A 258,915-nucleotide genomic window follows, 5' to 3' on the forward strand; every position below is an offset into this window, starting at 1 on the left:
ACTCAGAGTAGAGAAAGGATTTATGGATCGGGAGGCGTTACAGAGTTCGGATCGACGGTTTGGTTTCGTGAATTCGGTGAGGTCGCTTCTGGAAGAAGAAGTCGACGATCAACCCTAAGCAACTTTGATTCTCTAATGGGCCAAATGTACGGGCCAAACCAATTTCATTAAATTAAAGCCCAGCTATCTATAACACTAAAAGTCAGACGGAACGGAAGGAAAAAAACGCGAGGGCCTGGTTAGGCGACACGTGTCGGCAATTGCCCCTCTTTCCATGCTGATGTGGCGCAAGAGGAAGGGTGCAAAGCCTCCTTTATTAGTATAGATATATAGATATTAATTAATAGATAATAGAGTTTATACAATAGACATGTGACATATTTGTTATCTATGGTAACTTAATAAATAAATAAAAAAGAGGAAAGTATACAAAAGGACATCTGAGTTCGTCCTAGGAAACTCTCTCAGCCTGCTTCCCGAGGAGCAGCGGTTAGGATAAATCTCCTTTATTCCAGATTCGCCGTTCAATTCTCTCTCTTCTAAAGTTGTCTTGTTCCACCTCCATGGTCCTGATGTGCTTCTCCTCTTTCGCGCTTTAGCATTATTCTCGTCGCCGTGTAATCCTTCATGTTAGTTTTCTTCTGACATCTGCCCTTCGGAACTTCCAGATCTGGCTCTGTGTAGCCCTCATATTGAAGCTCCTTCTCCCGGCTGCCCTCCAGACCTTCTAGACATCGTATTTTTCATAGCTCTTTTCTGTTTCTTCGACACTTTCTCCAGACCATCTTTTCAAACTTTTACCCAGATCTCAACTCTGAAGCCTCCATCGAGGATGGCGACAAAGAATGATGGTGGTGGTGGTCTCCATGTGTCTGCTATTGACACTTTCTTCACCTAAGGGCTTACATCTCATGTGGTATATAGGTTTCTATTTGGGTGTGTCGACTGGCCTTCAATCAGTTTTTGTTTCGATCTCCATGCTATTCCTCCTCATAAGGTCCTTCATGTTCATCTATCTCTTTATTTTCCACCTATTGTGCTATTGTATAATGGTTTAGGCAGCTATTTGTGTAGGCGAAGTTAGAGTTGAGGTTCATGACTTTAGTTGGTGATGTACCAATGGGCTTAGTTCATTTGGTTATACTTTTGCGACCTTTAATAGTATTTATATCGCTTTGGTGTGATCTCCTGCAGTATGCAGTTCTTTTTACGGGTTCTATTCCGGCTGTTGGTGTTGTTGTCTTATATCTCTCTTCTTTGTGGCAGGTAGAAGAGAAACTCATTGTCATCTTTAGCCCGATGAATATGGATGTGGCGGGTTATGATTTCCCGCTTGTCCCTCGTTTAAATCAGTCTCTTTTCCTGATATTTTCTCTTAGATGGAATGAATTGAATGAACAAGCGTCGTTGGTATTGCAAGGATCTTCCTCCCATCTGACGCTTTTCTCTGCGTATGGTGCAGTGTGTATGGTCCTATGGGTTACACTAGATGCGATCTCTCAAGAGGCTTATGATGTTGTTATGATATGATTTCATATGGGGATTTTTATAACCTATATCGTCATTTTATCCCTTATATTATCGTTGTTATTGTTTGTTTGGCTCTCAATAGTTCTTCACTTCTTTGTATCTTTCTTTTTCTCTGATGAAATTTAAACATGTTTAAGATTAATACAAGTATGGATTGATAAAAAAATGAGGCAAAATGAAAAAAAAATGTTTCACATCCATATTTTTTATAGGGCTTTTTGCAAGATTGACTCAAAACTCAAAGTCAATCCTAAAACTAACTCATGCTTTTCTTGGATTTTTCTTTTGTCCTATTCACCCCACAAGTTCATATAATTCACGAAAATGCCATCAAATTTATTATTTTTTTCCGAAAATGACATTTTTACTCTCTCACCCTCATCATCTGCAAGTAATTACAAGATTGTCATTGTCATCAATACCCCAACCACCATGAACAACCAATTTGAAGCTCTTAATGCACCTAAAATCGATTTACACTCTCTCTTTCTCACTTGTTATGAACTAAAAACAACATCTCTTTAACTTTGCCTCCATATTCATCCAAAAAACTCAAGCTTTTGATTCAAATTTTTTTTTATGGTTGATAGAGCCATTCAAGCATACCATTCAAGCCAATCAGCGAGCTCCTTCAACTTCTTCTTGTCAATTGGTGCAAAAGGATTATAGCCTGGATAAAGCTTTTTGTTTGGAATGATCACTTTGGCCGTACTGTTTGTCGTATAAGGAGATTGTTGTGAGGCAGCAAGTTTTCTTGTTCGATCACTCTTTGCACGGCAAAATGCCAAAGCAGCATCCCTCTTTTCCAGATATCTAGCATCCTCCTTCTGTAAATCCGAAACAGTGGATTGATTTTTGTCTAATAGAACAAGGCTCGGTTCTGGAGCTTTATCTTTCGAGGAACTAGTATCTGCGGGAACATCTGGACCTTTATCCTCCGGCAAGCTCTTCCTTCCCGCGTTTGTCCCATTAACACTTTCACTCTGCAATATACAAGATGGGTTTATACAATAATAATCAAAGATCCATTTCAAACAATAATAACCAATGACTTTGTCCAAAGATCCATTTCATACACTATAAACAAAGCACACATGTTCTGACATACAAGAAACAAAGCAAATGCAACTTTTCAGTTCTTATTCTTAAGACTTTGTCTAGTCAACCATCTCAAAACAATCAAAGACTTGTAATTAAGTCAACCACCTCAAAACAATCAAAGACTTATAATTAAGTCGTCTGGCAAGTTTTCCAGCTGGAAGACTTTGCAGACGACTTAATTATAAGTCTTCCAAGACTTCCAGTAGAACATTTTAAAGCAGACCTGGAAATTCGGAGAAGATATAGTCGCCTTCGACATAGCGGTTATATATCTGCAAAAATAGACGTGAAAAAAGAACGAGTGTATAAATTAATAGAGACAACGTTTTATGTTCATCTTTTCCTCAATCAATCACTCGACAGTAAGAGATATAACTTACCGGCGGCAGAGTTCAACGAGACGCCTCTGAGAGAATGGGCGCTAGGGTTTCCTCTCAGATCTTATATAGAGGAAGCGGCTGTGAGAACGGTGGTGAGAACGACGGTGATAACGGCGGAGAGATGACCAGCGGTGAGAACGATGGATTAGAGAGAATCGATGGAAATCGCCTTTGAGAGAAACGGCGTTAGGTTTTCTGAATTTCGCGAAACAATGAAGAAAAAAAAACACCTTATATATGTCCGGTAAATAATCCGGTTAGGTTTAAAAGTACATTGAAAAATTAAAGGTTCGGTCCGGTTTGGACGACTTACTAGTAAGTCGTCTGTTGAATACTATACATTCCTAGACCCTAAATTTAACCCCTAAACTAAATTTACTAAATTAACTAACTAACCACGTTATAAAGCCGTAGTTATACTTAAATAGTGTTTACTATACACAGAAATAAACACACTTAGGTCAATTTTAAAGTTTTCAAAAAAACATTTATGCATTCCAAAATCTAACCCTAAGAACACATACAATACTACAACATATGTTGGCAAAACCTAAACCAAAGAATATCATGACTCACTACTTTCACTCATCTATGTTGAAAACAATTAACTTTTGTTATATCTTAATTTATATCTCTTAAAACATATGTTAATTACATGATTTCATTTTTTCGCTTATCAAAATATTTTTTACAAATTTTTTAAATTATTTCTAGGTAGAACTAGTCCAGACGACTTAGACGACTTACGGGGTTAGAAACGTAAAAAAAATTTGGTTTTTTTGTTTGTTCACAAATGGCTGGTTGTAATTTCAATAGCCTTTTAAGTTATTTTTGCATTTGATTCAAGTTTAGATTTACTTTTGCATTTGAAATCAAGTTGTGAGTCATAATTGGCATTTTTTCCTTTTTTATATCCTAAAATACAAAAATTTATTAAATAAGATATTTACTACTTTTTGTTGATGTAGTAGCTTTATAAATTAGTGTAAAGCATGCCTGAAAACTATAGATAAAATTTAAGTGGTAAATTAGTTTTATAGTCCAACCAATCACTCGTTTTCTTATTGAATATAGAGAAGTGCTGCTTTATAGATTAGAATGAATGTGTTGACAAAAAAAATTAGAATGAATGTATCTATCTGCAGAATTCATTGTTATAGTTTTCTAAATTTCAAGAAATGAGAAATTCCCCGAATATTCTTCCTAATGGTCATACAAACATTTTATTAAATAATTGATTCGATATTACGATTTAGGTGACTTGATTTTGTTGAATTTTGCTGGCTTGTCCATGAAAATTCTCCCGGCAATTACGTCAAACAATTCACTTATCTCAAGAAAAACTATATAAAAACAAAAATGAAGAGCCAAATTAAATCCCAAATACATAAACACGAACGCAGCTTAAACAATCAACGAACACTTCTCACAACTCACAAGTCTCTCCTTTCTTCTCTATCATCTCAACAAAGCATGGCCCTTTACCGCTTCTCTCTCACCCTCCTCTTCTCTCTCGCCCTCCTCACCACGCCCACCCTTTCCCTTTACGAACCTGACCCGGATTCGGATTCGATCTCCTCCACCGTCTACGAGCTCCTCCCCAAGTACGGCCTCCCGAGCGGTCTCCTACCCGACTCCGTCACCAACTTCACCCTCTCCGACGACGGCAGATTCGTCGTCTACCTATCCAAGCCCTGCACCATTGAGTTCGACTACCTCGTCTACTACGAGAAGACCATATCCGGACGAATCGGTTACGGCTCCATCACCGAGCTCGAGGGTATTCAGGTGAAGCGGTTCTTTCTTTGGTTCGACGTCGATGAGATCAAGGTCGATCTGCCTCCCAACGATTCGATCTACTTCAAGGTTGGGATTATCAACAAGAAGCTCGATATTGACCAGTTCAAGACTGTTCATTCGTGTGGGGATGATGGTGTTTCTGGATCTTGTGGAGATTCTTGGATGAGTTTTCTCCAGGTAAGAAAAAGAAAGTTGGTTTCTTGCGGTTCTGGGTTTTTGGATTTGATCTCAAAGTTGTGAACTTTCTGGTGGTTTGGATGATCGAGATAGCAATCAAAGGGTTTCTAAATTTAGATGGCAGCTCAAATTAGCTTTTTGTAGTTTTGGGGGTTTAGGGTTCTAGAGGATGTATTGGTTAAGGATTTTTGTGGGAGATACTGATTAGATTCTGGAATCTCTGAGTTTTTGTGGATCTTAAACTTGAACCTATTATTAATACGTTTGACCATTTATTGTTGGATGTGTAGAATGTTTGTTTCCTCTTAACTTTAAGTGCTTGGGATTGTATATGACCAACATGTAAAGTTTTCATGGGCGTCTTGGAATAGGAATTTAAAAGTTATCTGCTTAAAGATTGTGCTTTCGCATTGTAGGAGAAAATTGAAATTACTAGTTTTTAATACTCTGGTTGGTTCTCGTTTGTTCTTTTAGTTCATATTGGTAGCTTAATGGCTAACTGATAAACGTGAAATGTTGTTTGTAAGAATGCTATTCACAAGCCTTGGATACTTTTCAAACCATACATGCACTAACCCAAGTTTTTTTTGTTTGAGCAGATTCCAGAAATGATGAATGAAGCTGAGATGCTGATTACCGAGTAAACTAGTCTCAACAATCTACCACAACACCACGAAGATGGGAGTTTAGTGTCAGTCAACTTTGTACAAATACGTTCGGTACTCTAGACAAGTCTTTATAAAGATTTGGTAATGAAATGTCAAAATATTTCCTTCATGTAAAAGTCTTGTTAAAACTCTGTTCCACGAACATGATGTATCCATAACTACATGAACTAAATGTTCCTTGGTACGATCCTCACCAGTCACCACTAAAGTAGACTTTCATTGTTCAAGTTCCCTACTGCTCTAGTAGTTATATCATGTATATAGCATAACTGAGTGAAAGGTGCATTCTATAAGCTGATACATCAATTCAAATATAATCATTAGAAAGAGAACTAAGAACACGTAGGAGTCCTAAACCATCTATCTATACAAAGATAAATTTTATCATTTCTCCATCGCCGGTTGCTTGAACTCCTGATTTCTCCGAGTCTCTTTCCTTCAAGTTACAAGACGACAACAAATACAACCTCACGGTGCTCGTCTTGTTTGTCTTTGCCTTTGCTTTGTTGTTTTGAAAATAAATATCTCAAAGACTTCTCCCTGAGTTTGACTGGCTAGTATTCAACGGCCATTTCCCATCTTACGGACCCAATTCTTGTTTCATGTTTTCTTCTTTTGCTCTGTTTCTTAGCGAAAGTATTGATCTTGCTGTTTGGAAGTAATGGTCGGTGCTTTGTTTGTTGTTGGCTCGTCGGTTATGGATTCACCAAACGGTCCATGTTTATGTCTAGATGCTCACGCAAGGAGCTCTCGAAACAAGAAGAAGATCCTTGGCAGCAGTGCGGGAAGCTCCTTCACTGGTTCAGTCATTGTTTTCAGGCTTTCTTCTAAGCGCGTACCAAGGATTGCGACTCGAAGGAGCAAAAGAAGGCTCTTGATTGTCAATGAGGACGTTGCTGGGAACTACAATGATACTTTCGGAGATGTTAAAACGGTGAGAAAGATTGTTTTTGAGAGATCATTTCGGAGATATTAGGATTAGATTAACAAAAACACTTTGGAGATCATTTTTGGCTTGTGGTCTTATGTGTCTCCTTTGTTTTACAATAGTTACGTCGTATCAAACAGACCAACCGATGGCAAACGTTTCCTCCGCACCCTCGGCAAGGTAGATCAAGTTTAGTTTATATCTTCTCTTAAGCCTAGTTGAAGAAGTTTATCTGCTCAAACTTTAGCTATGAGTCTACTATGTACAGTTTGAATGTATCTGTGATGAGTTTGTAGAGAGCAGTTTAGTAAGGGCTGATTTGCTAGAAAGGTTTGGATGAGCCTTAGTAGGGTTGAGAGATCTTCTTTCATAGACTTGTTTATTATCATAATCAGACTCTGAGCTGTGATAGAACTCTGTTTGATTCAGCATATTTAGAGCTTCACATGAAATATATCAACATGGCAAGGAAGTGCACTTTTTGTGTTTATCTGAGAGCATAATCATATACTCTTTTGTTTATCTTGTCTAAAACCACTTTGTAGGAGAGTCAGGAGCTTGCAGAAAGAGTAATGATCACGCGTCTCCACTTGCCATGCAAGTGGATCAAGGTAAAACCAACCTCTAAATCTCCCTCCTTGTTTGAGTTATGTTTTTCTTAAATCTGCCATGGGAACCAGAAGAGACTCAACATCAAAGGCTTTGTTGCTTGTAGAAATGCGACCATGGGAAGATATACCAAGATATAACAGATGAGAACTTGGCTTTGATGCGTGAACGACTAATGGAGACTGTGATATGGCCAATTCCGATGATTCAACCTGAAGAAGAAATGTCACACCACAGCATTTAGGAACATGAGTCTTTTTAGTTTGATTTACATTGTGTGTGTATGTATATATGTGTAAAGGTTCTCAGTCAGTCTCTTAATCTCACATCAACACTTTTTACGGGGTGATTGGTTGAAGTTTATCTCTCTATTTTAGTTTTATTTATTTTTAAATCACTAAATGTTACTAATTATGTTGTACCTTTACTTTTAAAAATTAAGTCTACATCAAGTTTTTATTTAGTTTTACCAATCATGCTTTAACTTTATTTTTAAAGTTGCAAAAAAAAAAAAAAAGCTAAACTTTTTCTTATGTGTTTTAGGCAAAAACCTTACATCTTCTTTTTATAGGCTCTAAAATCTGTAAATGAAAAAAAAATATCTATAATATCAAATAAATTATATAATCATAATAAAAACTTTTATAATATTTTAATTTTGAATTTGAGTGTTTTTAAATTATTAAGATATTTAAATAATATAAATATTATATACATATCACATTTTAAATTACAATTTTTTTTGATAATTTATTAAAAAATATTAATATAAATTATTTTAATTGATATAAAATAATAATTTTATATATACAACACATATTTTATATATTTTATTTTAAAATATCTACAGCCTACAGTTTACCGCTATAACAAATTTAACTACAACAAAAGTCTCTGCAGAAAAAAATCTACAGTAACAACTTTACAGCTACAACCAATTTATCTACAGGTAAACATCTACGGCTAAATTTTTACATGACGAAAATCTACAGGTAAACCAATCATCACCCAATATATATGATGAAAATATTAAAACAAAACTCTTACATGACGTCAAATGACGTAAGGGAAATGCGGTTGGTCCAAAGCGTGACACTTGGCCTTCTTACAACTCCAAAACCGTTTTAAGAGCAAAAAGATATCTATGTTTATTCTCACTGTTTCAACCTGAAACCAGTAATGGCGAACATTAGAGCTTTACCACTCACAAGTTTGGAAACAACATCGCTGCTCTTCAGTAAAAGAGTTCTTGTCAAGAACACTTCGATTATCAGTTTCACGGAAACCCATTTTCTCCGACAGTCGATTCCGACAAGCATCACACGATCTCCGACTCCAAGGGGAAGTGGGTCCGTCTCGTGTTCTTCGGTCGCAGACAAAGCTTCTACCTTGGAAGATGTTTGTCCTGAAGTTCGAACCTTGTAATTCACCTTCCTCTGCTTCATCTGTAACTAATATTTCTGTGGTTCTGATTAAATCCATAGATCGATGAAAATGTAACTTTTTTTATATTTTTCTTGGTGTTTGCAGGACTTGGAACTGGAAAGGCTATTCGATTAGATATCAGTGTGCTGGAACCAGTGGCCCTGCCTTAGTCTTGGTTCATGGTTTCGGTGCTAACAGGTCAAAGCTCAATGATAAACCATAGTTTTGTACCACATAGTTTCAAAGAGTAGCATTTTTTGCATCACATGTTTTTTTTGTTCTGTGGTCAGTGACCATTGGAGGAAGAACACACCTATTCTTGGCAAATCATATAGAGTCTACTCAATCGATCTAATCGGATACGGATACTCAGATAAACCAAACCCTAACGAGTTTGGAGGAGAACCGTTCTACACTTTTGAGACATGGGGTGAGCAGCTCAATGACTTCTGTCTTGATGTGGTCAAAGATGAAGCCTTTTTTATATGCAACTCTATCGGAGGTTAGCTCTTCGAGTTTCTTTTAAGTTTTCTTTTTGGGTCATTGGTTCAGTTAATGATAGAGAGATTTGTGTTTCATTTAGGACTTGTTGGTCTTCAGGCAGCAGTAAGTAAGCCAGAGATATGCAGAGGGCTTATGCTTATTAACATATCTCTCCGTATGCTCCATATCAAGAAGCAACCGTTGATTGGAAGACCTTTCATCAGATCATTCCAGAACTTACTTAGGTATTGTATTGTAATATATAGAGATTCTCTTGTGGTGTTGCTGTAGCTGAACATTGTCATGTTCTCGTCTTAGGAATACTCCGGTTGGGAAACTATTTTTCAAGAGCATTGCTAAACCGGAGACAGTGAGAAGCATTCTTAGCCAGGTATTGATGATTACTGTTGTAAGTTGCATGATTTTTTTATATCTTGTAAGTGAGTGAGCTTAAGGATTATTTGTTTGCAATTTAGTGTTATCATGATAGCTCTCAAGTGACGGATGAGCTAGTTGAAGCAATTCTAAGGCCAGGTCTTGAGCCTGGTGCTGTTGATGTATTTCTCGAATTCATCTGTTACTCTGGTGGACCGCTTCCTGAGGATTTACTCCCACTGGTCAAGGTTTGTTACTCTGCTCTTCCTCCTTAGACATAGTTAAAACTAAACCTTAAATTTTTTTTTTACTTCACCATGGCAATATCATTAACTGTTTGCAGTGTCCGGTTCTAATTGCGTGGGGAGAAAAAGATCCATGGGAGCCAATCGAGCTTGGGCGAGCTTATGGTGATTTCGATGCGGTTGAAGAGTTTGTTGTTCTCCCTGAAGCCGGCCACTGTCCTCAGGTCTCTCTTCTCTCTCTCCAGTAAGTAACCCTCTATTCTTCTTCTTTTTCTCACTGTTTTTCTGTAAAATTTTGCAGGATGAGAAGCCGGAAATGGTGAACCCACTTATCGAATCATTTGTGGCGAGACATTCAAATTCAAGTGCAGCCCTTGCTCCAGGCATTTGATCTCGGTTTCTTTTACAATTTTTGTATACCTGTACAGAAACATATCTTTTGAACCAGCGCAAACCGTGCATGAACTGTCCATATGTGAGAGCTCAATGTGACAAAACTGTGATTGTATGCATAGGTATATTTGATGAAGTAAAGAGCTCAGTAAAGGAAACAGAACCATTTACCCCAGACACAATAATTCTCCCTTGATTTAACCATGTTGTTTCCAAAAAAACTTATCAAACATGCATTGAGAATCTTATCCACGTCCGAACAAAACAGGATCTAATTAAACAAAGTCTCTTTTGTAATCAATCCTTTACCATTTTAATAGCAACATGCTCTCTCACCTGTCCGATCACATTCATCTCGCCAGAACACATTACCGAGACTTTCAAAAGCTCATACTATAATCAATGCTCTAAAGTTCTGACTAGGAACCCCTTCTTTTTTTTGTTTATTGTCTCTTGTGGGCTTCTTTGACGGAACTTAAACTTACTCGCACGCTTCATTTCAAACATCCTAACAAACTAATCATTCAAAACCACGCGCAACTAAAGATGGGGAAAAATCAAAGTTAACAACTTTTGAGAGACCAAAAGAATTTCCGACAGAACCAATCACGCTAGTAGACATGATTCAGGAAGCTCCAAAAATCAACTCACATCACATGTTGGTTTAAGCTTGATCGGTCCTTAATCAATAAACCTCAAATTGCAAATTACAGACTCCTGTACCCTATACAACTCCATCTACATGTATACAATCAATATAAACTGTACAATACATAGTATAGGATAATAGTACAACTGTACAAGTTAATAATGGGAGAGTGACTCACCGATAAGAAGAAACGACGAGCAGTTGAATAGAGGTGACAGAGAACGACTGATTAAGCTAAAAACATTGGTAAATATTTACTTTAACTAACTTAAGACCCGCCCGGAATGAATGTTATATATAAAACTAATTTTAATCTATTATTATTTATTTGTATTCATTTATATATTTTTTATATAATTAAATTAGAGTAAAACATAAATCAAAACAATACATCTTTTTATCTGCGATATGTTTTTAGTAAATAAATTAAAATAATCATTTTATTTATTTTATATGGTATATAACTAAATTTCAATGACATAGACATAGATATATAGTATATTTTAATATAAATATTTATTATTGAGAATTTATACTCATATGATAAACACAAAATTTCTAATGTGCAATTTTTTCAATGCAAATTTCAAAATTAAAATATTAAGGTTTTAATACTTTTTCAATACAAATTTAGAAATTATCATATTTAAGTATTTTTCTATGTTATATATTTTAATTTTAAACTATATTAATATATAATATGAATGCTAGTAAATGACTTCATATTTATATGTTTCATGATAATTTTTTATCTTATTATTACCAAAAAAAGTTAAACCATTGATTACAAAATTTTAGTGTGAGGCATTTAATGTTTTTAGTAATTTATAGTTGTTTTAAAAATTCAAAATATAAAATATAAAAAAAAAATTTATTATATAATTAATGTGGTTGTTTAATCTCTTTTAATAATATAAAATTAAACAAAAAAGAGCTAAGATACAAAAATCATTATCAAATATTTATTATTCATAATCATTGATTGTCATATATATGTTAATCATATTAGGCAATTCTGTAAATTTTATTTAAGAAAAATGCGTGAATATTTTTTTGTACACTGTTTATCAATTTAATAGTTAGTTTAATAAAAAGTATAATATAAGTTAAGATGAACCAACCTAATTCCCTAAGAATTCTGAATTTCATTCTCACGGTGACACGTGGATACAAAACAATGTTGTAATATTTCTCAATTAATATATATGGGATATTATTTCATAAATAGCTGATACTAAGATTATAAACTCTACAAACGAGGGGAATACAATGGGATATATGTTGTGCTCGATGTAGAGACCCGGAAGAATCAATAAACCTTGTGTTTTTTGAATGTCATCCAGCACGTCAAGTATGAGCTTTATCTAAGATACCATCGAACCCTAATATTTTTCCTATTAGTTCCTTTTTCGCCAACATGGATCATTTATTTTGGAGAGTCAATCCAAGGATGGATGACCACCAATTTGCATGGATATTATGGTATATATGGAAAGGTCGGAATAACAAAGTGTTTAGTAATCTGGATATTGATCCAAGGGACACACTGAAAATAGCAGAATTGGAATCAACGCTTTGGGCTGAGTCACATGTAGTAAAGGATCAAACGAGGGAGCATCAGACACAGAACATACCCACAATACCGACTTCAGGACGATGGTGCTTCATAGATGGTTCTTGGAAAGACAAAGACTTATTTTCTGGGCAGGGCTGGTATAGCACTTTACAGAGTTTTGATGGTTTACTAGGGGCAAAGAATGTAAGAGCATGTATTTCACCTCTACATTCGGAGGTGGATGCATTAATTTGGGCAATGGAATGTATGAAGAATTTAAGACAGTTTCAGGTTACATTTGCAACAGATTGTTCTCAATTGGTGAAGATGGTTTCGGAACCAGAAGAATGACTAGCATTTAGAAGTTACCTGGAAGACATTAAGCTTTTAAAAAGAAGTTTCCTCAACTCAGACATTGTTCATGTATCCCGGACGGAGAACCTATGAGAGGATAGCTTAGCACGCAGTGTTAGGAAACAATTGTCTTTCGTCGTTCACATGGATGCAAAGTTATCAATTTGGTTTAAAACGTCAACATGAGTCTGTAAATGTTTGTTGCCAAAGAAAAAAACTCTTTTAAACTCATGTTAATGATATTAATGATAATATCAATTTTAGGATTTGGATAGAAATTTATGATATTTGACAATTTCATGACAATTTTAGACCGTATATCTCTCTCTGTCTGTGACAAATAAAGGCAGGATATTAAGTATCGAATAAATAAAAAAATTAACTAATATAACATTAGACAAATCTCTAAAATAACACATTTCTAAGTTTATGTCACAAAAATAGTACTCAAAAACTAAAATAACTAAAATAGTATTTTATCTTTTAAAAAATTTAAATTTTTTTTTATTTTTAAAATTTGAAATCTTATCCCAAAACCCCACTCTCCAACTCTAAACACTAAACCTTAAACTCTAAACTCTAAACCCTAAACTCTAAACCCTAACATTTTGTTGTTATTAATGATTACAGGTATTTTTGTTAATAAACTGAAGAAAATACAAATTAATATTTTATATTTGCAATACAAATCACGGAAAATGGAATCTAAATCTTTTTTACCAAATTTCACACTTATAATAATAAAAAGTGAAACTTTAAGTTCCACAAATAATATACACAGAAATGGGACACACTCATTGGTTATATCCCATGTTTTAAAAATCGATCGCCTAGCCGCCTAGAGGACCGTCTGGGCGCTACGCGTCACACTTCCGGCCCGATTTATGCCAATTAAATCATCCCACCCTCAAAATATACAGCTAATGACACCCTATAATTATTTCTTTCCTTTTTCCCCTAACTAGATCTTTTTTCCGCGCTACGCGCGGATTATGTCTTATTATATTTTATATTTAAAAATGATTTGGATTATTTTTCACTAAAATATTCATAAAATATGCAAAAAAAAGTAATTGACAGTAATTAGCGATGTTTGGTTGTGATTCTTTAGGTTGATGAATTCCACTTTATTTCTAACTATTGTGTATTTTACTGCATAATTATACACCTATGACTTTAGCTTCATTTCAGACAAATATATAAATATTTTTTTATAAATGTATTCTATTTCAAAAATATTTTTACTATATGTTTGATAAATATTTGAATGATAATAGTTTTTGATAACTAATCAAATTCACTCACCTAAATCTTTAAATCTTGAATCAATATCTTTTTTTTTAATGAACTTACTTTTACACTATTATATAAGCAAAAAATAGAGTAAAATTATATCATTTTACTCTTAATTTTATTTTAGAATAAAAATATAAATTGAAGTTGAAAATGCTCTAAAACGAAAAAAAAAACTTACTGCAGGGATATAATGAATACCTATGTTTGAAACTGATCCAATGGTTTTTTTTAGAGCAGTTTGGTGAGTCGTTACAAATATCTGCATTTCTTCTTATGACTCATTGTTATGTTTCTCTACTCTTTTGTATCATATGGTTTTTTAAGTACTATCAAAAACTGGTCTACGCTGCCCATTGTTTAAAAAATATTATTATTATTATTATTATTATTATTCTGGTTAAACAAATGGTTAAACAAAATGAAATTAAATTTTCAATACAAAATTTTAACTGACACAATGTATGTAAAAACAGTTGGTTACATTATTGTAAACCATATTTATAACTGAAGAAATACCTACTTTTCTAAAATACCTTGATGAAGTCTATTAAAATAAGAGAGTTGTTCTTTCTAGGTATTAAAGTGTATGTAACATCCCTTACTTATTCATAAACAACCTTAACAACTTCTGTTTTTTTGCATATGAATTTGGAGATGTGTGTCCTTATACAGTGTATTGCCTTATAACATTTGTTTGTACTGTTTGCTAAGTATATTGTTGTTTTTAGTTGACCTTAGGACATTTTCAACTCTACTACATAATTTATTTCAAAATAAAATTTGGAGTAAGAAATGCTATAACCTTATTCTATTTTTATTTTATAATAGAGGAAACATGGATAACTCGATAAATAGAGTAATTATTTTATTTTTTTTGTCTATTACTTTATTTTCACTCCATTTTTAGAGCATGGTTAGAGAGTAAATTCAATTCCATTATAAAATTACTTTATTTAGGAACAAAAATGAAGTTTTATATTGGAAATGTTCTTAAAGATATATGATGTGGAGTTAGCCTATATTTATTACCACTGATATGTACTACAATATCTGTAAATTCATAAATTCTATTCATTTTCAAAAATTTCTTCTTGTTTATATGCTTTTAAAAATAAGAAATTTAACTTTAACCATTTGTCCATATTATTGTTTGGTTTTATGTTTATTACTATTTTTTGAATGACTAAACTGATAATAGTAATACATTTTTTATCTAAGTAGATTAAGACCATTCCTAATTTATCGATCTATTTGTGTGATTTTATATTGTTCTCAGACGGTTTATGTGGGCAAATAATTTAAATTTTCATAGAGTTACAGAAAATAGAGTGTATATCTTTCTTGTTTATTTTTTTGTACTGCATCCGTTTTTTTATTATTTGGAACTACCCTTTTTTTACCACCATTCTGCATTTTAAATTATATTCTTTTGACTAAATATTTTAAATTATATTACTGGATTGGAAAACGTTTTGGTATTATAGTAAATTGAATTTTTTTTTTCTTCGCCATTTTTTTGAAGAGAAAAATAGTGTTGAATTTTTTTATTTAACAGATCTTAAAACTAAATATTAAAAAAATTTAAAATTATATAATTTTTACTGTATACTTATGTGTTTCACTTAATAATTTAGTTTTTTTAAATAACTTGTAAACTATTTGTGAATGAATTTATTTGGAAAATATTTTGGTATTATAGTAAACTGAATTCTTTTTCTTCACTATTTTGTTTTGAAGAGAAAAATAGTGTTGAATTTTGTGATTTAATAAATCTTAAAATTAAATATTAATTAAATACAAAATTATATAATTGTTAGTGGATACTTTTGAGTTTCACTTAATAATTTGTTTTAAAAAAATAACTTGTAAACTATTTGTGACTGAATTTAATCATCACAAATATACAATCAACTTACTCCGGAATTTATCTTAAAGTTTGTACTTGTATTACATTTTATTTCGTAGTCGCTTGAACATAATTTGCATTATAGTATATAATTTAACTTCGGAAATTTAATAGTACAATAAAACTCTTAATAATATTGGAACTATGATAATTTATTAATTTATAGAGCTATTAATTTAGAGAAATTTTCATTTTTAGACTTATATTTTAAAAATATATTATATTTAAAAGAAGGAATGAATGCTTTCATAATAATATATATTAGGTAAAACTTTATAGATTTGAAGTTCATCAATATTTATGATATTATTTGATACTAAAGTAGACCCTCTATAAATTAATAAAAAATTCCGGTCCCAAGTTCGGCCGGTTCAAAATATGACACAAATCAATAAAATAAGAAGATAATATGTTCTTAGAAAATCCTATGTAAATATATGGTCTCATTAAAATCATAAATTAATAATATATCTATATATACATTTCATATAAGTACAAACCAAATATTATATTATTGATTTTATATTCACAATAAAAATACTTCTATTTTTTCATAACATTTCAATATATTTTGATAATATTTAGTAAAATTATATCGAAAAACCACATATAAGTTATATAAAACATAAAAATATAAACCAAGTAATATAATAAAACAATTTGAAAGTCAATTTTCTAAATTTTTTATTTATGTATATATGGTATAAATAAAAATAGAAAAAAGTCGAAAAGAATCGAAAAAGAAACTTTTTGTAAATTAATATCTCTATAAATTAACATAATTTCAAAGTCCCAACATTATTAATTTATAGAAAATAATGTTCAATTTATAGATGTTCTATTGTACATTGTATGTATGTTGAATACATATGGAAGTATACAAATGAGTTTTTATATGTAATTTGATAAAGCTACACCAAAATATTGAAATGAAAAATAATAATTAGAGAAACAATTCATTTTGAAGATTAATAAATTACATACCACTCTTAGATCAAATTGAATCTACTTTACATGTTTTCCTAAAAAGATCAATCCTTTTTTATAAAAGGGTCCATTAAGCTATAAAAATACCAGTAATCTAGGTATAATTCTGAAACGAAGAAATAAGTCACAACTTGCAAAACACTTGGAAGAGGAATTGGCAAAGAACGCAGGAAAAACTTAAATAGGTCTTTACCAATTTTGAAAATCACTAAGGAAAAGGTTAAAAAGCAAGTACAATCTTACCGACTAACGGCAACTTACGCCAATGAACATAATTCCAAAAACATAGTATAATTACAAAACACAACTTTGGTTTCCTTAGTTCCTAAGCTGAAGCTTACTTCTGTAGCCGGACCCCTACAAACAATAATTGTCAAAACTAAATAAAGATAGAAGAAATAAATATGGATCATGGATAAAAATATTGGAGAAAGATAGTTGCGCACCTTGTCATCAAATATGAAAACGCCTTGGGACTTATTTTGTCCATTCATCATTTAACAAACAATTTAGATAACACTGTTTGATTGCAGAGATAAGTGTTCATATATAACCACTATCTATCAGAAAAGATTATCATTTCAATATAATATTAAATATTTAAATAAATTAATAGTAAAGTATATAATCTAGCTTAATAAGCAATAATGGTAAGCAAATCTGCGCACACAACTATAGAAGTTGCTGGAATAAGGAGAGACACTTACAGCCACAAGTTTAAGAGTCTGATCTTTTTCCAGTTTCATCCTTACCACCTGAGATCTCCGGTTCGGGTCTTCAGCGTCCATCCACGAAACTCAAATTCGAGAACCGGAATGCATTCAGCGAGTAACCCAGCACGTCCATCCAATGCGCCCAAAACAGTTTATCCCCTTCCCCACTCGGAATCATCTCCTCTATCGCCTTACCTAACCCCACATCCTTCGCCACGTGTTCGTCGCAACATCCATCCGCAACCGTCGTCTCTCTCATAAACTCTCTCTGAAGCGTAACCGCCGAAATCCGATCGCACGCCCCGGTGTTCAGCCGAAACGTCAGCAATCTCTTCTCGCCGTCGCGCAGATCGTAGAGACTAACGAAGAAGACGCCGCACTCGCCGTTACTCCAAATGCATTTCTGAAACACCCATTTCGATTCCGATTGACTGGTTCAAAAGCAATGTGTGGATTCCCTAAAGAACTGTAGGAGGAGACACGCTTCAGAAAATCTTCATAGCGGCTTCAGAACAATGGAGCCATGTGGATGTGTGATATATGTTAGGTTACATAAACTGGCACTATCAAATTGAGGGGTTTGAGAAGATTAGGTCATACCTATTCTTCGATCAGAAGCAGGTGAAGGCCGATTAGCATCCCGACTTTAGCGGGATATGGGCTTCTCAAAAGTGAATCAACTTGACAGGCGGCGACTTTGTCGAAGTAAACAGTCAGAGATCGACGATTTGGAGCGTTTTAGGGCCACCATAGCGATGGTTCAAGGATTTGGAGTCTATATATATATATGTATCAAAGAGAAGTTGGAAAATGGATTGACATGTAGAAGTTTGAGCATACTCTAAACGGCAGAAGATGAAGAAGAGGTAACAGATGGCTAGGTAAACTTTATGTCAATTAAATCAGAATCTTTACAGTAGAGAAATCTGAAAAGGTTGTAAACGGTGGCTGTGATTAATTAATTTTGCCCGTATTTTGAATAATAATGATATGTATTTTGGGCTATAATGATGAGCCACGACAACACAGAAAATCAGAAGCCCATAACTAAGTTGGCCTGCGAAAATTTTGTGTTGACTAACAGCAGACTGACGTGGCAAAATGAAACTTCATTATTGGTTGATTTTTAAAGTGACGTGGACACCTTTCCTGTGGATTATATATCCCTTTTATTATAGGATAGATTTAATAACGGGCTATCCCCTGGGCCCACCTCCAAATCACAAATAATTGAAACAAATGGAAACAAATATATAATTATCTCTTCGGAAACCTCATCGCCTCCTCGTTCAGCTTACTCTCTCTCTATAGACTCTCATCGTAAGAGGAGAGAGACAGTTTTTTTCAACCCTAGTTTTTCCCGCCGCCGCCACCACCACCACCACCACCTGCCAATGGCTTCCGAACAAGCACAACTCGCGATGATCCTCGGCTCCGATTCCGCGCCCTTCGAAACCCTCATCTCCCACCTCATGTCCTCTTCCAACGAGCAGCGCTCCTCCGCCGAGGCTCTCTTCAATCTCGCCAAGCAGACCAATCCCGACACCCTCGCCTTGAAGCTCGCTCACCTCCTCCAGCTCTCCCCTCACCCCGAGGGCCGCGCCATGGCCGCCGTCCTCCTCCGCAAGCTCCTCACGCGCGACGACGCTTACCTGTGGCCGCGTCTCTCCCTCCCCACTCAATCCTCCCTCAAATCCACGATGCTGTCGTGTATCCAGCGCGAGGAGGCGAAATCGATCTCCAAGAAGATTTGCGACACGGTATCCGAGCTCGCCTCAGGGATCCTACCGGAGAACGGATGGCCGGAGTTGCTGCCGTTTGTCTTCCAGTGCGTGTCGTCCGATTCGTCTAAATTGCAGGAATCGGCGTTTTTGATTTTGGCGCAATTGTCTCAGTACGTTGGGGAGACTCTGACTCCTCACATCAAGCATCTACACGGCGTCTTTCTCCAGTGCTTGAGTAGTAACTCCGTTAGCTCAGACGTTAAAATCGCTTCCCTCAACGCCGTGATTAGTTTCGTTCAGTGTCTATCGAACTCGACCGAGCGGGATCGGTTCCAAGACGTTTTGCCTGCGATGATCAGGACGTTGACCGAGTCCCTCAACAACGGGAACGAAGCCACCGCGCAGGAGGCGCTAGAGCTGTTCATCGAATTGGCGGGAACGGAGCCACGGTTTCTTAGAAGGCAGCTGATTGACGTTGTTGGTTCGATGCTTCAGATCGCTGAGGCTGAGTCCCTCGAGGAGAGTACGCGCCACCTGGCGATTGAGTTTTTGGTGACTCTTGCTGAGGCACGTGAGCGTGCACCTGGGATGGTTAGGAAGCTACCTCAGTTTATTGACAGGTTGTTTGCGGTTCTTATGAAGATGCTTGAGGATATTGAGGATGATCCTGCCTGGTACAGCGCTGAGACTGAGGACGAGGACGCTGGCGAGACGAGCAACTACAGCATGGGTCAAGAGTGTTTGGATCGATTGGCAATTGCTTTGGGAGGGAACACGATTGTTCCGGTTGCGTATCAGCAGTTCTCTGCTTACTTGGTTGCCTCTGAGTGGCAGAAACACCACGCTTCTGTGATTGCGCTTGCGCAGATTGCTGAAGGTTGCTCAAAGGTAGAAACTTTTTTCCTTTTTTTAAGTCAGTAGAGCTTGATTGCTTTTGCTTTCAGCTGATTCTGGCATGACTTCTCTGGCGAGGACTTGCCAAACACTTACATCAGTTTGGCGTTTTCATTTTGACCTTGGAAATTTTTTGTAGGTGATGATAAAGAATCTTGAGCAAGTGGTGTCCATGATTTTGAGCCAATTTCAGAGTCCTCATCCCCGTGTAAGATGGTCAGCAATAAACGCGATTGGTCAGTTGTCTACAGATTTGGGTCCTGATTTGCAAAACCAACATCATCATATAGTGCTCCCCGCACTTGCTGCTGCTATGGATGATATCCAGAATCCGCGAGTGCAGGTTCGATCCCCGCTAACCCGTATATCTGATAATATAATCTTCTGACACTTTCTAAAGCAGTCTGTTGTGACCACATGTAGGCTCATGCTGCTTCAGCAGTTCTCAACTTCAGTGAAAATTGTACTCCTGAAATATTGACACCTTATTTAGACGGAATAGTGAGCAAGTTGCTTGTGCTACTGCAAGTAAGTCCATTGTGCAACCTTTCTTGCAATAAATAACCAAAAAGTTTGCGCTCAATGATTGACTCTGGATAATAATGTTGTTACAAATAGAATGGCAAACAAATGGTGCAAGAAGGAGCTTTAACAGCTCTTGCTTCAGTTGCTGATTCATCGCAGGTATATGTGAAGAAGTTATGTTGTAACTGTTCTTCTCCTCGAGTTCAGTTCTTGTTCTGACATTATCTAAATTTGTAGGAACACTTCCAAAAGTACTATGATGTTGTCATGCCGTATCTCAAAACTATTTTGATGAACGCAACTGACAAATCTAAGCGGATGCTTCGTGCCAAATCCATGGAATGCATAAGTCTTGTTGGAATGGCAGTTGGAAAGGACAAATTTAGGGATGATGCTAGACAGGTACGCTTATGTGCATAGGTTAAATTAATTTGCACGTACTATGAAGATTTATGCTATATGCTGGAATCTTATTGTTGTGCTTCAGACTACTGTCTGCAAGGTTTCTATATAATTTTCATCCTATTCATCTGTCGCATGAAAATATTTTACATGTCCATTCCAGGTCATGGAAGTGCTTATGTCATTGCAAGGGTCTGAAATGGAGGCAGATGATCCAATAACGAGTTACATGTTACAGGTGATTCTCATCACAATATGCTAAGCCTATATTTTATTTATAAACTTATATAGGTAAATTCACTTGCTTACATTTACCTTACTTATAATTTCGTAGGCATGGGCTAGGCTTTGCAAGTGTCTAGGCCAAGATTTCATCCCATACATGGATGTTGTGATGCCTCCTTTGCTGCAGTCAGCTCAACTTAAACCAGATGTAACAATTACATCTGCTGATTCAGAAGATGAAGCAGAGGATTCTGATGATGAAAGGTTTCCCGTTCTTCTTTACACTTCATTTGATTGTTCTGATGTTTCTGTACCCTGCTATTATTAGGTCGTATTGCATAAAAATATATTATTTTTTCCTGAGAAAGGGATGAGTAATCTCTCTGTATTGTTTGAAGCGCAGCTTTCCCTGTATAGTTTTTTTTTTGCCTTAAGATATGTATTATTTGGTGAGATTCTGTCTCTATATTATAATAATAAACCCATAATCGATGGTCAAATAGAGGGAGTGTGAGTGCGTCTTGCAAGGAATTTTACTTCTTTTTTTCTCTTGATGCAGCATGGAGACCATTATACTGGGAGACAAAAGAATAGGAATCAAAACAAGTGTCCTAGAGGAAAAAGCCACAGCTTGTAACATGCTTTGTTGCTATGCTGATGAGTTAAAAGAAGGATTTTTCCCCTGGATTGCTCAGGTTAGTATGGTTAAATAACTCCAAATTTCATTACTACATGCTATTGTTCTTGGGACTTGGTAGTCTAAATTTGTATAATATAGGTTGCACCTACACTGGTTCCTTTGCTAAAATTCTATTTTCACGAAGAAGTCAGAAGAGCAGCTGTGTCAGGTATGGATTGGATAATTTTTCTTCTAGCTATGCCGGAACACTGAATCCAATATTTGAATTTATAAAGCTCACTAAATCCAGTATTTGAATTTGTAAAGCACACTAAATACAATATTTGAATTTATAAAGCACAATTCTAATGAATTAGATAATTTTTCTTTCTAGCTATGCCGGAACTAATGCGCTCAGCCAAACTGGCAATAGAACAAGGAAAATCTCAAGGACACGATCTATCCTATTTGAAGCAGCTTTCTGACTACATTATTCCCGCCATGCTGGAAGCTTTGCATAAAGTTAGTGTGAATTCTGTTCATTTTCTTTTTTTTCAGCTTTGATCCATATCTGATTATTGAATTTCATGTAGGAACCGGATACCGAGATCTGTGTGAGTATGTTGGAAGCCATTAATGAATGCTTGCAGGTAACTTTTTTTTTTTGCAATGATTGTTTGTATTGGAAAGCCTGTAAGACAAAGACGGCTTGTTTTTCCCCCGACTTTATCACTTGTTCAATCGTACTGAGCATAGAGTATCAGTACGGAAGTTGCCTTGTTAGCTGGCCTTATTTTCATCCTTTCTTTAGCTTTGGGGTATTTGATAGAGAGCTTATTTTGAACAAGTCTTTATTGTGTGCCTCTTAGAGTTAATCGTAGCATACATTAGAAAACATTATCTTATAACCTGTAACTATAATGCAGATCTCCGGAAATCTTCTGGACGAAGGGAAAATTAGATCCATAGTTGATGAGGTAAAGCAAGTTATGACAGCAAGCTCTAGTAGAAAACGAGAAAGGGGAGAGAGGGCCAATGCTGAAGACTTTGATGCTGAAGAGGGAGAGCTTATTAAAGAGGAAAATGAGCAAGAGGAGGAAATTTTTGATCAGGTTTGTTTTCTATGATTCACCCTTGCCAAATTGAAGCTTAATGAAGTTTGCTATCCTAAAGCTCTTCTTATATTGTCTCATATAGGTCGGTGAAATATTGGGAACACTGGTTAAGACATTCAAGTCTTCGTTTCTGCCTTTCTTCGACGAATTATCCTCTTACTTAACTCCTATGTGGGTAAGTGGCTGTCTTTTTCACCGGTGCTCCATGATACTTGGAGAATTGCTATAGATCGAAATTATCTTCTTTTTTTGTTATAGGAAGAAACTTGTATATACCCTAACATATAACTGAATTAATATAAGCATAAATGAGAAATTGTGAAAATTGTGCAAGTTTTCGCACTCTGGTTCAGGTGAATAGAGTAAGAGTTTCTATAATGTGTGGTTGTGGGGATGGCGCTGATACAATATTAGACTAAGTTCGCCTTGTGTTTTCTGTTTTGATAGTGATTGTTGATGTGTATTCTTTGAATTCAGGGAAGGGATAAAACAGCCGAAGAGAGAAGGATTGCGATATGCATCTTTGATGATGTTGCAGAACAATGCCGTGATGCCGCCTTTAAGTAAGGATGTGCATTCACTGAATCTTTGTACATTGTACGTTTTCAGTATTCAGTGTTCTTATGTGACTTTGTCCTGATATGTATTTGGCAGATATTATGATACATATCTTCCATTCGTACTGGAAGCGTGCAATGACGAGAGCCCAGAAGTTCGACAGGTGTATATCCTGCATTTTTGCTCATCTGGTGTTTCTGGAACCGTATACCAATTTATATGAAATCTCTTGTTTGTTTAAGGCTGCTGTTTATGGGCTTGGAGTTTGTGCTGAGTTTGGGGGATCTGTTTTCAAGCCTCTTGTTGGAGGTACGTTATACATCTACCCACTGGTAGCCTTTCGGGTTTAATCCATGCTTTGCAGCTAAATAGTAACACATGTTTTTGTTTCAACAGAGGCTCTGTCAAGACTAAATGTTGTGATACAGCAGCCAAATGCTCGGCAATCTGAAAATGCGATGGCATATGATAATGCTGTATCCGCTGTGGGAAAGATCTGCCAATTTCACCGTGACAGCATCGATGCTTCTCAGGTAGCTTATGATAGTTATCGGCAGCTGCTTGCTCCGCACAAATACATGTGGTTGGTTACTTTTGATGACCAACAAGTAAACTTTTTATTTGTGTTATATTAGGTACTTCCTGCGTGGTTGAACTGTTTGCCTCTTAGTAATGATGTGATTGAAGCCAAGGTGGTTCATGAGCAGCTCTGTTCAATGGTTGAGAGGTAAAAATCTAATTGGTTTAAATTCTAACTTTTTGCTTAGACGTTTTCTATATGCGTTCGTGTGACTGACTGTCGTAAACGGTTGATTGATGATAAACTTGCAGGCAAGATGTGGACTTGTTAGGCCCCAATAACCAGTATCTACCAAAAATCTTAACAGTATTTGCTGAGGTTTGTTGTTTACGCTCCTCATAAACAAGTTGTCATTCGTTGATCTTTGCATCGTTATACTTATAGAAGTCAATGTGTATGTATGTATTTGGCTGGGCAGGTGCTTACAAGGAAAGATGTGGTGACAGAAGAGACGGCAGGTCGTATGATAAATATAATAAGGCAACTTCAACAAACACTGCCACCATCGGCATTGGCCTCAGTATGGGCATCATTGACTCCCGAGCAGCAGGTCGCTCTCCAATCAATGCTTTCCACCTGAACCCATTCCAAATCTGGTCTCATTGTTCATTTACTACAGTGTTTCATTTTCCACCACAAAGCGTCGTCAGTTTTGCATTTTTTTCACCATTTGTTTTTGCGAGGGATGATGAATGGGTCTATCCTTCATAAGTCATGAAATGAAATATCTTCCATCTTTAAGGGAAGGAGGGAAGAGTTGTCAATTGGGGAATTTGGGTAATGATTCCCCAACAAAACACAAAGGTATTGTCTTGGGTTTTTGGGGAGGGGGAGTGAGAGGGATGACGTTTTTGATGCTTATACGTGAAACAAAACAGAAACAAAGTGTCGATTTTTTTGAATTTTTGTTTTTTGTATACAATGAGAATTTTGGAGGAATTATTCTTTTCTCTCATTGCCATTGTTGAATGTTTATTTGTACTCTTTTGCTTTCCTTTTGTTGTTATTGCGATTTAAAGTTATGGTATTGAAACATTAAATCGCTGCATTAACAAAATATTCGTTCCAAAGCAACACAACATGGTGTCGGATTAGAAACCGGTTGTTCTGCCACGTACAAGCCACTCTGGTTTCTATGGCATGTAATGGCGACATCTGATAAAGGATAGATGTGCGGCATGTGCCATGAAATGTATTATAGACTAACTAGAGATAGATAAACAACATTATGTTAGACTGCAGTGCGGTTCCAACAGTTATAAAAATATATAGATATATAGTATAAGTAAAAAAATTTGTTATTGTTAAATTGCGATGCGGTGCGGGGGCGGGGCGGATTAAAACACTCAAATCCTAAGAATCTTATCGATAGGTGAGGGCTGTCCCGGTTGATATTCACTAGAGAATTAAAACAAACCGAGTAAAAGAAGAGCTTTCAGTCACACTACCAAAACCGCAAAAAGAAACAAAAAAGTGGAGAAGTTCCGGCAAACTGCGAGACGTTAAAACAAAGTTAAGACAAGACAACACTAGTTCACTGTTTTCAGGTAACAATCCATTAGCGACTTGCATGCTGCTTAACGCCTCAACAACCAGCACCATGCTTCTTAAGTGTAGATTTTGGTCAGCTTTGCATTTTCAAAAGTCTCTTCTTTTCTTGGTGAGGCCTCCCTCTACTTACCAAGCCTTCAAAATCAGACACATCATATTTGTTTTTGTACATTTTTTATATTAAGAATTAGAAAATGGTGCGCACGTAATTAATACATGGAACCCACATAACAAAAAAACCTCTGAATCATTCTCAAAGAGTACATCCATCACTAAAATAAACAAGAACAAATCTTCAGAAAGACGAGCCACCCACTAAGACTTGACCTCAAAACATACAAGCACAGAAATGAAAAACTTAAGTACATCCCTATAAATACTTTCATATCTACTACGTCTATTTACAGATTCATACTCTAAAAATGGATAATAAAACAACTCAAAAGCAGAAAACAAAAGAGAAGAGCAAAGGTAACAAAAACAAGACCAAGTTCGTGGGAGTTAGGCAAAGGCCTTCAGGAAAATGGGTGGCAGAGATCAAAGACACGACACAAAAGATACGAATGTGGCTTGGAACCTTTGAAACCGCTGAAGAAGCTGCTCGAGCCTACGACGAAGCTGCCTGTCTCCTCCGTGGTTCCAACACGCGCACTAATTTCGCAAACCATTTCCCAAACAACTCACAGTTGTCTTTGAAAATCAGAAACCTCCTTCACCAGAAGCAGACCATGAAACAACAACAACAACAACCTAAACAAAACAAACCCGTCTCTTCCTTTGCAGAATGCGGCATCAATTACACTTCCAATGCTACTACTCTCACCTCCACCACCACAACTACCACAGTGTTGCCGCTTAATAACGTGTACCGCCCTGATTCATCGGTCATATCACATCCAGAAGCCGACAGTGTCCAGCTTCCTTACACTTGGCCCCTTGTCTCTGGATTCAACCATCAGGCTCCGTTGGCTCAAGGAGGGGAAGAAGCACATGGGCATCTCAACAATCAAAACTCAACCGATCAACATTTGGGTCTAGCTGACATCGAAAGACAGATATCTGCATCACTATATGCAATGAATGGAGCTAACGGCTACTATGACAACATGAGTACAGAGTATGCGATTTTCGATCCTACTGATCCCATTTGGGATCTCCCTTCACTCTCTCAACTCTTCTGCCCTACTTGATCTCATTCTAAATTTCCTTGTTAATTCATGTTATTTTGGATCCATGAATGTAAAGTAGAACACATCTCTACAATGTCAAAAGACTGTACCTAAAGCAAAAAAAAATGGACATTGTAAGAAGATAATGAAAGGTTTGGTACAACAAAAGGCTTGATAATGAACTCTGGTGTAACTCACAATGGTCGACTTACCAAATGAATTGAACCGAGATAAAAACAGGGAATGCAATGAATTAAAAAGAAACATGTAACCAACAAGAAACAGAAATCTGAATAAACGTTTTAATTGCACATTGCTTGAGAGAAGAAAGTGGTCAGTAGTCTTCACCTTCATCTTCTTCATCGTCTCCACCTTCAGCACCCACCTCTTCATAATCTTTCTCCAGTGCGGCCAAGTCTTCGCGTGCCTCAGAGAATTCACCTTCCTCCATTCCTTCACCCACGTACCAGTGAACAAAGGCCCTCTTCGCGTACATGAGATCAAACTTGTGGTCGATCCGTGAAAACACCTCCGCAACTGCTGTGTTGTTGCTGATCATGCACACCGCTCTCTGAACCTTAGCGAGGTCACCTCCTGGGACAACTGTTGGAGGCTGGTAGTTGATTCCACATTTGAAACCAGTAGGGCACCTGCAAAACAAAACCCATGCCATAAGAAGTGTGTTTACAAAAGCAACATGAAACAATAGCAACATATTTCAGTTTGTAAGATCACTACCAGTCGACAAACTGAACAGTCCTCTTGGTCTTAATAGTACCAACAGCAGCATTAACATCTTTGGGAACAACGTCCCCACGGTACATCAAACAGCAGGCCATGTATTTCCCGTGCCTTGGGTCACACTTGGCCATCATGCTAGCTGGCTCAAACACAGCATTAGTGATCTCAGGGATCGATAGCTGCTCATGGTAGGCCTTTGCGGCTGAGATGACCGGAGCGTAGGACGACAGCATGAAATGGATACGGGGATAGGGGACAAGGTTGGTCTGGAACTCAGTGATATCCACATTGATGGCTCCATCAAACCTCAAAGATGTTGTCAAGGAAGATATGATCTGGGATATCAACCTGTTGAGGTTCGTGTAGGTAGGCCTCTCGATATCAAGGGATCTGCGGCAAATATCATAGATGGCTTCGTTATCCAAGAGGACAGCAACATCGGTGTGTTCGAGTAGAGAATGCGTTGAGAGAACACTGTTGTAAGGCTCTACAACAGCAGTAGAAACCTGAGATCAAAAAATTAACTAATCAAAACCAACAAGAAAACAAACATTTAATGAGTTTCTATCTCGAAAGGTACCTGAGGAGAAGGGTAAATGGTGAAGCCAAGTTTAGACTTCTTTCCATAATCAACGGACAAACGCTCTAACAACAGAGAACCCAAACCAGAACCAGTTCCTCCACCAACAGCGTTAAACACCAGAAACCCCTGCAAGCCGGTACAGTTATCGGCAAGCTTCCTCACACGGTCAAGACAAAGGTCCACAATCTCCTTACCAACTGCAATTACACAACTTTCAAATCACAATTTTGAATAATCACTAACTAAGAAGAAACCGACAAAGGAAATGTTTTTCTTTCTCACCAGTGTAATGTCCTCTTGCGAAGTTGTTAGCAGCGTCCTCTTTCCCAGAGATAAGCTGCTCCGGATGGAAAAGCTGACGGTACGTTCCGGTACGGACTTCATCGATAACAGTAGGCTCCAGATCAACGAAGACGGCTCTGGGAACATGCTTTCCAGCACCAGTCTCGCTGAAGAAAGTGTTGAAAGCGTCGTGCGCAACACCAACCGTTGTATCACTGCCCAATTAGCCAAGAGACGGTTACTATTAGATTCGTCTCTCAACAACAAAAATGGAGAAATTAGGTTAGAAGATATATACCTGGGCATCATGCCGTCGGGCTGGATCCCATGTTCGAGGCAGTAAAGCTCCCAGCACGAGTTTCCAACTTGGATCCCTGCTTGTCCTATATGAATGCTTATGATCTCCCTCATCTTACGCTCACGGTAGAAACCCTAATTGTCTTCGATCGTCTGCTTCGGAGGAGGAGGAAATGAGCGGCGACGAGATCTTCTTTTTTTCTGTTTTCCTTTTTGTTGCTCCGTTAGGTTTATATCAATTAATGAGATTTGATAATTCATTGGGGTCCGCCGAGATGTGCCAGCCTGCCTTGGGTCCTACGGTTTCGCTTTTGTCCGATTATGGATTTCATTTCGTAAATAATTCCCACTGGGGATGTCTTTTTGGTTCTTTTGTGTTATTTTTGAAGATTTTACACAAAGGAAAAGTATCATTTTGGTATCTACCATATCATAGATAGTAATAGTTCATTTTGGCAGCTTCATCAAGAGAAGCATTCTTTTGGTTATTAAAGATTGAGTTTAAGCATTGTCCGAGAAGGGTCGGGTTCGGGACATGTGAATTACTTTAGACGAATAATCATTGAGTTCCATTTGATATGTGTGATTGGAGACAACTATTCTCACGTATACGACTAAAATTGAGTGACTATGATAATGAATGTTGATAATTTAGAGATCATGAGTATTTATAACAAGGAGTTACACAACCATAAAACTAACTAAGACAAATCTCCTAAGAACATTTCAAACTTCACTCCATAATTTATTCAAAAATAGAGTTTTGAATAAAAAAAAATTCAACTTCGTTCTATTTTTGAATAAGAAATGCTTCAAATTCATTTTATTATATAATTCATTTTTTTTGTACTACCTCCTTTTTCTAACTCTATAACGAAGTAAACATAAATCTATACTATTAAAGCAGGATCCTATTGTCATAATTACCTTAGGGGCATGTTTCCTTCACTAACATTGCATGTTTCATTAAGGGCAATTAAGTAATATTAATAACAAATCTATATTGGGTCATTATTTTTGGATCCAGCCCAAATCAAATCTCTCTTGGGCCATTTGGGCCTATTAAAAAATCAGATTCAATTCTCACCTTTTTTTTTTCTTTGGACCATTGAGTCCAAGTTCAAATAATTTTTTTCAACTATTCTTAATTATTATTTTTTTCTTTTCTTAATATAATTTAAGCATTCATAAAAATAATTGAATTTTTTTATTGAAAAGTATAAATCTTTATTAAAAGTATATAATTTTTTAATTAAAATATTAACCCCATAATAAAATTAATTTATCAGAGTTATACCAACTTAATTCATTAAAAAAATAAAGTTTAATTTTTTTAACATAAATAGTCATTTAAAATGAAATACGATAAATAAAGATAAAATTTTTAAGTCTTTTATAAAATAAAACACAAATATATGAAAATGTGACATTTACTAAATATTTGTCAATTGAAAAAAAAAACAAAAATAAACCCGCGCTTTGAAAGCGCGGGTCAAAATCTAGTTTATTTTATAAATGGAGTACTCTTATTATTTTTGTTTTTTTATAACGTCTTTCTTATTCATCAATGAAAGTTTACCTAGTCATTATGTAGATCCAATGTGATAGAGGGAGGTACGTAATAGTAAAAGTACAAGGAAAAGTCAAAAGGAATTTGTTGCTTCGCCATCTTGTCTGCAGCTTTGTTACTCTCTCTGGTTGTCCATGTAAACTCTACCTCATTGAACTTTTGTTTTTACCATAAAACATCTATTATCCAGTTATGACCATCAAAATGTAGAAAACGACGATTCAGTGTATCTATCACCTTTTTGCAATCACTCTCGAATATTACTCTTTGATATCCTTTACTCCAAGCATGTTGTATAGCCATTACTATTCCTTGTACCTTGCTTTCAAACGAATTATTAACTCTTCTTCCCATCCCTTGTGCAGCTCCTTTGTAGCATCCATCCTCATCTCGTAATATATCAATCCACTCTTGCTTGGTGTTTGTGAGTTAATAAATGAACTATCAACGTTACATTTCAGCCAACCTCTTTTTGGTTGTTTCCATTGGTTCCTTCGATACTGTACTTGGTCTCTCTGTTGAAAGCTCTCTGTAGATTCAGTAATATTATCTTTCCACTCATGAGCATCTCTCCATGCTTGATGCAATATCCACCTCCAATCTAAATGTTTCCTTTGAAATATAAGGATGTTGCGGCTTTTCCATAGTCTCCACATGATCCAAAATGGAAGGTTTTGAAAATGCGCTAACCTTGTATGTAGACAGCATTGTAGACATGATTCAATTTTTTCTTCCAGGGAAGCAAAAGGATCAGTGAATATTTTATTATTTATCCTTGATTCCTGCCATGCTGCTTGGGCATACGGACAATCAAATAGAAGATGCTTCTTTGTTTCTGGTTCTTGACAACACCGTCTACAAATGTCATCAGTAGTAATATGTCTCCTCTTTAAGTTGCTTCCAGTGGCTAGACTTCGTGATAATGATCTCCAAAGAAAATGATGGAGTTTTGGTGGCATCTTAGTCTTCCAAAGTCTTCTTTTGAGGTCGATATTACCATATGTTGGTTGGATCCCTTCTTCCGTTGGAAGATGAGTACTCAACCAATATCCAGACTTTATTGTGTAGAGTCCATGTTCAGTATATTGCCAACCAAGCATATCAAAAGTTGCAGAGCTGGAGATCTTGATCTTCAGTATTTTTTCCACATCCTCATCAATAACTTCTTCTCGTAGCTTCTGCTCATTCCACCTATCTCTAGTTTCATTGAAGAACTGATTAACTTTACCAGCTCCCACTATTCCTTCTCGCTGTCTTGGCGGTCGAGGTAAATGATCAGGAATCCAAGGGTATGTCCATGTGTTAATAAAACTACCATCTCCAATCATATATCTCAATCCCTTTGCAACAACTTCTCTACCAAAAATATTAGATTTCCAAGCGTACAAAGCTTTCTTTTTTTGTACCGCAGTAAGTATGTTGCCATCTGAGAAATAACGAGCTCTCAAGATTCTAGCCATTAGACACTCTAGATACTGCATTATTCGCCATACTTGCTTTCCAAGTAAGGCTTGATTAAATTTCTCCAGATCCCTGAATCCAAGCCCTCCTTCTCTTTTAGGTATGCAAACTCTCTTCCAAGAATACAAGTGCATGCCTTTTTTATCACATGCACTTCACCAGAACTTAGCAAGGATGTTATTTATAGCTTCACACACTTCTTTAGGTAACCTAAAGACATTCATGGAGAAGATTGGCATTGCAGTGCTATTGATTTCAACAAAACTTCTTTACCTCCATGAGATAAATTCTTCTGACTCCATCCATGTGTTACAGATTTAACCTTATCCACAATGTAGGCAAACATATCACCTTTTTTGTTACAAAATTGTTATGGCATACCCAAGTATTTACCATTTCCTCCCTCATTATGTATTCCCAGTAAGGTCCTCTTCGTATTCTTGGTGGCAGCTGAGACTTTGTGACCAAATGTGATCGAGGATTAATTGAGATTAATAGCCTGACCCGAAACAGCCTCATAAGTGTGAAGAATAGCTTTCATCTTCCGGCCAGCACATGGATTTGCCATACCAAAGAATAATGAATCATCTGCAAACAACAGATGATTAACAACAGGGGCCTGATTTGATATCTTTATTCCTCCCAACGACCTATCTTCCATAGCTTTATTCATCATATGTGAGAGAACCTCAGCGCACAATATAAATAGATAGGGAGAAAGTGGGTTTCTCTGTCTTATACCTCTCTCTGGCGTGATGAAATCCTCAGGCGAACCATTGATAAGCACAGAGAAAGTAACTGTAGAAACACAGGTCATAATCCACTGGATCCACTTGCTATTAAATCCCATCCTCCTCATTGTCTCTTCTAGGAAAGACCACTCTAGACGATCATAAGCCTTGGTGATATCTGTTTTTACTGCCATGTAAGAGGTTGCTTGTCTTTTCTGGGCCTTCAACGAATGAAAGATCTCATGGGCAATGATGATATTATCAGTAATAATTCGCCCTGGTATAAATGCTTGTTGATTCTCAGTAATAAGGTTGTGGAGATGCTTCTTCAGCCGGCTGACAAGAATTTTGGAGATAAGCTTATAGGCTACTTTACATAGCGTTATAGGTCGGAAATCAGACATACCAGAGTGTGGGTAGACTTTAGGAATAAGACATATGTTTGTGCGGCTGAGCTGTCCATCAAAGACATCCTCTAATTATTTTTGTTTATTACTTTATTTTTCACTCTAAAAATAAAGTATGATTTAATTAAACCAAACTAAATGATGTAGTTACTCCTATATTAAATGAAATTTGAGTTTTATATTAGAGATGCTCTTAATTCACATTCACCTATAGGTTGGATTGGTATGAGGTTACCAAGATCAAGCGTTGAATGAAGCACATGACACAAGCCTTTATTAGACCCAAAAATATGAACTAATGCAAGTCCATGATATTAGTCCATCTCGTTAGGTTTTTAGCAAATATTCATGTATATACATTTATATTTATATATATGTAATGAACACCAATGTAAGGTAGCCTTCAACCTAAAGAATTGCTCAAGAACTCTCCTCTTTCTTTTTCTGTTTTTAATCTAAAAAGTCTTTGATTTTGGTTTTCATCATTTATTTTTTTTCTTCCTTTTGCATAAAAAACTAAACTCTTCATGAGCTATTCCAGTTTCTTTTTATTTCCTCTCTTTTGTTAATTTTATAGAAGTAGATTAGATTTGTTTACACCAGGAACCCCATCTCTTGGTTTGTAGTTCATGCATGGAGAAACACACAAAATATGTGTTGCTTGCAGCTCAAAGTTACTATGCTATTGAATCAGCCCACTTAGAGTCATAATCTCAGATGCTCTTAATGAAGTAAAAAGTATTCTAGCATATTCTTACGAATTCTGGCGTACTCTTTTCTATTATGATACTCTCTAGGAGTGTGGTTAATGTCGAAAGTGCCCCTGACCGATTTAAACTTAAATTAATGAAATAATTAATTAATTGAATTCTCTTCTCTCTCTCTCGAGCCTCCACTGCTCTCGATCCTCTCTCGTCCTCGTCGTGGTGTTCTTCCGAGTTCCTCGCTATCATCGAATTGCTAACTCGGTTTCGTCGCTTGGATGCTGAATCATTGAGATATTGATTCGTTTTGCAGGGTATGTCTCAAATCATTTTAGAATCGTCATCCACCATAGACGATTAACTCTATTCACAGGGATTCTGATTTGGATAGAAGTTTCATATTTGTGTATGAACTAGTCGAGGATCGGAAAGTTTGGATGGTCTGTTTATTAGAAAATTCGATAATCAACAACTGTATAATTGCATGTCGGGAATCAAAGCTGATTACAATTTGGAATTGAAGACTCGGTTCGTAGTAATGGAAAATTTATTATTCATTTGTGTATAAGGATCGGAAAGTGTGGATGGTCTGTCTATTACTCAATTGGATAATCAACAACTGTATGATTGAATGTCAGGAATGAAAGGTCGATTGAATCAAAGAAAGCTGATTACTATTTGGTTTTCAGAGAAACATATAGAACTCTGAAACTTGGGGAAACTTGGTTAGATTATACGGGCTGATTACTGACAAAACTCTGTAACATGGTATAACGAAGTATAACTTTAATGGTATAATTGTATAACCATGTGTAACTTTAATGGTTTAATTTTTTTATATTGCAGACAATGTGTCTTTTTTCGACGAACATACACTTTGATTATGATGGACATTATTCGAAGGCTGGAGATGATTATGAATGGATTTCAACCGATGTTAGTTTGTATGTTATATCCTTTAAGACATCACCATTGGAGGAGATCACTTATTCATTATTGAAAGAGAGGATATGCAAGAAGATGAGAATAGATCCGTTAACGAAGAAGTTCAATTTGGGTTACATTCCATTGGTAGTGGAACCTAAGAGGCAATCATATATTTTGGATGATGAAGATGTGTTTGTTTATCCAACATCAGTGGATAGAGAACAAAGAAGAAGTATTTTGCATGTGGAAGACATCCAAGAATTGTAAATAGTTCAAATAACCGAGCAACTATCAAAAGTTGGAGAAAGCTCTTGTAGTAGGAATTATAGCGAGCGTGAGAGTGGATATGGAGAAGAAGATAATGTGGGCACTAGTTTGGAACACAATGAACACCCCCAGAAGAAACATAAGAGGAGTAGGTTGTAAACCTTTTGCTTTCAGTTTTGATGTGAAGTAGGTTGTAAGCCTTTCACTTTCAGTTTTGATGTTTTTATCGTATGTGAACGTTGTGAGGTAAAATTTGTATTTGTGTGTTGTACAACCAAGTGAAACTTTTTTCCTTTACTGGTATAACTACGATAGGTAAACTGAGTAATATGATTGTAAATTCTAAACTTGTTAATAAGTCATGGAAGTAATAAGATTGTGATTTATTATTAAAATTATGATTTAATCAGAATTATAAATTTTTTATTTCATTGCTTGTTAGCAATCATTTAAGAAATACACTGAGCTCTCATAGCTTTTTCGTTAATACTCACCTCGTTACATTTAAAAATTTGCTAATGGTAGGAAATCAAGTTTATGTGTACATGATCGTATGAGAAATGAACCAAGGAAACATAATATAATTGGTATAACTATAAAATCAGTCATTCAAGTAGAGTAAAACTAATATAAATGGAAATAATTGAAAAGTACAACTTTGATGTTTTCTGTAAAACTAAAAACTTGGTGAAACTCCGACCACGAAAATCCTTGGATAAAATTTCCCGCCCAGCTTTTTGAATTTTGAATTTCCCTCTTCCTAATTTTATAAAACCCCAAAATCGTTTAATCGAAGTATTAAAGACCTTTTTTTTTTGTTTTCCCCATTCGCTATCTTCTCCTTTCTCTCTCTTCCCTAATTTATCTCTCTCCCATTCGAACTCCCCCCAACCCCGAGAGAGAAATAGTGGAGATGTCCGCTTCATCTTCCACGACCGGTGGTCGGAGACAAGTACGAACTCCGGGAATACCTAGTAAGTGTTGGTGCGGGGTGGGCATCACCGAGCTCATCTCCAAAACCAATCAAAACTCATATCGCCGGTATTATCAGTGTATCTGCGGCGTCGCTAAGGGTACATCCGTTTAGCTTTTGTTATTGAAGGCTTACTCGTTCTTCTTTTAATTGGTACATTTAATCCGTTGTAGCTTGAGAACGACAATCACGTCTTCAAATGGATTGATGAAGCTTTCACCGATGAGATACAACAGTTGGAAAACCAAGTTCGAATGCTAAAAGAAGAAGTTCAATTTCTCAAAGCAACAAGAAGGAGTGAAAGTGAACTCAGTGAAGGTCCCAAAATAATGGAGCCCAAGATAAAGATATCAGGAGGTTGTGTTATTCTTGCTGTCGTTTTAGTTCTAGGAATTAAGATGTACAAGAAGTAATTCCTAAGAGACTTCCAGCTACTTTCTGTTTTTTTCTAAGTTTTTTGTAAGTTTCTCCTAAGTTATGCGAAGTTGGATAACTATGTAGTTTGATCTATCGAAAAAGTTTCTATAATTTTTACGATGTTAGACACTTGAGGAAGTGAAAGTAACACAAAGTCTGACCTATTTAAACGAAAACGAATTTCAACTTTGTCTAAATTTTACAAAGTTGGACAATTGATTAAGTGAAAACACAAATTTTTACCAGTTTATACGAGCACGAACTTGTTGTTCATCAATTTTTTTCGAAGTTGGAAAATTGAAAAAGGTAAAACCACGATGTTTCACCAACATTTGACATAGTTTCACCAACATTTAAACAAAGTTTCACCTAGTTTAAGACAAGTACGAAGATGGAGAACATTGAGAACAACAAGATTTACAAAAGACCTACAACCCCATATCGCTGAACATAAGGGTCACTGCATAGTAGAGACTGTCTGAACTCCTCAACCTCCAGCAAGCGCGGATTGAACCTGAAGTCAGATAATCCACCCTCTGTCTCAAGCCATAGATCAGGATGACCAAAATAACTTGTGTAAATGAGTTTAGTAAACGTTTTACTCAACTATCACGTTTAAAACTAGACACATAAACTACACTTACTCAAAAATTTCCAGACCCTCCACATCTTAAGGACCACAATCACCTGTCCACGACCCTTCATGTTTTCAAGACCATCCCGGAAGGCATAAGCATGAGTGCCAGTTGCCACACATTTTATCTGACTGTCACTATTCAGAATAAAAATAGGTGCGTCAATTACAATATAGATAAATTTTGCTTTGATCATATGTTACTTTCTACTTGCATGTTGTCCGTTATGTAAAACACCATCCTTGGACTTGCAAGGTCATCGAAATGGACTTCCGTGTTGAAGACCACTCCCATTGTGTCTACCAGATAAGTGTTACGTTTTTCTTAGTTTCATAAATTTAGACAATCTAAATCACTTACTTATACATAGTTATATTTTTAATACATTAAAGCTATACAAAGTTCCGAATCCAAGACATGCGACTGTTGCGGTTACTAACATCTAAATATGTGAATATATTTTAATTCTAGCAGCATTCATACATATGAGATAGTTTCGGTCCCTGTGGTCCATGTGAGGGATTGCATGGATGTTCTTGAAGTCCATGAAAAGCCGATTGGCTAGAGGATCGATGATGTGGACTTGCGTATTGCGCATAGCAGATAGATTGAACCGATAGTTAGTTGCCTGGAAACCTGGATAGGAACGGTTAACTTCTACTCGAAAGATTTCCACCCATTTTCCCTCTTGCTTCTCTTGGCCTCGAAACCTATCAGAATTCCCATAAATGGTCATCTCCATCTTGGTTCCCTACATAAATAAAGTACAAGGATCAAGTTTTTATTTTTCACGGTTACATGTTATTAGAAACTCGAGAGATGATGATTTAACACGTACCTCTTCATCTGCTAGGACATATTTATAGAATTGTCCACTGCTGGTAACATAGGAATAAAAAGGGTAGATCCTGTGTATTTTGACTCTGAAACGCCAAGACGTCATCTTAGGGTTATAAGAAACTTCAGAAAGTTTATTGTAGTGTGTCATCTTGATTGTTGAGAGAGGAGATGATGAATCCTTTCTTTGCTTTTCTTTTTGGTGAATTTTGCGGAGAAATGTTATATCCGGACTGAAGGGGACGATTTAACTTACTGTGGTGGAGTTTAAATACAATGGTAATGATAATTGTAGACGGTGTAGTGTTGTGGCGTTTAAATGCAAGTGTAATTATTATTATAAGAGACTTTTTCATGCGAGACAGGTAGTTATTTCGCGGAGTCCATCATTGTCATTAATTACAGGTTTTTTCTCAATCTAAATACTAACATTTACATTTATTATCTCTTATATTGCTAGTTTCTGTTATTAAATATATCCACTAAGTATAATAAGTTTTGGATACTAATCATTTCTATCAAAATATAACAATATACTGTCTAAATTTCGCTAAGTTTTACATAGTTTCAAATATTTATACAATCTAAATTGTTACGTTTTTCTTAGTTTCATAAATTTAGACAATCTAAATAACTCAGTTTCACTTACTTATACATAGTTATAAATCTTAATAAATTAAAGTTATACAAATTTCCAAATTCCAAACATGCGACTGTTACAATCAGAAGGCGTGTGAGAGAAGTCTTGCTTTCTCGGGGAGTCAATCAAATCACCCTTAAATGGACACGCCGCTGCGTGAATCATTAATTACAGGATTTTTCTCAAACTAAATATTAACTTTTTCATTTATTATCTCATATACTGCTAGTTTCTGTCATTAAATATATCCACTAAGTATAGTAATTTTTGGATACTGATCATATCTTCCAAAATATAACAATATATTATCTAAATTTCGTTAAGTTTTACATAGTTTCAAATATTTATACAATCTAAATTGTTACGTGTTTCTTAGTTTCATAAATTTAGCAGTCTAAATCACTTAGTTTCACTTACTTATGCATTTTCATATCTTAATAAATTAAAGTTATACAAAATTCCAGTTCCAATTCCAAGAGATGCGACTGTAGGAGAGAAAAGTCGTGTCTTCTGAACTCGTGTCTCGTCGCGCCGTCTCCCCTTAAATGGAAGAGTTACAACTTGTAGAATAGTTGGGGTGATAAATCGATAATTAAATAACATGAAATAAAGTTACAAAATATTAGCATTTTCATTTATTATTTCGGATGCTATTTCTAGCAAATTATAACAATATAATATGTCATTTTCTTAACGTTTTACATAGTTTCATATATTGAGACAATCTAAATTTTTAAAATTGTGCTTAGTTTCATGAATTTAGATAATCTAAATCAGTTACTTTCACTTACTTATACACAGTTATATATCTTTATCGATTAGAGTTTTTCAAAGTTTCAAATCCAACCCATGCGCTCTCAGAAGTCATGTCTTCTGAACTCGTGTCTTCTCGAGGCGTCTATCAAATCACCCTTAAGTGGGGTAATAAATAGTCAGTTTATACTTTTCTCTACACGTCAGTTGAACTTCCATACTACGTGTATTTCGGTTAGAGGATCATCTCCATTATAAAAGGGTTTATCACCTTCTCCAAATAAGTAAAACGAAAATCTTTCCATTTAGTTGATTAAACAAATATCTCTCCATGTCGAACTGTAACTTGGCTTCTCTCCCTCCTTTCATGCTTTATAAGATTCTCTCAAAGGTAGCAACAAGCCATCTCCGGGACTTCGGTAGTGCAAGAATTGCTTTCTCCGGGTTCAATCAAATTGGCAGAGAAGAATACTTATACTGATCTGCAGATCTCTTTAACTTGAATGACTGGATTGATGAGGCTAATGCTTTAAGGACATTCAGGCTTAGGTGCTACCAAGCCGGTAATCTAGAGGCCATCTACATCCGAGGTATGTATGAGTTCTTTGTCCTCCATTTACTTGATGAAGGAAGGGAAAAAATCCGTCTTGCTGGTGAGAGAGGATTGTTGTGGGCCAAGTATGTAGATGGAATGCTGAACTTAGCGTTTAGTGTTGATGCTAGAGTATTTGTTCACAACTATCCTAGCTTTAGTCGTGAATTTGTTGAACAGATGAATTACATGATCACGACTTCGGTATCCTCAGGCCATTGGGGTTACGAAAAACCTGAGGTGTTTATGTCTCTACTGGAAAGAATAAATCCCAACGTCTCACATGATTGTTGGTGCTCCGCAGTAATAGAACCGGTGTTTGTAGTCTCCTTATATGGATCTAGAACACGGTGGACATGCAATAGTTGTTTCTGGCAATGTGCAGCTTGAGACTTCTGCAATGATATTCACTTGACCGCTAGCCACTGGCCAATTGAAGATTAGTTGTGTGTTTATGAGTTACGGCATGTACTTTTTATCTATTTTTACTAGGTTTATGTAAAATATATTTCATATAATATAATGTCTCTAGTTTTTCTCTATAAAGTAATTTTTATTTATTTTAACTTCAATAAATATATCATTAACAACACTGTCTCCATAAAAAAACATAATGTAAATTTAAAAGATACAATCAAAACTAGTTGAAATTTTGCAAATCAAAAAGTGCGACTTAGTTTAATTTAGAATAACTTTGTAATTGATGCCGTCTATATTAGTCGCAGTCTTATACGCTGTACAGTTACACCAAGATTTACAATTACACCAAGTCGTACAAAGTTTTCGAAAGTTATGAAGAAAGAAATCCGAATTTTATGGGTCAGGTCTGGATGATCCGCGAAATGGTCCTGGTTGGGTTGTAAATATGCAAATTTCTATTAGTGCCATGGTCTTTTAATAATTTTTCGAATTTAATTAAAGATTTATCTATTTTCTAATTCGGGCAGCTTCGAACAGATAATCCCGTTGACTAGATTAATTCTTCTTACTTAATCCAACATGATCAATTCATATGGTTTAATTGATCTTTTCCCATTTTCCGAATCATTCGTGTTTTGTCTACCCATTCGATGACTCGATAAGTCAAAACAAAAACGTGAAAACCTTCATTTCAAATTTTGAAAACACAATTTTATAGCGGTATTAATTAATACATATGTAAGTTACTAAACATAGAAAAAAACATTAAAGACTCATAACATGTGCAATCTTTAGAGGATTATCGTTCCCGGACTGTCACTTGCACAATATCCTAATAAATATAAACTCAATAAATAGTTAAACAACTAACCCAAAGAAGATCGATTTAGTTGGTTAAGGTCTATTTTCAACCCCTACCATTACCAATACCATAAATCGAAAATTCATAAATCATTTTTAAATTCAATTCCCGTTTTTAACAAATCCGAAAATTGGATTATAGATAAAACGAGAAATGAATCACATTTTTTAAAACCCCCCGAAATTGAATGAAAGTAACAAAGTAACGGCTAAACCGGTCAGTTCGGTTTGGGTTTTCAGAAGATTCCTAAACCCGGTATGATACACAAACCGGGTAATAAAAATATCTAAGACCCGCCAGATCGAATCTCATGTATATTGTCTAATCACAGTACCTAAGGCAGGCTGTCACAAATTTAGCGGACCCCAACCAATTATAGAAATCCCCTTCGATAAATAATCACTCAAACCAAAAGTAATCAAAAAGAAGATCTCGCCTCCCTCCTCCCTCCTCCCTCCTCCCTCCTCCATCTCCCTCCTCCTCCGAAGCAGACGATCGAAGACAATTAGGGTTTCTACCGTGAGCGTAAGATGAGGGAGATCATAAGCATTCATATAGGACAAGCAGGGATCCAAGTTGGAAACTCGTGCTGGGAGCTTTACTGCCTCGAACATGGGATCCAGCCCGACGGCATGATGCCCAGGTATATATCTTCTAACCTAATTTCTCCATTTTTGTTGTTGAGAGACGAATCTAATAGTAACCGTCTCTTGGCTAATTGGGCAGTGATACAACGGTTGGTGTTGCGCACGACGCTTTCAACACTTTCTTCAGCGAGACTGGTGCTGGAAAGCATGTTCCCAGAGCCGTCTTCGTTGATCTGGAGCCTACTGTTATCGATGAAGTCCGTACCGGAACGTACCGTCAGCTTTTCCATCCGGAGCAGCTTATCTCTGGGAAAGAGGACGCTGCTAACAACTTCGCAAGAGGACATTACACTGGTGAGAAAGAAAAACATTTCCTTTGTCGGTTTCTTCTTAGTTAGTGATTATTCAAAATTGTGATTTGAAAGTTGTGTAATTGCAGTTGGTAAGGAGATTGTGGACCTTTGTCTTGACCGTGTGAGGAAGCTTGCCGATAACTGTACCGGCTTGCAGGGGTTTCTGGTGTTTAACGCTGTTGGTGGAGGAACTGGTTCTGGTTTGGGTTCTCTGTTGTTAGAGCGTTTGTCCGTTGATTATGGAAAGAAGTCTAAACTTGGCTTCACCATTTACCCTTCTCCTCAGGTACCTTTCGAGATAGAAACTCATTAAATGTTTGTTTTCTTGTTGGTTTTGATTAGTTAATTTTTTGATCTCAGGTTTCTACTGCTGTTGTAGAGCCTTACAACAGTGTTCTCTCAACGCATTCTCTACTCGAACACACCGATGTTGCTGTCCTCTTGGATAACGAAGCCATCTATGATATTTGCCGCAGATCCCTTGATATCGAGAGGCCTACCTACACGAACCTCAACAGGTTGATATCCCAGATCATATCTTCCTTGACAACATCTTTGAGGTTTGATGGAGCCATCAATGTGGATATCACTGAGTTCCAGACCAACCTTGTCCCCTATCCCCGTATCCATTTCATGCTGTCGTCCTACGCTCCGGTCATCTCAGCCGCAAAGGCCTACCATGAGCAGCTATCGATCCCTGAGATCACTAATGCCGTGTTTGAGCCAGCTAGCATGATGGCCAAGTGTGACCCAAGGCACGGGAAATACATGGCTTGTTGTTTGATGTATCGTGGAGACGTTGTTCCCAAAGATGTTAATGCTGCTGTTGGTACTATTAAGACCAAGAGGACTGTTCAGTTTGTCGACTGGTAATGATCTTACAAACTGAAATATGTTGCTATTGTTTCATGTTGCTTTTGTAAACACACTTCTTATGGCATGGGTTTTGTTTTGCAGGTGCCCTACTGGTTTCAAATGCGGAATCAACTACCAGCCTCCAACAGTTGTCCCAGGAGGTGACCTCGCTAAGGTTCAGAGAGCGGTGTGCATGATCAGCAACAACACAGCAGTTGCGGAGGTGTTTTCACGGATCGACCACAAGTTTGATCTCATGTACGCGAAGAGGGCCTTTGTTCACTGGTACGTGGGTGAAGGAATGGAGGAAGGTGAATTCTCTGAGGCACGTGAAGACTTGGCCGCACTGGAGAAGGACTATGAAGAGGTGGGTGCTGAAGGTGGAGACGATGAAGAAGACGAAGGTGAAGACTACTGACCACTTTCTTCTCTCAAGCAATGAACAACCAAAAATGTGTTTTTTTTTAACTTATGATTCTTGTTGGTTACATGTTTGTTTTATCTTGTACAATTTTCGTTGCACTTCCTGTTTATTTTTTAAAAAATCTTGCTTCAATTCATTGGTAAAGCGACCATTGTGAGTTACACCAGAGTTCATCATCAAAAGCTTTTGTTGTACAAAACTTTCTTCTTCATCTTCTTGCAAGTGTAAAATATTATCCATCGGAAATATGTTATACGGCCATGTAGTGTCAAGTGTGTTACCTCTTTTTTTGTTATAAAAACTTGATATACTAATCAAGAGGAGTCAAGTAGAAAAATACCTCCTCGAAAAGCCAAAAGAAGAATAAATATGTTGATGTGTTTCTTTTTTCCTTCTTCCCTATAATTGTAACACAGTCAGAACTCAGAAGCGTTATTGTTGAATATGGCTTTTTGTATAATGGCATCAACATTATCAATCTGCAACGTAATATAGCTCTACTGGTCCACTAGCTCCTACGGCGTGCAAAATGCCAAAAAAGTCTCGTATTTAACAAATAAAAATACAAACAAAAATGTAAATTCAAAATTAAGAATTTTATTGGACCAGAAAAAAAATAAAAAAAAACCAACAAATTTCAATTTTCATTAATTAAAAAGTTAGAAATCGAGGTCCTATTTATTTTTGAAAATGGATTAAATATCTTAACGAGAGACTTAAGTGAATGCTTGATACAAATTAAAATTAGACCAAGATTCAGATCTCAAACGAAGCAATATCCACAATTAAAAAAACAATCCAAAGGGTTAAGTTCAGTTAGGTGGGTGGTACTGTTTAATCTAAACTTACTACTATATAAAAGCCTTAAGCTTTTACTTCTTCGCTTCCTCTCCACCAAGTGTGCGTATCTTTCTCCGCCTATCTCTTTCCTCTCCGCGGAATCTCTTCTTCTCGTTTCGAGTCCGTACGATCCCCAAAAACAAAAAGCAGAGATGGCGGAAGAGAAGAAAGTCGCTCCGATTGGTGTCTGGACCGCCGTGAAGCCCTTCGTCAATGGCGGAGCCTCCGGTATGCTCGCTACTTGCGTTATCCAGCCGATTGACATGATCAAGGTACGTTAATGCCTCTCTCAGTCTCTCAGATCTGGTTTTTGGTTCGCTAACTCGTTTGTGTGTGTGAGCTCTTTGTTATTAAAATGTTTAGATGAATGTGTTTGTTTAGTTCAGATCTGGATTTTGATTAGAGTTACGCTCTTAGGTGCATCACAATTTATGTTAGTTTACATAATGAGATGATTGAGACATGTGCTTTTTGTGTGGTGGTGGTGAAGGTGAGGATTCAACTAGGTCAGGGATCTGCAGTCAGTGTGACCAAGAACATGTTGAAGAATGATGGTATTGGTGCTTTCTACAAGGTATAAAGAATTTCTTTTTTTTTTTTAATTTAGATCTATCTTGATTCATTTTACTTTGGTGTTTCTGTTATTGAAGCTTATTTAACAGTTACTTATATGTGTGTTCATGTGGTTGATCTGTAATCCAAACAATCTTTTCTCTGTCTTGCTATGAAGAAGATGTTTTCTGATCTTATTAATTTTTTTTTACTCTCCAATAGGGATTGTCTGCTGGTTTGCTGAGGCAAGCAACTTACACCACAGCTCGTCTTGGATCCTTCAAGTAAGTTAATATGTTCTTGAGCCCATCTAGATGAATGTTTTTTCTTTATTGCGTTATGTACTAATCAAAAAGTTGTCATTTATGAATTATTATCAGGATGCTGACTGCAAAAGCAATTGAAGCTAACGACGGGAAGCCGCTACCTCTGTACCAGAAGGCTCTATGTGGTCTGACAGCTGGTGCGATTGGTGCTTGCGTTGGTAGTCCAGCCGATTTGGCGCTTATCAGAATGCAAGCTGATAACACCTTGCCGTTAGCTCAGCGCAGGAACTACACCAATGCGTTCCATGCGCTTTACCGTATCAGCGCGGATGAAGGGGTTTTGGCGCTCTGGAAAGGTTGTGGTCCCACTGTGGTCAGAGCTATGGCTTTGAACATGGGGATGCTTGCGTCTTATGATCAAAGTGCTGAATACATGAGAGATAATCTCGGTCTTGGGGAGACTTCTACGGTCGTAGGTAAAGCTTCTCTTCCGAATCTAAGACTAGTTTAGAGTAGTTCTGCACTAGACTTTCACAAGGTCTGTGAGTTTGATGGTTGTGTGTGATTGTTGTGTCCCTTTGGTAGGAGCAAGTGCTGTTTCGGGATTCTGCGCTGCGGCTTGCAGTCTTCCATTTGACTTTGTCAAAACGCAGATCCAGAAGATGCAACCTGACGCTCAGGGGAAGTATCCATACACGGGTTCGCTTGACTGTGCAATGCAAACCTTGAAGTCAGGAGGACCTCTTAAATTCTACACAGGTTTCCCTGTTTACTGCGTCAGGATCGCCCCTCACGTCATGGTAATAGAATAGCCATCTTTTCACTCTTTTATCAGTGCTATCTTAAGACTCAGTTCAGGATTGTCTCTGAGATGTTTGATGATGATCGTGTTTTTTTTTTTTTTTTGGCAGATGACATGGATCTTCCTGAACCAGATTACAAAGTTTCAAAAGACCATTGGTCTGTGAGCTTCAAGCATTGTGAAGTGCGCGCTGAGAATAAGTTGAAAACGAAAACACAATTGGAATTGTGTTAGATTTGCTTTTTATTCAATATACATGATCGCATGCCTTAACGCATTATTGGGAAGTGTTTGAGACTTTAATATTTTTGTTGTTGTTGAGGATCGTTTTGGTCTGGCAAATTTAAAAAATTTCCTTATGAATTGTTTTTTTAAAAGAAACACAATCCTGAGATCTGAATGAACTATAAAAGTGACCAATGCATTGATATAACTATTTGGAAACTGGTTACTCAGCTTGGTTAATAAACATGAAAGGTTGATTTGGGGAAGCAAAACGTTTAAATAGGAAGCTTGTTTCTACATCCATAAAAATGTCAAGTGCAGAGATTCCATGTATTTAGTTTGAAACATCAAACATTTGCATCAGCAGACAAGCAATCTGTCCCCAAAACTCTGCCGATTACAAACCAACAACACATGTAGCTTTAGTGAACGAAAACATTCCTACTTTGGCACAACCTCTTTGTGAGCTTTGAATGATAAGATCACATTCCAAGCCAAAGCCACTACGTTGGAAGCCAGTACCTGCAATTCAAATACAAGATATTGATTTATCCTCGAATCCAGTGAACAAACTTAAAATGAATGGTGAACGAACTGTATTTTAATAATCAAACCTGGAAGTTTTGTGGAACAAATCTGAAGTTAAGAAACTGAAACGGTATCCATAGCTGCCAATTCGCTACCACTGCACCAGTCCACTCCTACACAACCACCAATTCATGGATTCAATCAGAACGCCGATAAAATAATACAAAGTATAAAAACTTTGGATTCCGGAAAAAAAAAAATGCTTTTGATGATCCAAACCTGCTTTAGCTTCGGTATGACATTTGATGGTTTTCCTTCAAGTGTCACAACAGCTGATAAGAAAACTCCAACAAAAACTGGAGCAAAAACAAACTGCAAAACCAAAGAAAAAACAATTGGTGTTAACACAAAGGGAACAAGATAGAAACATAAAAGGTTGGTCGGAGAACAGGAAAAACTTGCTACCTGGTCAAGTAAAAGTCGCAAAACTGCGCCTGATAATCCAGAAGCCGTCACCACTTTGCTCAAATACAAGTACCTAATGAAGTTACGAGATTTCAGAGAGCAAGTATAAGTATTAGATCCAACAAATGCATAAGTCTCATCAAATGAGCAACCATTTAGCAGGAAAGTAATATAGCTTTGACACTATATACAACACAGAGAAAGTTAACATGTAATCAATAAGAGATGCAAGAAAAATACCAGAAGTGCAATGCTGGACCGACAAGCCCGAAGCCCAAGATGGTAAACGTGAGTGTCCTCTTCTTGTCCAGAGATGAGGTCTTATTGATTGTAAGCTGAAACCCAAGATCAACAAGGATAAGCAATCTTAAGTTTTGAATAAGAGGTTATATATGAACATTAAGAACCCAAGCTTGAAAGTGAGAATCAAACAAACACACTACCTGACAGATCAAATCACCAATGAGGGTCAAAAGTGCTGATGTCACAGATTTTGTCAAAACAGGATAATCCGAGAGGAGAGCCAAGTACCTGAAGCACCAGACAGAACCAAGCCAAAACATAACACAGTGTATTAATAGGCTTACTCGAACTCGCGTTTGAAAGAAACAATCTTTACACAATAGAGAGGAGGAATACAAAAGATATTTACCATGAGAGAAACGACCACTTGTTTCCGTTTCCGCCGCTATCTTCCCCTCCACCGCCGGAACTATCACCCCCTGAACCACCAATTCCGCCGGAACCACCTGAACCTCCACCTGACACCGAAGAGACCCGACCCAGATGCCCAAACCCAGGCCCAGAACGACCAGACCAATTGATACGAGCAGAATTCAGTGAACCATGTTTGTAACCAAACGAAAGAGCCCTGCTTGAACCATCTCCGGTTAAAATCTTTCGATTGTGATTACCGGAAACACCAAGAGAACTGAAAGTGAATGGTGTTCTCCGGGTGAAAGTGGTGCCGCTGAGCATCGTTGTTTCGTCTGGTCTGAAACTTTTTAACTGAACGGTGACTGTCGTACTTGGGGATATGACATGAACTTCTGCTTACGTTTTGGGCTTTAGTAATGGGCTTTTGTAAAGAATTGGGCTTCTTGAAGAGGAAGTGGACGGAGCAGGTATACACGAAAACTTAATTTTAGATTCCAAGTTAAAAGATGGTTTAATGTGTACAACAGTGTGAGCTTTGAGTTCAGTATGTTTACACATTGTGATAACAGCAACGGTATTCTTGATATCATCATCTCAATTCACCTTTTAAGACAAGTGATGCATGTCTTATAGCTCTAGACACTCTCCACATCTCGTGTTGAACATGTTCCCAAGAAGCTTTGGTCTTTACCCTCTTTGCATTGTCTATTGCATCATCAACTCCAGGAAACGATTTTGATCCGTAGTCATCGTACTTGGATGGTCCGTACACCAAATGCTTGTACCATGTTCTTCCAGAGAGTCCATCTCTGTCTGTTAAAGCTCTCTCCGCCATCATTAATCTGTCATTGAGCTCTCTCACTCTCAAAGCTCCCTTTACTCCCTCCTGCACAGAGTCCAGTGAAGCCAGTTTTACTTGTTGATTTTGTCAAAATATGGAACTTTATAGACATTACCTCTTTCTCTATATTAATTTCTTGTGCTGCTGTAGATAGATCTTGGATTGATTTGATTAACGGAGAGATATCTATGCTATGTCCTAACATCTCCTTCTCCAAATCTTCTGCACTTTTCTGTTTACACAGGTAGACATACACTACTACAGCAATTGACTCCCTCATTAACTGTTTTGACTCATGTTCACTTACCTTGAGTTCTGATGCATAGGAGGTATAGTTGAAAGGTAAGAACTCATCATCTGCTAACCGAAGAGCCACCATACCTAAAACACTAGCTATTGCCACATGTCGATGAAACATAGGGTCTCCAAATTTTTCCATCCAAGTGAAGTCATCATACATAGAGTGATAGACTGGATATCCTGTTATTTTATTTAATTTTAACAATGATTAGTCTCTAAATCCTACTGACCATGATGTTAAGTTCATCTAGTGTTGGTGTAAGAGGCTGATTCTGAGACTTACCTCCTCCGAAAAGCATGTCAACTACTGGAACGCCTACATGTTGCACAAATGATGCGTAGTCCGATGCTCCACTCCCTAATCTTCCTATCTTCACATACCAAAGTTATACAAATCAGTTTATCCATGAGACAAAAAATTGTAATCGAAGTATCTAAACGTAGTGTTATTCTTCACTTACCACACCAGAGTTGTTTGATCGTATCCACGATTCATAAATGCTTTGTGTTGTGTTATCTGGATCCCGGACCTGCAGATTGTTATAACAAAAAGATACTTACCATTCAAGATTAGCTTAGAGATAAAGACTTACATACCTCTTTAGCCACTTGTTTGATCAAGTCATCGAGTTGTGGAGTCGCGGAAGCACGAAACCCTGGGCCAGATACCGCACAATCTGCATTCAAGTAGGCCACTGCTCTTGAAGCTAGCATCTGTCTGTTATCTTCTACCCATTCTGTTGACCCAATCTACAGAAGAAAAACATTAAAAACTTGACTTTCTGCTGCTTCCACATGACAAAAGTAGACAAAATATAAAAAAAGTAGAGGTAGAGACTAAACACCAGAGCATACTCCTCAGCATCCCAGTTGCACAGAATAATCGTCCGTCTAGGCTTCCATCCTCTCTTTTGAAGCTTATCTAACCTTTGTGCAATCTACAGTAGTATCAAAATAATGTAACCATTTACAAACTTGTACCATATATGTTCACTACTCACCTCCAAAAGAACAGCAGTCCCACTGTTGGGATCAACAGCTCCAAAAGTCCAAGCGTCTCGATGGTTTCCAAGAATCACATATCTAAACCAAACATACAAGTCAGTATCTAAACTTCAAATACAACCATAAAGCTTCACTCATACTACCTATCAGGCTCTTCTCCACCTTCAATCACTCCAATAACATTCTCAATCTCAGCTAAAACAGTCTTCCCCTGAAACCAAAGTTCAAATCTTTTAAACCAAAAACACACACAAAAAATCTACCAAAGGTTGAGACTTTCTTTCACACAAAAAACTCACAACGTAGCTCAAGTTCAAGATCCCAGGCCCAGGCCCAACACCTCCAACAACACTCTTCAAGATCACTTCCGCATCAGCCGCAGAGATAGGCAACGAAGGTATACCCGGAGAGTCTCCCCTCAACTCCACTTCCTCCTCCGACAACCTCTCGCACCCATCAACACTAGCCCACCCAGGAGTCGTCGGATCACCCAGCCCATTGTAAACAGTACCCACCTGAACCCCGCTAGGCGGCATCCACCTACTCTCCGGAAAACACTCCTCTCCGCCGTAATCTCTCTCGTCAGTATATATCACAACGCCTACAGCTCCCGCCTCGTACGCGTTCCTCACTATGTCTCCTCTGTAAATCTTCCCGTACCTCGCGACCACGACGGCCCCGGAGACGTTTAGGCCGGCGAAATCTTCGACTCGTCCGTAGTTCGCGTACGCCGCGGGGCCGGAGACGTCGCCTGACTTGGCGTAGGCGTGGAACGTAGGCGTGACTTCGTCCGCGTAAGGGTTGTCTCCGAGGTGTTCTTGCTCCAGAGAGAAAGTGATGATGGACTTTGACGATTCTGTTGGTGTTAGTGAGAGTGAGCGATGAACTGGGTACGTTAGAGATACTTTGTAAGCGGCGACGCGGGGTTTGAGGGAGGAGGAGGCGAAGGAGGAGAGGACGTGGGATGCAGCTTCTGCGTTGGCTAATGAGCCGGCGACGTGGGGGCGGCGCGTGAGGGTGCGGAGGTTTGAGGCGATGGAAGCGTTGTCGGAGAAGGGAGAGGAGAGGAAGAGCGTGTGGTAGTAGTGAGGTTTTGGGGAAGGAGAGAAGAGGAAGTAGGAGAAAGCAGCGATTAGGAAGACGAGAGCTGCTGTTGGTTTCGACATCAGTGATGGAGTGTTCTGTCTTTGATGATCATTAGCTTTCTACTGGTTTTGTTTTAAGAGGTTTGACCTTTGCAATTATTGATCTTTGTGATATTTTATTACTTTAATGTCATCTTCACATTACATAAATCTTCACTTCCATTGGTGTGACTAACCTGCACATTTGGTTTCTGTTCCGGTTCCAATATGTGAATATCGGTTTAGTTTTGGTTTTGATTTTTCAGTCCGGTTAAAATGCCAAAGTCTGGGTGTGACAAAAGATACTTTATAAAAATAGATTGCAGTATGGTTAGTGACATAAAAATAGTATTAAAATGTGTGAGCAGGATCAAATGTTGAGTTATTATACAAGACTAGATCATATGTCCGCGCTACGCGCGGATTATGTCTTTTAATTTATTTTCTATATATTTAAATTGTTTAGCAAAGATTTAAAGACAAAAGTTGAGTTTTAGATTTTATATAAAAGTAGAGATTAAAAAAAAAACAATGATAAAATTGTTTAAAATGTAAATAAATCTAGGTATCAAGTTGTGTGGGAAAGATAATAATAATCCGAATGATGCATGAATTAAAATCACTCTTTACTGCATGCTTTTGCATGATCTTTTATTCGCCCTTTGAAATGCTTTATGTAATCAATTGATTTGTTGAAGTAGAAATTTGTTGCTGGTGATGAACTGAGTAGTAGTTTGCCTGGAAAATATTGGATATTATTGTTCTACTGATAAAAAAAAATCTAGATCTGTACTATTTTTTGATGTGTTAAAAAAATTATTTACCTTGGAAAAGTTTAGGAATTATGCTTGTGATGATGACAACTTTAAATTTCCTATTCTTCTTGCTTTGTAGGATGCTAAAATCTGCTGCTTGCTTGTCGCACAGTATGAGTTTAACCATTGTCGACCTGAGATAGAGGTGTATGTATGAAGAGAATTATGATTTCGTTTTACCTATTGTGTTAGACTTACCTGTTTAGCCGTAGACCAATAGTGGCATCAATATTGAGTCCTGGGTGGTACGGATTTTTTTTTTGTATTATGAGTATCTGCCCGACGACATCTGCACATTGATTTTGATTTAGAAGAAACATCCATGTTTGTTTAATTGATAGTGGGCTGACTTACTTACCTGGTAAGTAGGTGGGTGCAGTGGCTAAGCGCAATAGATTTTTGTAATTCTGAGGAGAGAAATTGTGAACTGGAAATATTGGACCGATGTCTGTAACTTTCAATGTTATTGTCTCTTGGTCGATCTGAATGTAATACGGTAGTTGGGTGAGTTTTCGATGTCGTGAATTATGTATGACAGAAAATCCTGAAAATTCATATATATCTCCCTCGGTTAAATTTTTTGGGTCATTTGGCTGAATGTTTTCGGTGAGCCGACCTTCTAATAGTTGTCCCTGAATGTGAACAAATTTTGTTGTGCCGAACCAATTAAGTAAATAGCGAGTAGTTTAAATCAAATATGGTGGATTGGAAAATACATATATATGTATATGTTAAAGTTAATAAATGGCTTACGTGGTGGTCGTAGCACATGAAGCCGATGCAAATTTGAGTATTATCTGTTTGGTGTTTTCTGATGTCCCAAACACTTCTTATACATACCGTGATAGGGCGCACTGAAATCTCTTCCTGAAGTTGGTGGATTCTTTGAGGAATGTGTTGCATGTGAGATGTCATTGTAAAACATGCGATTTTAATTAAGGGCATTCATTCTTTAGAACTTTACGAAAGAAACTATAAATTGTAATAAGATAAATGTATTTCCAACTATAATTATTACACACATGGTTATGTTTTCAAAATTAACTTGTTTGGTCATACGGAATATATAATAGCCAGATAGTTAAAATATATATTTCCTCACAGATTAATGCTACCAAAACAAAACTTATATATGTAGTTGTCTATAATATTTTATAATTACAGCAAAAAATATATAAATAATATTTTACAGATATGATCTCGAGATTAGAAAGAAATTAATTTTTCTTTTTAATAAAAAATTAAAAGTAGTATATTGAATTCTTTTGTTTCAAAAAAAAATTTAGTTAACCCTATATATAAGACAAATAATAATATAAGAAAAATATAATTATATAAAGTAAAAGCATTGATATATCACACGTGTCCTTTAAAAACACTTTTGCTTAAAACCCTAATATTCTAAATTTAACATTTTTAATGTGAGTTTAAGTTCGTTTACTATATAGATAGATGTTCTAAATTTTCTTACAACTATCTTATTAAAAAGAGTATTTTCTAATGTTTATCAAAACATAAACATGTGTTTAACGATGAAGAAAAGTCACATATCAAGAAAAATATCTAAGAGATTGTAAAAAGCAACAATCCGGTGTTGTGAAAGAGTTAACCTATAGTAATGGAAAGTGTTATGTTTATTCTATAAAAATGTATTAATAATCCTTATAGTTTTTTTTTAAAACACGGAAATTCGTATTGTTAAATCTTAATCAAGTAAAAATATTTATAGACGGTTATTAAATATTTTATTCATAGTTTGTGATTTTATAAAGTTTAATAGAGTAATAGATAGTGCAGAAAATTATTCAAAAATATATATGTAACTAAAAATTAATAGGTCGATGATCGGTGCTCCAATTATGACCAATCTATAGGTCCATGTTATTGTGTTTAATCAAATAATAAACATCAACTTAAGTTGTGTAAGTAAAGAATGAAAAAGACAAACGAAGAAGGGATGAAGAAAGGACAATGATCATCCGTTTGTAATATAATTTCTATCATCATGCAAGTCATAACAAAGAATGATGATCATATATAATCAATTTGAATACATGGCTCTCTTTTGGAACATATTTAAGAGGTGAGCATATTTGGAACGATTGTGCATTAGAGAGTGATAATTTTGTGAGAAGTCAATCTTGAATGATTGTGAAGATTACTAAAGAGATTCACCATCAAAATTGAGTAATAAGGAATACTTTGATAGTGAGAAAAGATTGTTTACCTCCAGTTTCCACAGGGGTGGTAGGAGGTTGGTTTTCCATTCTCCAATGGTACGTGTAGTAGCGGTTCGATCGTGTGAAAGAGGACTTGTCTCTATGAGGAAGATGGAGTATGGATGTGATTAACTTTTGGGACATTCGCTAAAAACAACCTAAATATTCAAGTCAAATCTAAAAGTGTACCCTACTTTCAGTCAAATGCAAAGCCAACCTAAAGGGATAGTGAAAGTACTATTTAACCCTTATGACCAAACAAAAAAACAGAAATATATTTTACGTTTTAATCCTTCGGAAGTCTACACGTAATAAAAGAAGTCTACATATATATAGACTTCTTACGAAGTCTACCTTATAGACTTATTTTGGAGTCTACACTCTAATTTGATCTAATAATTTAATTTTGAAAATGTATAAAAATAATTATTGTGATATTTTTAACTAATCATCAATATAATGGATAATATGAAGTAAATAAATTAAAATTTCATATAATTGAACAATTTTGAAGAATATATACTAATTTGGTTATCATGTGTTAGACAATGTTCATAGTTTAGAAACAAAAGGTTCTAACATGTTATGTCTTTTAGTGGTTGATTTCATAGGGTTAGATTTTAGATTTTGTTTTGATTTTGTTTTATTAACTTAAATCTGCATATTAATGTTTAGTAGTTTATATTTTGTATAATTGAGACTTTTTGATTATCAAGCAAAACATTTAGGGTTTGAAATTTGTGGTTTAGGGTATCGTAGACCTACAATAAAGTCTATTTATTTGAAGACGTCTTTTTAGTCTATATTTTTCAATTTTTTTTTACAAAAAATCATTATATTTAAACTAAGTTAAGTTCCTTAAAAATAAAAAAATGAAATCATAAACTATAACTATTAAAAAATAAAGAAATAAATTTAGTAAATCATATATTAAAATTATTAAAGTAATAAAGAATAAGCAACAATAATGAAATTATTATAGTAGACTTCTAAAAAGGTCTACTATGTTATAGTAAAATCTACTACAAAATTTTAATTTTATGTAGACTTCAGCATCGTAAATTTTAACCTAGTTACATTTTTGTCTCCCTATATAAACAAAATTAATACAGTCTCTCTCTAAAGTGGCTGCACAAGTTTTTAAAACTCTCTCCCTTCTCTCTAAAACTCTCTTCCTTCTCCCTAAAATTCTCTCAATTCTTTCAAAAACTCTCTCATTTCTCTTCTTTCTCTCTAAAATTTTCTCAAGTCTTTCTCACAATGTTATCTTGTCATTTTAGATATTATGATTCATGGTTTTCATCTTCTCCTTTAAAAAATGTAAGTTTTAGATCTATAGATTTTAAATGTGTATTTTTATGTTATTTATTTCTAACAATATTATTTTTTTTTGTAGGTATTATCACTCATGGATTTCATTTCTCCTCTAAAAATGTAAATTTTAGATTAATAGATTTTAAATATGTATTTATATGTTTATATTGAAATAAATTTATAGATCAAGCTTTGTGCATTAATTTGCTACTAGTTTATCTTATAAATTCTATTTTGAAAAGTATTTTCAGATTTAAAATTATTTTCAAATTTCAAAATGTATAAATTTTTTCAAATCTGAAAATTATCAGACAGTGTAGACTTCCAAAGAAGTTTACTAAAGCTAGTAGACTTCATATGAAGTTTACTAAACCACAAAGTTTAAGCAGACTTCATTGGAAGCATACAAAAATATGACTTTAATTCTTTTCAATGTTTTTTAATAATTTTATCTTGTTTTACAGTTAATTTTTTCCATAGTTGTTTTCTTTTCTTCCCAAAAATGTAAGGTTTACATCTATAGATTTTAAATATGTGTTCTAGTATTTATATTAAAATAAAGTTACATATTCAAATTCTATGTCTTTAATTATTACTATTTTATCTATTAAATTATATTTTTAAAAGTTTTTTAGAATTTAACTTATTTCAGATCTAATTTTTTTTTGATAGAGTAGACTTCAAATGAAGTCTACTTAAAAGTTAGGGCTGGTAGACTTGAAAAGAAGTCTACAAGCCTTGAATTTTAAGCATATTTCATTAGAAGCTTACTCAAAATATGATTTTAATTTTTAATCTTTTTTTGCAGGTATTCTCTTCCAAAGTTTTAAAATCATCTTCCCAAAAATGTAAGTTTTACATATATTCATTATAAGATATTTTGTGTTTATAATGAACTAAATTTAAAGATTCATACTTTATGTTTTTGCTTTGTTACAAGGCTGACACAAAAACTATTTTTGAAATATCTTGGAACAAAATATTTTCAAAATTTTTAAATGTACACTTTTAGATATGAAAACATTACGTCAGTGTAGACTTCAACTAAAGTCTACTAAACAATAACTTTACGTAGACTTAATAAAAAGTCTACTAAAATATGATTTTTTTTTTTATCTTATGTTTTTCTCATAACTCTATCTTATTTTGCAGGTAGTTTTTTCAAGACTTTATTTGAGGCATAAAGATTATGAAAAATCAAACATAGTCAAGAATACTTTTTAATATATTGTTCTGTAATAATTTCTCATAATAAAATATTAATTTTTAAATAATTGTTTAATGCATAATCTATAAAGATTGTATTCATTTTTAGTTGTGTTTCACTTGTATGATATTATTAATTTTTTGTTAGATATCAATTTTTTCACAAGATCTAATCAACCAAACAAGTAAAACCACCATAGACAAAAATAATAACTAACACACATGTGAGAAGAAGAAAATCTATACAAAATTCTCAAAAAGTTTCAAGAGTAAAACTAATCAAATTTTCTTGCAATAAGTTCCAAGTGTATAATTATAACACATTAACTTTTGAAATTCACCCAAGACCATTAAATTACTAACATACACTGTAAAATAATTAAATCATGAAAAAATATGATGAATAATACACAATTGCACTTTTAATAGAATTTACGACGTAGACTTCAACTGCAGTCTACCTTTGTAGATTTACAAAGACGTCTACACTTATTATCTAACACCAAAAATTTCTAGTTGGCTCTGACTTGATACGTAAAGGCGTACAAAGTGTCTTAGCTAACTCGATCAAGTTCCGCACTTGTCTATCATTCGTGACATGCATAGGAGGAGTATCCGGAGCCATTTGTTGTAAAATGACGTCTGGTAAGGAATATGTTAGCACCACCTTCTCGGTTTTCTTGTCCAAACCATAATCTTCTAGTGCCATTTGAAGAAATTCACCATGTGTAAAACCACCCGACATAAGAAACATTCTCCCTCATTTCCGATTATTGACCACAAACTCCCGCAAAGAGCCTTTCACCACTCATTCTCCGTACACAACAGGTATCTGAGCCATTTCCTGCAAAAAAAATACAGGTTTACATAATCAGCAAATAAATATTTCATGTTTCATAAAACTATAAACGAAGACTTACAAATACGTCTACAATTATTAGCTAACAATATTGTCAAATCAAATGAATTACACTTTCATAATTATAAAACATTGTTTTTTCAAAATCACTCAAACCCATTAGGATTAACTAACACACACTATCAAACAAAAAAAAACTAAAAAAAAACTTAATGAATAATACACAAATTCACATTTTTATAGATTTTTCTATGCAGACTTAATATTCAGTCTCTGAAGATCTAGACGTTCGTTTCAGTTTACAGACGTAGACTGTCAAATAGGTCTACTCTTTGGGTTGGTTTTTGCAATTGACCATTTTACGGGTTGCTTTCTATAGTTGAAAAAAAATTGTGATTTTGTACATGTAGACTTTCATTTCAGTATACAATTTAAAAATGTTAGTTTTTGCAATTGACCAGAATTCATCAAAGATTTGACTTTCAGAACCAGACTTCATATGCAGTCTACATGTTTGAATTTTTTTGAAAGAGGTTAGTTTTGCAATTAACCAAGTTTGACTTCCAATCAGTAGATTGAAATGAATGTCTACGGGTGTGTAGACTTCTTGTGAAGTCTACTCTCAAATCCGACGGGTTGGTTTTGCATTTAACCAAAATAAAAAAATAGACTTTATATGCAGTCAACATTTTTTTTTCTAAGATAGGAAGACTGCATATGAAGTCTACAATTTAATAAATTTTTGATTGCTTTTTAAACTTTTTGGTCAAACACAAAACTAACCTATTCAACGAAGTCAAAGTTTTGGTCAAATGCAGAACTGACCTTTTATAGACTTTGTTGGCAGTCTACATTTTGTAGGCTTCCGTTGAAGTCTATTTTGAAAAGTCAAAAGTTCGGTCAAATGAAAAACTAACCTCTTTTAGGTAGACGTCTTAGTAAGTCTACCGAAAGTTTTATTTTTGTTGTCAAAGGTAAAGACGGAGACTACTGGGGAAGTCTGCGTTAGAAAAAAAATTTGTTTAGTCAATTGCAAAACTAACCCGTGCGTTGAAAAATAGACTGCATCGTAAGTCTCCACGGAGGCGTAGACATACAAAACAGTCTACCGTCGCGACACAGATCTGAAAAAGAACGAAAACCATGTAAATAGTTACATTTTTCCTGTGTAAAGCTCGTTTCCAACCTTTTCAACCGTCCAAACTCCAAATATGAGCAAAAAGAAACATCTTTGACTATTCACTAATGAAGAAACTCGAAAATATGAAGTTTGTGATTATGAAAATAAAAGTTATGAGAGTTTTTTAGATGGAAATTTAGAGGAGATGGGAGGAAATGAAGTTTTTTGGGTTAGAATGAGAAAAAAGTGGTTGAAAATTGAATTCTTGAGCTTTAGAGCTCAAAAATGGTGGTTCATGGTGGTTGGAAAAAATGATGATGATGACATTTTTGTAAATAAGAAGAAATGGTTAGGGTGTATTTGGTTTTTTGTTAATTTCGAAATTAATAAAAAATTAAATAAAAATGGCAATTTTGTGAATAATTCAAAAACATAGAGATAGTATGAAAATTTTATTGATGAATAGTAATGACAAAAAAAGAAGTTGGTTTTGGATTTGACTAGAAATTGTGGGTTGGTTTTAAAAAACACCCTTAACTTTTACGCTTGGAAGTATTTTAATCATATCAATTCGGTGCAAAAACGTTCGGCAATCACGTTCGTTTATGCAAACATAATATTATGTTTTCTATTTTACTTAATGCGATCATAAAGAATGTTTGGTTGGTGATTGAATATTTTGTGATTGAATATTCTGTTTGATTTCTTATGTTTGATAAGCCGGTTAGTAGATTGTACAATCAATCTTAAAGTTAATGGCGTGTATCCTTATTATTCCATAACTACTATTATTTAACCAAAATCATATAATTTTGTATGATGTTACATGTTTGCCTAAAATCAAAACCGTAGATACTCTCGAACACATTTTTTCTTAAAACAACCAAATTCGTGAAAGCCTCAAATCCAACAAAACTAAAATGTCCAAACATCAAACTTGAAGTAAAAACACTAAGTAGAGACAACATATATGTAAGAAGGATAGTTTAATGGTGCAAAAAAAAATTCTGAGACTAAGAAAAAACCAAAGCGTAGAGTTTTAGTAACCATAAAAACCAACATTTAACACATCCTAGCCATTTCCTGCTCGCTTGGGATCCTCTGCGTCAGCCTGACCAGCAACCCTCTTCACACTCACAAAGAATGTGGAAGGACCATCACCAGCAACTTCCTTGTCCAAAGTTTCCTGTGCGTCTGGTACAGCCACATTTCCTTCCAAATTGGCTTCAACTTCTGGAACTTCTGGAGTGAGCACCTTTGTCACAGTCAAAGCTTGGGTCTGGCCAGTCAAATTGTGATTTGACACCTTCACAACGAATTTGCGGGTCTGTCCTATGGTATCGATAAGAGCTTGAGGTACCGGAACCAAGTGATCATCCCCTACATCCTCATTGGCCTACAAAAAGTAATCAATTGTCACTATATACCCCTAATTATCTTGGAAAATACAGTTCTAAATAACAAAGGCACACGCGTTTGTAATTACCTCGAAATAATCCTCAACCAATTCAGAAGCTTTCTTTCCAGATAACTCATATCCAGCACCACCAAGGAGCAGAAAAGACGCTTGATCATCATTATCATACACGAAGATCTTCGCCAAGTACCTGTGTCATAAGCAGAGTAAGAATGGTGCATTGAAGTATGAGTTTAAGTAGATCTGAGTCACTTACTGTGCAACACCAGCAATTTCGGGTTTTCCACATTTCTTACACATAAGGCTGGTAGGCCCTTTGGTTGCCTTAGTGTGGCACCCACCACAGCCTATGTAATACCATGATGAGCCGTGCGCAACATCTCCAATGGTTGCTATGCATTCAAACCAAGCAACTTGCAAAATGGTAAACGATTAAATAAGCAACTAAGATAATCATATTTGATGTGTTACCAATTGGTATTGAACAACCTTCGCATCTTCCTGCTTCATATAGGAAAATAGCTCGCCTATGGTCACTGTCTCAGTCTTTGTGACAATGTCTGCGTCAACTCTGTTAGCAACATCTAGATCCGTGTTCATCCTGAAGCCAACGTACAAACATCAAAAACAATGATGGAATAACGACTAACAATTTTAAATAAAAGAAAGATTACCAAGTGAGATAATCTCGGGTTGCTTGGACATCAGTGTCCAAAAACACACGTGATGGCGTCATGGAGGAGAGAGCTAGAGCACCTGTAACCAATCCATTGTTATAAGACAAATGAAAGTTATAACGTAAAATGTGATGTAAAATTTTCCATAACAGAGCCTATCGGTTACTCATAGCCAATACGTTCAACTTCTACCAAATACAGTTCTATTCCTCAAAGCCAACCTAACCAGATAATATTCCCTGACCATCCTATGTAATTCTAAAAAATAAGAAAAAGTTGCTAATACAGACCTCCAAGTCGCTTTGGGTTCAAGGTAGTGACTAAAATAACACGTGCAGTTCCTCCAGATGCTTTGAATCTCTCACTGAAATTGGAGGCAGCCTTGTCCCATAGGTACAACTTCATCACCGGATCGCTATAACATACAAAAACATGTGTGAATAGAGAGACAACTCATGAGTATGAAAATAATACAGATTAGCTTACTCATGTGTTTGAACATGAAGCAGAACTCGGCGCGAAGAAGCTATTTCGGCATCATCTAGTACGAGAGTGTCACTGAGAACCTGCCTATTCACAAGCTTGATATGGCCAACATAATCTGCAAAATAAAAAACAAACTCAATGCTTTATATATCATAAACACACAATGTAACCAAAAACGTAAGTATGGATCTTAACACTATCCTAGACAAAGAAGGCTGAATATATTTGATCGAATTAGATTAACATTATCCTATATAACAGTGAGACCTTACCATAAAGATCCCCTCTGAAGTCGCAGGCAGCATCGAACTCCTCATATCCATGGAACCGGAAACGATCCTCAGGGAAACATGCCGAACTGTCCTCTAGATCAGAGAGGACATAAGTCGATGAGAATGTGATGGTGAAACTTGGATCCGTAACACGATACAAAGTCTTGTTGTTAGACCCAAAAAAACTGTTGAGTCTGTAAATGCCACCAGCTCTTATGTGTGGCAAATAAGTGTCTATCCTCCCAGCTGGGATGAAACCCTGAACGACAGCCTCCTGTTATCATCATAATTAAAGAAATTAATCAGAAATTCTAGAGATGAGATCTTAGAAATGCATCAACAACAAAATTATAGTTTATTGTAATATCAACAAAAGCAAACACTTGCTATAAATGCACTAAAGTACAAAATAATAGAACAATAAGTCTGATTCTAAAATGTTTATCAGCATCATTTCTAAACTAAATTGTAATATAAAACTCGGTTTATACCTCTTGGTCGATGAGAAGCATCTCGAGACCTAGAAGCACTTTTGTCACAACATTTCGGACTTCCCAGAAATGGATCAACCGAAACCTCAGCTCGCCGTCAGGAGCTCCGTATTTCACACCTTTGAAAGCCACAACTTCGGTCGAGACAATGGCTTTTCCCTTGGCGCCAGAGGAGACAACGGCTTTGCCTCTAACACCTGAAGAGACACCAGTCTTCATACCTGCATAGGAATACGAACGTTGCCATCAACAAAAAGGAAACTAAACTCCGTACCACAATTTCACATGCTTTTATATTTTCTGTAGTATAAAAACTATATACCATAAAAAATCATCTTATTCATCTCGTTGTTTTATACCTCAAAGCTTTAGACTCTCTATTTTTTAAGGTAATCAAACAAAGTCTATAGTTTTAAACCTCAAAGCTTTAGACTGTTTAATTTTTTAAGGTAAACAGACGGACTCTATAATTTCATAAGGAAATGATAATGGTTCTCACCATTGGGGTTTCTCGATTTAGGTACGCCGATCAAGATACCAGAAGAGACAGAGGTCTTGCCGCTGAGTTTGGTCAAACCGGAGGTGACCGACGCTTCGCCTTTGGCTTGCTTCGAGTGGGGATTGCTGATCGAGTGGTCGAGAGAGACATAGGGTGTTCCGATGAGCTTGATCGGTCCGGGAGAGGAGTCAGTCTCAACGCCTTTTGGTTTCTCTGAGGTGGATTTTCTGTTGGAATTCATTGCAGCGAAGCTTAATCGAAATAAAACTCGGATCAAGAGTTGTTTAAACAAAATCTGAAGGAGAAAATGCGGACTAAGAGTTTTATAATGAAAATCTGAAGGGGAAAAGCAAAACGAATCCATAAATGAAAGTAGAGAGAGAACGAAGTGGAGGATGTATTGGTTGGTTAGGGATCAGATCGTGAAACAGATCAAAGGAGAGTCAGAGGAAAGGGATGAAGAATCGGCAAAGGGGATGAAGAATAGATTTGGGTTATTAGGGTTTGAGAAATACGAATGGGAGAGGTCGGAATGGTTTGATCGCCGTCTGTGTCTTGCTATGTTCTGATGGGTTTTAGGCGCATTCGTATCAAACACAATTGTTTTTAAAAAAACACGGTTGAGGCCCAAGAAAAGCAACAGACATCTGACATGGCAAAAACACCCTCTCTGATTGGTTGATTAAAATTGCCCACGTGGACAGCCTGGTTGAGGAGGATATCCTCCTTTTATGTATTGATGGTTAGGGACCAGATCGTGAAACGGATCAAAGGAGAGTCAGAGGAAATGGATGAAGAATCGGCAAAGGGGATGAAGAATCAATTTGGGTTATTAGGGTTTGAGAAATACGAATGGGAGAGGTCGGAATGGTTTGATCGCCGTCTGTGTCTTGCTATGGTCTGATGGGTTTTAGGCCCATTCGTATCAAACACAGTTGTTTTTAAAAAAACACGGTTGAGGCCCAAGAAAAGCAACACACATCTGACATGGCAAAAACACCCTCTCTGATTGGTTGATTAAAATTGCCCACGTGGACAGCCTGGTTGAGGAGGATATCCTCCTTTTATTACTTACTAGGTCCGTGTCCGCGCTACGCGCGGATAATGTGGTTTTATAATTTTCCTTTTAAGTTTATATAATATATGATATCATTTGATAAATTTGTTATAAAGAATTTACAAATTTTTGAACCAAGAAGTAGGTAGAGATCATGTTGTCCCTTTATTAATGTTTTGTTGATGGTCTCCTTTGCCCCCAAAGCTATATTTACAACACATCAATCTGAAGAGTTTGTGATTTTATTTAGAAAAGCAAAAAAATATCATAAGAAAGCATGTAGACAGTTTAACTTTAGAAATACCATTTAATATAAGACTAACTTGAAGAAATCTAAAAATCTTTTAGCTTCATTCTAAACCTAACTTCATTCTAAACCTAACGATCAAGCATTTTGTTATTTTTTTTTTAAAAAAAAACTTAAAAGTAATATACGTGAAGTTTGTAGAGTGTAGAGGAGTGTACCATGAAATATCCTATAGACATAAATAGAAAATTGTGGGATGATGGTTCGAGTTGGGCTTGAGATGCCATCTTCTAGTTGGTTAATTTCACCACTGATGTGATGTGTTGGAGATGGCTCTAATCTGGTAATAAAATATGAGTTTAGTTAAATTTGCAACATAGTGGTTGTATGCTGGTTAGTGATGTTCACTTTTATTTTTAGTAGTGAATATGTGATTGTCTGTTTTATAGATTCATAACCTTATTTATTTTCTTTTGTTTTTTAACAACATTTACTTTGTTTTGTTATGGTCTATATAGATGTGTTTTACCTTTCGTTTGGAACCACTGCCTGTACTACTTAATGCATGCGGAGGTGAGTTTTGGCTTTCCTCACTCATGATGGATCTCCAATGCATTCCCCATTCACTGCTTGTTTGTCCCAAAAAAAAAAGATAATTCAGTAGTTGTAGATGGTAGAGCTGTTGTCGAATTTTTCTGCCTCAGCATATCTTATGGTTACTGTCTAGGTTTAGGTGTTAATGCTCTTGTCTTTTGGTGGGCTATGACAGAAATTAATTCCATAATTGAAATGATTCTAAATATAGTCTAATCATATTGTAAAAATGATAGTAATTAAGCATGTTTTTGATTTGTCAAAATTTAATATATTAAAAATTTTATTTACCTTATTTTTAACAAAAAAAAAGTAATATGTCAACACAAAATTAAGATAGCTTGAAATTTTTGGTTTCCATTTCTTGGATACCATTACATTGATTGATTTCCTATTCATGGGTTGCATATTTGTTTTTGTTTTTCAGTTCATAGTAATGTATGGTGTTTATATTTGGTGAGTGTATATATGTTGGATCGTTCCGGTATTAGAGTTTTCATGTTAAAACAGTATATTTGAGTTCGTATGACTTTTTTCAGTAATTTTTTTAATTTGCATATGTATAATGTAATGTATGTTTTTGTTGTTTACTTTTCCGTAGAGATTTAGTTTTGGATCATAGGCATATTAATACGGATTTGTAACTGTATTTTTTTGTGACCTAGCTTCCTTTTTTCCATAGACGTTTTTATAAATTATACAAATAATAGGTATGCATATTTTTTTTTCCTTTAAAAGTCGTTTTGATCCCCAAAATACTTAAGAGCAAAACTCTGCATCCATGATTTCCGCTATAACCATATTAGAAATTTACTCATTACATGCCTCATTAGAAACTGAAGCTTACCACAGGTGGCTTTGCCTATCTATACATATCTATACATATAAATGGGAGTTTTCTCTCACCTCCTGCAGCCATGTCATCAGGTAAGGGTGGGCAAATTGTGCCACGTGGCATCTTCTCTTTAGAAACTTCGATGTGTTTATTGGGCTCTTATTCTAGCAGGCCATTCTGCTATTGGGTTAGGTTCACTTGCAAACACACGGAGGCTTAGGTCCAGCGGCTGTGACGCTTCGGAATTAAGCACTCCGACCACCGCCTGTGTTACTCTTCAGTTTTCGGATTACATCTCCTTTAATCCTAGCATTTACATCGTACTCACTACTCCACTCTCTCGCATCTGAACGGCCTCATCATCATCCGTCGATAAATGCTCCTTGCCTGCTATGAACGGCCTCACTGCTATGAAATCCCAAAAGTCTCTCTCTCTCTCTCTCTCTCTCTCTCTCTCTCTGGTTTCTCCAACTTCATTTGTGATCTTGCTTTTTATTTTCGTTTGATCCAGAGCTCGATTTGGTTTTCATTCTTTAATTCTCCATCTAGATTTCAGTTACCGAAACACCATAGCAGGTTAGTGTTTTCTTGGTTGTGTGTTTAGAAGTGATCTGATAACTACGTGACGTTTTGGATTCTCAAAAAGAACAAGTTGTAGCAGGGACGATGCATCATCTGACCCTAGAGATATTGAGTCTGTGAAGAAGAAGCTTTACCTAGCTTGGAAGCCATCATCTGGTATGTGTTATGGTTGCATAATTACTTCTTAATTATGGCTTTCAATCAATATGTCCCACTGCGTGTTTTCAATTCATCTTCCCCACCTTCTCTATTTCTCGATTCTCTGTATATAAATATTAATCACTTCTCTATATTCTTTGCTTATTTACATATTATAAGAGGAACACATCCGAATCTAATCTGATTTTGAAGATTGAAACTTTCGTACGTTTCAAGTTTTGGGTTAGAACATTCGTGACTGTTCATGTGTCATGGTTTGTTTTAAGGAGTTGATTTCGCTTTAGAAGAGTGGATGGTCGATCAGATGCATATTGTAAATTTATTACTTTTTACTTTTTTTAACAGCTTCAAGCTTTCTCTTGGTACCTAAAGCTCCGATTTTGAATGAATTGTGAAGCTTCAAATTCGTTTATAAGACACATGAGCTGGTGCTTTCAGGTCAGGCCTGCGGTGGAGACTGTCTTTGAAAACCTTCTACTTCAGCTACTGTTAGCGAAGAAGATACCATCTATTCGAAAATTCCATGTGTGTGAATGATTATCAAAATAAGCCTTCCCTGGACTTATCTCATAAATATAAAGATCCTTTGTGTATTGTAGATGAACATTTAGATGATGATTGCATTTCTTGAATTAAGCTTGCAGAGGGATTGAATGTTGATGGAGTATTGGAGAGCTGGGGAAAGATTAAGCCGGTATCATGGAAGCTTGGGATGAAGAAGTTAGAGATGATTGGACTAAAAAGGACTTGACAATTTGGTTTGGTGTCAATAGGTATGCCTTCAAGATCAATTCCGAGAGAACACAAGTTTAGAGACCTATATTGTCGAAACAACATGTTCATATAGTCAAAGTTCCATCTTCTTTTGCATTTTACCTTCATAGCTTTGATATATATTCTACTATACTTGCAGATTCTATCCATAAGTTTCAGATACTGAAATTTGCTAGCTCAGAGCTTTATGTTGTTACCACAAAACAGGTGATGTAATGCTTTAAACTGTCTAGACTTGCATACTTGTGTCGCTTTTTATAGCTGAACTTTGTAGTATGCGTGGAGAAACTGCAGAGCTGGTATGCAGAAGCGTTGTAATTGTGAGTTTATTAGTAAAGATGAAAGTTCATACCCGATACACTAGAAAACAAACACCATATAGACCACATGGAGTATGAACAATCAGAATCAATCAAATTAAAACTTTGTAATTAAAATATAACGAGCTCAGGCTTTGGTTGACTTTCCCAACCCAAGGTCTTGCAGCTTGTATGAATCTTTTCTCGAGAACCTTATTAAAGCAAAATTACTTTATAGTAGGAACAAAATTTCTAAATAATAAGAACACACGCTGTTGATTTGGTTATTGTTATTATCCCAAGGTTAGCTTACTGAAAGTAACAAATTCCATGTAAAGTTCAAAAGTCATAATAGACCATGTCATGTGAAAAACAAATATGGAAGAGGTGCTTACTTCTAATGCGTTATTTTTTTCTTTCCACTTGGTCTAATGCATTGAACCTAATCAAAGATTTTGTCATTTGAATCATTAATGTTTAAAATGTTTTCTTTAAAAAAAGAGTACCAATGAATTCAATAAATAAACAATACAAAAACAAGAAGTAGTCTAAGCGTTTGTGTTTTTTTGGATGGGTTGTGACTAGCATTGATTCACTTAATTGGTTGAAAGCTATGATCGTTATGCTGATTTCTGAAATGCATGTGACACATGTTTTCTTTATTTGGTTTTAGATTGGACTCAGATGATGGTGAGGATGACTCAGAAAAAAAGAAGGAAACAAACATCTTAAAGGTATTTTCCTAAAAAATTAGCTCTTTACACTAAGCGCTTATGAACATTTTAGTTTTGAAAGCTTGTGAAATTTGGATCAATAATATAAGGAATAAAAAGGATGGAACCACCGAGCAAGGGGCCAAATGGTGGAGCAGTGAATAAGAACAAGACAATTGTGTCAAAGAAACGAAAGCTGCAAGTCAGCATAAGCTGTTAGGTAACTAAACTTAACTAAAGATATAGCTTTAAAAGCTAAAAATTTTGAATATGAAGAGTTGGATTGGTTACAAACTTACAAACTAACTTGGTGCAGAAGAGAATAAGTGGCATAAGTGTGGCAGTGTTCATCCTCCGAAAAGAAACTAGAGAACGGCCAAGTCACATTTTTCATATAAAGTTTTAATAGTTTTTCTTATTGGTGAATGGTTGAGTGGGTGAGTATTTGGGTTCCTAAAATTTTGAATTGTTAAATCATTCAAATCTATGTTATGTTGTCGTTTGGGATGTTAATTGTTTTTAATGAATTTTTATTTTTGGTTTTTAAATGAGTAGTAATAATATGCCTTATGTCTTCGGTTTGATAAAATTAATCATCAAATATTAATTTTTTTTATGGTTACAGTGTGGACAAATGATAGTTCTCCTCGAAACTAGATGCAATACTATAGGATGTATGATTGTTTAGGCAAAATAATATGTTTGTTGTTTTGGAGTTTAGGTATACAATGTTTTATTGTTGATCTTTTGACAGTATCTATAATAAATTTATTATCAATCCTTCAATATTTAGATTAACCGAATTCAGTTGTTGAGAGATGTGGTTTACAGCTTTTTAAAAGTGTGCGTTTTTATTGATTCTTTTTATAACTTAAAAACAAAAGACAAAAAGAGTGACTATAATGCTTTGCTTTTCTAGGTTGAGGACAATACACTTAAAATATAAAAACAAGAGGCATTTGTAATCGATGGATGATATATAACAGCATGCAAGCCTATCTGGTATATATAAATGAGAAAAAGCTTCAGTTATAGCATGTGACATCCAAAAGACAGCTATAATATAGATTTTTAACCACAATACAAAAAATGTTATACTTTGTTAATAATTATTTTGATCACTGACCCATTCTGAGAAAATAACAATATTATGCAAATACGATTATGATTTATATTAATATATTCAAACTAATTATATATAGATAGCAAATACATCAGCTGACGAGGAGGAGAAAAAACTAATAAATGTTCTAATACCCTTAAAAGTTATAAATTTAATGGTTTTAATGCCAAAATAAAATTTTAAAATATTGTTTATTTAAAATTTATTATATCTTCAACAAAAAGTTCTTCCATTTACACATTATATTAACCTCCAAACCATAGCAAAGCTACAAAGTAAAACCTATTCCTCCATTTTATTCAAAAACAAAAAGTTGATATCAGAGAATTCAGAAAACAATTATAATTCAGACAAAAGCATTGATAGCTGTGAAAGAAACTCTTCAGACACATACCCCATTGTTTATTTCAACCTCAGCCTACGATATTTGCAGCAGAGCCATTTAGAATTATATATCATTACATTCATTTAAAAATATATGGATAAGCTATCCTAGAAAAATAGTCAATTCATGTCCAATCAATACTAGACCATGATTAAAAATCCACTTAATAGATTCAAAATCATTTTGAAGACAAACTATATAACTAATACGTCAACAACGAAGCCCCTAACAGATTGTCACATCCATGACTTGAACAAAGCATGCGAGGATTATTACTATTTTAAGAGGATGAACGAATTTATTATCTTCATTCAAAAAAGATAATCACAAAACAAAAATATGCATTTACGTGTTTTTTGGAACATCAATTTTAATATATGTTTTAAGTTCAACTGTATTTACTTTGGTGTAATTATCGACTATTTATTCTATTTTTATTAAAATCAATCAGTAGAAATCACTTATGCGATTTCTCTTTGACCTAAGAAACTTCAAAACAAAGTAATACACTAATGTCATTAACCACTACCAAATAAATCAAAAAAACAATTTTGAACTCATTAAATAATAAAATATACGAATCCGGCGCGTAGCGCCGGAATACCACTAGTTGAGTATATATATTCAATATTACATTGAACTGAAAATAATGACTGAAAATCGCATAACATATGTGTATTTGTGTGCATGGAAGTCTTATCTAAAACATTAACATGCAACTATTCATATTTTCATTTTAAATTCTTTTTTTTTCTAAAACATAGATTGGTTGTAACCCATTTTCAAAAAGGCAAGTAGCCGTTGCTGTGCCCGGAAAGTTTTGTGTGAGGATGGATTTCAAACTCATGTCTTGTTGATTTGTCAATTCATCTGAAACTTCAATATATTATATAATAAAGTGAAGTGTGGAGAACTTGCCTCATATGCTTGTGTTTGCGTTGTATGATCACAAAATTTGCATTTCTCACATAATAATCTGGATGACTGATGTTGCTTAATCATAGCTCATGTATCTAACAAAGTAGTTCCTTTCTATGTAAATTCAGTACCGCTTGCCTTTGAAAAAAAAGAAGAATATGTTGTTATATGATGTTACCGGCCTGAAGTCAATGTGTAAGAACGTATACTCTCTGCTTCTGCACTTCTGATTATAATGAGACTGGATACTATAAAATATTTAGTACATAGACACAGGAGAGTCCTGAGAGGCAAATCAGAAAATATACTTGCTTGAAATTACTTTGTTTAGGAAATTCGATCCTAAATTTTACTCTATATAAAAAGAGTCTAGAATCTGAACGCCTAGCGTATGAAACAAAATCTCTGAATGTTTTTTTTCTCCACCACCAAAGAAACAAAAACAGAATTCGGTCCCGGAATCACAACCCCTCCAGCCTCGCCCAGAACAGAACAGCATTTTTCCCTCCTCAGCATTTGAAAATCGACGGTATAGTCAATCCACAGTACAAGTGTGGACCACCTGTAAGGATGGATCCAACCGGGTTCCCTGACCCGAGCGGTCTCCAAGCTACCACCTACGCTTTTGCCAGCTGGCAAGTCATCTGCAACATAACCAAACCTAAACCAAAAGATGCTCGTTGCTCTCTTACTCAGCCTTCTACAACGACTCCGCCATTCTTTGCAACACTTGCGCTTGCGCTTGCGAAGACATCAACACCGACACATGCAACGCCAATGCTAGACAGCTTCTCCTCCCTCCGGACTCGCTCTTGGTACCGTTTGAAAACAGGACGCTCAAGGCAAAAGTATGGGCAAAGAGGAAACACATGGCTTTCCCTAAGAAGCTTCCTTGTCCTGACAACTGTGGAATCAGTTTAAACTGGCATGTTAACTCGGGCTACGCTGATGGATGGTCGGCTAGGGTAACGGTTTTTAACTGGGGAGCTAATGCAGTGGGGACTGGTTTGCTGCTGTGGATTTGGATAAAGCTGGTTTAGGGTATGAGAATGTTTACTCCTTTAATGGGTCAAGAGTTCCACCTAATAACCAGACTATTTTCTTCCAAGGACTTCGTGGTATCTTCTTGATTGGTCTCACAAACGGGACGCATCCTGCGAGAGAGCCTAAGGTTCCAGGGAAAATGCAGTCGGTTATATCGTTTAAAAAGCATTTGGGGACTTTGAATATCCGAAAAGGAGATGGGTTCCCTAAGAGAGTTTTCTTCAATGGAGAAGAGTGTGAGCTTCCTAAGTTCTTTCCTAAAAAGAGTTCCGGGTTGACGTTATCTGGTATTGGATTCTTGCCCTTGATTCCCCTCGTGATCATGTGTTGGTTTTAAGAGGTGTTTAGGTTTGTATTAGTTATTTATGTAAGTTGCTTTCTGTTTAGCCATGGTGAAGGGACTTGAAGAGAATTGTTATGTATATTTAAAAAATTTGTGTGGTCCAAGAAACTTGTATCCATTAGTCAAAGTAACTGATGCAGAGTGAGTCGCACTGAACACACTTTTGCCCTTACTACAAATTGTGTCTCTATCTAAAAAATCTATTGGTAATGACTCTGGCACATCAAAATACACAAAAGTCCAGTGGCTGCAAAATGCATAGGGTGCAACTGAGGTGAGCCTTAGTTAATTATGTAAGTTGCTTTCTGTTGAGCCATGGTCAAGTAACTTGAAGAGAATGTTTATATATCTCTTTATTCAAAGATTTGAGATTGAATAAATAAACTTGTAATCCATCAATGTGTTTTTTAATACATTTTTGTCCATTACTACAAGTTGTGCTTTGGTTTAGAAGATCATATCCTGCCAACTCATTTGCACACATTTTTTCTTCATAAAATATATTTAAAACTTCTACAACAGTAAATGAGCATTATGAACTTAAGAACAGTCTATTTCCTTCTTCATTTTCCCCTTTGGTAAATACAAAAAAAACATCTTGTTGTTCATATATAAATGCAACACCAAATTTTATGAACAGCTTACAAATATGTTTTTTTTCTTGCGTGTATTTGTGTGTATATGTTGGGAGTATTAATTCAACATTTCCAGATTTTCCAGATTGCTTTCTACCCAAGGAATCGTTTAAAAAGTTTTATCATGATTCCAAGGGTTTAAGCAAGAGAATAATGAACGTTCGGCAATACTATTTCTTAGCCTACAATAAGAGAGAACACAACACAAGATAAAACTTTCAGGAAGAGAGACACAAAGACAGCCCAGAGAGATAAGAGAAACTTAGAGATAACCTTTCTCAGATATTTCTTGTGAATCTTTATTGCTCCAGAACATGTTTTCTTGGCATCCAAGTTTCCACTCATGTCGTTAAGTATCTAATAGCATCATCACAAGGAAATGGTATGAGGAATGTGATTCACCAGAGTAAAACAAAAGTAAAAAAGAAAGACGTATCAATGTTTTTAACCTTAACAACGTCATCAAGTCCACGAGCTTCAGTCATGAGCTTAGAACTCTTGTCTTTCAAGACACTGGCCACTAAGAAAACAGATATAGGCAAAGGACCTTCCGTGCTTTTTCCACCATTCCTCATGTTCTGCCTCTCGTACTTTCCACATTGGCTCATCGACTTTGGTTTACCGTTGGACACTTCGACTTTCTCACTCCCGCATTGATGCGCCTCGTATACGTGAAAGAGATCTGGGTCGTACTCAAGAGCCCACATCATCTATGGGAAGTAGATTTTGGCATTGAGATCAATCCAAGAATCAATTAGAAGACTATGCTTTATAAGAATCATTACCTCCCAAAGGTACAAAGAGTCACAAAACGAGAATTCTCTTCTGAACTGAACCATTAGCATCCGAATAGCACAGAGATAGTCACCTCCCCCCCCCCCCCCCCCCCCCAGTTTATCTTCATTTCACAAGACCAAGAGCTTGGTTAACAGATGAGTATGTTACATATAGAGAGGCAAAGAAGATGTAGTAGTAGTAGTTATACCTAGATGTTGGTGAAGCTTGGGGTCAATAATCTGAGTAATTGAAGACAAATGAGTAAGTTGAGCTTCAACTCCAACAGATCTCCCCGTGCTCCGGAAGTTTCCTCGCTTTTCATTTTGAAAAACACAAACGTTTAGTACCATACCAAATACATAAGACATATTGAAAGTATGGTTTAAGGTAAACCAGTACCAATCGACGCATTAATCTCTCAAAACAAAAGAATGAATCAGCTTCGTCTTCAAGAAGAACAATCATTGGAGAACAAAGATCACTCATTCCTTGACAGTAACCGACATCTTGGTCTATCCAGGCATAAACACAGAATATCCCAAAGCTTGGACAGATTCTCCTTTTTCTCATAAAATTCCAAAGACCTGTCTGTACGGTTTCACATCAAGACCTGACAAATACATAAAACTAAACAACTGAGCGAACTTTTGGAGATAAAAGGAGCCATGATGATGATAAAGTCACACTAACCAATCTGGTGAAGTGATAGGAGCCACTGGATAACTTTCTTATCAACAGGTCCACGACTTGTGAGGTTTTTAAAGAAAACTGAACCATTTGAGTTTGTACCTGAGAGAGAGAAGCAAAATGAATTACTATTAGAAAAAAACTTAAGCTAATGGGGAAAAAAGGGAAGAAGATGATATTCTTTCAACGTATATGCAGATACTTTGGTATGGGACTTACCTTATAAACAGGCTCAAACCCACCCTCTCCAAGCTTGTTTGAGAGATTGAAATCTTGAGTTGCACTTATTAGTTCCGAATAAGTAAATGTGAAAGGCTTTATTTCCATACTAAGCAGCTCTGCGAGAGAAAAAAAAGAACAGTTCTTAAAATGAAGCAATCTGAAAGATGAATATTCCAGTTTGATGCCAAAACATTTTCAGCTCAAGAAAGAAAAAAAGAGTTCTTATTACCTTCATCATCAGTGTACGGCTTTCTTCTTTTTCGTATGATGAAGATACCAACACCCGTAAGGATGCTCAAAAGTCCTAAGCCAACAATGACGCCAACAATAATACCAGTCCTGTTCTTTCCCTTTGATGGTGGCTTATTATCCACAGTTGGTCTAAAATCTGAACAGCAATATGTAACCCCTTGTTAGGTATTCACTCACAATAGAGAGTGAAAATCATCACTGTGTGTTACCTGGCGTTGCACTGACTGCCGATATTATTGGCCCATATGTTAATCTATTTCAAGACCAAGACCTAATTTAGATTTGACTTAATTCAATCCTAACATGATTCTAAAGAAGGTAGGAACACTAACCTTGATCCATGCTTGGATGCAATCCCATCAATTGATGTTCTCCTCTTTAATCTTCTTTCTTTGGTGGTTTCCTTGATGGACAAGAAACCCCAAACCTTCCTTTAATCTCTCCTTCAATAATCAGTATTTTTCTTGTGTATCTTTTAGAAAGACTCTCGTCTTACGTGAAGAAGAAAATCACAACCATTTTCTTCTTCACGAGTGTTGTGTTTTATATTAGTCAAAGAGACATGAGTCTTTACCAACACAACTCTCTAAGATTTCATCACAACCATTCGTTATATTAACGGTACCACAACGTACGTATACTGATATATATATTAATAATGGTAATGTATTCTATTATCATTACCTTTAACATATAAATATGATTATGAGATTAAAGACATATTTAAACATAAAGTAAAGTAGGAGGGTTATCAATACACCCGGATTCTAATTCTTAATCGAAACCGATCCATCACGGTATCGTCTTTTATATTAGAATCTAAAACAATAATATGAACTTGAACTTTATATTAAACTAATAGATACATAGGTCATATAGAATATAAAATATTCTTACATTCTCCCACTTGACCTTTGTATCAACTTAAGAGTTTAATAACTTTAATGCGCACTTTTATATCAAGTTCACTTGATCTTTATTAAAATTTAAATTGATCGAATCATGGCGGTTGTATGTCATTTAATCGGCATAGTCCCTTCCATGTATCACATAATCAATTTTAATTTTATATCAATCCTTATATGAGAAGAACTTTTATTTCTCAAACCAAACATATGTTATCTACAAACCATAAGTGTATACACATACTTTATTGATAACATAATTAATAAATCAGAAACATAATCTTTAAGTGAATTCTTAGTGTCAAATACATAATGAGCATCCCATAACTAAAATAGCAAAGCCTTATCTATAATACCCATACGTTCTACATGGTCATTGAACGCCTTGGGTGGTAAACCTTTAGTTAGCGGATCCGCTACCATCATGTCCGTCCTTATGTGCTCGAATGACACTCTGTTTCTGAACTTCTTATTTAACAGACAGGTACTTTAACTCCATGTGCTTAGCACCCTTCGAGTACTTGTCGTTCTTCGAAAAGAAGACAGCTGCAGAATTATCGCAGTAAATTCTCAGCGGCTTGGCTATAGTGTCGACAATCCGAAGCCCTGAGATAAAGTTCCGCAGCCATAGTGCATGAATTGTGGCCTCAAAGCATGCCACAAATTCAGCCTCCATAGTGGAAGTAGCAATGACAGACTGCTTTCCACTCTTCCATGATATTGCTCCCCCAGCTAATAGGAACAAGTAGCCAAACGTCGATTTTCTGCTATCAACGCATCCGACATAGTCTGAATCTGAATATCCAATGACTTCCAGCTGATCAGATCTCCTATATGTAAGCATGTTCTTTTTGGTGCCTTGCAAGTACCTGAGAACCTTCTTTGCAGCTTTCCAGTGGTCCATTCCGGGATTACTTTGATATCGACCCAACATTCCAACAGCAAAGTTGATATCAGGTCGAGTACATGTTTGAACATAGTTCAAACTCCCAACCACCGATGCATAGGGAATTCTTTCCATTTCTTTACGCTCCAATTCATTTTTAGGACATTGCATTTTACTGAACTTGTCCCCCTTCTGAATTGGAGTTATTCCTGCAGAGCATTTCTCCATTTTATATCTCTTTAAGATCTTATTGATATATCCTTCCTGAGACAAACTTAACAGTCCTTGTGATCTATCTCGAAATATTTCTATCCCGATCACATAAGATGCCTCACCCATATCTTTCATTTCAAAGTTCTTAGAGAGATACTTCTTCACATCATGTAACATACTCATGTCATTTGCAACAAGCAAAATATCATCAACATATAGGAATAAAATCACAAACTTACTCCCACTGATCTTAATGTAGATACATCGATCAACAATGATCTCTACAAAACCAAATGATGTGATGGTACCGTTAAACTTTATATACCATTGTCGAGAAGCTTGTTTTAGTCCATATATTGACTTTCTCAGCTTACACACCAAATTTTCTTTTCCTGTGACCACGAATCCTTCTGGTTGGTCCATATATACTTCCTCCTCAAGATCTCCATTCAGAAAGGCGGTTTTCACATCCATCTGGTGAAGCTCAAGATCATAATGAGCCACCAAAGCCAAAACAATTCTAAGAGAATCCTTCTTTGAAACCGGAGAGAAGGTCTCTTTATAGTCAATGACATCTTTCTGGGTGAAACCTTTAGCAACAAGGCGAGACTTGCGTCTTTCAGGTTTACCTTTCGAGTCACGTTTAGTCTTATAAACCCATTTACAACCAATGGTTTTGAAACCATCAGGCAACTCTACTAAGTCCCATACATGATTATCATCCATAGATTTCATTTCTTCTTTTGAGGCATCAAACCACTCTTCAGAATTGTCACTTTCCATGGCCATTTTGAATGAGATCGGATCGTCATCCATGCTTAAGTCACATTCATTTTCAATAGTGTAAACCACGTAATCGTTTGAAATGGCAGATCTTCTTTCTCTTCCAGATCGCCTTAAAGGTATTTGTGGTTCACTATTCTCTTCTTGAATTATGACATGTTCATCAACAGTATTTTCAGCTAGTGGAATTGGCTCATCATTATGTTGTCCTATTGTGTCATTAGAGTCTGATGCAACAATAGGAACAACTACTTCAGGTGGAACTACAGGTGAAGGAACTTCAACCTGAACTTCATTAATGTCCACTTTTCGTGGTTCACCACTCCCACTAGTTTCACCGTTTTCAATGAACCTAGCATTACCCGAATCAACTATTCTCGTACTATGGTTAGGACAATAAAATGTATACCCTTTTGATTTCTCAGGATAGCCAATGAAAAATCCACTGACAGTCCTAGAATCAAGTTTCTTTTCATGTGGATTATATAGCCTTACTTCTGCTGGACAACCCTAGACACGTAGATGTCTTAAACTAGGTTTCCTTCCCGTCCACAGCTCATAAGGAGTCTTAGGAACTGCCTTACTAGGAACCCGGTTCAGCACATAAGTTGCAGTTTTTAATGCATATATCCACAAAGAAAGGGGTAATGAGTAATTACTCAACATGCTCCTAACCATCTCTATTAAGGTACGGTTTCGCCTCTCAGCTATACCATTCAGCTGAGGAGTACCAGGCATTGTGTATTGTGCACATATGCCCCTACTTTCAAGTAACTTTGCAAATGGACCAGGACATTGTCCACTTTCATCGAATTTTCCATAAAATTCACCACCTCTGTCAGATCTCACTACTTTCACCTTTTTATCTAACTGCCTTTCCACCTCGTCAATGAATACCTCTAGGACAATCACAGACTTAGACTTTTCATGCAGTAGATAGGTATATCCATACCGTGAGTAATCATCAATAAATGTGATGAAATATTTTTCGCCACTCCATGAAGGAGCATCGAAAGGGCCACATATGTCGGTGTGTATTAACTCAAGAAGTTGAGTGCTTCTTGTGGCTGGTTTCTTTAAAGTATGTTTCGTCTGCTTACCCTTAATGCAATCTATACATACATCTAAGTAACTAAAGTCCAACTGAGGAAGAATTTCATTATTTATTAACCTCTTAATTCTTTCTTTGGAAATATGACCTAGTCGTTTATGCCACAAGAAAGCAGAACTTTCATTAATTGCGCTATGCTTAATGCCTCGAGTTTCAACATTAAATAGGGATTCAGAAAACTTTGCATCAAGGTTGAGCTTATAAAGTGAATCAAATAAAATACCACTACCATAAAAGTAATCATTTCGGTACAATGAGAAAACACCATGTGCAACCTTAATACTAAAACCTAAATTGTCCAACCTACTAACTGAAACAAGATTTCTAGCACACTCAGGTACATAGAGACACCCTTCAAGATCCACATGACTTCCAGTGTCCAAGATCAATCTATACGTCCCAATTCCTTCTATTTGTGCCTTCATCCTGTTTCCCATGAACAAGTACTGTTCAGGTCCTCTTATGGGCTGGATCGAACTGAATCCCTGTTTAATATGAGACACATGAGTAGTAGCACCAGAATCTAACCACCAAGTATTATTAGGAACTTCAACAAGATTCATTTCATAGCAAACAAAGCTGTAATGTTTACCTTTCTTGTCGAACCAATCCTTCCTTTTAGGACAATCCTTCTTGAAATGTCCTACTTGCTTACAAAAGAAACACTTATTTTCCTTCTGGATTTGACTTTGAGGTCCTTTCACGAAGTTCTTTACATTCTTTTTGTCCTTCTTACTTGATGTTCTTTTGCTGCTACTGGCACTTCCAAGACCTACGAGGTTAGCAACTTGATCTTTCATCTTCCTTAGTCTCCCTTCCTCTTGAATTAGCATAGCCTTTAATTCTTTAAAGTTCCATTTATCCTTAATGGTGTTGTAATTCACCTGGAACTGGCTAAATTCAAGAGGTAGAGAATTCATGATGAATTGGACCAAGAATTGCTCATGTACCTCCATTCCCAAGGTCGTTAACTTTTCTGCCAGATTAGACATGTGCGTCAAATGATCATGGATTGGCTGAGACCAGTCAAACTTCTTTGTAGTTAGCTCATTCATGAGACTTCCTACAATCGACTTGTCAGCCAATTCCGATTGTGAACACTCCTTAATTTTCTCTATGAATTCCCTTGCTTTCTCTGTCTTAGGCATTGATGGCTTAATACTTTCTGCCATCGTCAACCTCATAAGGTTCAAGCTCAGCCTGTTAGATCGCTCCCTTCTCTCATAACGAGACTTTTCAGATTCGGAGCTATCTACTGTAATAGCTGAGGGTTCCTCATCAGTTAGTATGGCAGAGTCCAGAGCCATTACACCCAGTGTAAACCGGATTTGCTCGAACCACTCACCATAGTTGAGGCCATTAAACTTTACAACAGAGTTAGCAGATGCAAACACATTTGATGAAGCTGCAAGCATTCATACATGTTTACCCGTTAGTGCTTTGAGACTTTAATATATATTCAGACTAATAGAAACTTTTAACACTTATATTTTAAATAACCTTTGGGCAATATTTAAATATAAGTACTTTCATTGATGCTAATTATATATTCTTTAATATTAATCAAATCAACACTAGTCAAATAAATATGTTATCTTTGGATATACATATTATTCACTATAGTAGAAAAATGATTAATTATTTTTTTATTATTAATTATATTCAATGATCCACCTGTGGGTGATCTCCTAGAATATAAATAATAATTTAATTGATCAATCAAACTTTTATGTCATTTAGCATCCTTGATCTTGATCAATTATAAACTTTATAATTATTTTTAATATCTATATGTCATATAACAAGGTCACTTTGGTGACTATCATATTATATTATATACATATAAACTTAAAATATCTAAGGAAAAACTACTTAAATTGTGTTAATATTTCATAACACAATTATTTGATCATTAAAATGCAGCGGAAGCATTTTTTTTTTTAACTATTTATTTTAATTTAATAAAATAACAACTTTATTAGTTCAAATATGCATTTACTTTGATAAATGATTTCTGTTTATGCATACTAGACAGAATTACTTAACAGTCATGCGTATGCTATCAAATGTTAATAAATAACAGAAAGCACTCTTTCATGCATGCAACAACACGTAACGGTTTAATTATGAATCTACTCTCATTCATGAATGACTTAATTAATAATCCAGATATTTTTCAGCGCATGATGCCAAACGTTAATATTATGAGTGCAATTCCTTTACGGTTATTACCGAAAATGTAAACTTCATGAATTAACAATATTCCAGATTTACTTAATCATGCATTTTACGTTAGTTAGTTCTAAACATTTACGAACCGACGCGACTTTCTAATGCATTCCAGAATTTTAACGCAACGGCAATCAAGAACATACGCTTGATCCAATTACGGTGTCGTTAGACACGGCTTATGAACACACATTAAAACGGTTTGATCCGTACATGTTCATAAACGCATGAAGGTAAATAAATTTTTTTTTTTTTTTTTTTTTTACAAACTTCATGCACGCACTTGGTTTGTTTCGTAACTTCCGTTAACATTTAACTCAAAACAAATTTCCAGATGAATTAATCTAATCTACATAGGCTCTGATACCACATGTTAATCTATTTCAAGACCAAGACCTAATTTAGATTTGACTTAATTCAATCCTAACATGATTCTAAAGAAGGTAGGAACACTAACCTTGATCCATGCTTGGATGCAATCCCACCAATTGATGTTCTCCTCTTTAACCTTCTTTCTTTGGTGGTTTCCTTGATGGACAAGAAACCCCAAACCTTCTTTTAATCTCTCCTTCAATAATCAGTATTTTTCTTGTTTATCTTTTAGAAAGACTCTCGTCTTACGTGAAGAAGAAAATATTAGTCAAAGAGACATGAGTCTTAACCAACACAACTCTCTAAGACTTCATCACAACCATTCGTTATATTAACGGTACTACAACGTACGTATACTGATATATATATTAATAATGGTAATGTATTCCATTATCATTACCTTTAACATATATATATGATTATGAGATTAAAGACATATTTAAACATAAGGTAAAGTAGGAGGGTTATCAATACACCCGGATTCTAATTCTTAATCGAAACCGATCCATCACGGTATCGTCTTTTATATTAGAATCTAAAACAATAATATGAACTTGAACTTTATATTAAACTAATAGATACATAGGTCATATAGAATATAAAATATTCTTACACCATAAGCCTCCTGAATAGGAATACAACATGTTCCTTTTCCAGCTCAGAAAAGATGAACTTCAAGGTAATTTTCTGTCACATTTGCTTTATATTCTCTATGAGCTGCCCTCTTAGTAGATCCACCAGCTGTTATGCTTACATCAAAATTCTTTTCCACAAGTCTTCCCTGAAAAAAAATACATTTTACAGTTCATTAGAATCAATGTCGGAGGAAGATTGATTATCTACACCTTGATAAAGTGGTTCAGACCTGGACATAAATGTCAAATCGTCTTCTTCGAACCCCTTTCCAAGAGTTAGAACCTTCCATTTGTATTTCAGCAAACTGAATTGTTACGGTATAGCCTCCATTCTCGAGCCCCATGCCATAATTTCTTAGGGAAGATTCAGAAAGTCTTGCTGTCTGAAAAAGCTCTGAGAGAAGGGAGTTAACTAATTAACATGTGTATCTGCGAGAAGCTCTTGGTATCGAGATTAATAGCAATTGAACAGAAAAGAGAGATTAAAAACCTAATAATCCCCGCGAAGAATGAGTCGCCGCCGGGCAATCTCTTTAGAAAACGACAAAGATTCAGATTGTCGAATGTAAAGTAAGAAGGCAAAATCGAAGTTAGCCATAACGGAGAAAGGGAGTAGTAAAATAAGAAATGCAGAGAACTTGGTTTGGGGTAATGAGGGCTCGTTTGTATAGCTCTAAATTTATAGCAAGCTGTTGATAAAACAATGAAACGTCTGGATTTGAAGGATGAAAAATAGAGAGGTTGAACGAATATTGAAGAAGAGTTTAAAGATCATTGATTGATCAGAAGTTGCCAAGGTAACGCTAAACTCGCAACTCAGAGATGGGAAAAGACAAAGTGGAAGAGTAGAGGAATCGCAAGCTTGCAACAAAATAGGTTTTGGGCTGGAGATGGCTCTTATAATTTTTACAAAGCCCAACCGAAATGCCCTTTCTAACTCAGAGATATTGACGTGGCAAAAAGCTTATTTTTCATTGGTTGATTTTAAATGAGGACGTGGACAGCCTCTCTGCTCACCATATTCCCCTTTTAGTATAGGTTAGATGATTACAAGAAGATGAGGTCTCTGTGAATTTAATTTTTTAAAAATGTATCGTCATTTTATCGGGAAAATTTACATTATTAATAAGGTAAAAAGAGTGAAATGAAAAGAGTAATGGCCAAAGTCTGGAGGTAGGGGTGGACGTTCGGGTTCGGATCGGGTATTTCGGTATAGAGGTGTAGAACCCGTTCGGGTATTTCTGTACTTCGGATCGGGTTCGAGTATTTTTAGTTCGGATTCGGTTATTTCGAATCGGGTTCGGATATTTAGATTTTCTTAAAAAAAATTAAATTTTTCATTTCTCAAATTTCATTTATTAATAAATATAACTTTTACTTAACTAATTTTCTATTTTTAATAGATTGAATGGTTAATAGATTTGGACATAACATTTTGAAATTAAAAAGACATTAATTTGGTTATTGTTTTTAAATTTTGGATGTAACTTTTTGTTAATTCTTGAAATAAAAAATTTAACAAGTATTTTAAGTTAGTAGGAAATCATTTTCTCTATAATTGTATGTATATCATATGAACTTAAAGTATGTGTAGTAGCAATATATATATTTTAAATAAAATGAGAGATGTAAACTAGAAATATAAGGTTAATTATACATTTGTTCGGTTATCTTTGGATATCTATTCGGGTTCGGATATTACCAGTTCGGGTTCGGTTATCCAATTTCTCCTAATTCAATATCCGCTCGGATATTTTGCTACTTCGGTTCGGATTTCGGTTCGGGTTTTTCGGATCGGGTTCGGATGTCGGGTAAAGTGCCCACTCTTATCTAGGGGTGACAAAAGGTACTTTATAGAAATAGATTACAGTATGGTTAGTGACATAAAAATAGTATTAAAATGTGTGGGCAGGATCAAATGTTGAGTTATCATACAAGATTACAAGAAGATGAGGTCTGTGTGAATTTTATTTTTAAAAAATGTATCGTCATTTTATTGGGAAAATTTACATTATTAATTAGGTAAAAAGAGTGAAAAAAGAAAAGAGTAATGGTTAGAGTCTGATCCATTCAGAGCCGTCGATGAAGGTAAGAGATATAAAAGGCTTAGCTTCTTGGTCTGTGAGCTCTCTTGCCCAAGCCACCCTCCCTGCATAGTTTGCTCCTGCTCCCGTGCACTTGTACTGCCCATAGAACACCGTCCTGCATCCACATTTGGTTTTTAGTTACTTATTTCTTTACATTATTATTTAGATATTCTGATGATACTGGTTGATGCCTATGTATGCATTTTAGAGCACTATAATAGACTATGCACGCCTACGTTAATGGCTTTAAACTTCAATATTTATAAAAGGAATGCATGCGCACACAAACTTCAATAAGACAAAAATGAAGTCGGTTGAAAGATGTTGAGTGGTGTAGTGGTGGGGACATAACACTCTAAAATGGATGAGGCAACGAGATCATGTTTTGCAAAGTTGGACTGAAATGTCCAAAGTTTACATGTTATAGTCCGTTAGTTTTTAGTATTTGAAAAATTGTTATATTCGAATCCCACTGATATGATATATAGTTTCGTTATGTAGTATGTAGTTTTAAAGAAGAAAAAGTAGTGTGGTCGAAAGAGTAGTATACGTACATCTCGCGTGAAGGGTCGCCCCAATTGTACCAGCCTTTAGGGAGGATGATGTTGTCCATATAGGTGTAAGCAAATACGACTCTTGAGAAGGGACCCCATGCCCTCCCAAGGTACAATACTCCTGTCCCTGTCACCTTACACTTCACGAACGAGAATCCTGTGTCCTCTAGCACACTGCTCCTTCCTTGCGCCGTCACTGCTCCTAGCTTATCCGCTATTGCGTGCACGTGACACCCCTAGTTTAAACATCACTTCTTAGAGTAAAATACCAATCTAAAAGTGCTACTTAAGTAGTTTATAAAAGGGTAACAACATATGTAGACCATACTATGAGTTTACCTCGTAGAGAGAAAGGGCATTTCCAAAGATGAAATCAACGGATCCTTCAATGTAACAGTCCTTGTAATAATGTCTTCCCAAATGGTCATAGAGAGTGTCTTGAGCACCAAGCATTTTACACCCGAAAAACGCAGCATTGTCGGCTGACACTCTCAATGCCACCGCTTGTTTTCCAACCGCGCCTGGCAAGGGGACTGGTGTCGTGTTCTGAATACAGAAGATTGATTCAAAACTGATCCATCCAGATAAAATGTCACACAACAAGTATGGTACTGGTAGGAAGTTATACCTTGAAAGTGATGTTCTTGGCGACAAAGAAAGGAGAGTTGACGGCAAAAGAGGCAGAGTTGAAGGTGCCCATGGGATTGCCTCTTGGGTCATGTGTTTGTGCTGTGTCTCCCCATTGCACTATTGTTTTATCTGCTCCTTCTCCTTCTATTGTTATGAATGCCTTCATTGGAGGTATGTTCACCTTTTCCCTACACACATTTCCTCAATTTTTTTCATTATTATTGTTTTAACATCAAAAAGGTCATTATATTATTTAAATTTAAAGTGTTATATGGAAAACAAAAACGGAACAAAACAACTAACTTATTATTATTATTTACATTATTTTATTATAAATCTTAGAAGAATAGCTGGTATGAAACAAACTATATAAAATAGTGGATGGTAATAGTGGAGTGTATCCGTGTATGTGGACCCATGACTCTTTATAACTCGATAGTACCCATAAATTCACTATTAAATTCAATATGATAAAAAAAATTCAATATGATATATATTATAATTATATACATAATGCATGTACTACTCTACATTTAAGGCATATTACAAAATTCCTGGCTTCACGAGATCATTTAGTTGTGTTGATTTTGAGAGAGAGAGATTGATTTATTATTTGTTGGCAATATGTGTTTAAACTCTTTCAGTTTCGTGATTACTTTTGGCTCATGCAAATGCAAGGAAAGGACGAAGATAAAAGATATGGCCGGTGCGACGGTGTCACTTAATTAGAGTGAAAACAAATTGCAAAACTGCAAAATGTATAGAGACAAAACTCCAGTATCTACGGTTCAGGCTGTTGGAATATAGTTACATCCACACATTGAAAATTAAAAAATGAACATAAATCTAAAGATGATGTGGTACCAAGTTGGTATTTGATCAACTGCAAAATATACCACACAAAATTCTTTATATAAACAACATACCTGCAAGATCGACCTAATTAAAGTAACATACTAATAAAAAGATGATCGACCTAATTAATATTCTGTCAACTATTCCTCATGGTTTAAAAAAGAGAAAAAGAAACTAAGATGAACTGATTAAACAATTACTAAACAGAATATGTTTCGATTAAATACTAATAGTAATTGCACCAAACTGAAGCAACTCACCTAATATATATAAATCTTTAAAAAAAAAGAATTGTACTTACTTGTAAACTCCAGCATGAACTTTGATGACGACACGAACGAGGTTGATGAGAGGCAGAGAATCAATGGCGTCTTGGATTTTAGTGAAGTCACCTTTGTTGTGTTTCTTATGAACAGTGAGTGTATACGAAGGGAAGAGTTTGTTCTTGGCTGCCTTGAACACCGTGTGTTTAAGGCTCCCAACGTATCTAACCCATTTCAAGAATTCCTCTTCAGGGTTTTGTGTCTGACTCGTAGAGTTCACAATCTTCTGGTTTCTTGGTCGCAATCGTAGCCCTTTGGTGTGGCATTGTGTTTGCGTTGAACAAAGAAGTATAATGAGAACGGGGAGGATTAAAATGGGAGCTTGGGATGAACTGAATTGTGGCATCTATACGACAAGAATCAATTACAAATATAAGGGTGTGTTTTTGTTTTTTAGGTTTGGCCAAAGATACAAAGTACGGCCAATAAATATATGGCTTATGTGGTTTTCTCAATATGTATGTGTATATATAAATGTGGGTGTTTGTGTTGTTTAGAGAGGTGATCGAGTGTTTGGTACTTTGGTAATGGTATTAGGTGAAAAGAGACAGAAGAGAAAGAGGTCACGGGGCGGTTCCACTCACATCCACGTAGAATTGAGAGGTCTAGCAAAATTCCAAATTTTATAGAACCCAACCCACGAAGGAAAAAACAAACAAAATTTACAACAAAATCTAACCCTTGATGTGATACTCATTTCTTATTTATTACACGCACTACAAGAAAACATCAAGGATTCTGAGGGAAAAAATCGTCGGAATTTCGTCGGAATATCGTTATTCCGACGACATACCGACGAAACACGTCGTCGGAAATAATTCCTCGAAATTTATTTTTTCCTCGGAAATCCCTCGGAATTTTCCGTCGGAATTCTGAGGAAATAAATTTCCGAGGAAATTCCGAGGATCACTAGTTTGTCGGAAATGTCCTCGGAATATACCGAGGGAGAACTTCGTCGGTATAATTCCTCGGAAGTTCATCGATCGATGCGTTTTTGGACATATATACATCGATCGATAGGAGTATACCGACGGACATTTTCCTCGGTTTATTCCGAGGGACGGCTCCCTCGGAATTTTCCGAGGGATATGTCCCTCGGAATATACCGAGGGAAAAGTTCCTCAGAATAAACAGAGGAACCTGTCTCTCGGTATAGCCCGAACGTTTTTTAAAAAACGCATCGATCGATGCGTTTTTGAACAAAAACGCATCGATCGATCAAGTGAAAAATATAATTAATTTCCTCGGAATGTAAAAAATATTAATTTTTTTTAAAAAATAAAATTTCTGAAATTTAAATTCGAAAATATGAAATTAAAAGTAAAATTGAAATCATATTAATTAATATTCAAAGTTTCACAAATAAAAATAAAACATTCCGAGTTTGTGGAAAAAAAAAAAACTACGGGTCTGGCACGTCCGGGAACACCTCGTTCGGGTACATCCTCTGCATCATCTCCATCATTTGCTGGTTCAGCCTCCTCTGTGCCTCATAGCCCGCCTGTTGAGCCGCCATCTGGGTCTCTAACAAAGATATACGATCATCTTTGTCCTTCAACTGGGCCGTAAGTACTTCTGGATCAACGAAGGGCGGTGGTGCAGAAGAAGGGGGAACCGACCGGGTGCGACGACCCAAACCGACCAAACGTCCCTTCTTCTTTGGAACCGACTGAATAGAAAAAAGCCAAATTTAGAAATTTAAACCAAGAAATAAATGAATTGAACTTTTAAAAACAAAGAACTTACGGATTCAACGATTTCGTTGATTCGAAACCGGGACAAGTTGGTCGAAGCCGTCGAAGCGTCATCCTCGGTTTGAAGCTGAGACACTTCGTCTACCACCTGAGTTTGGACCAGGTCGACCACGTCCCTCACAAGACCGTCATCAATCTGGCCGGTCTTCTTGTTGGTATACGCCCTCCTCATTAGGGCGAGATCATCAACCGGCTCGCCATCATTTTCTTCCGCCTTGAAAAAAAACATAAATTAAAGAAACATTAGAAATTAGAAGAAATGCACAATAAATTTAAATTCTGAAACTCAAATAATTGAAGAAAAAGCGGTTGAACTTACCATGCGATCTCCGAGAGTGGCAATAGATTGAGCACCCAAGTTATGCTTGTAGATGCCTTTCCCTTTACGGTCGCTCTTGCGGTTGGTGGAGTTGGTGGAAGAAGTTTCTTTCGTCTCTTCCTTATCCCAATGCGCACACAACTCCTTCCAGACCGTGTCGTTCATCGACTTTGGGACCTTTTAATAAAAAAAAAAGAAAAATTTAATAAATTAAAAAATAGTTTAATAAATTAAAAAAAAAAAAAAAAAATTAAATCGAACCTTATTGATTTCCCACTTCTTCTTCCACTCGTGGATCTGCTTCCCATAGTTGTCCATTACTTTATGGACGAAGTGGTGATAGATAAAGAGCGTCTCATCGGAATTCCAGTTGAACTCTTGCTGAAAAAAAACACAATTAGTAGAAAATTTATATTAAAGATTAAAAATATAAGTAAAAAATTAGAATACTTACCGCAAACTGACGAAACCACAGAACCTGCTTGTCGGTTGGGAAGTGAGTGAAAGTCGGATGTCCACTGTCGAGGGCCGAGTACATCATACGGTTGATCCATGCGCTGATCCCGTTCCCGGATCGGTTGAACCTTAGTAAAAGAACAAACGGTTAATAATGAATCCAAATTTAAAGAAAAAAAAATGTTTAATTACCATGTTTGACCCCGTCCATGTGGATACGGAGTGAGATACGGAAGATGGTCACGACCGGGCTGTTGAACCAACTCCGCAACACGCATCACTCCCGGAGGACCCGGATGAACAGGAGCGGATGCAGCAGCGGGAGCGAGAGGAGCAGGAGCGGGTGCAGCAGAGGGAGATGTATGGTTGGAGCTGTGGGGCGAAGGGGAATCCTGAAAATGGCTGGAATCCCGAGACTGGCTCCCCGTACCACCACGACCACGACGCTGTCGAGGCCGGGTCTGATCATCATGAGACCTGTAAATTTAAAAAATATATTTAATAAATACAGAAATATATAAATTAATTTTTTTTTTAAAAAAAAAATTCCTAAATAATTTAATCACAAAAAAGATTTATATATATTTAAATTTTTAATAAATATATAAAAATAGTTCTAATAAACAAAAAATAGTTGTAATAAATAAAAATAGTTTAATAATTACAAAAAAATAGTTTTAATAATATATATATATTAAAATATTTTTAAATCCCAAATAATAGTTTTTAATCACAAAAAAAGTTTTATAGATATTTAAAATGTTTTGTAAAATCCAAAAAATTGAATTTATATAGAAATTTTTTTTTTGTAAAGTCCAAAAAATCGAATTTATATAGAAAAATCGTTTTGTAAAATACAAAAATCGATTTTATATACAAAAATCGATTTTATAAATAAAAAAAAAATTATACAAAAATTCTAAATCAATTCAACAAAACAAATCATTCAACCAAATCACAATTCTAAACCTATTATACAACCAAATCACAATCCTAACCAATCACCCTAAAAAAAATCTATCAAAACCACACAAAAACCTAACAAATAGAACCTAAGAGAGTGGGATAGGGTCCTTACATGATTTGTGTAAGAGAAGAGGGAGATCGCCGGAGATATCGTCGGATTTCAGGGGGAAATCGCCGGAGAGAAGAGAGGATTTGCGCAGAGGAAGAAGAAAGAAATGGGGAAGAAGAAGTGGCTCGGGGTTATAAAACCTAGGGTCCGACGGATATTATCCGTCGAAATTCCGTCGGAATTCTAATTTCAATTTTCGCGAAATATTTGCCCGGTAAAATGAAAATATTCCGAGGAAATTCCGACGGATAGTAAAATATCCGTCGGAATTTCCTCGGAATATTCCGAGGAAATACCGAGGAACTAGTGTTTGGGGTTTCAAAACATCAATTTTTTTTGCCGTATTTCATTTCTTATACAATTGTAATGCATACCATTGAGGATTCTTTGTATAGATGAGCATAAACCATGAAATTAAAAATTTCAAAACTAATTGAAAGTATTCTCTTTACCGTTCATTAAAAGGTATAAGTGTTTGTCTTATGTTGCGAGATTTCGTTCATACAATCGGAAAAGTGTTAATTATACGGTAAGGAAAAAAATTTTGTCTTCATAATGAACGTAAGACACTTAATAAGGGTTATATAGGTGTTATTCAAACGGCAAAACGTTGTTTTCAGTTTAAAAACCCTATTTCCTCAGAATTTCCTCGGATTATTCCGAGGGAACTCCGAGGAAACCCTCTTCTTCCTCGGAATATCCTCGGAATATTCCGAGGAAATTCCGAGGAACTAGTGTTTGGGGTTTCAAAACGTAATTTTTTTAAAATAAACGCATCGATCGATGAGTTTTTGAACAAAAACAAATCGATCGATTACATAGATGGACCGGGCCGTAAGATTGTGATCGATCGATGAGAGAATCCCATCGATCGATCGAGAATCTCAATTGTTCCTCGGAATGTCCTCGGAAAATCTTGTATGTTTTTTTAAAAACGCATCGATCGATGCGTTTTTGAACAAAAACAAATCGATCGATTACAAAGATGGACCGGGCCGTAAGATTGTGATCGATCGATGAGAGTATCCCATCGATCGATCGAGAATCTCAATTGTTCCTCGGAATGTCCTCGGAAAATCTTGTATGTTTTTTTAAAAACGCATCGATCGATGCGTTTTTGAACAAAAACAAATCGAGCGATTACAAAGATGGACCGGGCCGTAAGATTGTGATCGATCGATGAGAGTATCCCATCGATCGATCGAGAATCTCAATTGTTCCTCGGAAAATCCTCGGAAAATCTTGTATGTTTTTTTAAAAACGCATCGATCGATGCGTTTCTGAACAAAAACAAATCGATCGATTACAAAGATGGACTGGGCCGTAAGATTGTGAACGATCGATGAGAGTATCCCATCGATCGATCGAGAATTTCAATTTTTCCTCGGAATGTCCTCGGAAAATCTTGTATGTTTTTTTATAAACGCATCGATCGATGCGTTTCTGAACAAAAACAAATCGATCGATTACAAAGATGGACCGGGCCGTAAGATTGTGATCGATCGATGCGTTATAGAACAAAAACGCATCGATCGATGTGTGTTCGGAAAACAGAATTATAAGGCAAAACCCGACCTTTTCTGGATCTAAACCTTAGAACTCTCATCCCCTCCGATTTCCCCTATAATTCGCCCCCCTTTCTCTCTCTATAATCATCCGATTTGAACAATTTTGGGCTCCATTCCACTTGATTTTTCGAGCTCTACCTGATTCCTACACTCGTCTTCACCCTAAGACAGGTATACTCCGCGAATCTCCACATTCTGAAATCGTGTTCTTGAGCAATTTTTTGGGTTTTGTGAATTTCTTATTTCCGTGTTGATTCCTTGATCAAATATGCATGAAACAGATGTTTAAACATGGAATAGAACACAATTGTCTGTGATCAACGAGTTTGGAACAGGATTTGAGATGATTTAGGGATTGAGAATTTTTTTCAATTTGGTTTTTTTTTATCACAACTCGATTTCGCTTTTCATTTTCATGTTGCTTTGAGTTCTTAATTGATTATAACCATGTTGAGAGCAATGATTCTATTTTGTAGAGAATGAAGCGCACGAAAATGTCAGCAAAGAAGAACACACAAGAAGAGGGTTCGTCTCAGCGAGAGAAGCAAAGGCCAAAGAAGTGGGATAAGTCTGATACCACCCACTACAACAACATGAAGAAGGTAGCCGTTCCGGCTACACAACTAGCATGTCCTGAGACGATGACAATATTGGGAATCCAAGCAGACATTGAAGGACTGTTCCAGAACATGGGTCTAGGCCAACTATGCAACCTCAACGAACCCACTTATCCGGAGTTGGTACGCCAGTTCATAGCATCCGCATACGTCACCCGTCCCGATGATAGCCATCAGGAAGGTTTTCTGGCATTCGTAGTGCAGAAAGTATACTATGAGGTATCTTTCACAGACCTCTGCAGACTATTTGGATTGAGTGCAGGGGAGAGGACATCTGGTCTTTATTGGACTTCAGAGCTGTTGAACTTCTGGGAAACGATTGGCACAGGGGTTTATAGATCTTCTCAGGCAAAGGAGTCACTTATCCGGAGCCCAGTACTGAGATATGCCACACGCCTCATTGGCTCATTGCTATACGGGACAACCACAGCCGCATCAGTCACGCAATGGGAGTTGTGCCTCCTGTACCAAGGTGTGAGGCATTTGCTACCGGCATTTGGAAACTCTACATTCCCACCTGCTACTGCCTTCAACATGGGAGCGGTGCTGGCCGCAAACTTAGCAGGATACAAGGGGAAAGTAACCAAAAAAAAGAGCAATGCATGTGGATTTGGTGCAGTGATTACTCGGATCCTTAGACATGTGGGTGTAGACTGCAAGAACCAGGAGGTAGCACTGGACAGATCGAACAACATTGCTTGGAACTACCTGGATGTCATTTCTCTAGTAAGTAAGGAGTTCATAGCTGGTCCCCACTCGAGGATCCATCGGGATGGTCCTTACGTCTACGTATTCCAGGACCGAGCGAAGAAAACACTCTACTGCCACCTACCTCAGATCGGTCTCACTTCTCTACTTTCAGAGGCTGCAGTTGAGTTCCTACCCCCTGCTACCGCACTAGTAGACAAGCCATCCTTCTTCACGCCAAAATATCAGACCAAAGGCAAGGGCGTGGTTGATGAAGAAGGAGAAGATGAGGCTGCACAAGCCATTCCAGATGATTCACAACCCCATCAGCTACTCCCATCAGACTCCAGCCAGTACAAGCTGCAAGAGCTTCCACCGAACGCCACTTCGCGCCAGCAACAACATTGGAGAGATCAGAGCATAAAGACAAACAACGACATGCTACACAAGATCTGGGCTGCCATTTCACGTATCAGGCCGTGTCGTTGCCAAAAGGATGATGTAGTTCATCGGGACAACTCTCCATCCACCTCTGGTTCGGGTTCGAGTGGTACACACAGGGTAAGAAAGAGGTCCAAGAGACCCAACGATGCAGGAACATCTGGAGCAGGAGACGAGGAGTAGGAGCTATCACCGGCTATTTTATTTTCTTTTCTATTCTAACGTTTATGGTCTTATTTTCTGTTAATTTTGAACTGAGTTTTTTTTTGGGTTTCTTAATTATGAGTTCGTATTTCTTTTACATGGTTTCTTCGTTTTATTTGGTTGTGTTCTGAGTAGTTTTTAATTCGTATTCAGCTTTGCCTTGCTAGATAAACCAAATAACTATTATCCGAGGAAAGAGGTTATATCAAGTGTTCCTCGGAATTTCCTCGGTATTTCTTTAAAAAAAAAATAAATAAGTTCAATGGTAGTCTGTTTCCGAGTCATCATCACCAGATGAATCTGAATCTGGATCTTCGTGAAACTCTCCAATCACTGGTTCATCCTCTACGTGAACGACGGCTTCCTCTCCAAAGTCGGTTAAATCGACTACAAGGCCAACTCCAGCTAAATCTTCTGCTGCACTTAAGTTGCCGGATGTGCTTGGTTGTAGTGGGTCTTCCAGCTCAGAACTTCCCTGAACTCGGCCTCTCGGGTTGAGTCTTGTAACAGTAACCCATGGATCATCTCTGTTCCTTACCCGGGGGTACTTGATATAACAAACCTGTAACATTTAGAAAAATTATAAATTAATACACATGATGATGAATCATTCTGAATAATTAACATTTAATTACCTGATCGGCCTGAGAAGCAAGAATGAAAGGATCATAATATTGCAGCTTTCGCCTCGAATTTACTGATGTAACACCAAATGCATCTGTTCTCACACCTCGATCTGGGGTGTTGTCGTGCCAATCACAATAGAAAACAGTACAGCGCAATCCAACCATGCCCAAATACTTAATTTCCAAAATCTCATGTATGTGTCCGTAGTATACATCATCTCCTGATGCAGAACAAACGCCAGCATCATAAGTCGTACTCGAACGTCTCCTCTTCTGAGTTGTGAATGCATATCCTCGAGTACAAAATCTCGGATATGACTTCACAACAAAGTTTGGTCCAACGACCATCTCACGTATCCAATCGTCAAATGTTTCACCTCTGGCCAAACCAGCAGACACCTATTAATAGCACATATATATATATTATATCAATAAATGTGAATTAGTATAAATATGTGATAAAATATATTTTAATTTGTTTAAAGCACTCACATAAGTAAACATCCATCCACTAAATTCTCTCTGCTTCATTTCTTCTAGTTCGTCCTCTGTGGCGTATCTATACTCGAACCGCTTTTCTGCCATGAAAATCCTGTATATGATGACAATAATGTAATTAATTAAGATTTAAATTTCAACTTGTTAAAATAAAAATTTGTAAGCTCATTTATTTACCTCTCATATTGAAGAACGTCTTCGCAGTTGGTGAGCAAATATGTTTGCAAATGACTGCGCTCCTGCTCAGTAAGTCGACGGTCCTTTGGTTTTCCGCTAAGTCGTCCAACATCTGTGAAAATGTCTGGAACCGTAACATGATATGTTGCCCGTTCGCCTCTATCATCATGCCGAGCAGGTCTTCTGTTTTTGGTCTGAACTTCTGCTGGAAAGTAGTACTCGGCAAAGTTTGAAGTTTCTTCATTGATCATCTGTGCGACTATAGAACCTTCCACCCTACTTAAATTTTTCACCATCTTCTTCAAATGGAACATATACCGCTCATACAGATACATCCATCTATACTGCACAGGACCACCAAGTTCCAATTCTCTTGCCAGGTGAATAACAAGATGCTCCATAACATCAAAAAATGAGGGAGGAAATATCTTCTCAAGGTTGCACTGAATCACGGCTATGTTAGTCTTCAAATTTTCAATACCTTCAAGAGTCACTGATCTCGTGCATAAATCGCGGAAGAAACCACTTATCCCTGCAATTGCTTCATGAACATTTCGTGGTAATAGTTCCTTGAAGGCGAACGGAAGGAGGCGCTGCATCATTACATGGCAATCGTGGCTTTTCAAGCCAGTAAACTTTCCTTCCTTTCTGTCGATACAGTTACGCAAATTTGATGCGTAACCGTCTGGAAATTCCACATCGTTTGAAATCCAATCAAAGAACGCATCTTTTCCCGCTGCATCAAGTCGGTATATGGGAAAAGGAGCCCTACCATTTCATCAACATGAAGTTCTGAACGAGCACATATATCGACTAAATCCAGTCTTGACTTCAAATTATCCTTTGTTTTACCTTGAACATTAAGGATCGTGTTCATGAGATTGTCAAAAAAGTTCTTCTCAATATGCATGACATCTAAATTATGCCTTAGCAGATGATCCTCCCAGTATGGCAGATCCCAGAAAATACTTTTTTTGTGCCAGTTATGTAGTTCTCCAACAGCATCTACCGGAAAACGCTCATGTCCACCGACTTCTGGCGTCCTTTCTGCACCAAAATCTCTTAGTTGTATCTTCAAATCTTTCCCACAAATTTCCGGAGGTGGACTGTCAAACACCCTCTTGTTCTTCGTAAACAAATTCCTACTCCTACGATATGGATGATCAGGTGGTAGGAATCTCCTGTGACAGTCAAACCAACACGTTTTCCTTCCGTGTTTTAGTTGGAAAGCATCAGTGTTATCTTGACAATATGGACATGATAGCCTTCCATGCGTTGTCCATCCAGACAACATACCATATGCTGAAAAATCACTTATTGTCCACATTAGTACTGCCCGCATTTGAAAGTTTTCTTTACACGAAACATCGTATGTTTCAGCACCTTGAGCCCATAGTTGTTGCAACTCATATATTAGTGGCTGAAGAAACACATCAAGTGATCTCTTAGGATGCTCTGGTCCGGGAACGAGAATCGAGAGAAACAAAAACTCTCGTCGCAAGCACAAGTTTGGGGGGAGGTTGTATGGTGTAAGAATGACGGGCCATAGAGAATACTGTCTTCCACTCTTGCCAAACGGACTAAAACCATCAGTACATAATCCAAGGTAGACATTTCTTCTCTCATACGCAAAGTCGGGATACTTTGATTGGAAATGCTTCCACGCTTTTGCATCTGAAGGATGTCTGATCTCACCATCTGTTGAGTGCTCCGCATGCCATCTCATTGGTTGCGCTGTGCGTTCAGACAGATACAACCTCTGCAACCTTTCCGTCAAAGGTAAATACCACATCCTTTTATATGGCACTGGAACTCTTCCACTCGTATCTTTATAACGAGGCTTTCCACAAAATTTGCATGTAACCCGCTGTTCATCCGCCCTCCAATAAATCATGCAGTTGTCGCTGCATACATCTATTACCTGATACGATAAACCAAGACCAGCTACGAGTTTCTGAACCTCGTAGTATGAACCAGGAGCTACATTATCCTCGGGTAGAATACCTTTTACAAAATCAGCAATCGCATCCACACAGTCTTCAGCCAAATTATAATCTGTTTTAATGCCCATCAATCTTGTAGCAGATGATAAAGCTGAATGACCATCTCTGCAACCTTCGTACAATGGTTGCTTTCCAGCATCCAACATATCATAAAATCTCCTAGCTTCTGCATTGGGTAAATCTTCCCCTCTAAAATGATCATTTACCATCTGCTCAGTACCTACACCATAATCTACATCCGTTCTAATTGGTTCTTCTAATCTAACCGCTGGCTGAGGTTCGCTAGTACTACCATGTTCATAATCAGTTTCCCCATGATGATACCAAATTTTGTAACTTCGTGTAAACCCACTCAAATATAGATGAGTCCAAACATCCCACTCTTTAATAACCTTTCTATTTTTACAATTAGAGCAAGGACATCTTAACTTACCTGTTTTTGCTTCCGGTTGTCGGTGAACTAACCCCATGAATTCGGTTATACCTCGTTGGTATTCTTCCGTAAGCAATCTCGTGTTCGGATCCAAATGAGGTCGATCGATCCAAGAACGAAAATAATTTGAAGAAGACATATTTTTTATGAATCAAATTCGTGTGTAAATAGAGTAAGAGGGAGGATGAAGATATGGAGTGAATGAAGAGGAAGAGGAGTGCTTGTATATATAGATTAAATCCTGCCGACATACCGAGGAAATTCCGACGGAAAAGGCTAGTTCGTCGGAATTTCCTCTGAATTTTGTAAAATCCCCCAACGGCTCTCCAACGGCTATAATATTTCCTCGGAATTCATCGGTTTTTTCCGAGGAACACATTGTTCCTCGGAATTTCCTCGGAATATTCCGACGGACTGAGGTTTCCTCGGAATTCCGTCGGTATATTCCGAGGAAATTCCGAGGAACCCCAATTTTGTGTTTCTTCGGAAATTCCTCGGTATATTCCGAGGATTTCATTTTCCGTCGGAATGTCCGTCAGAATACCGCTGTTTTCTTGTAGTGACGGCGGAACAAAAGGTACTCACGAGTTATACCATATGTGAACTAAATTTTATGTAAAAGAAGCTCTACTTAGTATACGAAATTGCATCAAGTCTGGAATTTTAAACATAGAAGAGAGATGTGTTGAACATGAGCAAAAGAAAATTGCTCATGTTCCATGAAGATGAGATGAGAGAGAAGCTAACACAAATTCCATGAAGCTAATGGAGACTAACTTAGTTTCCATCTCATCGGTTTAATTTAATCATTGGAAACCAAATTGGTCGATGACTTAGATTAGATATATTTAAACATTTCTTTATTTTAATTAGTTTCAGATGTAAACAAAAATGATTATAATTATCTAACTATTACAAAATATATGATTTTTTCCTTATATTTTTTTTTGTAAAACAGTTACAGTTTTCTAACTTTTTGTAAGATTATATATTTCTTATAATTTCCACGTTTTTTTTTTTTGAAATAGTGCTATTTCACTCAAGTTTCTCAATAAAATTATCACTATTCACTACAAGAAAACATGTCTATAACGAGGAAAAATTACGAGGAAATATATTCCTCGTAAATTTACGAGAAAATTACTACGATTTTACGACAAAACTGAATTTCGTCTTAAAGTCGTAGTAATGTTACACGAAAAATGTTTCGTGGTAATTTACATTTAAATTTACGTCGATTTTACGAGGAAAGAGAAAATTCGTTGTAAAGTCCTTGTAACTTTACAAGGCTTTTACGACGAAACATGTTACCATTAATTTTTGTGAAAACGTATTTTAGGCATGCTTTACCAAACTGATACCCTCGGTTTAGAGATTTTGGAATAACGTGATTAGCTGCTATCAAAGTTACACCTCGTGAACAAATAGTTGCTAGAGAAGAATCACTTTTGCAAGAAGAAGTGTGTATCACTGAAGTGGAAGTATCTGAACAACAAACTGATGACATCCTTCTAATTGATGTGGATAACCGTCAATATGAAGATCTTTTCGACGATATGACGGATGAAGAAAGTGAAGAAGAGTTCGATGCAAGCGATGATAATCATTGTACTGATATTGTTGAAAACTCGAATGATTCAGAATGATGTAATATAAGTTTTAAATATTTTAAAAAAATATATAAATCAGTTTAAGACTTAATGCAAGTGTATATTGTTTGGTTATAATAATTATTTGTTGGCTTTTAAGGATTTAATTGGAGTTTAGGGTTTAAGAGAAAATAGGATAAATGCGAGAATGGGGGAATGGGGTAAAAGGGATATGAGGTTATAGGTAAGAGACTTTGGGGGTTAGGGATTTGATTTTCAGGGATTCAGATGTAGTCGTAGTAAATTCGTCGTAAAGAAAAACACGGGCCTGGTATATTCCTTGTAATACACGTCACTACAAGAAAACATGTAATTACCGACTACGACATCAGTAGTAAATCAGTCGCAAAAAGCACTATTACGACTGTTTTGCGACTGATCAACGTAGTCACTAATTGTTGTGTCGCTAATTCAAAGAGTCGTAAATCAGTCGTTATTTTGCTACTGAATTGCGACTGCTTTACGATTACGGTTAGTAGTGGCTATTTAGACGCAAAATAGTCGCAACAATTGCCGGCTAACTTGCGACTAATACATGATTACTTTGCAACTCATGTTCATAGTCGGATTTTGGTAGTAAAATTACAGTCGCTAATTAGTCGTAAAAAATAAAAGCAAAAACAAAAAAAAATTGCAATAATTATTTATTAAAAATAAATAAAAATTGCATTAATTATTTATAAAATACAAATACAAATAATATAAAATCTTATTTACATAAATACATATAAATATTATACATATATCTATTTGCCGGAGACGGAGACGACGGCTTGCCTCCTAAGACAAAGGCGGAGTTGAGGAGCCATACACCGGATCTTCCAGTCCTCCTTCCAAACCGGTGCTCCCTCTCCTCCACATTCCACGCCGCGAGTTGAGGAGCCACAGTGCCACACTAAAGCTCACTCTCCATCTCTGCTTCTTCGTGACATCTTCTTCCTCTGCCGTCTCCACCCGGAAGCTCCTCCTTCTTCTTCATGCTGTTTCACTCAGATCCACCGTCGTCTGAGCCTCTTCCGGTGTGAACATCGTCGTCTGAGATTCTTCTTCTCTCCGTCTATATTCTAACCTTTCTCTGCCGTCACGCTTCACCATCTTCATCAACACATATTGAACGAAGAATTGTGCGAGAGATAGTGAGATTGCTTCTTCTTATTCTCTCAGTCTGTATTGATTAATTTGTTGTTCATTCTGTACAAGAATGAAGATTGTGCGAGAGAGATAGTGAGATACAGAAAGATCGTAGTGGGACAGGGGAGAGATGTGAGTTATAGAAACACAATCTGAATAAATCTGAACCATTGATTTTTTGTAATCAGTGGTGTATAATTGCTATCCACCCCATCTTGGTTTCAACCAATAAGAAAAGAGGAGAGGGATTGCTATCAGAGTTCTATTTTTGTCGACTAGCAGAGTTTATTTTGTTCTTGTTTTAATATTATCTGAGGAGATTTCTTTTAATGTAAATATGAAATGTTAAAAGATATATATAAGGTTATGGTTTAGGGTTTAAACTAAATTTTGGAAATAAATATATGATTTGAGACCAGATTTTGAAAGATTATAGCTTTATAATTCAAATTTAGAGTTTGAGTTTTAAAATATTATAATTGGAATATGTATTTATGTTATAAGGTCTAAGGAATATAGTTTAGGGTATAGAAGTTAAAATTTAAAATGAAGTTTAAAGAAAAATAGATTTAGAGTTTAAGTTTAAGATTTGTGTTTTGGAAGTTTAGATTTGAAGTTTATATTTAGTGGATGTATGATTTATGTTTGAAGTAAGGGTTTAGGGTATATAGTTTGATTGAAGATTTAAGGTTTTGTGGGTTAGAGTTAAGGTTTGAGATTAAGTTTTCAAAAAACTAAATTTGTTATAATTTTAAGATTGGAAGTTAAAGTATAAAAAGATTATAGTTTAAATGTTTTTTTATTAATAGTTTTCTAGTTTATGACATAAGATATATAATACATATGATGTTTATATTTAATGATTATATTATGATCATATCATTTTCAAAACAATAATTTATGTTTAAGTTTAGTTTAGTTTAGATTATAAGATAGAAAGGTTAGATTTTATGGTTTTATATAGGTTTAGTTTGGGGTTTAGGGTATAGAAGTTAAAATTTGAGTTTAGGTATTTAATAACGACTGATTTGCGACTATATGATATGGTCGGGACATGTAGTAGTAAAATAGTCGTTAATTAGGGACTGTTTTGCCACTACATGCTCTATACCTCAAATATGTTCTTAAAATTAGTGTATAGAGTAAGTAGTCGCAAAACAATCGTTAATTAACGACTATTTTGCGACTACATGTACCGACTACATCATATAGTCGCAAATCCGTTGGTAATTAGCGACTGTTTTGCAACGTATTTTTTAAATCGCAGATTAGCGACTGTTTTGCGACTAAAAAGAGTTAGTAACAAAATAGTTACAAAACAGTCGCTACTCAGTCGGAATATTTTGCGACTGCAAAATTAGTAGCAACATGCAGTCGGTAATGTCATGTTTTCTTGTAGTGCGTGTCCTTGTAAATTCGTTGTAATCATTTTCTTGTAAATTCGTTGTAAAGATTTTCTTGTAAATTCGTTGTAATGCTCCCTTGCAAATTCGTTGTAACTCTAAAAACGCGGACCTGGTAGATTTGTCGTAAACATGTGTCCTTGTAAATTCGTTGTAATTATTTCTTTGTAAATTCGTTGTAATGATTTCCTTGTGAATTCATTGTAACTTTACAAGGATTTTTTTCACGAAACATGTTACCATTATTTTTGGTGAAAACGTGTTTAAGCTGTTTTACCAAACTGATTTTGTTGTAAGCATTCTCAAGCAAGTTAACTTCATTTCATACCCTCGGTTTAGAGATTACAGAATAATTTGATTATTTGCTATCAAGTGGTTGTTTGATTATAGTACTTATAACTTACGTTTTAAGGATTCAATTGGAGTTTAGGGTTTAAGAAAAAATATGATAAAGGGGATGATGTGGTAAAAGGGTATGGTGTAAATAGATAAGTGATTTTGGGGTTTAGGGATTTGATTTTCGGGGTTTCAGATATAGTCCTAGTAAATTCGTCGTCATAGAAAACACACGGGTCTGGTAGATTCCTCGTAATACATGTGTCCTTGTAAATTCGTTGTAATGCTTTCCTTGTAATTTCATTGTAAAGCTTTCCTTGTAATTTCATTGTAAAGCTTTCCTTGTAATTTCATTGTAAAGCTTTCCTTGTAAAGTCGTCGTAAAATTTTCCTTGTAAATTCGTCGTAAATATTCCTTGTAAATTCGTTGTAATTCTAAAAACGCGAACCTGGTAGATTCCTCGTAACTCTAAAAACGCGGGCCTGGTAGATTCCTCGTAAAATTACGACGACTTTACGAGGAATGTTGTTTTCTTATATAAACTCGACACATGAATGAGGAATGCCTCCTTCATTCATCTCAAACCACTCCTCTCCTTCTCTCAAAGGTATGTTGTTTTTAATATTAATTTAGGTTTAGGTGGTTAGTTTAGGTGGTTAGTTTAGGTAATTAGTTTAGGTGATTAGTTTAGTTAATAAGATTAGGTGGTTAGTTTAGGTGGTAATTTTAGGTAACAAAACTATATTCAAATATTAGGTTGAGGCATTTAAACGACTGATTAGATATTTTTTTTTAAAAAATTAAATATATTTTATTTTCTTATAATTTTATGTAATTAATTATATTATTATGTTTCTTTTTTCAAGGTGGCTCCTAAAAAGATGTAACTGACGGTATGAATAAGCTTCATCAATGAAGCCACAAGGACGACTTCATCCTACTCTTCGAGACGGAACCCATAGATGAAGTACGACTCTCCATGAAGAAACACCTCCAACAACTACTTCGACGGCGTTCTCCCTTAGCTTTTTATTTTTCAATTTTTTTGTTTTCTATTATTAATTTGAATATTATTTTATGACATTTATATATTTTTTAAAAAATATATTTTAATTTTCAATATTTTATTTTATAAATTATATATTTTGATTTTGAATATTTCATAATAATATAATAATATGACAATGAGATGTAAATTTCTCGTAAAGATTACGAGGATTTTACAAGTACTTCCTTGTAAAATCCTCGTAATCTTTACGGGAAATTTACTAGGAAATACTTGTAAATTCCTCGTAAATATTACAAGGACTTTACATTAAAAGACTTGTAAATTCGTCGTAAATTGTACAAGTACTTAAAGACAACTTTACAAGGAAACTATACGAGTCTTTTACGATGAAGCGTAACTACGAAACTACGACGAAATACTCTCTTTCGCTTTTACAACGAATTTATTTCGTCGTAAATGTTACATGGAAGTTACGACGAATCTTGCATTACGACGGACGTTTTACAACGAAACGCTATTCCTTATTAATTCGTTGTAACCCTTCTATTACAACGAATTAACAAGGAATATGACCCTTGTAATAAATATGTTTTGATTTCAGTAAAAACTTAAGAAGTTAAATACGTCGCTGTGGACTATATTCTCTTCCGTTGTTTGCATAGCTGCCACCATCCGAAAACATTTATATACTGCAAGGATAAAGCTGGTGATGAGTCCACTGAGAGGTGCAGATTTAAATTCTAATGTACAAAACCGAAAAGTTTTGTACACAATTAAACTAAGGTGTCAATTTTATTCTATCAATTGATGTTGTCTTTCAGTGCCCGTGACTCTCTTATTTCCTTTCTTGTTGGCTTCTGCTATGACAATACTCTTCTCGTGAACTGTGGTTTCCATCAATGCTTGTTTATTTATTTATATTTTATTTACAAATTCTACAAAGAACATGATGAGTTGGTCTTGTAGCCATGAAACTCAAATAGTATTCAAAATAATAGACATATGACTGTCCATCTGAGGTGAACTATAAATTATTTAAGTAAAATCGACCTTATGTCCTTACAAAAAGCATAATTATTGTGTCAAAAGTCATTTTAAAATATATAAATAAAATTCTTGACAGAGTTTGAGAGGAAGATGGGCAAAATTTACTCCAAAATTTAAATGATATAATTAAATGTCAAATTTTCATGAATAAGTTCAGGTTATAGAGAGAGAGATTAAAAAAGAAGATTGTGAAATATGTTATAATATTGTGAGATTGAAAAAAAGATGGCAAAATGTCTGCATGCATATTTTAATATGGATGGATAATTGAAACTCCATTTAGGGGCAGTAGCAAGAAGGAAAGATATAGACATAAGCAGTTGGAGCGTTACATAATTTATTTGCATCTAGTATCCTTTATCAAAAATCATCTGGTGACTTAAAAGTTTAAATATTTTATGTGTACTATTGTTTTAAAAGATTTATTAGAAAAGTTCTCAAATACTTGATTAGTGAGCTAAAAGAACAACAGTAAATTTATTAAAATGTATACTTTGAAAAAGTAACACACTTATTATATAAACAAAATTAAAATACAAAGCAACACACATATATAATAAGAGTTGTCCGAGTTTTGAATTTTTATTCGGATTTCATTAACCAGCCGGTTACACATATTTTTTCTTCTTCTAAAATAGCATACAATACAAATAAATATGGCAAAGTTACATGGGATGATAAATATGAATACAATTCTTTTGTTTTCTTTCACATTGAGATTTAAAAGTTCTCAAAATACACACCCCAAATGGAACCGAGATCATTCCAAGTAAAAAAAGAATAAAAAAACGCAAAGCATTCGATTAGTGTCAATCAGCAGCGACCGTGACAACGTAAACGAATGGTTCCGTAAGGTCATCACCGTTACCTTGCGCTGTAATCACCACATCGACGCCTTCACTGCACGTTAGCTTTCTAGCTCTCTTCGCTTCTCCCTCCCAGTCAGTAGTAGCCACGACATAAAGCATCATAGCAGCACAACATATCTGAGCCGCGAAAAGACCTATCCAAAGCCCATAAAATCCATATGAGGCCCAAAACGTTAGCCCGACCGCTACAGGCGTCCCAACGAGGTAAAACGCTCCTAGGTTTATGTTGGCAGCTTTCGACGGCCTTGCGGTGCCTCTAACGACACCGCAACCTACTGTTTGCGGGCAGTTCCCGAGCTCGCAGAGCCCGAGAATAGGCAGCGCCGCCGCTGTTAACTTGATGATGTCCATGTCGTTTGTGAAAATCATTCCCCATATGTCGCTTACTCCCCAAGCAAACGCTGACGCAGTCATACCCATTACTCCGGCAAAGGAAACGGCTATGATGGCTGATAACCTAGCCGTTTTGGGGCGGTTTGATCCTAGTTCGTTACCTACGCGAGTGGACACAGCGAACCCTAGGGACGATGGGAAAATGTAAAGCAACGACGTCGTTTGGATGAGAATGCCCATTGCTGCAACTGGCGTTTTAGGGTTTACGAGTAAACCACAAAGAACGGTCATTATCTCGTACCACCACCACTCTAAGCATACCCCCACGCAGCTAGGTATCGCGAGACTGATCAGTGGGGCCCAGTCTTTGAAACATTCTGAGCTAGGGGGAGTCCACGTTGGCTCGTGTAGACCTTTGACCCAAACGTGGACCACAAGGAACACAACAACGAAGAGATTTGAAGCGGCTGCAGCCATTGAAACACCGACGAAACCTAACCCGAGGTATGAGACGAGGAGAAAGTTGATGGGTATGTGGAAGATGGTGCCAGCTAGGGTTGCGATCGTTAACGGGCTTGTGATACCTTGTGCTCTAAGGTATATACGAAGAGGATGAAGAAAAGAGTTGGTGAGCAAGTCAGGAATAGAGCAAAGAATATACGTTTGAGCCAACGATGAGATACTTGGATCTTGATGGAGAGAGATCATGATCTTTCCCAAGTTGAGCCATAAGGTGACGATCACAAGCGAACTTGTTAGCAAGAATAGCACGGTTCTTTGAAGAGTTAGTGATAGGAGTTTTGGCTTGCCGGCTCCAAAGGCTTGAGAGCAGAGTGGGTCCATGCCAAGTGCAAGGCCTGCGAGGACGGAGTATCCAGTGATGTTGGCGAAGGCAATGGCCAAGGACCCACCAGCGAGCTCTAGTTCACCGATATGACCAAGGAAGAGCATGGAGATGGCCGAGCGAGCGTAGAGGATGAGAGCGGCCAGGACTGTTGGAAAGGCTAAGGAGAAGAGAGACTTTGCCTCAGCTTTAAGCTCAGAGATTGGTGGGAAAGTTTTGGTAGGGTTTTGCTTTTCTAGGTCTATCTTCGATAGAAGATTTGTTTGACTGGTGATGTTGGAGGTTTCCATTACACTCTTTGGAATGAAAGACAAAGACAGATTTTAGAATATTAGTAGAAAAGATTGTTTGCCGATATCGAAAGCATAGCTTATCCGGTTATATATACACACACTAGTATACCTAATGACTGTCACGTTGTCAGTGACAGAATGTAAAGATCTATATGATCTTGGGTTTTATTGGATTACAATATAAAAGTCAAATAAATATTTAAAGGAATGACTTTGGATTTATTTTTAAAGTATCTATAGCATGTCTGGTAATCAAAAAGTTTATCAAAGAAATAAAATGTGCACATTTGTCTATAACTCAGCTAAACAATTAAATTTTAATTTATCTTTTAAAAGTGAAAAAAGCTTTAGAGAGACACATATTTCATAAGAGCAATTTCATTGGTAGATATTTTACAGATATACTAAAAATATATATATAAGAAAAGAAAGAAATTAAAGATAAGATTTTATCAAGTGAGATATATATACACCTGTAAATGGTAAACCTAAGGAATAGAATCAAATGAATAGAATATAGTAGAAAAATATAATATATTCATTATTCCATTTATTCTTTATCAAAATCTCAATGGAATGTTTTTCTTTATATATATAATTTTTTGGAATATATGGAATGATCATTTTATTCCGTTCAAGTATTCCATATCATTCTATTCCAAAAATGGTTAATCGAGCTACAACCATAATATTGATTAGAAATTCTCTTACAAATGTTTATCTATAAAGAATCCTTTTTTTTTCTTACCAAAATTTAATGTGAATGTGTTATATATAAAATAAATTCAAAGTTATTTTTTTGTGCATTTCCTTTTCAAATCTTCGTCTTATCTATGGTTGTCGAATGCTTTAATTTATTTGTTTCAGATGACAAAATTTATTAATATCTTTCACCAAAAAAAAAATTTCTTGAGTGGTTTTTACTAGTGCAGATTAAATTAAATTAAAGTTAAATTTAAATGTTTATATATATCATGTTAAAAGGTGAATATTTAAAATTAGATGATAGCTGTGATTAAATGATCATGAATCTTAAATTACTCTTTTGTCATTTCAAAGCTATACTTAATTATAATTTAGTGTAGATGAATCCTTTTGTGACACATGGAAATTAGGGCATGATGTATTATCAAATTTAGGTTTATTTCTTTGCCCCTTAGAATGGTTCTAGAGGTGTTTGGGTTTGATCCTGCATGTAAACATTCGAAGAAATTAACGGATCCGACTACTTTCAAATTACCCTGAAACGCTATAATATTGCTGCCACACTACATGGCGTGGGGAGCACTTTGCATATGATATGAGTGCTGGCCTAACGAATCAAACTTACCGTAGCTAACTCCAAGATCCTTAATCATACTTCGAGTACTTATCCTCATCACCTCAAGAATACTCCTTAATTATAGGGAAAACACTCGCGTTTTAGACTTTTTCACACTTTATCTTATTCACATATTTCATGAACATTATAATCAATGTCACTAACTTGTCATCGTTGAAAATAAATCATAAATCATTAAGAACCCAGATGAGAATATTCAACTTTATATCAACGACTCTTGAAAGTTATTTACCAATAAGTTGGTACAAACGACAATAAAAAAAATAGTGGTAGTTAAGTGAAACCTCCCTTAACTCGTTTCTACCATAAAATAGCCACACCTGGCTAAGTACGTCGTGGGTTTGTTATTTTTTGGCTTCGGACCAAGTTTGGTACACAAAATTCTAACTTACGCATCAGAATCATATCATCACTTCGAGGCTTAACGTGTTTGTTTCTCAATTTGCATGAAGATTTCTCCAACAGTGAACGAACCCATAAACGCCAAACAGTGTTGTCGATTACATTGTTTGAAATACTTAATAATATTACTAGTCTGTATTTAATTACTTATAAAGTCAAATTAACAAAGTAATTTATTTCTCTAAATTGAAAAAAGAAAGAGTAAGCTTTTTAATACAAATTCTAGTTTCAACATGCAAGCACAAATTTTGCTTCTCAAACTATACAAGTGAATATATTTATGTTTGAATACGTAGTTTAGTACAAAAAGAAAAATAACAAAACGAAAACAAGACATAGTCACATAGGTATCGTTAATGTATTAGGATATAGTCAGCTAGATATATGTTTATATATACGTGTATCCTAATGTGATACGTCTTCTCATTAGTTTTTGAATTCATGATATGTTCATGCCATTTTTTATTTTTTTTTTATTTTTTTTCGTAGGAAAAAAGAAATAAAAAGATCATATTCATCTTTCTATTTGTTCTCCTCTTCATGAGATACCATTTGGAAGAACGAAAACAACAGAACTTCTAGAGTAAATAACTCACTTTAGAGATAGATGAAAGACATTAGAAGTTTTGCTATCAACGACAAGTCGACAACTACCAGGTAATATATTTTGTTATCAACGAAGAGCCGTTGTGAGCTTTTTGTTTCTTCGAGTAACTGTTACTTGTTATATAGATTTGAATTTGTCTCAATAAAACCTGTCATTCTATAGAGTGTCACTTGATCTTTTCTTTGTCCTCAAACAGCCGTACATGTATGTGTATATTATACGAGCAAACTAAAAAAACAATTACATATTTTTGCGATCATTGATGATGCATTGCCGCTGTCCCAAGATAGCTGTTGACAAAGGTTAAAAAATAGATGTTGACATTTTTGGGTTCTATCTGCAAAGGTTAGACTTTTATAGTGATTGCATATATTTGAATTTTTATATATTTGTTAGTCTTAGATTTCCTCTCTGTTTTAGAAAATATGTTATATTCGTACTTGCTAGTTTTTAAAACTATGATGGTGTACCTTTGTTTAATGCATGTACCCCTAGTTATATAAAATAACTTTTTTTAAAAAAAAGAGTTATTTTAAATAACTTGAATACAATATTATAGTTTTGGGGTAAGGGGTACTTAAAATTGCACTGAAATGTGAAATGACAACTTTCGGGGGTAAAATGCTAAGATGTGAAATGATAATCTTCTTACAATTAAAAAGTTAACTCTAAAACAATACTTATTTTGAAATCGAAAGAGTATATATATTTATATTATCCATTTTATATAAACAAAAGTAGCTTCCAAAACATATGCTATAGAAAAATGCCCAAGAGGTACAATTATTAGTTGGTAGCTAATCATAATGTTAACATGTTTTATTTTTGAAGATTAGCCTTTACTTGGTGAAAAACAAAAGCTAAAATATTTAATATAGCATTTCAATGCTAGCTATATATTGGCGGCATGCACTATATAGGCTTTAAGCATTTTAATAAATTTAACCGACGTAAAAAAAGTTTGTGTGTTCAGTTCATGCTTTTTCTCTCAAAGAGACGTGCTTTTCCATTGGAACCATGTCCATCCCCCTATAACGCTGAAGCATGCTGTTTTACAGGTCACGTACCTACGCTTCTATAGTTGTTAATTTAATTATCTTCCCCATCTTGTGAAATCAAGATCTAAAATAGATACTATAGTACTAGTAAAAAAAAATTGTGCTTAATTATTCAAGCAATAATACTAAACGGATCATAATACAAAACCAACGGGTACTCAGTGTTCTGATAACCATTTCATGTTATGGACAGGTTTTTCGAAGTAAAAGTAAGATACAAATGTTTTTTTTCTTCAAAAAACAATTAGTTGACAACTTTTTCGTCAAACCATATAAAATTATGCCAAGTTTTGACATTTTGTCAGTAATAGAAAAAAAGAGGATAATGCGACCCTATCGTGTGCCAGTTATGAGCAAGACAGATAAAGTATGTATAGACTCTATATGTATTCCACCAACCAATACTACATTTCACATTTCAAATTATAAAATATGATAACTGGATTAGATTGGTTAACCGAGACTATCCCACATCTAAGTACAAATCGCAAGCGCAAAAGACGTTGGTACAAGTCATGTGGAGAGTAAAAGTCAGGATGGCACATCGAGATAGATATTAAGAGCCCAGTTGTTTGAGATATGGGGGGGGGGGGGGGGGGGGGGGTGCACGAAGAACAAGATCCATGCAGCTTCAAATGTTTTTATTGTCAGATATTTATAACACGTTAAATGATAATGAAGAGGCTTCACGTAAAAGATCTTTGCGTTGTTTGTGTGGTAAATATATATGTTTCTTTGATAGATATGTAGATCGATGTCTTCCTAATGAAAATCTAGTCTTAAGTGTTTTTAACTTTGACGTCTAGTTGAGAATTTGGATCTTTGCCTAAATATGTAGATCACATCAATCTATTCTATTAAAACAGCAGTATGACCAATCAATAAAAGTAGGATCCAACAATTTTTTTTATTTAAAGAGTTATTATCTATTAAGTAAATAATATATAACCCACTAACCCCATATTTCTTTTTGTAAAGGAACCCACTAATTCTATATTTTAGAATTAGTTTTGCGCTTTAAAGGTAACGTGGTTTCTATTTATATTGGATCACAATTTATAATATATTCTATTAAAACAGCATTATGACCAATCAATAAAAGTAGGATCAAACAATTTTTTTTATTTAAAGAGTTATTATCTATTAAGTAAATAATATATAACCCACTAACTCCATATTTCTTTTTGTAAAAGAACCCACTAATTCTATATTTTAGAATTAGTTTTGCGCTTTAAAAATAACGTGATTTCTATTTATATTGGATCACAATTTATAAAACCCATTTTATTTTGTTAAATAATATTACAAAGAGAAGCACAATTACAAAGAAAAGTATAAATATGATTATAAAGAAAAATATAAATATGAAAATTAATTTTTTTTTTTAAATGTAAAACAAAAAATATACCAGAATCTAGTAATTCTTTAAATGAATATTTAAGAAGTCAAACTGAAGCTATTTTTGAGTTTTTATTTTGTTGGATTGGGATTCGATCTGGCCACCTGAATTTGTAAATCTCCACAATAAACATAAAACTCCCAAGTCTACAAAAGTTTTATGAATCCTAACATCAGAAACTTGACTGCGTCTGCAACAACTTCCTCTGAGGATAAAGAGTGACCTAATAAGAGTTAACATATAACTCACCATTCAACATTAAAAATTTCTAGGGGTTTCTAGATCCACGGATTCTTCTTCGCTGGTTTTGAGTCCAATCCAGAGCTTGTTTTCTGGAAACAAAACAAAAGCCTTAAATTTAGCAAATGTAGTCTCAAAATTAGTATCATTAGTCGTGACATATTCTCTTAGCTCCAGATTCATATATATCGACATCTATAATAAGTATGTCCCAGAGGTGCTTACCAGTTTCAGTTTCTTTGCTCTACCACGAATCCTGTTCTTCTGAGGTTTCAGCTTGTATATACGAACCATCCAATGGTGACTCGTGAAAACCTGACATGACAAAACCCAATCACATTTACCAGAATCCAAGTGGAATCAATGTGCCACGGGTTTGTTTGTGGTAAAGAATTTAAAGCTCACCTCTTCGAAATGTGTGAGCTTGAAATTTTTCTTCCCGATCTCCGTCCGCCTGACCCGATCATAACCTTTGCCATCCGTCTCTACAAACCTGAAGCGAAAAAAAAACAGAAAAACTGAGCCTTGGTAACAGAGTTCAAGCTGACACTTACAGGAAAGCTTCGTACCTGTAGTAAGATAGCTTGTACATAAGGCAGTTCAACATTGTTGGCGTGGCCTCAGAATCAATCCGGTAATTGCCATCTCTCTTTGCAAAGAAATTAATAGGTAGCCAGGTTCAGATTCAAAGTCTTCAAACATTTTGAGCCATTACAACTTGTAGTTAAAACGGAATGACAAAAGAAAAAAAAATAAACGTACCAGATAATCAGCTTCCTTTATATGAGGAAAGACGCCGCCTCCAATACGAACCATCCACAGAAACTTGTTAATATCATCACTTGGGTAGCCAATAAGACCTGAGAATTGATCGTCTCATCAGAAGATACACTTCAGAGATAAAACACATGATAACAATGTCACGAGCCAAAAAAGCATACCACCAAAGACGACAAGAACGTATTTCACATCCAAGGAGTTGAAGATTTCCCACGCCGCCTTTTCTGGAGATGACATTGCAGTCCCAACAGTTGCAATGTGAGTATTATTCCAGGTGTTGTTGTCAACGATAACAGTTCTATTAGCCATAGCTGTCGTCTGATAACCATAGTCCCACCATGATGCCACCTACATATTTTTGTTTTCGCAAACCAAACTCAGGCAACAGCTTATATCTTTAACAAGGCAGGCTTTACTAGAACTGACTTGTTTTTTGACAAAAAAACTTACTTTGTCATCCACGTCAGTATTATGGCTTAACCATGCATAAGACTCTCTGAAATCATCAAAGACATGTAGGCCATCACGCGATTGAGATGTCAAAACTATTGATGGAGCTGAGTATGCTTCTGCAGCTGCCCAAACACAATGAATCTGCAAAAAAGAGAGAGAGAGAGAGAAAGGTATGCGTTTCAAAGTCTTATCATTTGTACTTTGTCGTCTCAACTAACAATAGAAGATGGGATCAAAACTAGTAACTCGAAGAAAGTCTGCATACCACATAGAAAGCACCCAACATTATAAGGAGAAGAAGCGCAACTATAGAGGCTTCCAGAGGCAAAACAAGAGCCCTTTTCTTCAAAATCTTGGACTTAACAGAAGGTTTATCAGCAGGCTCTCTCTCTTTCTTCTTGCCTTTCTTTGACGGCCGTTCTTTTGCAACTTCTTCACCCTTGTCAGTCTTACCAGAAGATGAATCATCTTTTGGGGCATTGTTTGTAGAAGTGTTGTCCTCTGCCTAACAGTCGAAACACAAACTATTTTGTGAACAGAACTTGGGTAAGAAAGATGATTCATCAGAGCGAATAAAGTAGAGAGAGAAGCATACTAACATCATCTTTGGAATTAGCCGATCGACCTAACTGGTATTTGATGGAAGCCGTGAAAACATCAAAAGCTTGAGAGAGCGCAATTCCAGACATGATGCATGCTGCTGGAGCAAGCACGAGCATAAGACGAACCTAACAAATCAAGGAAGACAGGTGAATAACTCCGGCAAGGGAAAGATGAAATTGTAATTCGTAGACAGGCAACTCACCATAACTCCGGAGAAGTATACGGACATCACAATATACAGGACCACGAAAGAGCTCGCATCAGATAGAGGCGAAAAGCACGCCTACCAAGAAAAGAGAAAAGATTCAACACTAACTCTACTGATACAGTCTTTTTTTTTCCGTACAAAATCTAACTATCATAAACGTTTAACTCACAATGATGCCAGCAGGGACCAAGAAAGCCAAAACATTGATGTCCATGAAATAGGACGGCCAAGTTGGAGGTTGATGCTCACTGACACTTGCAATAATTGGAATATACTTGCTTGCATAAGTTCTGTTACATGATAGATAAATAAACCAAGAAAGAAAAAGGGAGGGTCAGATATGCTGCAGGCAAAATAAGAATCATAGAGCAGAATTCCTGAACCGTGGACAATGGCATACTCGAAATTTGCTAATAAACTTGATCGCTAGGAGAAATAAAGATTGAAAACTAGAACCACTCACGGATCAAGTAGACTCAAACTCCTACCACTCCATCCTCCTGTTGGACTTGAAGCTACCAGTGCCACAAGAACTGCCACAACTATGAGACACACAACCCTGCAAATATAATGGAGCAAAGAAACTTTTTATCCCATGACACATAATCCAGGAAATATAGAGGTTATTCCATCTGTACTTAGCTACTACAGTTAGATCAAAAGCAGATATACTCCTCTTATCAGGGTGTGGTAATCGTAGACATGTCAAAGAATAACAGTATAAGCAAGCTTACAGGCCGATGGACACAACAAGTGTCACAGCAACTTTGAACATTTTGGGAGAAAGAATGCCTTTGATATAGTATACGAGTGCTACTACGTGGATGATGATGAAAACCTGCATAAGTTACCGGCAAAATAATTTTAAAAAGTAGAAGTAATATAAGAGAAAAGGTAGTATAATATACAGTCAATTGCACAAACATAAAGCTTAAATCCAACATATCCATCCCAATAAACTGTACTTCGTACAATTAGTTGTATGGTGTTCAGCAATGAATATATCTCACCAGACAAACTTGAAATTTCAAAGAGGCTTCAAATTTCTAGGCTAGGAAAATCGACAGCATATATACTCTCGCATCCAGAAAACTAAGCACCGTGAGTACTGATCCTTGGTTGATTTAAAACTCAAATTTAGAAAGAGTAAACTAAACACTAAAATAAGAGGCGTGCGTGAAAAATAAGGGCATGGAAAAAGAACTCACCAAAAATGAGGCAAAATGTTCAGATGTCAAAACCGCATTGAAGCCAACAACAGGTACCAAGGCAGCTAACAGCGTGCCCAGCACAACCTGCATATGTATGCACACAATTGGTGTCAATAGCTTTCAGAATAGTCTCATTCCAGTTAATATTCAGTATCTTACGCGATATTATATATACAGCCACTTCAACGTAGACAACTAATTTCTCAATAACACGAATTGAGGTTATCCACATTTGTGAAAACTATATGAATCCTTACGGAGGTTCCTATACTAGCCACAAGCGGACAGTTCAAGACACCTTAAAGGCTTAAAAGCAGTTGTGTTTATTATATATTTTAATCATTTATCAGTTTAATTTGTTGTGCACCTATAAAAACAGTTTTGAAATAACTAATAGCTAGATCCAATGCTGGAAAGTAAAAAATAGCATGCATGACTCTTACTTGTACATTCAAACTTTTCAAGGAAACAAACAGAGAAAGGTTTGTTATAATATTTTTATCTGTTACTATAAGAAAGATACATACCAAAGGAGCATAGGCAATGTACAGTCGAGGAGAGTATCGGCCAGTTACAATGCACAGAAGCACATGCATTGGTATCAGATTGATAATGAAGGTGTAACCTCCCCAAGAACATACCTAAATGATGAAGGTAAAAAAAGATGTGAAAGTTGAGCAGAGAATAGTAAAGAGTAAAATGGGGAGTTATCCAAGTCGTACCATGTAGAAGTATGCAATGGCATTCAGTGTAGCATAAAACAGGGAACCTGTATTTAGTGTCTGCATAAAGTCAACCAAAAAGAATAATTTTAGGAACTGTTGAATAATAAATAGAAATTTACAAGAGAATGCTTGGTGTTAATTGTTAAATGGGTTTAGGGTGAAAAATCAAAACAAACTCTACATGCCATCGGAGAAAACCCTAACCTTTATGTAAAGATAGAAAGTGAAGATCAAAGCAAATATAGCAACAGCTTCATTGTCATAGCTTCCAGCAACAGATCGGGATATATATGAGGGAACCTGCAAAGATAATTATTTAGTAAAAAACTAACATTCCAAAGAATCGCATCAATAGACGTTTGTTGCAGATTCCACTAAACGATGCACCAAGCACTAACATATTAAAATTCATAGGCATGATCTTCTTGAACAAATTTATTTGATTCTTTTAAAAATTCATAGCCATAACGTTTTAGGAACTTAATGTGTTACTGTTCAGACTCTTCCGAAACATCAATTGAATAAAATTCAACGTATCTAGAATAAATTACCATGGCCAAAAGAGCAGCAGCTGCTAGTCCTGCACCGGAGCCCTTAACTTCCTGTTAAAAGGCAGAATAGCTAATGTTGAATCAAATGGTTCTGGAATATACTAAAAACAAAAATATTAGACAAAAGATAAACCTTGGTCAAAAGGTAAGTCGCCCAGGATGCGAAAGCCGAAAATACAGGTGCAGTGAAGACACAAACAGTCTCTACTGACAGAGGAATGTTTATTGCATTCAAGGCCCTGAGGCAGATGGATATAAATATCAAAACTATAAACTGATCTACACGTGTGTATCAAATAATTGCAAGATTCGGCGACACTGCACTCACCACCAGATGGTTCCAGCAGTCAATGTTAGCCCAGGGTAAACAGTTCCTCCAATCACACGGCCAAGAGGATACCTAAAATCAAATAATAGGAAAATAAGATAAGTATAATGCTACTGAAGATAGACCAAGAGATAAAAAATTTGTGGTCCTGAACTTACCAGGTCCGATCATCAAACCAATTCCAGAACTCGTATATTCCATTCTTCGATAAGAACTGAAATAAACAACAAATAAAAAAAGGACCGGAACCTGATAAATTAATAGGAGAGCTCGCTCACAAAGCACAAACTAATTTTTTTGGATAAAAGAAAAGAGAGGGGAACCTGAGTGACTCTGTAATTGAAGTAAGGATCAAATTCATGAATCACACTTTCATACTTTATGACCTGAAAATAAATCAATGAACGTTACCAACAAAGAAAAATCAAACATTGAATAACTACAAGATTGCAAAGCTCAAATAAGAATTAGTCTCATCCCTAGCATTCTCTCAATTCAAAGCTAAATCTCGAAAGCTAAAGCATTTAATATCTCCACTGGGGTAGCTATCATTTCGAAGGGTCTGAGTATAATGACAAAAGGCACATATATGAAATCCACATTTCTCTGTTATCGAATAACAAAGGAACAACATTTGAATCTTCACCACACAGAGAGTGAGGGAGAGAAAAATCTACACCGATCAATCGCAGTATAATGAGATCGGATCTAAAGTAGTTCAATCGGATCTAGAGCGGACGAGCATATCGTTGAGCATTTGATTAAATAAAAAGGAGAAGAGAGAGAGGTGAGTGAACTCACAGAGAAGAGTCGGATCGAGAAAGCGAGGACACCAATGAGGAGGAGGATCAGAGCTGAGAGAACGGTCCCGAAAGCACTCCTCATCGCAGACGGCGTTCCGAGAGGTGGACTCTCTAGAGTCGCCATTTTTTTCTACGCTGAGAATGTGAGCTCTCCGGCTCTAGAGAGAGAGAGACGACTTTGAAGGAGGAGGACGAAGACTCGGGAAGGGTTTTCGAAGCAATCTCACTCGCAGGAACTAGACATGTTCAGCTTTGCGGTAACTAGTAAACTACTGGCGCGCCTTCGTGGATTTTACACTTGTCAACTTTTGATTCGCTGCATTCACCTTCTAGAGCTCTCACCTTACTTGACTTTGCAGACCGGTACAAAATTAGAATTCGATTCAAATCGGTTTAGTCTGGAAAGTACTATTTTGAGAAGTGTGTATGATAACTGCGATCTATACGATCTTACCATGGTTATTTAGGTAGATATGAAACGTTAGGAAACATAGCTCTTTCTTCTACAAGATGTTATTAAGAAGGCATCAACTTCACACATGTAATGAAAGAACAGACTTGACAATAGTAACCAAAAAGCAGTGAAACCTCAACCTAGCAACTTTACAATGCTTAACAATCACACATGAAAACCCCGAAAAAAATAATAATAATAAAGAGTGTCAGGGGAAACAAAGACAAACTCAGCCTTACAAACAGACCAAACACTGCTTACAGGCAAATACAAGCGTTGGGTTTGCTTGCAAGGGAACACGAGAGTCGTTTTGACAAAATATTGATGAAGACAACGATTTGATTTGCTCCTTTGCACTTCTTTATGATAAACAACCGACCACGTGTATATTTCAAGATATCACCTGATTTCTTGGATTCAATTCCCATATGCTCTCATTAAACGAGGCATATCCATCTTCAAGCAAATAAGTTAGAATCTATTTGCTCCACATTTGGGAAGATTTGTCTCAGCACAGCAACGTAATCAGAAGACTTGGCCTGACAAGAGATAGACAATACATAATTATTAATACTTTTTTAACTAGATATAGCTACATGGATGGATCCAAAGTGAAATGAATAACTTCCACAATTTCCCAGCAAGAGAAATTATGATCTAAAGAAGATATTGGGCCTCAACTAAATAAATGAATAAACGGATGCAGATATCTACAACCATGTTGCGATGCTCAACTTATGTTCCTTGATGCATACATTAAATGATTTATCTATATTACGATGCACACTGAACAAGACAAGCAATGGGATCCTATGCGTACCACTAAACTGACATGCCATATCAAAAAGCAAAACGAAGATATGAAATCCTACGATGATGCATGACCAGAGACTGAAAGACCTCCATGCATGGTTAAAAACTTACACAGGGGTTATTTTCGAGGTAGATAGTGGTGAGTTTCTCTTTAGAGCCTGTAACAGCTTCTGTGATTGCTTCAAGTGATTCTATCTGGTTGTCATTAAGCCATAAATCTTCCAACCTATAAAATTAATGTCAAGTCAAGATGGAGAACAACAAAACACAAAAAAATAGGTTTAAGGCAATGGAAATTTTAAGTACTTTGTGAGGGTCTGAATATCAACAACGGATGTGAGCTTGTTGTTCGAGACGTCCAACACCCGTAGGTTAACCAATGCACTCAAGCCTTCCATTTTGGAGATACCATTATGGCTCAAATACAATTCTTCAAGAGCAACACACTCCTGGACACATTTTTTTAAACGCATCAGAAGAAACAAAATGCTTATGATATCTGCAGAAAGGTAAAACAACGCACACCTCAAATCCTTTCATAGAGGTCAATCGATTGCTCTGCAAGCTAATCTTCTTAATACATGTGAGCCCACACAGGTTCACAACTTTGATACGGTTTCTTCCAAGCCATAGTTCATCTAATTTAGTGAAGTTCTCCATATTCTCCATTACCTGAAACACCAAGGCTCTCAATTTTTCATTGCTGAATCCTTATAAAGCGATTAGAAAACACCAAAGGATGCGGAACAAAACAAACAAACCCGTAATCTATTAGAACCGAGTTCAAGAATCTGCAAGTCGTGCAAGTGTTCAATCTCCATAATCTTGTTAACTTCGTTCTTAGAAACGTAGAGCTCCTTGAGCGTGCTAGAGGCCTTTGATAACCCTTGCAGCGAAGTGATCTCATTGAAAGATACGTCAAAAACCAAAAGCTTTGAGAATATGGCAGTATCTGGAACCTTTGCTAGTTTGTTATCTCTGAGAATCAGCTCCTGCATATATATATCTAATGATGATCAATCTAGGGTGTCACGGATTATAAATGCCGATTCAATTCATCATTCATAAGATTCACACGATTAGAGAGAGTGGAGAGATTACCTCGAGATCGGACAAGGCGTCCCAGCGAGACAAAGGCTCGACGGCGGAATCGTCGATTAGGTTTTGGCGAAGATAAAGCTTCTTGAGCGCAGAGAGCTGAGCGATTCTCGAATCTAATTCCGATAAACGGTTCGCCGTAAGGTCCAGCTCAATTAGAGTCGGTCGTAACTCGATCGCATCGAGAGTGTGGAGCTGGCAGCTAGTGAGATCGACAACATTGTCCGAATCGTCGATCTCCATTGATGGTTGCTCTTCCTTTTCATTGCTCATGGCTTTTTGGACTCAGGCTCCCAACGACGACGACGACGAACTTTGTGGGGAAGCTGAACTGTTCTAAGCGAACTTCTCTTATACTCAAACGTCGACGTTTTACTGTGGGCCGAAAGCCCATAGATAGGCGTTGGATAAGCAGGCCCATGAGCTTATGCGTGTTTGTTTCCCTTCAAATCAAAATCAAGTTAAGCCGAACTCAAAAGCTGAAGTTCACACCAATGGAGACTAAAACATATTTACTCGTTGTTACTTTGACTCCTATCCGCCTTGAAAATTCAACTACTCGATGTTGTCACTGCAAGTAACAAATCAACATTACTTATAAGACCAAGTCAAGTATCAAGTATCAAGTATCATTATTATTTTTAGTACTTGACTCGTTACGTCCCATTACTTACTCCAAATAATTATTTGTTACGTGATCTATTAAATAATTATTTATATTTGTCTTTTCTTTTACTTACATTTAGAATTGGATAAAAATACTCATTACTCTTTTTTTACTTATTACTTGTTTCATATCTGTCTTGATTTTTAAATATTCGTCCTCATATAATCAAGTATTATGTAGTAACAAATATTAAAAATTTAACTACTTGACATGTTATTACCCTATACTTGCTTAGTGAAAACATTTTTGTCATCATAAAAATTATACTATGTTTATATATTGAAATATTCATATATTTTTCTTATTTTCTTCTTTATAATATGTACAAATATTTAGTTTAAATTAATCGACATGTTATGTTAAGTAGAATAAATAACACAAACTTTCATATCTTTTTCTAATAGATTATCATTAGTAAGTAGTTCTTAAATACTCATAAAAACTCTTAAATAGTTCATAAGTACTCGCAAATACTCGTAAATAGTAAGTAAAAAAGCAGGGCAAGTAATTTGCGAGTAATTCAGTTTTGATCAAGTACTCGAAATAGCAAGTACTTGTTTTTAACAAGTCAAGTACAAGTCGAAAGTTTTATTACTCGTACAAGGCAAGTTAAGTCGCAAGTACGCACAAAATAGTGAGTACTCGCCTTATGCCCATACACCTCCTGTAAGTTACCAAGTTGTAACCATTTTGTTAGCATAGAGACACACATGATACATCTTTAAACCAAAAGAGACTGAAACATACATATTGTAACCATTTTATTAGCATAGAAACATACATCTTGTAACACAACCAGTATTTACAAAGGTGGAGTCAACATTGTAGCTATTCCTACTCACACAACAGACAAGATTTAGACAAGTACATAAGAACACTAACACATCACCATATACGCATATCATCTACGTTTTACTTGGAACACTCTGTTATACCAAATAGAATGCAACACCATATGAAACAGATCATATCTCTCCGGTTCAGCATGCCACAGAAAATGCCTTTGCGCCTTCCTCACCGCCATTTGCATCTTTACGTACTTCTCTTCCGGTATAGACATCAAAATCTCTTTCAACCTCGGGATGTCTTTCTCCGCAACAATGACCGAGAAGGCGCTCCAATCAAGAACCTCGAAGAAAGGCGGAACAAAGTTGTCTGATATAATCACAGGGACACACTCGTAGAATATAGATTCAACCACTCTCGGACTGTTGACCTCGTAACCTTTAGGACAAAGGCAGTACTTGCTGCTTTTCATCTGGTCTATGTAGTTCATCTTGCTCGCCACACCGAGCGGCATTCGACCGTAGATTCTCATGTCCGGGTCTTTGTCTTTCCAGTGCTGGAGTAGGATGGTGCGTAAGTAACCGTGCATGCTTCCGGCATAGAAAGCTAGGATCCGCCTCTGCGAGGGAGGTTTTCCACCTAAATCACGAAGCGGGTTTTTGGCGGCTCGGACATATGTTTCAGGGAGTGAGATGTCTCTTCCTATCTTGAAGCCTGCGGTTACGTCTGCATTGCATAGAGCTTTAATGCAATGCTCCATGTGGTGCCTCGTCTCATATGGTGCCTGTTTAGGAACGCAAGTTCAACATGGTGAATATTAGGCCTGGGCTTATTAACCGAACCAAACCGAAAAGTTTGGTTTTCGGTTCAGTTCGGTTAGAAAGTTCGTTCAATTCAGCAACTAAAAAAATTTGGTTTTCGTGTTCAGTAACCGATTAGTTGAACTGAACTAACCAAAATCCGAACCGAAATAATCAAATTTAACCAAAAAAATTCGAATTTTATTCAATTTAAACCGGAAATCAAATACTTCGAAAGAAAATTTTGAAACCGAAGTAACCAAAACCGATTTTTTTCAGTTCATTTCGGCTAGATTTTGACCAACCCAAAATAACCGAAAAAATTGAACCCGCAGGCCTATTGAATATAATTACTCAATGGCGAAATAACTAGTTCATTAATTGAAGAACTGAAGGAGGTGCATACCCAATCATGACAGGCGACAAGAAAATGATCAGCTCCACCGGTTCTGTTGAAGAAAGGGTACTTGGAACTGATGTGCTCAGTGTATTCCTTAAGAAACTGGCGTAAGTTGGTTCGGTTGTGAGAGTTACGCACATAAAGCGTGTATTCTAGCATCCGTGCACCAAATGGCATATAGTACAAGTGAGCCCTTCTTGGATCCTTTACAGTGTAACGCTTGTTTCCTTCCATCAACTTCATGAACCATCCCTCTGATGCATACAACCCCTTGAGTATTGGAGTATGGAAAATGGGGCGGCTTCCTTCTTTATATACATAAACCTTGAGTAGCCGTTCCATAAGTTCGTAACTCCTGAGGTATATAACTGAATCGAATATGTCAAGATTACCTTTTATAGTAAAACACTACCAACGACATCAGATTGTATATGAACTAAACAGATCATATTATTTCATCTACATAGGACTAACGACATTAAGAGAACTCATAGACGTATACCATTACCTCTTAAACATGGAAACATTACGGAATATTGGAGGGTAGAGTTCTCGATCAATTGTTACAACAGGAGCATTCTCTATCTCCTTTCTTGCAGCCAGCATCTCCTCATCTCTCCTAGAAGACCAACGCGGTCGCTACATTGAAAGAAGCAGTAATTTCTCAAGTACATGATAACTAAAAGTTCCATAGGGTATACAAAGAAACTAGAAGGACGTACCATTGCGCGTGAGGATCTACGGTGCCTTGTTAAAATCCGATTCATCTCATCTATTGTGGTCACAGTTTTTGGTGGAAGATCACACCGCATCTTCTTCTTCTTCTTACTCACTTTCTTAGTAACAATCAAAGAACTATTTTCCAGAATAGGAGCAGCTATGGAGGAGCCTCCACTCAAAACAGAGTTCTGATGACTTTGCAAAGACACATTTTGCACCTGATTTTGCATCACATTTTTCTCTAACGGAAAAAGACTGTCACTTTCATTGTTTCCAGCCACTTCTTTGACGATGACACTATCATTCACATCTTCAAAGCTCTCAAAATCAACAATTTCAACAAACCCTTCATCATCCTCTGTCTCATTCCTTAGACCAGAGCCATTATTCTCCAAGAACCCTGTAGGAGCCGCAGAGACGTTAACCGCAAGTGTGTTCCTAAGAAGAGCGTTTTGTGATGGAGTCATCAACGCATTGTGCTCATTGGGAAGTTTGAGTCTTCGGCCATCAGGCAACAGATATCTTCCATATGAAAGTAACAACAGGATATGGGTAAGAGCCAGAGTCGCGACCAGAACTGCCCATGTCGGTTTTCCACTTCGGGAAACTTTTCGGAGCTCAGATCTAATCTCCATGTGAAGAATTCACACAGATTCAAAACCGACAAAACAGTCAAGTTCGTGTCTTTAACTTCAGAAACTTATCCTACCGACACAATCAAGAAAAAAAAGAGTCGTTGGTCAACTCACTGTTAACTGAAACTTATGTAAGTTGCGTGCGAATTGGTAATACAATATATCTTTTTGTCGGGAAGTTACTAAAAAGGGAAAGAAACTCAACAAACCTTGAAGAAGAAGAAGAATAAAGGACATGGACTTGAGATAAACGGAGTCGAAGAGAAAGGAAGAAGCCTCCGATCCGAGTGAAGTGGCTGTACTTGATCTTCTTCTCTTTGACGACCTTTGACTCGAGGATTTAAAACGGAGGCTTCCGGTGACGACAAAAGGACAAACACACAAGTTGGGGAAGAAACCAAACCAAGACCAAATCAAACCATACAATTCTAATAACTCGAACAATTGGAGAAATTAAATAAGACCAAACCGAAATTTATGGAAGTGAAAAACAAACAAAATTCGGGCTCTACCGAACCAAATCGATTCCACTACCAAAACAATTTAAACCAGTCGGTTTGTTCTCTTAAAATGAACCAACCATCCGGTTTAAGAGTCAATTCCAACAAGTCTACTACTCTGTTCGTATCATTTGTGCTTGGCCGAGAGAGTGAAGCAACAATCTTCACCAGCAACGGCATGTGCGTTTACAAATTTTCTCTATCAAACCCTAACTAAACCATCGCCATGAAGGAGCTTCTTCATCAGTATACAGATCTTCTCTCCTCGTCATCTTCTTCCCCATGTTTCTCTTCTGGCACGAGGTTTCAACGCACACAAACTACATAATCCGATTTAACCAGTACAAACCTGCGAAAAAACAATCGAGTCTACCTCGAATCAGACGGACTTTGGTGTTCTATGGATCCAGTAAAGCGGGAAAGAAACAGTCGTTGGAGAGATTGAGAGGCTAGCGATGGTGAAAGACGCGAACGTGGAGTTTAGGTATCAGAGAGTGTTGCTTTTGAGGATCTTTTCTCAACGGGAAGAAACGTCCGGGAGGGGGGGGGGGGGGGAAGATCTTCACTTCGATGTCTTTTGAAAGAAGGAGCTGATCACTCTTCGAAGGCGGCTACGTGTAATTAACACCACGTTGAACTGGAGTCGATTCATTAATATCTCCTCTTGATGCGAGTAAAATAGTGTAGCTAATAACATTTCATATCGTAAAATGTAAGCTACTTCTTGTACAAGTTAATAAATTTTTATATATATATATTTTGCAGAAGACTCAAGTCAGGTCTATGTTTGGAGCAGATGTTCTCTGGAAGAAAGGGTATACTGGGATAAGAGCTGATCATCCCCATTTCCGTAACATCAAGGTACCACTATTTTGAGAAAGTGATGATAATCTACCCACATTGATTTCAGATAGGGCTAGTGTTTGAAGGTTGCTACTTGTCTTTGATCTTGTACTTTGTCTTGTTAAAGCTCTGAGGCTGGTATTGACGCAGTAAGTAACTTTCAGGAGCGTACAAATTGGGCAAATGAGGACACTTTGTCGCTGGTGTTATTGCTGGTCGAGATTCAGAATGCCTTTGTTTTGCTTCGGACACGGAGATCTATGCTTTCCGAGTGTTCACAGATGCCCAGGTATGCTTACGTCTTAGTGTGTGGCAAGGGGTTCAAAGGTCTCAAATAAACCAAACTCACTCACTCATGATCCAGTAATTTCTGTTTGTGTTTCCACAGTTGCAATTACTAAAATACTGATGTTGGTTAAAGAGACGTACATGTTGATCTTTATTTTTGTCTTCAAAAACAGTATAGTTGACGGCTATATATTTCATATTTGAGCAGAGTTGGAACGAACATAGCTAGGCTTCCCTGCTGGTGGGTTTTTGCACAGTTTTCCTTTACTTGACAGCTCTGAGAGTGGCGCTACACAGAATCTACTGCAAACTGGGTCCTCGAAGGTGATGAGACACCACTTCACTCTGCTTCTTATTGTGCCGTCCATTTTCTTTTGGTGATAATGCCACTCTGTTTACAGGAAGAACCTGCTGTTCTTGGGCTTCTGGAGATAGGTGATGGCAGAGTTGGTGTTTATGGTGGTGACTCAAATTGCCTGGACAGTAGCCACATGGTCACCAACTGCCATTGGCTCCTGAAGAAAATGCTAGATTTGACCATTTCAAATACCAAAGACCTTGTTGTACCTTTCTCGAAATTTTCGAAGAGATATTCACCCGTAGCCACAGACGAGAACCAGCTGCCTTCTCGAAGAACTGATGTGAATTTTTCAACATACTCTTCTGTGATCGGAAAGGAGCTAATCTGTCTGAGTGACTCCAGATTTGAAGTATGGGGGGACTTAAGGGTATAACTTACACGTCAGAGGAAGGAACCGTAGGTTGCCCGGTTAGCGTGGCATTGATTTAGTTTGAGCCTTGAATAATACAATGGAGAATACAAGACCAGCACGTTGGAGATCAGCTAAGGATGAAGGTGAGCTTAGTTCTTCCCGGAGCAAGAATCGGGGAGGCCTTTTCAATAGAGACGAGGTAATTCGTGTTATCTTCTTTCTTTTTTCTAATCAGTTTTGGAGAGATTAAGAAGTATAATATTTTGCTCTCAATCTGCAGATTGACATGTCATTTCTTGTTGCTACTCGCTGGATAGTACCTCCTGGTGTTGCAGCTAGTGGTAACATTGCCAGCTTTTTTAATCTCTCATCAACCTTTTATTGCATGATAAAATAGGATTCTTGTTTAACAAGTATGGTCTCAAACTTTGCCGGCTTTCAATTTGATTTGATGGCTTGTGATTTAGGATCTCTAACCAGACGAGGCTATATGGAGGAATCAGACAAAAGAGGCGTAGGCGGAGAAGGGCATCTGGGTCTAATCGATTAGCCTAACAATAACATATAGCCGTGTCTGGGTCCATTAGATTTTGCCTGCGTAGAGCTACAACACATTTGACTTTTTGTTGCTTTTACTGCCATTTACAGTGACCACAGAATGTAATTTCACTTTTACATTTCCACAGCTGGCAATTTTGTTTTAGGAAATCAATTTCTAAAAACTTAGTTTAGGCTCTAACTAATGAGTAATGACCATTAAAATAACACTAAGAATGAAAAATTATTATTACTTATTACTTCTTCCTAATTTGATAAGAAATGTTTTTTAATTATATTTCTTCTGTTTCATATTAAGTGTCATCTTATCTTATTTTTCTTGTTTCACAAAGAGTGTTATCCTACAATACCAATGCAATTTATAAAACTTTTCAATTCAAAATTAATTACAAAATGCATTGATTTTATAAATAAATCGTTTTATCTAAAATACTATTTGTTAGATATGAGATATTAATGAAAACATAAATGCATTTTAATGAGTTCTTTAATATGCGTGAAAAATGCCTAAGTAATGTGAAATAGAGGGAGTAATTTCTTAAAATTAGAAGAATGAAAGAACTATGGATAGAAAAATTCCATGATGTAAATTTTAAGAAATGAAGAAGAATTTACCGTTTACAATCATTACTCTATACATTACTTAGAACCCTAATATAAATAGAAAATTACGCCTAAGGAAGTAGAAAACTTCAAAACTGGATGAAATACCTTTTTAATTTGAAATGCATCCTACGTACATACGTTACTCTAGAACTAGTATGGATTTGAAATTCAAATAGTGGCCTGGAACCATGCTTAGCTCAATATAGGACGTGACGAGGCTGATATGGTCCCCTACAGGCCAGGCGGCCACCACACACGAAACTTACTTTTAGGTAAAAAGGGAAATTAGACTGAGCCAATACGCATTCACTTCCCAAACATCAGGCCATTTTCCTGCATTAAAGAGAATTCATCGTCCTTAAAATTGCATTTAAGAAGTCAGCTCTAAAAGCTAAAATTAAATCGTACTATTTTCTTTTTTTATTCTTCAACATAAACAAAACAAATTCTTGTTAGAATAAATTCTTCTTGTCAGAGGCTTTTCTGTAATTTATAAATACGAGTTTATTTAAAAAAAACAATTCAAAACCAAGAAGAGAGGAAGGGAGATTCGGCAAACTGGATTTAACAGAGGGGGAGATGCGAGATAAGAAACCGTTTGACAAAAATAAATTTAGCATGAACAGTTAAAATATAAATTTTAAGAAGATAACCTTGAAATATTTAGAAAATTCGAAGTAGCAGCTTAACTGGTGTAGGAGCAACAATTCTTAAACAACGGGGTTCAACCCCACCGGGTAACATTCATTTGTTTTCATTGTTATACGGTACCGATAGTATCTTGGTGCATCGATATAAACTGTAAAACATGCAAATAGTTACATTTTTTCAATCCATACAACTCCCAAGGAATGCAGCAGCAAATGCACAAGGAAAGTTTAGGAGATCATGTGAAAGTTTGAACGAAACATAGCTATAACATGTCAACATTTTGGTTGTACAAGTATTAATAATATCTCAATCTACAGAAACAGTAATAGATATAGCAACGAATTGTATTGTCTTTATACATCTAATTTGTTGTAGTGATGTTTGAATGTTTTCGATTTTTATTTTATTAGTTAAAGCAAGGTGCATAACAGCCTAGAGACCCAAAGACATGGCGAATAGAAGGAATGTTAGGCACTTTTTGTGAAAATAAATATTGCTAGCGACTTTTGGTTTATTGGTAAATGTTTCTCCTTTTTGTTTTAAAAGTCAATTTTTTTTTTTTAAATAGCAACATCTTACTTGCTCAACATACTTTGACTTTTAGTGATCGTCGTGCACCACCTTTCTGCATAATTTTCATTTTCAATCATTTAATTCGAATTTCATTACCTTTTTGAATAAAACGATCACACTCAAACTAGATTCAATAACCGATGCATGAACTCTGGGGAGAAAGTCTCAATTGGAAATGTCAAATAAATTGTATATTGATACTTTAACGCATGAATGGTTATTGTGTTCACTTAATTTTTTTATCATACACAAAATTCATAAAATGTGTTGTAATGAACTTTATAAATAGAATACTGAAATAATTAAAAATACAAAATAACAAAACTCAAATTGAAAACTAAAGAGACCTTTATCTTGTCACATACTACAAAAACTTTTAAAATGACTGATTGTAAGGATTTCGAAAAGCTAAAGAGAACTGACTTCTACAAGATGACAAACATTACAAAACACAATTTATGTCAAAATTTTCAAAACTAAAAACATTTTTATATAAGTATTAAAAACGAGAAGTCCTCAAGTGTATATACGCAAAATAAAAACAAAAAGAAAAGAGCAAGAAGGAAATTCCAACGGTATGTTTTTGGTGTCAGCTATTCCAATAGTTTAAGTTAAAGACGACAAAGAAAAGACAAAAGAAATTTCAGAATGTAGTAAACGTAAAAAGTTGTAATCATTAAATTATCATTAATATTACGAAATATACAAACCAAAACAAGAAATAAAAAATAACAGAGAATTTATTATATCTCCTTCCCTCAAAAGTCTTTATATTATGACACTCCTCCTTTAATACATCTTGTTCAATAGTCATTTTCTTTATCTCTCTCTACATCGATATTCTCTAACATGGAGAAAAGAATGAGGCTCAGGGTTCCAAGAATAGTCCGGTCATCTCTAAGCTCTTGCCGACCACGAGACCTACACGACGTGGTCGACACTTCTGCTGTTGCTAGCCAAACAACGTCTTCCGACAGATTCTTCCTTACCGAACCTAAAGCCAAGACTCCACGCCTGGACCGTCACAAACCTAAGCCTAACACGTTCTCTGCGTTCCCACCAAACCCTTTCTACGAAGGAAGCCGTTCGTTTAGAGACTCAAAGAAGAACATCAAGACAAGGAGGAAGCAAAGATCATCTCAGTTCGGTTCTGATTCTCTCCTCGCCTCTCGTTTTAAGTCAAGTGGGTCGTGGTGCTGGTCTTGCAGCGAGGACGAAGAAGAAGAGAGTGATGATAGAGATACACTCTTTTCTTCTAGAAGCTTCTCCTCGGAGTCTTCCAAGGGGGAGAGTTTTGCGGTGGTGAAGAAGTCGGAGGATCCGTATGAGGATTTTAGGACGTCGATGGTGGAGATGATTGTTGAGAGACAGATATTTGCAGCGGCTGAGTTACAAAAGCTTCTTCAGTGTTTTCTTTCTTTAAACTCTCTTCAACACCACAGCGTCATAGTTCAAGTGTTTTTGGAAATTTATGCCACTTTGTTCTCTCCCTAATCTGCGTCTCTCTCATTTTAGAGTACTGTGTTCAACCTTAATCTCGCTTTAGTGTTAATTTCAGTTAATCTTTTGTCTTATCCTTTCTCTGTATTATTATTGTTATCTTCAACCAAATTTGGTTAAAGCAGAATGAGATTGGACTCATACTAACAATAATCAGCTTTTTATTTGAAACCATGCACATGATTAAAACAGAAGGGGGTCAAGTCTTGAGTAATAGAATATAAACTAATTTTAATACACTTTGTCAACAACCTGCTAGATTTTTGAATATAAACTAATTTTAATTGTTATTACGGTTTTGTTTACCAAACCACTTCAAATCTTGAGTAATATAGAATACTCACTCCGTATCACTTTAAGTGATGTTTAACAATTTTTATTTTGTTTCATAATAATTGATGTTTTCATAATTCTAGATAAAATTTAATGTCATTTGAAACTTGTGACCAATTACAAAATACTACTCCTTCTGTTTCTTAAAGATACATATTCTAGAGAAAATTTTTGTTTCTAAAAGATTCATTTTTTACATTTTCAATGCATGTTTTATTAACTAATTGCAAATTTCAAAAATCTTAATTGCACTAATTGATTTTTTATTAGCTTAAAATTGTAGAAAGAAGATAAACACAAAAAATTATGCAAATTTAATGTGTTTTATTAAAATATGTGAAAACTAGAATATGAATCTTTTAAGAACAGAAGGAGTACATATTTTTCTTATTGGTTGAATTAGTTGTATTTAATGTTATTTTATATGATCAAGATAAATTACATAATATTTTGTATTTTCTTAATATTTGTGCAAAAACCTTAAACATCACTTAAATTGATACATAGGGAATAATATTTAGAATAACGTACGTTAAAATAACTTTCTTTCAGACAGTGTTATCGAGAAACTCAAGCCTTCGATATTTTCTGACGCCAGTGAAGAACGAGCTCGCCGGCGTCGACTTTGCTCACACCTTCTCATGCCCCCTTTGACCTCTCATGTTTTGTTGATTCACTTTCACACTTTTTCAAATTTTCTTTTCCAGATCTGGTTGTGGTATTGTTCGAGGAAACTTGTATGGCTTCTTGCTATCATTTAGAGATCTCTGGAACTGACATTTTATCCGGGAGCTCCCGGAGAGCTTGCATCAACGCAAGTACCATATCGATTCACCATAAATCTTGTCCTGAGCTCGCTCTTCATTGCGGCTGCAGATCTGCATGTTCCCTCTTCAGCACTTGCACAATTTTCACCTCACCTCACCAAGATCCTTGCTTCGCTCTTCATATGTGCACCAGATCCTGGAGGACCTCCCTTGGTTGCCACAGATCTGACATAATCTTGGACAAAGTTCCAAACACAAGCGCAACAATTATCACTTGCCGCCGCAGTCTATCACTTTCAATTCATAAACGGGCCTCCGTTTCTTTTGTCGACGGCTTCTCAACCTCCACCCTTCCTGTCTCCACTGTCCCTCCTTCAACCCGCTTCACTGGCTCTCAACCTCCTGTTAACGTTAGCTCCTCCAACGAGCATCTTAGCTCCGCCGCAAGCTACAAACCGTTCATCAAGTACAGATCGTGAGCTACCTGCTGACGTCAGCCCTTCTCCTCTTAATTTATGGGCCTGGCCCACATTGCATTCAGAAAAGGTCAGCCTTTATCTTACCTCCCAAAGTTGCAAATTCAGTGAAAAGACTTGGTCCATAAACTGTTTTGGAGGTTTGGTACTAACTAGTATTAGTTCATCAATGATTCTCGATGGGTTCACCGAAGCTTTGATCGGAACTATCTTGCACGCAATGCTATATTTCTCTTTTTTGAAGAGTTTTTCATCCTTCTCTATTGAAGAGAAAACTTTACCACCATGCCTTCTTTCTTTGAAAGAGGAAAACTTCTCGGCTTCTTTTGCCGAGTAAAAGTTCCAGATTTTGCACCATCTTGTCATCTGTGTAGCGGTCTATATGGGACCAGAAGATGCAAGCGATACTACTTCGGTTTATCTCGTAGGTGAGAACTGGGTTTCAACATCACTTGTGACTAAGTTTCGGCCATCTGACATTGTCGTGAAGGTTCCATTGACGCATTCAAGCTTCGTCTTGAGTGTGCTGTCATCTTCTCATGAAGATTTATCTAGGCTATCTCCTTTTGTTTATGTGTTTTATGGTTATTATCAAAGACGATGGATAATTCCCTCTTGTTTTATCCAAACAAGTTAGGTTTAATGAAATTAAGTTGTATTTCAAAAAAAAAATATTTAGAATAAAAATAACAAAACATTTTCTTGAAAGGAAGAATAAGGTAACAACAATATATTATTATTCATTATCCCTAACAAGCATTTGAAACTATAAGAAACTAACAAAGATTGTTCCCTACTAATTATTCGACTAGAAAAAAAACACTGAAAAGATGACTTTTAGCTAGAAAAAACTAAATAGAAAAAAAGATTATACTTGGTCCAACTCTGAGATAGCCTTCCTCTTCACACCAGTTCCCTTGATGCTATCTTCATCATGGCTTATGGGTTGGTACCACTTCGCAAACACCAAATAAAACACGAAGTCAATGGCAGCTAATACCGCAATCAGAAAATAAAACCGATCCATATGACCTTCATTTAGATCCTCAGGTATCCACCCATGGCTCTTCCCTCTCGCGGTTATAGCCATAACAATATTCACCATCATACTACTCACGTAGTTACCTAACGCCATAGAAGCCATGCACAACGAGCTTCCCAAGTTCTTTAAACCATCTGGTGACTGTCCGTTGAAGAACTCTAACTGTCCAACGTACATGAACACCTCACTCGCTCCCACAAGAACGTACTGTGGAATTTGCCATAGAATGGTGAGCTCACTCTCCGCTTGACCAGGGACGATTCTTCTTAGCCGTTGGATCTCTGTTAATCCTGCGGCCACCATTGCCATTATCCCTATGATTAGACCTATACCCATGCGCATAAGTTCCGTGGGTCTCACGTATGGGAATATAACGTGGCGGTAGATTCCTGTTGATATTAGGACGCTGCATATGTCGAAGACTGACATGCTAGCCGCGGGGATGTGGAATTTTCCGATGGATGCATTCATCACGTCACCTTGCTCAACGAACAATGATGCCATTTGTGTGAAGATCACTGAGTAGATTATAGTGCAAAGCCATATTGGGAGCATCTTCATCACACATTTTGCTTCTTCTACTTGTGTTACACTGCATAACCTCCATGCGTTGTTCCTTGTCCCGCTCCTATATTATTATATGGATCGCAAAATATTCATGAGTTAAAAGATGACAACTATATATAAAACAATGTTCAAGTAATCGTTAGGCAGTAGTTAAAGTTTTATAAGGGATCGACTAAACCGATTTTTAGAACACGAGGATTGATTTATTACCTGTCATCATCTGTTATAACTGCTGCTCTATCCAAGAAGAGAAACTTGGAACTGTGAAATATCTTTCTACTTCCTTTAATGGCAGATTCAGGACCTTCAACTTCATACAACTCCTGGTGGTTTGCAGGCCTAACAACACTCCACTTCCGAACAGTAGCCACGAACACCTGCGCCACGCGTGGTAAAGGGTTCCCACAAGGCTTGACGTAACGATAACGTTTTGTAGGGCCGAGAAAGGCTGCCAATGCGATAATGGCAGCGCCTAGTGACACCAAAAACCCTAAAGTCCACAACCCTTTATCCTCAAAGTAAACAAGGATTGTGTTCGAAAAGAGAGATCCAACGTTGAGTGCAAAGTAGAAGTAGCTGAAAAACGCAGCTTTGGAGGTTTTATCATTTTCACCAAACTGGTCTGCACCGAAAGTAGCCAGCGTTGGCTGGTGACCACCGTATCCAAACGCTACGAGATAAACGGATAAATAAAAGATGCCAACGCCGAGAGAAGACGGAGGGTCGCATGTAAAGTTTCCATCGCCACAACCTTTAGGTTTGATCAAGAAAAACCAAGAAGTGAAAGAGAGGAGGCTCACACCAAGGACGAAGATGATTTGGAAGATAGTGCATGTCAAGTAACGACCCCAATAAGAGTCGCTGAGAAATGCACCCACAAGTGAAAACATGTATACTGTTCCTGTCCACTTGCTTACATTGTTTGCAGCTTCTGCATTGCCTTGTCCCATAACACGCGTTAGGAAGAGTACAAGGTTCACTCCCACACCAAAGAAGGCTAGTGTCGCTAGTCCTTGATTTCCTGTACAGGGATAGAAACACAACGAAGACTATAAAAAACAATAGAGTGTGTACATGTCTTTGTCTTGGTCAAAGTATGTACGATTTAGTTATACATTTCTGTATGTCAAAAAAGTATGCCATGGAAAGTGTACCTAGCAAAATGAGTGCGTTAGTCCAGCCACCTTTCTCCTTTGTATCATCATCATTAGTCTTCTTCTTAAGGTCAGAATCGTTGGACTTGAGAGATGCCACACTTTGGTTATCTTGAACCTCTACCACCTCACCAACTTCAATATCTTCATCTCTCTCCTGCTCCTTAAAATAGTGTCACATTCAAGTTAAACAGTTATGTATGTATCCCAAACCAAGTAGCTAATAGATATCATTATTTTACTCCCTACAAAAATCAGATGTTTTTATTGTCTTCCGTTGTGTTTCTATCTGAAATAGATAGATGAAAAGGAATGAGTATTTATTCACGTACATTTAGCGGAGCAGCGTAACCATTTTTTCTCGGATCCATAGCGGCCATTTAAGGTATCTGTACGAAGTTAATATGTGACTATAAGTACAACAGTAAACTATAACACAAGGATATGTAGAACTACAACTTGATATATTTTTCATATTTATGCATGGAATTCACCACAAATGAGTGTATCAATACCCTAAAAACCTATGTATGATTAAATGAGCCTAAGGGTAAAAAAATTCCTAACGTAGCGGTAAGATCTATGAGTTTAAAGCTTTGATCTCTACCATTATATATGTATGAATATAAAAACAGAATCGGATGTATCATTTGTGAATCAAAATATAACCTTTTTCGCAGATCAATCTCCGGAGAAGGAGAAGAGGTTGTGTCGAGAACGAGAACAAGCCGAAGAAACACTTTCGATGAAGAAAAACTAGAAACACCTTTTGTCATTTATGTTTGAAGGATTAGTGTTTTGTACTTTCTCTCTTTTAATCAACCTGCAAGGAAGTACGTCTTTAACTCGCACAACACCGAGAGCTAGGTGAATATCTAACAATATGGCAAACTATAACTGAAGAAGCATTTCTTTGTTTCTTTCTTATATATAGAGATAAAGTTAGGTTTAATTGGCCTTTCATGATAATGAGGAAAAACAAATTAAATGCCTTAAGATGACAACAACTCTCCTTTAATAAAGGTTGTTATAGCGTTGGCTAATAGTGACTTAGAGATATCATTTGATTTTCCTTAAAGAAAATTAACGTACAATAGCATTTATCTCTCAGAAAAATTGGGGAACACATGGAGTTTGTTACGTTCTTTAACAAATTAAATAAACGAATTTTTTCATGTTTTTGGAATTTTTTAAACCAAGTTTACTCCTAAATGACTGGAGTTTTGTTACTTGCTTTACGCAAATTGACCCAAGGTTTTTAGCAGAAAAAGGAGGAATTGATTGAGTCAAGGTCCAGTTCACGAACAAACAAAACATTTTCTAGGAAGTCAATAAGATGACTTGCCATGAATTTGACACTATTCTAAAATGACAAAAATACATCATCAGCATAATATATGATCATAAAAATTACTATAATGAAAAAGGTAAGTAATTGTAAAAGATAAGTTCAAATATGTAATTGAAAATCCAATCATAATATAAAACCAAATAAGAGTTTTGCTTTATTTCAATAATTATACAACCGAAAGGCAGTTGCTATTATTTTTCGTTTTATCAAAACTGTGGACTTGATAGATTATATTTAATTCGCTGAATACAATCGGAGACCCGTCTACATTCATAAGTTATGTTTGATTAAATGTAGAAGTAGAAAATATATTTTTTATTATTCATTGTGTTTGACATGAATAAGATATTATATCATGCACAAAAAATATAAATATAAATTTAATTTTCATTAAATAATTTTTTTTGGCTACCCAAACTAATTCTGAGTTTTGAAATCATATGAATCTAGTTCAAAGTTAAACAACCATATCAGGGGAATACTATCGGAGCTAAGATAGGTTTAACAGTTCGTCCACTATATATATACAACGAAATATCTTTTTTCTTTTCTTAATGTAACAAAATTCTACAGATTGCTTCTTGAAAACCTTCTTAAACAGTGGATCAACTTGATCGACCAGATGACAAAGTTAATATGGCATCCCTGAAGACTCCTGCAAATTTCCACTCTTCTCTATCATTAAGAGAGATTCAGAGCTCTCCATTCCTCATGATACCATAACATTATGGAACGCTTGCAATGAGGTTTTCTTAGCCAAACATATAATATCATCTCTCTTATTAAAACAAAATCATTCTCCTTTTTTTGTACGTTTTTAAATATAATAATAATGTAGAAGAAAAAAGCTCCAGAGTGCGCTATTTCAGCACAGCGGTTTCTCTTCGGATCTCACGAACTCTGATCAATGCAAGTGTAATTACTCAGTTTTTGTCTTTGTTATATATTAATCAAGCCATTAATGCCGCTCCCACCACTCCTCTCACTCTCTCACATTAAATATCACATCTATATCCAAGAATAAAACTATATGACTCTCCATATGGCTTATCTCTTTTGTTTACTTCATTTTAAGCCGGTTTCACTTTCATACGTTAAGAATATAATTCGCAACAGAACAACTATTATGTACTGCACAAATAAAATTTAATACATGATTTACATCTCCTATAAATAAGAAAATTTCATCGCTATTTTATGAAAACAATTCGTCTATGTTATCGGTTTCCAAAATTTTAATTTTGTTATGTCCTAAACAAAAGAGAAGTTATTTAGTAAACTACACAACAACAAACAAAAAAATTATAAATTTATATAATCAACAAACAAAAAACATATAAATTTATATAATCAATACTATTATGGTAAATAACGCTATACTACTAAATATGTTTCCAAATAACACAATAACTAATCTTTTGTCCATACAATATAAAAAATTAAGTCCTACCTTTTTAATAATATTTTATTTATCTTCTTTTAAATTAGTTGATTTAAAACCACTCAAATATTTTATAAAAAATTGAAAATATAACTACGTTCGAGTTTAGATACTACAAAAAACCATTTACTATAAAATTAAACCTTTAAAATTAATAAATATTAGATTCTTATTCTTAATTTTTTTTTATTATTGAGAACATATAATTATATATGCAAAATTATGGGTTAAATTGAAATCAAATAATTTTATACAAATAAAATGTTAAAGTTAATAAATTAACATTAAAAAATTTAATTATTTATCAAATAAGTATATATCACAAATTTACCAAACAAATTACAGATATTTTATTAAAACTTCATAATGAAAAGGGTTGAAATAATCAAAAAAAAATTAAGTAACCTTTTAGATTATTTTTATATTCAATATAAATATAAAATAATATAATTATCTATACTATCAATACCTCAACTATTTTTTTTGTTACCCACTTTAATACCCAACTAATTATTTTACCTATCTTAATGCATAAAATTTTAAAACTATGCTCATTTTAATACCCAAACTTTGTTTATTTTAATCAAAAATATTAATAAGTATCAAACAAAATTTTATAAGCCCTCCAAAATCTTTAAAATTTTCGCTTTTATTTTAAGCTATAGGAAAAAAATGTAACTAAATTATGGAGAAAATTATAAATTTATAAAAACTCAGTTTCGAAGGAAAAGTAAATAATTTTTTTTTCTATTTCCAAAAATAAACCAAATTTCATATTTAATTCTTAAAAAATCTATTACACAATTTAAGACTATCCATAATTTAATTACTTTTATTTCTAAGACTTAAAATAAAATTAGAATTTTTCAGATTGTTTTGTGAATTCTAGAGATTTTTAAAATTTTATTTGAAACTTATTAATATTTTTGATTAAAATAAACATAATTTAGGTATTAAAAAAGAATACCGTATCAAAAGTTTGTATATTAAAATAGACAGAATAATTAGTTGAGATATTAAACTGGGTAGAAAAAGAATTTGAGTATTAATAAACTTAACAAAATTTAGTTAGAATATTTTTATAAAAAAATTCCAAATAAAAAATTAAAACATTACTTATCAAATGTTAAAATCTATTGATATTATAAATTATATATTTTTTTAATATTCCCAACTTTTAAAAGCGGATCAAAGTACGCTGGCGGCATGCTTAACACATGCAAGTTGGACGGGAAGTGGTAAATGTATTCCAAATTTATTCAAATCAGGTTTTTGGTAACGTATCAATAAGCTAGAACCATGCTTCGAGCTTTTCAAATGAATCTCGGAGTTTTCTAAAATTACACAGGACAGTGAGTTAACTAAATAGATGAAATAATTAACAAGTCATATAGATGAATGTACGACAAAGACCAAGAAAACATTTTTAGAATCAAGGACCAAAAAAAAACAGATGAGACTGGTAAGTTTAGGTCCGTTGGCCAACACCAAAGTGAAACCTTCCATTGTGCTTATCGTTGAAGGCATACTCAAGGCGTAGAGGCCCCAACGGAGAATCAACACGCACCCCAAAACCATACCCGTAACCACTTCCAGGCTTCAGCCTAGCCCCCGCAGGATCACCTAAAGGACATAAATTAACAAAGATGATGGTCACTTGTGAGAGATTCCAAAACTTTGACAAGCATATCGTAAGATGCATAAGGTAAAAACACGAAAGCCTAGTCTGTACTGTACCTGGGACAGTGTTTCCTGATCCCAGATCAGTACCATAATCTGTAAAAAGGACGCCCTCGACCGGTCCTCTCTGCAAAAGAAAGGCAAGAATGAGAGTCATAACATTCATCTTTGTTACGAAACAAGATCTTAGGACTGTCAGAGAAAAGTCTCACCATTGGGAAAGAGACCTCCCCTGAACCAACTACATATGATCGACCAGATCCTACAGCGCCCTCTTCGTAACCTCTTACGCTGTTTGTTCCACCAATGGCGAATGCTTCATGAGGTGAGAAGTTTCCCACCACATGTCCGCCTGACAGACTGTAAAACATGAACAAGGTAAGATAAGCTATATACAACTTGGGAAATGGTGCTTAGAATCACAAAAGACGAATGGAGCTTAAAAGAAATGTTATGCTGCAAGTAGTTTAGCATACCTAAATAGAAAACTAGCTGGTCCAATGTGTATGCCTTTCCTGGTACGAGCATTCACTCTATTGAAAAATAACCATTCGGGCAAAACGGGAAGCCCTTGTTCCATGTTAAACGCAAACTGGTATAGAAATACAGATAGTGTTAGGCATAGAAAAAAAAAAGAAGAGAACAATGTAACTACCAAGAGAGGACTGAGACTGACCATTGTTGATCCATGTTCACCTGAGCCAGTATAAATGCTTTCGAATTTAGCTAGCAAGGTCTCGTCATGGGTCTTACCACTACACGAGCAAACATAAAAAAAAATAGGAAGTATCAATTAAATGGCCACATACAGCATTAGTGAAAGTGGAAACAATGAGCAAAACCGAAGGACATTTCATTTTTTGGTGCATACCTTGCGGTTAGAGGGCTACTGTAGAAGTCCTTAATGATAGGGTTCCCTTGTTCATCACGAGCACCAGCATGCTGGAACATTAAAATTAAAACGAAAATGGGAATAGGCTAAACATACACACTGTGCAAGATCCAGTGGAGGCAGAACTATTGTGGTGAGTGTTGATTGTGTTCCACAGCAACTTGAAAATATCGAGGACAGTAGATACCTGAAATATAAGTCCAGCAGTACCACTCCACTTTGGCCTGAATGGCCGACTGTACTCAATACCTGCTGTAACCCGACCAATTGTCAGACTACCATTGTCTGGTTGATTGCCATGAACAAGATTCCCTGGTGTTCTAGAATTCTAGTACAATATGGAGCTAGTTAGTCTATTAGTCAACTTAACATTCTCAGTGAGATAGCCAAAAGAGCAAGAACCCCAGTTAAGGTCTTACCTGAACCATAATAGATCTGGATGTCCTTTTGTCGTCTCCTTCAATCCATGGATCAGTGTAGTTTATACGAAAGATAGAGTCAATTTGACCCCTCTCTAGGGAAACGTTAAGCTTCTGGTTTCTTCCAAATATATTACGGTGGGAATAAGCGAAGCTGCATGAAATAATAACTTCAATTACACCAGTAATGTCTTTACTAATAAACCCAGCTTGGGCCACAGCTAAAAATGAATCGTCACAAATAGTATATACAGATTTAATGCTACAGAAGACAGCAATGTCACATGATTTTACCTTCCAATTAGTCCTGATAGGGGGCCACTCGTGATTCTACAAATAAGAAATAAACAAACTTTGTCGTCAATCTACCAAAGAAAAAAGTGAAACGCTGTATGTAGTTAACAACTAAACGTACCCACTAGATATTCCACCACCAGCAGAGAAGCCTCCACTGGGACGCTCGACACAGTTCATGATCAAATCAACCTTCCCACTATCTAACATTTCCAGGAAAAAACAAGGTAAGAGTACAAAATTTCAGCTATAATACACTTTTAAAAACTGTCGTTATTGTGCCTGATGGATAAGTAAGGCATTTACTTTCTCCAATCATGCTACTGCACCTTAAGCACAGAGTGAAACTAGAGGAATCGAGGAATACATTTACTCACCACCTGCAGGTTGAGGAATAATACTAACATCTTCCATGATTCCCATGGCTAGCACAGTGTCAACATCCCTCTTCCCTTGAAGCATGCTGTAGACCTACAGCGATTAAAAGCCAGATTAGGCAAGATCTATATGTAGAGGTCCACAGCATCTTGGAGGGTCAAGCGTAAAACTATTTACGTCAAAAATTTGCTAAGAAATTTTCAGTTTTTGTCAACTGAAGAATATAAACACAGTATAACACCTTAGAAAGTGATCAAACTTAATTTAGAATAAGGTTTTCAAACGATTTCATCAATAGATGATACCATCAAGAGTGGTTCCTAACAACCCAGGTAAAATATGACGTTCTAGTTACCAGCTTATATGTACATCTAAGCTGAGAAAGTCCAAAAATACCTGTCCCTTCTTTGTTGTAAGCTGTCGAAGTATTGTCTCAACCCTTGTCTTCCCTTTAGTTGGTTCGCCACTAAAAATAGAAGACACCAATAGCAAATCAAAATCGTAATGTAATAGTTGAAATAAAAGGAATCTGCCAGTGTCATCCAGAATTACTAACTATTCAAACCACTATTAATTTCATAAAAAAGGGGGAGGAATTGGTACCAACTTACGTCTTACGATCAAGGAATCGGATAGAAATGTTGTTAACCTCTGCTTCAGCAACTTGAAGCCTTACTATACCTCCGGAAAGCGTATCAACATCAGAAACCTACAATAGTAGACAGCACATGTCGATTATTATAAACTACATAAGCGATTGAATCCAGGATGTCAATTTATTTTTTTATGGAAAAATAGTAATGGTGTACTCTTACAATTCCAAAAAGACCACGCTCCATGTACCATCCATTGATGGATGTGATAGCTTCCTCCAGTCTCTTGATATTAATCACTTTCCCTACAAAACTTCACACCACAATTTACTAACAATTACCTTAGCCAAAACACGAGAATCCCAACTAATTAGTCTTCATACATTTACATGTAAACTGAGAGCAACTTCAAATGAATTTCATATGCTCGGGTTCATAGCAGTAATATTTATGCTAACAGCTTGCAATCATAGCATGAAAACATTTCGGTTATACTACCTACCCATATTCTATCTTCTCCATTCAAGGCTAAAACACACACATTTTACACCATGTGTTATAAAAACTTTAGCTTTATCATCCATCACTCGAAATTGTGTCAGGTTCCAGTGTTATGAATCCATTTTATAGTGACGAACTTATAAGTACATCCTAACAGAAGACGAAAAAGCAAGCCAAATTAGAGGAGGCGTACCAAATCCATCTTGGAAAGCTTCCTGTATGAACTTTGAAGGAAGAACATTTGCGTTTTCACAGACTAACCCACGAAACTCTTGGTTTGGTTCTACCTTATGGCAAGAAAACGAGAATTATTTTCATCCCAAAACACAAAAAGAGACTATTTTTTTTTTCCCTCATCTATTTAAAAAGAGCAATCACAATGCATATATACCTGAAACATCAAACGTATCCCGTCGCGTGTATCAACAGCAACAGGAGTACAAGAGCAAAAGTACCCACTCTCTATAATCCTATGCACATCCTCCTGCACCTCTCGAACAGTCAGCGCAGAATTGGCTCTGCACGCCTTCAAAGCAGCCAACGCCTCCACTTCCAAGTCCTTCCTCTCGAGCTCCTCTCCATCCTTGGTTCTCACCAACACCTCGCTTATCAGAACTCGCTCCTCCGCGTTCCGACTCGCCGATGAATGACCCTTCTGAACTTGCTGCTGCTGTATCGCATCCTTCCCTTCCACCGACTGAGTCGACGATTCGCTAGGCCTGTTTAGAGACAGAGATGCGCAGCAAAGCAGCGGCGAGCTTAGTCTCTCAGCTCCTGGGTCGGACCAAATCGATTGGGTAGACTGGATAAGGGAGAGTGAGAGTAGCGGAGACTTGCTGCCAATCATGAGCTGTGTGACTGAATTGAGCATCTGGGTCGGTGAATTGTGGCGACGAACCGGTTTCGCACGTGGAGAGGTGTGGCGAGTCTTGAGCGAGTCGAGCATTCGAGTGAGTGAGAGACGAGTGTTTGAGAGGTGGGAGGATAAGGTTTTGGAGCAGGATTGGAGATTGGCGAGGAAAGAGTGGTCGTGAGAAGATTCGGGATTGATTCTGATGGAAGATGACGAGAAGTGAACATCTTCGTGGCCATGCATTGTAATCGCACTCGGCGCGAAATTGAGTTGAGGAGATGTTAGAAAGAAGGAAGAAGAGCAGCTAGGGTTTTTGATTCAGGGTAGAAGATGATGATTCGGATTGACCCGGATCCGTACTATATTTCGAGATTGACCCGGATCCGTACTATATTCCCCGTTTGATTTCCGATTCTGGTCAAATAATTATTTTTTAGAACTGTTTTATTTTATTTAAACAACAAAATGGATATAATGTCAAATATGATAATAGAAAGGATTAATTGAAAGGTTAACTAATATTTTTTTTGTCACAAGCCTAACTAATATCTATATTAAGAAATTTGATGTTGTGGTTCTTGGAAAATATAATTTATCTTATACAATTTTTTTAACATAATGCAAATAGAAACTGTTTAAACAATTGCTATAGTTTCATAATATTGTAGAGTAGTTCTTTATTTTTCCTGTAATTATACTCATAATTTAAGATAAAATAATATTTAAATAGTAAAAATGTAAGATTTGAAAGTATCGTAAAAAAAAGCAAAGCTATTTTTAATTTTTTTTGAAAAATATCTGAAAATACATCATAAAATTGAATTTTATCCAAATTATCATAAAAATGAAAGGATTATAGCTACGTGACTTTATAACTTTATATTTTATTTCGTTACCGAAAATGTGGTTTGTGTTTATCCAGCTAATTTGTTTATGTCTCTGTCTTTCTGTGATTTCTCATTCCAATACTCCAAATGAACGTGCTTAATAGATAATCCATTTAACGAAAACATCTATTTAAATTTTTTAAAGGATATGTAGTTATGTAGGAATACATTATACATCTGTATATTTATTTCTAAATGATAAAGTTGCACTAAATCTGTATTGGAAGATTTCTTTTTATCGAAATCAGTGGAAGAGGTTATTTTGTGATCATAAAAAACTTTTACAAAATTTTTATCCCCTTCAAAATACACTACACCGTTACGAATTTTCCCTTATTCATCATTAGTTTTCTAACAACGTTGTAGAGTTTTACTGAAATAAACATATTTAACCTAGGTTTAATCCAAATAATACATTTTAATTTTGTGCTTGCATTTCTTACATTAGCGCTATCTTAAGCCATAGAGAAATTGATAGTGGATGATGGAGTTTTCCTTGATATGTGAAGACAAGTGGTTGAAATTAAAATCACCCATTACTAAGTCTCAGCCACAAAACATACATTCCATATTAATATCTATATTAAGAAATTTGATGTTATAATTATTATTTGAACTGTAATAATTATTTTTTATAACTGTTTTTTATTTAAACAACAAAATGGATATAATGTAAAAATGGAAATAGAAAGGATTAATCGAAAGGTTAATTAATATCTATATTAAGAAATTTGATGTTTTGTTTCTTGGAAAATATAATTTATCTTATACAAAATTTTCAACTTAATGCAAGTATAATGGCTTATTGTACAATTGGTATAGTTTCATAAATATTGTAGAGAATTTTTTTTTTACTTTTTCTGTAATTGTAATCATAATTTAATATTAAAAAAATTCAGTTAAACTTAATAGTAATTAAACTTGTAGTTGAAATGAATCTATAATAAAAACAAACTAAATTAAGCAAGTTTAAAAAATAAACTATCTAGGTATTCAACTGCAACAAAACTTCTAATAACTTCTGCAAATATGTCTTCTCTATCGAAAAGTAATTTCATCATGCTGCTTAGACGAATGTACCACGAAAAGAAAAACATAACTCCTAGTATTTTCCAGCCATGACTCTTTTCAACGAAGGAGGAAAGCCAGACGAAAACAACCGCGACCCACCATGAGACTTTATATAACTTTATATTTTATTTCGTTATTGAAAGATGTGGTTAGTGTTTATTCAACTAATTTATGTCTCTTTTTGTGATTTCTCATTCCAATACTCCAAATGGACATGTTTATTAGAAAATTCATTTATGGAAAACAGCTAATTGAAAATTTTAAAAGCAATGTAATTATGTAGGAATACATTTTACATTTGTATATTTATTTCTAAATGATAAAGTTGCACTAGAAGTTTGACAAAAAAAAAAAGTTGCACTAAATCTGTATTGGAAGAGTTCTTTTAATCGAAATCAGTGGAAGAGATTCTTTTGTGATCATAAAAAAAAAACACTACAATGTTAGGAATTTCCCCTCATTCATCAATAGTTTCTTGACAACATTGTAGAGTTTTATTCAAATAAACATATTTAACCTAGGTTTAATCCAAATAATACGTCTAAATTTTGAGTTTGCATTTCTTACCTTAGTTTCCAATAGCGTTATCTTTAGCTCCATAGAGAAATTGACGGTGGATGATAGAGTTTACCTTGATATGTGAAAACAAGTGGTTGAAATTAAAGTCACCCATTACTAAGTCTCAGCCACTAAAACATACATTCCAAATATAGTTTGTGTGTTTGCACTAACCAAGGCAAGACCTTACAGAGACAAGATAAATAAGGAAATAGTTTCTAAATGTTTTTCTTCCTTGTCGGTAAAAAGAGTGTGGTAAGGTGAGAGACATGGAGAGAGCCGTGGTGAAAGCAAAGCGTAAAGAGTTAGGGATTTCATGCATGCTTAACACAGAGGTTGGTGCAGTCCTTGCTGTCATCCGTAGACCCATCTCAGAAAGTTACCTGTCTCCACAAGAAACAGATCATTGTGATTCATCAGTCCAACAATCTCTCAAATCTCTGAGAGCCCTTATCTTCAACCCTCAGCAAGAATGGCGCACCATAGATCCTTCGGTTTACCTCTCGCCTTTCCTTGAAGTCATTCAAAGCGATGAGATCCCCGCAAGTGCCACAGCGGTGGCTTTGTCCTCAATCTTGAAGATTCTTAAGATTGAAATCTTTGATGAGAAAAGTCCTGGTGCTAAAGATGCTATGAACTCTATTGTCTCTGGGATCACTAGTTGTCGTTTGGAGAAAACAGATTCCATATCTGAAGATGCAGTGATGATGAGGATCCTTCAAGTTCTAACCGGAGTCATGAAACATCCAGCCTCGGTTCGTTCGTCTTTTGCTTTTACGAATAATATCTCATATCGGTAGTTGAAGAATTAATAAACTAATACATAAACAATTAGGATCAATGCATTTATAGGAATTAGTTTTAATTTGGAAGCTCATAACATGACCTTTTCTCTTTTAGATCAAAGTTTTCTAATAAGATGTGAATTAACACAGGAGTTACTAGAAGATCAAGCGGTTTGCACAATAGTCAACACATGTTTCCAAGTGGTGCAACAATCTGCTGGTAGAGGAGATCTTCTCCAGCGTAATGGAAGATACACAATGCATGAGCTGATTCAAATCATCTTCTCTAGGTTACCTGACTTTGAAGTCAGAGGAGAAGAAGGTGGTGAAGATTCAGAGTCTGACACCGATGAAATCGACATGAACAGCGGATATGGAATACGCTGTTGCATCGACATTTTTCATTTCTTATGTTCTTTGCTCAATGTTGTTGAGGTTGTCGAGAACTCGGAAGGGACAAGCGTCCACACCGCGGACGAGGATGTGCAGATTTTCGCTTTGGTCTTAATCAATAGTGCCATTGAGTTAAGCGGTGATGCTATAGGGCAACATCCAAAGCTTCTTAGGATGGTTCAAGACGATTTGTTTCACCATTTGATCCATTATGGAGCTTCTTCAAGCCCTCTTGTCCTCTCTATGATCTCTAGTTGTATCCTTAACATCTATCACTTCCTCCGCAAGTAAGTCCTTTGTTTCTTGTCTAACAAGTAAACCTAAATGCTAAAAGAATGTCTTTTCTTTTATTAGGTTTGTGAGGCTACAACTTGAAGCTTTCTTCTCCTTTGTGCTGCTCAAAGTTACAGCTTTCACAGGCTTCCTTCAGTTACAAGAAGTTGCACTTGAAGGGATAATCAATTTTTGTAGACAACCTGCGTTCATAGTTGAAGCATATGTGAACTATGATTGTGATCCCATATGTAGGAATGTTTTTGAAGAGACAGGCAAAGTTCTATGCAGACACACCTTCCCTACATCTGGTCCCTTAACCTCTATGCAAATCCAAGCCTTTGAAGGTCTTGTGATCTTGATTCACAACATCGCCGACAATATGGATAGAGAAGAAGATGAAGGTGGTGAGGAAGAAGATTCCAATTCCATTAAGCCAAGCCCTGTTGAGATTAACGAGTACATACCTTTTTGGATAGAGAAGCCAAAAGAGGATTTTGAGACATGGGTGGAGCATATAAGAGTGAGGAAAGCTCAGAAGAGGAAGCTAGCAATAGCTGCTAACCATTTCAATAGAGATGAGAAAAAGGGTTTGGAGTATTTGAAGTATAACCACTTAGTCTCTGACCCTCCTGATCCAATGGCATTAGCTTCTTTCTTCAGATTCACACCAGGTTTGGACAAGACAATGATTGGAGATTACCTTGGAGATCCTGATGAGTTACATCTCAGTGTTCTCAAAAGCTTTACACACACGTTTGAGTTCACAGGCATGAATCTTGATACTGCTTTAAGAACATTCTTGGAGTCCTTTCGGCTACCAGGAGAGTCTCAAAAGATTGAACGTATGATTGAAGCTTTCTCCGAGAGGTTCTATAATCAACAGTCTTCAGAGATCTTTGCAAGTAAAGACACGGTTCATATCCTCTGCTACTCGCTTATCATGCTCAACACAGATCAACACAACCCTCAGGTTAAGAAGAAAATGACTGAAGACGAGTTCATCCGCAACAACAGAGCAATCAACGCTGGAAAAGACCTTCCAAGAGAGTACCTATCAGAGCTATTCCAATCCATTTCAACAAACGCATTCGCTTTATCGACACACTCAGGTCCGGTGGAGATGAACCCAAACAGATGGATTGAGCTGATGAACAGAACAAGGACCACACAGCCTTTGAGCATGTGCCAGTTTGATCGGCGAATAGGAAGAGACATGTTTGCAACCATAGCAGGTCCATCTATAGCTGCTGTTTCCGCCTTCTTTGAGCATTCGGATGACGACGAAGTGCTTCACGAGTGCGTCGACGCACTGATCTCTATAGCAAGAGTTGCGCAGTACGGTCTTGAAGACATTCTCGACGAGCTAATCGCCTCCTTTTGTAAATTCACAACGTTGTTAAACCCTTACACAACACCTGAAGAGACACTCTTCGCGTTTAGTCACGACATGAAACCTAGAATGGCTACTCTCGCGGTCTTCACGCTCGCTAACAGCTTCGGAGATTCCATCAGAGGAGGGTGGAGGAACATTGTGGACTGTCTCTTGAAGCTAAGAAAGCTCCAGCTTCTTCCGCAGTCTGCTATAGAGTTCGAGACGACAGAAGAAGAAGCCTTATCCGAATCTGACCTAAACATGCTTGCGAGCCAAGAAAATAAATTCAACAGAAGACAAGGCTCTAGCCTAATGGGTAGATTCTCACACTTCTTGGCGTTAGACAGCGTTGAAGAATCCGTAGCTCTAGGGATGAGTGAGTTTGAGCAGAATCTTAAAGTCATTAAACAATGTAGAATCGGTCAAATCTTCAGCAAAAGCTCGGTGCTCCCTGACGTTGCTGTGCTGAACCTAGGACGTTCTTTAATCTACGCAGCTGCAGGAAAGGGACAAAAGTTCAGCACGGCGATCGAGGAAGAAGAGACGGTTAAATTCTGCTGGGACTTGATCATAGCTGTGGCATTATCCAACATCCACCGGTTCAACATGTTCTGGCCTAGCTACCATGAGTATCTACTCAACGTAGCTAACTTCCCTCTCTTCTCCCCCATCCCTTTCGTCGAAAAAGGCATCCCGGGCTTGTTTAAAGTCTGCATCAAGATTCTCGCTGCTAACCTCCAAGACCAGCTCCCAGAGGAGCTGATCTTCAGGTCGATAACGATAATGTGGAAGATAGATAAAGAGATTATCGACACTTGTTACGACACGATAACAGAGTTTGTCAGCAGGATTATCACGGAACATTCCGCTAGTCTCCAAACTCAGATCGGGTGGAAAAGCGTCTTGCAGCTGCTCTCTTTGTGCGGGAGACATCCAGAGACCAAGGAGCAAGCTGTTGACGCTCTCATCGGTCTAATGTCCACCAACGCATCGCACCTCTCGCAGTCAAGCTATGCTTACTGCATAGACTGCTCCTTCAGCTTCGTCGCGTTGCGAAACAGCGCGGTTGAGAAGAACTTGACGATACTAGACCTCATGACGGAGTCAGTTACAATGCTGATACAATGGTACAAGACAGCATCCACAGAGACGGTGAATAACTTCAGCGTGGCTAGCAACACGAGCAGCTCATCCTCAGTGGAGGAGAACAGTTTGAGAGGAGTCAACTTCGTTCACCACCTCTTCCTCAAACTCTCCGAAGCTTTTCGAAAAACGACGCTAGCGCGACGAGAAGAGATACGCAACAGAGCGGTGACGTCGCTAGAGAGAAGCTTCACCATGGCGCACGAGGATCTCGGGTTCACGCCGTCGGGTTGCATCTACTGCATAGACCACGTGATCTTCCCGACGATAGATGACTTGCACGAGAAGCTACTGGACTATTCGAGGCGCGAGAGCGCGGAGAGGGAGATGAGGAGCATGGAAGGGACGTTGAAGATAGCGATGAAGATGCTGAAGAACGTGTTCTTGCACTACTTGGAGCAGATTGTTGGGAGTGTGGAGTTTAGGACGTTTTGGTTGGGGGTGTTGAGGAGGATGGACACGTGTATGAAGGCGGATTTGGGGGAGTATGGTGATAATAAGCTTCAGGAGGTGGTGCCTGAGCTTTTGACTATAATGATTGGGACGATGAAGGAGAAGGAGATTTTGGTGCAGAAGGAGGATGATGATCTTTGGGAGATTACTTATATTCAGATTCAGTGGATTGCTCCTTCTTTAAAAGATGAGTTATTCCCTGATGAAGATATGTAGATTTTTTTTGTTTTCTTTCATTGTTAATTGATGCACTTAATAAAAATTTAGTTGATGCAATTTATATTGGTTGATACAGACATGTTTGCTTAGTTTTATTATGTTTTAATAAAAATCACGTCTAATTAGAGGATAATATAATCTTTCAAAAAAATTCTATGCAATATTTTGAAAAAGTCTAAAATTTAGTGATAACAATAAATTTCATAAGTTAATGTTCTATGAATTAAGGGTTGACCCATAGCCGTACCTGAAATTTTGGGGACCCTATCCAAAACAATATTTTTTATTTAATTTTTTTTAAAAGATATTTTTTTGAAAAAAAAATTAAAATTATTTTTAAGAAAAAAATATTTTTTGTTTCCTTAAAAATTTAAAAGAACATTTTAGTCTATTACAATTTTTTAATATAATTATAATTTTTAAAATCTGTATTTTATCATTTTTTCATTTTCACATTAAACATTTACATATTTAACTTATACAAAAATATTTTTTTCTAAAAGGGACCCCACTGAAATGGAGGTCCATTCAAATGTTTCACACACATGGGGTCAAGTCCGGCTCTGGGTTGACCGATCTATTTTTCCATGAGAACTACAATATATTACCACATTTACACGAAGTTAAGTTTTTATTCTATACTAGTATTACTCCGTGCATAAGGCCATTATTTTTATAATTTACAATGGAATGAATATATATTTTAAAATATAATTTATAATGGAAAGAATGTTATTTTGAGGGTTATATTTATCAGTAGAATTAGAAAAAAGAAAAATTCGCGCTTTATAGTCCAAGATGAACCTTTTATATATTTCTTCCAAAAACAGGAAAAATTATTACATATGAAAAATAAGATTGAGGGAAAGCATATAGTCCCATTGTAGTATTTCCCTTCTTTTATGGTTTTATTTTATTTCTTCATAATACTCTTTTATATATATTTTTTTTCATTGCTATGCTTACTTGGAGTTTTCTTTTTGCTTCTATCTACAAATAGAAATAGAAAAGAATTAAAAGTATATATATTTTGATCTGAAATTTAAAAAAAAAAATCACAACATTTGTATAAATTACAAACACACAAATAAAAGTAAGGAAATCTTACTATAAAGTTAGATCTTAATCTGGATAGTAGACATGAATCCTTTTGTTTTCTCTAGCCCCCGAGTTTCCATTTGCTGCCTTAAATCTCCATGTTCCCCCTCCCCCCTTCCCCCCCCTTTTCTTTTCTTTTTCTTCTTGTGGTGCTTTGCATTCTAGGGGCTTTGTACATGTGTTTTAAGTTGAGACCATTTTAATCTCTTTTCTTGAACTATCACTCTATCAGTCTATCACCACGATAAAAATAAACTCATTCCAGCAAATCGACAGTTGATTAGTCCTTTTTAATTATGTTATTGACATATTTTGTTTATCCTTTCCTTCTTACATGCAGTATCTAGGTTTGGACAATGTTTAGAATGCAGAAAAAAAATTATATGCAAGTATATGAGAATAAGGTTCATGCAAAAGGTTATTTGAGCATGAAGAGTTTAGGCGTTTACTTACCTGGACTTTAACCTTCATCTCTCTTTTTTGAACAAACTTCATCTTAAGAATTCGAAAATATCAATCCATAGTGTACTGGCGTCCTTTTTCTCGTTTCCTTGAAAGATTTTCTTGAAGATTATTGTTGTGCAAGTTTGACCAAAAACTACTTCGATTTGAATCTGGAACTGCAAAAGGTTTCATCATTAAAAATTTTAATCTATCTGGTTAGAAGTTGAAATTTAGAGAGGATCAATGGAGTGCTGCAAAGAATTTAAGAATTTACAAATTCTGAATGCAACAAATGAATCTAAATATATGGCACTATGAGTTAAATCGATTACTCAAAAAAACAATGATTAACAGTTTTAGGGATCGTGGGATCATGGGCACATTGTGAGAGATATTAGGAATTTTTATTTTATATAGAAAAAAGAGAAATAAGTTAATACAAGATCAGGTTTTTACATTTAAATTATTTTTCTTTTAAATTGTAGAACATATTCCATGTGTCAAAATTTTGTTGGTCATATGACTTGTGCTTTAGTATATAAGGGATATCCACTTAATGAATGTTAAATACATGTTTTCCCAAGAATTCAAAGTTCGAATTGTTTTTAAAACTCAACTTAAAAGTTCGAGATATACACCCTAAACCATGATTAAGATTGGTTTAATGTGTACCAATTATATTCTTAACTATTAGACACCTAACAAAACTCAAATTAAACCAAAAATACCCTATAAAAATAATTAATCTCACACTCATCCAAAATAAAACCAAAAGTTAGAAAATCAAAGAATCAAAATTCGCAAATCATCAAAATCAAAAAGACCAGAATTATTTATGCCTACTAGTTTTAATAATTTGGGGATTTTGACCATTTATTTTTCAAGTCTTGGGTTTTATTTCAAATGAATGTGAGATTAACTGCTTTAATAAGAAATTTTATTGGTTTTATTTGGATTTTGATTGTTGTTTAATAGTTAAGTATATTTTGGTACACATTAAACCAAACTTAATCATGGGTTAGGGGTAAATTGATTTCGAACTTACAATTCAAACTTTAAATTTATGGAAAACCCGGTATTCAACATTCATTCGATGGATATATAGAATGATGCTTTAACTTTATGTGGACATGGTGTTATATAATAGTTATGAGGGAAAACTAGATCGTCAGCCCACAAATTAATAATATACTTAATTAATAGTTTAAAATTTAATTTAATAGGGAATATCATACAATTCTAAATAATAATATAATGAAATTTAGAAAAAATAAATAAATATATGATTCTAATTATAATTACTATATATAAATTTTATATAATATAAACAAAAACCTATATTATTTTTAAAATAAGCTATATTTTTATATATTATTTATTAAATTGCATCTAAATATATATTATAAAATAAATATTTAACACACAAAAAACATCAAGTAATATAATAATAGGAGTTCAAAGTCAACAAAAACGACAAAACCAAGTCTCCAAAACGAAGTCTCCCAAATAGATAAACAAAAAAACAGAGGACTCTGCTAAAAAGTTTCTGTGGATTCGAAGCTTTTTAGTTTTCGCCGGGACGAACATGAAGATCTCTCTCTTCCTTGTCTCGTTCCTCGTCCTCCTACCTCTTTCCCTACAGGACCCAATCCCAGAAGTCAAAGCACCGAGCCGGGCCCACGCGGAGCTCACGAGCCATGGTTTTCCGATAGGGCTCCTCCCTCTCTCCGTCAAGGACTACTACATCATCAAAACCTCCGGCGGCTTCTCCCTTCTCCTCCACGGCACATGCAAAATCACGCCTTCCTCCAGATAACTACCTCGCGACATATTCGAACAAGGTAACGGGTCGGATCACGCACGGTCAGATCGCGGAGCTCCGTGGGATTCGTGTCAGGGCGTTTTATCAGTGGTGGTCGATCACCGGGATTCGATCCTCAGGGGATAATCTTGTCTTCGAGGTCGGTGTCGTAACCGCCAAGTACCCTTCGAAGAATTTCGACGAGAGTCTTGATTGCGAAGGACAACGAGCTTCTTCTTGATTCAGTTCACGACGTAAAGGTTATATCCTTCGACAAATTCATATTTTTTAATTCTGTATTATGGACTTAAGATATTCAAAGTTTTTTTTTTTTTTTTACTCTGTTTGATGCCAATGTGGTACGGGTAGTATCTTCCTTTGAGATGTCTAGAGATATAGGTTTTGTTTTAGGGCTTTTGTTTTATTAGTTGTCTGAGATTTGACATCTGAGGTAATAATGGTTTCAAATGTTGGATATTTGTAACCACGTAAGTTCTCTTGACCATTGTGGTCTTCGTTTCATATTGTCTTTCTAAGCTTTATTAGAAGTTGTCTGCCTTATTGCTGATCTTCCATCTTCTGCACGCATTTACCGCCATAATTTGAGTGTCAGATAGTCTTTATGTTTTGATTTTCTTTGGCTTTTGTCTGCGTCTTCCTTTCACCGTTGGACTGATCTTTTGATAGGTTAACCTTTCATGGCCAATTATAACAGTAACAAAATCTATGGTTGTCCATTTAAACTTTTAAGGTCATGGTGTGCATTGATTCAGAGATGCCTTGGATGCTACGTTCTTGTTAGGAGCCTAAATGTTTATGTAGATTGCTTTTCTTAGTTTCCAATATTTTCAGCGCTTGGATGGTTTTATTAGGTTATTAACGAGTGGTTCTCGTCTACAGTGCATGCAGGTTTGTGAAGCCAGGAGAAACAAGTGAAAGCTGATTTGTAATATATCTATCTCCATCGGATAATAATATATAAAAGCTTGAAATGTAAAACAGCATCTAAAACCACGACTTTATTCTTGTTTTCTCTGCAAACTAAAGGGCTTCATAAAGGCTTGTAAGTTGTGAACCAAATATTTGTTAATATGTGATTTGGGACTTAAAACATACCAAACACGATCCATTTTGTTGCTCCGGCTCGATCTCCTTTACTTCCAATTGGGCTGCAAAGTACAAACTTTCGTTAAAGGAAGATGAATCTTTCAATTCATTGTGATCCAAGGACATGCCCATGAGAAACTATTAAAATAAGGTTCTCAAGTTTAAGATACTCTTTTAGTTTTTATTTCTTAATTATAATGTTTTTTTTTTTGGAAACTTCACTTAGATCCTATCAAGATTCTATCGATGGATCTGCTGGAATATCAGAAAATTTTATCAAGAAAAGTAGCCGCAAGGTAGTTGTTTTGTATTATTATGTCCATTAATTTCTTGATTCATTATTTTCTCGTAACCTTTTCCCTAATACGCCGTGATACTCATCTCCCTCCCATAAGAAAGAGTGGACACACGCTTATAATGCTTATAGTTATACTTCATCTTTAAATTAAAGGTAAAGTAGAATACTTGAAACATAAAGTAAAGTCACACTGAATACAGTTGGATGTTTCCATGTAGATTTTGCGTGAACATCTTTTTTTCTGGTTTGGAAGTTATGAATAAATGATGCATATTATAATTTTCATGGCCTAATGCCTAAAAAGTAATTTTGGCGCACTGCAGTACAGCTTGAAACGACATCCTTCTTTACCACACTTGCACACGTCGCACCTGAGTAAAAGTTGTACATGCATGGGTGCGTACCATAGTCCATAAGACTATATGCAATGTGTATGTTGAAAAAAAAATTCAACTGTGGCTTCAACCTGTTGAAAGCACAAAAATGGCTCTCACCATGTCACTTTGGAGCATTATGAACCACACAAAATCAAATAAGTTTTCGAAAGTGTTTTATTGTTTTCGTTTAAAAGAAATAACTATTGGATTGGACAAGTGTCATTACATAATTGACTGTCCAAATTTCATAAGTTTTTATTTTATCGTAGTTTTTGAGATCAATTATATTATACCAAATAATATATTTTTATAAAAAAAATTATATCAAAATTCATAACTTTTTATACTCTATAAATAGATACTTGGTTTATTTGATTTGGACATAAAAAAATTCATTTTTTACTATAATATTGCTATTTGAAGTTTTGAAATGTTATTTATTTTAATAATATTTTTTTCTTATTAAAAGAAAAAGCTAGTGACGTATATAAATAAAAAAAATACTAAATATATTAAAAACTATGTTGTTTTAAATATTTAAGTTATTTATAATCAAAGTTATTATTAATATGTAGTTTTTAAATTATAAAAGATAAAAAAAAATGAATTAAAATGATGAGGTAGAGTGTTAAATTTTATTAAACAAAATTATTGTACAGGTTAAAAATTTGGTGGATGTTGAATAATTATATGGAAGAGAGAAAAAAACTATGTAGAAGATGAAATGAAAAAAAAACATGGTGTTGAATCAAAGAATCAATGTAGATAGTCTAAAGGGGAATTTGCCAAAACTAACCCACAACTTGATTTTAACCTCAAACTTATATCCAAACTTGAATCAAATGGAGAACTAACCTAAAAGCTTTGTGAAATTACAGCTGAATCCCTTGTTACCAAACAAAAAAAAACAGAAGCCATTTTTACGAATATAGCTCCAGTAAGTCGTCTGAGTTGTCTGAGATGTTGGAAGTCGTCTGAACGACTTCAAAGTAAGTCTTCTGGTGTAGCTGATCTTAAAAATAATTTATAAAATTTTTAAAAAATATTTTGATAAGCGAAAAATTAAAATCATGTAATTATAAACAGTTTTAAGTGATATAAATTAAAATATAACAAAATTGAATTGTTTTCAACATAGATGAATGTAGGTAGTGAATCATGGTATTCTTTGGTCTAGGATTTGGCAACATATGTTGTAGTATTGTATGTATTCTTAGGGTTAGATTTTGGAAAGCTTGAATGTTTTTTTGAAAAATTAAATTTTTACCTATTCATGTTTATTTTTGTGTATAGTAAACACTTTTGAAGTTTAATTTGATTTTACAAAGTGTTTATTTAGTTAATTAGATGATTTACAAGTAAGTCGTCTAGGAAGTCGTATGAATCAAAAATATTTAACGTAATTGGATTTTTTTGTCTCCCTATATAAAGAAAAATTTACACGTTATATCTACTCCTCTCAAATGGGTGCAACAAAAATGTAATGTTCATCATTCTAAAACTCTTCAACCTCTCTCTACTCTCTTTGACTTGAAAACACCAAACTTTATATGAATTTTTCAGTTTTGTCTCATGTCTTTCTTACTAATCTATCTTTTTTTTGCAGGTTTTTAATCAGATGATACTCATCTTCCACTCATTTAAAGGTATATCTATTAATTTTAGATATGTATTTTTGTGTGTTCTATAGAGGTAGATTTATCTAATCTTCCACTCATTTTATCTTTTTTTAAGCCATTTGAACGTTTTTGGATATGCAGGTTTTTCAGATCTGGATTTGATGTGCAAGTTTTTCAGATCTGGAAGACTTCTGGGATGACTTACCTATTAGTCGTCTAAAATATAATGCACTAGACGACTTCCAGGAAGAATTCCAGACGATTTCAAGGAAGTCGTCTGGACTTCCTGGAAGTCGTCTGGACTTCCTGGAAGTCTTTTGACGAAGTCTCCCTTTCATAATAGATCTGAGCGTTTTGGTAAATTTTCATGTCTGATTTTTCTTCATTTGCTAACTTCTTGTTGTATAAAGTTCTAACTTTTTTCCCAAACTAAAACTTTCCAAACTCACTCTAATCTCTTTGACTTGAAAACACCAAACTTTATATGAATTTTTCAGTTTTGTCTCATGGCTTTCTTACTAATCTATTTTTTTTTGCAGGTTTTTAATCAGATGGTACTCATCTTCAGCTCATTTAAAGGCAGATCTATTAATTTTAGATATATATTTTTCTGTGTTCTATAAAGGTAAATTTATCTAATCTTCCACTCATTTTCTCTGTTTTTAACGTTTTTTGGCATGCAGGTTTTTCAGATCTGGATTTGATATGCATGTTTTTCAGATCTGGAAGACTTCTGGGACGACTTACCTGTTAGTCGTCTAAAATATAATGCGCTAGACGACTTCCAGGAAGTCTTCCAGACGACTTCCCGACGACTTCTAGGAAGTCTTCCAGACGACTTCCAGACGACTTCTAGGAAGTCTTCCAGACGACTTCTAGGAAGTCTTCCAGGAAGTCGAGACGACTTCCTGGAAGTCTTCTGACGAAGTCTTCTTCCATATCAAGTGGAGTCCAAGCTTGTCTTTGTAGAGGAATGATCTATAATAGTTTTGTTTGTGGTTTGTTTTGTGATTTGCATGTCTACTCTTTTAGTTGTGATTTTTTTGTAAAATCAGTAATAATGTTTCCCAATATGTAATACATGTGCTAACAGTGTGTTTACACATTTACAAATCAATGAAATAATAGACTTCAATAACCTTTTTTCTTATCTTTGGATCTCTCATATGCAATAATAAACTCCAATGGTCTTTTTCTCATCTTAATAAACAAGAATGTTGATAGCTTCATATTGACACAACATTTTAAGAAGCATTTTAACCCTTCTTCCAACTCATAACAATAATCATCATTAGTGTCTATAACAATAATACTTAAGAGATGGAAACAAACAATATTAACTAGTCAAAGCATATCATATTTTTTATAAGTTTGAAAAACTTAGTCAAATTTAGTAAAACTAAGGGAGAAAACATATTTTGAAAATATGAGTTTTACATATCTTGAAGTTACTTATCACTCTTAAAAATACAAGTTATTCAAAAACTAGCGTAAAAGACTTAAAAACTAGTGTAGAACGTGGAAGTCTTCTCGGATCAGTTAGAAACTTTAATTAACGTGAATGTTGGTAACCTCATAAATATCACAAATTAAGTTATAAATTTCATTCAGTAGCCCAAATATTCATTAATAAACATGAATTAACAAGAAAATGTTAAAAATGTCTTTATAGTTTTAGAGAAAATGCAAGTTTATTAAACATTGACGCAGACGACATCCACGGAGGTCGTCTAGTAGACTTCTAGAGAAGTCGTCCATTTAGGTCATTTTTGCAGTTAAAATTTTACAAAGACTCTGTTGTAATGAGTAGGTTAACTCCACAGACTATGTGTTCATGTCCAGGTTATAATCTTCTTGAGCCATTGCAACAAGATCAGCATGTGTCGAACCTTCACTCAAAAGTAACATTCTCGCTCCTTTGAAATGATCAACCACAAAATTCAAACATCCATCTTTAAACAACCATTCTCCATACACTGCATGTAACTAACGCATCGTCTGAAAATGTCAAAATAAAACACATTAACAAACATAGAACAAAGAAAACGAAAGTTTATTAAAGATCGACGCGGACGATCTACGCGGACGACTTCAATATAAGTCTTCCAGACGACTAAAATATAAGTCGTCTGGTCAACGCAGAGGTTATTTTTGCAATTGACTTTGAAATATGTTATCTGAGACGACTAAAAAATAAGTCGTCTAATTTTGTTTGGTTAAAAAAAACTCCAAAAAAGCTAGACAACTTACTTTCAGTCGTCATAGGTTAGTTTTGCATTTGAGTGGATTATTTCAGAAGTTTGACTTCCCTGAACGACTTACATTTCAGTCGTCTGGGGAAAATTGAAATATCAATAATTTATTAAAACTCGACGACTTACAATTAAGTCGTCATAGGTTAGTTTTGCAATTGAAAAATAAAACTTCAATATTTAATTATATATAGACGACTTACAATTCAGTCGTCCGTCCGACTTACATAAGTCGTCTAGGATTTACGAGGTTTGACCAGAATCTCAGAATAAAATCCTGGACGACTTACATGTAAGTCGTCGGGCGGACAACTGAATTGTAAGTCGTCTATATATAATTAAATATTGAAGTTTTTTTTTTCAATTGCAAAACTAACCTACGACGACTTACTCGGGTTTTAATAAAATATTGATATTTCAATTTTCTACCAGACGACTGAAAAATAAATCGTCCAAGAAAGTCAAAATTCCGACAAAATCGAGTCAAATGCAAAACTAACATATGACGACTTACACGTAAGTCGTCTAGGTTCTTTGGAGATTTTTTTGTAACCAAACAAAAACATACGACTTATATTTCAGTCGTCTCAGAAAACAGATTTCAAAGTCAATTGCAAAAATAACCTCCCCAGACGACTTACCTGGAAAGTCGTCTGGACGAACAGATCTGAAAAAAAATTCGATTTCATACCTTAAATTGGTGAGATAACTTCCTTAGCACACATAAGGCTTCTCCAAGCACACAGAATCTCAAACGAAAGTGACCCACCCAGAATCGTTAGCTTCTATGACTCTATGAACCATAAAAAATGTAGAATCAAAATCTTGAGATTTTTTTAGCTGAGAGTGGAGAAAAAGTGAGAGAGATGTTGTGTTTACTTCATAAGAATGAGAAAGAAGAAGAGTAAATCGATTTTTGGAGCATTAAGAGCTTCAAATTGGTTGTTCATGGTGGTTGGGGTATTGATGACAAAGATAATCTTGTAATTACTTGAAGATGACGAGGGTGAGAGTAAAAATGTCATTTTTCAAAAAAAAAAATTGATGGCATTTTCGTGAATTATATAAACTTGTGGGGTGAATAGGACAAAACTAATTTCCAAAGAAAAGGAATGTTAGTTTTGTGTTTGACTTTGACTTTTAGATCAATTTTGCAAAAAGCCCTAGTCTAAAAGCGTCATATTATTCTACACGCCTCATTCATTTACATATTCATATGTTATGACTTTTTAATTTCTACTGGAATTAATATCAATTCAAATTCTACATCAAATGGACAAAAATATAACTAACGTCAAATTCTAATTAGTAATAATATTTTTGGAAATAAGCCAGAAAAAAAATTCACGTGAACTTTTTCACGTCAGTCCAAAATAACCAAATACCACGTTAATGAAAAGAGTTAAACATGAATTTGAAAATCCAACCATACGAAAAATGTTTTAAAGGAAAGAGTTATTAGCTGTATGGCTGTATCTAACTATGAAATTACCCTCTCTATTATATGTCTGCAACCACGTAATTCTAAAAGAGCACAAGAGACAGATATGAAACCCCAAATCTTTTTCTTTTATGAAAGAGTCTCCACAAAACTAGAAGTTGTTTAGGAAAGACGTCTTCTCACCACACGTTCAAAAATAGCAAACGCTAAAAATAAACACTAGTACAAGAACCTATAAAATACGCTGAGACAAAAACTTATTACTCAGGCATTCATAATTTAAATAAGCCTGGGATCATAATTTCTCATCTCCCCAACTAAAACCGGGGACGACTAAAAATAAAATAAAAATCTAAAAAAATTAAAAAAAAATGAGAGCCTCAACAAGAGTCATATGGACAGTATCTGTCCTTATGCTAGCGGCTGTGTCGGATGCCATTTTCCCTCTACCATTTCTTCCCTTCCTCCCTGGCTTCAACAACGGCATTCACGACAACGATGCTCTGAAGGTTGCTAAACCAGTGGCTACCGGTGGAAAAGCTGGAGGAAAAAGAAGATCAGGCGGTGCTCCCGAAGCTCAGACAAACTGGCCTGGAAAGTGGGAGTTGTTCTTGGAAAACTCAGGTGTGTCAGCCATGCATGCAGGCCTGATGCCACTCATCAACCAGGTCCAATTTTATGACGCAACCATCTGGAGAATCTCAAAGATTAAGCTTCCTCCGGGTGTTCCATGCCACGTCGTCAATGCCAAGACCAACAAGATCGATTGTTGGGCTCATTCGGTTCTCATTGATGTCAACAACGGTGCCATTAAGCCTCTATCCGTATGTATCATATCCCCATTCACATACATAATATTTAGTATAATTTGGACTTTTATTGAACATCTTTATTATTCACATACTTTTAATGATAGCTTGCCACTGATACATGGTGCTCGTCTGGAGGTCTGACCGTCAACGGAACAATGGTGAGCACTGGAGGATATGGAGGAGGAGCCAACACGGCGAGGTACCTAGCGGCTTGTCCAAACTGCCAATGGCATGAATACCCTCAGGCTTTGGCTGCGAAGAGATGGTACTCAACGCAAGCAACTCTCCCTGACGGAAAGTTTTTCATTATTGGAGGACGTGACGCCATGAACTACGAGTACATCCCAGAGGAAGGACAAAACAACAAGAAGATCTACGACTCATTGCTCCTTAAGCAAACAGACGACCCGGAAGAGAACAACCTCTACCCCTTCGTATGGCTTAACACCGACGGTAACCTCTTCATCTTCGCAAACAACAGATCCATCCTTCTTAGCCCCAAAACGAACCAAGTCATCAAAGAGTTCCCTCAGCTCCCAGGTGGTTCCCGTAACTACCCTGGATCAGGCTCCTCAGCACTCCTCCCCATCCATCTTTACATGAAAAACCCTAAAGTCATCCCTGCTGAGGTCCTCGTCTGCGGTGGAACCCGACACGACGCTTATTACCGTGCCAGCAAGAAGGTATTGTTGGAACTAAACATTATAATCTTTTTGGCAAGGACAATACAGCCTAATGAAACATTGGTCCTACTCCTCAAAATTTTTAGAATTTTATATATATAAAAATAGGTTCTCAAATTATATTAAAAAAAGTTTAAATTTTTTTAGTATAGCACAAAAACTCAGATGAGGTTTTTCTTTTTGGACCAAGTAAAATGTTGATTTATTTTCGTGGTCCTGTAGGTATTCGAACCAGCACTACAGGACTGCGCAAGGATAAGAATCAACAGCGCTAAGCCACGATGGAAGATAGAGACTATGCCAACGCCACGAGTCATGAGTGACACCGTCATCCTCCCTAACGGAGACATACTCCTAGTCAACGGAGGTAAACGTGGATGTTCAGGATGGGGCTATGGTAAAGACCCTAACTTCGCTCCCACCTTGTACAAGCCTCGTGCCGCCCGGGGCAAGCGTTTCAGAGAGCTCGCAGCCACCAACATCCCACGTATGTACCACTCCATCGCCATCGCTATCCCCGACGGTAAGGTTCTCGTCGCTGGAAGCAACACCAACGACGGTTACAAGTACAACGTTGAGTTCCCTACGGAGCTTCGCGTTGAGAAATTCTCACCGCCTTACCTCGACCCGGCACTAGCCACCTTGAGGCCAAAGATCGCCACGTCACCTAAACAGATCAGATATGGACAGAACTTCAACGTGAAGGTCAACCTTAACCAAAAAGACGTGACCAAGCAGAGTCTCAAGCTTACCATGTTAGCACCATCCTTTACCACGCACAGTATCTCCATGAACATGAGGATGCTTCTGTTGGGTGTCGGTGGTGTTAACCCTGCTGGTGGCGCTTCTTTTGAAATCCAGACGGTTGCACCGCCCAGTGGAAATGTTGCACCGCCCGGTTATTATCTTCTCTTCGCCGTCTACAAAGGTGTTCCCAGCACTGGTGAATGGATTCAGATCGTCTAAGGATGATTTTTTTTTAACCCATTTTTCTGTATGCCGTAACATCTTTATTATGTAAAAGAAAAATCTCGTAATGTTAAGTTTTTTGGTACTTTTCTATAAAATTTGTATATGCCATGATTAATGTATCCAAATTCCTTTGTGTGTTGAGTTTCTCAGTGATTCCATGGTTCGTCCTAAATTTTGTATCGGAGCAAAATTAAACAAATTATAAATATATCTCCAATCCTTTTTTTATATTTTCTTTTATAATAGTATTTAATTTAAAAGTTCATGCCATGCATCCACTTTTATTTCATTTTTAATCATGTTTTTATTTTATATTAATGGAAAGAAATTACATTTTTATTTAATTTTATACCATTTAAATGTTGAATATCCAGTATAGATTAATTATTTAGCATAATGATGATGGATGTTATTTTTTATTTTCTTTTGTTTGATCTTAAAATTTTAATAGATTATCAAAACCCTTTCGTATTACCCAAACCACACTTCTCTCTTCAAAAAAGAACAGGAAGCAATATATAGTCAAACAAGCAAAACAAACATGATCAACCAGGTGAATAAACACAAGAAAAAAATCTACCACAAGTGTCGTCAAACACTAAGATGCATGTCCAAATCCTAAGCCAATGCCTGCATTTTTTTTGTATATGTACAAAGTCCTCTCTCTCTTTTCTCTCCTCTCTTCTATGCTCTACTTGGTTGTTAGTGTCTCTCAGTGGGGCTTCTCATGTTCTCTAACTTTGCTAGAAATGAAAGTTTCTTTGGTAGAGCTCTTGGAGACTTCATCATCGGCTTCTCCAAAGCTCTTGGAGACTTCATCATCAGCTTCTCCAAAGCTCTTGGAGACTTCACCATCGTCTTCTCCTGCTCAGCTTTGTGGAAGAGTTCTATATCACTCATCGAACAATGCTTCTTTGTATCTGATGACAATCTCCACCCTATGAGTTCTGATAGTTTCCTCGAGTTTGGCGTTTCCGCCGACTCCATCTTTTCGGTTTCCTCATATTCAGATTCCACCTCACTTTCAGCTGATCTTCTCTCTGCCTCTGCCATCATCTGTCTTTGAACTAGCGCATCAGCTTCAAGAACATCCTCTATTCTTGACATGATCTTGGAAGCAAGATTTTCTAAAACCCTCGAATAGCTCTCCAAAATCGCCTGTCCAATGTCCTGTGAAAGACCCATGATAACAAACTCTATTAAGTTTTTAATAAAATTTAGCATGCTGATGTTTATTTTTTCTTTCTTGTTTTTTACGTTACCTTGTTGTTTTTAATCTTGGAGACTTCAAATGAAGATTGTGGGATCCCAGGGTATTGGTGTTTAAGCATAACCAAAACAGTCTCAGCTCGGACCTCTAAAAGCTCCCTCTTCTCCAAGCTAACAGAGGATCCCCACTGTGATTTCCCGTCTTTCTCTTTCTGGTTCATCTTCCTCTTCCATATTACCATGGAGGCTTCAATCCTGTTCTTTAGATCAAGAACTTTGTGTTCCGTTGACAAATCCAAGAAAGAAAGGAAGTAGTCAGGATCAAAGTGTTCATCTGTTAGGATCTTGTAAAGGAAATCTCCGAGGATTGTCTTCCCATTCTACAAAATAACAACAATTATATATTAGCTTAGCGGTAAAAGAATAATCAAGAACATTCATGAAGAAGAAGTGAATAACCTTTGGAAGGGAGTCAATGTAGTTGTCAGGAATGTTCATTTCAGACAATACTACATCATTTATGGCTGTGGCGGCTTTGAGGACTTGTGCCACAGAATCTTTTCGACTTTGCAACAGTTTACGTGATTCTTCAGACAATCCATCCGATGGAACCTTAACAACTGGTAACCACCAGTTCTCATCCCTCCTCCAGTCTCCATTGTTCGATGTATCCTCAACATCTCTTGGGACATACCAAAAGTCTTTCTGGTCCTTAAAGTTGTCCAAAGTCTCCTGCCAAAATGATAACTTGTATTAATAGGATGGCATCACAAAACGCATTTACATATTTGCATGGAACTAATTTAAATCTCTTTTTGAGTTTGTTATCCTATATAGATCTTAAAGTAAACAAAAGTGTGTTTTATCCGCATTTTATTAAGTTAGAGTGTGAACATATATCATATGATCATATATTCATTTTTTTTTTGAAAAAGGGTTATGATCGTATATACATGCACACTTGATTGGGATGATAATATAGTATTTGACGTTAACATTTATGTTTATACTTGCAGTTGTGTTGTATAGAAAAATAAAATCAAACACTTGTAGCAAACGTTAAAACTTAACAATCAATGGTATTCCATGAGGATGCAGTAAAAACTCACGAGAAGAACCAAATCAAGCTTGCGTAAGGCTGGAATGTTCATCAGCAAATCATCTCTTTGTTTGGTCACCATGATCTACAAAAGATCAAATTAAAGATTTATAAGATAAATAGTCACGAGGAGTATTGTATTTACGTAACTGACTAATAGTCCATGCATTCACCTCGGTGAATGCTCCATTTTTGCCTATTTGCTTAGAAGGAACAAACTGGACAATGTGATCAACCACAGACAATAACAAATTCATTTCTTTCCTCCAAATCTTTTTAGTCTCCGGATACATAGGCTGCAATTTCATCTGCTCCCCGAACACAGAATCTGTCAATACCAAAGCCACGAGTAGTTTGTCAATTTTTAACAATTCAAATAAGTCAATTAGGGATATAATAGTCTCAAATATTTACCAGCGAGGTTGGTGATGGCATATGACAAAGCTAACGCAGATGTCACGCCTTCACTACCGCCTGACATGTCCTCTCCAAGCAGCAGTTTTGCGAATCTTGCCTTCATTGCTTCCATGTCTGAAACATATATAAATGCACATATGACGTAAGAACTAATCTAAAATAAAGATATGTAAATATCTACTACTAATTGATTTTTCAGATCATCCAACCCATGTATATACAGAACTGCAATCTAAATGCAATTCATATACCATATACAATGTGTGTGGTTTCACCAAACAAAAACATTTTCAATTTCACTCATATTTTGTTAAAATATGATTACTATTTATATGTATCATGTTTTCTGTGGGGTCAAACATAAGATATCATGTTATTTGTTTAAATTACACGCGAGGGCAAATTATAAAATAAAGCCCATATTAAGAGGTAAACAAACCTGATGTCCTGTTTTGCCTGCCTCTACGAGTCCATACAGCAAGTTCGTGCTCCGGGGTATGCCTGCCATCCCCGCGATAAGAAAATGATGAATGTCCAGAGTTCCGACCATCAAACATCTTTCTAAAACTGAAAGATCTTGGCCAGCTTATTTTACGTCCTAATGTCCTCACCATCCCCAATTTACTCCTCTCAATTTATCTTTCCCCACACACTCTTTTTTTTTCTTTCTCAGATCTTACATAATATAAAAAAGCAAATGAAATACACAAATGAGAAGAGAAGAAGGCAAAAGAGACGTACAGATCAAGAACTAGTCCGTTCGCTCTCCATTGTCTCTGTTCTTTCACCACGGAATGAAACAAAACACATACCAAAAGATAAGTGGAGCAAAACAAATACTTTATGTTCTGTATATTTTTCCAGTGATGTTCTGTTTTTGAGGTGGTGGAAGTAAATGAAACAGATAAATGTTGATGTATACTTTTTCTAGGGGTGGAGAGACAACGTGCGGTGCATGTTGTACAAAAGAAGGCAATATACTTTCTCAAGACTTTTTATTTATTTATATTTGATCTTTCAGCTATTCTTATAACTTGTTTTTAATATTTCTATTACTGAAAAGGAAGTTGTCATGATATAAAATTTTGAGTCATATATTTACAAAGAAAGAGGCATTAAACACATATAAACTTAAGTTTAAAAGACCATAAAGAGATATGACCGAGCCTTCAACTTCGATTAAATGAAAGTTATCCAAACAGGGAAACTAGCGGCGACCCCGCCTGTTACCACGTTCACGGTTACCCCTTCCAGCCGCTACAGGATGCCATTGCACCTGCTTCGCCTTTGCTGACGGTTTTACCGGCCTTTCCAGAAGGATTCTTTGCTTAAGGTTCAGCGGCTTAAATATCTATATTATAATTTACTTCACACTGCTCAGGTTTAGTGCTTAAGTATTTATAAAAGGCCTAAAGAATGTTGCTTAACATGCCTTATGTACGAGCCGGCGGTCTAGTCGAGACTACTAAACAGTTGAGCAATTATAATATAGATTCGGATCATATGGAACAACCATAGAAAAGCATAAATAAAACTAAAGATACCAGCATAAGCCACTAAGTTAAGACAAATAATATGAAATCATTATACTAGCATATTAGCTAAGAACATCTCCTACCATTCTTTAGTTTTACTCCAAAATGGAATTTGGAGTAAAATATCCTCTAATCTTACATTATTTTTCATTTCACAATCAAGTAAAAAATAAAATTACTCCAAAAATAAAGTGTACTGTATTAGGTTCAAGATACAAGAAGTTGAACATTATAATATCCTTTATACACTTACCAACACAGATAATACCGCATTGTTCAATCATTCCTTGTTACTCAACTCATCTTGAGCTCTTAGTTGACTGTAAAACTAGGTCTCAATGATTTAGAGAAGACTTTCTTGTTGATACTAAAGGTGCCTTACAATGTATATATACAAACTCGACAACAAGAGAATAGGAAATATACTAAACCGACTTGAAATATATCCTAAATAGATATGGTATATCGTATATTTGCATATATTCCTAATACTCCCCCTCAAGTTGGAGTGTGAAGTCTCTTGACACCCAACTTGGACAGTAACACTTCAAACTGTGGTTTTCCAAGAGCTTTAGTCAAGATGTCAGCGAGCTGATCCTTAGTACGAACATGTTTAGTGGCGATCAAACCAGCAAGGACCGCATCTCGAATACTATGACAGTCTCGTTCTATGTGTTTTGTTCTTTCGTGAAACACTGGATTGGCTGCAATGTATATAGCCGCTTGATTGTCACAAAAGAACGAGACAGGTGTGAGAACTGGAATACCGAGATCCTTAACTAAAGGAACAATCCACTTCATTTCACGAGTAGCTTTAGCCATAGCCCTATATTCGGCTTCAGCTGACGAGTGAGCAACGGTATCTTGTTTCTTGGTCTTCCACGTAACTGGAGAGTCACCGAGAAGGACTACAAATGAGCTCAAAGATCGACGACTAACAGGGCAAGAACTCCAGTCCGCGTCACAGTATATGGAGAGATCAAGATTTTCATCGGAGCTCATGAGTATTCCTTGATCGAGAGAACCTTTGAGATATCGAACAACGCGCAATGCAGCCTCCAAATGTCCTTCACGAGGTGACTTCATAAACTGAGACAGAAGATGAATAGAGTAACAAAGTTCAGGGCGAGTCATGGAAAGATAGACAAGACGACCCACAAGGCGACGATAGATCTTTGGATCAGAAAGTAGAGATGACTGATCGGAAGCGATCTTGTGGTTCTGCTCGACTGGTGTGCATGCTGGACGAGCATCCTGGAGATCCATATCATCAATGATATCCATGATATATTTGCGCTGAGATAAGAAGATCCCTTCTTCAGTACGTGCTACTTCTATACCAAGAAAGTATTTGAGCTTACCAAGATCCTTCATGTGAAACTGTTGTCCCAAATACTCTTTAAACTTGGTGAGTTTGTCGAGACTATTACTAGCGATCACTTAATCGTCGACATAGACCAAAACTCGAATCTCAACTGATTCTTTAGTGTATAAGAACAATGAATAGTCGGAGTAAGACTGAACAAAACCGAATTGCAGGAGAGCTTTAGATAACTTGGAGAACCAACACCGTGGAGCCTGTCGAAGGCCATAAATAGATTTCCTGAGACGACATACTTTTGTTGGATCAGAATGAGTAAAGCCTGGAGGTAAACGCATATACACTTCTTCCTCAAGATCACCATGAAGAAATGCGTTATGAACGTCCATTTGGTGAACTTCCCACTTCTTAGCTGCGGCAATACGGAGAAGCATACGAACCGTGCCCATTTTGATAACTGGGGCAAATGTTTCCTCAAAATCTTTGCCTTGAACTTGTTTATTCCCGTTGGCAACGAGACGAGATTTGTGTCGCCGAATTGTACCATCAGGATTGTACTTGATCTTATAAACCCACTGAGAACTCACGGCAGTCTTGCCAGGCGGAAGCGAAGCAATATCCCACGTGCCTTGCTCCTCATGAGCAGTGACTTCTTCTTTCATAGAGTCACACCAAACCTTATGCTTAATGGCGTCATGATATCGCTTAGGTTCAACTCCTGAGATTACAGCTGCTAAGAAAGCTTGATGCGCACTTGAGAAGGCATCAACAGAGATATATGTAGCTAAAGGAGATTGTGTCATACCTGGAGCATTTTCCGAGGACGAAGATGAAGCGCAGACTGGAACGAGATGGGTATCTTCATGACACATGATGTTGTAGTTGACGTAGTCTTTAAGCTTGACAGAGGGAAGACGCACTCGTTGTCCTCTACCTAACACAACCGGATCATTCATGGAGATATCTTGTACTGGCTCAGACCTCTGTTCAGTACGTGTTTCAGTACTTGTAACGACTTCTGCAGTAGTTGTAGACCTATCAGCTGGTAGTGCAGAACGAGACTCCGGAGCCTGTGGGCTCTGTGTCTCGGATGTTATCGGTTCAACTCCCACAGTAATATCTGTATTGCCAATGCCATCGCTACTCCCCCTGTCGAGTGAGCTGGGGACAGACTCAAATAACCAATCTGAGTCAGAGTAGTCGAGTGTATTAGTAGGTGGAGCCGGAGACGCAATTCCCTGAACCGGCGACTGTTCTGAAAGAGATGACATAGGAAATGTGTCCTCGTAAAATATGACGTCTCGAGAAATGAAGAACTGTTCCTTGTCGAGATCAAACACCTTCCAACCCTTTTGTCCAAACGGATAACCCATAAATATACACTTACGACTTCGAGAGCCAAACTTGTCTTTGTCCCTCTTTTTGACCCTCTTTTTTATTTATTCGAATCCATTGTACATGTTTCTACGAAAAAATGCCAAGACATAAAACCAGAACAATAAAATTAAGAAAGTCAAATAATGAGAAACTCTTATCCATACTTGCTTCAAACAATCTTGGTGGGATGACAAACATGTAGGAGCGGAGAAGAAATACAGTAGAGATAAAGTGGTATATATATAACTGGAGGTTGATACATTGTCTTAGAAAGCTTTGAATCTACTTGAGTATTTTAATTCCTGGTTGGAGGGTTTGCTAGAGCTCCCCTATGGGGGTTAGTGACCCAATCACCCAGCGCTTCATGCTGTATGTGCATTACATATAGTTCATCATGATGATAGTCCTCCAAGTCATATCGTAAAGCATTCTTGTTAATCTTCTTGGTTCTGGAAATCTTCAATATTCTCTTGATTACCCTCCTCTTTGGTTCCATTATGGTTTTTACCTTTGTAATTTGACATTGTAATAGATTATGTAAGCTCATTTACAGTGTTCTTGAGCTCTTTAAGCTTCCCGTTGGTCTAGCCGTGCTGTTTCACTTATGCTGCTTGTTTCTTCGTGGAGCTCAAGTATTTCTTGTCCTTTATATGTCCATGTTCATAAATTTGCATGTTTTAAATGTGTAATTGTATTTGGTTTCGGATTAATCATTGGTACTGATAAGACCTATAGCAATTTTTAAAACAGTAAATCTTATTCTATTAAAATGAGAATATAAGATCCATTGAGCCTATCCACCTCAGCAAATTAAATCAGCCAATGAAATATGATTTTTTTGCCATGTCACTATTTATTGAATCCAATAAAATACTTCATCTTCATTGTTCTTATTGAAGTCTCTGAAATTGCCATTATCCTACATTTAAGAACCTCAATTTCTTAAAACTTAATTCCCTTCGTTGATCCTTGCAAGATGAGAGACGATGACGTTTCAACTTCCGTTGTTTCTCTCTTTATAACTCTTTCGCTGAATCCTAGCCAAATGTATCACTTCTTATAATTTGAAATCCTGCTAAATTTTAGATGTAATATTTAGTTTACAAAACGAAATAAAATAACCATACACTACATTCTCATCTTTATTGTGTTAATCATGTTATTCTTTTTTGGTTTCGTACGATGGAAACCTATTTTACAACACATAATCCATGATACATTTGAGAAAATAAAATAAAAACTTAAGCCCTTTTCAAAAATAAAAAATAAAAATAGAAAACTCTGTACTACAAAATATATGCAGAACATAGTAAAAAGCATTCGGTTTAAATGTCTCAGACAAGAATATATTCTAAATTTACACTAAATACAAACAAAAATATACATACAAAAATGACAAGTTTTACCAAATTATATCATATCATTCGCGTGTAAATGCCCACGTAGTATATGGAATAATATGTTCAAATAATAGAAAAATTGTCAGATCACAATGATCCAAATAACAGATAACTAATAGATAAATATGCAAAGTTATACATTTTAAAATTACAAGTAACACGTAAAATTGTAGGACAAAACAATTGAGTTCAATAAATAAAATTACATAAAATTAACGAATTTTTAAAAATAAATGCAAAAAACAATACAAAATATAAACCGCGCGTAGCGCGGTTAAAGAATCTAGTCATATTTAATTTTTACATGACATTGTATTCTAAACAGTAAATATTGTACGTTTTTTTCATAACGGTAAAAAGCTGAAGCATTAAACATAATTTTCAAATAACAGTTGACTTAGACAACACGTTTTAGTCAATCTCTTTTAAAGGGATGAACGTAGTTAGTTGGGGGCAAGTAAAGACTAAGACGACGACTCTCTTCACCAAGTATAAAACATCTCCGTATATCCTCCTAATTAAAAGGATTTGATTTTTAATGTCTGAATGATATGGTTTTTAATCGTTTACTCACGTCGTGTAGTTTATCATTTTGAAAAGTAGTGATCATTTCAAATTTACAACAATAACTACATGTTACAGGTTACATATATAGCAGACTGAGTTACATAATTAGACACTTTTCTCTTTTTCTTTACCCAATAAGATACTTATTGCTTGAAGCACACAAATGCTGGTTTCGATGCTGATTTCAGACAATTATACCCTTGGTCATTTAGTAAACTAGTTGGACTTTGGTAGGGAAACCAAAATTGGTAAGTAGCCTCTTTTGTTAGTATAATTTAGACATTAAATATTGTTTGGTTTATAGGTAAGTGAGATTGATTATTAACTACACGATTTTATACTATTTTTTTTATCTAAGGGTGGTTATTGCTTCTTTGTTTTTGAACAAAAGAGACTCTTGCGGAGGATGATAGAAGATGTATTAATTTAATTTTCTTTTTCTATTTGTTTTATTGTTATTATTCATTGACCTCTCTATCTTTATTTGTTTGTATTTTAAATTAAAAAAATACATAAATAAATATGATTGCTATAATCAATTGTAATTTCTTTGTTTCTACATTTTAACATTCATTTTAATATATTTTAATAATTAACATGACAAATGATGAACAAAATGTCTTGTGAGTGGATTTGGACACATAATTAGGCTGATTGCAAAAGACAAGTAAAAAATTGTACACTAGAGTCTAAGAATGGTTGCGCCTAGCAAAAACCGGTTGAGGCTACAAAAGAAAGTTTTAGTACATACGTTACAAAAGTGAACAAGAGGTAAAAGAGATTGTTAATCAGCACCTAAAAAGTAACTTGATCAAGACAGCTGAGATCACTATGTGCGTCTTGTTCGGGTATTGCGGAAAGAGCCTCTATGGATGTGGTTGTTTGGGATTTGTGAGGAGTGGTTGGTGCTATTGTGGACGGGGGGGGGGGGGGGGGGGGGGGGGGGGGGGGTTTGTGGATGTGGTTATCAGCAAAAGAACGAGGTGTAGATGTGGCTGCTAGGGGTATGGGAAGTGTGGAAGTTGGGGTTGGGGTCAGGAGAGAGGTAGTACTCAGAGTCGTGCGAGTATGTAAAGCCATTTTCCATTTCCATGTTTGAGTACTCCAGCCATAAGAGCTTCTTCTTCTTTCAGTGTCCACTTATGCTTTGGGGCTCCCATTTTCACAGCTTTTCCTCTGTCAAGAGATGAAACAATCACAAAATGAATACTTTAGAAACATGAAATTAAGATGTAGAAGAGACGGTTAAGAGAATTCAACTTCTTCGATTTTATTAATGACTTAGATAATCAACAGAAAACACACACACCAAACATGCAAACACACTTACAAAAAAAAATTACATTTGCTCAAAATATAAAACCAATAGTGTTGCCGTTTACATATCTAAATCCAAATATGAAATATCATTAAAAATTAAATCTGATCCACAAAAGATTCAAACTTTGAATAGCCAGATGATGAAAATAACATAAAATAAGTATGAATCTCAAAATAAATCAAATTTCAAAATAAAAACTGAGATAAGAAAGAGAGATATGTTACTGTCAGATGCAGAGTTCTTGAGTTGTTCAAGAGTAGAGATACTTACAGATCAGATGGGGAAAGCTTGCCACGTTCTCTCTGGATGAGACCACACTTGACTCTGCTTTCCACAGAAGATAACGAACACTGCCGACCATCCACGAAGATCTTGAGCTCGGAATTCATGGCGGTCTCTGATATATGGTGTTTTTGGCATCTTGTATATATGTTTTCTAATTGGTTTTCAAGTCTTTATCGAGTCTTCCTAGTCCTTTTCGAATCATTACAGGTCTGGAGTTGCATTGGATGGGAGATAAACCAGTTGGAGGAAAAGAAGAGAATAAATAGTGCAATTTGGAGTTTTTCACGCAGAGCAGTCGTGCGGAGCAGTCTGACATGCCTGTTCCAGCCGCAGAGATTTTTAAGGAAGTTTTCAAATATTTCGGGATTTTACCTAGAGCTTCCCCCTTTTACTCCTTGGCCGCCACAGACCTGCATACATATCGTTTTTTATTATTCTAGACATTCTAAGCTATTTTTTAGAAAGATTTTAGAGAGAGAAAACTTGTACTCTTGTTAAGGGAGAAAAATCTATACATCCTTTGGAGAAGATTTCTAAACCCTCTTTGCTTTTTATTATTGATTCAGATATGTTTTCTTTCATCTGTTATCTCTATATTTTCTCTGTCCATGGCTGAGTAATCCACTTGCTTAGTCTAGGGTGTTAGGGTGTTAGATTCGTGAGTTAAACATAGATAAGTGAATCCCTTGATTGTCTTCATTCATAACTATTCTTAATGCTTGCATTAAACTGGCCGCTTAATGTTAGATCCTAGGTTTAACATGTTCATTAATCGTTTAATAGGTTGGTAGATCTGTTATGAATGAGCATTGCATCCCTAGTCAGCGAGAGTAGATATTAGGGTGTATTGTGAACATATCAGACTTGATTTCTAAAGCTTGCTAGCGCGTCTTGATCCAAACGAGAGTTTAGGCATCAAGACCGACTTGCAAAGGAATCAATACCACGAGAGTGGGTTGATTCAACCTGAGTGATCCGAGTTCTAGATTTACTCTTAATTGAACTTGAATAATTGTTTGGCACACACTTGTTTAACACCCGATCAAACCACCCTAGGCTAGCATTTTTAATCATCTGAAAAACCTTAAATCGTTCTCTTACTTGCTTGTTACGAAATTAACTTTAAAACCCCCGTATGGTTTTAGCTTGATATATATATATATATATATATTTTTAATGAATGTAAAATTTTATTCAATCAAAACATATTTACATCAACTGCTTCTATTGTTAATATGTAATCAAAAGCAAGAAATAAAAAAGAACAAATTCCCTTTAAACTTCAGACTGAACAGAGCTTTGTGCTCTTGTTCCAAACCATATTCTCAAACTTTCTTCAAAGCACTTCTTCCCTTTCCCCTTTACTGCTAGTAATTTCAATCGAATTGTTCTATCAACACATCTGATCATAACTGTCTCATCCTTTGGTTGTTCACCATGCTTACGGCCGTTACGCTCTCTCCAAATGCTATGGATCAGCGTTTGAAATGTATACCGGAGAAGAAAACCTTCTGTCAATGTGCCTCTAGGATTAGCTATCAGCTCCAGAATCACATTCCAGTCAGTAGTGAAAGCCTCTTTCATGATTCCACCAACCAGAGTTTCCCAGATTTTTGCAGAGAATCGACATCTGAAAAACAAATGCTGACAAATCTCCCGCTCTTCTTGACACAGCACACATACTGTATCTATTGTAGCATTCCATAGTTGCATCTTGTCATAGGTTTGCAATCTATTTCTAATGGCTACCCATGCTATGAACGTGTATTTCGGAGTGCATTGAGAAAACCACACGCCCTTGCTCCAATTACAATTTGGTTGAGACTGACGCATATACAACCAAGTCTTCTTCGTGGAAAACTGATTAGCAAATCTATCATCTTTTTGCCTCCAAAGCGGTATATCATCATCTTGACTGATATTAGCTCTCATCTTGTTAATCTCATCTTCTATCTCATTAAAAATCACCAGCCTGTTCCTTCTACTACGATGATTACTCAATACATCCGCTACTAACGCATTCTCCTTTATTCTGAGATCAATCGTTCCTCTGTCTCCCAACCGTCCTTTTAGATAACCCAAATGAGACCAAGAATCATACCAAAACGACGTGTGCTTTCCATTATTTACTTCCATCTTAAGATAGGACCTGTCAAGTTCTCTAAGCTTCAGAATCTTTCCCCACATCCAAGATCCATTTGCATTGCTTCTCATCGACCAGAAAGAACCCTTTCGTATCAGATAACAGTGTATCCACTTTACCCATAAAGAAGACCGAGCAGAAAATAACCTCCATAATAGCTTCAGACCAAGAACAACATTAATTTCCTTCAGTGGTCTGAGCTCCAATCCACCCTCCTGCTTAGGTAAACACACATCCTTCCAGCTTACTTTAGCCTTGCTCGTTTTTAAATCTGGACCAGACCATAAGAATGCTGAATACAAGCTTTCAATTTCCTTTAAGCAACTATTAGGAGTCTGAATGCTGACATCCAGAAATTCACCATACTCGTAATAACAGAACTGATTAACTGTAAGCGCCCCAATAAGACAAGAATCTGCCTGTCCAAGAACTCATTCTTTTCCTTATTTTTTCGACCAGAGGCATATAATCATTCACTGTCATTCTTCTTGGAAGTAAAGGAAGACCTAAATAACGAACCGGTAGCTCCCCTGATGCAAAAGGAAAAGCGTTTAGGATATCACCTTCTTGATTATCAGATAAGCCCGCTGTATATAATGTGGACTTCTCTAAGCTGATCCTCAAACCAGACATAGCAGCAAAATCTTCAAAGATTTTTAGAACATTCTCTATAGAGCGTTTAGTATCATCTGTGAATACAAGCAAGTCGTCTGCGAAACTCAAATGAGTGAGTGGAATGTTTTGACAACGAGGATGATAGCCAATAATCTTCTGAGAAGCTGCTTTATCCAGAAGATGAGATAAAACATCCACGCAAATAACAAACAAGTATGGCGACAAAGCACACCCCTGCCTCAGCCCTCTTTTACTCTGAAAAAAACCTGCTAGCTCTCCATTAACTTGGACAGAAAATGAAGGAGTACAGACGCAGAGCTCTATCCAATGTACAAACTGCTCCGGAATGTTTAAAGCTCTCAAAGTGTTCAGTAGAAAAGGCCAATGAACAGAATCGAAAGCCTTTGCAATATCAATTTTCAGAGCACATCTAGGTGAAACATCCTCTTTATGATAGTCTTTAACTATTTCTGTTGCTAGTAGCAAATTCTCTATTAACAGCATATCTTTAACAAAACCGGACTGATTATGAGAGATGCAGTTAGGGAGAGTACCTTTTAACCTATTAGCAATGATCTTGGATATCACTTTGTATAGGACATTGCAACATGATATTGGCCTATAATCCTTCATCTCAGTTGCATTGTCTTTCTTGGGTATCAAAGCCAATATAGTTGTATTCAAGCCTTTGGGGAGAAAACCTTTACTGAAGAAGGATTGAACTGCTATAGTAAGATCCTTTCCAATAATGCTCCACGACGCTTTAAAAAATTCCGTTGTATAACCATCTGGACCCGGAGATTTGTCATTTGGCATTCGAAATAATACATCTCTGATCTCTTCACTTGAAACTGTCTTTGTCAGCTGAGCCCTTTCTTCGTTAGAGCAACGAAAAGTTAATAGTTGTTGCATCTCCTCTACCGAAACTCCTTGTATTTCTGGCGGCTCATAAGACAGAAACTCATTGAAGAATCTCTCTGCTTCATTTTTGATATCTTCGTGAGATGTTGCCACACAACCAGATGGGCATTTGATCTCTCTAATCGCATTCCTTGTCTCCCTCACCTTTACTGCGTTATGGTAGACTTTATTGTTGCCATCACCCAGCTGCAACCAATGCATCTTAGACCTCTGTTTTATCACCTTCTCCTCAATACCAGAAATCCTTTGCCATCTCTCTGCTGCCAGCAACTCTTCCTTAATAGTCTCACCTGACGGCCCCATGAGCAGCCTTTCTTGTTTCTCACATAGATTGTTATAAGCTTCTGTAACCCTCTTAGTCAAATCCCCTAACTTATCCTTACTCAATCCTCGGAGGAGAGGTTTCAGACCTTTGAGAGATTTTGAAAATCGGAAAAGAGCTGAAGTTGATTGAAATAGAGGTTGAGTATCTTTCCAGTAGTCTTCAATCAACTTTAGAAATTCCGGTGTCTCTGCGACCGCATTTGTGAACTGGAAAGGCCTCCGCTTCCCCACTGCTTCTGCTTTTAGATGAAACCTTCCTCTCAAATGATCAGAACAACCCCCCGCTTCAAACATTCCATAAGATTTATCTTGTTTGTGCAGCCAAATATCATTAACCAAAAACCGATCCAATTTTTTGCAAATAAGCCCTTCCTGACGTTTGTTACACCAAGTGAACTTTGGTCCTTGACATCCAAGATCCATAAGTCTACAATACTGAACTGCACTCTCAAATTCCCGCATTCCTTCACTACTGAGCCCCGAATCCTGATAGCTAGAGTGTTCCTCACCATCAAGAATCTCATTGAAATCCCCCATAATAATCCATTGTTTCCCTCTAAACATTGCCGAATCTTGATGAGCTTTGATATCCTCCCATAGCTCTCTTCTATCTTCCTTTAAATTTTCTCCATAAACAAAAGAACAGAAGAATTCCTCATTATCCCCCTCCAATAAAATTGAGACTGTTATAATTTGATCTGACTTGAAAACTGGTGTAACCCGCACTTGTGGACTCCAAACTACCCATATCCTCCCTTTTCTACTAAATTCATAGTTGTTGATGAAAGAACAATCTTGAAAAACTGTTGAAACAATCTGCTTTGCTTTATTTTCCTTTACTCTGGTCTCTATCAAGCAACCAAACTTCAGCTCCTTTATGCGAATCCAGTTTCTCACAACTTCATGTTTTGAAAACTTGTTGAACCCCCTTACATTCCAGAAAAACCCCGTCATATGTAGGCTTTTCGAGTGACTTTTCTACCCGGATTAACAGGCACTGAACTCTCTGGGAACACCTTATGAAACGTTTTTGATGTTCTTGGCAATGAAGGTCTAATAACCTGTACCTTCTCAGCATTAGTAGACTTATGTGGAGTTACCTTTCCAGCATCACTCCTCACAATCTCACAATACGTGGGAGATTTTACCATTTCTTCTTTTTGAACTTCCTCCATGTTATTCTCAACATCCCTTATATCATTCTCTTTATTAGCTTCATTACTCTCAACCTCTTTATTTGCTTCTATTTCGCATCCTTCTTCCTCCTTATTAGTCTCGGTTACACATCTACCATCTTCTTTCTGAGCTTCTATCTCACTTATGACATCTTCATTATTCACTAATATTATACTTATGTCTTCTTCCTCCTTTTCTTCCACTTCACTTACTTCTATCACAATCTCTTTTTGCTTCTCATTTTGATCAATCAAATCCCCGTTTTCATTGACTTCATTAAGCACCTCGTATCTTGAAGGGGTCAAAAGTTTCAACTCTCCATATTTCAGAGCTCTTTTTGTAGGACTTCTACTAGTCATACCCTGCGTCGTATCCAACCACTGCTCTACTATCTGTCCCTCTTCAATCTCGTCATTTATTATCACTACTCTCTCATCATCTTCATTAACTTTGAACTTCTCAATAGTCTTCTTATCCTTCCCATTAGTTTCCAAAATCATATTCTTTTTTTAGCTGGTCTGACATTCCCACACCATCTTTCTTGTTCATTACACATGATTTCTCCTCATGTCCTCATCTTTTGCAAGTATGGCACCGTAAAGGAAGCCACGGGTATATGAACTCAACCAATGAGGACTTGCCATTCTTTGTGAAGTTTATCTTCGTGGGCAATTCCTTTGACAAATCTGCATTCACAAATATCTTGGCAACTTTGAAGTTTGAGCAAGAAGCGGTTTCAGGATGCAGTTTAACTGGGAACCCAACTGCGCTCGTGATGAAAATTAAACCTTCCCATGAAAACATGTTCAAGGGCACATTCTTAAGGTGTACCTATAATGGAATAGACTTGATTTCCGGCTTCACCTTTAGCTCTTCCGGTGTCCATTTGGTGACAGCCAGTGGTATGTTACCGATATTCCACATGCCTCTTTTGAAAATCCGAGCTCTAATCATCGGATTTGTGACTCTAAATTTCATAGTTGTAGCATCCACTTCAAACACTTCTATCTTTTGGAAACTCCCCCCTTGAGACCAGATCCTGTTTACAATGGCATGAACCCTTGCAATGTATGGAGCCGTATCCAAAAACTTTCCAATCAGAAAATCCTCCCATATATGATTTACATTCTCTCTAATATCATCTGGAATCTCTACTGTCTTTTGACCCTCCTGCTCAGTAATATCAATCACATATTGTTTCAGAATTTTCTTTTCCTGCGCAACTTCTACCCATGATGAACCATTCGATGGTCCTCCTTTCTTCATTTGATCTGAGTTGATTTCAGATCGACTCTGTTTCGTTAAATCTTCCCCTACTTTCACTTGATCCATCTCAGATCTTCCCAATTTCTCGGAGACAATCTGTTTCCCAGATCCGTCTTGTTTCTCGAACTCCTTCTCAACAACCGCTGCATCATGATTCGTACACGTATTACGCGTATCCTGATCTTCCCTACCACCCCTTAGAGCGCTAGGCAAGCCCGGCGGATCTGCCGTATCCATCTCGAAATCCGTCGTCGCCAATCGCCTTTTTTCGCCTTTCACAAAACGGTGCGTTTTCCTTTCAAAACTTTTTTTAGATAGGTTGGTCACTTCAATAGTTCCAAGACGTTCCTTAGCTTGATATTGATTCTATAGAAATAAAGTGTAATCATTGGTCTCTGTGGATTCGATCCTAAAATGCTACATCGACATACCATTCGATTGTGGTAGTGTGCACATTAGGTTAATTGATGTGCGTATACACGTAATATCAATTTGGCGTCGTTGCCGGGGACCATCTTTTTACCTTTATTTTTCGGTTATTTATTTAGTCTAAGACATTTAACTTGCTCTATCCTTTTTGTTGCAGCTAATTTTTCAGGTGCATAACCAGTAGACATACTCGGAGAAACGCACAAGGAGAGTTAGTTACACTTACCAACCAGGAGCTAGCAAGGTTTGAAAGAACAAATCATCAACAACCAAGGCAATCCGACACCACTATGGGTGATCAAGCCAATCAGGATGATCTTATTGCTGCAATGGCACTCATGCAGCAGCAGATGCAACAGTTGCAACAGACCATTCAAGCGCAGGAACAAGCTGCTCAGCAGCAGCAGGAACAACAGGCGCAGACTGCTTCAATCGGGCAGAGAAACCTTCCTTGTAACATCCCTACTACTCGTTCTGCCATAGTTCCTCCACCCTGCACTAGGCAGGACTTCGAGATCAAGCCTTCTTTGATCGGTCTAGTACAGAGAAAGGTGTTCTCTGGTCTCTCTACAAAATTCCAATGGAGCATATTGAGGGCTTCGAAAAAGTCTGCAGTTTCACTCGCGCGAATGGCGTACCACCAGACTACATCAAGTGCATGATATTCCCATTCTCTCTTAATGGAAAAGCTGCACGGTGGTTGAACTCTCTCCCTACCGGCTCTCTCACTTCATGGGAACAGGTCCGAGTAGCATTCCTCAACCATTTCTACTCTAAGGCGAGAACAACTGCATTGAGGAACAAGATCACCTCCTTCAGACAGCTCACTGATGAGCCTTTCTGTGACGCATGGGAGCGCTTCAATGACTATCGCAGAGAATGTCCTCACCATGGATTTGATGATGACTACCTCTTGGAAATTTTCTATGATGGAGTTGACTGGGAATTTCAGAGTGCTATGAACTCTGCCAGCAATGTAGACTTCATGACTCAGACCACTGATGGAGCGTTTGAGCTGATTGAGAACATGGTTGCTACCTCAGCCAATAAGAACGAGGAGAGCGATCACTCCAAGAAAGGGAACAGTTTCGACACCCAGAAGATAGATGAGCTGACTGCCAAGGTTGATCAGCTACTGAAAAATAACCAAGGGCACGTCTTCAGCATGGAGCAAGCTACGGCCGAGAAGATTCAGAACCAGAACCAGCGACAACCGCAGAGCAATCGGCAAGCTGTTCCAGCTGCCGAGAATAGTCAACCAGATGAGCTGAAGGGTCTGGGTATGATGATGCAACAGCTGTTGTAGGGTATGCAGATTCAGGGCAAGTCATTGAATCAGGTTTCTGCAGACATCAACACCAGGATGGACAACATGTTAACCTAGCTGAATACAAAGTATGATACTGTGAGCAACCACATAAAGAGGATTGATGTTCAACTTGCTCAAACAGCTGAGAGTGTTAAGAGGCAGCAAGGTATGCTTCCTGGAAAGAGTGCGATGAATCCTAGGGTTGAGCACTGTAATGCAACAGAGCTGAGATGTGAGAAACCTGAGGGAAAAGAACCAGAGCAACTGTCTGTTGAGACTGCTTCAGGCGCAGAAGAGAGAAAAGAGCAGCCTGCTAGCTCTGAAATGACTGCTCCCGACGAACCTATTGACATTCCACCAGTGTGAGTCTATGTTCCTAAGGTTTCATATCCAATTCCACCTAAACATCTGATGGATCCTATTAGTGCAAAACAGCTGGCTGGGTTTAGGAAGATGGTAAGAAGGCTTCCTCAAAATATCTCATTTGAACATGCTTGGGAGATTCGGCCATTGCATATGTTCTTCAAAAATTGCAGAGAATCTCAGGAGGATATCAAGGCACTCTTTACTGAAGCACTGACACCATCGCTGAAGGTACTGCTTAAGGTTGATGATCTTGGAAAGTTTTTTTTTCCTTGTTCCATTGCTGGAGTGGAATTCAAGGAAGCTCTTTGTGATCCTGGGTCTAGTGTGAACCTTGTCTCAAAAGCGATTGTAGACGAGTTGGGCATTGTTGATGTTGAGCCTTCTCTGGTGACTCTGGCCTTTGCAAACTCTTCCATGGCAGTCTCTTATGGTACAATTCGTAACCTTCCTGTCCAATTTGGGAACTGTACTCTCCATACCGAATTTCAGGTTGTTGAGATGAGCAAGGATCATGAGATGCCTTTAATCTTTGGAAGGTCATTTCTGCTACAGTAGGAGCAGTCGTCGACATGCCTAATAAGAGAGTCTCCTTCTCCAACATCAACAAGAAGGTTTTCTACAAGGCTCTCCCAACCAGATCACAAATCCGCTACGCCTCTTGCATCTCAGTGGTTAGTGGAGAACAACGGGAAATTGTTGCTAAAAAGGAGCTTGGTAAAAAGGCTGAGATCAAAGAAGTCCTGGATGGAGATCCTCACACTGATACCAAGAAACTCAGTGGGACTGCAAGGGTGAATGAAAAAATCCAGAAGAAAAGGGTCAAGGGTGACCCTATGATGACTTTGATACCTCGGTTGTGTGATGAGAAATCCATTGAGTATGAGGTAAAGTGCAAGGATACCTCTAAACCTTTCTCCAAAGTCAGAGTAATTCTCACACATGAGCTGAAAGAGAAAGGATAAGCTGCTGTGAAAGGGTTGTTGAGCAGAGTTTTGAAGCTGAACATGTCTGATTGTGGAGCTTGTTTTGGAACAAGCCCTCATGCTCAACCCGACTGATCCCTGTCACCAAGTCAAGCTAATGACTTAAACCAAGCACTTGGTGGGAGGCAACCCACTGGTAAGTGTAAATATAACTTGGTTTTGTTTTTGTTTGCTTATTTTTCGTTTTAGTTTATTGAGTCTCAGGTCAAAAAGCAGAAAAATCCGAGATACTTAAAAATTCTGGGTTGCTGAAGGAGCGACTGCTCCAGGCGGAGATCTTACGATGGAACACCCATAATTTTTGTGGAGCGCCCGCTCCACTCAGGTAGGTATCTCGACAAAAAAAAATGTTTATTCTTGTTTTCACCTTCTTTTTGATTTATTTTCACACCAGAGACGGTGTGAAGTAAGTCTGGGGGAGGGTTTTCATCGTTTACTAACTTGTTTATTTCTTTTGTTTTTCTTTTGAGTCAGTTTTTATGATCGAGTCACTCAAAATTTTGTGGGAATTAGGACCTTATTATGTGTTGATCACTGACCACCTCGTGCTTTTGTTATCTTATTCAGTGACCTTAGCAGTGGCGAAAGACACACATGTGGACCTGGAACACCCTGACATTATCTCATTTGGTTCTCCAGAAGATTTCGACTTGTCGAGGTTACACTAGAAAGACGTAGCTTCATTTAACTTGAACCTAATCTTGACTGAAATTCTTCTTGTTATGGGCATTAGGTCAGAGAAACGAGAACACACTCAGGACTTCTTATCCTTTTTATCCATCTTGCTGATCCTGAGTGGCTAGCTCATCTTTAGCTAGTTCCCACCCTGCACCTTAGCCTTTATTCCACCTTCATGCATTTGTTTTTCAGTGTCATATGTCCAGATATGTGCAAAAAGGTCGGAGAGGAAAAGATCGACGCAGCATCTTACTCGTTATTGCTACAGAAATTCAGTCAGAAAGGAGAACAAGCAGATTAAGGGAGCAACCGCTCCATAACCAATGAACTGCGCAAGAGCAGGGGTGGAGAACCAGAATGGTTGCAAAATCAGAACCACCAGTGGCACTCAAAACCATCATGTATTACCTCATTTTTCGTCACATCACCATATCAGTCTTAAAAAAAAAAAAAAAAAAACGAAAATAAGGTGATGGAGAAGGGGAAGAAAGAAAAGAAACATGGAGCCACTGGGAAGGTCGAGAGAGAAGTTGGTACCAAGTGTTGAAGAGTATGCAGAGAAAAGTGGAAAGCAGAACAATCAGTCGCATGTTCCATCAATAGAACAGTCGCATGTTCCATCAATAGAACAGTCGCACCAGATATAGCAAAAACGAGTAGAGGCTGTGGACATCAATAGATCCGTCTTCTCTTGCAGTTTTGCGCGATATCCTGCATCCTCTACAAAAAAATGGTAGCCCCTAAACACTCTTAACTCCACCATTAAATAGCTTGTTCCACACCTAGACCGTCTACCCTGAACAGTGCATGTGATGAGAAGCTCACGCTACTCTTAATCGAATGTAAGGAGATTTGTCTGGAAAGTGTAGGTTTTGCAGGTTTGAGATGTAGAGTATGGAGCCGATCTTGAACAGCAGTCAGTGGGGTTTTGGTAAGGCTGTGTTGTCCTAGTTTTACTGCTTATATGGTTCAGAGATTCGTGGTTAAAGTATGGTTGCTGAGAATAAGAGAGTTCCCACACTTTCAAACCTTTCTCCCCGTTCTTAATACGTGACATTGTTTGAGGACAAACAAGGATCTAAGTCTGGGAAAATTGATATATGGTGTTTTTGGCATCTTGTATATATGTTTTCTAATTGGTTTTCAAGTCTTTATCGAGTCTTCCTAGTCCTTTTCGAGTCATTATAGATCTGGAGTTACATTGGATGGGAGATAAACCAGTTGGAGGAAAAGAAGAGAAAAATAGTGCAAATTTGGAGTTTTTTACGCAGAGCAGTCGTGCAGAGCAGTCTGACGTGCCTGTTCCAGCGGCAGAGATTTTTAAGGAAGTTTCCAAATATTTCGGGATTTTACCTAGAGTTTCCCCCTTTTACTCCTTGGCCGCCACAGACCTGCATATATATCTTTTCCTATTATTCTAGACATTCTATGCTATTTTTCAGAGAGATTTTAGAGAGAGAAAATTTGTACTCTTGTTAAGGGAGAAGAATCTCTACATCCTTTGGAGAAGATTTCTAAACCCTCTTTGCTTTTTATTATTGATTCAGACATGTTTTCTTCATCTGTTATCTCTATGTTTTCTCTGTCCATAGCTGAGTAATCTACTTGCTTAGTCTAGGGTGTTAGGGTGTTAGATCCGTGAGTTAAACATAGATAAGTGAATCCCTTGATTGTCTTCATTCATAACTATTCTTAATGCTTGCATTAAATTGGCCGCTTAATGTTAGATCCTAGGTTTAACATGTTCATTAACCGTGTAATAGGTTGGTAGATCTGTTATGAATGAGCATTGCATCCCTAGTCAGCGAGAGTAGATATTAGGGTGTATTGTGAACATATCGGACTTGATTTCTAAAGCTTGCTAGCGCATCTTGATCCAAACGAGAGTTTAGGCATCAAGACCGACTTGCAAAGGAATCAATACCACGAGAGTGGGTTGATTCAACCTGAGTGATCCGAGTTGTAGACTTACTCTTAATTGAACTTGAATAATTGTTTGGCACACACTTGTTTAACACCCGATCAAACCACCCTAGGCTAGCATTCTTAATCATCTGAAAAACCTTAAATCATTCTCTTACTTGCTTGTTACGAAATCAACTTTAAAACCCCCATATTGTTTTAGCTTGATATTGATCCTATAGAAATAATGTGTATCATTGGTCTCTGTGGATTCGATCGTAAAGTGCTACATCGACATACCATTCGATTGTGGTAGTGTGCACATTAGGTTAATTGGTGTGCGTATGCACGTAATACCAGTCTCACCGGCCATCGAGGAGGAGCTTGACCACGGCGACGGGAAGGGACGTCTTGGAGAGGCCATCCCGGCGGACCAGCCTCTGAGCAAAAAGTTGGAGGCCGAGGAAGAGGAGCTGGAACATGAGAAGGGAGGAAGATCAGTGTTGGTACTCGAATGAGGAATGAAAAATCGATTAAGCTAGAGGCTCCACCATGGCTTGAGAGAAACGAGAGTGACAAAGGTGTTTTGTTAGAGGTTTTAGTTATCGGAGTCGCAATGAGTGAGAGAAATTGAGATTTGGATTCTAGGAAAGATTAGGGTTTTCACCTTCACTTTTGGATTTTAAACATGTGTTATGATTGGTTCCATCTAGTTTACTATTAGTTTGGTTTGGTTGAGGGGTGATAAAGTCATTGAACAACAAGAAAGTGTGTGTCAAGTGTAATGTGTCTTTTGTTCCAATTGAAATGTGAAAAAGTGTCTATGAGAGTAATTTTTTCTATATAGTGTTATCAAACTGAAGGTATGTATTTATTAATATATGTCCCATTATATAAATGCTCAGACATTCATATCCGCAACAAGGAGAATGTTACTCGCTTTGAGGTGATTGTGAGTCGTGAATCTTGATGAAGATATAGAATCCCTCTAGCAATTCCACAAATGATCTTGTATCGGCAAGTCCAGTCCAGCTGACCTTCCTTAGCAGGGTCTGTGAGCAACCATACATTTCGCTTAGCTCTAAATATATGCAAACTCAAATTTAAAGAATGATTAACGAATCATTGGAACAAAGTATTAAGTATAAGTGCGTAACTGACCAAAGAGGAAGTAATCAAGGCTTTCGTTAGGCACATACTCGTAGACCAGTATCCTCTCTTTTCCTTCTAGACAAAACCCAAGAAACCTAACCAAATTTTTGTGCTGAAGCTTTGCAACAACTGCAACCTCGTTCTTAAAATTTGTTCACCTTGCCCTTGATATCTTGCATATTCACATTGTTTTATCCATTTATTCATGTGCATTTTCATCATATAGATTAGGATTTAGCCATGTCTAGGTTGCATTTTGCTTACATATGTCTCTATTAGGTATTGGAGTACCACATGGAGTTCCTGGAGACATTTGGGTACATTTGGAGCTCAAGGGAGGTGATTTCCCGGAGTGACTACATGAAGTCGCTGTGACACACATCCCGGAGCGACCTGGCCAGAGCGACGTAGAGAGGTCGCTCGCGTTTCTATCGCGAGACACCCCTCCCAGAGCGACCTGGCCAGAGCGACATGGAGAGGTCGCTCCGCGTCTATTTGCCTGTCGAACTCATGTTTTTCTAAGGGCCTTTTGGTCATTTCATTATGCACGTTTTTACTTCTGAAAACCTATGTTTTAAGTACTTTTGTAAGACACCAGAAAAAAATCCCTTCTTCCGGAGAACAACTAGTAAAAACTTCTTTTGATTCAGATTTGATTGCTCTCGTCTTGTGTTCTTGTTGATTTCTTATCTATTTCTCTACATGATTAATCCGAAATCCACCATGGGTTTAAGAGGAATCATGGAGATTAGTGAGTAATCATCACCTTTTGAATTCATGGGTTAGGGAGATCAAGGGTGATTAGGTTAGTTCTAGGATGTTTTAGTGTAGATCATTCTTGTTCCTTGCTAGTAGAGTATTCATAATGCATCTTCTGAGTTGGCCACTCAGAAGTTGATCGATAGGCATTTTCCACCCACAAGGTGTTTGATGAAATGCCTGAGACAACTCTCCTAAGCTTTTAACATACTTTACCAAAGACATTTGTTGTTAAAAATGTTAAGATAGCCAATAGACTTGTTAGTAATGATTGCTTTCATATTATTCAACCAAAGACATTTGATGCTTGAGATATGTTAGTAAATGAACATTCATCTAGACATAGAGTTTGTTTAAGATTGTGTCTAAGCTTAAGGTTGATAGTTTGATTGATCATTTGCCATCCTTAGTTCGATACTTGATCACCCAAGGTCTAATCCCTATGCCCATGAGTTCTCTTTTCCCTTAAATAGAAAGTATCATTCGGTAATCGCTTTCTAGTATTAGTAGCACTACAACAAATATAGGTATTCATAGCAGATTAAGATAGCACAATTTTCCTAACTGCTATGGAAAGGTATTTGGAAGTCTGCCTCGCAAAGTTATAGCACTTTACTTATGCTATGCCGAAAATTCGGTAAAGTGAAAAAAAAAACTCACTAATCACCCAAGTTTTTAGAATAAGCGCCAACACTTAGTGAAAAAAATGGATTTAGGCGGTATGTTTTAAGAACATATACTTTTCATAGCATTAAAAAAAAAAAAGAAAGGGATCGGATTTACTTACCTCGTTCTCTCCGTCTTCCCTTTCTTCTCCACCTCCATCGAGCTCAAAGCTCTATCCACCATCTCCGACTCGTTTCTCCATCTTCCCTTCCTCTCTACATCCTCTCTCCACCATCTACGACTCCATCGCCCACCAACCCTTCCTCCCCACATCATCTCTCCACCATCTCCGCCGCGTTTTCTCCATCTTCCATTCCTCTCCACAACCTCTCTCCACCATCTCCGCCTCGATCTCTCATCTTTCACCATCCGTAATCTCGTCGCTCATCCTAACAGAGTATACAATTGGATTCAGCCATCATCATCTCCAATTTCAAATCCGAGACTCTAATTTAAGAGTGAGGTCTTAAATTCAATTGATCCAAGTTGTGCATGTATATAGGTCTTAGTTTTGATTGATTGAAGTTGTGAAAGTAAATAGGTGTTAGATTCGATTGATTCAAGTTCTGATTAATTTCATTGTTATCGGTTCATATTTGTTTCCATTAATCAGTTCTTTTTTTGTTTTGCAGGTGCGGGTTCGTGACTTCACAAGCTTGCGTCTTCTATATTCTGTCGAGGTTAGACACATCGATCACTTATTCACATTATCTAATAGTTTGTATACTTTTGTAGACATTTATCTAGTTGTTTGCGGTTTAGACATTGAAGCAAAATTTATATTGTCATTGTTGCTTGAACCATGTACACTTTTTGGAATTTTGGCAAGGGTCCTAATAATGTTGGACAAGTCGTGGGTTCATATAAGTAGGTATGTACATTTCCCTAAGTGTTCAGGTTATAGAATTCCAAAAATTCGCGTCATAACTTTTTTTTTTCATGAACTTAAGAGTTGATTCTGCATACGAGAGAGCTGCCCGAGCTTTTGTCAATGGTGTTACTGATAAGTTAGGAGTTAATGGGAAGATTGTATGTCCATGCGCCCGATGTCGTAATCTGTATCGCCATACAAGTGAGGAGGTTGTCTCTCATTTGGTTATAAATGGAATGGATGATGCTTACAAGGTACGGACGGATTGGTTTCACCATGGAGATGGTAGCTCTGTTGATGTAGTGGATGTTAAAGATAGATGCTGGAATGCTGAGATTCTTAGTTTATATGAAGCTGCAAACTTTGTAGATGAGGATTTAGCCAACCGGGGTTCACAGTTACGTGAGTCAGTTGAGGGTGAGGACAGGAAAGAAGATGAGTTTTTAGCAAAACTTGCAGAGGCTGAAACCCCCTTGTATCCGACGTGTTCTAGTCATAGCAAGCTATCAGCTGTAGTTTCTTTGTTTAGGATTAAGTCTCAGAATGGGTGGTCAGACAAGAGCTTTGATGACTTGCTGCAAACATTGCCAAATATGTTACCTGAAGACAATGTGCTGCACACATCAACTTATGATGTCAAGAAGTTTTTGAAAACTTTTGATATGGGATATCTAAAGATTCATGCTTGTGTTAACGACTGCTGCTTATTTAGAAAGAAGCTGAAGACGGCTGAGAGTTGCCCAACATGTAAAGCGTCTAGATGGAAGACCAACATGCATACTGGTGAAATCAAGAAGGGTGTTCCACAGAAGGTTTTGAGATATTTTCCGGTGATACCTCGTCTGAAAAGGATGTTCAGATCGGAGAAACTTGCAATGGATTTACGATGGCATTTCAATAACAAGAGCACAGATGGGAAACTCCGACATCCAGTAGACTCTGTTACTTGGCAGTCAATGAATGACAAGTATCCGTCGTTTGCAGCGGAGGAGAGGAATTTGCGACTTGGGCTTTCAACAGATGGGTTTAATCCCTTTAGTATGAAGAACAGCCGATACAGTTGCTGGCCTGTGTTACTGGTGAATTACAACATGGCTCCTGACCTATGTATGAAGGAGGAGAACATAATGCTCAGTCTGCTGATTCCAGGACCACATCAGCCGGGTAATAGTATAGATGTTTACTTAGAGCCGTTGATTGAAGATTTAAAACAGTTGTGGTCAATAGGTGAGCCAACGTATGATGCAGTTAGTAAGACTACCTTTACCCTTAAGGCAATGCTACTTTGGACTATTAGTGATTTCCCGGCTTACGGGAATCTTGCTGGTTGTAAAGTGAAGGGTAAAATGGGTTGTCCTATATGCGGGAAGCACACAGATAGTTTGTGGCTGAAGAATAGTAGGAAGTTTGTATTTATGGGCCACCGGAAAAGTTTGCCTCCCTTGCATAGTTTTAGAGGAAAGAAGGCTTGGTTTGATGGGAAAACGGAACATGGGACGAAGGGAAGGGTACTCACAGGCAGGAATGTCTCATATGTGTTGAGAAATTACAAGAATGTTTTTGGTAATAGAAAACAGTCTGGGAAAAAGAGGGCTACTCGAGTTGACATACCATCTGATAAGGAAGATGAACTAAGTGGATCTGATGAGGATGAAGATGTAGGAGATAAAGACGAAGAGGAATTGTCTAGATGGAAAAAACGTTCCATTTTTTTCTCATTGCCTTATTGGGAGGTATGTTTAAAATTAAACATTTACTAACTGTTTAAGTCTGTAAGAGCTGTTCTGATATTTTTCTTTATTTGCTTTGTCATGAGAAGGAGCTCCCTGTTCGGCATAATCTAGACGTTATGCATGTGGAGAGGAATGTGGCTGCAAGCTTGATTGCGACATTGTTACATTGTGGCAATTCAAAGGATGGTCTAAAGGCTAGAAAGGATCTTGAAAGTCTTGGTATCAGGAAAGATTTGCATCCAAAAGCTCAGGGTAAAAGGACATTACTTCCACCAGCTCCCTGGTCTTTATCAAAGTCAGAGAAACACATCTTCTGTAAGCGGCTATATGATTTTAAAGGTCCTGATGGCTACTGTGCTAATATATCTAGTTGTGTATCATTAGAGGAGTGTAAGGTGTTGGGACTCAAATCTCATGATTATCACGTCCTAATGCAACAACTACTGCCAGTAGCAATCAGGGGCTTACTACCTAAGGGTCCTAGGGTAGCCATTCTCCGCTTATGCGCTTTCTTCAACCTTCTATGCCAACGAGTAATCGATATGGAACAACTTCAGCAAATGGAATCTGAAATCGTGGAGACTCTCTGCATTTTTGAAAGATTTTGGCCACCAAGTTTCTTCGACATCATGGTTCACTTGTGTGTGCATCTAGGCAGAGAAGCTAGACTTGGTGGTCCGGTCCATTTCCGATGGATGTATCCATTTGAAAGGTATGTTCTCCACTGAAAAAATTATTAATCTTCCTAATGGACTTACTAATCATGACCTATGTTCTTTTAAAACAGGTATATGAAAGTCTTGAAAGACTATGTCAGAAACACAGCAAGACCAGAGGGGTGTATAGCTGAGTCTTATCTTGCGGATGAGTGCATGAAGTTCTGCTCGGCTTTCTTGACTACTACAACAAATGTGCAAGAAAAAGAGGACAGAAACACTGAGTATGAGAGTAAGTCCATCCTCGAAGGTCGTCCTATATCAGCCGCCCGCTCATTCCAATTTTCAGAAGCAGAGTTGAAAATAGCTCATCTTGCTGTAATACAGAACACGGCCATGGTGGATCCATATGTTGAGTAAGTTTCTCTTAGTATATATAAAAGTATTGATTGTGACTTTTATAAGATTTCAGTGTTGAGGTTTGCTTTTTCCATTTGCAAGTGCTCATTTACAACATCTACAAGACTCGAATAGTAGATGTCAAAGGGATGCAACATATTTATGGCGTATGCACACTGAAAAATTTGCAGCGTGGCTAAAGCAACAGGTCTGCTAGTACTGTATATGTTTCAATCCGATTTTATACCATGTTGTGTAGCTAACAATTTTTAATGGAATAAATTTTAGATATCTATTGATTCACCTGATGAGGAAGACACTCTGAAGTGGCTGGCTTATGGTCCTCGTAGTATAGCCAGATCTTACACAGGCTACATTGTGAATGGGCTACGATTTCACACAAATGTGGTGCATAGGCTAAGTCAGAATAGTGGTGTTTACTATGAAGCAACAGCAATGTGTAGATCTAGTGCAAAGGACACAGCTCAGGTGGTCGACGTTGTATCCTACTATGGGAGAGTAGTTGATATTATATTACTAGACTACAATGGCTTCTACGTCCCAATATTCAGGTGTGAGTGGGCAGTTAAAGGTAACGGTGTGAAGGTAGAGGATGGCTTTACGCTGGTTAATTTTAATCACAGCCACATATCCTTTGCAAAGGATCCATTCATTTTAGCATCTCAAGCGAGACAAATATTTTACTCAAGGGACACTGATGAATCGAGTTGGTATGTAGTTATGAAGGGTCCATGTAGAAGATACAGTGATGAGAAACCTGAAGATGGACATGCAGATGTAGGACCATTGCCTTCGGATATAGATATGTGTCTGGAAGACATATCAGATGAGGCTGAGAATGTCAGAGATGATTGTGAAGGAATATACGTTTGACATATCAGATGAGTCTGAGAATGTCAGAGATGATTGTGAAGGAATATACGTTTTTTTTTTGGGTTTTCCATGACATTCTAGTTGGTTACTTTCCAATGCAATATATGATTGATTTCACTGATTACCTATATTTATTTCTGTTTGCATATAGTGTTGAGTTGGTTTGACATTTGATTAATTTTTTTGAGTTTCCCTTTAGTTTGTTGCAGGAAAGCCATGGCTAAAGGAAAAAGGGGATCAAAGAAAAGGAAGATGATTGTGCACGATGATGAGCCTGAATTTATCCGCACCATATATACTAAAGAAACGCAAGATGAGAAGCAGATAGAGGGATCACAGCCTGAAGACACACAGCCGGAAGTGCAGCCTTGGGACACACAGCAGGAGATTCCGCCTCTGGACACACAGCCGAATATGCAGCCTTGGGACACACAGCAAGAGATTCCGCCTCTGGAAACACAGCAGGAATCGCAGCCTCAAGACACACAAGAGAAAGAATCCGAAGGTGCAAAGGCTCATGTCGATGGTGCTAAGTCTACTGATGAGGGTACTGATACTGTTCAGCCGAACAATAAAAAACGACGAGGACCAACGAAGATGAAAGATATTGCGAGAGATCCTAATGCACGGATCAAGGTGGATTTCACAGCATTTGGAGAACCCTGTGGAGAAGGATCAGTTAAGCTCTCTTCGTACTTAGGTCCCTTGGTGAGGGAACATGTTCCTGTGGTGATAGATGATTGGAGAAAAATAGGCGACGACCGGAAAACTGTTCTATGGAAATCTGTTCAGGTAATTTGTTTCTGTTGACACTATAACTAAATTAACGAACTCTGCCTTACAACTTTTAATGTTCTTGTAGTTACGTTTTGAACTGGATGGAGAGTACGAGAAAGCGGCAGTTATGAAACAGATGGGATGCATATGGAGGGCCTCTAAATCACGCTTGGTTAATCAGATTCTGAATGCTGAAAATCACACAGAGCGTTTGAAGTTGAGGCCAGATAATATTCAACTTGCAGAGTGGAAGAAGTTTGTGAAAGAGAAGACTAGTAAAGAGTTCAGGGTATGACATCTTAATTAGTTATATTATCTTACATCTGCTTTCTAACACTTCTATATAGGCTGTTAGGGAGTCGTACAAGGAAAGAAGACGTAAGCAGATTCCTCACACATGTAGCCGTAAAGGAATGGTTAGATTGGCAGAAGATTTAGTAAGTATATATACAGGAGCCTGATTTGTGTATTTATTGGAATTTTTTTGGAATTTTTTTGTTCTTGAATCATAAACCTGAATCATTATGCAGAAAAAGGATGGCACTGAAGTGACGAGACTGAATGTGTGGGTGAAGTCACGAACTAAAAAGGATGGCACTGCAGTAAACACAGATGCTGCTGACAAAATAGTAATTCTTATGTTGTTCTCTTATTCATTTGTGATGTTTAAAATTAGAGTTAAAAATCTCACATAAAAATTTGAACTTGTGACAGGAAAAGGCTACTGAGTTTATTCGGTCTGACCATCAAGGATCATCATCATCAAACCCAAAAGAAGATACTCTTACTCAGATCTTGGGACCTGACAATCCTGGACGATTGAGGGCTATGGGTAGAGGAATGAGTGTGAGCAAACTGGCTTTTTTCGAAGTGAAGAACAAGTATGTGACTGAAATGCAACAGACACAAAATAAGTTGAAGCAGCAGGTCGAAGAATTGCAAGAGGCTCTTGCTAAAATGAATAGTCGAGTAAGTGTTTCTGAGCAACTCTCCTGTGATTTTTTTTTTCTTATTAAAGAACACAAACCTTATTTATTTTTCTAATTACAGAGGCCAGAATCGGAAGAGGGTGAGAATTCAGCACCAAGAGTAAGTACTTGTGCAAATCGGATTCATGCTCAACTAACTTGAACGGAATGTAACTGTTGTGTTGATTAATCTTTGTAGAGTGTGACGAATAATTGGACACCACAGCCTAAGTGTATCCTATATGATTGGTGTGACAAGGAATGCAAAGTAGCCGAGGGTCGTTTTCTGTCATCGGATGAAATGGAGTTTGTTAACAATGTGCCATTGGGCCCTAATTCAGTTAAGGTGGTAGTTGAGACGGCTATTGAAGTAGATGCATTTCTTTGGAGACCGGCGCCAAAAATTTACACTATTGGTCAGGCTGTAGGAGAAACAGTTGCGTGGCCTCAAGATTCTCTTCTTGTTCTTGACGAGGAGATCGATCCAGATCACATTCTTGGTAAAGTAAGGTTTTCAGTCCTCATCTCACTTTGGTGTCTAAGTTTCTGTTTTCTAAAATCTAGTAATGTATTTCACGTGTTGAATTTATTGTTTTGACAGAGCCCTGAGACAGTAGAGAAGAACAACTGCAAACTTCTACATTGGTTAACACAGGATGAAGAAACAGTTGCTGAAGGTCGTTGGGAGAGTCGTGATCCCAAAGCCTTGGTGGATGGCCTTCCTCTTGGACCAAATGCTGTGAAAGTATATGTAGATGCGGTGACGTTACCTCAGACTTTTCTTTGGAGGCCAACAGAAAAACACTCAACCCTCGGTGATTGTTTGAAGTCGTATGTAGCATGGCCTCTCAGCAGAGTTTCATTCGACAGTTTAAACTCTGAGTCACCAGCTACAGAATCTCCTATTACGCAGTCACAAGTACACACTCCACCGGCTCCTGCTAATATTTTAAAACCAGTGGCACAAACTCCTTCAAGCTCTCGGAAGGTAAGTAGTAGTGTAGGTTGTGTTGATATATCTAATAAAGTTGGTAATGCTTTCATATGTGTTACACTAATGGACATCATTCTCATACACAGATTGTGAAAGAAGGTCAGAAGTGCAAACTGCTCGACATTACCGGTCAGAAAGTTGTTGTTGCAGAAGGACGCTGGTCTTCAAACAACCCAGAACAGTTAGTGCATTTTGTTCCTTTGGGAAAAAATGCAGTTCGTGTGTGGGTTGATGTAGTCAAGGTGGATGATGCCATGGTTTGGAGGCCTACATCTGCAATCGAGTGTATGGAGGATGCTATTGGTACCACTATAGCATGGCCTGAAGACAAGGTTGTCATCGTGTGAGGATGAATAAGAACGTATGGTCTTCTATTTTCATTGCTTTAGAACTTATGAACTTATGGTACTTAGTGCAAATGACACTTGTGTTCTTACTTTTGAACTTAATTATGATATGGTATTTCTATTATGAAATTTCAGACTTTGTTTACTTCTTTTTGAGCATTTTGTGTATTTATAGTGAACCATTTATTGGGCGAAATAGCATATTTTAATGGGTGAAATAGCATATAAAATAAGTTATGATACACTCACTTGATATCACGAAAAAAATGCTATAAATCATATGAACATAACTCAATACCACTGCTGCAACACATCATAAAGTAGCACCAATGTAAAGCTACTACAACGTAATTGATGGCTACAGAATATAGCTATTTTACAAAAATATATAGCAACATAAAAAAGTTATTACATAATTTAGAACAGCACAAAATAATAGCTATTAATAGGTTTAATACAGCAGATAAATATAGCTGTTATACAATTTCCTATAGCATAAATTGTGTGTAATAAATAACCGTAACACAGCGAAAACATAACGCTATTAAAGGCTACTCTACGATAGCGTCATCCGAAAACGCTATCGTATATAGGGACTCTATTATAGCGGTCGTTTTCATAGCATTTGTAAAACCGCTATGGATACCATATAATAGCGTTATCCGTATGCTATTAAAAGCCATATTTGTTGTAGTGTAGTAGTTTAAAACCCATCTAAATCATTGGTTGCACTTAGATTAAGTGAGTACTTGCATTCTCATTGCTTCGAATTCCCTTAGAACTGGTTTGACAATCACTATACTACAACATTTGTCTTAGAAGCCTGAAAACTCCTAACATCAGTCCTGAAGTTTTCGACAATCTATTTACCGCTACTTCTGTCCCATTCGGAAATGTACCCTAACATGTACTACGTTAGGCCCAAGTTTAATGAAAATAATACACAAAATAAGGTGCAGTTAGGGAACTAATTGTAGTATTACTAACCTTGCAAACCTCGCCAAAACCACCTCGACCAATATTTAGTCTCTAAAAAACCAGTTGTTGCAGCTTGAATCATTTTATAGTCCAGTTGCAGCGAGTCTGCGCTTGATATTTCATCTCCTTTTGCACAATAAAAGTATTAGTAAGGAGACAAAAAAAATGTTGATCATTGACACGCTAACAAGAGTAGATAAAGATTGTTGATTAATTAGATGAATCCTTACAATCAGATGCAGTTGCTGTATCATAAGCCTCCTTCTTCCTCTTTGTAAAGAAACAATAACCAGCTATCAAAAGCAGAACAACCACTATGGTTGACACAACAATGGGTACCACTAACAAGTTTGATTTCCCACCTTTCCAAACATAGTTTGCTCAATAACAGAGAATTCATATAATCAATCTAAACCCAATGTGAAAGGACAAAACTTTCAATAGTTTGATTGATATTTTCGAGAAATCAATTGCCAAAAAAACAGAGGAAAAACACAGAGCTCTGACCAGGTCGTGCAACAGCTGAAACCGCAGGTGGTGTTGGTGGTCGTTGTTGTTAAGCTAGATGAGCTTCCAACCTAAAACCAATCGGTGATAAGTGGAGTAGACCATCTATCTTATATATTGCTTAGGATCTCTTCCAACTACCGATGTGGGACACTTAGTGTCTAATAGAAAGAGCCGCTCTGTGGAATTGTTGTAAACTTTAGCTCCGTTTGTTTTAGTTGATTGTCTAGTGTTTCATGTCTCTTTCTGTAGTGTTTCATTTTCATGAAGGTGCCTCGCACTCTTTTGTTTTTGCATTGTTGTTTTAACTAAGTCACAATCGGCTTTTAAAATGTTGTTAATGTGAATGATTCTCGTACAAAATCTCTATTTATTAATATGGCTGTATGATTGAAAATTTATTTGTGTAATGAAGGTGCGCAATTGCTAGTGTTTCATGTCCTTTTGTTTCAAATGTAAAATAAATTTATATAATGGAACAAAACATCTCGCAGTTCCAATGTGTTAATCAATCAATCACCTTTCTCTCAAAAGCCTTTTTTAATCTTCTTAAGCTTTCTTTTTTTGATAAAACTATAAGAAAAGTTGGTTTATTACTAGAGTGTTATACATCTTTTAAAAATTACTAAAGTATTTGGATACTCCTAGTAACTGACAATAAGGGCTTTTGGTTAGTTTTTTTTTAATTGAAATTATTTTTAAACATTAAATCCACATCACTAATTAAGTATCCACATCATTAATAGAAAACAATCAACCATCTCTTTAATTACATAACGTTGAAAAAAATACAACAACACAGCACAACTTCATCGAAGAACTAAAGGAACCCTAACCGTCTCTTCCCTGAAATCGTCATCGACATTGTGTATACTCCGTCTTCTTCGAACTAACTCTCTGTCTTGTCTTCTCCGATATCGTCTTCCCCGAAATCGTCGTCTCCGATCGTTTTTACGAAATATTTTTCGCTGTAATCTCCTGAAATCATCTTCTCTGCTGCGTTTTTCGAGTTTGTGGCTGAGTTTTAATTTATGTTGTGGATGAGTTACTTTTCTTTTACGGCTGGTTTATATATGCAGTTTTGTTTATATATGCAGTTGTGGCTGAGTTACTTTCCGCCAATCTCCGAAAACCTAGCTATAAGAAGTGTGCATTCCGAAGAGAAAAGACAAATACATTCCAAAAAACACCCAGATCGACAATTGTGGGATGTATTTAATTAAGTTTGTATGTGATTTCATACCCATATTTGGATAATCTAATTTTTTTTCAGATCTGAGTGAGAGAAAATTGAACCAAAAAAATGAAGGAGATGTAAAGAAGTGACCTATTCAGCGGAGACGACACAGAGGAGTTCACTGAAGCTTGGATACATGGATGAATACCGGAATGGTGCAGAAAACCTGTATTTTTGGTTTTCTATGTAAAAAACATAACTCACCCATGTATTGTGTGTTTGATTTATGCTATGTTTACACTACTCAGCCGTGTCGTTTATATATCTCAGCCGTGTCGTTTACATAACTCAGCCATACTTCAAACATACCCTAAAATCAAAAAATGTTTAGATAACTCAGCCGTATCGTTTATATAAATCACCAATACCTCAAACATACCCTAAAATCAGAAAACAGAATTCAAGTACTTTAAGAAGTTATATTGAAGATCATCTTATCAATATCAAGTGAATATAAATAAACTGAATGTGTATAGTTTCTTAAACTTCAAGTTGAGACTTTAACTTTTGAGATATATGTTCTCTTACAATCACTTATACAATTCTGACTTACAAGACTCTAACTTTAATCTTTTCTTAAATATAAACCTCAAATCATAAATTATAGAATTATAAAGTTATAAAAATTTAAAGTTTATCTTTGAACATTAAATCCAATATTTTTATTATTATTTAAAGTTTAAGGTTTAGGTTTAAAGTTTACGTTTGTAGTTTTGAGTTAAACTCAAATTTTAATCACTTAAAAAAATATTTAATTTAAAAATTTTGATTTAAACCCGTAACTACATTTTTTAAGTTTCAAGTAATTTTTAAAACAAATTGAAAAGAACTAAAATTACAAATTATATTGCTTTTTCATGACCATTGATTGATTTTAGTCTAAAGGTTCAATATTTTCAATATAAAATTATAATATTTTATAATGTATTAAAATTTAAACTACAAATATTAAATATAAAATTATAAAGTTAAATATTTTCAAAACATTATCTCAAACCTTATCTATTTCGAACCTTCAACCCTAAACCTTGAACCACACATGCTTTGACCTATACTATAAAACATTAAACTTCAAACTTTTTAAAAAAAATTAATTAATCATCTACCATAAATTCTAACTACAAATGTTAAAACTCTAATATTTTTGTTATTTAAAAATATAATCTTAAATCTTAAATCGAAACCCAAAACACTATATACCAAACCCTAAACTCACTCAGTTATATACCCTAAACTTTAAACTTCATATTTAAACTATACATAAAAAAATCAACATAATCCAAGTTTTAAAATTTAAAACTTTATCAAAAATACACTTTAATATAAAATATAATTTTAACCATCAAAATTAAAACATTAACCATTGATTGTTTTAATCTAAGGGCTACAAATCCATCTAGTGGTTATCTTCTAACTTCTTTCTCATTGGTTAAATTTTTTAGTACAAGGATTACAATTCTTGACCATTGATTAGCTTTGATCTAATGGTTTAAAATGCATTTTTTTCTTCACTTTCTCTCTTCTATTTGACGTCTCCTTCTCCTCTTCTCTTTCCTTCGAGAGTTCTTTACAGTTCCAGATCTTCTTCATCTCTCTCACTTTCTGTCTTGTAAACAAGAGAGATTCATACATTATCATTCATTTCTTATGCCTTAGTATATTTGGTTTGTAAATCTTAGAAGTGAGAGAAGAAAAAACGTCAAAGAAGAAAAGAAGTTGTCGGAGAAAAAGAAAAAGAGTTGAAGAAAACTGGTCTTCGCCGTCGTCACAGATATTGAGCTCGTCGCCATCTATACTTGCCAACGTCGTCCTTGTTTCTGTTTCTCAGATCCATTTTTGCCGGTCTCCATCTTCACCGTAGTCGCCACTACCACCGCTTGTCACCACACTGGTCACCTCTCTCTCTTTCAATCTCTTTCACTCTTTCTCTGCGTTTTGAATTTTTTTCTTGTTACTAGAAGAAGGTGGATAAGACAGATGAGCTTGATGGTGGAGGAGATAACAAAACCGTGTGGCTTGAAGACGTCGGAGCTCTCGTGGTAACGAGACTGCGGTGGCGAAGGAAGAAGACAATAATGACCTCCCGGCTCTCGTGATATGGAAGAAACACGCGGTGGTTTAGTTAGGCCTAGATTTTGTCGACACGGCTGCAAGCTTTATCGTTTCTGGGTTATAGATTAGGGTTCGTTTATAATTAAACTCAGCCGTAAGGTATGCATAACTCAGCTGTAAGTGTGCCTAATTCAGCCGTAACGTATCTGAATGATATAAGCCAGTCGTAACGTTCCTATAACTCAGCCATTAAGTGTAATGTATTTCGCGACGTTTCGTATTTTAGGCGGGAAAAAAATATTTTGGGCGGGAAAAAATATTCCTTCAACTCTGAACACAATATTAAAACTTTAATATTTTCTTAAATTTAAATCTCAAACCCTAAACTATAGAACTATAAAGTTATAAAAATTATAAAGTTTATCTTTTGAACACAATATTAAAACTTTAATCTTTTCTTAAATTTGAACCTCAAACCCAAAACTATAGAACTATAAAGTTATAAAAATTATAAACTCAGTCGTAACGTATGCATAACTCAGCCGTAATTTGATTATAACTTAGCCGTAACGTATGCATAACTCAGCTATAACGTATCTGGATGGTATAAGCCAGCTGTCCTATAACTCAGCTGTCAAGTGTAATTTGTTTCGCGACGTTTCGTATTTTGGGCGGGAACAAACTCATTCCTTCAACTCTGAACACAATATTAAAACTTTAATATTTTCTTAAATTTGAACCTCAAACCCTAAACTATAGAATTATAAAATTATAAAAATTATAAAATCAATCATTTGAAAACAATATTAAAACTTAAATCTTTTCTTAAATTTAAATTTCAAACCCTAAAACTATAAAGTTATAAAAATTATAAACTCAGCCGTAATGTATGCATAACTCAGCCGTAACGTAAGGATAATTCAGCCATAACGTATGTGTTGGAGACTTAATGTATTAACTAAAGTTATCATATTCAGATGACGCACCATTTGAGTCATCAAACATATAAACTCAGCTTTCAAATTCATCATCTTCTTCATCTTCTCTCATTTTCTTATTTTTTTTGTTCAACTCTCTTCTTTTCTTACAATTTACGGGACTTAGCTTCTTCATCTCTCTCTTTGAGTCTTTTTTCTTCTGCAAGACGACGAATCCAATGAGAGAGGGAGCAACAGGATATAGGACCGCCATACATGAAACTGGAGGAGAGGAAGCTTCTTCTTTAACCGACCATCATCGAAAACGACGACGACTGTAGTAGATCTGTCTCAGATTTTCAATTTTAAAAAATCTATGTTTTCAGACCTAGTTGCGGAAACAATAATTACCAGAACCATAAGATCTCAGAGAAAGATAAAGAATAAGTTGAAGAAGATAGATAAAGAAGATGAAGAATGAAGAATAACATAGACCCTTATTTTATTGTTGTAACATTAGTGATGACATGGCAAATCCGAATTGATGACGTGGCGGATGACATGGAAAATCGATTAGTCAGCCGCCAAGCGAATATATAACTCAGCCTAAATAAATTAGCCCTCATGTACAATGCAAATCAGCCGAAACGTGGATACTATTTCAGTAATTAATCTTTCGCTAATAAATCAGCTGTAATTAGGATGAAAAATCTTAAGTCAGCCATATCGTCAAATAAATCAGCCGTCAAACAAATGATATTCTAGTAATTAATCTTTCGCTAATAAGTCAGCCGTAAATAAGCTGAGTTTACTATTAATCCATCCAACGACAGCTGATTACATATAACTCAGCCGTAACAACATCTCATAAGTCGGCCGTAAATTCAATAACTCAGCCAGTCGATGTTCATTAACTCAGCTGTGGAAACATAACTCAGCCGTGTCTTAACTACAACTCAGCCAAATTTTACAGAAATCAAACCGCCGATGTATAAGTCAGCCGTAACTTGTGTACGTAAGTCAGCCGTTATCCCATAAATCAGCCAGATTTCTGTAAATCAGCCGTAACTAACGGCTGATTTATGTTCTTAAGTCAGCCGCGTTGTTTAATTCAGCCGCAACGTAGCAATAACTCAGCCGTAACGACGTATATAGCTCTTTACGACCGACTTAATGAAAACACAGAACCGAATCCTACGTGGCGCCGGGTTTTTGATTACGTGACATTAAAAAGTAATGGCATTTTTGTAAATACATTTTTTCTCATAATATAAAAAAAGGGCACGCTTGGTATTTAAAAAATACCAGTAATAAAAAAAAATTTTGTATGGTTCTAATCAATTGTCCTAAAATATTGTATATTTGAGTAAACTTCCCTTCTTTTTTTTGGACAACATAATCTTCTTAAGCTTTTATTTGATTTTTCCCAAAAAAGTTTATAGTGCCGTTCAATAGAACTTTTGATTGATATCTTGCATGGCTGGTTACGTACTAGAAGATGGATGATGAATTGAAATATAACACAATATTTCTCCAAAGAGGTAACAGCTTTGGCTTTGGCAATATAGATAGAATGGTGATTTTGATCAATCAGTGTTTTCGCCCATTCTTGAAAACATGTAAGTCTCCATCTATAGTTTGATTTCATTAAGATCTGATAACACAATTGTGATACATTTATATTAGTATTCTTGGTTGCATTCTTATTGTGCCTCTCATACACATTGTGAGCCATTATTTGAGACGTCCTCTTTATGTCGGCGTTACTTAGCTGTGAACTCTATTAACATCTGAATCAGAGAAGATGAAGATAGAGAAACAAGATTGAGCTCAGATGATGAATCGAGGAAGAAGATGAAAATAGAAGTTTGTTATTCATCATAATTAGAAATGTACATGTATGTTCAGTATATATATATACAGTTAAGCTAAAGGAACCTTAACCAATACAAACCAGTTACTAAACCGGGATTCATACTAATACGCCCCCCTCAAGTCTTTATCATTGGAGCCTGTGGAAGATAAAGACTTGACAAGGATAAACGAGAGAGGAAAGAGTTGAAAGGACCCGGATGCAGAGGTTTGGTGAGAATATCCGCAAGCTGATTGCCAGTAGACATGAAAGGTCTTCAACTTGCCGGCCTTGAGCTGATCACGAACAGTATGACAATCGATCTCAATATGCTTAGTACGTTTGTGAAACACCGGGTTGTTGGCAATATGAAGCGCTGACTTGATGTCACAATACAACTTAGCTGGACCCGTGACTGAGACATGAAGATCACGGAGCAACTGTTGAAGCCAAATCAACTCACATGTTGCCAAAGCAAGACTGCGATACTCAGCTTCTGTACTACTTCGATTTACCACAGCCTGTTTCTTTGACTTCCAAGATATCAACGAAGAGCCAAGATAAACACAAAAGCCAGTTATGGAGCGACGAGTCTCCTTGCAAGTAGCACAGTCAGCATCAGCAAATGTGTTTAAACATAGCTCAGAAGAAGTTGAATACATCAAACCTTGTCCCGGGTTGTTTTTGAGATACCGCAGGACTTTATGAGCTGCTTGTAAATGTACATCAGTCGGAGCAGATAAGAACTGGCTCAGCTGATGAACCGCAAATGTTATATTAGGTCTCGTGATGGTGATATACAAGAGACGACCAATAAGTTCTCGATAGACCTTAGCATCAACAAGTGGTTTGCCTAAATCCTTTGTAAGATGCAGAGTAGGGTCCATTGGTATAGAACTTGGCTTACAGCCTAGAAGACCAGAATCTTCCAACAAATTCAACGTATACTTCCGTTGACAAACAGAGATACCCTCACTAGATCGTGCTATCTCAAGACCAAGGAAGAAACGAGCTGGACCAAGATCTTTTATCTTGAATTCAGACCGAAGAAGAGCTTGTAAGGAAGCCACTGCAGCTTGATCATTGCTAGCGATCAGAATATCATCCACATAAACCAACACGGCAACAAAAGAGGATGATGTATGCTTTACAAATAGCGTGTTGTCTGCAGGGGATTGAATGTAGTTAGCACCCAATAAGACTGAAGAGAAACGCTTATACCACTGGCGAGAGGCTTGTTTCAGGCCATATAGAGACTTCTTGAGACGGCAAACAGGATTTGGAGGAAGTTCTACACCAGCAGGAGGAGTATAACCCTGAGGTAAGCGCATATATATCTCTTTATCAAGATCTCCATGAAAAAAAGCATTTTAAACATCCATCTGATTCAAGCTCCAGCCATTGATCGCAGCAAGGCTCAGAAGAAGCTTGACACTTGTTAACTTTGCTACAGGTGAGAAAGTATCAAGATAATCAATACCCTCTTGTTGAGTAAATCCCTGAGCCACCAGACGACCCTTATTACGCTCCACCGTCCCATCAGCATTATACTTGATGGTAAAGATCCATCTACAACCCACCACATTCTTACCAACAGGTAAAGAAACAATATCCCATGTTCTGTTTTGCTCCATAGCCTCAAGTTCCATATTCACAGTTTTTTTCCACTTATCAGATTTCATGGCCTGTTGGAATGTTTTAGGTTCTGTTTCCATCTAATAAGAATGGACAGCAGCTTGAAAAACAGGATTGAAATGGTCATAAGAGACCACAGATGATAAGGGATATGGTGTTTTGAAAGATGGTGGAAATGAAGGGGAAGAAATAGAGGAAAAAGGAATAAGGCAACAAAGATGTGGGGGTAAAGTAGAAGAAGGACGAGATAAACGAGTAGAAAGAGGAGTAGCAGAAGAAATAGAAGCACAATGATACTAAGACAGATAAGTGGGAGCTTTAGTAGTTCGTTTTGGCCTAGATACATTCTCAGGTTCTATACGAACATCTTCTACTACAGTCCTATCAGTGTTAGAATTGTCATGAGTGTGTGAACGTGTAGGATTAGGCACGGAAGTAGAACAATCACCATCAGTCATTACAGGCATTGACTCTACAAAGTGTAAAGGTGCGGGCATTGGTAAGATTGTATTAGGAAACATATCAACAGACTTTGATAAGAGTTCAGATGTTTTAAAAGGAAATATTTTCTCATGGAATACTATATTACAAGAAATCTGAACAACATGAGACTCTAAATCTAGAACTTTATATCCTTTATATCCAGATGGATAACCAAGAAACACACAAGGTACTGCACGAGGTGAAAATTTTGTTCTATCTTTAGCATGAGTAGAAGCAAAACACAAACAACCAAAGTTTCTTAACAAAGAATAATCTGGAACTGTACTGAGTAATTTTTCAAAAGGAGATTTGTTATCTATTAAGGGAGAAGGCATGCAATTTATTAAGAACACTGCAGTCATCACACAATCACTCCAATACTCTAATGGCATATTTGATTGGAATAGCAAAGAGCGAGCTACATTTAACAAGTGTTGGTGTTTTCTCTCAACCACTGAATTTTGTTGAGGAGTATATGCACATGAAAAGTAGTGAAACATACCAAGTTCTTTAATGAGATCAGTAAAGGCTAATTCAGGTGCATTATCAGTTCTGATTGCTTTGACTTTCATGTTATACTGAGTTGATATGTGTTTAAGAAACAGTGGAAAAATAACTGAAACCTCTACTTTATTCTTTAACATATAGATCCATGTTACTTTAGTACAATCATCCACCAATGTAAGGAAATATCTATAACCTTCAACATATTGAACACTAAAAGGACCCCATATGTCTAAATGAACCTAATCAAAAAGAGACTGTGAAAGCTTATTATGAGAAACATACGCAAGACGTCGTCGCTTTGATAATGGACATATAGTGCAGGGAGCATGATCAGACGCTACATGTGTATATGCTGGTAAATGTGAAGATAGTTTTTGCAGGACAGTAAGGATGCCCCAAACGTTGATGCCACAAGTTGCTATCAGCTGATACAGAACCACAGAACACAGCACTGCCAGACGATGCATTACTAGTAGTATCAAGAATGTAAAGATTGTTGTATAAGCTACCCTTCCCAATCATCAAGCCCCGAGAAAGTTCCTGGATTAAGCAACCATTAGGAAAGAAATGAGCAGCATAAACCAATGTTTTTATTAGACTACTCACGCTTATCAAGTTGAATTGAAAATCAGGAACAAGCAACACATCATAGAGTATCAAAGAATCACTAATCTTAATTGTGCCAGTGTGTGTAATGGGAACTTTAACACCATTAGGAAGAGTTACTGTAAAAGAAGACACATGTGTAAAACTATCAAACATAGCTAGATCAGAACAAACATGACTAGAAGCTCCACTATCTATTATCCAAGCATCATGTGGAAGTATTGAAGGTAAAGTGGAAAGGCAATGATTTTGATATAAAAGGTTCTGATTTTGAAATGTAAGATTGATAGAAGGAAAGGGTATTGTACCGGACGATGAATGAGAATCCATTAGACCATGTTCTGTAATCGTAGCTTGTGGAATTGAAGACGTTGAGGAAAGAACTTGAGGCTCTGAAACTCGAACATGAGCATTGAACTGAGAGATCAAACTCTGTATCTGGGGTGAAGCTCTGCAGATGTAGATCCATGCCACCACTAGTCAACCGAGGAGTAACTGGTGGTAAAGAGTATTGGCGTGAATCTTGATCAGCACACACATTCGAAACTGCATTAGACACCTGAGAAGAAGCCGGAACCAAACTCTGATTCTGATATTTCAGCTGAGACTGCACATTCTTGGACTGAGACACATTCTTGTTATGATAAGAACCATATGCTCTATAACCAGGAGGGTAGCCGTGTAGCTTGAAACACTTTTGAATAGTATGGCCAGCCTTACCACAATGTGTGCACATAGGTCGTTGTGCAGCCCTTCCAGCATTAAATGCTGCAGCATAAGCCATTTCATCAACACCCGAAGCTTGTGGAACTGTAGACAATAGAACTACTGCTTGAAAAGCCACATTATCAACCGCAGTAACTGGTCAAATAGACCTCTGACGTTCATCCTAAGTAACGATGTTGAACGCCTCTTCAATGGTTGGAATGGGTTTAAGCATGAGTATGTGACGCCGAGTGTGCTCATATGATTCATTCAACCCCATGAGGAATTTAGTCATTCGACTACATTGCTGTAGCTTCTCCCACAACGCAGCTGCATCACATTCACATTTGCCAAAAGTACATATCGGTAACTCCACAAAATTTTGATGTTCTTCCCAAAGAGCAACCAGCTCTGTATAATAGGTAGAAACATCCATGGAACCTTGCTCAATCTTACTCAAACGCTGCTCAATATCAAAGACACAAGGAGCATCATCTTGCTTGAAATGAGAAAGCAAATTGTTCCAAATCCCTTCTGCCGTGGAGATAAAAAGCAAACTCTGAGCAATCTTCTTTGACACAGATTTCATCAACCACATCGCCACAATGTCGTTACAACGAGACCAATCACCATAATCACGATGCATATGAGATGGTTTAGATATAGTACCATCGATGAAGCCAAGCTTGTTACGAACGTTCAAAGCCATACGAACAGAACGCCTCCAAGAGTTAAAATCCGCAGCTGTTGTCACTCGATCAGTTACCAGAACCAAGCCAGCATGATCATTATGATGAAGATAGTACGGATTCTCATAAAGATCGGAAACAGAACGAGTCGAATCTTGATTCGTAGCCATGACGAAAGTTCGCAAGAAATCGATTACTGAGATGACGAATCGAGATGAACAAGCACGAACAAGACGCAAAAAATCAATCGAACGAGGAGATCGCAAATCGTAACGATGAAAACACAGAACAATCGCGAAAGAGAAAGTAGAGGGAGACTCATGAGGAAAACGAAATCACAGCTCAACGAACAAAGCGGAAGATGAGTGTAGTGTGCTCTGATCCCATATTAACATCTGAATCAGAGAAGATGAAGATAGAGAAACAAGATTGAGCTCAGATGATGAATCGAGGAAGAAGATGAAAATAGAAGTTTGTTATTCATCATAATTAGAAATGTACATGTATGTTCAGTATATATATGTACGGTTAAGCTAAAGGAACCTTAACCAATACAAACCAGTTACTAAACCGGGATTCATACTAATAAACTCTACGTTGCTTAAACTTACTAGGTATTATGCACTAGTTACCATTCTTATTTGACTTGAAAGAACTAGATAACAAGAATAAACATCTCAGTTTGGTTCAACCTTTTGAATAATTGACTTATCATCATCTATAGCTTTTTTGTGTCTTTCTCAATTATTTCGTACGAAGTTTTGACTTGTGATAAACACTCGAAGAATGTAACCCAGGATTCTTTAAAAAAAAAGAAACACACAAAACAAATACTACACTTGTCTCACCTAAAATGCTTAAAGAAGCTTAACATTCTCAACATAGTTCAGATAGATGTTGAATCTCTTACCATGAAAAGCATCCAGTCCTTGGATTCCAACTTTTGTGATCGTCATATATTAATAAATATATTTTTAGAGAATACAAAATATAAATAATAATAGTATATATATTATTACATTTTCTGAATTATTTTTTGCTAATTCTGTATTCTCTAAAAATAGAGAATAATAAAAGTTACTGTCATTTTAATTCAAACCAAAAATATTTATTAAAAATAACAATGTGATCTCAGAATTATTTTCGTTGTTTGTTTCTCTATAATATCATTTTTATAATGATTTTAAATGCTTCATAAAATTCTATAAAATAATTTTTCTTATAACTTCCCGTGTCTTACGGGCAGGCCAACCCTAGTATTATATACATCAGTGATAGGTACACTTTATTCTGGATTCTATGTTTCACGGTGGTGTATATTAGGAAACAGGACAAAGATCAATTCCTTTGTGATAAAAAAGATTTTTAACGTTAAAACCTCTCAACTAAGTTTGTTTTGGGTAAACCCCAAACTAAGTATTTAACGTAAAAGTCTCCAAACTAACTTTATTTAACGAAGTAAACCCTAACAGGTCATAATTACCAATACTACCGGTAAATCTTTAGTTTAGGGGTTTCTACATTAAGTAAACATAGTTGAGGGGTTCTACCATTAAAAATCAAAAAAATTCAAAATTTTATAATATTATCTAAAAATTAGTAACTTAAATTTTCAAAATTAACATTTTTAATTTTTTTTTTGTAAATATATGAGTTTGATGTGTTTTTAACATCAACATTATATATGTATAAATTAAAAATGTAAAAACTGAAAAAATATAACAAAAATTATATAAAGAATTTAGACGCAGTAAGACTTTCTTCCCTAACTACCGGATCAGACATATTCCAAGAGCACAAAATACTATGGCGGACAAGCTTGCAAGTGGTGCGAGGAGTTCTCCTTCAGCTATGTTATATGTCGATTCAATACTTTCGGTTTGGCTTTCTGAATCGCGCGGTTCAGTTACTTAGTTATCGCTTATGTTGTCAAAAAAAAGTTACTAATTTTTAAATAATATTATAAAATTTTGATTTTTTTTTAAAAAATTTTAAAGGTAAAACCCCTTAACTTGTTTACTTAATGTAGAAACCCCTAAATTAAAGATTTACCGGTAGTAATGGTAATTATGACCTGATAGAGTTTAATTCATTAAATAACGTTAGTTTGAGGGTTTTTTATTGAATACTTAGTTTGAGGATTTTTACCCAAAACAAACTTAGTTGAGGGGTTTTAATGTTAAAAATTTTGATAAAAAAGAGAAACAATAAACATATGTATTAAAGTATTTGTCGTGGACAAGCGTGGACTATTAAATCACTTGGATCTACTTTTCGTAAATGCTCAAATCCGCATGTGCTTCCTTGTAACGTTGCGTGAGGTACGTTGAACATTTGATCGCGGGATATCTATTCATTAAACACAACCACAATCATCTTCAAGATATTATATTTGTTTGATGGTCTTAATGTAACAAGGTAAAGAGCTAACGCCTTACTTGGGAAGGTTGTTTTCGGACTGGCAGGTAGGAAGACACTCCACTATACATTCGTGACTTGGTTCCAAGAAAAATGGTATCTGCGATAAGAAAACTTTAGGTATATACAGTTTCGGTGTAATATAACTTTTAAATATGAACATGTTAAATTGTAGAGAAATAGTAACAACGTTCTAGGCTTCTAGCATATGGCTAAAACTTAGTCCACAATAACCGCATCGGTCACAAAAATCAACTGTAAAGGTATATGTGGATGTGGATTTGCAAGAGACTTACGGAATATCGTTCGTGACCATTCCCAATAACCCGATGCAATGTGGATCTACACGATAAAAACATTAGGAAAAAAAATATAATGAGGAAAAATTCTACTTGCAAATAACAATGCAGGTTAAATGAAGAAACATGTGCAAAAAGTCTTAGAAAAACTAAGCTCAAACAAAATGTAACTACTTGAGTAAGCAGTTGCTCCAACGCTCCAGCAAATCACCGATATTAACAATGTAGGCTCTGTACACAAAAATAAAACAATAAAGTCTATGAAAACTAAACAATTATTCAATATAACTACAACCATAGGAGTCAGTATAGCACCTATATGAGAAATTCTTGGGTTCACCCCCTAGGGTGAACCTCTAGATTCACCAACCAATAGTGTTTGAGTATTTGAGTATTTGATATCTTTTAAAAAAAAAAACAAAATTGAATTTCCAAATAAGATTATATTTTTAAAATAAAACAATAAAAATACATAAAAATAGTTACAAAAAATAAATAAATAAATATTGATAAACTTTTAGCAAAATACTAAATCCTATACCCTAAATCCTAAACTCCAAACCCTAAATTATAAACCTTAAATCTTGGATAAACCGTAAACCATTAGAAAATTTTAAACCCTAAATCATACATTAAAAACTAAATCTTAATAACACTAAACCCTAAACCCTAATCACTAAACCCTTAACCCTTGGATAAACCCTGAACCCTTGGATAAATCATAAACTTAAAATCAAAAATATTTAAAATTAAACCCTAGAGTTTATGATTTATCCAAGGGTTCAGAGTTTACCTAAGGGTTTAGGGTTTACCCAAGGGTTTAGGGTTTACCCAAGGGTTTAGGGTTTAGTGATTAGGATTTAGGGTTTAGTGTTAGTAAAATTTAGTTTTTAATGTATGATTTAGGGTTTAAGATTTTCCAACGGTTTAGAGTTTATCTAAAATTTAAGGTTTAACGTTTAGGGTTTAGGGTTTAGGATTTAGGGTATAGGGTTTAGTATTTTGCTGAATATTTAACAATATTAATTAATTTATTTTTTGTAACTATTTTTATGTATTTTTATTATTTTATTTTAAAAATATAATCTAATTTGGATATTCAATTTTATTTCATTTTTTAAAAGATATCAAATATCAAATACTCAAACACTATTTGTTGGTGAACCAACCCTAGGAGGTGAACCCAAGAATTTCTCGCATTATATATGTATATATGAATTATTATACGAGCCATTATACCCTTTAATCGACGGTACATATTCCCACTTCATAGGCTTCACATCCTTATCTTTGCATATCTACCATTAGATATTAGTGAGTTATCTTAACTAATACAATCACATTACAAAGTTATAAAATAACAACTACCAAAACCCGGACAATACCTGGAGTCCCATTACACTATCGGTCGCTAAGTTGGTCATCATTCCGTAATCAGAATGTGCTCCAGATGCATATATTCCTTTCGAGGGGTCAGAGTTTCCTAAATGGACAATGGGAGGGGTGAGTATGCCATTGACATACAAAGCTTATGCAATTAAGAAACTATATATCACCTTCATAATGAAGCAACCGCATTACTGCATTATGATTTCCAAGAATATTTGGTTTATCAAAGTAATTCACATCCAAATCAAGCGCCAACTCCATTATACTCGCAATTGCCTTACAAACTCTCCTGAGCATGCATATGCTCATTATAAGTACAGTGAAACCTCTATAAATTAATAATGTTGGGACTACACCAAAACTATAATTTTTTTATTAATTTATAGAGATATTAATTTATCGATATACTAGTTGAACCAAAAACTCAATTTGGGACTATAAAATTATATTATTTTATAGAGATTTTTAGTGTATATCAATTTATAGAGTATTAATTTAAAGAGGTTATAGTGTATATAGTTTGGAAAATTTGTTTATAAGTAAGAAACATTTACGAGACCTTCTATAGCAGGAAACAGAGAATAAAATCACATTTATTTAGCATCAATTGATTAAAGATGATGAATATCTAAATTTAAAACATGATAGGGGGTGTTCACCATTCTAATTCCTGTCAAAATTATGGAGTTTGTACTAAAATAATTAACAACTCGTGAAAAGAAACTAAACATAAAAATGCATATCAAATTTGAAAATAAATAAATTATGATTGGAACGCTGCTACGAAATAAACAACAAATAAATAGCAGATTAACAATTATTTTTTACGATTTTTCTTAATTTTGTCTTATATATTGTCAACTAAATTGTCTACATATTTATTTTGATTATTCCTATTTAAATATTTCCTATCCTTTTTTATATGATGACGAATTGATTTCACACCTACATTTTAACAATAAAGATTTAATCCTTTTATAAATTATATTTAAATATATTTTATTTTTAATTGATATAGAACAAATTATTTCCTTTTTATTTTATTTAAATGAAAACTTATACACCCTTCAAACCATAATCGGTTGACTAATTTATTTTTATCATTTTAAATACCAGCTTTGATACACCACACATTTCTTTTTATATTTACTATTTATATCAATGATTTATAATTATTTTCATTGAGTAATGATAAAAATTTGTTTTTATGATTAGTAATTGATAGTATAATTTAGTTAATTTGATAGAAGAATGAAGTAAGTACTTATTTATTTTTGTCAGTTATTTAATATATATGAGTAATTATTAATTACCATTTTATTATTTTTTAATCTAAAAAGTAACTAGTGAAAATAGATGCATTATTTTAAATGTATTTGACAAAACAAAAAACATTACTCTGTAACAGAATGAATAGTGAGATTGATTGAGATTTACAAAGAAACATACAAGGTTGTTATGTAACTGTTTGTCAGTCATAAAATTCTGTAAAGTAAATGGATTTCTTTCTACTTTTGTTTTGGTTAAGAAAGAGAGGTGTCACGTTCACCGGACAATAACCGATATTTTTATATCATTGGAAAAAATGCTTAAGAAACATCTACCAAAAACATTAGAATTCGTTATTGAAACTTCTAAAGAAAAACTTAAGCCTTACAATGCTTCTTGATAAAATGTCTCCATGGTCGCCCGCCAGCCAGGCAAAACATCTACCAAAAACATTAGAATTCGTTCAAAGAAACAACAATAAATTTATGAAGCAATAATTAATACGGCAAAATTCAACAAACCGGGATCAGGCCAAATGTTGGGGCTATAGAACGGGTTATCGCGAGAATCATCTTTGGGACATAAGACTCCAATGGAAAAGCCCTCTTTGTAATCCCCTAAAAACCCATGATGTTACAACAAGAATGAGATACATCAACAAGATTTTTTTTTACTAAGCAAATGAAAGCTGGTTACACAACGAACCCCGAACTTGATTGTCAGGATCTAAGAGTTGATCATGGAGCGGTGCATAGCCTCGATACTTTTCGTTTCTTAATAGTTTCATCTTCTCTTCTAAAGGAAGAGCAAATATTTTTTTGCTCTGCTTGAAAACCTCGTCCTTCAACTCCTCGCTTATACCGTGATTTATAACATAGAAAAACCCACAGTCTAGACATGCCTGGAACAAATATCAACCACAACGTATCAATGTTTTTTCAGAAGTTATAATGATCACATTGTAGTCATAATTGAGACAACAAAAAAAAAACACAAATGGGACATGCCTGTTTAAGTGAAACAGCTAATTGACGAAGATCAGAGTTTGCGAGATCTATGCAATGAAGGGACGAAACTTTGATGATCGAAGCTTCTTCTTGAGTTTTACTCTCCATCTGTTTTCAATCTCTGTTGACCTTTTGTTGATATGGAAAATGACTTGTCACTTTGCACATTTATAATTATTTTTTACCAAGCACATTTTATAATTTCAATAAGAAGTTTATCTTTAGAAGATAGCCAACTAATAGACTTGTTTTTAAGGTACATCTTCTGAGGATAGCCAACTAATAGACTTGTTTTCAAGTTACATGTTCTGAAGATAGCCAACTTTTTTTTTTGTCATCAATTTATACAGACTCATATAGATTCTGTAAACCAAACCAGAAGATATTGATCCATGTGAACGACGAAAAACGGTTGTTTCTTGACATTGGGTGCTAGGCTATCCCCCTTTGAATTTTGCGTTCTTGGTACATGGACAGTATCTGATTGGAGAAAATTTTCTTTCAGGACTTTAATATCTTCCAAATAACTTACAAAAGTTGGCCAATTAATATACTTATTTTTAAGTTACGAAATAATTTTAGAAAATATGCCGTGTGTTTTGATCTGTTTAATTTTTATTGACATTTTCTAACGTTTATTTCTCGTAGATACATATTTTTTCTTTAAAACGGTAGATGTTGTTAATTGGACGTCACGCTGGCTGGCATCACATGTAAGTCTCATTGGCACTCCAAATTTTAATAAATACATTTAGGAAAGTTTGAATTTAAAGTTTATTAAAAAAAAAATAATGAGGGGCTTGATGTGATTCTAAGAGTTGGTTATTTTTTATACTAGGGATCGTTACCGCGTATTGGCGCAGAGCTTTTGCATTTTAATCTATTTTTATCTCTTGCTTACTAATCTAGCATTCATTTTTTCAATATATTTTATCTTCACCATCTCTTCTTGTCTTGTTTACATTTGTTTTCACGTTCTGTCGTTTGATTTGCCTTAGTTTTGGCTTGTGCAATAACTTAACCCTGCTCATTCTTCTTTCATTCTTTATTGATTGATATTTTTATCTCGCTTACCTCTCTGTTGCCACTAATTTGCTCGAATCATTTTCATCACCTGCTTCGTATTCTTTTCATATTCATTAACTATTGTCTTCAATCTCTTTAGATCCTAAAAATCCTACATGTTCTTTTGTTTATTAAATCACATATTAAATATTGTTGAAACTGTTTATTTATTCTAATAAATCCTTACGACTATAACTAAGATGATATGGATAAAAGACTGATTATAATTTAGTTGAAATTAAAGTCTAAAGTATAAGTTATTAAACTTGCAATCCTTCTTTTTGTCATCCAAGATAGCTTTAGTCAAATCAATTATATTGATTTAGAAAACTCATAAGCTATTTCAATCCCAAACAACCAAAAAACATGCGCATTTGTTATTGACGCTGCGGCGGGTTTCCTTTACTATAAACATAATTGCTTGTCACAACTGTTAATAAACCCAAATGTGTTTATAAAAGCTACCCATATAAGAGTTTCATACTCATTTCTCTTTCTCTAGTCATCTCCTATGTTAGTAGCTATCATAATACAATCTTCAAACAAATGACATATCTTTTGGTTCCATATAGAATATGCAAAAAGACTGTTTTCTGCAGACTCCATGATCACTGAGTATTATAAATATCAAACTCTGGTTATGGTCTATTTATATGTTGAGAAAATGCCTCGAAATATAGCTTCCAAATAATGATTTCCATGTCAACACATTGCATGTTAACCTCCACAATGGGATCAGCAGATCTGCATATACCGGTACATGTCGAGTCGAACGCAGCTACACATATGTTCTCTGCTTGTGCCTTTCTTTCACAATCTGCAATTCTCTCAAGAACCAGAATCAATATTAAGTGAGGTAAAAGTTTTAGAGTCACAACAGACTTTGTATAGCCAAGCCCAATAAACCAAGCACCCAACGTAACATCCCCACTTGCCTATTTGTGCAGAAAATGACTTGATCATTATATAGTAGCACCGAGAAGTTAGATGGAGAATGAGGTATGAATGCAAAGTAGACAAAACAGTTAAAATCTTACTGATTATGGAAAATATAAGAAATCAATTCTCTTGAAATGGCGTATAACTGTTCAATAGCGTGACAGAAGTACTTGTTCCTGTTCTCACCAAACTTCCAATTCTAAATGTATATATAAATCTATTAGAGTTATTGCCAGCTCTGTTGCGATATTTGTTAGCTAAAATAATCCATCCAACATAATAGGAAAAAGAAACCAACGAAATTGTAAAGCTTAACCATCAGCTAAGATGCTTTTGCTGTCCTGACACATTGCAAGCTTAGTGATTTCACTGTCAAAAGCAACAAACTAAGCAGTCATATACATCCGAGACATTTATTTACAAACGTTTCCTAGCACAGAAAAAACATATTATTATGTTACGGATGATAAGTTTGATGCATAAATACAGTTTAGAATTTTTTTTCAACTGAACATTTGTGCCTACTGAATTACCTTACAACACCCACTGCATTGTGATTTTGGCATGTTAAAGCTGAGAATCAACATTGGAGCTTGCGTTAGCATTTGGAACATGAAATATAGCACCATCAATTTCCAGTGTTAATTCCATTGACAATAGCTGTGCAAAAGAACTTTGCTAGTAAGGTAATCGTGATTAGTAATTCTTTACATCTTAGTGTCGTACAACTTCAAAACGATAGACACTTACAATCGACGGCTCTCAAAGATGGACCGCAAACCATCTAATGATATGCTTACCTCGTCGTATAAGTAATCCATGTCACTTCCCTCCCACGGGTAACATTGCTGGTGCAGATCAATTCCATCCACCTCTTCCTCATCATTAGGATACTCTGCAATATACTCTCTGTAAGGTTCAAATTTATGTCGCTAGAATTATCAGAGAAAGAAATATAAAGTACCCTCCAAATCTTCAGGAGCATCGACATTTTCTTTATTCAATGATCTTCATTCAACCTAACAACCATCAAAATAAAAAGAATGTGAGGCACATAATCTTCAAAATCCAAGTTTAATGAATGGAAAAAAAAACTCAGGAAGACAGAAAATGTCAAACACTCACTGGCTTCTTCTTTTTTTAACTTCTTGGCTCCCGCAAATAAACTGTAAAAGCCATCATTATTTGCAGGAAAAAAAGATTAAACAAAGCAACTGATGAAAAGAAACAAATATGTTTCACATCACATAAACTCTTCTTGAACAATCAGGCAACAGATAGTATGTCTCCCGTGTGACTCAGCTGAGTCCTCGATGGCATCCTGAACGACAAATGTCTTCTTCTTCTTCTTGGTTAGATCAAAGGGTGCAAGCTAAGGATGACCAAAGAAAATTAAAACCATACAATCATTATTTAGGCAAAATAAAAGAACTGATGATGAATTTATTAAAGATGGGGAGATGTAGAGACTAAAGAAGAAAAACTGATTCATGAAACTCAAAGAGTCAATCTGTGTTTCTTAGATGAGTCATGAACCGATGATTAAAAATTGAAAGCCCTAAACTTCCATTGAAGAGAACGCTTACAGACCAAAGAGGTTTATTGAGCTTTTTTTTTACGAATCCCATTTCAAAAAGTGAGTTATAAAGTATTTATTAAATCATTAGATAAAATAAATAAGTTTGGATCCCACAGAGAAAACCGAAGAAACAAAAGTTTCCGACCTTCATAAATATATATTTGTTTCAGCCATCAATGTATAAAGAATCTTTGAGCTCAGTGTTATAAATGTTGTTATTTAGATCTTAATAATCCGGGTTCGAGTCACAGACTTGACACTTTTTTCATACTTTTTAAAAGTAGGACCCACATATCGCTGACGTGTCGCATCAGGAGTGATGCAACTGCCCTATTATAATGTAGATTTTAAATCATCTTAAATGATTGACATTATTTTCTATTAAAAAAACAGCATGCTAATGGGCGTTATCAATGATTCATTTTCGCTTTGGGGCCTTCTAAAAGCATCTCCAACGGTTGGCTTCATTTTTATCTTCAAAAGTTCACTTTCTTCAAAATGAAAAAAAAATGAAACAACATTCACTCCAATAGTTTGCTTCATTTCTTTCTTGTAAAATGAATATTCCAAATATATTTCATCTCCACTTTATCATTAATTATTAATATACACCTTATATTTTTTTATATTTACTTATTTTACCTAACTATTTTGTTTTAACAATAGCCCAACATAATTTTTATTTCACATAAATTTAATATTCTCATATAATGAATTTATTACATAACATGAATAAACAAACACAAAACATCATAATTTGTATAAAAAACATCATATATATATATATATTTTCTACAATTAATTGACAAAAGTGTTTAAAGTAAAAAATGAGCTTATTTATCTTTGATTTTTTTAAATAGAGTTAAAAAGTTCTTAAGCTTCCGGAGGAGGAGTTCTCCCTAACCTCCCAGACACGAGTTTCGAGGTTCAACCTAGATCCATGGCCTCTGGCGCCGGCGACGCGTTTTCTCGCCGGCGCTGGACATTTGCGTCGAAACTACTTATCTCCGTCACTCTCTACTTCATGTTTCATTTTGCTATCTGCTTGTTACCGGTTCGATTTCTTTGGCTATTTGGAGGAAGGAGGTCCCGACAGACGCTATGACGAAGACGAGAGCTTCGAATCTTCGCCTTTCTGCTACCTACGGTCCTATACCTTCGTTTGGTCCTTCCTCCAGCGATGAGTCGAGAGGATTCTCTCACCGCCGCAAAGCTCTGGTCTTCGGGTTTATATCCTGACGTACCTCTCTCTGGCGACTTTGTTCAAGCCTTTCAACTGCGTATGGAGCATCGTTCTCAACTGATGAACTCAACCTCTTCGTCTTCGGAGAGGCGCGAGTCCCACCAACCACCGTGTTCTGCTCCTCATCTAAAGGGCACCAGATCTTACAGTATCACGAGTCCAGATCTGAGTCTACTCGGTGAAACTCCAATCTCTCCATCTTGTAAAGTGATGCTCTATTCTCCTCCAGGTTGTTTACGAGACGGCGGTAGTTTTCCTCTCCGGCGAAGCTCTTCCGGTGGCCACTCTGTCGGCGCTGAAGAACATCTTAGATCCAAAGCTTCCCGGCTCGTACGGACAACGTTCACTGAGCTGATGTCTCTTAATGATTGGGCCTGGCCCATTTGTTTGATGAAGCTAGTCAGTCTGTAAAGGCCCAGTCCCATAAAAGAAAATTTGATCCAAATTTCAGTGGCTTTCCATGCTTGGGTCAGTGTTTCAAAGATTCCCGGTGGGATCTCTCCTTGCTATATATTTTCATATATGTTCAACGGGATGAATTTACTGGTGAAGTCACCAGTCTCGGTTCTATTTCAATCAACCTCTTCTGAGGAGAAGGTTTCACCATCATGCCCTCTTCCTATGGAAAGAGGTGTCTCCTCGGACTCGTTTCCGAGTGTCTGTTTCAGTTCTCTCATCGGTTTGTTATCTTGTGGAGCGGTCTCTACGGGACCTGAAGATGCAATCGAAACTACCTTGGTAGTTTTTGTAGGTGAGGTCTGGACTTCAACGTCACTTTATGTGACTATTCCAATCGTCAGACTTTGTCGTGAAGGTTCCTTCGATGCATTCAAGCATCGTCTTGAATTCGTTGTCATCTTCGGTTGAAGATCTATCTTGCTTAACTTATATATATGTTGTAGTTTATGCTTATTGCTTAAGAGGATGGATAATTCCCTCTTTCTATTGTAGTGAAGAAGTTTGAGTATGAATGAAATTAAGTTTGTGTTCAAAAAAAAAAAGTTAAAAAGTTCTTTAAAATAAATATTCATATATATTTTGATATAAACATCTGATTAGATAAAAATAATAGTCAAAATTTTGAAATTAATTGGATTATATTAAAGCATATAGTTTATTTTGGCAAAAGATAAGAATAAATAAAAATTAAGGACCAATTTACAATGAAAAAAATTCATCTTCAAAAAAATGAAGATATGTACATCAGTGTTTTAGTTGGAAAGCATCAGTGTTATCTTGACAATATGGACATGATAGTCTTCTATGCGTTGTCCATCCAGATAACATACCATATGCTGGAAAATCACTTATTGTCCACATTAGTACTGCCCGTATTTGAAAGTTTTCTTTACACGAAACATCATATGTTTCAGCATCTTGAGCCCATAGTTGTTGCAACTCATATATTAGTGGCTGAAGAAACACATCAAGTGATCTCTTAGGATGCTCTGGTCCGGGAACGAGAATCGAGAGAAACAAAAACTCTCGTCGCAAGCACAAGTTTGGGGGTAGGTTGTATGGTGTAAGAATGACGGGCCATAGAGAATACTGTCTTCCACTCTTGCCAAACGGGCTGAAACCATCAGTACATAATCCAAGGTAGACATTTCTTCTCTCATACGCAAAGTCGGGATACTTTGATTGGAAATGCTTCCATGCTTTTGCATCTGAAGGATGTCTGATCTCACCATCTGTTGAGTGCTCTGCATGTCATCTCATTGGTTGCGCTGTGCGTTCAGACAGATACAACCTCTGCAATCTTTCCGTCAAAGGTAAATACCACATCCTTTTATATGGCACTGGAACTCTTCCACTCGTATCTTTATAACGAGGGTTTCCACAAAATTTGCATGTAACCCGCTGTTCATCCGCCCTCCAATAAATCATGCAGTTGTCGCTGCATACATCTGTTACCTGATACGATAAACCAAGACCAGCTACGAGTTTCTGAACCTCGTAGTATGAACCAGGAGCTATATTATCCTCAGGTAGAATACCTTTTACAAAATCAGCAATCGCATCCACACAGTCTTCAGCCAAATTATAATCTGTTTTAATGCCCATCAATCTTGTAGCAGATGATAAAGCTGAATGACCATCTCTGCAACCTTCGTACAATGGTTGCTTTCCAGCATCCAACATATCATAAAATCTCCTAGCTTGTGCATTGGGTAAATCTTTCCCTCTAAAATGATCATTTACCATCTGCTCAGTACCTACACCATAATCTACATCCGTTTTAATTGGTTCTTCTAATCTAGCCGCTGGCTGAGGTTCGCTAGTACTACCATGTTCATAATCAGTTTCCCCATGATGATACCAAATTTTGTAACTTTGTGTAAACCCACTCAAATATAGATGAGTCCAAACATCCCACTCTTTAATAACCTTTCTATTTTTACAATTAGAGCAAGGACATCTTAACATACCTATTTTTGCTTCCGGTAGTCGGTGAACTAACCCCATGAATTCGGTTATACCTTGTTGGTATTCTTCCGTAAGCAATCTCGTGTTCGGATCCAAATGAGGTCGATCGATCCAAGAACGAAAATAATTTGAAGAAGACATGTTTTTTATGAATCAAATTCGTGTGTAAAGAGAGTAAGAGGGAGGATGAAGATATGGAGTGAATGAAGAGGAAGAGGGGTGCTTGTATTTATAGTTGAAATCCTACCGACAGCCCGAGGAAATTCCGACGGAATTCCGACGCCAACGGCTAGTTCGTCGGAATTTCCTCGGAATTTTAAAAATCCTCCAACGGCTCTCTAACGACTATAATATATCCTCAGAATTCATCGGTTTTTTCCGAGGAATACGTTTTTCCTCGGTATTCCATAAGAATATTCCGACGGATTAGTATTTCCTCGGAATTCTGTCGGTATATTCCGAGGAAACCAAATTTTGTGTTTCCTCGGAATTTCCTCAGAAATTCCTCGGGATATTCCGAGGATTTCATTTTCCGTCGGAATGTCCGTCAGAATACCGCTGTTTTCTTGTAGTGAGTAGATCTTCAAATTTGAAGCAACACTGTTCATTGCTACATTTTGAAACAAAAAATGAAGTAGGGTTGGAGTAAAACTTACTTTAAAATAAAGCAAAAAATGAAAAATGAAGTGGAGTTGGAGATTCTAATCTTTGATCTTCGACAAACATGAATTACGTACCATGTAGACTCTCAAAAAACACCACTATAACTATTTTTCGTGAATTTTATAGTATATAATTGAAAGAATCAAAATGACACAATTTATAAGAATAAAATTGACTGTCCACATAAAAACTTCGAGGATAAGGAAAATTGAGAGTAAGTTGTGAACCGAGACACAATTTTGGGACTAGAAAATATCTAACAAACCGTATCATATTTACATGCAAAATGCGAAGATTTGATTTGGACAGTAGTACATGAAGAATCTATAGATCTTAAAGGCGATGTATCCAAAACATTATTTTCAATTAGTAAAGATGATAGATATATGAACGAAAAGTTTTTTACTACCATTTAGATAAATTGGAACGATGCTTAGAGTTCTTTCTAAAATTTATATTATGACAAAGTAAAAAATGCATTGCAGGACAATTTCCCACGAGGTAATGGAAGTCTTCCTTCCATATGGTTTATGTTGACCGAACACCACAGGTTTGGTTTTCTAGATTGGTGTCTAGTTAGATTTGGGTACACTGCTTATTGTTGAAAACAAACTCTTTAAAATGGAGTCAATGTTTATTCCAATAATTTTGTCTATTTTCACTTTTAAACTTGATATTCCAAAATATTTTCTTATTAACTTCTTACAAATTTTAAATTTTATGAGAAATATAGATTTTAATATGTCATACATATATATATATATAATAGTCTTATATATTATCTTATTATAATTAAATATGTGTGCTCAAAATAAAATTCTGTTACAAATTTAAATAAAAACTAATATATATTTTTTAACAAATCATTATTAACCAATAAAATTCACAAATGATGGCAATGTTTTTATTATAGAAAGTTTGGTTCGTCAAAATTGTTAATTAACATAATCATAACATGTGTTAATAAGAAAACTAAAACTGTGACATATGATTACTATAAATTTCTTTCTAAACCAAAAAATATTTAATTAAAATTTTTAATATATAGTTATTATTTTTATAATTGTTTTATAAACTAACGGTGTCCGGCGGACCAATTAATCCCATAAGACCTATCCATCAGTGATAGACAAGCCCGATTGCTCTGCGTGGAAGTTAGAGATCCATGCCATCTAACCACATAAGAAACTAGAAAATTTTCACTAGAACAAAATCAATTTCGAAGACAACTCTTCATCTAGTGCTATATATTGTTTATATATCTATCATCTTTGCATATAGTTAGACAAAATCGGTTTCCATTTAAAATTTAGTATATTTGCTTTATTCGAAATTATAAACCAAGTTTTAACCAATTTTGAAAATCTACTTTGGTTTACAAATATCTTAAACATTTTATCTTAATGCATATAAAATATTTTCTGCAAATAAAATGCATAATAAATCATCAATCTCCTTGGCATATAAATTCAAATCCTGAATTATATTATGAATCCTTACTCCTTTATGGATATTTGATTCAGATGTCGAAAATCAACAACCTTGAATATGCTTCCCTCAATCTCTCCGGAGATAATACCTCCAATGGGAGCTTGATACCAAAATCTTCTTAAGGTCCAGAAACCTTGGTGATACTATCACTGAAGGCACTGAGCCATCAGACAAGGATAATTACAAGGCAATTGTTGTCATTCGCCATCACCTTGCTGAAGGTCTCAAGGACCAGTATCTCACAATTGAGAATCCTCTGGAACTTTGGACAAAGTTCAAAACCAGATTTAATCATCAGAAAACTGTGATATTGCCAAAAGCCCTTTATGATTGGAGAAACCTGAGAATCCAAGACTATAAGTCTGTGGAAGAGTATAACTCGGCTTTGTTCAAAATAGTCTCAAAGTTGAAACTTTGTGGTGAGACTATTACTGATGCTGATATGTTGGAGAAAACATTCTCCACATTCCACACCAGCAATGTTGTGCTTCAGCAACAGTACCGAGAGAAGGGTTTCTCCACTTATGCTGCCTTAATCTCTTGTTTGTTGCTAGCTGAGCAAACCAATGAGTTGCTCATGATGAACAGTGAGCTAAGGCCTCCTGGTGCTAAAGCATTGCCTGAGGTACATGCGGCCGTAGAGCCAAAGGATGAGACTCCAAGAGAGTCATACCATGGTCGCATGAGAGGCCGTGGTAGATGGCAAGGTCGTAACCGTGGGTTTCAACCACGTGGCCGTGGATTTCAACCACGAGACCATCTTGGTCGCAGCCGAGGCCGAGGCTACAGCCGAGGTCATCAAGCTAACCGTGGGTATAAGTCCGACTTCAAAACCCATGGCTCGAGCTCGACCAAATCTGCTTGCTATCGTTGTGGGATGACCAATCATTGGGCTAATAAATGCAAAACTCCCCAACATCTTGTTAAGCTCTACCAGGAGAGCATAAAGGGCAAGAACTCTGAGGCAAATTTGGTCTATTATGATGATGAGAATGATCTGGACCATGAGGATGATCAAGCCCATGACAAAGATGATCATGAGGACTTTGAGACTTCAGACCTCCTTACAAGTGGCTGAATATGAAGATTTCGATATCATATTGCTTTTGTCTTTGCACTTTGAATTCTTGATTTGGCTTTATGTCTTTTGTTTCCCATGTTCTATGACTTTGGCAATTCTATTTATGAAATAAAGTTTTTACTTTATATATATGCCTTATACAAAGTTGAAATTATTAAGAACATAAAACAAAGCCATTAAAACATACTTTAAACCTTAAGTAATATCTAAGGTGTTGACTCTTGTCTATTTTCAGAAATGAAAGAAGACAAGAACCAGCTAGTAGTGGATAGTGGATCAAGTCACACTATATTAAAAGACAAAAGATATTTTGTTAACCTCATTTTAAAGAGTGCCAATATCAATACTATAGCAGGCACGGCCAGCCTTATTGAAGGCCATGGCCCGGCTCACTTAGTGATGCCTAAAGGCACGCATCTAGAAATTTCTAATGCATTATATTCTCCTAAATCAAAGAGAAATCTGTTAAGTTTCAAAGACATTCGCATGAATGATCTACATGTTGAAACTAGGGGCGAGAGAAAGAAAGAATTCCTCTTGATTTATGAAAATGCCCAAGGCCATAAGAAAGTCCTAGAGACTATCCCTGCTATATCAATAGGCCTCTATTGTGCCAATATAAAATCGAGTGAGGCTAACACTTCAATTCCTAATGAGTTCAGAGAAGTCTTTAAACAATGGCATGAAAGACTTGGCCATCCTGGCAGATCCATGATGCGCAAATTAATCTCGAGCTCAACTGGTCATTCCCTGAAAGATAGGATAACTATCCCTATGAGCATTACATGTATTCCATGCTCACAAGGAAAATTAATAATAAGGCCATCACCTGGAAAGGTGGGTAAGGAAATATTAAACTTTCTGGAAAGAATACATGGTGACATATGTGGACCAATACACTCACCTTGTGGGACATTTCGATATTTTATGGTCCTCATTGACGCATCGACCAGATGGTCGCATGTTTGTCTATTATCATCTAGAAACTTAGCATTGGCAAGACTATTGGCACAGATCATAAGACTGCGAGCCCATTTTCCAGATTTTCCACTAAAGACTATACGTCTTGACAATGCAAGTGAATTCAGTTCCCAAGCTTTTAATGATTACTGTATGTCCATGGGGGTAAGTGTGGAACACTCCGTGGCACATGTACATATACAGAACGGATTGGCCGAATCCTTCATTAAAAGAATCTAGTTGATTGCTCGACCATTACTCATGAGGTCGAAGCTACCAGTATCAGCTTGGGGACATGCGGTATTACATGCTGCTGAATTAATACGCATAAGGCCATCCAGTGAACATAAATATTCTCCATCCCAATTACTCTCGGGTCATGAACCAGACGTATCCCATATCAAAACATTTGGATGTTCTGTGTACGTCCCTATTGCACCACCACAGAGAACAAAAATGGGACCTCAAAGGAGGATGGGAATATATGTTGGTTTTGATTCTCCAACCATTATTAAATATCTTGAGCCTACTACTGGAGATTTATTTAAGGCCAGATATGCTGATTGTCATTTTGATGAATCAGAGTACCCAACATTAGGGGGAGAAAATAACAAGCTGGGCAAAGAAATTGTATGGAATCAAACATCCTTATCATGGCAAGATCCTCGGACTCAATCATGTGATTTAGAAGTCCAGAAAATCATTCATATGCAAAAGCTAGCTAATCAATTGCCTGATTCCTTTGCTGACCCGAAAATAGTGACTAAGTCCTATATACCAGCTTGTAATGCACCAATAATTATTGATGTCCAAGATGGACACAATCAAGTGGCTACAGAGTCTAAAGCACGTCTTAAGCGTGGTAGACCAATTGGTTCCAAAGATAAAAGACCTCGGAAACTAAAGAAAGGTGCAAAAGAAACCGAGGTCATAGATTGTCCAGACAAGGCCGAAATGGCCATGCCTAAGGTACCAACCAATGAGACTCGGGACGCCGAGCCTCATGGTACTGAAGGTGCTAATGATGAGATCTCAATTAATTATTTAATGTCTGGGACAAGATGGAACCGGAAAGATGTCGACATCAATGATATATTTGCATACCAAGTAGCCCTTGATGTGATGGACTTAGATGAGGATCATGAACCCACGTCTATACTAGAGTGCACTCAATGATCAGATTGGCTCAAATGGAAAGAAGCCATAAACGTGGAGTTAGAATCATTTAAGAAAAGGAATGTCTTTGGATCGATTATCCGGACACCTTATAATGTTAAACCAGTGGGATATAAGTGGGTATTTGTGAGTAAGAGAAATGAACATGGTGAAATTGAAAGATACAAAGCACGGCTTGTAGCACAAGGATTCTCACAAATACCATGCATCGATTATGAGGAGACATACTCCCCTGTGGTGGATGCAACTATATTTCGATTTTTAATAAGTTTGGCCATCAAAGAAAATTTGGATATGCGGTTAATGGATGTTGTAACCGTATACCTTTATGGTCCACTGGATAATGAAATATATATGAGATTACCAGAGGGTGTTGAGCTTAAAGCTAATAAAGGTTCTCGAGAAGAACACTCCATAAGGCTGAACAAATCCTTATATGGACTTAAGCAAAATGGTCGAATGTGGTATAATCGCTTAAGCGAATACCTTGCCAAAGTAGGCTATCAGTCCATGTATCTTTATAAAGAAGTTTGCAAACAAAGGATTTGTTATCATAGCAGTGTATGTTGATGATTTGAACATCATTGGAACCCCTGGAGAAATCGCCCAAACAGTTGAATATCTCAAGAAAGAGTTTGAAATGAAAGACCTAGGTAAAACTAAAGTATGTTTGGGATTACAACTTGAGTACATAGAAGGAGGAATCCTTGTGCATCAAAAGGCATATACAGAAAAGGTACTCAAGAGATTTAACATGGACCAGGCTCACCCATTGACCAGCCCAATGGTCATGAGGTCCTTGGAGTGGACACTGACCCATTCCGTCCTAAGGAGGATTATGAGAATGTCATGGGTCCTGAAGTGCCTTACCTCAGTGCCATAGGAGCATTACTGTATTTGGCTAGCCACACTAGACCAGATATATGTTTTGCCGTTAGCCTCCTAGCCCGTTTTAGTTCATGTCCGACCCAAAGGCACTGGAATGGAATTAAACATATCCTACGTTACCTTCAAGGAACTAAGGATTTGGGTCTATTTTATACCAATGAAACCAAAGATGGTTTAGTAGGCTTTGCTGATGCAGGCTACTTATCTGATCCACACTATGGTCGGTCCCAAACCGGTTATGTGTTCACTCATGGTGGTACTGCAATATCATGGCGTTCCATGAAACAAACTATAGCTGCCACATCATCTAATCACTCAGAAATCTTAGCCATGCATGAGGCAAGTCGTGAGTGTGTATGGTTGAGGTCTATGACTCAACACATCCGATCAGATAGTGGAATGGTCGAGGACAATGGTCCGACCATCATATATGAGGATAATGCAGCCTGCATTGCTCAACTCAAAGATGGGTATATCAAAGGTGACCGAACCAAACATGTACTACCCAAGTTCTTCTTCACACATGAGTTGCAGAAAGCCAAGGAGGTCAGCGTCACTCAAATCCGGTCAAGTGAGAACTCAGCCGACCTTTTCACCAAGTCACTTCGCACCAGCACATTCAGGAAGCTCACGCAGCAGATTGGCATGCGAAGACTCAAGGACCTTCAGTGATGTCCAAATCAGGGGGAGTAATGTGTGTTGTACTCTTTTTTCTTTCCTTGGTTTCCCTTTTTACCACATTAGGTTTTGGGTTTTCCGGGAGAGGTTTTAATGAGGCAACGTTAGCACATTACAAGCCCGATATGGTTATGGCATCCAAGGGGGAGTGTTATAAATCCATGATATGGATATGTGGATTGCCAATAACCATCAAGGAGGTTTACATCTGACCCGACTATCCGGTCCATCTACACCCGTCTCCGGTCCGTCTACATCCGTCCAAGACTAGTCAAGATGAAGACTCATTCAACCGGAGCATTTATGAGCTTTGACCAAGTCTGTATCTTTGTGGTCAATATGTATTAAATGTGTAGATTCTCTCCTTGCTGTAAACCCTAGTGAACCTCCACTATATATTGATAGTGAGAGCTAATGAGAAAGACACAACTTACACAGCAACACTTCTCTCATATTTCTAACACGTTATCAGCACGAAATATGAAACCAAAGATTTAAAATACCTAAAGATCTACATGAATCTTGTTTATAAAAATTTATGAATCATAAAATTATTAGAGAAAACTTAAACCTTTTGATTCAATCCTTTTGTTTGGCCATTTTACCAGATGTGATAAACATAAGTGTATAATCTGGCTAAAACAAAATTCCATCAAATCCTTGCTGTGCCATTTTTGGCCAGATTCCCTAAAAATCAGTCAATCCATCAATAAAATCAAAATTAAAATCATTCATTGCATATCCATGACTGTTAATATTTGTTTTGTAACTATCAAAGTTTTAAAAATCTTTTATGATTTTTATAAATGCATAATCGATTTTATAAATGCTTGTTTGATTTTATTAAGTGCATATCTTTGATTGAAAATTATTTCTAAAAGTTTTATAAGCCATAGTCTTGTTTTTAAAAATTGATATGTCATAAGGTAGAATAAAATCTGTTTGAAATCATTTGATCATATTGTTGTTAATTAAACCAACCATGAACCAATTTTATATCATACTGAATTTTGATCACATAGTTTGCTAGTTAAAATAAAACTTGATCTAGTTTCATCCTTGAACCTGATTCTATGATTAAATTATGTACTGATCATTTGCATACCTGATAGCATCATTTAGTAAATCATTAGATCGAACTTGAATCATCCATGAACTGACCTTTTCATGCATCCAACTATCATATTGTTAAAACTGGACATAGGTATCACATAATTGAAACCAAACATACATGTTCGCATAGCTTTAGCAATGATGATACTAGTGCGTCTGAAGTGGTTCATGTTGTTTGCATCTAAATGATTCACACTGTTTGCATATAGTTAGACAAAATCGGTTTCCATTTAAAATTTAGCACATTTGCTTTATTCGAAATTATAAACCAAGTTTTAACCGATTTTGAAAATCTACTTTGGTTTACAAATATCTTGAACATTTTATCTTAATGCATATAAAATATTTTCTGAAAATAAAATGCATAATAAATCATCAATCTCCTTGGGATATAAATTCAAATCCTGAATTATATTATGAATCCTTACTCCTTTATGGATATTTGATTCAGATGTCGAAAATCAACAACCTTGAATATGCTTCCCTCAATCTCTCCGGAGATAATTACCTCCAATGGGAGCTTGATACCAAAATCCTCTTAAGGTCCAGAAACCTTGGTGATACTATCACTGAAGGCACTGAGCCATCAGACAAGGATAATTACAAGGCAATTGTTGTCATTCGCCATCACCTTGCTGAAGGTCTCAAGGACCAATATCTCACAATTGAGAAGCCTCTGGAACTTTAGACAGAGTTGAAAACCAGATTTAATCATCAGAAAACTGTGATATTGCCAAAAGCCTTTTATGATTGGAGAAACCTGAGAATCCAAGAGTACAAGTCTGTGGAAGAGTATAACTCGGCTTTCTTCAAAATAGTCTCAAAGTTGAAACTTTGTGGTGAGACTATTACTGATGCTGATATGTTGGAGAAAACATTCTCCACATTCCACACCAGCAATGTTGTGCTTCAGCAACAGTACCGAGAGAAGGGTTTCTCCACTTATGCTGCCTTAATCTCTTGTTTGTTGCTAGCTGAGCAAAACAATGAGTTGCTCATGATGAACAGTGAGATAAGGCCTCCTGGTGCTAAAGCATTGCCTGAGGCACATGCGGCCGTAGAGCCAAAGGATGAGACTCCAAGAGAGTCATACCATGGTCGCATGAGAGGCCGTGGTAGATGGCAAGGTCGTAACCGTGGGTTTCAACCACGTGGCCGTGGATTTCAACCACGAGACCATCTTGGTCGCAGCCGAGGCCGAGGCTACAGCCGAGGTCATCAAGCTAACCGTGGGTATAAGTCCGACTTCAAAACCCATGGCTCGAGCTCGACCAAATCTGCTTGCTATCGTTGTGGGATGACCAATCATTGGGCTAATAAATGCAAAACTCCCCAACACCTTGTTAAGCTCTACCAGGAGAGCATAAAGGGCAAGAACTCTGAGGCAAATTTGGTCCATTATGATGATGAGAATGATCTGGACCATGATGGAGTTTTGTTTTGTTTCAGGCACAAGGTTGGAATATATAGTTGAGTTTACATGTTGGAACAGGTTTACATTTATGATTGTTTAAATGAAAATCTTTGACTAAAGTAAATATTTATTTCAAATATTATAAACTATAATCAAGTTTTTAAAATTAGTATATCATATAATAAATTTTAAATACTTGTTTTGAAAACATTTGATTATAAAGTTATCATTTGATCACATAGTTATTATTAAAACCAACCTTGAAATCGATTTTTATGATTGAATTTTATTAGTGATGATTGAAAAATATAAAAATATTTCAAACATTCAAAATCCCCATTGATCATCTTATTATGAATCCTTATCCCTTTATGGATTATTTAATTCAGATGTCGAAAATCAACAATCTTGAGTATGCTGCCCTCAATCTCTCCGGAGACAATTACCTTCAATGGGCACTTGACACCAAGATCATCTTGAAATCCAAAAACCTTGGTGCTTGTATCACTGATGGCAATGAGTCATCTAAGAAGGATAGATACAGTGCGATCTTAATCATACGCCATCATCTTGCTGAAAGTTTCAAAGACCAATACCTCACTGTTGAGAATCCTCTGGAACTTTGGACAGAACTGAAATCCAGATATGATCACCAGAGGACGGTGCTCTTACCAAAGGCCCTATATGATTGAAGGAACCTAAGGATCCAAGACTTTAAGTCTGTGGATGAGTATAACTCGGCTCTATTCAAGATAGTCTCAAAGTTGAAACTGTGTGGAGAGACTATCACTGATGCTGACATGTTAGAGAAGACATTTTCTAAATTTCACACAAGCAATGTTTTGCTTCAGCAAAAATACCGAGAAAAAGGTTTCTCCACCTATGCAAATTTGATCTCTTGTTTGTTGCTGGCTGAGAAAAACAATGAGTTACTCATGAGGAATAGTGAGATGAGGCCTCCTGGTGCTAAGGCATTACCTGAGGCACATGCGGCCATAGAGCCAAAATATGAGTCTCTAAAGAAAGAGTCAAACCATGGCCGTATGAGAGGCTGTGGAAGATGGAAAGGTCGTAACCGTGGGTTTCAACCACGTGAACACCTTGGTCGTAGCCGAGGCCGAGGATATGGCCAAGGTAATGGCCGAGGGTATCAACCTATCCGTGGGTATAAGTCCGACTTCAAAACCCATGGCTCGACCAAATCTTCTTGCCATCGGTGTGGGATGACCAATCATTGGGCCAACCGATGCAAAACTCCCAGTCATCTTGTTAAACTCTACCAGGAGAGCATAAAGGGAAAGAACTATGTGGCCCATTGGGTCCATCATGATGATGAGAATGATCTCGACCATGAGGATGTTCAAGCCCATGACAATGATGATCAGACTGAATTTGAGACTTCAGATATCCTTAAAGAGGCCAATTAAGATTTCGACATCATGTTGCTTTTGTCTTTGCATTTCCCTTTGGCTTTATGTTTTTGTTCTACTACTTTGAAATAAAGTTCTATCTATGAAATAAACTTGATTTTATATATCCAGTTAAACTTCCTAAGAACATTTAATCAAAGCCAAATAAAACATTCTTATACTTACGAAATGTCTAAGATGATGATCCTTGTCTATTGTTCAGAAATGAAAGAAGACAAGAACATGCTAGTGGTGGATAGTAGATCAAGCCACACTATATTAAAAGACAAAAGATATTTTGTTAACCTCACCCTAAGAAGTGCCAATATCAATACTATAGCAGGCACAGCCAGTCTTATTGAAGGCCATGGCCAGGCCCACTTAATGATGCCTAATGGCACGCATCTAGAAATTTCTGATGCATTATATTCTCCTAAATCAAAGAGAAATTAGTTAAGTTTAAAAGACATTCGTATGAATGGTCTACATGTTGAAACTAGGGGCGAGGGAAAGAAAGAATTCCTCTTGATTTATGAAAATGCCCAAGGCCATAAGAAAGTCCTAGAGACTATCCCTGCTATATCAATAGGCCTCTATTGTGCCAATATAAAATCGAGTGAGGCTAACACTTCAATTCCTAATGAGTTCAGAGAAGCCTTTAAACAATGGCATGAAAGGCTTGGCCATCCTGGCAGATCCATGATGCACAAAATAATCTCGAGCTCAACTGGCCATTCCTTGAAAGATAGGAAAATTCTCCCTAAGAGCTTCCCATGTGTTCCAAACTCACAAGGGAAATTAATAATAAGGCCATCACCTGTAAAGGTGGTTAAGGAAACATTAAACTTTCTGGAAAGGATTCAAGGCGATATATGTGGACCAATACACCCACCTTGTGGGACATTTCGATATTTTATGGTCCTCATTGATGCATCGACCAGATGGTCGCATGTTTGTTTATTATCTACTAGAAACCTGGCATTTGCTAGATTACTAGCCCAGATCATAAGACTGAGAGCCTACTTTCCAGATTTTCCACTTAAAACTATTTGTCTTGACAATGCTAATGAATTCAATTCCCAAGCTTTTAATGATTAATGTATGTCCATGGGGATAAGTGTGGAACACTTCGTGGCACATGTACATACACAGAATTGATTGGCCGAATCCTTCATTAAAAGAATCCAACTCATAGCTTGAGCATTACTCATGAGGTCGAAGCTTCCAGTATCAGCTTGGGGACATGCGGTATTACATGCTGCTGAATTGATACGCATAAGGCCATCTAGTGAACACAAATATTCTCCATCCCAATTACTCTCCAGTATCAGCTTGGGGACATGCGGTATTACATGCTGCGGAATTGATACGCATAAGGCCATCTAGTGAACACAAATATTCTCCATCCCAATTACTCTCCAGTATCAGCTTGGGGACATGCGGTATTACATGCTGCTGAATTGATACGCATAAGGCCATCTAGTGAACACAAATATTCTCCATCCCAATTACTCTCGGGTCATAAGCCAGACGTGTCCCATATCAAAACATTTGGATGTTCTGTGTATGTTCCTATTGCACCACCACATAGAACAAAAATGGGACTTCAAAGGAGGATGGGAATATATGTTGGTTTTGATTCTTCAACCATTATGAAATATCTTGAGCCTACTACTAGAGATTTATTTAAGGCCAGATATGCTGATTGTCATTTTGATGAATCAGAGTACCCAACATTAGGGGGAGAAAATAACAAGCTGGGCAAAGAAATTGTATGGAATCAAACATCCTTATCATGGCAAGATCCTCGGACTCAATCATGTGATTTAGAAGTCCAGAAAATCATTCATATGCAAAAGCTAGCTAATCAATTGCCTGATTCCTTTGCTGACCCGAAAAGAGTGACTAAGTCCTATATACAAGCTTGTAATGCACCAATAAGTATTGATGTCCATGATGGACACAATCAAGTGGCTACAGAGTCTAAAGCACGTCTCAAACGTGGTAGGCCAATTGGTTCCAAAGATAAAGGACCTCAGAAACTAAAGAAAGGTGAAAAAGAAACCGAGGTCATAGATTGTCCAGACAAGGCCGAAATGGCCATGCCTAAGGTACCAACCAATGAGACTCGGGACGCCGAGCCTCATGGTACTGAAGGTGCTAATGATGAGATCTCAATTAATTATCTTATGTCTGGGACAAGATGGAACCGAAAAGATGTCGACATCGATAATATATTTGCTTATAAAGAAGCCCTTGATGTGATGGACTTAAATGAGGATCATGAACCCACGTCTATTCTAGAGTGCACTCAAAGATCTGATTGGCTCAAATGTAAAGAAGCCATAAACGTGGAGTTAGAATCATTAAAGAAAAGGAATGTCTTTGGATCGATTATCCTGACGCCTTCTAACATTAATCCAGTGGTATTTAAGTGGGTATTTGTGAGGAAGAGAAATGAACATGGTGAATTGTAAGATACAAAGCACGGCTTGTAGCACAAAGATTCTCACAAATACCAGGCATCGATTATGAGGAGACATACTCCCCTATGGTGGATGCAACTATATTTTGATTTTTAATAAGTCTGGCCATCAAAGAAAATTTGGATATGCGGTTAATGGATGTAGTAACCGCATACCTTTATGGTCCACTAGATAATGAAATATATATGAGATTACCAGAGGGTATTGAGCTTAAAGCTAACAAAGGTTCTCGAGAAGAACACTGCATAAGGCTAAACAAATCCTTATATGGACTTAAGCAAAGTGGTCGAATGTGGTATAATCGTTTAAGCGAATACCTTGCCAAAGTAGGCTATAAGAACGACCCTATCAGTCCATGTATCTTTATAAAGAAGTTTGTAAACAATGGATTTGTTATCATAGCAGTGTATGTTGATGATTTGAACATCATTGGAACCTCTGGGGAAATCGCCCAAATAGTTGAATATCTCAAGAAAGAGTTTGAAATGAAAGACCTAGGTAAAACCAAAGTCTGTTTGGGGTTGCAACTTGAGTACATGAAAGGAGGAATCCTTGTGCATCAAATGGCATATACTGAAAAAGTACTCAAGAGATTTTATATGGACCAGGCTCACCCATTGACCAGCCCAATGGTCGTGAGGTCCCGTGATTTGGACACGGACCCATTCGGTTCTAAGAAGGACGATGAGGATGTCCTGGGTCCAGAAGTGCCATACCTCAGTGCCATAGGAGCATTAATGTATTTGTCTAGCCACACTAGACCAGATATATGTTTTGCCGTAAACCTCCTATCAAGATTTAGTTCTTGTCCGATCCAAAGGCACAGGAACGGAATTAAACATATCCTACGTTACCTACAAGGAACTAAGGATTTGGGTCTATTTTATACCAATGAAACCAAAGATGGTTTGGTAAGCTTTGCAGATGCAGGCTACTTATCTGATCCACACCATGGTCGGTCCCAAACCGGTTATGTGTTCACTCATGGTGGTACTTCAATATCATGGCGTTCCATGAAACAAACTATAGCTGCCACATCATCTAATCACTCAGAAATCTTAGCTATGCATGAGGCAAGTCGTGAGTATGTATGGTTGAGGTCTATGACTAAACACATCCGATCAGATAGTGGAATGGTCGAGGACAATGGTCCGACCATCATATATGAGGATAATGCAGCCTGCATTGCTCAACTCAAAGATGGGTATATCAAAGGTGACCGAACCAAACATGTACTACCCAAGTTCCTCTTCACACATGAGTTGCAGAAAGCCAAGGAGGCAGCGTCACTCAAATCCGGTCAAGTGAGAACTCAGCCGACCTTTTCACCAAGTCACTTCCCACCAGCACATTCAGGAAGCTCACGCAGCAGATTGGCATGCGAAGACTCAAGGACCTTCAGTGATGTCCAAATCAGGGGGAGTAATGTGTGTTGTACTCTTTTTCCTTTCCTTGGTTTCCCTTTTTACCACATTGGGTTTTGGGTTTTCCGGGAAAGGTTTTAATGAGGCAACGTTAGCACATTACAAGCCCGATATGGTTATGGCATCAAAGGGGGAGTGTTATAAATCCTTGATATGGATATGTGGATTGCCATTAACCATCAAGGAGGTTTACATCTGACCCGACTATCCGGTCCGTTTACACCCGTCTCCGGTCCGTCTACATCCGTCCAAGACTAGTCAAGATGAAGACTCATTCAACTGGAGCATTTATGAGCTTTGACCAAGTCTGTATCTTTGTGGTCAATATGTATTAAATGTGTAGATTCTCTCCTTGCTGTAAACCCTAGTGAACCTCCACTATATATTGATAGTGAGAGCTAATGAGAAAGACACAACTTACACAGCAACACTTCTCTCATATTTCTAAGCTCATAAATCTTTGATGTACATCTTTAGGTCTATCCGACAAAGATCTCCGGCATATTATTTCCTTTGCTTAAGTCCATATAAGGATTTGTTCAGCCTTATGCAGTGTTCTTCTCGAGAACCTTTATTAGCTTTAAGCTCAACACCCTCTGGTAATCTCATATATATTTCATTATCCAGTGGACCATAAAGGTATGCGGTTACAACATCCATTAACCGCATATCCAAATTTTCTTTGATGGCCAGACTTATTAAAAATCGAAATGTAGTTGCATCCACCACAGGGGAGTATGTCTCCTCATAATCGATGCATGGTATTTGTGAGAATCCTTGTGCTACAAGCCGTGCTTTGTATCTTACAATTTCACCATGTTCATTTCTCTTCCTCACAAATACCCACTTATATCCCACTGGTTTAACATTATAAGGTGTCCGGATAATCGATCCAAAGACATTCCTTTTCTTAAATGATTCTAACTCCACGTTTATGGCTTCTTTCCATTTGAGCCAATCTGATCTTTGAGTGCACTCTAGTATAGACGTGGGTTCATGATCCTCATCTAAGTCCATCACATCAAGGGCTACTTGGTATGCAAATATATCATTGATGTCGACATCTTTCCGGTTCCATCTTGTCCCAGACATTAAATAATTAATTGAGATCTCATCATTAGCACCTTCAGTACCATGAGGCTCGGTGTCCCGAGTCTCATTGGTTGGTACCTTAGGCATGGTCATTTCGGCCTTGTCTGGACAATCTATGACCTCGGTTTCTTTTGCACCTTTCTTTAGTTTCCGAGGTCTTTTATCTTTGGAACCAATTGGTCTACCATGCTTAAGACGTGCTTTAGACTCTGTAGCCACTTGATTGTGTCCATCTTGGACATCAATACTTATTGGTGCATTACAAGCTGGTATATAGGACTTAGTCACTCTTTTCGGGTCAGCAAAGAAATCAGGCAATTGATTAGCTAGCTTTTGCATATGAATGATTTTCTGGACTTCTAAATCACATGATTGAGTCCGAGGATCTTGCCATGATAAGGATGTTTGATTCCATACAATTTCTTTGCCCAGCTTGTTATTTTCTCCCCCTAATGTTGGGTACTCTGATTCATCAAAATGACAATCAGCATATCTGGCCTTAAATAAATCTCCAGTAGTAGGCCCAAGATATTTAATAATGGTTGGAGAATCAAAACCAACATATATTTTCATCCTCCTTTGAGGTCCCATTTTTGTTCTCTGTGGTGGTGCAATAGGGACGTACACAGAACATCCAAATGTTTTGATATGGGATACGTCTGGCTCATGACCCGAGAGTAATTGGGATGGAGAATATTTATGTTCACTGGATGGCCTTATGCGTATTAATTCAGCAGCATGTAATACCGCATGTCCCCAAGCTGATACTGGTAGCTTCGACCTCATGAGTAATGGTCGAGCAATCAACTGGATTCTTTTAATGAAGGATTCGGCCAATCCGTTCTGTGTATGTACATGTGCCACGGAGTGTTCCACACTTACCCCCATGGACATACAGTAATCATTAAAAGCTTGGGAACTGAATTCACTTGCATTGTCAAGACGTATAGTCTTTAGTGAAAAATCTGGAAAATGGGCTCGCAGTCTTATGATCTGTGCCAATAGTCTTGCCAATGCTAAGTTTCTAGATGATAATAGACAAACATGCAACCATCTGGTCGATGCGTCAATGAGGACGATAAAATATCGAAATGTCCCACAAGGTGGGTGTATTGGTCCACATATGTCACCATGTATTCTTTCCAGAAAGTTTAATGTTTCCTTACCCACCTTTCCAGGTGATGGCCTTATTATTAATTTTCCTTGTGAGCATGGAATACATGTAATGCTCATAGGGATAGTTATCCTATCTTTCAAGGAATGGCCAGTTGAGCTCGAGATTATTTTGCGCATCATGGATCTGCCAGGATGGCCAAGCCTTTCATGCCATTGTTTAAAGGTTTCTCTGAACTCATTAGGAATTGAAGTGTTAGCCTCACTCGATTTTATATTGGCATAATAGAGGCCTATTGATATAGCAGGGATAATCTCTAGGACTTTCATATGGCCTTGAGCATTTTCATAAATCAAGAGGAATTCTTTCTTTCCCTCGCCCCTAGTTTCAACATGTAGATCATTCATGCGAATGTCTTTGAAACTTAACAGATTTCTCTTTGATTTAGGAGAATATAATGCATTAGAAATTTCTAAATGCGTGCCTTTAGGCATCACTAAGTGAGCCGGGCCATGGCCTTCAATAAGGCTGGCCGTGCCTGCTATAGTATTGATATTGGCACTCTTTAAAATGAGGTTAAAAAAATATCTTTTGTCTTTTAATATAGTGTGACTTGATCCATTATCCACTACTAGCTGGTTCTTGTCTTCTTTCATTTCTGAAAATAGACAAGAGTCAACCCTTAGATATTACTTAAGGTTTAAAGTATGTTTTAATGGCTTTGTTTTATGTTCTTAATAATTTCAACTTTGTATAAGGCATATATATAAAGTAAAAACTTTATTTCATAAATAGAATTGCCAAAGTCATAGAACATGGGAAACAAAAGACATAAAGCCAAATCAAGAATTCAAAGTGCAAAGACAAAAGCAATATGATATCGAAATCTTCATATTCAGCCACTTGTAAGGAGGTCTGAAGTCTCAAAGTCCTCATGATCATCTTTGTCATGGGCTTGATCATCCTCATGGTCCAGATCATTCTCATCATCATAATGGACCAAATTTGCCTCAGAGTTCTTGCCCTTTATGCTCTCCTGGTAGAGCTTAACAAGGTGTTGGGGAGTTTTGCATTTATTAGCCCAATGATTGGTCATCCCACAACGATAGCAAGCAGATTTGGTCGAGCTCGAGCTATGGATTTTGAAGCCGGACTTATACCCACGGTTAGCTTGATGACCTCGGCTGTAGCCTCGGCCTCGGCTGCGACCAAGATGGTCTCGTGGTTGACGGCCACGTGGTTGAAACCCACGGTTACGACCTTGCTATCTACCGGTTATGTGTTCACTCATGGTGGTACTGCAATAGTTTGTTTCATGGAACGCCATGATATTGCAGTACCACCATGAGTGAACACATAACCGGTAGATGGCAAGGTCATAACCGTGGGTTTCAACCACGTGGCCGTCAACCACGAGACCATCTTGGTCGCAGCCGAGGCCGAGGCTACAGCCGAGGTCATCAAGCTAACCGTGGGTATAAGTCCGACTTCAAAATCCATGGCTCGAGCTCGACCAAATCTGCTTGCTATCGTTGTGGGATGACCAATCATTGGGCTAATAAATGCAAAACTCCCCAACACCTTGTTAAGCTCTACCAGGAGAGCATAAAAGGCAAGAACTCTGAGGCAAATTTGGTCCATTATGATGATGTGAATGATCTGGACCATGAGGATGATCAAGCCCATGACAAAGATGATCATGAGGACTTTGAGACTTCAGACCTCCTTACAAGTGGCTGAATATGAAGATTTTGATATCATATTGCTTTTGTCTTTGCACTTTGAATTCTTGATTTGGCTTTATGTCTTTTGTTTCCCATATTCTATGACTTTGGCAATTCTATTTATGAAATAAAGTTTTTACTTTATATATATGTCTTATACAAAGTTGAAATTATTAAGAACATAAAACAAAGCCATTAAAACATACTTTAAACCTTAAGTAATATCTAAGGTGTTGACTCTTGTCTATTTTCAGAAATGAAAGAAGACAAGAACCAGCTAGTAGTGGATAGTGGATCAAGTCACACTATATTAAAAGACAAAAGATATTTTTTTAACCTCATTTTAAAGAGTGCCAATATCAATACTATAGCAGGCACGGTCAGCCTTATTGAAGGCCATGGCCCGGCTCACTTAGTGATGCCTAAAGGCACGCATTTAGAAATTTCTAATGCATTATATTCTCCTAAATCAAAGAGAAATCTGTTAAGTTTCAAAGACATTCGCATGAATGATCTACATGTTGAAACTAGGGGCGAGGGAAAGAAAGAATTCCTCTTGATTTATGAAAATGCCCAAGGCCATAAGAAAGTCCAAGAGAATATCCCTGCTATATCAATAGGCCTCTATTGTGCCAATATAAAATCGAGTGAGGCTAACACTTCAATTCCTAATGAGTTCAGAGAAGCCTTTAAACAATGGCATGAAAGGCTTGGCCATCCTAGCAGATCCATGATGCGCAAAATAATCTCTAGCTCAACTGGCCATTCCTTGAAAGATAGGATAACTATCCCTATGAGCATTACATGTATTCCATGCTCACAAGGAAAATTAATAATAAGGTCATCACCTGGAAAGGTGGGTAAGGAAACATTAAACTTTCTGGAAAGAATACATGGTGACATATGTGGACCAATACACCCACTTTGTGGGACATTTCGATATTTTATGGTCCTCATTGACGCATCGACCAGATGGTCGCATGTTTGTCTATTATCATCTAGAAACTTAGCATTGGCAAGACTATTGGCACAGATCATAAGACTGCGAGCCCATTTTCCATATTTTTCACTAAAGACTATACGTCTTGACAATGCAAGTGAATTCAGTTCCCAAGCTTTTAATGATTACTGTATGTCCATGGGGGTAAGTGTGGAACACTCTGTGGCACATGTACATACACAGAACGGATTGGCCGAATCCTTCATTAAAAGAATCCAGTTGATTGCTCGACCATTACTCATGAGGTCGAAGCTACCAGTATCAGCTTGGGGACATGCGGTATTACATACTGCTGAATTAATACACATAAGGCCATCCAGTGAACATAAATATTCTCCATCCCAATTACTCTCGGGTCATGAGCCAGACGTATCCCATATCAAAACATTTGGATGTTCTGTGTACGTCCCTATTGCACCACCACAGAGAACAAAAATGGGACCTCAAAGGAGGATGGGAATATATGTTGGTTTTGATTCTCCAACCATTATTAAATATCTTGGGCCTACTACTGGAGATTTATTTAAGGCCAGATATGCTGATTGTCATTTTGATGAATCAGAGTACCCAACATTAGGGGGAGAAAATAACAAGTTGGGCAAAGAAATTGTATGGAACCAAACATCCTTATCATGGCAAGATCCTCGGACTCAATCATGTGATTTAGAAGTCCAGAAAATCATTCATATGCAAAAGCTAGCTAATCAATTGCCTGATTTCTTTGCTGACCCGAAAAGAGTGACTAAGTCCTATATACCAGCTTGTAATGCACCAATAAGTATTGATGTCCAGGATGGACACAATCAAGTGGCTACAGAGTCTAAAGCACGTCTTAAGCGTGGTAGACCAATTGGTTCCAAAGATAAAAGACATCGGAAACTAAAGAAAGGTGCAAAAGAAACCGAGGTAATAGATTGTCTAGACAAGGCCGAAATGGCCATGCCTAAGGTACCAACCAATGAGACTCGGGACGCCGAGCCTCGTGGTACTGAAGGTGCTAATGATGAGATCTCAATTAATTATTTAATGTCTGGGACAAGATGGAACCGGAAAGATGTCGACATCAATGATATATTTGCATACCAAGTAGCCCTTGATGTGATGGACTTAGATGAGGATCATGAACCCACGTCTATACTAGAGTGCACTCAAAGATCAGATTGGCTCAAATAGAAAGAAACCATAAACGTGGAGTTAGAATCATTTAAGAAAAGGAATGTCTTTGGATCGATTATCCGGACACCTTATAATGTTAAACCAGTGGGATATAAGTGGGTATTTGTGAGGAAGAGAAATGAACATGGTGAAATTGTAAGATACAAAGCACGGCTTGTAGCACAAGGATTCTCACAAATACCATGCATCGATTATGAAGAGACATACTCCCCTGTGGTGGATGCAACTACATTTCAATTTTTAATAAGTCTGGCCATCAAAGAAAATTTGGATATGCGGTTAATGGATGTTGTAACCGCATACCTTTATGGTCCACTGAATAATGAAATATATATGAGATTACCAGAGGGTGTTGAGCTTAAAGCTAATAAAGGTTCTCGAGAAGAACACTGCATAAGGCTGAACAAATCCTTATATGGACTTAAGCAAAGTGGTCGAATGTGGTATAATCGTTTAAGCGAATACCTTGCCAAAGTTGGCTATAAGAACGACCCTATCAGTCCATGTATCTTTATAAAGAAGTTTGCAAAGGATTTGTTATCATAGCAGTGTATGTTGATGATTTGAACATCATTGGAACCCCTTGGCATTTATGAATTTTTATAAGTTAACCTCCACTTAATTATATACGCAGCTTGGTGAACTGAACTCCCTGTTAGCTATGGAGCGCTCACCACGAGCAATGATGCCTTTAGTAACGCAAGTTTCTACCTTCTTTGTTGGCATAGATGTATCCCATGGTTCCCCTGGACAGTCTGACATACCATCAGTTGCTGCTGTAATATTGATTCTCTTTTCTTATGATGTCATCCATATATAGAGAGTTTAAGTCTAACTCTTATCTATTTCTGGTAACTTGATGTTTTTGTTTTGAAACCATAGGTTGTGGGATCCAGAGAATGGCCACTCATCTCAAAATATAGGGCATGTGTGCGCACACAATCTCGGAAAGTGGAAATGATTGATAATCTCTTCAAACCTGTCACAGACGAGAATGGAAAACTCGTTGATGAAGGAATTTTCTGGTTTGACTACTCTTGTGTTGTGTTCATAGCTTGTGGCAGAGGCTATTGGTCATATTAATGAGAAACTTCATGCGCTTTTCAGGGAGCTCTTGTTCGACTTTTACACAAGCTCGGGGAAGAGGAGACCTGAACACATTATCATTTTCAGGTATATTTACATTTATTAAGGTATCATGTGAAAGTAATATAATACATTTTTGTTAACTCTTGGTTTATTAATGTTTGCATGTAGGGATGGTGTGAGTGAGTATCAGTTCAATCAAGTTCATAACATTGAATTGGATCAGATGATGCAGGTATGGTTATTATGGTTTGTTTATTTAGTGTATGTTGCTGGACATTTATGAACTTGGTTTATTTTCTTGGGTTAGGCATGCAAATTTGTTGAAGAAAATTGGGAACCCAAGTTCACAGTGATCATTGCCCAAAAGAACCACCACACCAAATTCTTCCAGGCTGAAAGCCCTGGCAATGTTCCACCAGATAATGTTCCTCCAGGAACAATAGTTGACAGCAAGATCTGTCACCCACGCAACAATGACTTCTATCTCTGTGCCCATAATGGAATGATTGTAAGTAAATAGCCTCCTTCAAAAGCGCTGCTTATATGAGACAGGCACATGCCTCATTTCTGTTAAAAATCTTCTGCTGGAATCCATTATGAATCTTTTTTATGTATGGAATGAAATTTTTTTTTTATTGATGTTGATGTTTTAGGGAACTACAAGGCCAACACATTACCATGTGCTTTATGATGAGATTGGATTTTCGACAGATGACCTCCAAGAACTTGTTCATTCTCTATCCTATGTGTAAGCATCACAATCTTTGTCAATTTACATTATCTATGTACTGAATTAGTCAGTTAAATCTATAAAATGTTTGGTTGCAGCTACCAGCGGAGCACAACTGCCATCTCTGTAGGTAATTTTTCTGATCAATATCAGTAGATTTTTAGATGATATGGACAATAAACTTGTTTGATGTGAGATTAGAGTTTGGTCTTTATTATTGAGTAATGCATAATATAACACACATCTCAAAGTGTATAAAAAACACTAGTGTTTCAAAAAAAAAAACACATCTCATACACTACAAGAAAACATAATCTTAACGAGGGCGGTTTTCCTCGTTATTTCGTCGTAAAAGAGGCTTTACGACGAAATAGCGAGGAAACGCGTTTGCTCGTTACACGTCCGTCGTAACACATATTTCCTCGCTAATTCGTCGTAACTTAGCGAGGAATATATTTCGTCGTAAAGACGAAGTAGAACGATTCGTCGTAAAGACGTCGCTACAATTCCTCGTAAGGACGTCGCTACAATTCCTCGTAAATAACTCGAAAACAGTTCCTCGTAATCTACACGTAAATACCTTGAAAGATTTTCCTCGCAAAATACACGTAACAAACACGAAATGATTTCCTCGTAAAATGGTCGTAAACATTTCCTCGTTATTTCCTCGTAAATACTTCCTCGTAAAATACTCGTAAACTGTTTCTCGTCATTTCCTCGTAAGATTTCCACGTAAAGAGGTCGTACATTAGCTACGAATTTACTTCGTTTTTATTATTTTACAGAATTTTAAAATATAATAAAAAAATAATTAAAATTATTTAATTTAATAATAAATTAAAATTCAAAATAAAAATAAATTCATATGAAAATATTTTATAAATAAATAAGTTTTGAATTTATATAATACAACAACAAAAAAAACTAAGGGTCGTTCATCGCCCGGTAGAATTCATCACTCCTCCTCGTAACATCCGCCTCGTTATGTACGTCGCCGGATGACTCGCCATGAATGGGATGTTGTTGTCGCATGTTCCTCAACATGGACTCCCATTCCGGATTTGTGGCCGCAATAACGTCTAAGAAGCCCTCGACTCCACCCATACGAGATTTTGTCGCGGTCAACTCGTTACGCAGCTGAGCGGACTCTCTACGCAGCTCCGTGACTTCATCATCCCGTCGCTGACCATAAGACGATGTCGCTCTCGGAACATCGTTGACGGAACCAATACCCAATGTCCGTCCCTTTTTTTTAGGGACAACCTTAAAAACAAAAAATAAATATTGTAAGTAAATATTTAAAGTTAAATTAAATGAATAATTAAAAATTAATTTTTTTGAAAATTTACCTCCTCGTAAATCTTATCCACTTCAAGTGTGGATAAGGTGACGGGTAATCCGTCGGTAGACTGCTGGGTCAGCTGAGTCTGGCGGTCTTCAACCCGAGCAACTACGTCGTTGTAGATTTGCTCGGACTTGCCATCTACAAATACGCCCGCCTTGTTCTTGTGGGTCCTCTCGTAAAGTTCCATAAGAGACGGGAGATGTCCCGTCTCTTTGGCCTAAAAAACAGTTAAGAAAGTTAGAATAAATTAATATAATTATTAAAAAAATTATTTAATAAAATATTTAATTACCATTTCCAAACGGACACCGGCGTGGGGTTTTTGGCCCGTAGTGTGAAGCATCGGCCCGTTCCCGTGCTCATCGACCGTGTTACGGGAGTTAGAGCAAGCCTGGGCGATTCTAATCGAATCAGGAAGGCGCCAATAACGGATGAGGCCATCCCACACGTCCGTGGTGAGCTCAGCGGGTTTGCCACGCTCATACCCCTTCACGATCCAGTCACCCTTCCAGTTGGAGACCGTGTCCAACAAGCGAACTTTCGCTTTCGCGTTAAACTTCTTCCTCACCCTCTCAGTGATCCCCAAAGCCCAATTATATTTTTGCTGTTGGAAAAAATAAATTAACAATTAGTTTTTTAGAAAGTATATATATAAATCATGAAAAAATTAAAAAATATATAATTAATTAATAGAAACTTACAGCGTAAATTTTGAACCACGTCTTTCTGACGTAGTGAGGCGTCTTACTCCAGTTTGGATGTGCCATGGAGAAGTAACCCTTGATCGTGTCGGTTACGTCCGATGCAAGACATCCGTCAACCCCCCACCTGGAAAATACAAATTTAAAATATAAATTATTTTTTAATGTTATAAAAAATATTTAAACGAATTAAAAAAATTAATGCAACATACCACAACGTTCCGTCCGGTCGGTCTGGGTCGATGACTGGTAAACCTTCTCTGCCTGGCAGACTGAGAATGTCCTCTACCGTGTACTGCGAGTAAGGAGCACTCGGAGGCACCATCAGATCAGGATGAATATCAGCGACCATCGGAGGTGCCATCGGAGGAGGCACAGGAGGAGGCATCGGAGGAGGCACATGAGGAGCCGATGGTGCACTAGAAGAAGTAGACCCAGAGACTCTCTGAGTGTACTGAGTCTCGGGGACAGTCTCCTGGCCCGAAGAACTGGGAGCGGAAGAAGAGGCCGGGTCTAAACGACTACCCGGCTCACCGAAGATCTCTCTGTAATGGGCAGTAAGTCTTCCTTTTCGAACCTGGAAAAAAAAATGAAATTTTTAAAATTAACATCAACAATATATTTTCCAACATTATCCACCTAATCAACACTAAATAACATAAAATCCGCAAACCTATCTAAATTCCCTGTACTAACCACCTAATATATCCTAAACTAACCAAATTAGAGAGGAATCAGAGAGGTTTACCATTGCTACGAAATGGAGAGGAAGTAGAGAGGAAGTAGAGAGGAAAGAAAGAGTGAGCGGTCGGGTGTATATATAAGATTACATATCGTCGCAAATTCGTCGTAAATTTACGACGAAATAGCGAGCAGTTACAAAGGCCCGTGTTTTTTTTTACGAGGAAATGGCGAGGAATCACAAAGGCCCGTGTTTTTCTTTACGTGTACGTTACGACGATTTTGCTTACGTGGAATTAACGTGATTTATGTTTAAATCTTTTTACGTGGTCTTTACGACGATTTTATGCTACGTGAAACCCCAAACCCCAAACCCCATATTCCTTATTTTCTACTTCATATATTCCAAACCCCCATCTTTAATTTTCTACTTCATATATTCCAAACCCCATATTTAATTTTAGGTTTCGTCGTTATTTCCTCGTTCTCTTACGTGGACTTTACGACGATTTTATGCTACGTGGACTTTACGACGATTTCATCCTACGTGGACTTTACGACGATTTTATGCTACGTGGACTTTACGACGATTTCATCCTGCGTGGACTTTACGACGATTTCATCCTACGTGGACTTTACGACGATTTGTGCTTACGTGGAATTAACGAGTGTTATGTTTAAATCCCTAGAATCAGAAACCCGAAACCCGAAACCCCAACCCCCAAACCCCAAACCCCATATTCCTTATTTTCTACTTCATATATTCCAAACCCCAACCCCGAAACCCGAAACCCGAAACCCGAAACCCGAAACCCGAAACCCGAAACCCGAAACCCCAAACCCGAAACCCCAAACCCGAAACCCGAAACCCCAAACCCGAAACCCGAAACCCAAATCCCCATCTTTAATTTTCTACTTCATATATTCCAAACCCCCATCTTTAATTTTCTACTTCATATATCCCTAGAACCCCAAACCCCATATTTAATTTTAGGTTTCGTCGTTATTTCCTCGTTGTCTTACGTGGACTTTACGACGATTTAATCCTGCGTGGACTTTACGACGATTTCATCCTACGTGGACTTTACGACGATTTCATCCTGCGTGGACTTTACGACGATTTCATCCTGCGTGGACCTTACGACGATTTTCTGCTTACGTGGAATTAACGAGTGTTATGTTTAAATCCCTAGAATCAGAAACCCGAAACCCGAAACCCGAAACCCCAACCCCCAAACCCCATACCCTAAACCCGAAACCCCAAACCCGAAACCCGAAACCCCAAACCCGAAACCCGAAACCCGAAACCCGAAACCCGAAACCCAAACCCCCATCTTTAATTTTCTACTTCATATATTCCAAACCCCCATCTTTAATTTTCTACTTCATATATCCCTAGAACCCCAAACCCCGAAACCCGAAAGCCCAAACCCGAAACCCAAAACCCAAAACCCGAAACCAAAAACCCGAAACCCCATATTCCTTATTTTCTACTTCATATATTCCAAACTCCATCTTTATTTCCATTCCAAACCACAATATCCCACATTTGCTTATTCATAAAACAAACTCCCAGCATTACCTTATTCATAAAACAAACCCCACATTATCTTATTCATAAAACAAACTCCCTCATCTTATTCATAAAACAAATACATCAATCGGATACATCGACATTCTCGTCATCACTAGAAACATCATCATTTTCATTAAACTCGTCTTCAACAGCTTCGTCTGTGGCATCATCGGTAAGATCTTCGTACTCGTGATTATGCGGATCAATGAGAAGGATGTCATCAATTTCTTGTTCAGGTTCCTCGACTTCATTTATCTGTTCTTCTTGCAATGGTGGTTCTTCTCCACTGATGATTCGTCCTCGAGGTGTAACTTTGATCACTGCTAACCAATTTATACCTGAATCTCTCATCCGAGGGTATGGAAGGAAGCTAACTTGGTCTGCTTGTGAAGCTAAGATGAAAGGCTCGAATTTGTTGTACCTTCGTCCACCGTTGACATCAACTACACCGAATTTGTTAGACCGAACACCTCTGTTGACGACGGGGTCGAACCATTCACATTTGAAGAGGACGCATTTCAGCTTCAGTATCCCTGGAAATTCGACTTCAATAATCTCCGTCAAGATCCCGTAGAAATCTGTTTCCCCTTTCACACATATTCCATAGTTACTGGTCGCCCGCTGTCTACCATAGTCATATGTATGAAAAGTATAGCCTCGTGTGAAATACATCTGTGATGTGGTGACCTTTACAAGTGGAGATTGAATTACTTCGTGTAACCACTTAGGATAATCTGCATCGTCGTCGTCATAATCAACCTGCAAAAATAAAGAGAATGTTAATGAAATACAGATAATGTATGAAAAAAAGTTTTAGTTAATACCTGATTCCGCAACCACTTAATGAAGTGTTGATCTTTCCTTTTGTCTACGTCACTTGTGGATATACCAGGAAATGTTTCTTCGACTTGAGAAACAAATAGGCTGTAAAATCACATTTTATAGGAATGAATCTCTCGCAATTATACAATTAATTATACTTATATGTGTTTCGAAGTGTCAATATATGTTACCTTTCAAAATAACGCATCAATGGATCTTCGCAATTGAGTAGAATATAGGTGTGTGCACTATGAGCGTCTTCTTCACTCGACCACCAAACCTCTTTACACTTCCCACCGAGTCGCCCAATCTGGCTAAAGATGTCTGGAACACCAGCAACTGCATATGTTGGCGCAACACCACCATCATCATATCTTCTTGGAGCTCTTCTCCGTGTACGTACTTTTGACGCAAAGTAGTACGATGTGAAGTGAGAAACTTCTTCCGTCAAACTTCCAGCAATTATAGAACCTTCAACTTTGGCGAGGTTCTTTGCTTTTCCCTTCAAATATTTCATGGCTCGCTCATACTGATACATCCATCCGTAATGTACAGGTCCACGAAGCAATGCCTCATATGGGAGGTGGACAGCTAGATGCTCCATGACGTCAAAAAATCCGGGAGGAAATATCTTCTCCAAGTTGCACAATAAGATGGGAATGTTCTCCTGAAGCTGTTCCACAACTTCTTCTTTAAGAGTGCGTGTGCTCAGATCCCTGAAAAATGCTCCAATGCCTTTTATATTCAAAAAAAAATTAAACACATTGTTAGTCATATATTATTTTGTAAATTATTGTGATATAATACACTACGTACCTGCAAGTGCTTCATGTACGTTTGTTGGAAGTAGCTCCGCAAATGCAAAGGGCAGTAGTCGTTGCATAAATACATGACAATCATGACTCTTCATCCCGGAGAACTTTTGACCCTTTTCAACACATCTAGAGAGATTCGAAACATACCCATCGGGGAACTTCACTTCTGATGCCACCCAGTTGAACAACACCGACTTTTTTTCTGAAGATAATCTGAATATCGGAACGGGAACTTGTCCATTGCTTTTAATATGTAACTCGCTTCTTGAGCAAATATCCGGCAAGTCCAACCTCGATTTTATGTTGTCTTTTGTCTTCCCTGGGACATTCAATATTGTATTCATGATGTTCTCAAAGAAATTCTTCTCTATATGCATCACATCGAGGTTGTGGCGCAGAAGAAGATCCTTCCAATATGGCAACTCCCAAAATATACTCTTCTTGTGCCAGTTGTGATGAACACCGTAAGAATCTGGCATATTACGAGGGACATGCCAATTACCACCCCAACGAACTGTTTCGTTAGCTCCGTAGTAGTCGATTTGCGCTTCAATTTGTTCTCCAGTTAGATATGGAGGAGGAGTGTCTCTCACAACCCTTTTGTGCCTAAACAAATTCTTGTTTCTTCGGTAAGGATGGCCAATGGGAAGAAATCGACGGTGACAATCAAACCAACTTGTCTTCCTACCATTCTTCAGTTGAAACGCATCTGTCGTTCCATTACAATATGGACAAGCTAATCTCCCATGTGTAGTCCATCCAGACAACATCCCATAGGCAGGGAAATCACTTATGGTCCACAAAAGCATCGCTCGCATCGTAAAATTCGTCTTCGTTGAACAGTCATACGTCCTCACCCCTGTTGACCACAAATCCTTCAACTCTTTTATCAGTGGTTGTAGGAAAACATCCAGGGACCTTTTTGGATGGTTCGGACCAGGTATTAATATGGTCAAGAATAGTAACTCCCGTTGCATGCACATCTCCGGTGGCAGGTTGTATGGAGTAAGAAAGACTGGCCACAATGAATATTGTCTCCCTGACATTCCGAACGGACTAAATCCATCTGTGCATAATCCGAGATACACATTCCGGATATTGCTAGCGAAATCTGGATGTACTTTGTTGAAATGTTTCCAGGCTCTTGCATCTGATGGATGAGTCATCTCACCATCCGTCTGAGTATGCTCGGCATGCCATCTCATCTTTCCAGCAGTCTGCTCTGATTGATACAATCTTTTCAATCTGTCTGTAATTGGTAGGTACCACATCCTTTGGTACGGTACCCTATTACGTCCCCGTCCTTGCGGCTTGAATCGTGGCTTCTTGCAGAATCGACATTCTTCTAGCTTCTCATCATCTCCCCAATAGATCATGCAGTTGTCGATGCAAACATCTATCATCTCCGAAGGCAACCCAAGACTATAAACCAGTTTCTGAATCTCATAATAAGAATCAGCAGACACATTGTCTTCCGGCAAATACTCTTTAAACAAGTCCGCCCATTCGTTCATGCAACTTTCAGGTAGATTGTGATCAGTTTTAATATTCATCATTCTAGCAGCTAACGACAATTTAGAGAGACCTTCTCTACAACCACTGTAAAGTGGTTGATTCGCCGCGTTTAACATTTCGTAAAACTTTTTTGCATCTATATTAGGTTCTTCATCTCCATCATGAGCTACGAATGCATCAGCTACCATATCATGAACCCTATCATAATCTACCATCTCCTCTTGCTGGTAACTATGTTCATTATGCAAATGATGATCAACCGGTTCTTTTTCCTGAAAATTGCTATTACTACTACTAGCTTCATTCTGATCATAATTAAAACCTTCTCCATGTTGAAACCAGATATAGTAATTTGCCGTGAAACCTCTATTTATTAAATGCTTCCAAACATTTTCACGGTTTGCCAGTTTCGAATTGTTGCATTTCCGACAAGGACAGAACATCTTACCACTTTCTTGGGCGAGCGGTGTTGAATCTGCTTGATGCATAAATGTCTCCAGACCCGCAAGGTATTCTTTCGTCACTCTCCCGTTAGCATCTCTATGCATATACATCCACTTCCGCAACTCGTAAATATTCCCGGAGCCAGCCATTTTTTTTTCTTTCACGTTTTTTGTTGTTGGTGTGTTTAAAATGATGTTTAAACATCCATATTTATAGGAAAATTCGAATCTGGTAGTTGTAATTTTGCTATGAATTTACGACGAAAATTAATTAGGTGGGCAAAAAAAACGTGTAACACCTATAAAGTTGGTGGATTCAAAAATTTCCTCGCTAAATACACGTAAGCTATTCCCTCGTAAATACCACGCAAAGTTTACGTCGTATTTACGAGGAAATAGTTTTTCCTCGTAAAATACTCGTAAAGTTACATCCACTTTACGACGAAACAGTTTTGTCGTTACGTTACGAGGAAATAACGATGACTTTAGTTTTTCACGTAAATTCGTCGTAAACTCGACGCAAATTTACGAGGATTTTTTTTCCTCGTTAATTTTCGTCGTTAAGCATGTGTTTTCTTGTAGTGATATTCCATTCTTTTTTTTGCAGTTGCGCCTATAATGTATGCTCATTTGGCAGCTGCACAGATGGCAACTGCGATGAAGTTTGAGGACAACTCCGAGACTTCATCAAGCCATGGTGGGATTACAACATCTGAAGCAGTACCTGTCTCTCCCATGCCAAAGCTGAATGTGGATGTTGCAAGCTCTATGTTCTTCTGTTGAAGCATTGACTATTTGACTCTAGATCCCTTTCTGCCTAAGCAACAGAATAATAATCGGTGTTGTGATTTTCGTTTTAAAAAATATTTAGCATCTCGACTCTGCCTTTGTTGGCGTTGGTTAATCTCTGTTTTAATAAATTTGCTATTTATACCTTCAGTTTGCATTTTATCATAGAAAAATAATTATTCTACCAAAATTTAAAGTATGTCCTTTCTTAATGAAACCTACAAAAGTTGTTTATGAAAGGTCATTTATAGTAAAATAATGAAATATTTTGATTTAATATTCCAAAATTCTAAGTATTCTGAATACAAATTTTACCTTTAAGAATTTGTAATATTTCATTTCACTGTAGAATAAGACTGTATGAGTTGCTACATGAACCTGAGAGATGTTATAACCCACGTCCCACCACACAATAATTCTGATAAGAGCACCAGCATTGGAGGTTCGTGGGTGGAGTTCACACGTTTTCCTAAAAAAAAAAATATTGTAATATGCTACAGTAATGATCCTGTCTCGCCACGCTCCTTCCGTATGAACCCGAGTCGTCACTGTACAGTGGGCCCCACGCCACGTGGCGGCCCGCTATTGGTCAATTTATTTTTTTTACTTTTTTTTAAATAATAAAAAAAAAAATTATAAAAAATTCAAATTATGAACCCCAACCGGGGGTTCATTAATGCTGGTGCTCTAAACGTTACTTTCTAATCTAGTAAAGAATTTATAAAAAGAGATATCTTATAAAAATTACTGTAAACTCAAAGCTTAGTGGTTAAATACTTATCTTTTACATTAAAAACGCTCTGGAATTTATGGATTTGAAACAATTATAGCATGTTACACTCTGAGATACAGCAATACAAGGACACATGAAACTATTACTGAAGTGAAATATTACAAAGATTTTTTCCTACATACTATATTAAAGAGTTAGGATTCATATTCAACGTAGCCTGTCCCCAAAACCTTGTAAAGTTTGAAAAAATTCAGAAAAACAAACTATATACCCCTCTATGGTTATAAACCTGAGAAAATGCATATTGAGGGCCTGAGGCTCTAGGTGGTTCGTTGTCTAACATGTCGGCTGCTGGTATCCCCACCGCCACCACCGTCTGATAGTTGTGCCCACACGCTGAGAGACATGGCTCCTCCAATACTGTGGCTGCTTTCTTCGAAGGCAGCCACTGCCTTCAGAAGCTCCGACTGGAGTGACAGACATTCATCCTTCTGCTGTTGGTAACCGTCTGTCTCCAGGACAGCTGTAATATTAAAACACCACAACCAAATTCAAACACAACAGAAGATCGATTATACACTTGATTTTCATAAATAAAATGAAATGAACTGTGTTTATAATCCGATTGGTTTATTACTGATTTAAAAACTGAACCAAATCCAAACCAACATTGCATGAAGCCAAACTGAACTAAACCGAATTACAAATGATTCTATTTGTTTTTCATTTCCACAAGACCAAGAAAACCAAAACACAATAAGCATTACGCAAGATTGTCCAACCCTAATCGCAATATTAGAAGCATACCTGCAAGGTTCTCGGCAGTAAGTTTTAGGCAAACGCTCTTTAGTTCTGTAGCTTTATATATGTGAGCCAATGCTAAGATCTTGGCAACGGACTTTACTGATACGCCTTTGCAGATGTGAGATTCACACAACAGCCTGAGCCTATTCAGGTAATACTTGTCCGCAGCTGCTAAAAGCTTTACAATCAACGTCTCGTATATATCAGGAAGATTTAAGAGGTCAGATGTCTGAGATGTAACAGGCTCTACTTCTTCCGGAAGAGAATCTTTGTATATGAATTGTAGCAAAGCCTGAAAGGAACAGAGCATAAATACAGACATGATCTGAACAAACAAACAAAAACAAGTAAAGAAAAACCACCAATCATGTACCTTAAAAACCTTGGGTTCCAGATCGTTAATCGTGACCTCTGTGCTGTTTGGTTCAAGCTCATTGGAAAATTTAGACTTGAAAAATGGAGATCGAGCAGCCAGAACTAATTTATGAGCTTGAAACTTGTCGCCAGCAATGTTAAAAGTGACATCAGAGCCTTCCATGCTATCCAGTAAAACACCAAAATGTGATCCAAGTTCTGAAACAGGGACGCGAATAGAGTGTAAACGTGGGCGGGCACTGTACCTCGGAGACCACAACTCCAACCTTACAGTTGATTATTAGGCAATCATCTTTGAGAAAGTCAGATGTTTCAAGCAGGACTTTATTTCATAAATAGAATTGCCAAAGTCATAGAACATGGGAAACAAAAGACATAACGCCAAATCAGGAATTCAAAGTGCAAAAACAAAAGCAATATGATATCGAAATCTTCATATTCAGCCACTTGTAAGGAGGTTTGAAGTCTCAAAGTCCTCATGATCATCTTTGTCATGGGCTTGATCATCCTCATGGTCCAGATCATTCTCATCATCATAATGGACCAAATTTGCCTCAGAGTTCTTGCCCTTTATGCTCTCCTGGTAGAGCTTAACAAGGTGTTGGGGAGGTTTGCATTTATTAGCCCAATGATTGGTCATCCCACAACGATAGCAAGCAGATTTGGTCGAGCTCGAGCCATGAGTTTTGAAGTCGGACTTATACCCACGGTTAGCTTGATGACCTCGGCTGTAGCCTCGGCCTCGGCTGCGACCAAGATGGTCTCGTGGTTGAAATCCACGGCCACGTGGTTGAAACCCACGGTTACGACCTTGCCATCTACCATGGCCTCTCATGCGACCATGGTATGACTCTCTTGGAGTCCCATCCTTTGGTTCTACGGCCGCATGTGCCTCAGGCAATGCTTTAGCATCAGGAGGCCTTAGCTCACTGTTCATCATGAGCAACTCATTGTTTTACTCAGCTAGCAACAAACAAGAGATTAAGGCAGCATAAGTGGAGAAACCTTTCTCTCGGTACTGTTGCTGAAGCACAACATTGCTGGTGTGGAATGTGGAGAATGTTTTCTCCAACATATCAGTAATAGTCTCACCACAAAGTTTCAACTTTGAGAATATTTTGAACAAAGCCGAGTTATACTCTTCCACAGACTTATAGTCTTGGATTCTCAGGTTTCTCCAATCATAAAGGGCTTTTGGCAATATCACAGTTTTCTAATGATTAAATCTGGTTTTCAACTCTGTCCAAAGTTCCAGAGGATTCTCAATTGTGAGATACTGGTCTTTGAGACCTTCAGCAAGGTGATGGCAAATGACAACAATTGCCTTGTAATTATCCTTGTCTGATGGCTCAGTGCCTTCAGTGATAGTATCACCAAGGTTTCTGGACCTTAAGAGGATTTTGGTATCAAGCTCCCATTGGAGGTAATTATCTCCGGAGAGATTGAGGGAAGCATATTCAAGGTTGTTGATTTTCGACATCTGAATCAAATATCCATATAAGAGTAAGGATTCATAATATAATTCAGGATTTGAATTTATATGCCAAAGAGATTGATGATTTATTATGCATTTTATTTTCAGAAAATATTTTATATGCATTAAGATAAAATGTTCAAGATATTTGTAAACCAAAGTAGATTTTCAAAATCGGTTAAAACTTGGTTTATAATTTCGAATAAAGCAAATGTACTAAATTTTAAATGGTAACCGATTTTGTCTAACTATATGCAAACAGTGTGAATCATTTAGATGCAAACAACATGAACCACTTCAGACGCACTAGTATCATCATTGCTAAAGCTATGTGAACATGTATGTTTGGTCTCAATTATGTGATACCTATGTCCAGTTTTAACAATATGATAGTTGGATGCATGCAAAAGTCAGTTCATGGATGATTCAAGTTCGATCTAATGATTTACTAAATGATGCTATCAGGTATGCAAATGATCAGTACATAATTTAATCATAGAATCAGGTTCAAGGATGAAACAAGATCAAGTTTTATTTTAACTAGCAAACTATGTGATCAAAATTCAGTATGATATAAAATCGGCTCATGGTTGGTTTAATTAACAACAATATGATCAAATGATTTCAAGCAGATTTTATTCTACCTTATGACATATTAATTTTTCAGTCAAAGATATGCACTTAATAAAATCAAACAAGCATTTATAAAATCGATTATGCATTTATAAAAATCATAAAAGGTTTTTAAAACTTTGATAGTTACAAAACAAATATTAATAGTCAAGGATATGCAATGAATGATTTTAATTTTGATTTTATTGATGGGTTGACTGATTTTTAGGGGATCTGGCCGAAAATGGCACAGCAAATATTTGATGGAGTTTTGTTTTGGCCAGATTATACACTTATGTTTATCACATCTGGTAAAATGGCCAAACAAAAGGGTTGAATCAAAAGGTTTAAGCTTTCTCTAATAATTTTATGATTCATAAGTTTTTATAAACAAGATTCATGTAGATCTTTAGGTATTTTAATAAGTTTATAATTTTTAGAGAAACATAGAACCTTTAGAGAATTTTAAGTTTTATGGATTCAAAATAATTTTAGAATCAAGTTTCATATGGATCATAGAAACAAGATTAATATTTTAAATCCATAGATTGTTTATAAGTTATGGATTCATATAGATCCTAGATTTCCTTCAGATATAATGGTGTTCTTTAGATTTCAAGGTTTTGATTTGTTTACCTTTTTTACCACAAGAATCTGAGAGGACCACCGTGAGAGAGAGGCTGAGAGTTAGCCGGAATTTGAGAGAGAGAGGAGTTTTCCGGCGGAGAGAGAGAGGTGGCCTGGTGGAGAGAAGGCTGAGCGCCGGTGGAGCAAAGGCTGAGCACCGGAGGAGCTGGCCGGAAAGGGGAACGCCGGCGGAGAGAACTAAAAGATTATTATTATTATTTTTTGAGTTTAAGCTTTAGAATTTGATTCTCCCTTGTGTTTGCAGATGCATGATAAGGCTGTGAAACTATATGCTGAACTAGCAGAAACCGCTGTGAATAGCTTCCTGATCTCAAAGGACTCTCCCGTGGTGGAACCAACTAGGATCCACAGCGGGACTGAAGAAAACAAAGGCGCTCTAAGGAAATCACGAGGGGAGGAGGATGAGGATTTTCAGATATTGGAGTATCAAGCGCAGAAAGGCAATGCTGCGGCTATGTACAAGATTGGACTGTTCTACTACTTTGGTCTGCGAGGGTTAAGGCGTGATCACACCAAGGTGTTGCACTGGTTTTCGAAGGCGGTGGAGAAAGGAGAGCCGAGGTCTATGGAGCTAATTTTGTTTCCTCATGTAGTCGTATAATTTTCATTTGTATCTCTATTTTCGTTACATGTTCTATTAAATTTGAAATTTTCAGGCATAAAGTTAAATGCAATAAACATTGTTTCAGTCGGTCGCCTCCTCTGCCTCTGGGATTCGCATAACATCAAAAAGAATGATGAATTTATGGGAATCAGCCTCCTCTTACTAGATGAACAGGTATCGACATCTTCTCTTTCTCTGGAATAATATATTCAATCTCTGTCTAATCAATACTCAATAATCGGTTAACAACTTCACGCTCAATACTGTGATCAACCTTAGAACTCCCTGTATAGCTTTAAATTAACGTTTGCATATGAAAATTCAACTAAATCTACTTATATTACGTATTGATTCGCTGAACAATTCATCCACTTCCAGATGTAGTTGGCCAAATCCTTTCCGTTCAAGGCTCTGATCTGAACAACTCTGCAGCAACAACTCGACTTGCCGTCCGTTTCCTCACTGACCCGTAAGCAATGAATTCATCTTTAAATAGTTTTGATCCTTATCTCATTTAGCTCTTTCTTTCAAATAATTCTGTTATGGTGTAATGGAATGGAATTCACCACGGTGAATCCAACAATATTTGGAGGTATGGTTATCTACTTTAAAGAATAAAATATGTTCATAGTTATATTTTCCTGCCAAAAAAGTATTTTTCATACTTATATATTATATTTTACTTAATAACATCATCTAAGAAACACTTGGGCTTACGCAGGTAATCTCTATGACTCTATCTAAACTCAACACCAGCAACAAAATTTTACTTTGACAACACCATTCATGCTACCAAAGAGTTTACAAACAGGTAAATCAAGTCTTACCAGCCATATTAAGATCATGTCTTGGCCACGCTTAAATGTGCTAATCTTTCCCACATACTGCCTTCACTACAACTCATATTTCAATATCTGTTAATCTTTTCGAAACATACTTCCTCCATGCAGCTTTGTGGTGCTGCAGCGGAGGTCTTTCCCGACTTGATACCATGGAAGGAAGAAAAAAAAAGAGTTCGTATCAATTGGAGAACTTCACACGTTCATTGCCAACTCCAGTGAACAGGTAAAACTCACGCTTTCAACAATCTTTAGTACTCCTATGTGGCTTCAAAATAGTAACAAGTAATGTTAGGACTTTTCTCCCCATGAAGACAGAAGAAGCTGATTTTCTCTGTAAGGGTCAGATTGTGGGAGTCGTCCAGCAAAATGGCTTGTCGTTTGTATCTTGCACAGGTTGCAACATGAAGCTCGCAAAATCTCTCTGGTGCAACAGATGTGTTTCTCCTAATGCACCGGGGTCATCGGGTATGTACTGTTCTTCCCGATCCATATTTAAAGGAACACCCTAATTTGAATATATGTGCACGTTTGACGTACTCTCTCTGCTGTTCTGTTTGATGACGGAAAGGAAAGTGCAACTTTTGTTGTCTTTGACAGGGAGATGATCAAACTCATCAAAAAATAGGCAAAGTCTGGCTCCTGCGTAGATACGTTTTAACTTCTTAGATTGGTTTTAAAAAATTTTCCCTTACTCTAAATGCCCCCACAAACGCCAAGCCTACTACAGATTAGTGGCAGTGGGAGGAATGGAGCTACCAAAATGCCTTGAGGAGCTAGCTGGTAATGGATACCTTTTCAGCTACGTGTAACTCCATATAATTTCACCTCCAACCACCACACATTCACCGTTTCGGCCATTAGTGACAACCTCTTCTTTTACCCTCAGGTAGAGGTGTGATAATCTACGTTTCACACTCTTTGTTCTGATTTAATGTCCCACTGTTTTGTAGAGTGGCACAGCAACAAAGCTCCAGTCGTGGATCTCAAATCTGGACAACCAACAGCATTTGCCAGCTCCGCTGGTGATGCGGCGAAGATAGCACTAGGAAATGATGGAGCAAATCAGCCAGGTTCTGCAGACTGCAGGCAACGACAAAACCCGCAAACGCCCACGTGAGTGATAGTATCAAGGCTATCAAACCGTCAACTCCACTTAGCTTTTGTCTCATTTTAATTTATTATATCCATATATTTTCCCTACTTTGAACTTTGGTTCTTTGGATTTTCTGAAAATTTCTCTTAAAGAATTAAATAATTAAAGTAACGTTGACGTGTCTTTGATTGTCCGTAGCTTTATGAATGTTCAGCTCTGATGTCAACATTGCATTAACGTAGGTACCTGTTAACAAGCATGTTGTGTTGCTAATATATCTATGATGAACAACCAAAGAGGTCAACGATTCACAGTAATAA

At 36.6% G+C, this 258,915-nt stretch overlaps 30 protein-coding genes, 4 long non-coding RNA genes, 1 other non-coding gene and 4 pseudogenes across 66 annotated transcripts in view; 19 read left to right on the plus strand and 20 right to left on the minus strand.

Annotated features, from left to right (window-relative positions):
- The first annotated feature begins 4,370 nt into the window (after positions 1-4,370).
- Positions 4,371-5,845, plus strand: LOC106439470. The gene is made up of 2 exons (XM_048767425.1): positions 4,371-4,988; positions 5,588-5,845. The coding sequence occupies exons 1-2, from the start codon at positions 4,371-4,373 to the stop codon at positions 5,630-5,632; spliced, it is 663 nt and encodes a 220-aa protein (XP_048623382.1). The 3' UTR covers positions 5,633-5,845.
- A 195-nt stretch (positions 5,846-6,040) lies between these two features.
- Positions 6,041-7,662, plus strand: LOC106444065 (annotated as a pseudogene).
- A 668-nt stretch (positions 7,663-8,330) lies between these two features.
- Positions 8,331-10,289, plus strand: LOC106371783 (pheophytinase, chloroplastic-like). The gene is made up of 8 exons (XM_013811887.3): positions 8,331-8,614; positions 8,724-8,816; positions 8,909-9,120; positions 9,202-9,346; positions 9,420-9,492; positions 9,578-9,724; positions 9,820-9,945; positions 10,023-10,289. The coding sequence occupies exons 1-8, from the start codon at positions 8,373-8,375 to the stop codon at positions 10,110-10,112; spliced, it is 1,128 nt and encodes a 375-aa protein (XP_013667341.2). The 5' UTR covers positions 8,331-8,372; the 3' UTR covers positions 10,113-10,289.
- Positions 10,290-17,035: 6,746 nt separating this feature from the next.
- Positions 17,036-18,725, minus strand: LOC125592377. The gene is made up of 2 exons (XR_007328292.1): positions 17,308-18,725; positions 17,036-17,218 (listed from the first exon to the last, which is right to left on the minus strand). It is a non-coding gene; the product is annotated as an uncharacterized LOC125592377 (long non-coding RNA).
- Positions 18,726-18,842: 117 nt separating this feature from the next.
- LOC106439468 (importin-5-like) lies at positions 18,843-25,171 on the plus strand. The gene is made up of 20 exons (XM_013880917.3): positions 18,843-20,186; positions 20,332-20,535; positions 20,616-20,720; positions 20,811-20,876; positions 20,955-21,119; positions 21,283-21,357; positions 21,454-21,608; positions 21,904-22,039; positions 22,123-22,192; positions 22,358-22,485; positions 22,557-22,613; positions 22,890-23,075; positions 23,161-23,253; positions 23,556-23,641; positions 23,733-23,799; positions 23,879-23,945; positions 24,033-24,169; positions 24,272-24,363; positions 24,468-24,534; positions 24,635-25,171. The coding sequence occupies exons 1-20, from the start codon at positions 18,969-18,971 to the stop codon at positions 24,794-24,796; spliced, it is 3,336 nt and encodes a 1,111-aa protein (XP_013736371.1). The 5' UTR covers positions 18,843-18,968; the 3' UTR covers positions 24,797-25,171.
- A 223-nt stretch (positions 25,172-25,394) lies between these two features.
- On the plus strand, positions 25,395-26,957 carry LOC106439467 (ethylene-responsive transcription factor RAP2-11). Its single transcript, XM_013880914.3, has one exon. The coding sequence runs from the start codon at positions 26,190-26,192 to the stop codon at positions 26,955-26,957; it is 768 nt and encodes a 255-aa protein (XP_013736368.1). The 5' UTR covers positions 25,395-26,189.
- Positions 26,958-27,047: 90 nt separating this feature from the next.
- Positions 27,048-29,089, minus strand: LOC106439466 (tubulin alpha-5 chain). The gene is made up of 5 exons (XM_013880912.3): positions 28,841-29,089; positions 28,543-28,757; positions 28,258-28,457; positions 27,675-28,183; positions 27,048-27,586 (listed from the first exon to the last, which is right to left on the minus strand). Exons 1-5 carry the CDS (start codon positions 28,951-28,953, stop codon positions 27,271-27,273), a joined length of 1,353 nt encoding a protein of 450 aa, XP_013736366.1. The 5' UTR covers positions 28,954-29,089; the 3' UTR covers positions 27,048-27,270.
- A 12,264-nt stretch (positions 29,090-41,353) lies between these two features.
- Positions 41,354-43,390, plus strand: LOC106439465 (tubulin alpha-5 chain). The gene is made up of 5 exons (XM_013880911.3): positions 41,354-41,678; positions 41,762-41,976; positions 42,062-42,261; positions 42,336-42,844; positions 42,933-43,390. The coding sequence occupies exons 1-5, from the start codon at positions 41,566-41,568 to the stop codon at positions 43,246-43,248; spliced, it is 1,353 nt and encodes a 450-aa protein (XP_013736365.1). The 5' UTR covers positions 41,354-41,565; the 3' UTR covers positions 43,249-43,390.
- Positions 43,391-43,939: 549 nt separating this feature from the next.
- On the plus strand, positions 43,940-46,077 carry LOC106439462 (mitochondrial dicarboxylate/tricarboxylate transporter DTC). The gene is made up of 6 exons (XM_013880909.3): positions 43,940-44,366; positions 44,585-44,668; positions 44,869-44,930; positions 45,027-45,388; positions 45,498-45,712; positions 45,824-46,077. The coding sequence occupies exons 1-6, from the start codon at positions 44,247-44,249 to the stop codon at positions 45,878-45,880; spliced, it is 900 nt and encodes a 299-aa protein (XP_013736363.1). The 5' UTR covers positions 43,940-44,246; the 3' UTR covers positions 45,881-46,077.
- Positions 46,078-46,192: 115 nt separating this feature from the next.
- Positions 46,193-47,958, minus strand: LOC106371790 (protein sym-1). Its single transcript, XM_013811894.3, has 7 exons — positions 47,585-47,958; positions 47,376-47,463; positions 47,173-47,267; positions 46,933-47,005; positions 46,747-46,839; positions 46,554-46,640; positions 46,193-46,461 (listed from the first exon to the last, which is right to left on the minus strand). Exons 1-7 carry the CDS (start codon positions 47,908-47,910, stop codon positions 46,381-46,383), a joined length of 843 nt encoding a protein of 280 aa, XP_013667348.2. The 5' UTR covers positions 47,911-47,958; the 3' UTR covers positions 46,193-46,380.
- Positions 47,959-48,059: 101 nt separating this feature from the next.
- Positions 48,060-50,992, minus strand: LOC106439461 (probable glutamate carboxypeptidase LAMP1). Of its 2 annotated transcripts, XM_013880908.3 has the most exons (10): positions 50,035-50,991; positions 49,879-49,946; positions 49,732-49,813; positions 49,576-49,668; positions 49,328-49,480; positions 49,192-49,260; positions 49,014-49,101; positions 48,738-48,910; positions 48,546-48,662; positions 48,060-48,475 (listed from the first exon to the last, which is right to left on the minus strand). In XM_013880908.3, the coding sequence occupies exons 1-10, from the start codon at positions 50,899-50,901 to the stop codon at positions 48,179-48,181; spliced, it is 2,007 nt and encodes a 668-aa protein (XP_013736362.2). In that variant the 5' UTR covers positions 50,902-50,991; the 3' UTR covers positions 48,060-48,178. The 2 variants fall into 2 exon arrangements, with proteins under 2 accessions (XP_013736362.2, XP_048623383.1); XM_048767426.1 differs by lacking the exon at positions 49,576-49,668 and having other exon boundaries at positions 50,035-50,992.
- An 8,472-nt stretch (positions 50,993-59,464) lies between these two features.
- Positions 59,465-62,475, minus strand: LOC111212675. The gene is made up of 10 exons (XM_022714250.2): positions 62,235-62,475; positions 61,736-61,956; positions 61,245-61,518; positions 60,973-61,087; positions 60,777-60,901; positions 60,484-60,565; positions 60,337-60,410; positions 60,066-60,222; positions 59,879-59,999; positions 59,465-59,788 (listed from the first exon to the last, which is right to left on the minus strand). Exons 1-10 carry the CDS (start codon positions 62,473-62,475, stop codon positions 59,465-59,467), a joined length of 1,734 nt encoding a protein of 577 aa, XP_022569971.2.
- Positions 62,476-65,131: 2,656 nt separating this feature from the next.
- LOC111213273 lies at positions 65,132-68,042 on the plus strand. 27 transcript variants are annotated; one of them, XR_007328313.1, is made up of 10 exons: positions 65,136-65,391; positions 65,479-65,543; positions 65,629-65,705; positions 66,054-66,070; positions 66,147-66,233; positions 66,346-66,481; positions 66,622-66,689; positions 67,455-67,515; positions 67,605-67,714; positions 67,811-68,042. XR_007328313.1 is itself a non-coding variant. In XM_022714991.2 (6 exons), the coding sequence occupies exons 1-5, from the start codon at positions 65,344-65,346 to the stop codon at positions 66,457-66,459; spliced, it is 510 nt and encodes a 169-aa protein (XP_022570712.1). In that variant the 5' UTR covers positions 65,137-65,343; the 3' UTR covers positions 66,460-66,481; positions 66,622-66,835. The 27 variants fall into 27 exon arrangements, 1 of the variants encoding a protein (XP_022570712.1); XR_007328309.1 differs by having other exon boundaries at positions 65,137-65,543; XR_007328311.1 differs by having other exon boundaries at positions 65,138-65,391; positions 65,614-65,705; positions 66,054-66,233.
- Positions 68,043-72,047: 4,005 nt separating this feature from the next.
- Positions 72,048-72,812, minus strand: LOC111213274. Its single transcript, XM_022714993.2, has 4 exons — positions 72,728-72,812; positions 72,392-72,652; positions 72,216-72,299; positions 72,048-72,124 (listed from the first exon to the last, which is right to left on the minus strand). The coding sequence occupies exons 1-4, from the start codon at positions 72,785-72,787 to the stop codon at positions 72,113-72,115; spliced, it is 417 nt and encodes a 138-aa protein (XP_022570714.1). The 5' UTR covers positions 72,788-72,812; the 3' UTR covers positions 72,048-72,112.
- A 10,077-nt stretch (positions 72,813-82,889) lies between these two features.
- LOC111213930 (probable pectinesterase 53) lies at positions 82,890-86,037 on the minus strand. Its single transcript, XM_022715774.2, has 5 exons — positions 85,442-86,037; positions 84,284-84,473; positions 83,995-84,201; positions 83,656-83,891; positions 82,890-83,216 (listed from the first exon to the last, which is right to left on the minus strand). The coding sequence occupies exons 1-5, from the start codon at positions 85,807-85,809 to the stop codon at positions 83,069-83,071; spliced, it is 1,149 nt and encodes a 382-aa protein (XP_022571495.1). The 5' UTR covers positions 85,810-86,037; the 3' UTR covers positions 82,890-83,068.
- A 16,656-nt stretch (positions 86,038-102,693) lies between these two features.
- Positions 102,694-109,082, minus strand: LOC106431313 (protein DETOXIFICATION 52). The gene has a single exon (XM_048767427.1). The coding sequence runs from the start codon at positions 105,231-105,233 to the stop codon at positions 103,707-103,709; it is 1,527 nt and encodes a 508-aa protein (XP_048623384.1). The 5' UTR covers positions 105,234-109,082; the 3' UTR covers positions 102,694-103,706.
- A 1,014-nt stretch (positions 109,083-110,096) lies between these two features.
- Positions 110,097-116,197, minus strand: LOC106431322 (dolichyl-diphosphooligosaccharide--protein glycosyltransferase subunit STT3A). The gene is made up of 24 exons (XM_048767428.1): positions 115,945-116,197; positions 115,467-115,529; positions 115,302-115,357; positions 115,144-115,215; positions 114,949-115,054; positions 114,816-114,866; positions 114,469-114,564; positions 114,262-114,321; positions 114,067-114,180; positions 113,537-113,623; positions 113,063-113,166; positions 112,792-112,887; positions 112,498-112,618; positions 112,323-112,403; positions 112,117-112,245; positions 111,783-112,022; positions 111,515-111,658; positions 111,226-111,412; positions 111,047-111,144; positions 110,854-110,933; positions 110,690-110,777; positions 110,510-110,599; positions 110,289-110,376; positions 110,097-110,243 (listed from the first exon to the last, which is right to left on the minus strand). Exons 1-23 carry the CDS (start codon positions 116,068-116,070, stop codon positions 110,323-110,325), a joined length of 2,343 nt encoding a protein of 780 aa, XP_048623385.1. The 5' UTR covers positions 116,071-116,197; the 3' UTR covers positions 110,097-110,243; positions 110,289-110,322.
- Positions 116,198-116,491: 294 nt separating this feature from the next.
- On the minus strand, positions 116,492-118,637 carry LOC106431287 (protein phosphatase 1 regulatory inhibitor subunit PPP1R7 homolog). Its single transcript, XM_013872098.3, has 6 exons — positions 118,315-118,637; positions 117,975-118,205; positions 117,739-117,885; positions 117,520-117,662; positions 117,325-117,439; positions 116,492-116,939 (listed from the first exon to the last, which is right to left on the minus strand). The coding sequence occupies exons 1-6, from the start codon at positions 118,582-118,584 to the stop codon at positions 116,859-116,861; spliced, it is 987 nt and encodes a 328-aa protein (XP_013727552.1). The 5' UTR covers positions 118,585-118,637; the 3' UTR covers positions 116,492-116,858.
- Positions 118,638-119,722: 1,085 nt separating this feature from the next.
- LOC106431326 (probable glycosyltransferase At3g07620) lies at positions 119,723-122,765 on the minus strand. Its single transcript, XM_013872132.3, has 5 exons — positions 122,529-122,765; positions 121,687-122,389; positions 121,473-121,603; positions 120,971-121,319; positions 119,723-120,548 (listed from the first exon to the last, which is right to left on the minus strand). The coding sequence occupies exons 2-5, from the start codon at positions 122,317-122,319 to the stop codon at positions 119,880-119,882; spliced, it is 1,782 nt and encodes a 593-aa protein (XP_013727586.2). The 5' UTR covers positions 122,320-122,389; positions 122,529-122,765; the 3' UTR covers positions 119,723-119,879.
- Positions 122,766-123,602: 837 nt separating this feature from the next.
- On the plus strand, positions 123,603-125,453 carry LOC106431295 (annotated as a pseudogene).
- A 426-nt stretch (positions 125,454-125,879) lies between these two features.
- Positions 125,880-128,678, plus strand: LOC106431296 (transcription repressor OFP8-like). Its single transcript, XM_048767429.1, has one exon. The coding sequence runs from the start codon at positions 127,901-127,903 to the stop codon at positions 128,543-128,545; it is 645 nt and encodes a 214-aa protein (XP_048623386.1). The 5' UTR covers positions 125,880-127,900; the 3' UTR covers positions 128,546-128,678.
- An 862-nt stretch (positions 128,679-129,540) lies between these two features.
- On the minus strand, positions 129,541-136,694 carry LOC106431323 (protein NRT1/ PTR FAMILY 7.1). 2 transcript variants are annotated; one of them, XM_022710001.2, is made up of 5 exons: positions 133,560-136,694; positions 133,223-133,279; positions 132,891-133,047; positions 131,947-132,757; positions 129,541-131,797 (listed from the first exon to the last, which is right to left on the minus strand). In XM_022710001.2, exons 2-5 carry the CDS (start codon positions 133,268-133,270, stop codon positions 130,996-130,998), a joined length of 1,818 nt encoding a protein of 605 aa, XP_022565722.1. In that variant the 5' UTR covers positions 133,271-133,279; positions 133,560-136,694; the 3' UTR covers positions 129,541-130,995. The 2 variants fall into 2 exon arrangements, with proteins under 2 accessions (XP_022565722.1, XP_013727582.1); XM_013872128.3 differs by having other exon boundaries at positions 132,891-133,053.
- A 224-nt stretch (positions 136,695-136,918) lies between these two features.
- LOC106431324 (outer envelope protein 80, chloroplastic-like) lies at positions 136,919-141,707 on the minus strand. The gene is made up of 16 exons (XM_048767430.1): positions 140,831-141,707; positions 140,633-140,726; positions 140,161-140,243; positions 139,957-140,054; positions 139,742-139,811; positions 139,345-139,438; positions 139,089-139,170; positions 138,968-139,003; positions 138,674-138,827; positions 138,442-138,582; positions 138,234-138,304; positions 138,039-138,117; positions 137,839-137,954; positions 137,575-137,722; positions 137,420-137,489; positions 136,919-137,305 (listed from the first exon to the last, which is right to left on the minus strand). Exons 1-16 carry the CDS (start codon positions 141,533-141,535, stop codon positions 137,151-137,153), a joined length of 2,196 nt encoding a protein of 731 aa, XP_048623387.1. The 5' UTR covers positions 141,536-141,707; the 3' UTR covers positions 136,919-137,150.
- A 1,935-nt stretch (positions 141,708-143,642) lies between these two features.
- Positions 143,643-148,665, plus strand: LOC106431314 (ARF guanine-nucleotide exchange factor GNL2). The gene is made up of 3 exons (XM_013872121.3): positions 143,643-144,563; positions 144,744-145,273; positions 145,341-148,665. The coding sequence occupies exons 1-3, from the start codon at positions 144,078-144,080 to the stop codon at positions 148,444-148,446; spliced, it is 4,122 nt and encodes a 1,373-aa protein (XP_013727575.1). The 5' UTR covers positions 143,643-144,077; the 3' UTR covers positions 148,447-148,665.
- A 2,809-nt stretch (positions 148,666-151,474) lies between these two features.
- Positions 151,475-152,905, plus strand: LOC106431305 (annotated as a pseudogene).
- Positions 152,906-159,143: 6,238 nt separating this feature from the next.
- LOC106431286 (aldehyde oxidase GLOX1) lies at positions 159,144-161,498 on the plus strand. The gene is made up of 3 exons (XM_013872097.3): positions 159,144-159,710; positions 159,803-160,381; positions 160,604-161,498. Exons 1-3 carry the CDS (start codon positions 159,258-159,260, stop codon positions 161,345-161,347), a joined length of 1,776 nt encoding a protein of 591 aa, XP_013727551.2. The 5' UTR covers positions 159,144-159,257; the 3' UTR covers positions 161,348-161,498.
- Positions 161,499-161,805: 307 nt separating this feature from the next.
- LOC106431307 (rop guanine nucleotide exchange factor 10-like) lies at positions 161,806-164,937 on the minus strand. Its single transcript, XM_013872114.3, has 7 exons — positions 164,518-164,937; positions 164,076-164,192; positions 163,835-163,989; positions 163,672-163,746; positions 163,022-163,294; positions 162,616-162,942; positions 161,806-162,523 (listed from the first exon to the last, which is right to left on the minus strand). Exons 1-7 carry the CDS (start codon positions 164,690-164,692, stop codon positions 162,056-162,058), a joined length of 1,590 nt encoding a protein of 529 aa, XP_013727568.1. The 5' UTR covers positions 164,693-164,937; the 3' UTR covers positions 161,806-162,055.
- Positions 164,938-173,159: 8,222 nt separating this feature from the next.
- On the minus strand, positions 173,160-174,098 carry LOC106431300. Its single transcript, XM_013872109.2, has one exon. It carries the CDS (start codon positions 174,096-174,098, stop codon positions 173,160-173,162), a length of 939 nt encoding a protein of 312 aa, XP_013727563.2.
- Positions 174,099-179,548: 5,450 nt separating this feature from the next.
- Positions 179,549-179,655, minus strand: LOC125593651. Its single transcript, XR_007329551.1, has one exon. It is a non-coding gene; the product is annotated as a small nucleolar RNA R71 (small nucleolar RNA).
- Positions 179,656-186,412: 6,757 nt separating this feature from the next.
- On the plus strand, positions 186,413-194,360 carry LOC111203870. 3 transcript variants are annotated; one of them, XM_048767433.1, is made up of 11 exons: positions 186,413-187,036; positions 187,206-187,253; positions 191,326-191,918; positions 191,989-192,192; positions 192,251-192,340; positions 192,434-192,532; positions 192,618-192,872; positions 192,954-192,992; positions 193,071-193,376; positions 193,473-193,859; positions 193,952-194,360. In XM_048767433.1, the coding sequence occupies exons 3-11, from the start codon at positions 191,343-191,345 to the stop codon at positions 194,210-194,212; spliced, it is 2,217 nt and encodes a 738-aa protein (XP_048623390.1). In that variant the 5' UTR covers positions 186,413-187,036; positions 187,206-187,253; positions 191,326-191,342; the 3' UTR covers positions 194,213-194,360. The 3 variants fall into 3 exon arrangements, with proteins under 3 accessions (XP_048623390.1, XP_048623389.1, XP_048623388.1); XM_048767432.1 differs by having other exon boundaries at positions 186,413-187,031; XM_048767431.1 differs by having other exon boundaries at positions 186,413-187,253.
- Positions 187,230-191,343, plus strand: LOC125592737. Its single transcript, XM_048768121.1, has 6 exons — positions 187,230-187,444; positions 187,524-189,177; positions 189,264-189,889; positions 189,965-190,249; positions 190,335-190,440; positions 190,521-191,343. The coding sequence occupies exons 1-6, from the start codon at positions 187,413-187,415 to the stop codon at positions 191,124-191,126; spliced, it is 3,309 nt and encodes a 1,102-aa protein (XP_048624078.1). The 5' UTR covers positions 187,230-187,412; the 3' UTR covers positions 191,127-191,343.
- Positions 194,361-194,467: 107 nt separating the features above from the next.
- LOC125592379 (uncharacterized mitochondrial protein AtMg00810-like) lies at positions 194,468-203,086 on the minus strand. Its single transcript, XM_048767434.1, has one exon. It carries the CDS (start codon positions 203,084-203,086, stop codon positions 201,881-201,883), a length of 1,206 nt encoding a protein of 401 aa, XP_048623391.1. The 3' UTR covers positions 194,468-201,880.
- Positions 203,087-205,875: 2,789 nt separating this feature from the next.
- LOC106431302 lies at positions 205,876-206,550 on the minus strand. Its single transcript, XM_013872111.1, has one exon. It carries the CDS (start codon positions 206,548-206,550, stop codon positions 205,876-205,878), a length of 675 nt encoding a protein of 224 aa, XP_013727565.1.
- Positions 206,551-206,787: 237 nt separating this feature from the next.
- On the minus strand, positions 206,788-216,945 carry LOC106431309 (2-oxoglutarate-Fe(II) type oxidoreductase hxnY-like). The gene is made up of 11 exons (XM_048767435.1): positions 212,763-216,945; positions 212,461-212,656; positions 212,277-212,372; positions 212,144-212,195; positions 210,654-210,775; positions 210,483-210,580; positions 210,337-210,395; positions 209,272-209,328; positions 209,095-209,140; positions 208,819-208,898; positions 206,788-208,729 (listed from the first exon to the last, which is right to left on the minus strand). Exons 1-11 carry the CDS (start codon positions 212,868-212,870, stop codon positions 208,648-208,650), a joined length of 996 nt encoding a protein of 331 aa, XP_048623392.1. The 5' UTR covers positions 212,871-216,945; the 3' UTR covers positions 206,788-208,647.
- A 12,923-nt stretch (positions 216,946-229,868) lies between these two features.
- On the plus strand, positions 229,869-230,906 carry LOC125592738. Its single transcript, XM_048768122.1, has 2 exons — positions 229,869-230,141; positions 230,232-230,906. The coding sequence occupies exons 1-2, from the start codon at positions 229,869-229,871 to the stop codon at positions 230,904-230,906; spliced, it is 948 nt and encodes a 315-aa protein (XP_048624079.1).
- Positions 230,907-241,389: 10,483 nt separating this feature from the next.
- LOC106363476 lies at positions 241,390-242,682 on the plus strand. Its single transcript, XR_007328317.1, has 3 exons — positions 241,390-241,682; positions 241,787-242,501; positions 242,647-242,682. It is a non-coding gene; the product is annotated as an uncharacterized LOC106363476 (long non-coding RNA).
- Positions 242,682-251,999, plus strand: LOC125592380. The gene is made up of 3 exons (XR_007328318.1): positions 242,682-242,741; positions 242,822-242,853; positions 251,229-251,999. It is a non-coding gene; the product is annotated as an uncharacterized LOC125592380 (long non-coding RNA).
- A 182-nt stretch (positions 252,000-252,181) lies between these two features.
- Positions 252,182-253,962, minus strand: LOC106363477 (annotated as a pseudogene).
- Positions 253,963-256,118: 2,156 nt separating this feature from the next.
- LOC106430207 overlaps positions 256,119-258,915 on the plus strand; it is a 3,824-nt gene continuing 1,027 nt past the window's right edge. The window contains exons 1-4 of one of the 2 annotated variants that reach the window (XR_007328320.1): positions 256,119-256,834; positions 257,039-257,129; positions 257,382-257,471; positions 257,611-258,915. The exon at positions 257,611-258,915 is cut by the window's right edge and continues 1,027 nt beyond it. This is a non-coding gene — a long non-coding RNA (uncharacterized LOC106430207). Of the gene's footprint in view, positions 256,835-257,038; positions 257,130-257,177; positions 257,253-257,381; positions 257,472-257,610 lie in introns of those variants that run through there. The other variant, XR_007328319.1, reaches the window with a different exon arrangement.

Source organism: Brassica napus, chromosome C9, assembly GCF_020379485.1.
Source record: "Brassica napus cultivar Da-Ae chromosome C9, Da-Ae, whole genome shotgun sequence".
In the NCBI taxonomy this organism is placed as follows: domain Eukaryota; kingdom Viridiplantae; phylum Streptophyta; class Magnoliopsida; order Brassicales; family Brassicaceae; genus Brassica; species Brassica napus.

Excerpts from the sequence above, each read along its gene's own strand:
- LOC106439470 (XM_048767425.1), top strand. The coding sequence starts at position 4,371 with ATGAAGAGCCAAATTAAATCCCAAATACATAAACACGAACGCAGCTTA. Across the intron at positions 4,989-5,587 it reads CTTGGATGAGTTTTCTCCAG|ATTCCAGAAATGATGAATGA; the intron begins GTAAGAAAAAGA and ends TTGTTTGAGCAG.
- LOC106371783 (XM_013811887.3), top strand. The coding sequence starts at position 8,373 with ATGGCGAACATTAGAGCTTTACCACTCACAAGTTTGGAAACAACATCG. Across the intron at positions 8,615-8,723 it reads TGTCCTGAAGTTCGAACCTT|GACTTGGAACTGGAAAGGCT; the intron begins GTAATTCACCTT and ends TGGTGTTTGCAG. Across the intron at positions 9,946-10,022 it reads AAGCCGGCCACTGTCCTCAG|GATGAGAAGCCGGAAATGGT; the intron begins GTCTCTCTTCTC and ends AAAATTTTGCAG.
- LOC106439468 (XM_013880917.3), top strand. The coding sequence starts at position 18,969 with ATGGCTTCCGAACAAGCACAACTCGCGATGATCCTCGGCTCCGATTCC. Across the intron at positions 21,609-21,903 it reads GAGGATTCTGATGATGAAAG|CATGGAGACCATTATACTGG; the intron begins GTTTCCCGTTCT and ends CTCTTGATGCAG. Across the intron at positions 23,800-23,878 it reads AGAGCCCAGAAGTTCGACAG|GCTGCTGTTTATGGGCTTGG; the intron begins GTGTATATCCTG and ends TGTTTGTTTAAG.
- LOC106439467 (XM_013880914.3), top strand. The coding sequence starts at position 26,190 with ATGGATAATAAAACAACTCAAAAGCAGAAAACAAAAGAGAAGAGCAAA.
- LOC106439466 (XM_013880912.3), bottom strand. The coding sequence starts at position 28,953 with ATGAGGGAGATCATAAGCATTCATATAGGACAAGCAGGGATCCAAGTT. Across the intron at positions 28,758-28,840 it reads CCCGACGGCATGATGCCCAG|TGATACAACGGTTGGTGTTG; the intron begins GTATATATCTTC and ends CTAATTGGGCAG. Across the intron at positions 28,458-28,542 it reads CGCAAGAGGACATTACACTG|TTGGTAAGGAGATTGTGGAC; the intron begins GTGAGAAAGAAA and ends GTGTAATTGCAG.
- LOC106439465 (XM_013880911.3), top strand. The coding sequence starts at position 41,566 with ATGAGGGAGATCATAAGCATTCATATAGGACAAGCAGGGATCCAAGTT. Across the intron at positions 41,977-42,061 it reads CGCAAGAGGACATTACACTG|TTGGTAAGGAGATTGTGGAC; the intron begins GTGAGAAAGAAA and ends GTGTAATTGCAG. Across the intron at positions 42,845-42,932 it reads ACTGTTCAGTTTGTCGACTG|GTGCCCTACTGGTTTCAAAT; the intron begins GTAATGATCTTA and ends TTTGTTTTGCAG.
- LOC106439462 (XM_013880909.3), top strand. The coding sequence starts at position 44,247 with ATGGCGGAAGAGAAGAAAGTCGCTCCGATTGGTGTCTGGACCGCCGTG. Across the intron at positions 44,367-44,584 it reads AGCCGATTGACATGATCAAG|GTGAGGATTCAACTAGGTCA; the intron begins GTACGTTAATGC and ends GTGGTGGTGAAG. Across the intron at positions 44,669-44,868 it reads GTATTGGTGCTTTCTACAAG|GGATTGTCTGCTGGTTTGCT; the intron begins GTATAAAGAATT and ends ACTCTCCAATAG.
- LOC106371790 (XM_013811894.3), bottom strand. The coding sequence starts at position 47,910 with ATGCTCAGCGGCACCACTTTCACCCGGAGAACACCATTCACTTTCAGT. Across the intron at positions 46,641-46,746 it reads TCATACCGAAGCTAAAGCAG|GAGTGGACTGGTGCAGTGGT; the intron begins GTTTGGATCATC and ends GTGGTTGTGTAG. Across the intron at positions 46,462-46,553 it reads TTGTTCCACAAAACTTCCAG|GTACTGGCTTCCAACGTAGT; the intron begins GTTTGATTATTA and ends TTTGAATTGCAG.
- LOC106439461 (XM_013880908.3), bottom strand. The coding sequence starts at position 50,901 with ATGTCGAAACCAACAGCAGCTCTCGTCTTCCTAATCGCTGCTTTCTCC. Across the intron at positions 49,814-49,878 it reads GGTGGAGAAGAGCCTGATAG|ATATGTGATTCTTGGAAACC; the intron begins GTAGTATGAGTG and ends TGTTTGGTTTAG. Across the intron at positions 49,102-49,191 it reads GATCAAACAACTCTGGTGTG|ATAGGAAGATTAGGGAGTGG; the intron begins GTAAGTGAAGAA and ends TGGTATGTGAAG.
- LOC111212675 (XM_022714250.2), bottom strand. The coding sequence starts at position 62,475 with ATGAATTCCAACAGAAAATCCACCTCAGAGAAACCAAAAGGCGTTGAG. Across the intron at positions 61,519-61,735 it reads TGCTTCTCATCGACCAAGAG|GAGGCTGTCGTTCAGGGTTT; the intron begins GTATAAACCGAG and ends TGATGATAACAG. Across the intron at positions 61,088-61,244 it reads CTTCAGAGGGGATCTTTATG|ATTATGTTGGCCATATCAAG; the intron begins GTAAGGTCTCAC and ends TTTATTTTGCAG.
- LOC111213273 (XM_022714991.2), top strand. The coding sequence starts at position 65,344 with ATGCTCCTTGCCTGCTATGAACGGCCTCACTGCTATGAAATCCCAAAA. Across the intron at positions 65,544-65,613 it reads TTACCGAAACACCATAGCAG|AACAAGTTGTAGCAGGGACG; the intron begins GTTAGTGTTTTC and ends ATTCTCAAAAAG. Across the intron at positions 66,234-66,345 it reads CATCTATTCGAAAATTCCAT|CTTGCAGAGGGATTGAATGT; the intron begins GTGTGTGAATGA and ends TCTTGAATTAAG.
- LOC111213274 (XM_022714993.2), bottom strand. The coding sequence starts at position 72,787 with ATGCTAATGGTTCAGTTCAGAAGAGAATTCTCGTTTTGTGACTCTTTG. Across the intron at positions 72,653-72,727 it reads ACTCTTTGTACCTTTGGGAG|ATGATGTGGGCTCTTGAGTA; the intron begins GTAATGATTCTT and ends TACTTCCCATAG. Across the intron at positions 72,300-72,391 it reads GACTTGATGACGTTGTTAAG|ATACTTAACGACATGAGTGG; the intron begins GTTAAAAACATT and ends TGATGCTATTAG.
- LOC111213930 (XM_022715774.2), bottom strand. The coding sequence starts at position 85,809 with ATGCCACAATTCAGTTCATCCCAAGCTCCCATTTTAATCCTCCCCGTT. Across the intron at positions 83,892-83,994 it reads ATGCCCTTTCTCTCTACGAG|GGGTGTCACGTGCACGCAAT; the intron begins GTAAACTCATAG and ends TGTTTAAACTAG. Across the intron at positions 83,217-83,655 it reads GGCGACCCTTCACGCGAGAT|GACGGTGTTCTATGGGCAGT; the intron begins GTACGTATACTA and ends ATGTGGATGCAG.
- LOC106431313 (XM_048767427.1), bottom strand. The coding sequence starts at position 105,233 with ATGGAAACCTCCAACATCACCAGTCAAACAAATCTTCTATCGAAGATA.
- LOC106431322 (XM_048767428.1), bottom strand. The coding sequence starts at position 116,070 with ATGGCGACTCTAGAGAGTCCACCTCTCGGAACGCCGTCTGCGATGAGG. Across the intron at positions 115,216-115,301 it reads TGGTTTGATGATCGGACCTG|GTATCCTCTTGGCCGTGTGA; the intron begins GTAAGTTCAGGA and ends ATTTGATTTTAG. Across the intron at positions 110,934-111,046 it reads TAAAGGAAGCTGATTATCTG|AGAGATGGCAATTACCGGAT; the intron begins GTACGTTTATTT and ends TTCTTTGCAAAG.
- LOC106431287 (XM_013872098.3), bottom strand. The coding sequence starts at position 118,584 with ATGAGCAATGAAAAGGAAGAGCAACCATCAATGGAGATCGACGATTCG. Across the intron at positions 117,440-117,519 it reads GATATTCAGACCCTCACAAA|GTTGGAAGATTTATGGCTTA; the intron begins GTACTTAAAATT and ends TTAATTTTATAG. Across the intron at positions 116,940-117,324 it reads ACCTCGAAAATAACCCCTGT|GCCAAGTCTTCTGATTACGT; the intron begins GTAAGTTTTTAA and ends ATCTCTTGTCAG.
- LOC106431326 (XM_013872132.3), bottom strand. The coding sequence starts at position 122,319 with ATGGAGATTAGATCTGAGCTCCGAAAAGTTTCCCGAAGTGGAAAACCG. Across the intron at positions 121,320-121,472 it reads AATGTTTCCATGTTTAAGAG|GAGTTACGAACTTATGGAAC; the intron begins GTAATGGTATAC and ends TATATACCTCAG. Across the intron at positions 120,549-120,970 it reads TTGTCGCCTGTCATGATTGG|GCACCATATGAGACGAGGCA; the intron begins GTATGCACCTCC and ends GTTCCTAAACAG.
- LOC106431296 (XM_048767429.1), top strand. The coding sequence starts at position 127,901 with ATGGAGAAAAGAATGAGGCTCAGGGTTCCAAGAATAGTCCGGTCATCT.
- LOC106431323 (XM_013872128.3), bottom strand. The coding sequence starts at position 133,270 with ATGGCCGCTATGGATCCGAGAAAAAATGGTTACGCTGCTCCGCTAAAT. Across the intron at positions 133,054-133,222 it reads GTTACGCTGCTCCGCTAAAT|GAGCAGGAGAGAGATGAAGA; the intron begins GTACGTGAATAA and ends CACTATTTTAAG. Across the intron at positions 131,798-131,946 it reads GTTATAACAGATGATGACAG|GAGCGGGACAAGGAACAACG; the intron begins GTAATAAATCAA and ends ATAATAATATAG.
- LOC106431324 (XM_048767430.1), bottom strand. The coding sequence starts at position 141,535 with ATGCATGGCCACGAAGATGTTCACTTCTCGTCATCTTCCATCAGAATC. Across the intron at positions 140,244-140,632 it reads AGCTTTCCAAGATGGATTTG|GGAAAGTGATTAATATCAAG; the intron begins GTACGCCTCCTC and ends GAAGTTTTGTAG. Across the intron at positions 139,439-139,741 it reads TTACAACAAAGAAGGGACAG|GTCTACAGCATGCTTCAAGG; the intron begins GTATTTTTGGAC and ends TAATCGCTGTAG.
- LOC106431314 (XM_013872121.3), top strand. The coding sequence starts at position 144,078 with ATGGAGAGAGCCGTGGTGAAAGCAAAGCGTAAAGAGTTAGGGATTTCA. Across the intron at positions 144,564-144,743 it reads TCATGAAACATCCAGCCTCG|GAGTTACTAGAAGATCAAGC; the intron begins GTTCGTTCGTCT and ends GAATTAACACAG. Across the intron at positions 145,274-145,340 it reads ATCTATCACTTCCTCCGCAA|GTTTGTGAGGCTACAACTTG; the intron begins GTAAGTCCTTTG and ends TTCTTTTATTAG.
- LOC106431286 (XM_013872097.3), top strand. The coding sequence starts at position 159,258 with ATGAGAGCCTCAACAAGAGTCATATGGACAGTATCTGTCCTTATGCTA. Across the intron at positions 159,711-159,802 it reads GTGCCATTAAGCCTCTATCC|CTTGCCACTGATACATGGTG; the intron begins GTATGTATCATA and ends TTTTAATGATAG. Across the intron at positions 160,382-160,603 it reads ATTACCGTGCCAGCAAGAAG|GTATTCGAACCAGCACTACA; the intron begins GTATTGTTGGAA and ends GTGGTCCTGTAG.
- LOC106431307 (XM_013872114.3), bottom strand. The coding sequence starts at position 164,692 with ATGGTGAGGACATTAGGACGTAAAATAAGCTGGCCAAGATCTTTCAGT. Across the intron at positions 163,747-163,834 it reads AAAATGGAGCATTCACCGAG|ATCATGGTGACCAAACAAAG; the intron begins GTGAATGCATGG and ends GATCTTTTGTAG. Across the intron at positions 163,295-163,671 it reads AGCTTGATTTGGTTCTTCTC|GAGACTTTGGACAACTTTAA; the intron begins GTGAGTTTTTAC and ends TCATTTTGGCAG.
- LOC106431300 (XM_013872109.2), bottom strand. The coding sequence starts at position 174,098 with ATGAGAAGCAATGCAAATGGATCTTGGATGTGGGGAAAGATTCTGAAG.
- LOC125592737 (XM_048768121.1), top strand. The coding sequence starts at position 187,413 with ATGTTGGACAAGTCGTGGGTTCATATAAGTAG. Across the intron at positions 189,178-189,263 it reads TCTCATTGCCTTATTGGGAG|GAGCTCCCTGTTCGGCATAA; the intron begins GTATGTTTAAAA and ends TGTCATGAGAAG. Across the intron at positions 190,441-190,520 it reads CAGCGTGGCTAAAGCAACAG|ATATCTATTGATTCACCTGA; the intron begins GTCTGCTAGTAC and ends AATAAATTTTAG.
- LOC111203870 (XM_048767431.1), top strand. The coding sequence starts at position 191,343 with ATGGCTAAAGGAAAAAGGGGATCAAAGAAAAGGAAGATGATTGTGCAC. Across the intron at positions 192,341-192,433 it reads TTAGATTGGCAGAAGATTTA|AAAAAGGATGGCACTGAAGT; the intron begins GTAAGTATATAT and ends ATCATTATGCAG. Across the intron at positions 193,377-193,472 it reads CAGATCACATTCTTGGTAAA|AGCCCTGAGACAGTAGAGAA; the intron begins GTAAGGTTTTCA and ends TTGTTTTGACAG.
- LOC125592379 (XM_048767434.1), bottom strand. The coding sequence starts at position 203,086 with ATGCGCTTACCTCAGGGTTATACTCCTCCTGCTGGTGTAGAACTTCCT.
- LOC106431302 (XM_013872111.1), bottom strand. The coding sequence starts at position 206,550 with ATGGCTACGAATCAAGATTCGACTCGTTCTGTTTCCGATCTTTATGAG.
- LOC106431309 (XM_048767435.1), bottom strand. The coding sequence starts at position 212,870 with ATGGAGAGTAAAACTCAAGAAGAAGCTTCGATCATCAAAGTTTCGTCC. Across the intron at positions 208,899-209,094 it reads ATGGTCACGAACGATATTCC|ATACCATTTTTCTTGGAACC; the intron begins GTAAGTCTCTTG and ends TTCTTATCGCAG. Across the intron at positions 208,730-208,818 it reads TCCGAAAACAACCTTCCCAA|ATATCCCGCGATCAAATGTT; the intron begins GTAAGGCGTTAG and ends TTTAATGAATAG.
- LOC125592738 (XM_048768122.1), top strand. The coding sequence starts at position 229,869 with ATGTCGAAAATCAACAATCTTGAGTATGCTGCCCTCAATCTCTCCGGA. Across the intron at positions 230,142-230,231 it reads GATATGATCACCAGAGGACG|ATAGTCTCAAAGTTGAAACT; the intron begins GTGCTCTTACCA and ends GCTCTATTCAAG.